The sequence below is a fragment of the Eutrigla gurnardus genome (assembly GCF_963514095.1).
Source record: "Eutrigla gurnardus genome assembly, chromosome: 16".
Taxonomy (NCBI): domain Eukaryota; kingdom Metazoa; phylum Chordata; class Actinopteri; order Perciformes; family Triglidae; genus Eutrigla; species Eutrigla gurnardus.
The window spans coordinates 18,445,336-18,672,835 of record NC_139927.1 but is presented as its reverse complement, the minus strand read 5'-3'; the positions used below and the strand labels follow the sequence as shown (position 1 = coordinate 18,672,835).

Sequence of the window (227,500 nt, the reverse complement as noted above, 5' to 3'; positions counted from 1 at the left end):
AAATCTAATGGAGAGTCCAAAGCAAAAACCAAGGCCAGTAAATAAACCAGTCAGTAATTGAACCAGTCAATAAAAGAACCAGTTGGGATATAAACCAGTCAGTAAATAAACCAGTCAAGATATAAACCAGTCAGTAAATGAACCAGTCAGTAAATAAACCAGTCAGGATATAAACCAATCAGTAAACCAGCTGGTCATACATAGTGTTCAGCCTGAGAATCTGACTTCAGGGACTGAAATCAATCAATTGCGCTGCTCACTGCCTGAGTCAACACACACACAGGCCGCCGTGCACCACTTCCTTGCTTTCTGCCTCTTCGACATCCTAACGCTGCTCTCACTCCATCTCCCTCTCTGTGATTGATGCCACTAAATCACCACAGTCACGAAGCCATGGCCGGCTTTTTCTGTCTCCGAGTCCTTCACTCTCTTCCTCCTTTTCTCCGACTTCCCTCCTTCTACTGTGGTATTTCTGGCGCTCCTCCTCCTCCCTCATTGTTCTGGAATAAACTGGAGGTCTGCTCATTCACTGACGCTGGACTTGTTTCTCTTCTAACTTTATTTATTCAGGACAGGAACGCTGCACATCCACATCTGGGAGCTTCCCAGCAAAACACTCTTCTACTATTTTTACTGTTTGTTCTTTTGCATAAATGAAACAATATCAGTTCAATAGGATGGTGTGTGATCTGCTTTCAGCTGGTTTTCACCCTCAGTCACCATGGAAGGAAGGGTGTGTGTTACTCTTTTTGTGGGGTCATAAATCTGTTAACACAGTCACATTGTGATGACTTGCCTTCCTTCTTGGGACAAAATGTGTTAGATTTAGGTTAGGCCTAGAATTAGTCAAGAAGAGGTTATGGTTTGGGGTCAGTCTCCAGGAAATGAATGACAGAGTAACGTCCTCTAAAGTGATGGAAACATGACTGTGTGTGTGTGTTTGTGTGAATGCGTTTTATTTGTCATGTGGGGACATGAATAATAGTCACATTGAACAGACCTGCCTTTTAAATGGGGACAATTGTGTTTTTGAATTCTGAATCCAACTTGAATTGAATCCAAAATTGAACTGGGATCCAGTGCAGTGACATCAAAAGGTAAGTACAGTGCTGACGTAAAGTGCTTAAAATATTTTTATAGCATTTAAAACACACATGTGAAAACTTTAAAAGATAACGACCATAATACATTAATTTATGAAATTAATGCATTAACTGCATTAACTGTTTGAGTATAAAAAACAAAGATGGAACAATCAATTAACACGCAGCCTCATAAAACTACTGCAATACAACGGTGCAACACCATAGCAGCAACGTGGCGTTAACCTCTTACCATGGAGCCTAATAACCAGCTGCAACCATAATCTGATGCACAAACATGTTAAATCATCATTTATCAGCAGCTGCAGTATGAAGCTAACAGACGTCTAGTGAGTCTTCATCACATCACTTCATGTTGTCAGCTGTGTGTCTGCTGAGAGAATCTGTCAGGGTTTCACCAATGTGCTACGGATGTTAGCACGCAACGTTAGCACGCAACGTTAGCGAGTGTCCGATTGAGGGAGAGACAGAGAGAGAGTGAGAGAGATAGAGAGAGCATGTGATGGCATTACAGCTGTGAATGTTGCAGTGTAGTGTGTGCAGTTTATTTGTCAGGGAATAAATAACTAGACACAAGCAAATTTCCCCTGTGTTGTTGTCAGCTGATAGTTAAAGTGAAGTGAGTTAGCCCCGAAGTTAGCAACATGCTGCTTCTGCTCAAGAAGATTTAAGGTGGACTGACATTTAAGCTGGACCAGCACTTTCTCTGTGTATGTTCCCCCGGAGTCCTTGTGCTTTCTCGCCTAGCAGGTCTCCCTGGACCGTGGTGGAACCTGATCTGGACTGCACCGATGCCGTGGTCTTGTTTGACTGTTACCGCCAGTATTTTTAATTAAAGTAATTTACTAAAATCGGCATCTCTACTTTTACTAACTTGACTACTCCCGGGATTACTCCCGGGAGTCTGGCTATGCTTTCTGGTTCAGCAGAGTCCACTGAGGTCCTGACTGATGCAGACTGCTAACTGGCCTGACGCTGGAAACACCACATTGTAGCTCCACCTGCCCGCTGTGTGACTGCTCAACTACTCCTGCTTTTTGGTCTACAGCGACGTGGTTGGGATGGATCCATCTCGGCGTGGCTGTGCCTGCTGCCACGGACTACTACTGTTGATATTGCTTCTGTTAATACCACCACTACTGTTAATGCTACTACTACTATACTACCAACACCAAATGCAGTTGGAACCCAAGGGCCTGGGCTGCACCAGGTTTCTGCCTAAAACCCTATTAAGGCAGCTTTTTCTCGCCACTGTCGCTGTAACGCCCCTGGGTGATGTTGGGACTTTGAAATTGTGTTGACTCTTGATATTTTGAGCGTATTCTAGTCCTGCTCAATGTGTTAAGTGTCCTGAGATGACTTCTGTTGTGATTTGACACTATAAAATTGAATTGAATTGAATTGAATTGAATTTATCATGTAAGGTGACCTTGGGTGTTTGAAAGGAGCCAACAAATAAAACTTAATTATTATTATTATTATTATTATAATTATTCTCGGTTAATCAAACAGTGAATTATTAATATCTCTACTGCAAACTGCTCTATTTGTATCGGACAAACACAAAGTTGAAAGTTATTGTTCGAACTGTATTATTATTATTACAGTTTTTGTGAGGGTTTTGTGTGTTGTGTTGCTGTTTGTGTTTTCTTCTAAAAAACACATTTTGTTAAATATATACTAACTCTTCATTTAAAAATAGAACACATCTTTCTATGCACACACTAACTTTACCAAAACACTGGAAATCTGACTCAAAATGAAATGATTCTGTCAAAGAATAACACTTGTTTTCACTTCACAAGGTACATGCAGTCACTCAAAGTACACCAGGTTTCAAAATACTGGCTATTGTTGACATTAACTGCATACACTTTTATGTTTCAGTTTTACAGGTATTTGCATGCAAAACATGCAATCCACCGTTTTTACACTAAATTTCTTGGTTGGGAACTGTATGTCTACGTGTAATGTTCACATTCAAAAGCATTCCAGTAAAAAGCAAATCAGTTTTTTCCCTTTACTGTTTACTACAGGAGGTACAGTAGAAAAATGTTTATAGTATGATAGAAGAGAAAAAGTTCTACAGTATTGCTTACATTGAACAAAATATCCATGAAACACACAAGAGCATTCTGAACAAAAAAACAACAGCAAAAAGCCCAGATAAAAAGTTTGTCTTTTTCTGTTTCCGAAAACATCACTCCTCAAAGTCCTCCTTTTACTGTATAAGTGTCAATGTAATAGAAAATTAGCCCCTGCCACTGAGTCTAAACCAGCCCAATTTACCCAACATAAATCAGCTGTGTGTCAATTATTCAATTGTTTGTTTACAGTTTTTCTCAATTGTTTACACACAAATATTGGTACTTGAGACACAATGACCACAACATGTAACTCATGCACCAACCCCCTGAACTAAATCTGCTAAACTGCAAGCACAATTCCTGCTTTACACTCAAATTGCAGTTTTAAAACACACTTTTTTCAAAACACTACACACAATTCTCTGCATTTGGCACAATTTTCATGAAGAAAATCTCTTGTTTTCACAAGGAACACACTGCCATTCAAAATTCTAAAGTTAATTTCCCTACTATGCACACTGACTCATCACATGGGAAAACACCTGCAACACAGTTTTACAATTTGCAATCAGAGCATTAGCATAAAAGTGCAACAGGTGAGCTTTTCTGTTTTGGAGCAATGGATGCCAACATTGGCAACAGAGGCAGAGCCAGAGGAGTGAGAGTACGAGGAGAAGCCTAGCATGGATTTGCCATGCTAGGAGATATTTCCCCCGCTGCTCGGCCATCGCTTGCATTGCCTGTGATGTGGATGAGGTGCTGTGGCCAGACCAGTTTTTGTAACTGTATACAGTAAATTCTTCTGGTTTTGTATGTAGACCACTGTATATGCAACTTTGTGTTGGTTGGGATGAAAACTGTATACATTACAGTATTCTTGTGGGAAAAATAAAATATATAAAAACAATATTCTAAAATATTTTACAACACATTTATGTATGTACTGTCTGTAGTGAGTGTAACACTGAACAAAAAAAGGCCTAAGTCATTAAATGGAGAAGAAGTGTTCATCGTGTTTTACATTAAGCACATCAGTGTTCAACTGGTTCTTATAAATGTCTATTCATATGATGGTTTGTGTGTGTCATTTGACAACAAAATACCATTTTGAGAAGAAATAACATTGTTTTGAATGTAAAGTTTCATTTTGCAGGAGAATTGAGGGGTTTTGCCCATTGTGTGTGTGTTTTGTTTATTTGTGTGTAGAGTTCTGAGAGTATGAGGCATGCGTTCAGAAAATGTGTGTAAACAATCGAGAAAAACTGTATTATCAGCTGATATATATTGTTTTTGAACTATCATTGCAGAAGCAGAGGTTTTGATACTGTATCTAAGGTTTGGAATATTGTTTTTGCTATTGTGGGATGTTGTGTGTTAACATTCGTAAATAATACAAAATCAAACCATAATTTTGTTGGGAGGTATAGCTTGTCTGTTAAGAAAATGTAAGCATTGTGGAAGTGTGTTCACTGACTGCATATTGTGTGAAAACGACATGAAATGTGTGAATGGTATGGCCACAAAAGACCCATGCTGTGCTAATTGTGTTTAGAGTTTTGAAAATGTGACAACTGGTTGGACAAACGCTTGTTAGCGACTGAAAAAAACTGTAAGTACTTGGCAAATACTGAAATTTAAGTACTTGTACTTGGTTTGATAAAAAGTGGTATCATCTCTATAGAGAAAATCTGATGATCTTCTGTCATTTATCTTTCCATTCCCACAGCAATATACAGAGAAAATGGGGATTTTTCAGGTATATTTACGAATGGTGATTAATCATCTTTTGACAGCCATATTATACAGTATAGCTCTGGAAGAAAATAAGAGGCCACTCCAGGCCACCACACAGGCACACCTCATTGGAGTTAATGAGGTAGTGATTAGGTGATCACCCGAACCAGATCTTATTTATCAAGGAAAAGTCTAAAAACATCAAGGACATCAAGTGACCGACAAAAGGTATGGAAAATGGCTGCTGGGGTGAAGCACACAAGGAGGACCGTTAGAAACAAGCTCCTAGAGGCCGGACTGAAGTCCTGCAAAGGACTGGACTGTAGAGGACTGGACTGTAGAGGACTGGGCCGAACCCCTGGTGTTCTAATGTTTAGACGGAGAGCTGAATATATATATATATATATATATATATATATATATATATATATATATACACTCAACAAAAATATAAACGCAACACTTTTGTTTTTGCTCCCATTTTTCATGAGATGGACTTAAAGATCTAAAATTCATTCCAGATACACAACATTACCATTTCTCTCAAACATTGTTCACAAATCAGTCTAAATGTGTGATAGTGAGCACTTCTGCTTTGCTGAGATAATCCATCCCACCTCACAGGTGTGCCACATCAAGATGCTGATCTGACATCATGATTAGTGCACAGGTGTGCCTTAGACTGTCCACAATAAAAGGCCACCCTGAAATGTGCATTTTTTTGCTTTATTGGGGGTCTGGGGACTCAGAACCAGTCAGTATCTGGTGTGACCACCATTTGCCTCATGCAGTGCAACACATCTTCTTCGCATAGAGTTTATCAGATTGTCAATTGTGGCCTGTGGAATGTTGGTCCACTCCTCTTCAATGGCTGTGCGAAGTTGCTGGATATTAGTGGGAACTGGTACACGCTGTCGTATACGCCGGTCAAGCACATCCCAAACATGCTCAATGGGTGACATGTCCGGTGAGTATGCTGGCCATGCAAGAACTGGGACATTTTCAGCTTTCAAGAATTGTGTACAGATCCTTGCAACATGGGGCCGTGCATTATCTTGCTGAAACATGAGGTGATGTTCATGGATGACTGTGCATTCAAAATGCCATCAATAAAATGCACCTGTGTTCTTCGTCCATAACAGATGCCTGCCCATACCATAACCCCACCACCACCATGGGCCACTCGATCCACAACATTGACATCAGCAAAGCGCTCACCCACACGACGCCACACACGCTGTCTGCCATCTGCCCTGAACAATGTAAACCGAGATTCATCCGTGAAGAGAACACCTCTCCAACGTGCCAGACGCCATCGAATGTGAGCATTTGCCCACTCAAGTCTGTTACGGCGACGAGCTGGAGTCAGGTCAAGACCCCGATGAGGACGACGAGCATGCAGTTGAGCTTCCCTGAGACGGTTTCTGACAGTTTGTGCAGAAATTGTTTGGTTATGCAAACCAATTGTTTCAGCAGCTGTCTGAGTGGCTGGTCTCAGACGATCTTGGAGGTGAACCTGCTGGATGTGGAGGTCCTGGGCTGGTGTGGTTACACGTGGTCTGCGGTTGTGAGGCCGGTTGGATGTACTGCCATATTCTCTGAAACGCCTTTGGAGACGGCTTATGGTGGAGAAATGAACATTCAATGCACGAGCAACAGATCTGGTTGACATTCCTGCTCTCAGCATGCCAATTGCACGCTCCCTCAATGCTTGTGGCATCTGTGGCATTTTGCTGTGAGACAAAACTGCACATTTCAGAGTGGCCTTTTATTGTGGGCAGTATAAGGTACACCTGCGCACTAATCATGATGTCAGATCAGCATCTTGATGTGGCACACCTGTGAGGTGGGATGGATTATCTCAGCAAAGCAGAAGTGCTCACTATCACACATTTAGACAGATTTGTGAACAATGTTTGAGAGAAATGGTAATATTGTGTATCTGGAATGAATTTTAGATCTTTAAGTCCATCTCATGAAAAATGGGAGCAAAAACAAAAGTGTTGCGTTTATATTTTTGTTGAGTGTATGTAGTTAGTAACTTAATTAATCAGATACATGTAGTGTAGGTTCTCTCTTTCTGTCTGTCTCTGCATGTATGTGCATGTTTTCCTGTGTGTCCTGGACGTTTGTGTGCGTGTGAGATGGGTGGTGACGGCGTAGGCTCAGCTACAATAAGAGCCTGTGTAGCTGCAGCAGGGGGCAATAAGCCCCAAGAGGGGCAGAAAGAGGGCAGAGAGGGGCATGAAGTCGGGTCAAACGCCCTGGGAGAGCTAGCCTCGGAAAACCATGGGAAAAGACAAGGGGGGGGGGGGGGGGGGGGGGGGGGTTCTGTGATAGAGAGCATGTTTAGACAATCATATCAATGTGGATATTTTCCTGGATTCCCATAAACACCTGAACACACCACCAACACCTGTATAACAACACAATAGTAAAAGGCAGCTGTTCTTTGACTAATACATCTCAAGTGTTTGCAGGCACATTGTTGTGCTGCAGCCTTCTGAAATGAAAGGAGACTAATGGCTGTCTGGCAGGGAGGACAATGCTCCGACTTGATTGTCTTTAAAATGTGCTTCCATGCTTTTATGCTGTGTTTACACCCAACGCAAAGCAAACCGGACGGGCGGTCGTAGATTTAAGAACCGGCTGTTTGATTCGGTCAGTGGTTCTCCACGGTCAGGGTCACAGGGGTAACGAGTTGCTGATGACAAGTCCCTTTGTTTTCTGTATGTTCATCCCTCCTGTTGTTTTTGACCGGCTATTTAAATACATTTGATTTAATTTGACTTGACTATTCAACACAATTTCACATCCATCATTTAATTGACAAACAATATGGAATACAACCAGCTATCTCATCTGCCCACTAAGGTCCAGTTCTTACCTTAGCAGCTAACAATCCCTTTGGTACAACAACTGTTGTTGTTATCATTTTATATATTATGTAATCATATTCACCGCTTCATTTACTGCACTTACGCCTCGCAATGGTTTATGGGATTGGTTGATTTTACGGTTACTGAGTCACCGCAGCACTCAGGAGACACCCAGAGTCACTGTATCGCTGTGGTCTCGTGCAGCTATTGCGGTTGTCGTGGTTCTGTTTGAGTGTTTGGAGTCATACTCACGGTACGAAGAGCTGAGTAGGTTCTGTATTTCTACTGGGACAGACCACGGAAGGAAAACTATACATTTGACAAAGAGCCGACTCATTCACTGTTGACAGCTGATTCCACCGTCTCAGTGAATAAAGGACATCATCTCTAATTCACATCACATCAAATTTGATGTGATGTGCTATATCTATACAGCAGCTTGGTCAGTGCTCTACGTGGCAGTAAAGGAGGAAGTCAGGTGAGTATAAGAGCAGTAAAGTACATATCAAAAATAATTCATTTTTAAAATAATATACAAGGTTTGAGAAAGGATAGAACACAGCCAAACGTTTGGGAATTGCTTCTGTAAGGGAAGTAGGATGTTAAACTTTAGATAGACCTGTAGGACGCACTCACACTCGACCAGTTGTCCCGTCCACTGTTGAAGCACGATTTTCCTCCCCGGTGCACCCACATTGCCCCATCTAATCTAATTCATTCTAGTCTTTCCTTCCTCTGTGCTCACGTCTTTTACCCTTATTCTCATTCTTTGCTGCCTTGTTTCATGAAACACGTTGTCGTTTTGTTAATTGTCCTCTTGCCTGCAGCCTGACAAAATCATGAAGACTAGCCTGTTTGATCTTTGGTAACTTTTACAATTAAAGTCGAGCTGGAGAACATTAAAAATTAACCTTTTTAGATTCCACTCATATTGTGTACTTATTTATTATTTATTACTTATTGAACAAAAATAATTACAAGAAAATCTATTTCATATTATTTCACTTATTCATGGAAAACAAAATATGAAATATGCTTACATCAGCTAGTACCAACCCATTTCAAAGAATAAACACACATCAATGAATCTGTATGTTTTAGCAGCACAGAGCCAGAGAAGGTTATGTAGGTCTTTCCTGTCTCTCTTGGAAATACGTCAACGTGCAGAAGATTGATACTCTTTAAATGCCGTTTCAGCTTGACTTGAACTAAATCCGTCAAAATGAGTTGCCCTTGCATAGCTGAATGTGTTGCAGTTCACATTCTCCATTTTGCTACGAATGTGTGACGTACAGCACTTCACATCCCTCAGGTGAAAGTTTTCTCGTCTCTTTATTGCGGGGATGGTGCAGGACGCACAAACAAACAAGTGAATATCCCTCATGTTTGTGGTCAGAACTTGGTGTTGAATCTGGGAGATAATCTTGGGTAAGCCTCCTCCGGCAGCTCGTGGAGATCCGGTCTGAGGGCGACTATCAGGGTGTGTGATCTCAGATGACCGGTCCCACTGGTAAACTCCACTCAACAATGACCAGCTCTCAGCAGCGCCAAAGAATAACACTCTTTCACTGCAGAAGCACACAATTATCCTTTTCTCTCATCATCCACTCTCCCCTCTCTCCATCTTCCTTCCTTTCTTTCATCGGTCAAGATGTTAATCCACTTAAAGTACGTCTTCTCACACAAAGAAATCCCCTTCATTCTCTGCATGAGTGTCTTTTCTCGTGCTCTGTATTTATAGAAACCGATGAGAAATAAAGAAACGGGACTTTTCTGCTGTTTGTGCTCATTCAAAGGCACATTTAATGGCAGATCCACTATAAAAACCAATTACTTGCTCTAGTTTCTGTTGGCCATTTTTTAAAGAAATTGAAACGATAAAGAAATAACCTTCTGTAAAGACGTCTTCTGAGAAGTTCTGCTGTCTTCCACGTCAACACAATCAAACATAGATTCTTCTGTTTGGAAGTAGGAGGAGATCAGGAGCGCTGACGTTAACTGTTCTCTATGAATTGTTGTCTTTCTTTCGTGAATTTCAAGGACATTAGTTGTCCTTCCTAAAAGTCAAAGTCAAAGTAAAGACTCGTCTTTGTATAATGCTGCACACATCTGAAAACTGAAAACTCATTCCAAGACGTTTTGATGGTAAAACATCCTCTCAGATGTGACTGTGAGTCAGAGAAGCACCGTTTGAAAGGGAAGTGTCACGCGTTGAACAGTGAGATAAGCTGTTTAACACTGTCAGATGACTTATTCATAAAGCTGGTTATGACCTCTCAAATGACGTCCTTGTGAAGCGGTCTGGATCCAGAAATCTTTGTCTCTTCCTTCATCCTCGCTATAGTTTTAATCCTCACTCAAAAGTTGAACTTTTTGAAAAAAACGCACATTGCAAACCTGTCTCCCACACTGTCCCGGATTATGGTCACGATTTTAAATGAGTGGTTATCGTTAATTGAAACAAACAAAAGGACTTGGTTAGGTTTTCTTTTAACTGTGTAACTGACAGCAGGTTTAACAGTTTAATATTAATAGCTCTGCTGCAAACTCTGCTCTGTTTGTATCAGGAAAACTAACAAAGTTGAGCGTTTAAAGTTGTTCGAACTATAAGGGTATTATTAAGTACTCTGCAGGTAATTACTAAAATTAAAGTATTTGTATAACTCAGTCTAAATAAAAGTGGTATTGGTGTATCCCTATTTGTAGAGGATTCACATTCTAGTGCATATGCCTTCTGTCATTTATCTTTCCATTCCCACAACAATATACAGAGAAAAGGGGATTTTTGGGGGGTATATTTACAAATGGTAAATAGTTGTGATTAATCGCGATTCATCATTAATGACCGATATGTTCTGTGGTCTGACAGCAGAAACTGAAGAAACATACATAAAAGACCTGTATCATGCATTGATTTGCATAGATGTGACTGTTTTCACTAAAAAGAAAAGGTGTGATGCAATACACTACAATACATATACATTTATGTATACAATAATATACAAAGTATAAGGTGAAGGGAAACTCATGTTTACAATGTTTCCTGAGGTAATAAATCAGCTATAAGACTTCTTTTTATCGACCAGAGGAGTCGCCCCCTGATGGCCAGTAGAGAGAATGCAAATTTAAAGCACTTCAGCTTTACTTTTCAGAACTGATTCTCCTATTTTCATGATTATTTGGATATTCGTGACATGAAATGTTCATGTTGTCCGATGTCTGACCTCTTCATCTGGAGAATATGAGCTTTAAAACTGTAAAAGATAAGTGAATGATGTTTCTGAGAGTCTGAGGTCTGGTCACATTGAAATAGTGTTTAAGCTGAGGGGACTTTCCCAGCATCCCTGCTCTCAGACGACACACGCACGCACGCACACACACACACACACACACACACACACACACACACACACACACACACACACAAAGATAAAGTGCTGGGAGAGTCGGGGGAGTTGGATATCAGCTGACCGTGTGTGAGTGTGTGAGTCTGAGATGGGCGAGCAGGTCTTTCCCACACCCACTTTCTCTCTTTAGAATGTGCCACAAATGTCAACACACACACACACACACACACACACACACACGGCTGCGGCCCCCCATCAGTGGAACGTGTGGGGTCAGGAGGGCCACAATGAGCCAGGTCACGTCCCTGAAGAGGAGAATGTCTGCAGTCTGTGAGTAGAACCAGTGGACTGATCTGAGATCTGCAGTTTGCTCAAAGTTAAAGCAAAGTTTTATCTGCTGTTTTAACATCACAGCGTCGAAACCTCCTCGTTCATTTCAATGTCATCATGTTGCCGCCGTGTTGCAAGTTGTTCTTGGGTCAACTGCTGCATAAGTCAACACTTCCTGCTCTCTTGCCTGGAAGTCAGTGTGCTTCTTGAATGTGATTTGAGTTAGATGTCTTAAATAAGGTCTGTTGTTAACAGAAGCTGAAGAGATTTGAATGTTCTGTTCTATGACATAAAATACATAATACATCCTCCACCTACCACACACAATTGGCATGCTCAAAATCACACATTGTAAACTAAACTCCAACGCTCAGTATCATCTTAAAAAACGTAATTTTCATGCAGAGTAGAATAAGAAATGCCGTTAGCGTCTAAAAGCAGACAGTGCAATGTAAAAGACAAGAACAACATACAGACAGGCTTAGAGTCTGATATGTTGTTGAACATGATGTTATCTGTTCTGACATACTGTGTGAAAGCATTTGTGAATTTGGCAGTAAAAATCCATTGTTTTGGTTTTGGTTGAGCTTGTGGGTAAAATAATTTAATTTTACATTTGTGTTAATTGTGTAAATGTATGTTAACTGTATGCAGTTTTTGTCAAAGCAACAAGAAATGTGTTAATTGTATAGTTTACACAGACGGATGTTGCACTTACTGTGTTAAGAGTTTAGGAAAATTGTTAAAAGTATTGAAAAAATTGTTTTATTCCCAGACTGATTCAAAAACTTCTGATTTTCTTTTTCTTTAAATCACATTTTTAAAGATATTTTGCCTTTATTTAATAGGAATAATTCACCCAAAAACAATATGAATGGTATTATACTAGTCAGCTCCTAATGCTCTTTGTGGTCCAAGAAAAAGTTCTCCATCGAATGGTGTTAAGGAGAGTGATGATGAGTGCGAACAGACTTTGACGATGTCCAAAAGAAAGTTATAAAACTTTCTGAAAATCCTTGTGCAGCATTATTTAAGTGTCCATCCTGAGGCTCAAAGACATCCATTACCAACTAGTAAACAAAGCATTTTCCCGATTAACCTCCTGAGAAGGAATTGTTTTGTGCACGCATGCATTTTTTTGTTTTTACGTCTTTTCTTCAACCTCCGTCGACATCGGTTTGCACTGATATGCTTTCATTTTTTGGACCCTCCGCTCTCCTTTTGGGACTTCCTTCATGGAAATGAGCACAGTTTCTGCTGTTGGCTCAATTATTCCTTTAACAGCCATCGTAGAGAGAAACAATCAAAGCTCTTTGATTTTGATCAAACAGAACTGCTGTTGACCACAGATGCACTTTTTACAGATGCTGCGGTATGAACAGTGTGTGTGTGTGTGTGTGTGTTTGTATACAGGAATGTGTGTTGTGTCTGTTAAAGAGGTGAGACAAACGCTGAGCAGGACGTCTGAGAGAAAAGTGGAGCTCTCGCTGCGAACAGCGACTCTCACACTTAGCGACATGAAGAGCTTCGTCAGTGCCAGCTGGTGAAGATGATGAAGAACACGGTGGCTTCCTGAACGAGGGAATAACTTGCAGGCAAACGTGCACACGCTCGGAGGATAAATAAAGACACCATAAAAGCACTAATCAGTGTGAATATCCAGACTGGGTGTTGCCTCTGATTAGTCTAAAGCAGAGGGCGACTCTGGGCGAGAGAGATAAGAAACAACTGGAGCAAATCTACAACACCTCTCTCTTTCTTTTTTTCTTAATTACACGACGCAGAAACACGAAGAATTCAAGCGGAATGTGAATTGAATAAAAGGAGTGTGAACAGACTCCAGATTGAGCGGTGTGCTGTGGTCGCTGATAGGTATGCTCTGTAATCTGGACACGTCGCAGGGTCCTGGTCCTCAGTGTGTTGACGTGTTTGGAGATTAGAGCCTCTCAGACGCCTTCTTCACTGCTGGGAACCGTCTTCTTCTTCTCTGATAGAATACAAGGTTCTTAAGGGTTCTTCCATGATGGTATTTCACACAATGACGGCAATCCACTGATTCTAAACATTAGTCCCTCCCTGTTGGGCGAAAACCCCACTAACTTCTGGCTTTAAAAGGTTATGTGACAGGTATGATTGTCGCCCGGGTTCTTTATAGCTCCAAGGATCACAGGACACAGAGTTGTCGGTCTCATTCGGTGTATTCCACACAATCACACGGACACAGGCCACACAATTCAATTCAATTTTATTTATAGTGTCATATCACAACAGAAGTCATCTCAGGACATTTAACACATTGAGCAGGACTAGAATACACTCAAGATTTCCAGAGTCAATACAATTTCAATGTCCCAACATCACCCAGGGGCAAGCGTTACAATTCAAGACAATGACACTGGCCTTCAGGGCCATCAATGGAACGGCACCCATCTACCTTCAAACACTGGTCAAACCTCATGCCCCGATGCGAGCACTTCGCTCCTCTACTTCAGCTGGCCGGCTGGTACCACCATCGCTGAAATCAAACAAATGTCGCTCAGCAAAGGCCAGACTCTTCTCTGTTCTGGTCCTCAGTGGTGGAACGAACTCCCGACTAATGTCAGGACAGCTGAGTCATTTGCCATCTTCCGAAAAAGGCTCAAGACTCACCTGTTCAGACTTCACCTCGACTCTGCATAGCATGACCCACTAACATCCCCCCCCCCCCCCCCCCCCCCCCACACACACACACACACACACTTCTACGTTCTTACCTATAGCACTCAGACGAGGACCTAACACTTGCTTCTATTTTTTAGCTCTTACTTTATCAGCAATGATATGTTGTGGTTTATTTCTTTCGACAAATGTACTTATTGTAAGTCGCTTTGGACAAAAGCATCTGCTGAACTCCCTAAATGAAAATGTAAATGTAACCAATCCCTTCTTCTAGTTTTAGTCAGAACACACGCTGCAGCATTCTGAACCAGCTGGAGAGCTATAAGAGATTTATATGAACAGCGTGATAGTAAGTCTAGTAGTAAGTAAGTAATTCTGCTCTCCTTCTGTATCTGACAGCTGCTGTTTAACTTAACCTTTATTTAGAGGAGAGATGGGAGAAAGGTCAGAGGTCAAGTGAGCAGTGAAACGACTCTCAACACATACGATAACGATAAGCTTCTGGATTTTTTTGGATCACACTTTGTCATGTTGAATGTTAATGTCACTTTCACTATAAAAGGTGGATTAGGGAATAGATCAACAATTGTAAAAATGTTGTTGTTTTTCATTGAGATTGACAGTTTTTCAGATGTTATCGAATCAAAACACCGCCACATCGTGTCCTGATGAGAAACGGGGGTCAGGTGACAGGAAGGAAGTAGAGTAGCCCAGCACCTGCAGGTCGGCGGTGTGAAGCTCCCAGAGGACGTGTCTGCAGGTTTCCTTCATCACAACAATAGACTATTATATCCTCAAACAACAGACATTCATACAGTCTGTGGGAGTGAATTAAAGGCGGCTGATGGACGTCGTAAATTTCTCTCCACACACGCACACGCGCACACACACACACACACACACACACACACACACACACACACACACACACACACCACCTCCAACATGCTCTTATTCTGAAATGTACCTCATTTCTGTGATCTTTTCCATTATATTATTCCATGTCATCACATTTAATGTTTCACTTTTCTTTCTGTTTGTAGGTTTGAAGAGTCTATCTGGTTCTTTTCCTTCACTTTTTATTAATCAGTCTTGTAAACATCAGTCAATAACTCAAATATTATGTCTTATTTGGTAACTACAGACTCAGTTCGGCAACAAAGAAAAGCAAAAATCCTCTGAAAGGAACAATCCAACCTTTATTTGTCAGCTGGAGTTTCATGAGAGGATCAGTTTTAGTGATGAGTTGCACTATCCCACAAAATATTGGTGGGATGAATCTGATCCAAAAATGATTATCCTCATCATCATTTTGCAGGTAAATGCTAAGACCCATCAGACCCATCAGACCTCCCCCCTCCCTTTCAGAGAGACGTCATTCCCATCAGTAAAGCTGCTAAACACCGACCCAACCTCAACACAATCAATTTGTAAAAAGGGAGTTTTTTGTTGTTGTTGATGATATACTTCAGTAAAAAGAAAGATGTTGGACAGGAAATGAGCGAAGTCAGAAAGGATGACATGATGATAAATGTCTCCAGTTTCCCCAGAGACATGGTGGTCTTCTTGGCCCAGAGACCACCAGGAAAACTCAAGAAGATGCAATTAAATGGAAAAAACATAGGATCTGAATTACTGCTCAGCCACAAGTACAGCAGCTGTGTTTCCATTAACATGTTTCTGATTTTGACACATTTTGTAGTATTAAATTCAATCAGCAGGTAAGCCCCACCCCCTAAAGCATCCCCTGCTTTCTGGTCTGTTGGACTCTAAATGGACCATCATGTACTAAATGAACATCATGCTGGATTGAAGAAGACTTGAAACTAGAGATTGAGACCATAAACTCATGTTTACTATGTTTACTGAGATAATAAAGAGAGAAGATGGCTCATTTTCTCATAGACTTCTATGTAATCAGATTACTTTTTGCAAAGCAAAAATCCTCTTAAAGGAACAATCCAACCGTTATTTGTCAGCAATCAGACTTCTTTTGATGGCCAGTAGAGGAAATGCAAGTTTTAGACACTTCAGCATTGACTTCACTTTTCAGAACCGGAGGTTGTCGTCTGGTTAGATGGCGTCTTGGTTTTGTTTCCAGTTCACAACCTCTGCCTCATCTTCTACTCTGATTCCTGGTAGATCTCAGCCATGTTTTCATCAGCAGCTGTAGCAGTTTATTTGCTGCAACCATTTAATTCACATTTATTTTCTGCAACATTTCAAAAGTTTGCTTTAAATTCGCTTCACAACTGAATGGAAAGACAGCTTCAACTCATCACTTCTGCAGGTGCACATTGTTGTAAAATGCCACTTTTGTCTGCCCAGAAACATTTTCCTCTAAAGGGGCTCAACACAGAAGAAAAACATGCAAATATGGTTTCATAACCCAAAGATGTCGACTGTTCATCTGCTGAAAAAAAACACAACTTCCTCCAACATATATTGATTTCTTCTTCCTGGGAATAAAACTACAAGAATGTGTGTGTGTGTGTGTGTGTGTGTGTTCTTGTGTATAACGGTGTGAGGTCTGAGGCGTCGTAGCGACGGACGGGCGGCGAGCAGCGTCTAACTGAGAATAATGGCACACTTCCTCCCATTCTCTCTGTCTCTAAACACACACACGCAGCTTCCAGTCGTGTCCCGGAGGATTTCCGACCCGCGACTCAGCGCTCCGGCCCAACGTTGCCCGAGATATTACCCTCCTCACGCAGACACCCCTCCCACGACACTCAGCGCTTCCTGCTATAGGATGGCCCTGCTTGTCCTCCGTGACCCCTGACACCAATAAACCTCTGATACCATCAACACACCTCACACAGTGTTTATTGTTCTGTCAGTTTCAAAGAAAGACACTGTTGCTCCACTGTTGTTCTTCAGCACAGTTGAGAGGTTCTGGCACTTTCCTCACATGTTTTTCAGCGAGTACAAGTAACAATCTGGCGTTTTGGTCACAGAGGAAGTAACGGTTTGAGTGACAGGAAGGGAAAAGGGAACAAGCTGGAGGCAAAATAATACATGTAACAATATGATGACAATATAGCCTCAAAGACAAACAAATGAAATGAAAAATTAAATGTATAAATGTAATTATTTTTCTGAATATGTAGAATATTTTAAGATATATTAAGATGAGTAATATTAAACGGTGTAAATGTCAAATAAATGCTGAGTTGATGTTTTGGATTATGGTCAGTAAACATTCTCTTCTTCATTACAGAATCTACAAAATTATTATTTTTCAGTTGTTGTTTCATAAATGTCAAATGTTCATATGTAATATGTGGACTGCTGATAAAGTAATGATGTTTATTTACAAACATAAGAATGAGGTTTTCATTCAGTTCTCGAAAGGCACATTAAAGTATCATAGTAAACCAGTACACAATTATAGAAGTATTAATGTTGTTTATGAGTGAGACCTATCTGATGATGGGAACTTATTTTGGAAAATATATGTAACATGTGGCTGCACGGTGGTGTAGGTAGCACTGTCCGGTTCAGGTTCCTTCTGTGTGGAGTTTGCATGTTCTCCCCGTGTGAGCGTGGGTTCTCTCCGGGTTCTCCGGCTTCCTCCCACAGTCCAAAGACATGCAGGATGGACCTGTCTGTCTCTATATGTCAGCCCTGTGATAGACTGGTTACCTGTCTGTCTCTACATGTCAGCCCTGTGATAGACTGGTTACCTGTCTGTCTCTACATGTCTCCCTGTGATAGACTGGTTACCTGTCTGTCTCTACATGTCTCCCTGTGATAGACTGGTTACCTGTCTGTCTCTGCATGTCTCCCTGTGATAGAGTGGTTACCTGTCTGTCTCTACATGTCTCCCTGTGATAGACAGGTTACCTGTCTGTCTCTACATGTCAGCCCTGTGATAGACTGGTTACCTGTCTGTCTCTACATGTCAGCCCTGTGATAGACTGGTTACCTGTCTGTCTCTACATGTCAGCCCTGTGATAGACTGGTTACCTGTCTGTCTCTACATGTCAGCCCTGTGATAGACAGGTTACCTGTCTGTCTCTACATGTCAGCCCTGTGATAGACTGGTTACCTGTCTGTCTCTACATGTTTCCCTGTGATAGACTGGTTACCTGTCTGTCTCTACATGTCAGCCCTGTGATAGACTGGTTACCTGTCTGTCTCTACATGTCTCCCTGTGATAGACTGGTTACCTGTCTGTCTCTACATGTCAGCCCTGTGATAGACTGGTAACCTGTCTGTCTCTACATGTCAGCCCTGTGATAGACTGGTTACCTGTCTGTCTCTACATGTCTCCCTGTGATAGACTGGTTACCTGTCTGTCTCTACATGTCTCCCTGTGATAGACTGGTTACCTGTCTGTCTCTACATGTCTCCCTGTGATAGACTGGTTTCCTGTCTGTCTCTACATGTCAGCCCTGTGATAGACTGGTTACCTGTCTGTCTCTACATGTCTCCCTGTGATAGACTGGTTACCTGTCTGTCTCTACATGTCTCCCTGTGATAGACTGGTTACCTGTCTGTCTCTACATGTCAGCCCTGTGATAGACTGGTTACCTGTCTGTCTCTACATGTCTCCCTGTGATAGACTGGTTACCTGTCTGTCTACATGTCAGCCCTGTGATAGACTGGTTACCTGTCTGTCTCTACATGTCTCCCTGTGATAGACTGGTTACCTGTCTGTCTACATGTCAGCCCTGTGATAGACTGGTTACCTGTCTGTCTCTACATGTCTCCCTGTGATAGACTGGCGACCTGTCCAGGTGAAACCTGCCTTTGCCCGATGCCAGCTGGGATCGGAGCAGGAGAGAGAATGGGGGTTTAAGGCTCTCGGATTTGGCTTCACTTTTCAGAATCAGAGGTTGTTTTTCATTATTAGTTATTAGAATGGAAATACATCTAAAATGTCTCATTCAAAACTAAAGAAAATGTAAACATATCAGTGTCTTGAGAGTTATCACAATAGAAAACAACAGAGAACATGACTGTAACTTTACTGAAGTGTCTGCATATATTTTGAGTAAACACTCGAGCATTAGAGCGGAGCGCGTGGGGAGGATTTTGGAATGAGCGGCATTTTTATTATAAAAGGACAGAGCTTTGGCTTATTTTCCGGTCACACCACAGGTCTGAAGCCCAAACCCGACCCAGCAATAATGAGCGGAACGGCCTATAGATTATACATCATGTCCACGTGGTAAGCCCGTGCTTGTGCTCGTGCATGAGCAACTCTACCATGCCGTAGCACACCTCGACAACTTTACCGGGCCGAGGAAGCATGCCATGCTTGAGCCCGGTACGGAGCACTCACACTCGTCAAACTAACTGGACTTCAGGGGTCAATGGTTTGGATCGCCTGGTCTGAGTGCAGCCTTACACACTCTGATGTGTTTCAGTTGAGCCAATGAGAGGGTGCTGACAGGTTTCTCTGAGGTTATCAGCTGGAAGGATGGTGGGAAGGTGTGTGTGTGTGTGTGTGTGTGTGTGTGTGTGTGTGTGTGTGTGTGTGTGTGTGTGTGTGTGTGTGTGTGTTGGTGTGTGTGTAGCTGCATTATAATTCCTGCATTAAATCCTTGTTGTATTGCAAAAAAGATTAGCAGGTGTGAAAAGACATCCGAGTGTATGAGTGTGTGTGTGTGTGTGTGTGTGTATGTGTGTGTGAGAGAGAGAGACCTCTCTCACACGATGATTGGGTTTCATTGGGGAGCTGTGGGAACGGCTGGCACACACACACACACACACACTATTTTTCCCCCTGCAGAGACGTGGGAACATCAATGAAAGAGTTTTTTTTAATATTACAAGTTTTCTGAAATGTAAAATATGCAAATGATGCATCATCTTATCAAATATGTGCCAATTAGCATTTCCAGGACAGAAATGAACTTTCTGGTCTGTTGGACTCTAAATGGACCATAACTGACGGAATGAACATCATGCTGGATTGAAGAAGACTTGAAACTAGAGATTGAGACCATAAACTCATGTTTACGATGTTTACTGAGATAATACATCAAGAGAGAAGTAGGACCATTTTCTCATAGACTTCTATACAATCAGACTTCTTTCTGCAACCAGAGGAGTCGCCCCCTGATGGCCAGTAGAGAGAATGCAGGTTTAAGGCACTTTAACTTGGTTTCACTTTTCAGTGGAGGTTGACGCCTTTTTGCTTAGAATAGAAAGCTGATGCGTTCAGGTTCACTGTAATAGTCCAGTCTGAAACCTGTTGTCTTATATAAGGACTATTTTTTTTACTGGCAGAAGTGGCCTCATTCCCATGCATGCCGACACGCACGCACGCACGCACGCGCGCACACTCCGTCTGAACCAGCAGACAGGCGGTATGATGAGGAGAGGAGGGCCACACAACTCCCATCTCAAAGTGGTGTTTGAGTGCACGTGGGCGGTTCCAGCGAGAGAGCATGTGTGTGCGTGTGTGTGTGTGTGTGTGTGTGTGTGTGTGTGTGTGTGTGCGTGGCTCCCAGGCTCCGTGGGAAAGCTCCAGCAGAAGAGGAGGACACACGGTCACAAGTCCTGTCAGCAGCCGACACACGGGCCACCTGCCTCGGACTATTTACCGGACACACTCCGCTGGGAAAACAACTTCTGGAAGCTTTGGAAGATTTTAAACTCGGAAAACTTTTCTTTTACTTATTTTTTAGGGGGAGGGATCGTTAAGCTCACAATTCTGCAACAGGAAACATTTTTTGTCGCTTCCAGTTTTTTTTTTTCTGGGGAGGAAACTAACCTGAAACTTCTTCATCAGCTCCTAGATTTCACAACCCAAACACATCTATAGCTCTGTAATAATAATAATAATAATAATAATAATAATAATAATAATAATAATAATAATAATACACGCATCTGTGCTCCTCGACGGCGCATTTTGTTGTAGTTTATAATAGTTTAGTTTCACTTCAGAACGCTGTTTTGTTCAGAGTTGGAGGAAACTTTAGTTTTTACCAAACCTCCACGTTTCCTCCCGGGAGACGCGGACAGCCCTCCCCGCCGTCCGTGCATCATGAAGCGGCCGTGTGAGGACAGCAGCTCGGCAGACAGTGACGTGGAGGAGACCATCGATGTGGGCAGTGAGAGCAGTTATTCAGGGTGAGTGAGGATCATATTGTACGATGAAAATCATCAGTGGTTAATTATGAAATCTATCTGAAACATTATTATATTAGATACAAGTTAAAATGCTAAAGGAAAGGAGGGAACATGCTCGAAAAGTCTGCAGGGCGATCTTAATTAAATGGCAACATTTCAAAAATATTCCGATTATAACTAATCGTGTGCAGCCATAATATTATATATAATGTTAAAATATTAAGCGATAAAGATGATTACATTTAGTCATTCCTATTAAAGTGACCTGTTTGTCATTAAAGAGGACCGTTATGTGTAAATACAATAATGTGAATTATAAATACAATAATGAGTCCGAATCAGACCAATATTTATAAAAATGTATTTCACATTAAATTAACAGATTAATATGTTTAAATACTACAACTGTATAAATATAGGCTACAGGAGAGGCCGCAAACCACATATATGCATACATTCATATTTTCATCAAACTGACTGAGAAGTATACTGGATGTCCTGCACTGCATATTACTAAAACATCTTACTGGCATCATTGAAATGAAGGGGGGAAATATATATATATATATATATATATATATATATATATATATATATATATATATATATATATATATACTGCCTTCGCCCAATGACAGCTGGGATCGGCTCCAGCCCCCCCCCCGTGACCCTGAATACAGGATAAAGCGGTAGAAAATGGATGGATGGATATATTATATATGTCAGTTATGTATAAATCAAACCAGTTCATGAAGTAAAAGTAAAAGTTTAAAAAAAGTCCCAAATGCCCCATGATTCCCTTTCAATGGGCTATTTTGACATTTGGAGATTTGCTTTCACTTGTTTCAAACTGGATTTTTTTGTTTTGTTTTTTGTTTTTTTGGTATAAAACACTTGAAGATTTAAGTGTGAGCAGTTAAGTGAAATGATTCCAACAAGGCCTGTCATGATGTGAGCAGAGTAAGACCCCACCCGGCTGGCGCTGCAGGCTGGATAAAACAAACGTCATATCTGAATATCAATAAAACAACAATCTAATACTTAAAGGTGAAACCAACTGATACAAACTGTGAGTTGTTGAAGTTATGTTGGAAATAAGTATTTAATCCCCCAACCTTCCTTCGGTGCTTCAACTTCGTTCACTGATTCCCAGCATGTCCTACATTTCCCACAATCCCTTTCAACAACCTCCAGAAAAACATGTCTCTTCAACAGAAGTATTCACATCCTTTACTTGCAGTAAAAGTGTCTATCAGAAAAAAGTAGCTGAAGTACCTTGGATTGGTAATTCCAACGAGGAAGAGTGAGAACGATGTTGAAGGGACGTCTGTTAGTCGAGAAAAAGTTTGTGTGGAGAAAAAGTGAAGCAGTGTTGGTTTTGTTAAATGTCTTCTTTTCTCGAATCGACCAGAATGTCAACATGAAGAGAATATTTCATATTATTTCTGTTTATCTTACTGTAACATCTACAGCTACTGTTTTAGGACGAAGAAGTAAATTGTTTTATAATTCAGGAAAAGTAGAAATATCACAGTCTAAAAATACTTAAAAGTAAAAGTACTCAATGTCCAGAATTAATGTCCAGAATTATATTCTGATTTAATTGACAACAATGTTTAACTTTAGATCCTTTTACTTTGTCAATATGGAACCAGTTGTACAAAATAATCTCACAATCACAATCTCAATCTGTTGTCACATTTAAATCAAACGTTACTCCACGTTCCTCCTGGATTAGTTTGCGGTCACATGTTTATGATATGCTTGTGGGTTTCAGGCACATGAAGGCGTCTTTAATAAGATGTGGATCACCGACCACAACCACTCAAGTGATGGCAAGGAAAAAACGCAGAGGGGTAAAGTTTATCTTCCATCACTTGTCTTCTTCCAGACGAGCAGAAAGAAAACATTTATTTTCTTTCTCTATTTGCGTCTGAAGATTTCTCCTAAATTCTTCTGAAGTTATCGTTAGATAATTCCTCATTTGCATATTTAAACATAACATTTCAGAAAATACCAATAATAGCAAATATAGTTGTCTGAATGTTATTAAACAATGAGAGTTTCATGGTGACATGTATAAGGTAGGTATTAGGTTTGAGATTCTCAACGTTTTCTCGTCTTTGTCAGATTATCGAGAAGCGACGGCGAGACAGGATCAACAACAGTCTGTCAGAGTTACGGAGGCTCGTCCCAACAGCCTTCGAGAAGCAGGTGAGTCTGTTTCTCCAGAAGCTTCTCCAAGGATCCAAACAGAACCCACAGATAGACTCAGCTCTCGACCGGAGATGAAGCAACACTGGAAACCTCAATTCAATAAAACAAAATGCTTTCTGTTCTGTTGGGCTCCGTTGTTTCTGGGTTTAAGGTCACACCACACAGCAGCAGCTTCGTGTCCTGTTTTATTTGACAAGAGACTCATTTGTACGATGGACAAACCGTCTCTCTGTCTCTACTCTGAGTTTCACGTCTCAGAGTTCACCGAAATCAAGCGAAGCGCAAATCAAAGCAGGCAAATCGATCCGTTGAGGGGTTTTGTAATGAAACTTTTGCTGTGACCGTCCTCTCATCCCCACATGCATCATTTACCTGCTGACTCCTTTTCTAAGGAAATGACATAGATGACAAAACTGAACCTTCTGTGTCTCATTTCTTTGTAGTTTGCAGTCACGTTGTGCTTGAATTTAAACTATATCATAATGACAACCTGACATGATTATATGTGTCATCACAAAACTGACTAAACTAAACTAGTTAAATCATACATAATATTATCATTGCCCAAATACTCTCATGATCTGCAAAACCATCATGTATTCCAACATTTCACCTGCAGAGCATTTTTTTTTCGCCATTTATATTCAGTCTGAATGTGCTGTTTATCTCTGATCTCCACATTGTAACTTCACTCTATCAAATAATCAGTCAAATCCCACTTTTTATACACAGCTCAATAAATGAACACTTAATCATCGCAGTATAACACCAAGTCAATTAAACTTTGTCCAACTTCTGGAAAAAGTAAGACAAGCCCCAACAAGGGAATGGTTTTGATGTGGAGGCCGTAGACAGGCGTTCTCTCCTTCTCTAGTTTTGGGTTCTCCGAGTGTCCTTGTCACTAGCTTTAGCATGAGGCGGTACCTGCAGCCCAATCAGGTCCACCTCCATGTCATAGCCAACGGTACCCTGACTGCTGTTAGGTACCGGGATGAAATCCTACGCTGGTGCAGTGGGTCCTCGGTTCCTCCTGGTGCAGTGGGTCCTGGGTCCCTCCTGGTGCAGTGGGTCCTGGGTCCCTGCTGGTGCAGTGGGTCCTGGGTTCCTCCTGGTGCAGTGGGTCCTGGGTCCCTGCTGGTGCAGTGGGTCCTGGGTTCCTCCTGGTGCAGTTGGTCTTGGGTTCCTGCTGGTGCAGTGGGTCCTGGGTTCCTCCTGGTGCAGTCGGTCCTGGGTTCCTCCTGGTGCAGTGTGTCCTGGGTTCCTCCTAGTGCAGTGGGCCCTGGGTTCCTCCTGGTGCAGTGGACCCTAGGTTCCTGCTGGTGCAGTGGGTCCGGGTTCCTCCTGGTGCAGTGGGCCCTGGGTTCCTCCTGGTGCAGTGGACCCTAGGTTCCTGCTGGTGCAGTGGGTCCTGGGTTCCTCCTGGTGCAGTGGGTCCTGGGTTCCTCCTGGTGCAGTGGGCCCTGGGTTCCTCCTGGTGCAGTGGACCCTAGGTTCCTGCTGGTGCAGTGGGTCCGGGTTCCTCCTGGTGCAGTGGGCCCTGGGTTCCTCCTGGTGCAGTGGACCCTAGGTTCCTGCTGGTGCAGTGGGTCCGGGTTCCTCCTAGTGCAGTGGGCCCTGGGTTCCTCCTGGTGCAGTGGACCCTAGGTTCCTGCTGGTGCAGTGGGTCCGGGTTCCTCCTGGTGCAGTGGGCCCTGGGTTCCTCCTGGTGCAGTGGACCCTAGGTTCCTGCTGGTGCAGTGGGTCCTGGGTTCCTCCTGGTGCAGTGGGTCCTGGGTTCCTCCTGGTGCAGTGGGCCCTGGGTTCCTCCTGGTGCAGTGGGTCCTGGGTTCCTCCAAATCTAATTGAGCACCTATTGGATGTTATGTATAGGTGCAGCAGACGCCCCCAAGTACCACTGCAGACTGTCCAGAAGAATGTTGTTCATTTTGTTTTCAACAGTAAAGACTTTCAACTTGAAGAATTGGTTCATTAAGATCTGATGTGTGATTTAAGTGTTTAAGAGCTGTGTATTTTCTTCCCGCAAAATACTCCTTTAATGCTAAACAAAAACGTTGTTATCATGGATAATTATGAAATCTTTATCTTGCCATTGTAATTCTTTTAAAATGATATTGGAGAAGTGAAGGTGTTAACCAGTGAATCCAGCTGCTGTTGTGTTCGTTTGGACAGAAAACCAGCATGGTCTTATATCACACACACTGACACCACTGTTTAAAGGGATCTCAACCTTTTTCTCAGTTCGGTGTAACTATCATGATTGAACCTGGTTGGATTTGTACAGATTTGTATCTTTCAGCTTATCCTGCTTTAACTGTTGGTTTGTTTCATCAGGGGTCAGCTAAACTAGAGAAGGCTGAGATTCTGCAGATGACTGTGGACCATCTGAAGGTGCTGCAGGCAACCGGAGGGAAAGGTAACCAGATAAATGAATCCTTTTTTACTCTGAAGTACCAAACAACATGTCCGTCACAGCTACGTTGGCCGACAGAAACCAGGTGTCTGAAACTTGCATTTCCTCTGTTGGCCATCAGGGGGCGACTCCTCTGGTTGTAAAAAAGAAGCCCGGTTGTATCGAAGTCTATGAGAAAATGAGCCTACTTCTTAACTTGATTAATTATCTCAGTAAACATTGTAAACATGAATTTGTGGTCTCAATCAACATTGTTCAGTCGGTTTTCATCTTACAATTTTAACCTCAGTGTGTTTTCACTTCATCAACTTAATTGTAACATTTCTGTCGCCTAAAAAATCAGTGTTCAGTTGCACATAGCTCCATCTTCTCGGGTCACTTATGGTTGCAAAAAAACAAAGATGGTGATGGCCAAAAACCAAGATGGTGACGGCAAAAAACCAAGATGGTGATGGCCAAAAACCAAGATGGTGACGGCCAAAAACCAAGATGCTGACGGCTAAAAACCAAGATGGTGACAGCCAAAAACCAAGATGGTGACGGCCAAATACCAAAATGAGGACAGCTAAAAATACCAAGATGGTGATGGCCAAAGACCAAGAGGGCAACCGCCAGAAACCAAGGTAGCAAAGGCAAAAAAACAAGATGGCAATGGCCAACATGCGGACCTTTTGAAACACAGTCTATGATGAGGACAAGAAGTCTGAATCAGCTTGGACCAACACCAAGAGCAGCAGTTTTGCAGGATTGACTGAGAATGTTTCTGCTTCAGGAAACTCAATCTACCATCAACACAGAATAGAAATCCACATAAAAGGAGCTGAGTTTTCCCTTTAACAGTTATTTCTGCAAGATGCTGGTGAGTCGGCCGTCGTCATGATGCGTTCAAGTGCAGCTTTTAACAGAAGACGCGTTTGAAGTGAGTTTGAATGTCGGAGTGGAGGAATGTCAGTCAAACAGAGGGAGGTGGGGAGTCCATGGGAAAGGACTGCAGGGATAAAAGCACCACTTGACCCTGAGCAGCGCTGTTTGCTTTCATTAAGCCAGCGGGGTGGGGGGGGGGGGGGACGTGTGAGGGAGGGGGAGAGGGACGAGGTCATTGTTGCTGCTGCGTTCACTGGCCGACTCTGCAGCGCTCCTTTGGGTTTACCAGCAGCATGTAAAGTCAAACAGAACAAACAAAAAGTGAGCGGATCACCCGGGAAAACTAGAACAAGTATATCCCCAAATGAAGAGCGTCTTGCACTTCCTGTCCATTGATTGGTTGACATGGTGTTCCTCACGTGGTTCAGGAAACTGACCTCTCTCTCTCTCTCTGTCTGCAGGTTATTTTGACGCCCACGCTCTGGCCCTGGACTTCCTGTCTTTGGGTTTCAGGGAGTGCGTGACGGAGGTTTCCCGCTACCTGTGCGCCGTGGAGGGCCTGGACTCCAGTGACCCCCTGCGCTCCCGCCTCCTCTCCCACCTCACCTCCTGCTCCTCGCAGCATGACGCTGCAGCCGTCGCCATGGCCTCCCACTCGCCACTTAACCACCACCTCCACCACCAGCAGCAGCAGCAGCAGCAGCAGCCTCACCCTTTACCTCACCCCTTCCACCCCCACCACTGGGCTGCTGCAGCCGCTGCCGTCGCCACCGCCGCAGCCTTCCGGCCTCTGACGGCCACCGCCGCACCGTACGGACCGGCTGTCTCTCCAGATTCCGCAGAAGGTGGCGCCCCCCAGAGGCTGGCGGAGTTGTCACAGCGCAGCGTAGCCTCCTCCTTCTCCTCCCACGCAGACTCCACCTCCTCCCCGTCCTCTTCCTCGTCTCTCATGCTCCCCCGCGCCCCTGCTCCTCTCTCCGCCTCCCTCCTCTCCCTCTCGGCATCGTTTCCCATCAGCCTCCACAGAGGTTTCCCCATCCTCCCTCCCTCCTCCTTCCCCTCCACCACCAGTCCTCCCGTCTCCTCTTCCTCCTCGTCCTCCCAGACTCCTCACAGCAGCAGCAGCAGTAAACCCTACAGACCGTGGGGGACTGAGGTCGGAGCTTTCTGACTGTTTCACTGACGCTGCTGCTGATTAACAGCCTGGAACACACTTTTATCACCACTCAACAATTTCTGACAAATAGAAAAAGTAGTGTTACAGCACACTGACCCTTTAAAACCTTCAGACCTTAAACGCTGACTATGAGACAAAAACCAAAGTCTGAGATAATCAGGTCTCTGATGTTTAACCAAACTAACAGGACTTTTTTGAAGATAATAAAAAGGTGTCACTTTTCAAACCAGTACAGTCTGAGACAGTTAAACAATAACATAATAATCAGAATGTTTTACCTTTTCCACATGTGGTTCACATGTAAACGGTCAATTCACCATCAGATTCCCCGTGTGCCTTCTTACAAATAAAGATGACGTAAAAATATCACCGCTGTCATGAAAAGAGCAGCATTATGGTGTTTTTTATTCACAATAAAATTTACATTTTGATTTATATGTTGAGAGATGTACTCTGACCCTGTTTGAAATCCTTGTTGTGCTTTTAAGTTTCTGGAAAATAGCTTCAATGCCTGAATTATGATCATTTAAATATGATACGAGTGTGATTGTAACTTTGAACTACGTCTAAATATGGAGAGAGCGTTCAACAGGAAGTTAATAATCTCTGTTGCAAACAAAGGTTTATGGTACATAAACATTTTTCAGCAAGATCATCTTTACAAACGAACACCACTTTTATGATTTTTGAAGAGTATTTACCAAATATTTTATATCGTAGCCGGCACATTTTGAAGCTTTTACGTGCCTTTAAAAAGGCGGTTGCTAGCGAGTAGCTAAATGAGACGACATCACTAGAACACTACCTTTAGCTTAGTGGTGGTGACATGAAGTCATGTGACCGTAGTTCTGATTTATACTGCTGATTCTTTCTTTGATAGAAAGTGGTGATCATTTGTGAAGATTATCTTGCTGAACAAAACATTTATTTGCCACAGAGATTATTTTCTGCAATAATCCACAATCCAATTGGAAAATGTCATTAACTTTCTGTGTGGAGGGAACCAATGTGATCCTGTTGGCGCACAAAAAATACATCATCCTGGCATAAATCTGTAGTTATCTACATAGAGTGAATGATTTCCGACAACACCAATAACTTGCATAGAAAAATCCCTGAAATGGTCCTTTAAACTGACATTCAACGCCGCCATGAACGCTTCAATTAGCTGAAGCTCATTCAGTGGAGAAAACGGGTCCATTTAGTGGCTGGTAGAGCTTTTGATCGTAGCACATGACCCTGAATTTGCCACGTTGTCATGGAATCCTAGATGTTAACATTTCCATTTTATACTGAGCACTTTAAGCACCATGTTGTCTTAAAAAATGAGGCAAAGAAAAAAGATGGAATTTGAACATCTGTGGGAGGACCATGTGATCTGATAGAAAGTGAAATGATGGACGTTGTGGTGGGACTGTTGTCAACATGAGTTCAGTTCATCTCGACCTTCTTTAACGTTGCGTATGAATGAGGGACCAGACGGTTTTACAGAATCCAACACGGTAATCCTCTCCTTCATCTCGACGTTGATGTACTGAAACCACTGCTGCAGCCGTTAAATCATCCAGAGAAGAAGAGCGTTCCAGCTGAATGGGGGATTAAAGGCTGACAGGCCTGGGAACAGCTCTGCAGGCCCTAAATCCGCCCGGTCAGCCGACACGGTTCTCACGCCGGGACGCCGCTTTGAAGTGACCGGTGGTGAATTGGGTGACATGATCCAGTCAGCACTTTACATAGAGAGAGGGAGGGGGAGAGAGAGAGAGTGGGAGACATTGAAGTAACGAGGTCCTCGTCTGTACTGGAGAGAGTAAAAGTACTTATACCACAAGTACTAGTCAGGCATTCAAAATCACACTGAAGTACTAACGTGTTAGCATAGATATGTAGCCACTGACATTGCAGAATCATCATACATGAATAATTCATGTGTTCATCACTTTGATGTTGCAGCTGGTGAAGGTGGAGCTCGCTTTAATGATACGATATACTTTAATCTTTAATCATTCACCATCATTTATTACTGCTTATATTTGGTTTTACAATATTTACAATATGTACAATATTTATTTAGTTGAGGAGAAGAATATCAATACTCAAGTATTTTGTACTATTACTTTGTACAAGGACAGGTCAACACTTGTCAACACTTGTTAACCTGATAATACAAGCATTTATAAAAATGTGTTGACCTGATAATACAAGCATTTATAAAAATTCAGAGAAACCTTTTCATACTCTCGCGTGAAACTCGCGTCACGGCATCGGCTGGCTATCCTCTGCTGCTAACGCTAGCGCAGTGCTAGCGTTAGCAGCAGAGGATAGAAGCTATCAGGCAAGTGTTCTTTTAAATAAACTCCTGATGTACTTATAAACTTTCAAATGCCTTGTTTTGTGAGCACAGACCCTATGTGTACTACTGCAGACGTTTGGTAACATTCCATGCATTATTAGTGGGGTAATTTACGAGATTTACATAATGTACCATAGCGCTAGTACTACTCGGCTGATAGCCCTATCTTGACCAATGTTGACCATTGCTAAAAATGCTGACAGTACTCCTGTGTAAGTGTTATAAAGTTCTGTGTAGCAACTTTTACTCATAGTGGTAGTATTTTTTGAGCGCAGTACTTCTACTTTCACTGCAGTACTTCGTTCACCACCAATCATTTATCATTACAATTAGCAGATGAAGTTCCCGACAGCACTCAGTTTGTTCAATGTTCTGCAATGAAAAACAAATGTTTGTTCTGCATCAGACAACAGACTCGAAGAACAACTTTCTGTTTGTTGTTTTTTATTTATTTTTCAGGTTTTTTGAGCAACTTGAGCACAAAACTTTAGAGAGAAAAGTACACGTAACAGTAGCCGGATGGCAACGTAGAACAGAGTTCATGTTAGTATAAAGGGTTTGTCATGTACAAAATAAAAGTCCCACGAGGCCCTGAATATTTCCCCACACTGTGTCTCTGCTTTAAGGTGACATTAATGAGACCATGTTGTTAGGACTCAGAATCTCAATCCAGTAGCCGTCCGGGTCCTTAATGAAGGCCAGATCCTTCATTTTACCTGTGAGGAGGAGCAACATGGTGGGAGTTAATAGACGAGTGAACACACACACACACACACACACACACACACACACACACACACACACACACACACACACACACACACACACACACACACACACACACACACACACACACACCTCAACCCTGGAGAGGTGCATCTTTTTGGGAGCCATCGAGACAAACAGGCAGTAAAGAGCTCCACCTCCTGGTGGAAACATGCATAACCAACAACATGTGGCTGATGTAGCACACCGCCGACTGAGATAATATTACACTAACAATAAGAAGGGAAAGTCATAATCTAAAAGAAACTGTTTGAACTGATTCATGCAGGAGGTTAGCTGGTAATAAATCACTGGCTGTTTGAATGTGTAAATTAATAGACTTATAATATCTCTGACCATCTAGTGTCTGAGTCGTGTCTTACAGTCCTGCAGACTGACTGCTACTTTGATGTTGCTATGGTGATTAGAAGACATTAAAGAAATCTTCTTGACACTTCTAAAATTGTCCTTCTGCAATATTTCCCCAAGGGGCAATAAATTATCTTCTATTCTTTTAGAATACATCTCAGACACCACACTGATTAGATTTACTTCACGTATGTATTTATAGTCATCTATCCGTTCTAGATGCTCAGTGATATTACGTTAAGTCTATTCATTTACACGTTCACGGTCAGTGATTTATTAGCAGCTGTCCTTCCAGCCCGTTTAAACTGTTGCTTTCAGTTTGATTGTGTTTCATTTACAGAATCAAATCGGTGTGTAATGATATTCAGCCTAACACATAAAGCTCCCTCCCCCTCAAATAAACTCAACGATATGAAATATTTTCCCACGTTGTTATTTCATCTAAAATCTTTTTCAAGTCGTGAACTGTCTGATTCCATCTCCCACACTCATATTTAAAATAAACGATAATAATTATAATAATAACACAGCTGGTAATTATGTATATTTTCCTTCCTGCTGCCACCAAGACTGACTACCAAATGCGGATTCATCCACCGCTGAAAATAGTCCCCATCGACGTCAGTATTTCCTCCTGTTTGTGTGGTAAAAAAACTACAGTGACCACAAGTATTTGTGTGGTGATTTAAAGGGATTTGTTGACATAGAAATATCTGGAGTCTCTGGTCCGTCTGACCCAGGCTGGACCTGGTCCCTGACTCACCTGATTCGGGCCTCTTGAGGAACGTCACTCCTTGCTCTTCAAACACTTTGCAGGCAGCGTAAACATCGGGAACGGCGACACCAATGTGACCTGCAGGAAGGCAGCAGGTTACACCCAACACACACACACACGTTAAGAACACAACATGTACTATTTTAATTAAATAATAAAAGTATGTCACACATCTACATTAAACTTCTCACCAAATCCTCTCGGTTCGTTGTTCCCATTGTGGTACGACAGATTCTCATCCGACTCTGAACCCCAGTTACTGACAGACAGAGAAATAACATTCATTCAGACACTGAAACATACTTTATCAGCCGAGTCACAGAGATCAGGTTTTCTATTAAAGCTGCTACAAGACAAATGTTTCCAAGCACCAGATTCCTTTTAGAAAAGCTCTCATTTTACTGCAGCAGAGTCTGGCACTCAGTCCTAGTCCTGGATCTCCCGTGCCTCCCTTCCCTCCAGCGGGACCAGTAATACGTCCTGGTCCTCCAGCAGCAGGGAGTCGGCTCCAAGTCGGGTGAAGCTCTGCTGCTGGCTGGAGGAGGAGCCACTGTCTGGTCAGCCAGATGTGGGTCTGTCTGTGGTGGTCTGGTTGCTGCTGGAGGCCCTGAGCTGAAGGAGTTAGTGGTGAACCTGCGTGACTTCAGCTGATTTTGAGGGGAATCCGACCCGGTGACATGAAGCATAACTCCATAGAAATCACAATCTTCTCTTTTACTTCTGCAGCTCGTAAAGAGGCATCAGCGTTAAACGGAGACCCTTTCATAAGCTGTCACAAGTTCCTCACAGGGACTTTAATGATGGACAAAGAAAGAACACTGAATTATTTGTGTCTAAATAGCAGGGAACAGGTTTATAGTTAAAACTGTGATGAGCTGGAAACATTTCATTTTTAACATATGACCAGACGTATGTGGACACCAACAGCCCTTTAAATCACTTCTGAAATCCCATATTTAAAACCTGGCATTCATGTGATGTTGCTTTGCTTTGTCTTGTTTTAAAACGATTATTTATTAATATTATTAATAATAAAATGAATGATATCTATTCATTTTGATAATCCAATAGCTAAGTTCTACTTCTACTAATAATAATTGCTGATTATTTTAAATTAATTTTCATTTAAAGACTTTTGGACTTGTCATAGACTAAACTAGATGAATTGATCAAATGAACTGCTGAGTCATCAATCATGATGCCAGGTTAATTTACATTCTGCCATGTCATCCTTCCCTCTTCTGGTATCAGCTCTTCCAGAATGCAAAGCATTTCCTTCTGGAGCCGTCTGTGTTGAAACAGAGCCGTGGTCTTAGACATCACTGCACTGCCGTCGCCGTGGTCGCTGTACGTACTGTGTGAGCTCTATGGTGGCTCGGCGGGAGAAAGTCCACGCCGTCCGCTCTTTGATGTCGGCCGGGATGTCCGACTTGTCCTCGTAGCCCAGGAAGTAGAGGGTGAACCGCATCGAGGGGAAGTTGATTTTCTGGAGCAGGCTGGGAAACCACAAAGGAGAGGAGGTCAGAGGTGAATACAGAACAAAGACGTCTGGAGGGATTCAGGATCAGACCGAGGACTCACGTCATGCCCAGGATTCGAGTGTAGAAGTCCAGAGACTTCGCCGGATCTTTGACCCTCAGCATCGTCTGCTGCATCATGTAGTCCTGCGGAGACCAAAGTCATGAGGAATATGTAAAGCTGCTGTGATCAACATGTTTGGACAAACACTGCATTATATTAGCAACAAACCGTCCGACTCTGCAGCTCTCAGGAGCGTTTTAAGGCTTTGAGCTCTGTTTTTGGTCTCCACCACACCCTGAGGGAAATATGTGTCTCCTTTCTGTAGCTGTTAAACGCTCCACTAGGTTCACCAGTGAGTCTCTATTAGCTGCTGAGCAGGTAATGAACTCTTTAACAGCTGCTTGATCAGTTTGATGAGACGGAACCAAAACAGGTAAGTTCTGGACCAGAAAGGTAAATAAAAATGAGCTGAGGATGCAGAAAAACTCTGTAGAGTGATACCTTTCATTTCATTTGTTAATATATACAATAAAACAAATGTAAAAAAAAATAGAAGAGCAGCTATAAATGAAATAACACCATTTTAATATCCATTTCCATAAGGTCCTGGGCCAGCTGTGGGGTTTGTCAAAGAAAGCAGTTATTTGAATGTCAAAGCCTTTGATACAGAATTTATTATTCACAACACAATAACACAGACTTTCTTCAAAATCAGTTAGAAAATGATGTGAAATGATGATAATAATAATACCAATAATAAGAAGAGACTGGCCTTGGTTACATACTTGTGGCTGGTTACAGAATCTCTCCACCGCCCTACACTCTGCCTTGAGTGTCATTTATGTAAAAACACGCACAATTAACAAAACTGTCTGATAAGTCATTATTCCTCATATTGTAAATATTTAAAGATGTGATGATAATATCCTCAATATGCATCATTATGACCACAATAACCATGTAATTAAAATCATCATGTTAGACTATAATGTGGATACTAAGCAGAGTTGAAAACAGTAAAACGTTCGTGTTCTCTCCTCTGGTGATCATCTGGATCCTCTACAAACCTCACTGGGACACTTTAGTAGAATACAAACGTGTCATTGTCCCCTGAGGATTTACCTGATTTACCTGCAAAGACAAGCAAGCTTTTTAAAGACACGCTTTCTATTTTTATTTAACACTTAAAACCTCTCTAAAATGAGTTTTCTGTGAAAGTGTGAGTTGTCAGTCTGGCCTACAAACAGACAGACAGACAGCTAGACAGACAGGTAGATCACCGGCAGCAACAGGTCGGACCGCTTTACGACCTGAGCCCGCAGACTGCGTGTCCCGCCGCGGCAGTGAAATCAAAGTATTAGTCCACGCAGCCCGGTGAAGGAAACGTACGGACCTTGGTGATGGGAGCTCCCTCCGTGCAGGCAGCGGACACGGCCTCGTCCGACAGTCCTCCTCGCTCCTCCATGACGCTCTCGTCCATGTCGATCAACGCGCGGGGCTCTCCGTGTCCGCAGCGCTGCCTGCAGGTGCTGCCTTCAGGTGCTGCTCGGAAGATTGTGCTCCTGAAATGTGACAAAAAGTAACACGGGGAACATCCTTGCTGCATTATATTGGCTATTCATTTTTTTTTTCTACTTTGAATGATTTGTGTCAATTGGGATGTTTTAACTTTTTATTTTGAAAGATATTTGTTTCGATTTTGACACATTTGTATCATTTAATAATTTTATTTTAGCCTTTTGTTGATATTGTTTATATTATATGATCGTCATTGAGGACCCTGATTATTCCCAATAAAGGTTTGTTCTGGTGTCCCGTTCAAACCTGATAAAGATACACCCTCTGATTTCACTCTAACAGCATGTTGCCATGAAGACGTGCTCACTTTCCTGGGTTTCATGTTATAAGGGAAAAAATGTGCTTTTTATAACGACACATTTCTCTTGTTGCTACAAAATTACTTGCGTTGTCATGTGAAAGGTCTCTGGTTTTACTAAGTTACATTTTATGTCCTAAGAACAAGAAACATTTCCGTTTTTAACAAGACACACAATAAATCTTTTTTATGCTGGTAGAGGAAATATTTCATGCTAAAATTGAATAATTTATGTAGAATTTTTAAAATGTTTTTGATAACATGACATGTTTTGAAAACATCTCATCTTTATAGTTGAGACATTTCAGACAGAACTTGAAGGCAGCAGGGTTCCTTCCAGCCAGATGTTCCTGCGAAAGGGAGTGTCCACAGAGCTGCCGCTGCCTTCAGGTTCTCCCAGACCTGTCGGGAAAACAACTACGCCGCTTTGAGGAGCAGTTAAGACGCAGTTCAACTCCACTGAACACGTCGCTTCCGTGCTGCTCCTTTCATCACATTATACCTGATCACTACCTTCTCCACGGAAATAATCTGTGTTAAACAGAGTCCGGAGGAAATAAAAGCTTTCAAAGTTAAAGGAAGTCTGGCAGTAAAACTTTAGCACAACAGTTTTATTTGGAAGTAAAACGACCTGTCGCCATAAATACAACACGGTAGGGAGTGAGAGAAGCAGACTACAACAAGCTGGATGTGTAAACCCTGAGGAGGACTTGAAAGCATCCAGGGAGAAAAATGCAGGGAGCTGAGCTGCAGGTCTGAACAGGACTGACAAGAACACACCCTGATTCAGGCTCAGGTTTAAGACCAGAAAATCCCCCTCACACCCCGACAGTGGTCACAGTTAACTTACTTAGACAAACATAGGTATGGCAGGTATTCAGTGTGATAAACAGGTTGTATATATGGATCCATGGCTGACGGGAAATGTGGAAAAGCAGAGCTAAAAGAGGAACAGACGACCGTTCAGGTCAGGTTGTTTGTGATCATTCTGTGTGGTTCATTGATGAGAACATCAACTTAACATGATCCTTCAATCTAGTGTTAATGGAAGATATCTCTTAAGTTTAGGATAAACAAATCGATGCATTTGGCGCCATCTGGTGGTCACATCAAGCTAATACTTGAATTTAGCCGTTAAACAATTTTGTTAAAAAATGCGAGTTTATAGCTTAAATTTGCCATTTTCTTTTACAGAACGTGTAAATATAAAATCTATGTTAAGAAATAATTGTTAAATGTAACAAAAATAACATGAAATGTAAACAAGCATTTTGTGGAAGCTATTTTAAGTATTAAAAACTAGTAAACCATCAATAATATAACAATGTTCACAGCACACCAATTCTTCACAAGTAAAAGAAAATGTTATGTCAAATTAAAAATGCAAAAGATAAGATAATATGATGACGATTTTATCCTGTGGGTAATGGGGGCGGGACTAGATAAGCCTTGGCATCTCTAACTCATCGACCACCGACTCAAACCAACTTTATTATTCTTGGTCATCACTCCCAGAATTCAAACAATTTGGAAGCATATGAAAAAAAAAAAGAACTAAATAATAATTACATGTTTTAGGTGTATGAATCCTGATCAGCGTGGACATTTCACCACAGTGTTATAAGTGAACATTAAAGAGAGACAGGAAGGAAAGGAGGAGATCATCTCCGAGCTGCCTTGTGGCTCTCCAGCAGCAGCACCATCAGGCGGCTCTTCAGTGTGGGCAGTTTGCTGCTGTAGTTCTGCTGTAGGGCCGACGCCACTTTGCAGCGGAGACTCTGGAGGCTCGGCAGCGAGCCGCAGTCCGGCACGTTCAACAGAGTGTGGAAGAAGTCCTGCCACAAGTCGCTGTGGGGGTTCCTGTGGAGAAGACGCAGACGGAAGCCGTTGTTACGTTGTGTTGACAATGGGGAGACCACAGAAATAAAAGAGTTGGACCGAGGTAGCCCCGCCCCTAAAGCATCCCCTGCTTTCTGGTCTGTTTGACCTTAATGGATCATAATGTAACATCATGCTGGATTGAAGAAGACTTGAAACTAGACTGAGACCATAAACTCATGTTTACTGAGGTAATAAATTAAGAGAGAAGTAGGGTCACTTTCTCATCAACTTCCATGTAATCAGCCTTCTTTCTGAAACCAGAGGAGTCTCCCCCTGATGGCCAGCAGAGAGAATGCAAGTTTAAGGTAGTTCAGAATTGGCTGCACTTTCCAGAACTGGAGGTTGCTGCAAGTCTGCAGACCTCCGACTCCAGATGAGGAGTCACTAATTCTAATAGTTTGATTTCACTAGATCACTAGTCATAGATATGCATATCTGTAACACAATATGTAGAATTTAAATAAACCAAAATGCACTAAAATCATGACCTGAATCCATCAACAGCACTTCTAAATACCCAGATACATTGGTACATTTACCCTGTTTGATACTATTCACAGTACTAGTCAACATTAATGGTATTTTTCAGAAAAAGAAAAGCAGAACATTACATCTCCATGAAGTAGTTTTTATTATTATATCAACTTCAATAAATATGTTATTGTTTTGCCACAGAGAAACTAGGTCTGTACCGGAGAAATCAAACCTCTTATTGGAGGAACTACCTTCTAAACGCAGCGTTCGTCCTCCACACGCCGTCTACATTCGTGACTTGCATGTACGTCCCAAACAGCATGCAGTAGACGGTCCCGGCTATCCCAAAGTAATCCGTCTAGAAAGACACACAGACAAAGAACACGTATACATTATAAGACAAGCTGTGCAAATAAATGTTTCTACTGATGACTTGTTTTCAAAGACTCGATATTCGGGTAGAATGACGGGACCAGCACTTGTCCTGCGTGTCCTTACCTGATAGTTCCAAGGTTTCCGACTGAGCATCTCGGTACACTGGAACCCTGACGTCAAACACTTGGCGGTGAAAGCAGTGCCTTCTGGGAAAAGCTCCATGTCGATGCTCTGCCCGAGGTCAACGAGGACAATGCCGTGGTCCAGGTTCTCCGGCTCAAAGCACTTGTTGTGCAAGAACCTGAGACGAGACAACAACGGTTACGAAATATCAAACCTGAAACGGGTTTATGGTAGAAAAGGTAACACAGTCAGCGATCGTCACCTCTCCCCCAGCAGGAAGTTGTCAGGTTTGACGTCAGCGTGGATGATGTGAACGGCGTGCAGCTGCTCCACCATGTGCAGGATACAGATGGTGAAGTACATGACGAGGGGCTGAGGCATCACCTTGTCGCTCAGGGTTTTATACAAGTTCACTGCATTCTGATAGGGAGGACAAGAGAACGTGGCTGAGTAAAAGACATCGAGGGCGTCTCTGGGGCGAGGAAACGGTGACGCCAACGTACCAGCAGGGTGCCGTGGTTGTGCAGCTCAGCGAGCAGCACGCTCCCGTTGTGGAAGAGGTGAGCTGAGTGGATTCGGTTGTACAGGTGACGGAGGTCGGGCCGGAGACGAGCGTCCAGCTGCGTGTTGATGTAAAACTCCCAGGGATTGGCCGGCTTCTGGACCTGCAGTGACGCGAACAGAGAGAGGAAGTGTTGGCTCAGACCTTCACTGTGGACACTTCATATTAGGCTCGGGCCGGTTTAAACATTTTCAAACCGGTGTGATATTAAGCCAAACACCGGACCGGTATACCAACTTTAACCACTAGGTGTCAAACTTGCAAAAGCATAATTTTCCAGAACGTGTCATAAGGACAAATGCCGCTTCAACGGTTTCACAAATCAAACCGGTTTAGCCCCGTACACCGAACCGGACCAGTGAAACCGTCCCAACTCGACTTCATATAAAGAGTTAAACTTTTACACCACGTTACCTTTAACACCGTCCTCTCTGTGGTCATGGGGTCGGTAGCCTGGTAGACTTTTGCAAAAGCACCTTCTCCGAGCATGCAGTCGACTCGCAGGGACGCTTTTCCTGTCAGAAAGGAAATATATAAGACATATTAACCCACGCCTTTGTGTTCAATGAAACGTCAAAGTGTTTGGAAACAAACAAGAAAATCTGAACTCTCTGACCTATGGGGATGGGACTATAGAATATTTGAATAAAGATCACGATAATAAAAAAAAAAAACTTGCAATAAGTTAATCGTGGTGAATTTCCATCATCGGGATAATCTTGAATATCGTCACAAATGACTTGAAGAAGCCGTCTAGGTTACTAAAAAGGTGGAGAAGTGAAAATACGACATACAAATTGACATTTAAAAAAATTGGTATGTCCTATATTTATGCGGGGACAGATCACAATAATTTTGGCCAGGATAATCGTGACATGACATTTTCAGATCATCTCTATGGTGACTGACGAACAAACACACTCAGAATAAGGTTATGACATTATAGGATTATATTAAGATTTTTTTTTTCTCAATTACAGTGTAATTGAATTTAGTAAAAAAACACAAAAAAAAAAAAACCATATATGCAGCACAGGGATTAATGCGATTTCTTTATCAAATTCCAAATTAGTAAATAATCTGGCCATTCATCATTTTACACAATGAAAAGTACTTTTAAGCTTCTCAAGTCAAAATTTTAAATCATAGTTTTTGATTGAATGGAGCATTTTAAGTCAGTTGTGATATGTTGATAAGATTGAGGTTTTATGAGGATTCACAATATGAATCTATTGGTGTTTCAACGTCCTCTTTCCTGTTTACGTCCAGCTCTGTGTGTTGAACACGAAACAACCATTCAACAGTAAAGCTGCAGTAGAGATGCATGGCCACGAGAAAAGAAAGAGAAACACTTATGATTTATTACTCGATATAAAAGTTTATATTTAAAGTTTGATTTTTTTTAATTAAAAAAAGAAAAGAAAAAGTGTCCTGATCTGTGATGATCATGTCATCCCATGCCTAGTTGGTAGGTGTATTTGTGATGGTTGGACAGAGCCAGGCTAGCAGTTTCCCTCCGTTTCCAGTCTTTATGCTAAGCTAGGCCAGCGGCCTGCTGGAAATCACTAAATGATTCTTGCAAACATGAGAGTCGGATCAAATTCTCAGCATGAAGGGACGTATTCTCCAAATGTTCGACAATAAAAACAAAGATCATCAACAGTTGCAGCTGTGCTCTTACCCATACTGATGGTGGTCTTTGGGGAGATGTTGGGGACTTTGCACTGCCAGGTGATGCAGTGGGGGTGAGAGGTGAAAGGCGGGGTGAGTGACGACAGCAGATCAGAGATCAGCTGATCATCCCAGGGATCCGGGAACAGCTGTTCCGTGGCTTTGCTGCCTGCTAATGTTGCGTTCATGGACACGTCGATGGCGCTCGGCCGCAGCCCTCTCTCAGGACTCATCATGGGTTCATCCTCAGTGCTGAACTGTGGCGGCTGCACCGGGCTCATGGGCACGTCGGCACAGAGTTGCTGCTGTTGTGGACTCATGGGGATGAGTTGGGTCCTGTTAGGGAGAGTGACTTCATTAAGTGGGTGGGGACTCAGAAAGGCGTCCAGGTCGGGCTCGACTCGGAACTCAGGGCTTCTGATCTCTAGCCAGTCCTGTGTGGGAGCACACTCTGGACTCATGGGGACATCACAGACTGGTTTCTGGAGCCGCTCTGGACTAGCGGGTTTGTCTAAATCCTCCATGATGTTAAAAGGTTCCCTTTGGGGTCCGACTGAAGGGCTTGTGTACACTTCCCAGCCGGGTGCTATGGCGGTCCTGGAGATGGAGGAGTTGGTGGGACACAGGGTCTGGTCTCTGAAGGAGAGTACTGCAGGGGGAGGGGGAGACTGCACCACGGTGATGGAGGAGGAGGTCAGGCAGTGCTGGGCTGGGGCAAGTCCTTCACCCACGATGGTGCCGAGTGCTGCAGAGGAAGGAACCAGCTGACTGTAGGCCGTGTCGTTGGACGGACTCTGCTCCATGATGGGGCTGAGGGACGGACCACAGCGCGTTAATGACTTACAACATCAATGCACTCCACACTTAAGATTTTCTGTCAAGCCATAAATCAATTCATCAATACATCATTCCACCACTTAAGATGTGAACACTGTGTTTCCATCACCAGTCTGGAGCATTCACTGGTAGCATGTCTGTGAATCCAGGTATAATCATAACTGCTGTTATATTTAGTTTTAAAAACTTCCAAACTTGACCCAAAATGTTTCTGAGCAACTTCACAAACAACTCTTAGTATAAATCGTAATATTTAATGCTCGTCAAGATCTTTTTAACAACAAAATGAAATAAAACGTGTTCAGAACCAATGCACATTTTGTTTTAAATCAATGATAATATTAATATTGGATTAGAAATGTTTCTAATATTAATATGGATATATAATGACCGATACTCTGAATACCTGAGAGGGGTGCAGCAACAGATCGCTTACCTGAGTTTTTTGGGCTGACGTCTGATGAAATCGCCATCAGCATCTCCACCGTCACAATTGGTCTCTGCAGAACAGAAAGATATAATCATTATTATTACATCCGTCAGGTTCCCAAAACTGAATCAAATCATGTGGATTAGGAAGGCTGACTGATGTTAGGAGAGAACAGGTGTGAGCAGGTCCGTTACCTTCGGCCACCTCGTAAAAGTTGAAGGCCGTCTTGTGCGTGAACGGCGTGGAGACGCACTGAGCCGACATGGCGAAGTCTGTGGTGCTGTTGGGACAAGCAGCCAGCGAGTTGAGGGAGTTGTAGCGAGCTCCCCACATGGTGCTCTCGTCTGGTGCCAGGTCCGGAGGAGTCTCCTGGTCACGGAGGACATTTTCAAATAATTAGCCCGGAACAGAAATCATTGCGAGCAGAACAGCTGAAGTCCACAGGCAGTCTCACGTTGTCTCTCTTCGCTGATGTATAAGGTTTGTATGCCTTTTATTCACAATCAAAGTTCCATAATTGTATTACATACCCTTAAAAACAAAAACCATCAATTCTTTCATCATTAAAATCAACTTTCTTCAATTTTGTCAACATAAATAATAGTGGTGGGATTCGTCCATCACCTCACAATTCCATAACGAGTCAGAGAGTCACGATTCGATTGTAAAATGATTCTCGATGGGTCGCCTTGCATCTCTATTTTGGATTTAAATATGAGAATTTTTCCTTCAGTCTGGGTCTACATGTCGGCCCTGTAAAATAGACTGGCGACCTGTCCAGGGTGTACCCTGCCTTCGCCCAATAACAGCTGGGATCGGCTCCAGCCCCCCCGCGACCCTGAATACAGGATAAGCGGTAGACGATGGATGGATGGATGGAATTTTTCCTTCAAATCTTTTAAACCAAATTCATATTTGTATGATACAGAAAATTGATTACAGACTCTCCTGCATCGATGCAGAATCGTTCAACAAAGCATTGCGATGCATCATAGAATCCATTACTTCTCCCACCTCTAATAAATAAAGTGATGGGATCTCTATTCTTTTACTTTTACTGAAATAGCTGTGGTGATATAAATGTGCTGTTCGACCTCCCTGTTAATACAGGCGGTGCCTCCCTTTGCGATTTATGACGTTTGTGAAAATGTAGAAGTGTTATTTTGAATATTTTGTAAGATAAAAAAATGAATTCTTTCTTTTTTAAAGACATGTTGACTTTTGGAATATCTCTAGAGGTATCGGAAATGTTGGAGCTGTCACCACTGGAATCCAATTCTACAAATAGTATAATACTAATATTAGTGTTGCCTGATCTTTAAAGGCAGAGTTAATTTTTTTTATGTAATTTCAAACTTATTCTGAAGTTTAACATCTTCAAAGCTTTCTTCATACTCACGTTCGGTTTGTTAGACACTGCGATTTCTGCCAGAGCTCTGATTGGTTTAGACTTCTCCACCACGGACGGAGCAGCAGCACTGAAAAGCATAAAAAAAAGGCAACATTATTCATATAAATGTCCATTCTGATAACAGAATCATAGAAAAGCATACATGTAATATTATACATATACTTAGATATTCATGCATTTCTGTCTCTCAGGTGACGGATTCCATATTATTTACCTGCCATTTTCTTTGTCCGTATCATCCTGGAAGACAGTGAACGGTGCTGCGGTCGAGGGCTTCGTGAAAGAGAAGACGTCTCCTTCAAAAATCAAAGACAGAAGAATTTCGTTGGCTAGCAGAAAGATGCAAGAAAACCTAAATAGAAAACATGACAACTACAGAATCCACCAAGTAGTAAAACTCAACTCTCATGTGACCAAGAGAGTTTTATTTGGTTCCCTTTTTGTTCATTTGATCAGTCAGTTGTACATTGTTGTGCAAGTTGTAGTCTTTTAAGAAAAAAATGATTTTAACATGTTCAAACCTTCTACACTGTGTTCAGACTCACAGAACTAGAATTATTTTATCCAATCAGACATTTGTATGAAATTGTCAAAATTACTTCGTGCAACCTTTGACCTCCAAAATCTGATCAGTTCTCATGGAGTCCAGGTTGACCTCAGTGCCAAATTTAAAGAAATCCCTACGCTCACAGGATTGGACTGGACGGATAGACGACCCACAAACTCCCTCCAGCCGCAACTGTTGCCGGCGTGGAGGTTTAATAAAACCGACACATTGCAGCTGAAAACCTGTGTTAATCTTATCAATATCGATCCCCAGACATCACATCAAAATTTGTAGCAGTTCAAACGTGTTTGCTCTTAAGATTTCCTTAACTTATGTTAACAAGGCCTCAAAGAATTTAAATCCCACTGCACGTCATAATCCATTAGCATCTTGATTCATTGTATTGATCTGTGAGTCCATTTCAGTATCGTTTAATTTTGGGGGCAGATACGTTATTAAGTTAATTTACAAACAGCTGATTAGACAGAATAAAACGTCACGTTTACCGTTTTTAGCACAGCCGGGATCAAACGTCTTCTCAGCAGCGTGCAGCACTGATGTGTTGTTGAACGGGTCCTCCAGGAACGTCGGGGCCTGGAACATGTCCATGATCACATCTGGATGACACAACACCACAATCAATGTTATTCACACAATCAAACATTGAAAGTGCAGCGCAGCGGGAATCAAGCTGATGTCTTGAACAGGGCTGAGTATCGTTTCTACACGCTATCAAAAAACTTTAAGGAAAGCTGTGCCAAGTTTTGGTGCTTTACGGTAGTTGCTGCGTTGCCTTAGAAACAGAGACAATAAGACAAACATTCACCTGGAAGCAACATCAGAAACATTTACACACGTGATCCAGTATGGACAGTGTTTCTTTAGATTCATGCACTGATGATAGTGACACGCCAACATGCCGACATCTTGAGGTTTACAGGAAGTGATGTAATGTAGCCCCGGTGCATTTCATGTAGTGATCACTGCACCAGACTTCATTTACAAAAAATGCCATTTATACGCTCTCAGCAAACAGTCATCAGCTCAAAAAGTGACATATTTTCTTTTTTTAATAAGTTCTGTGGGGTGGATCTAATGTCAATATGAAGAGTTGTTCATATGGATTTAGAAGTGACCGATAATAAATATCTGTAAAATCAGCTGATAAAGGGTTAATTGTTCAGAACAGTTTGGTAAGGTGGTAGAATGAGTGTTTAATTAATTTCTTTTAATGTTGCCAACATGTTGGTTTACAATCGACTAATAACTCTCGTCATTCACAATGCACTGCTTACATTATCAACTGTCATTTCATATTTACATGATTAACTAGGTTTCATATCGTAGAGAAATGTGCTGTAGTTCTTTATAGGAACATAGTAGGTGTGTGAATGAAAACCTCCTAGCCTAATTAGTACAGAGTAAAGAAAAAGTATCCTTGTGACCTCTGGATAAAATTCCAGGTGCAGGAATGGAACGATTTCAAACAATACCAGCCCCAGTATTTAATCCCAACACCCGATGGAAGATGAGAAGAAGTGCTTTGATCCCTCACACTTAATCTCTCTTTAACTATCTGAGAAGACAGAAACCCCGTCCAGCAAAAGCTCACCCAGTGCCTCTCGTGTGTTGACGGTGGGTGACGGCAGCACCCTTGATGGTGTGGCCTGAACAAAGCCCAGTGAGGTGTTGGGAGTTATGTGAGACAGGTTCGCCGTGCCTGCATGTGACACTGAGAGACACAAAGTGATGGTTTGAAAACATTCAGGAAAAGCTACGATTGGACGGCTCACTGGCGTACTTACTGTTGAGCTTCTCCTCAGGCTCCGGTGGCTCGCCGACTTCCCTGAGGGGAGGAAATCCACAGAGAAAGCATTTTAGACGGGTTTTCTGTTGTGTTTTGGAAGATCTGTCATTGTGGAATTGCTGACAACATTCATATTAATAATATTCCTATCAGATACAGTTTCTTAGTTACTGTTATAACAACTATGCAGTTTCATCTACAGACCTGCAAACTCCTCAGAGGAAAAAAGGTGACAGTGTCACGGGGGGATTTTTTTTTTGATGGTACTATGCAAATGACACTAGTCTGAGCGTGACTTAACAAAACTCAGCATACTTTCTCAAAAATCATTGTCATTGAGGGATTTGCGCGGTAGCCAGGCGACCGTCTCATCCAATGGCGAGCTCAGTTGGCGCTGTGTGCTGAAATGTCAATTATAAGAAAGATTCTGAAGCAAGTGCTGAGATTCCGATTGGCCCAGAGAAATGTCAATTATTATTGTTCAATAACGAAAAACCATGCAAAAGTGCATTCAACCTTTCTCCGTGAACAAAAACTACAGCTCCCATGATGCCCCGCGGCAAACCAGGAAGTGCAGCCCCCACGTCAAGTGCCGGTCCCTGTGATTCGCTTATCAAAACTAAACAAACAAGTATGGATAAACACGGATGGAACAACAACGTTATAAATCCAAATATTATCTTTATGTGCCACAGCTTCACCATTTCATTAACTTTTAACTTCTATTGTCAGTAACTTAACTGCTTGGATCTACCGGAGAATAGCGTTATCGCGTTTGCTTTAACGTACAATACATGGGAGCGGACAAAACACAGAGCGACGATACAGCATAGCGTTAGCAGACAACATGAAGCGTACAACATGAAAGCACACAAGAAAACAAGAACTTAATGCGGCGTTCACACCGGACGCGATAGACGCGAATACAATCGCGTGAGACGCGTGTATCGCGCCGCTTGATCATTTTGGACTATTCGCGTCATTCGCGTCATTCGCTTCATTCGCGTCTTTCGCGTCATTCGCTTCATTCGCGCATGACGCTCATTTTTGAGGGGAGCCGGTGGGTCACGTCGGCGGACCCTCCTCCTCCGCCTCGGGGTACCCGATGCCAGAGTCCGTGAGCCTCCTCCGGGAGCCACGTCCCTCGCACCTCTCCCCAGAGTCGGGGCCACATTCGACCTCAGATCAGATGAGACAACCCGCTGAATTTAAGCATATTACTAAGCGGAGGATAATAAACTATCTAGGATTCCCTCAGTAGCGGCGAGCGAAGAGGGAAGAGCCCAGCGCCGAATCCCCGTCCGACGGGCGGACGGACGTGGGAAATGTGGCGTACGGAAGACCGATTGCCCGGTGTCGCGCGGGGGCCTGAGTCCTTCTGATTGAGGCTCAGCCCGTGGACGGCCGGTACGGCCCCCGTCGCGCCGGGGTCCGGTCTTCCCGAGTCGGGTTTGGTAATGCAGCCCGTCCATCTCAGCTCATCTGTCTGTCGGCTTGAACTCGTCGCTGATTGGATGTCGCGGCGCGATGCCGCCTGAAAAGTTCGATATTTTCAACTTTATTCGCGCCGCGTCAGACGCGCCATTCGCTTCATTCGCGTCAGACGCGCCATTCGCTTCATTCGCGTCAGACGCGCCATTCGCGCCGCGTCTCATCGCGCCAGACGCTCCATTCGCGCCGCCTCCGCCTGAATCGCGTGTCATCGCGCCATTTACATTGGTTTTCAATGTAGAGTCGCCGCTCAATTCGCGTCTATCGCGTTCGGTGTGAACGCCCCAAAGAGGAACTACACCATTGGGCTGCTGAACCTCGAACGGTTCTCAATGAATATTACTTGCGGGATTTTAGCTCTGGATTAACATACACAAAAATAAAAAATAAACTACACAAATGACATAACTGCACAGAAAACACAACAATAAGAATGATCCAATAATTGTTCGCAATTCTGGACCCCCCCCCCCCCCCCCAAAAGAAAACTCTCCGGTTCTACACGATCCACGTGAATGACCAAATTGACCAAGAAAACGGCGATTATCGCCGAAAAGCGACAAGTTTGCAGCTCTGTCATCTAGTACCGAGTTGGATTACTTTAATCGTGACTAAAACCTGATGATTGTCAGGCATACTAAGAGAAGTGATTTTCTCAGCAGAGGTTTATTCACAATAAACATGGGCATCATGTTTTGGAAAGAGTAGGAGACACTGAATGTAGGGCCCAATGATTTCTGCGATGTGGAAAACGCTGACAGAGTCGCAGAATTTGACAATTAAAATGGGATCTACTGTAAAACAAGGAATTTTGTTGAATTGGAAATTGGAAAGAAAACATCAGAAACAGTCATTGTAGCAGAAGTAGAAGCAACTCACTGGTGCGTGGTGTCGTGCGCCTGAGGGCGACAGTTCTCTCCATCGTCCTGGAAGACGTAAGCGGGTCTGTGAAGATCGAAGCCGAGAGGCTGCTGAACCATCGAGGTCTGGACGACAGACGCTGGGTCCGTGGACGCTGAAGCCGGTGCAGATTGTGGTAAATGGATACTCCTGTCAGCCAGCACAGGGGGCTGATGGGATACCTCTGAGCGAAGAGCGGTCGTGTCAGCTGTTCTGGTGCTGTGCTGGTGCTGCTGAGGCGGTTCGGGGACGGTTGCGGCCTCTTGCATGAAGGTCGGCTCGGTGTGTAATCTCAAGCCAAGAGAGCGTCTGTTGCTCAGACGGTTTGAGAGTGGAGGACGCCCAATGGGCTGCTGGGTAGGATAAGGGTTCAGACTGACGGCAGCTTCGACGACAGGCAGCTGCAGCACAGAAAAAAAGGTTGATGTTTCATGCAAGTGATCCTGTGTTAACAGTCACTATGATGCATTGTGTTCCCTTTTAAATGTGATGTTTCATGCTGCATTCATGTCATATGAGATGGATGTATAGATGGTTAACACTCCCATGTTTACATGGGTTGTAGGATTGAACAGAAAAAGCTGTCTAGTTCACTTTCATGGTAGAGAAGTGAAAAATACAGCCTGATTTTAAAAATACTGGTTACAAAAATGCCATATAGATTTTTAAATAATGTATGCAGGGAGAGCTTATGATTTACGATCATTTCATTTATTTCAATGTTTTTCCACAAAAAGCGGTACATATGTTATCTGTTACACAATAAAAGTATTAGCATGCTTAAGTGCCATTTATGAGTTTTAAGGATATTTTGATGATTATGAAACTGGCAGGCTAACCTAGACTGTAGGTCATTAATGGCAAACACTGGTTTGGTCGTGGAAAAGGCGAACTGTGTTCAAAGTAAAATGGCCAAACATGGAAATATTTTCTGATTTATATTATAGTCAAACCCTAGGGGAGGTAATAGGAATTACTTTGACTGAGAATGAATAGGGTGGATGTGTATATATATATATATATATATATATATGTGTTTTTTGTTATTATTAAGATTTGATTTTATGTTGTCGTGTTGCAGTTTCTTATTTTGGTTTGTTGTAAGTATGTCTTCAATGTTTGTGAGTCCTGTATTATTTGTATCATGTAATGCAGCAGAGTTTGGTGCAATTCCTCAGAAGTGAACTTGCTGACATTGCACGTCCTGTGATGTCACTATTGGAACACTATATTGTGCAGCGCTAACAACAGCAACCCCACGCTTGAATCAACAGTCTCACCGGCTGTGGTGAAGGCTGGCTGGTTAAACCTTTATGGACCAGATCCTGGCTTAATACACCCAAATCAGTTTTAAGGCTCAGGATGACATCATCTGCCTCACTCACCAGCTTCTCTATTTGAAACCAAAACACATGTGATAAGAAAGACAACAATCGTCATCACATCATGGGAGTCTTGACAATGCAATCTCACTAAAAATTGTGTTTTCTATTTTTCTCTCTTCAGAATGTGTTGTTAATCTGTAATATTAAAGCAGGTTAGGTTTCGTACTCATTTCATTGGCCCGCATTTGCTTCTTCTCTCGGAGCTGACGGAAGTATTTCTCTGCTCGGACCTCCTCAAAGCAGAATTCAGATCCCTCACACACCAGTTCATCCTTCATGTACTCCGACACAGTGTGAACGCTGGAGAGTCCACCAGAGGGAAACGTCCCAGAATACTCAGAGCGAGAGACTCTGTGGAGGAAAAGACGTTATACCATCATTTCTAGTTTGGGTGGATGCATATTAGAGCCAAACCGATTTATCAAAATAGTTTTACGGATCATGAGGAAAAACACTCAGTTAATTGTGGTGAATTTACATTATCGGGATAATCAGAAATATCGTCAAGAGTAAGTTGAAGGAGCTGTCTAGCTGCTATCATGGTAGACAAGTGAATAATAGAACCCAATTTAAAAAATACAGGACACAAAATACATTTATAAACAGATGTATCCTTTCTTTATGCAGGTAGAAGTTAAAAATTATGATCATTTTAAGATAATTTCATTATTGATTCAGGTGTTCCCTAAAAAAAGATAAGTATAATCTGTCACACAATAAAATATAAATAATCATATTTTGATGAGTATCAGGATAATATCATGAATTGCAATTATTTTGGCCAGGATAATCATGACATGAAATGTTCATGCCCACTGCTGCTCATGACATCGCTCTAGCTTAAGTATTTAGGAGCAGAAACACAAACACGATGACATTGACCACAAACTTATTTTCCTACTGGCCGTGGTACATTAGTCTTGTCAACATTTTTAATTAGGTTATAAACCTCCTCAAATTTAACTCTGCATGATGTAACCGGGACATCAAACTGTCAACCTGCTGTACCTCGTCTTAACCATCAACAAACCTTGCACGGTGCTACAAATCCTCTGAAACAACAAACCTTAGACAACACACATAAAACCATGAAGAGTGACTTACATTATGTCGTATTGATGTGTAGATGCTTTGGGCAAACAATCCACAGACGCCTGTAGCACAAGATTAAGATTATTAGTGGATCTGAAAAGCAGACATTGTTATACAAAATGGTTATCAGTGAAGTTCAAAGACCCACCTTGTTTTGAGCTACAGGCTCTATGTGAGGCGACATCTGATTGGTTAACTGGGAGTTTTGCAACGGGGTGCGACTCCCTTCTTTACAAAAACATCCAAACCGTTAGCAGCAGACATTATTTATATATATATAGAACACCTTTGAGAAACAAGTTAAATGTTTTGAAATGGAAGAAGGAAGTGGATAAATTCTTACCTGATCCTGGTGTCTGACTGCTGGTTCTTGTTAGAAACTGCCTGCAGATCAGATTTAGTATTTTTTATTTATTTTATTTTTTTTAAGTTATTGTTGTAAAATAAACAACTATGTAACAACTATTTAGGAGGCGTGGAAGATGAGACAGAAAACACTGCCATTCATAGAGTTAACATTTGTTTTTCCACAGCTCACAGTTTAGCTGAACACAGTAGGACATCCTCAGTATAGAAATGGAAGATAGTGAGTATTGATACAATGCTGGGATATGTGTATGTTAGCAATTAGCAATTAGCCTAAGTGATTCACAGGCAAATAGGGATCAGGGCTGCTCTTCAGTATGGCCCAGTCATGTTACAGTCATGTTGAATAAACCGATTCTCTAGAAGACCCCTAAGCAGTATGCTGAATGTATTTCTCGGTTGTTACCCGTGTTCACTGAGAAGCGTGTCGGCGGGCTGGGCCTGGTTCTCTAGTCCTTTCCGGTACAAGGCGTCAGCCTGATCATACATCCCTCCCTTTTCCAACTGCTGTGCCCAGGCCACATAGAGGGCAGCAGTCTTGGTGCCGATGCCGTTGTCGTAGATGTGACTGTAGAGCGCAGTGGGGTCGGAATAATAACTCGCCTGGAACAGAGTAAGAATTAGGTGATGTTTTAGTCAGAATAACAAATCTACTCTCGCCACACGAGAGAGTTACACTCCTGGATACTTCAGAGAGACTTACGCATTTGATGCAGTAGTTCACATAACGGATGTCATTTGCGTATCGCTCGACGTTCAAAAACTTCTGTACAACACGGTCAAATACCAGCGACATCCCACTGCCACCGTCTGCAGGTAACATCTGCTCCAGGTAGTCCACAAACCTGGCAACACATTGTTGAACACTTTGTTGAACACGCCTCTAGCTTACTATCATGGTGGCCAAGTGAAAAATAGAAATTCTTAAAAAATACACAAACTGTTATGTAAGAGAGAACTGACATGTCAGTGTGACAATATTGCTATTTTTTATGCAGGGGGAACTTATGATTTATTGATTACCGATTGATTTTCACAAAAAGAGGAAAGGTGTCCCATCTGTGATGTAATCATTTATTTTCTTCACTAACTGTAAGGTCAAGTGATTACGGGATGTTAAAATGCATTCATTCATGCATGGAAGAATATTTTGATGATTCAGGATATCGCAATTATTTTGGCCAGGACAATAACCACATGAAATCCCAAGTGCTATCTATTGTGTATTCAGTCTGTCACACACACGTTATTTAAACGCATTAACAATTTGCACAAGTTAGACGGATAGAGCATCACAGAGTAAGTATTAAAAAATAAGATACTGGTAAGAAAATACTGGGATGCGAGGAACACTGTTACAAACTGGAAATTTAAAAAATACATAGTGATCTAACAGATTTCCTCCACTACAGGCTATAATAATAACAACAGTAACACTAGAAAAGAGCAACTACACCTGAGACAAAAATACCAGGGAGTTGAAAGTGTCATGATCACTAAAATAGTTTTAGTGATCATCTCTGTGTGTGGGGGTGGGAGGCTTGGGTTTCATGGTGTTCTTTGTTGTTCATATCTTGTTTCGTTTTTGTTTTGTTCGCTTTTATTTTCTGTGAGGCACTTTGTGCTACTGTAAAGTATGAAAAGTGCCATATAAATAAAGTTTGATTTGATATTGGTGCATTATTGTGTACATCATCATGTGGCAAAGATAAAAGCAGAAACAGTGGAGGAGGAGGGTGTGGTTAAATATATATTTACTACATAATAACCTCATATGCCTCTGGTCATCTTGTGAATATCCCCCTGGGGATGAGTAAACACAGTAGATGTAATACTATAATGTATGTGTATATGTTTTGTATTCTTGGTATGAATCTGGAAAGTAACTTAAGTTATTGCATAAATGTAGTGGAGTTTAAAGTATAATGCTTGGCTCTGAAATACAGTGAAGTAGAAGTATAAAGTAGCAGAAAATCAAATTAAAGTACCTCCAAACTTGCGTGAATGTACATTTCAGCACTGGAGCAGTGGCATGATAATGTGTGAGTGCTGCTGTTTGTCAGCTTTGTTTCCTCCGTAAAAAAAAACCACTAGCTAGCTAATGCTAAGTGAGCAGTCGCATTACTCACTTGTCCCATGGTTCCAGAGGGTCGTCTCCCGTAAAGGAGCCCAGTTTATTTTCAAAGCACCTGAAAGAGTAAATGTACGTACAAATTAGTTAGTTAAAATTCTGCGATACCGTTAAAGCTAACCGCTAGCATGAAGCTAAGGAGGAACGTTGATGTACTAGAAGCTGGTGCTGACTTACCCTAAATAAGTGGCTACATCCATTTCGCATTGAGCTTAAAAACGTCCTTTACGTGGTTATTTCCGACCAGTATATCTGACTGGTTGTTGGTTTGGCTTTAAAAATCAATTTCGCGAGATAACTTGCATCGTTAGGTTTGTTTGTCCCGTCTGACGTGCAACTGTTCCTACTACTTTTGAAAACTCGCGCTCAGCCAATTGCAACGCGAGCGTTAACCAGGAAACCGAGAACCACGCCCCCACAATGTGACGAAGTTCCGGTTACAAAAAATACACAAAATAAAAAGAGAGAAATCTTTCTTAACCAAAAGACACATAATTGACGTAATGATTAATGTTACTTTTTTTAGCCACATTATTTATTAATAAGGATTTATTAAAGACCGCACCTAAATTCATGTGCTACTATAATGAAAATAAACCCATTACTTATTATTTTGGAATTTATTTATTATTGTTATTATTAGTAGTAGTACTATCATTATTACTATTTCTATTTCTATTTATTATTATTATTATTATTATTATTATTATTATTATTATTATTATTATTATTATTATTATTATTATTATTATTATTATTAGTGTAAATGTTTTGCATCTAATCAGTGCATCTACCCATTCCGTTTAGAGAAAATTTCATTTGTTTTGGCAATGATTATATTATTATTTTTAAATTGTGATTCTTAGGTCACTGATGTTTGAAAGTCTTGTACAGAGGTTTTCGAATGACATCAGATATGTTAAATATTTCTAAAGATATGCAAACATTTTCTTTAGTGCAGGCAGGGAAAACATGGTCAAAGCTAGACACTGCTAGTCATAACATGACTGAACATCTGAACATCTCTTTCAAAAAACCGAGGAGGAACAGACATTTTTTATTTATTTGATCAATTACTTGTATTTTGTTTGTTTTAACTGCATTGGCCTGTTTAACTGGAAGATGTCCTTTATTGTTTCGAAAGGGACCCTTAAATAAAATGTATTATCTTTGTTATTATTATAAAAAGAGGAGTTGATAATCCATCATCACCTATTGAGAAACAAAGAGCTTGTATTGAATAAGACTTTAAAGGTGTATGCTCTTCTTCTGGGATAAGCATATAAAATAATAATAAAATACAAAATAAGCTAAATTAAAATTATATTAGGGAGTGTTCACCTCATCAACACATCCATTTTTTTTTTACAGGAGTTGCTAAATACAGGACCATACAAGACAATGCTCCAGACCTTCATGGCCAGGATGTGGAACCTGGTCTGGACTCCGTATGTGATTTTCAGAACATTAACATATATTGAGACACAAAGTCTATTGATTTAGGGAGATATTATGGTTGATGTTTATTTATTTTCCCGAAAGATACGTTATATTTACCAAATAGTCACCTCAGATGAGATAAATCAGTAATGGTATTGTTTTTGTTCAGGAAAACAGCGCTAACTACCGATGCCTTATATGTATTACAACTAAAACGGCTTTCATCCGGGTTGTTTGGTCAGCTGATCAAAACACGGAAGCGGTTGTTGTCAATGTGAAGTTGTCAGTCGGTGAGGAGGAAAAAACCTGTTGGAAACGTCAGAAGTTCTTGTTTTATGGATGTATGAGCCGGTTTCCGGTTATTTTAACGTTTCGACGCCTGGAAGTTTATCTGTGAGTACTGCGACAAATCATAACCGGTTGCCTGTGTGTTTATTTTGACACAGTGCTTATTTGCTGTGTATGTTTCTTTCTACGCGCGAAAATTAAATATATAATTCTTCTTTTCGTCATCCTACTCTTTTTAAACGTAGAAACTCCATTCAAACATCAAATGTTCCTCTCGCATAGGACATATGTGCTGTTGCTTTTCTCATTCATACCTTTCATGCTTCAGTGACATTTCCCCATTCAAATTCATGCATGTGTTGTCAACTGCTATCTACTCATTCTTACGTTCACTGCTTCATAGACTGTCATGCTAGCTGACACCCAAAACCTCCAAACTATACCAGTTTTCTATCCTGGTACACACACACACACACACACACACACACACACACACACACACACACACACACACACACACACACACAGAACAAGTTTTCCCAGTTATTGAGAATTATTAGTGATTCGTTCCAGTCCGCCCGGTATGACATTTTAGTGTTTCATTTAAATACTTCTCATGGAACAGCTGTATATATATAAGTGATTCATCTCTATATGATTTCCTTTGTCCCCACTCTGAACATCTTGTTTTGTTGAATTTAACGCTGTCAGTGCCAATGGAGCCAATACCCTCACTTGTGTTCCCAGCAGGTGGCCCAGTTGGGCTGCAGCTAGCAGCTGACGATGGAGAAGGTGTTTCGGTGTCCGGCCCGGCACGGCTACGCTGTGGAAGTGTCTCCATTCATCCCCAACAGAGTGGCCTGCGCTGCCTCCCAGTACTACGGCATAGCTGGTCAGTGTGGTGCACTGTAACACTGTAGGACAAACACATGAGGATGGCAGAATAACGATAGCGTTTTAATTCAATCTGAGTCTAATTAAATTAAATTAGCTTCAGACATTTGTAGGTACCTAAAACTCAAAGACTCCATTTAGATCTGTATCACCAGAATCACTGCAGCTCTTAGTGGCAGCCGGATAAATGTGCACAGCCTGAAGCCACAACCTGAAATTGATTCCACAAAACTCTGTATTGATTTCTAATTAATAGTCAACCTACAAAGATTGGTGGTAGCCTTCACCGAAATTAGTGCTGTGATGTTGGACGTTACAGGAACTGTGATTAAAGCAAACACAGATGTTTTCACTCAGATTTTATACATATGGCGGCATGTTCTTTATACTACAGTTTTCCTAAAATCGCGATGTATCGCCTTGCTTATGGTATTGCAATACATTGTGACCCCTATACCGAGATACGTATTGCAACGCCAGATTGTTGCCAAGCAACCGACCTACTCTGGAGAGAAGTCACTACTCTGATGGTCAGAAAACAAACACAACTCACAGGTGTAGTGGTCTTAAAATGGTTCTTCTGTCTGAAGAGAAGGCTGTGACCTAAATGTGTTGTACAAAGCAAGAAGGGATAAAAGGTTTGAGATGAGATTCATTAAGGTTAGAACCAGGAGCCAGATCCAAAATGTAACCAGAACCAGTCCCTATGGCAGGGTTTGGAGTGACCTCGGCCAAATGGGGTAATGTTGAGGAAGATTATTCAACCCTAGAGCAATTTCTTGTCGGGAGCTCTGAAGCTGTTTTCAGCACCACACTAAAACACTTCTTTTGTCACTTGTAGGCTGTGGGACCCTCCTGATCCTGGATCAGACGGAGACAGGGCTCGCTCTCGTCGGAAGGTAAAGTTACTTCTGTCTTTTCTTCTTTTTGTTGTTCTTCTGAATGTCCATCAGTTCCTTTGTCTATGTCACACCTTGGAGTTTTAATGCCATTTGTAATTTTCATTTGTTGTCTTTTATTTAATTTCCTCATCTCTCTGTGAAAGAAGATGCTTTTAAAGGTCCAGTGTGCAGGATCTGGCGTTGTCTAGTGGTGCGATAGATCCCCCTTAATTATACGTTTTAGTTCTTTAAGACAACTTTAAGATTAAATATAAAACATCTATAATATATTTTTGTTTTTGGATTTCTGATGCAGATCCATCTGACAAATCAAATGAAGGGAGTAAAATAATCCTTGTCCCCATCAACTAGAGAATAAAACATTGTATAAAGGTGTAATGTGTAGGATCTGGTGGCATTTACTGGTGAGGTTTGCAGATTGTGACCAACTGAAACTGTCATGTGTCAAGTTATTGTGGAAACGCAATACTTATTTGTGTCAAGTGATTTATACACTAAAGAATACAAACTTAATAATATTTCTGGAATAATATCACATATCAGCCAATAGATCCACATGAATGTCACACTTTTTTTGTGTGTGATTTTCTTTGGCTTCTGTCATCTGGTTTTATTAATTAAAAAGTATTCTTTAAAATATTATTGCTGTGCAGTGAAGAATATATTTTAGATCTCATTACTTCATCAAGTTAGTTCAGGTTTAGTGGTGTAATGCAGAATGATCACGTGCAATATCTATTTTAGTTTACTTAATCTACTAAATGAATCTTACTTTTACAGTTACTTTTGCTTCTTCTATACCTTATTCATTACTATTGTTTGTTAATTTGTGACTGCATTGTTGTTTCTTTTGTGTGTGTGTGTGTGTGTGTGTGTGTGTGTGTGTGTGTGTGTGTGTGTGTGTGTGTGTGTGTGTGTGTGTGTGTGTGTGCGTGTGTCTGTGTGTGTCTGTGTGTGCGTGTGTGTGTGTTCATCAGGTGGGAGTGGGGTGACGGTCTGTTCGACGTGGCATGGAGCGAAACCAACGAGCATGTCGTGGTCGCCGGAGGCGGGGACGGCAGCCTGCAGCTGTGGGACACAACCAATCACAGCGCTCCGCTGAGCGTGGCCCGAGAACACACACAAGAGGTAAGAAACACACACACACACTCACTGAAGGGTGAAACTATGAGGATGCTGTATTCTTGACTGTGTGTGTGTGTGTGTGTGTGTGTGTGTGTGTGTGTGTGTCTGTGTGTGTCTGTCTGTGTGTGTGTGTGTGTGTGTGTGTGTGTGTGTGTGTGTGTGTGTGTGTGTGTGTGTGTGTGTGTGTGTGTGTCTGTGTGTGTCTGTGTGTGTCTGTGTGTGTCTGTGTCTAGGTGTATGCTGTAGACTGGAGTCAGACCCGAGGAGAGAACCACGTCGTCTCTGGTTCGTGGGATCAAACCGCCAAAGTGGTGAGTTGAGTTTCTGGGATTCTCTCTCCGTCTCTGACAGTTTATTTGCTGTGTGTTTATTTCTGTTATTGTCTGTCCCTCCAGTGGGACCCCACTCTCCGCCAATCGCTGACCACGCTCAGGGGTCATGAAGGGGTCATCTACAGCACCGTGTGGTCGCCTCACATCCCAGGATGCTTTGCTTCAGCTTCAGGTGAGTCCGCACACAACGTAGCTGTTTGTTGTTATGGAAAGAAAGAATGGAAAGACAAACTAAAGCAAGGAAACAGAGCAACATTAAATAAGTTGGACAGATATGCAACAATGTGTATTATGTATTATATAATGGATAGAAAAACATAGTTATATTTATTTGTATGCTCAAGATGCAAGCAGTGCACTAAAACATAACATATAATCATATACATATAATAACAATATAATAATAATAACAACGTTTATTATTTATGAAAATGGTAAATTCCAGTCAAATGTGATTCAATCACTGTGGGATCACTGTTATTATTGATATTTTTATTATTCCTTGATAATCAAGATGCAAAGAGTACACTAAACATGGAGCCTGATCACTATCACTGATTCTCTCTGTTTCATGTTTATCTAAACAAATAATTAAAAAAAAAATCCACAGAGCTTTTAGAAAGGTGCAGAAAGTATCGCTTCTCGTGATAAACATTTTTTGATTGTGAATTAATCATTTTAAAAAATGTTTATCGCTTCTCGTGATAACAACGTTGGTATCACGTGGTATCTCTGAGTTTGACAGATTACATCACATGAATTTTGAAACACCACTGCACAAAGTGACCCAAATGTATCGCTACATGTTGCAAAATGAATTCTTACCCCGAAAGATTCATCACTTGATATGACTGAGTCTGTCTGAGTGTCACTCATGAAAACGCAGGTTGTGCAACGAACTGGCAACCCATTGAGGGTGCATGCGCTTCGAACAACTGCTGTGTTGTGATGTGAATGCAGTGGAAGGGGGGAGTGCGAGTGCGACATCTAGTGGCTGGAAGTTGTGAATGTTGTCTATAGCACCTTTAAATATAATCCGATTGTTGAAACATCTGAGTGGCTGCAGTATTGTAATCTCTTCACAAGGTGGCGATGTAGCTCTGTATTTGCTGTGCTGTTCGTCTGATTGTCAGATCATGTTGGGTTTTAGAAGGAGCCGTTGAGATTCAGCATCTGTCGGCGACCTCAAAGTTTGGAAACAGCATTTTGTTGAAGTCTTGCTTCTGTCATTTGCCGTATTTGCAGCTTTAAAGAGGCTGTTGGGTTGGAAGATAACAAACGGAGCAAGTGTTGGTGGGAAAGCTTTCTGTCATCTTCAGCTCACAGCCTGTCATTTTTCAAACGGAAGAAATTCCTGTTTCACATCAGCAGTGTTAAATGTAAATAAATTAGGTTTCACACAGGAATTTCTTCTCAATCTCATGATTAGTTTAGTTAGTGGATGACGGCCGAACAAATGGGGCTTTTCTGTTTTCTCAGGCTTTCAATATATATTTGACTTAAAGACAATACAGTGTTAAAGTAGGTATGATGCTGAGCCTCCAGCTGGTAGAAAATGCAGCAGCTGGGTTTTAGAATTGGTTTTAAGATTTTACTCATCACTTTGCTCAAGCTACGTTGGGCCCTCAGATCCCCGAGCATCTTTAAAATGACATCTCAAAACAAAACATCTTTTTAAAAAACCCTTTAGTTAATTTTAACACACTGTATTTCAACATGTCTTATTTGTTTATTTGCCTGATTTAATTGGCCTAAAGTCCTGAAATGTTTTAATCCTGGTTCAACCAAGTAAAGCACTTTGTTTTTTATAAATATTTATTTTTGATTTATATATAATACATTTTGTATTATTTTATTAAAATATTGTATTTGTTTATTATTTTATTAAAATATTTAAATGTATTTATTATTTTATGAGAATATTTCATTTATTTAGTCTGATTATTGACGTCATGTTTTGCTGTGTTCTTTTTGTGAATTATCATTCAAAATCATCCCGGTTTACTTTCTTGAACAACAACTAAATCGCCTGTCAGGCCAGATGTGTCAAGCATTTACAACGCTCCGGTGCAGGTTCAGCGAGCAGCATTAGTTACCATGGTGATCTACCTGGTCGTAGGACCTGAAACCCAGGATTAAACCTGGAGTTGTTTCATTAACACCACATCCGGCTTTGTAGTACAGGGCTTTGATCTAACGGGGTGTAAAGCTGCCTGTGACTTCCTGTGAATTCTCTGACAGCTGCTGGAAACTGTCTGACCTGACTGCAGCTTCTGTCTCCGTCTCCTGATCTTTTCCACTTTCCAGGTGAAATGCAGCTCATCTCAAACGACTCTAATCTCTTCTTAGCTAACACTTACATTATATCCAGGCTGAATTTAGGAAGAGCCTGAACTCAAACCTTGCTACAAGAAGAGATAAATCAAGCACTCCTTGTGTTTGGCTTGAAAAATCGATCTGTAAATACAAATCGAAGTAAAAAAGCCCAAAGTGAAGAAATAAAGGTGTGTTGTGCAGGAGGCCTGATGGTGGTTCTGATGCAGCTCCTCCTTTTACAAATGAGCTTCATTCAGAAGACAACAAAGTCAATCAGTTTTGGACCCGGGGGGAGAGCTGGGATTATCTTATCCGTGTGTGTGGGAGCGTTGGCTAACTTTATCAGAGGGGTGGAGCTGCGCTGCTGATGGATGCTGCGTTTCAGCTCTCGGTTCAGATTGTCAAACCGGCTGGAGTCAAACGTGCAGCAGCTGTCTCCAGTTCAGTATCAGCTCTCAGCGAAGCGCTCTCAACGAATTGGCTAATGAGTTTGGGTTAATTGGTTTGTGAGAGCGAGCGGAAATCTCTGATGAGATTAAATAACCAGGGAGATGTTAAGCTCCTGTTGCTGAGGGGGTTCAACAACGTGACCTTAGCGTTTAACTTTGAAAGTGGAAGTCTTTTCAAGTACCCTTTTAACCCACATGGAGATCAGAGTTAGCTGCATGTGATCACAACATCTGGTGCTGCATGTTATAGTGAATTCCTCCACCAAATACACACCCAGTCAACTCGGAAATCAAGTACATGTGTAATTAATAGAATATGTTAATATATGGCATATGTGACTCAGATCAGGTTTTTTTCATATCAGAGTAAACTACACAGATCAGACCGTCTCCACATCCACACACACCTCCAAGAAGTAGCTCTTACTTTGTGTGTGAGCTGCTCGGCAGTGGCCTTTTGAATTACTGTTTCAGCTCGCACTGTTCGGAGTTTAGCGTGTTTTTTGTTGTTGGTCGTACCCCCTTTCTCCTGAAATTGCTCGCGATTTTTGTGGTTGCCCTGCGGGTCAACTAAGATCCCCCCAGCCCACAATTGTGTCCTAAACCCTCTTTCCCATTACAAAAATAGAGCACTCTGTCACGCTCATCAGCACTCCCCTTTGCTGCACACCTTACATACAGTATCTCATCTAAATCCCTTCTGAAAACTCACATCCGCCCCCTACTCCTCCCCTCACCCAGTAAACGCTTGTCTTTTAAACATCCGATCTCTGAACAATAAGTCCTTTTTATGTCATGATTTTATTAGATTTAATATGTTGGACTGCTTTTTTTTTTTTATCATCACTGAGACATGGCTCAATCAGGAAGACTGAACCTCTCTGATTGAAGTACCCCCCCCCCTGTAATTTTTTTTCACTCAGTCCGAAATGATTTTACCCACAAACTTAAGAGAGATTGCAGAAGAAATGACAGAAAATGTGGAAAAAACGGCCTACATGTTTTTTATGACATCTGGAAACAGCATGAAAGAAGCAAAAAAAATGCAGGGTTCTTTTTAAGGTCCAATATTATTTGTAATTGATATGCTTCCACTCAGATTATCCAATGACAGAATGTTTCTTTTCATTGCTATACTGACGGCACAGAGATCTACTTCCCTCTGACACCCAACGACCCAAGAAGCCTGCTGCTGTCTCAGACTGACTCAAAGATATAAACCGCTGGATCGCCCAAAACCTTCTACAACTGAAATAATACTGTTCAATCCACCCAACACCATCACCAGTCCCATCAGCCTTGGTCCACTATCCATCAACGTCAAGCCCGACAGATGACACCTGCCAGAAATGCAGGTGTCATCTTTGATCCCACATATCAATAAAGTTGTTCAGTCCTGTTTCTTCCACAGCTGAACCGTCTCCAAAAATCCAAAACATATTATCTCAGCCAGATCTAGAAAAAGTCATTTGCGCCCTCATATATTTCCCATCTAGATTACTGTAACTCTTCTAACTGGCATTAACCATAAACGACTCTCCCACCTCCAGCTGGTCCAGAACTCAGCAGCCAGGCTTCTCACTGGTTTTAACAGACGACATCACATCACTCCAATGTTAGCCTCACTTCACTGGCTCGCCTGTTCGCAGCCTTAGATAGCCACTTCTGCTGTTGACCTGGTATCTGCCGATAAAGATCCCCGCTATAGAGGTTGGAAACCTCTCGTGTAGAGGGTGGTGGGGTTGGTTCATGGTCGTCCTTTCTGCTGTTTTTCTCAGTCAGGAGTTTAGACGAGTCATTTGGTTGGGAGGTTCGTGTGCGTTGATTTAATTTAACTGTGGCTGTTTCCACCAGAGTTCATGTTGTGTCAAAGCTTCCCCGAGGCCACACACACACACACACACACACACACACACACACACACACACACACACACACACACACACACACACACACACACTCACTAAAGTGAACAATAACAAAAGTGTGTGTGTGTGTGTGTGTGACAGTGAACTGCCTGCTATCAATTATTTAACCAGACACTACCTGCTATCGTTGAACAAACACATAATTAACTGTGTGTGTGTCGTTTGGCTGACGGGTATTTTTCTCTGGCAAAACACACTCACACAGATAGTGAACACACACACAAAGCTGGGGCTCAATCGCACATCTCTATTATTATTATTATTATGAATCAGATTTCAGTGGTATCACGATATTATGACCAAATCCTCTTGTTAAAAATGTGTTAGTATGGTTGGAATTGAGGATGAACAGCACATCCGGAAAGTATTTAGTGCTTCACTTTTTCTACATTTTGTTACGTTACAGCCTTATTCCAAAATGGATTAAATTCACTTTTTTCCCCCTCAAAATTCTACCCACAATACCTCATAATAACAAAGGGAAAAAACAGTTGTTTGAAATATTTGCAAATTCATTAAAAATAAAGAACAAAAATATAACATGTACAGAAGTATATTGTGGGTATTGTGTGTAGAATTTTAGGGAAAAAGTGAATTTAATTCATTTTGGGCTGTAACATAACAAAATGAGGAAAAAGTGAAGTGCTGTGAATACTTTCCGGATGCACTGTATGTCCGTCAAACCACATTTAACTTCCCTGAGTAGCTTTGTTGCCCAAACATGAGGTTTGTCTGGTTTTGTTCGTTAACCACGTGTTTCAAACTGTTTCAAACTGCTTAAGTCCAGAAAAATGTTGCGTGTTGCTTGTCTTTGTTTTTGTGGAGTATTGTTTGTGTCAAATATTGTGAGCCATTTTTTTTTTTTTTTTATTGAACTATTGTATTATGTGGGACCCAGCAAGAGAACCAACCCTGTCATAAATATATTCAGCATATATTTTTTACTTAAAGTTGAGCAGATGTCATCTGCTAATTTTAACACTGCAACATTAGGCGGAAGTGTTAAAACTCCAAATCCAAAATATCCAAAATATTGTCCCCAGAGGCTAAATCGTCGCCAGCAGGTTGACCTTTGTTGAACTCTGACGTGTGAATTCAGACTTCCAGACTGCAAATGTATCTAGCATGCGTAAGGCCACAAAAAAATAACATGTAAATGTAAAAAATGTTTTTCTATGTCATTTTACATCACTTTTACAAGACCCAAGCCAGATTTTAGAGTGTTCTTTAATCACTTTTTGTCTCTCCCGCAACATTATTCCTCTCTCCTACAGCGTCTATTACAATTACATGCACATGGTGAATTATGAAAATTAGGTGATGACGTCATTTAGCAACTTTTAGGACAGCCAATAACTACTTTCCTTACCGAGGAGTTGCCAACACGGAGAGATGAACACAGAGGGTCGTTTGTTGTGCTGCAGGTCAGAAAGCAGAGTGGAGCTGCAACAAACACAGCTCTCCTCTTCAGCTCATTTTCACCCACATAATTCAGTCTGGACACCAGCTTGTTTCCTGAGGGTGGAATCATGAGTGCCGGTTTGTTTTCACACACAAGAACTCTCCTGAAGCTCAGACTGATTGTGTCACATGCATCACAGCAGATCTCCTGTTGGTTTAGTTTGTCTTTAACGTTTTAATACTCTTTTATTTTGGAGGCAACCTGATGACAGACATCCTGAAATGTCTTGTTTTATCCAAATCAAACAGATATTCATATTATTTAATATTGACTTGATTATCAGCTCTGCAGAACAAAAATCTTTCATTCTATCTGATCTCCCTTTCTGGTTTCAGCTTAAGACTTTAACTGTGTTAAACAACAACACAGTCTCATGGCAGATGGTGAAATGGTGATGAAATTTGAATCTATAAATGTCACGACTCAGAAAAACAGAGAACCCAAAAGCACTACTTCAGAGGCAGTAGCTTAGTGTTAGAAGGAATCAAACAAGGCAGGATCAAACAGGCTGGAAAACGCTGGATTAGCCCAACCACGATGTTTTTCCTAAACCTAACTTTCGTTTTGTAGTGTAATAACTGATAACAGAAGAAAAATGTGATGCAGCACTAACGATACTTCCAAGTGAAATACATTAGTTTGAAAGTCGTGCTGACTCGAGTGACATGGAAAAAAAAGGAAATTCTACGCGGTAGATCATCCAACAAGCAGCAGTATCCAAAAACACTGGGGTCAAAATGTGAAAAAGATCAAAAACACTAGACGACACCAGGGAACCGCTGGAAACCCCAGACTGGGGTAAAGACAATCTGGCACAGAAGGGAAAGGAGACCTTAAATCCACTCAGAGGGGAAGACAATGACACACAGGTGGAAGACATCAGGGCGGGAACCAGCATCACACGAGTGGGAAGCTTGACAGGACAATGAAAGGGGAATGAAAACGAACAGACTATCAAAATAACACAGCAAGTAAATGTATACCAAGTCAAACTATCTTACTGGACGGGTCCTGACAAGGATCAGCAGATACTCAATAGTAAAGGACTGAGATTTCCCTTGTTGTATTGATACACATCTTTCAACATGATTGATGATGACAGGACTTGTTGTTGTGGTGCTGCAGCCTCTCGGTGAGCTGTTGGCGGTTTGATGCATCAGACCACACGTGAACATGGAGGTAAGCAGCTGTAACTGCTGTAACATGGGCAGTCGGTCCACAGTAATGGTTTTATTATGGAGGTCAGTGCTCAGTAAACCATTTAGCTGCAGCTCCAGAGCTCCACTGGAGGATTTATCTGATCTGGATTAAGATCTAAAAAGCTCTGTGTGACTGAAACGCGACAAGTAACACTTGACATCTGAGTTCAGCAATTAAAGTTAAAACAAATCTTTGTCTTTAGTGTCCTGATGCTGCAGCTTGTTGAACACAATTTGATATGTGGTAAAATTTGCATATTTATTTTTCCAAACCTGCATGGGATTAGTGAGACCTGTTGTTGTGAGTAACGTTACATCCTGGTACCGAACACACAGGCTTCGTAACTTCAGAGAGACGCCACTTACCACACTTTGGGTGGAAAGTAGCGCTGCAGCAGGAACCTACAAACTACACTGGAACCTTCTTGTCCTGACCAATCAAATCAATCCATAACACTGACACTGAGGAGAAGCAGTTAACCAGGGTAAAAGGAGACGTGATTCTCCCATGCTGCCATCAGTGAAATCACAAGGTATTTTCCACTCGCATGCGGTGGCTGATAACCAACAACCATCTATATTAGCCAGAAACTAAATGAGTAAATGTTGCATTCCGTTTCATGTAAATGATAATAAAATTGAGATCGCTCACCTCTTTCTATCTATTAATCATTGTGAACTCCTCCATCTCCCAGGGCTGCTGATAGACATTACATTATTTACAGTCTCTCACACACACATCCTGAGACGTTGCAGTGAACTTTATTACCATCATAGTGCCCCCTGGCGAAAATGAACAAAGAGTGAGACAAAAATGATGGATAAACTGAGATGAGCCCCTTTCAGTTGTCGCCACATTCAACACACACACTCTCACGCTAACCCTGTCTGAGGTTTCTCACACACACACACACACACACACACACACACACACACACACACACACACACACACACAAACAGGAAGGACTCTCTGCAGGGCTGCTGTTGATAGACGGGTCCTGTCTCTTTTCAGAGTGCTCCGCTGCAGGCCTGGTCACAGCTGTAATGAGAACACAACCAATGATCAATAGATGATAACACAGATGTTGAATGTATTTACTCACCTCAGATGAGAAGAGAGAGAAGATGTTCCTGAGGTGAGGAAGGTTAGAGTGTGCTCATTATTCAATATACAGTTCACTGTTTGTCTTTCTTTCTTGGCACCAGTGAGCTGTGTGAACAAGTTGAATGTATTCATTTGGACAAATTGTTCTTTAAAAGGGTTTTTTGATTGAATTGTCAGGAAGCAAAGCAGTAACATTCAGAATGCAGTGTGATTTTAATGCAACATTGATGTATTTTTTAAGACGTGAAAGTAGTTAAATTTGTACCAAAATCAAAAAGTCTTAAATGACACAATGCAGATATATTCGGTGCAGCCAACAAAGCTTTTTCACAGCGCTCATTTTAACATCACAGTGTTAACTCTGTGAATTGATAACTTTAATAGTGGCACATCATTTAGTTTGGCTGACTCGGCTACTTAAATGGAACTGAGCCATTATTAATGTAATTAAAGCTACCTCAGCAAAGTACCTGATGGTGAGGCCTTTATCAGATGGAGCTTTTTTTTGGCAGTTTGCTACATATTTTTTACGACCAAATGAGTGCTAATGTTAGCTTAACACAAACCATGAACTTTAAGCTAACCCAAGTACCCCATCTTTCAGTGGACCACTTATTTTTGGTTTTTGGTTTTGTTCCCTAAACCTAACGTTGGTTTTGTTGTTTAAACCTAACGTTGGTTTTGTTGTTTAAACCTAACATTGGTTTTGTTGTCTAAACCTAACGTTGGTTTTGTTGTCTCAAGCTAACGTTGGTTTTGTTGTTTAAAGCTAACGTTGGTTTTGTTGTCTAAAGCTAACGTTGGTTTTGTTGTCTAAAGCTAACGTTGGTTTTGTTGTCTAAAGCTAACTTTGGTTTTGTTGTCTCAAGCTAACGTTGGTTTTGTTGTCTAAAGCTAACTTTGGTTTTGTTGTCTAAACCTAACGTTGGTTTTGTTGTCTAAAGTAAACGTGTTTGTTCTTAATATATTGAACTGCCAACAGGTGACAGCTTTCTTGCAAAGTAACAATTAAGCTTAAGCACAAAATGAATGACATCAAATTGTAAACAAAAGCCGTTCTCCTGGGGATGATGTGTCCCCCGTTGCCATGGCTGCGTCTTCCTCCTCCCCTAATCACTGTCAACTTCACTTTCACTTTCTCACGTACATCCTGCTGACATGAATAAACCGATGGAAATGCGGGTCGAGCTTGCTATCAGTATAGAGCAGCATGAATGCATCTTTGTCATGACTGCATCGCTTCTCGAGATCCGTCGATATCTTTGGTTTCGCTTCTCCGAGTGCGGTCATCTCCATGTGTTTGTGTCACTGTCGGCTATTTCTGATAGTGAGATTGTGAATCAGAAAACTTAATTGTCCATCAGACTTCATGTGACAAAAACATTCGTTTATGCGGGTAGGCTAAGGCGAGGAGAGCGAGATTTGCTAACATTCAACAACATATTTATTAAAAACAAACCAAACACATTGGAATATTAATTTCAGCATTCGATGAGTATTGCTTTTTTACTCTTCGAATTATCTTCGATTCCCGAATCTCATACTAACAGCCCTGTGGAACACAGTCTACATGTGTGCCCACGTATTGAAATGGGGGTTGATTAATCAATAAGTCAATTAACAGAAAAAATGATTTGCTGCTTTTCTCAATGCCTTTGGGTTTTGGACTATTGGTTTGAAGAAACCTTCAGTGTTTTGATGGACATTTTATCATGAGTTGTTAATTTTTATAGACTAAGCTGTCAACTGTTTATTGAAAAATGATCTGTACGTTAATTGGTAGCTCTAGGTAACCATTAGGTATTGTGCTGAAAAGGCTTAGAATTAAATTGATAAGAAAAATAGTACCCTGCCTAATTCTGGCATAATGTTTCTTAATACGCATTTTCTTTGAGAAATAAACTCAATACACTGAGCAAAAATATAAACGCAACACTTGTTTTTGCTCCAATTTTTCATGAGCTGAAATCAAGGATCTCCGACTCTTTCTACGCACACAAAACATTACTGTGACCAGCCCGTGTGCAATAATCATGCTGTCTAATCGGCATCTTGATATGCACACCTGTCAGGATGGATAATATCGGCAAAGGAGAAGTGCTCACTAACAAAGATTTAAACAAATTTGTGAACACAATATGAGAGAAATAGACCTTTTGTGTATGTAGACCTTTGATTTCAGCTCATGAAAAATTGGAGCGTTGCGTTTTTATTTTGGTTTAGTTTTAAAAAATATATATATATTCACATAGACCGTTCACTTTTGTAGCATTATCAATATGATAAAGCAAAAGGCAGCAGGCTGTTTTGTCTACTTACGTTATTGGTCCCTCTTCAAATCTTATTTTGTTCATTTGAAAAAAGAAAAGAGATTTGGCATCATTCTAAAACATGACAAAACCAGTTCTTAGTATGAACTTGTGCAGAGATGTGTTGTTCCGGTGGGTTTTACAGATGGATGGATGAGTAAATGATAATGAGTTGTCAAACAGCACGAGCTAGCATTAACGCACGGTGGCGGATTGCTGGCTTATCTCACAGTGGAGGCTTCCCCTCTGGTAGCTTTTTACACTTAGCATGAGGAGGCTACTGCCACTGTCGGCTTTGAAGAGAGAGGAAGTGAAGGAGAGAGTGTCGGAGATATGGAGGGGGCAGATTGTGTCTCATTCCGATAAGCTTATCGGGGTTTCCCATGCTCCTCACTGCCTCTCATCCTCGCATCTTCTCATGTTTCTCCTCCTCTTCTCTCTCCTCTCATCCTTCTCTTCTCTCCATTCCTCTTAATTTGCTTCAGTGCCAAGACAAGACCCCCCACCTCCAACAGCAGCAGGAGAGAAAAGCGGTTGAGTTTCAGGCTTCAATCTGCCATCCATAGCTCCTCCAGTGACAATTGTGGTGCCAGAGTTGCTCTCAGCTCTGCAACAAATCAGAGCTTCAGTGAAATACAGCTATTTTCAATCATGCAATCTGGTTTGACTCTACAACAGAACTAATTAACACTTAAACAAATGTCTTTTTTTAAGACCTTTACACACCGGGGGCATTATTTTTCTTTATGCAATTCATTTTCTTATTAATCTATTCTTTAGAACTATTGTTTTTGTACTTTCACACAGAACGCATTATGCAGCGAAAAAGTGGCAGATGGCAGATTTTTCTGAGCATTTGCTCTGTAAGTAAAGCCATCAACCAATGATGTTGTGCTAAATAGACACATTTAAATGTACATTATAGTACACTAATGTAGACTCTTTTCTGTCAGTGAGCGAAGGGAGTTTGTTTAAGTTTTTATTATTAATTTATATATCAATCCCATTTTTTTCGTCATCAGAATATTACATGTTGATATCATCACATCATCTCATCCATCACCTTGTTGTCGTCTCGTCATCTGCTTGTCATATCATTAATATCACCTCATCATTGAATTGTCTCATTATTGTAATGTCATTGCTTCATCATCCACTCGCATCGGCTCATCATCTTGTCATCGCACCATCTCGTCATTGCTACAAACTTGTTTAAGTGTAAGTTAATGCTGACAGGCAGGTTGTAATATACTTCCTTGTGACCAAGTATATCAGCATGAAGTAATCTATAATCTAAAGGTAATCAAAGTTCTATTTTGGCTACTAGTTGTTACATTTACCGAACATTTGGTCATTGTCTCACAATCGACTCATTGTGATCCATTACCTTGTCACCGCCTTGTCCGATGCTCATAGTATCGTCTCGTCATCACAACGCCTCATCATCATTTCTTCATCACCTCACCATCGTCCCTTCATCGTCTCGTTACTGTCTCGTCACATATCAGTAGGTCGACTAGCTAATGTTAGCATAGCATGTCACATAAGAAAAACACATAACACTGTGTTATTACATTACAAACGCTACACATGCACAAACAGGACTAATACACATGTGTTCATGGAGGAACGAGATGTGAGAGCTACCTCATAGATCCTTGGTGACCCAGGAGGTGAACTGGCCTCTCTCCAGCTACCGGCCCACACTGGCAACCCTTTTTTGAAACCAAAATTGTGAATCCTCATAGCGTCTACCATTTTTCTTCTGTCACTTCTGTTTTCTGTCACTGTTGGCAGAATTGAATGCAGATGAGCAGAGCTGCATTGAAACGTAAGCTCAGGGACACGATGTCTTTAGTCTGCGTGAAATTCCTCTGGTTGCTATTGTGTCACCACACGACTGCTCTGCCAGCTCGCCTCGGTGGAAGACACCAGCTGTGTGTTTGCAGCCCTCAACCAGTGCTATTATAGATAAGCTGTGGAGGTGGCTGATCTCAGCTTAATCAGTTAATAAAAACAATCACATAAATATGTGTGAATGCAGCTCTTAAGCTTTTTATTTGCGCCCCATGAACACCCACATACTCGTTGGGAATACATTCAGTCTCGACAGCCTCGACCCACCCCCCAGAAAAGATGCCATCAGCAACAGAAACTAATCTGACATTCAAACAAAAATTAAATGGTTCTTATGACCACAGTAACTTGCCCAGTGATCTTTTTTGGAACCTGTATCTTCAGATAAAATCAAGTTTATGTCAATAATTTCTTTTGGTTTGCACACATCCAAATGTTGTGTCTTGGTTCGGTTTTGACACGTTTTAGCCAGTTGTTGAAAAGGTGAAAATGCATACGTAATCTAAATTATTTTCAAGAACAACTATATCAGTGTTAGTGCTGCTGCTGTAAGAGTTGCAGTCCAGTAGATGATGACTGTAGCACTTGATTGGCCAGAATGGATCAATATGAGCCAATCAGTGAAGTGTTTTTCTCTGTCACTTCTAGTATTAAACAGTCAGAAAATCAATATTTTGCATCACTGTTTTTACAGGTTTGGATGGAGATGGTGCGTCGGAGGTGTTGTAAGGAAACCTGAGATAGGGTTCAATAGTATTTTTAAAAATCTGAATCCAATCTGCTTACTGAATCAAATTTTTTAGCTCTTGTCATTGCAGTTAATGTAAGTGGTAGACTATCGTTTGTCTGGGCATATTTATACAATTTTAATAAGTAGGGAGCTAGGCTTTGACTAAAGGTCATGTATAACTCCCCTGGGGAGCCCATCGTGACCAGGTGTTTTATTTCTTTTTTAGTGAGGCGATGATGATTTAAACCTCTGTGATGGTAAGTAAGTCCCTACCTCAAGGATTCATTGTTCTCCATATGTCCAGGAGGTTTGCATTATTGGTGACCATGTTCAAATTCACTTGGGGAGTTTCTTGAAAGTCTCCTTGTGCAGGATCTATCAACATTCGCTGCTGCTCAGTGAAACTTCCATCAGTGAAATAACAGACCCACAAGGCTTGTTTGAGATGAACTCTTCCTCGCCTGAAAAGTAGACGAGATCAGGCGGCAGCAGCAGGAGGCAGAGAAAGAAAGCTGCGATCTAGTCAGAGAACTTCCAGCAGCCTTCAAAGACTTAACAGGAAGTCACAGAAATAGTTTCATTCTGTTAGATGTGATCAGTACGTTTGGATTTATTTAGATTTGTTCATTAATATGTGTCTATCTGCTATTGTATTCTCTCCTTTATTCATTTTATGTCTGCCTCGTAAAGCATCCACAGTGCAAATCATGCTATTAAAATGTACCTTTTTTACTCATAGCAGATATTTTTCACCAATATGATTTCTATGGTCTTGGAGATACTGACTCAAGTCACTCGTAAACGGATACGTTTTGTGATAGACTCAGAAGTCCGACAGTCCGCACACTGAGTCGAGTTTAGGACCTCTACAGCTAGTGCAGTTGATGTTGTTGACGTATGGCATTTACATTGCAAAATAAACCATTGAATGGTAGAACACGCTGGAATTGTGATTCACCTTAACACCATGCAAGAAAACTGTTACACTTTTGCTTTACATAAAGACATGTCCACTATAAATAATGTATGAAATGTCCCGAGAATGCGGGAAATTAAGTGTCTGATGGAGGATCCCCAGCCCCCTACCCCAAATCAGCCGCCACCAGAAGTAGGGGTGGGGGGGGGAATTCTTAGTTGCATCGCGATGTGGATGGCGTGCACATAACCGACCGGCACCCGCTGCATTTACACCGATAAAGTTTCATCATTCATGGCCAAAATAAACACTTCTACTGCTTTGTACATGTTGTGGAGTCCCAGACACACAAGGAAACTAAACGGCATCCTGTCTGAGTTTAGACCTTTACCCGGAGGTGGATCAGTTAATCTCATAGAGCTGTATTCACAGCAGCGGTCACTATCAAAAAAACACGTTGTGATTTAATTACAATTAAGAGGATGTTGAAGTAACAAGGATTAGTAAAAAGTCCGAAGTCATGGTTTGTTAAGTCTGTCTGTTAAGACGATACAAAAATAACTTTAAAAAGCTTGTTTTGGCGTTCGGCTCGCTCAGAGCTAAGCTAGGCTAACACCGTAGCGGCTACGTAAACACTGAACACAACGTCTTCTCGGCTTAAATACGGCAGCGACCTTGTTGTTTGTTCCACCGACAGTCTCTGGTTTTACTCCTAGTGTGTTCGTCTCTGTATGAAACGTAACATACTATCCCACGGCGCCGGGAGACCACAGACCGCTACGCTGTGATGTGTTGATATGCAGCTGCGTTGATTAATGCATTGAAAGGTTTTTATTCGGCTACAGTATAGTGTTTTTATCTCATCGCCTGTAACAGGAGGACTTTGTAAAGTATATCTACTTGTGACAAAGAAATGCCTTTTCTTTAATAAAATATTAGAGAGATAAAGTAATTAACCTGTTGATTTTATTTAATGATATCACAAAAGTAGGAAGTGATGAGCAAACTCTCGCAAAGTCGGATTAAAATGTTTTAAAATCATGCATGGAAATGTACAGCAAAAAAAAACCAAAAATCAAATCGTTGAGCTCTGAATCATAATTGAATCGTGTGCCAAGAGATTCCCACCCCTATCAAAAGTATATTTCAAACCTGTGTGAGAAAATCAGTTGAAACTGTTAATGTCATCCACACACAGTGTGTGTGTGTCTGTGTGTGTGTTATACATCCGCAGAAATGTAGTGTTACAACACATCAGTCGAAGCTTACTGCACGTGTGTGTTAGCTGAACTTGCTGATACAGCAGAGATACCAGGTGTAACAGAGCGAGACCCTTTTATAGAAGTCAGCCTCTAATGTGCTGCAAATTGTACACACACCCTTCTATGTCTATCTTTGTGAGGACCGCCATTGACATAATGCCCCTAAGCATAACCCTAACCATCTCAACTAAATGCCTGACACTTAACCCTAACCCAATGGCCATTACCTGCTTCAAAAAATCCAGGATGGATAATCTTGACCCATTTACCTTTTCCTATACAATGCAAGCCCAATATTTGTGACTCAATGTTGTAACCTAAAACAGGAAATGATGTCACTGCTGAGGAAATACTTTTAATTTAAACGATATTAGACCAATGCCAATCAGTAGCTATATTTGTATTGTACTTCTGTGTGGTCCTGCTTTTTTGGAGGGACGTAAAAGTCTGAATAATTGGCAAAGGGAGGCCCCGTTTTTCATGGACTGTGCATGATTTTGTGGTGAATCGAATTTCTTTATTCTCCTGCACTTTAAAACAAAATCTGAACCCTCAAATACCCTTTGAACTTCTGTTCCAAAGTGAGGTTTGACCAAAATATCATCACTTTCCACAAATGTCCTCACTATGAATGTCTAAAACTCAGTCCCCACAAAGATAGCTGTACAAGTGACCACACACACTGTCCAGTCGGCGTGTTTTCCCCTTGATGTGACGTGATGCCAGTGGAGCTTCCACACATGGCTGACAAGTCAAGGGGAAGAGGATAAATAAAAGAAAGAAGGACTTGAAGCGTTAAAATGGTTCTGAAAGAATCGATAAAGAGCAGGAGGATGTGGTCTGGTAGAGGCTGATGCTGGGAGGCTGTGTTGGCTTTTTAATCCAACGTTGGGATTAAAAAGGAGGAGGAGGGATTGATGAGGATAGGGAGTAACAGGAGGACATGAAGCAGGATTCAAGGGGTTTGTCAGTTAACATTACGTGTGAATCAAGAAGCTTGGTGTATGTTCCCTGCGACCAAAAACAGCCAGGATTTGTTTCTGAGCTGTTATTTCGAACTCTGTTTCCTTCTTCTCACTGAGTCCAACATATTCCAGACGGTTTACTCCTGGCGTTCACCATCAAAGTGGCCCACTCACATAATCATATTAGGCTAATTTATGTTGTGGTGACTTCCAGACAATGACTCTAAGATGGCCCCCTTTCATCCCTCTTCCTCGATCTTTGGGAACACATAAGTATCATTATTAAAGTTCCAGGTAAGTTCTTTGCCAAAATAAAATGTTATGACTATAACTTCTGTTCCCTGAAGGAGACCAGACAGCCCTGTGATGATATTAGATTGAAATATTCTCTTTTTAAAATAAAGGTTGATTCACAACCTGTAGAATGTGATCAAGGCTTGTACACGTTTCAAACAGAATTTTTTACATGAATGTTATTCGGATTTAAGAAAGAGATCATGGAGGCATGTGAAGACAGCAGTCATGTTGCTATTCAAATACAGCGCAAACTGAATATCCCCAAAAAATGGCAAAAGATAATCCGATTTAATGCATTTCTTCATCTACTATGCAAATATTACAGCATTGTCTTATTAGGTATGATTGGCGTAGAAGCAATCGCTACCCCTACCCACTCGGCTGCCGCTCAGCTTTTATGTGCGTTAGTTGTACTGTACCTGTGTATACTTGCATTATCATGCACATAAATCACAAGATCCAAAGCCCATTCAATGGAGTTCATGATTGTAACTTTTCAACCTCAGCCAAATGTAAAAATGTTGTAAAAATTGTTTCTTGCAAACTCAGGTTTTTTTGATGCACAAATTAAAAACTCACAAACAAACAGGTGGGTGAAAAAGGCACAGTACGGCACGATTTTTAACAGCGTGGTTGGTTTGAGGCACACTGAGGCCCTCACTCTGACTTTGGCTTAAGGAGTGAGGAGTTTGAATAAACCTCTCAGAACCTGCTGGCTGTGAAATTAATGAGGAGGGAGGAGAATAGAGTGTAAAGGTTCTGCTTTATGATTGTCGCAGTGTGTTGGCAGACCCTCAACACACACACACACACACACACACACACACACGGTTGGGTTGATGCCATAATGAAGTGGTCCCTGAAATGAGTGTTCACAGGAAAATAAGTCATACCGACACACACACACACACACACACACACACAGAAAAATCAAACCTGAAGGAACTCAACACTTGCAGCCGCGTTCCCCTCTATTAACCTCTTCTTTCTTCCTGTCTATCTCCATCTGCCTTCAGTTCAATTAAATTACATTTTAAAAATAAACTTCACAGGAAGTTAGGTTTAGGCAACATAACCCCTAAGATCAACAGTGTGGGCTGTGGTTGTACTGGACATGTTGAGTAAATTTCCGCTGTATGTCTCTTGTGTCTGCTTTCAGGTGACGGGACACTCAGAGTTTGGGATGTGAAGAGCGCTGCCTGTCGATTGGCCATCCCTGCACACAAGGCTGAGGTCCTTAGCTGTGATTGGTGCAAATATGACCAGGTAACCCCTCACCTTTGCTGCACATTTGGCTTTACTTTTTTTTTTTAATCATCCTTAAAAAATGTAGTTTATGCTAGAATTAAACCATGTCTCCCACATAATTAAATTTCCATGCAACTAAACTGAACCCTCAACTTATTCTAGACAGAGCAGTTGCAGTTTTTAACTATTTGAAACTATTTGAAACTATTTGAAACACGTGCCTTAGGAACAAAATATAACAACAAAAATAGTAAAAAAAACTATTAAATTAGGTTCAGTAAAAAAACATGTTTGGGATTAAAATTACAAAAACAACTAAAACAAAATTACTATAAAACTACTTGTTTCTAACGTGACACAAACATCAGACTCATGGGTGTTTTTTTTACCTGTAGTCCATGACAAAATGTATTTAGCATGTCCCCCTGCTTTCTGGTCTGTTGGACTCTAAATGGACCATAATGTACTAAATGAACATCATGCTGGATTGAAGAAGACTTGAACTGATTGAGACCATAAACTCATGTTTACAATCTTTACTGAGATAAAACATCAAGAGAGAAGTAGGACCATTTTCACATAGACTTCACTCAGACTTCTTTTTGTAACCAGAGGAAAGAGAATGCAAGTTTAAGGCACGTCAGCACTGACCTTTTTTTTTTATTGTGAATTGTCTTCTTTCTGCAGAATATTGTGGCCACAGGTTCAGTGGACTGCAGTGTGTGTGTGTGGGACCTGAGGAACGTCCGACAGCCTGTCAATCAACTGCTAGGCCACACCTACGCCATCCGCAGAGTGAAGGTACGCACACACACACACACACACACACACACACACACACACACACACACACACACACATTCAGCCTCGTTTCTGTTTCCAGTCTCATGCTCCGTGAAGTGGCTTGTAGTAGCACTTTGTTCTCATAATCGAGAGTAATGTGTGTGTCTGATGGCAGAGAGTTCAGGGCCTGACAGCATCAAAACACCCACTTAAATGGAGCTAATAAGACACACACACACACACACACACACACACACAAACACATGCACACAAAAACACAAATGTGTGTGTGTATAAGAAAAGACAGCTGCAGAGGAGTTCCCAAACACATCCCACTTACTAAGATTAGACACATGTCACTTTACACACATACTGACGTCATGATTAGGGACACACAGACACACACACACACACACACACACGCACACACCCAAACATAATAGACCAATCACCGGAGATCACCCAATCAAGAAACTAGTCACTCGTTTGCAAACCAAGACTAATGTGATTTTCATCCCGCAATTGGCAGAAGTAAAACGCTAATGTTAGGCTATAAAAGAACCACACTACTGTCCATCACTATGATAAAGACAGACTAGTGTTCTGGTGATGCTGAACACCAGAGGATACTGAAGCAAACCAGGAATAAATAGTGACCCAAATCAGGACTCTCACTTGTTAGGAACTGCCTTTTGAAAGATATTTGAAAGCCTCTAAATGCCCAATTATTTTGGGCATTTAAACAATGTTTCGAGAGCTGTTGTGGTGCTATTTAATTGTGTATGTTGTGTTACACTAAGAGGACACCTCTTCAGTGCTTTGTCTATTGCATTTATATCCTCTAAAACAATCATAATGTTGAATCATCACTTCTTCACTTGAATCATATGGGTTTATTGCTCTTCTTTAAGCCTTAATGTTTCTGTAAAGCCCCTTGGGTACCTATGTAACATGGGTTAGAAAGTACTTTAAAATAACATCAGCAGAAAAAAACAAAGAAACCCAAACACATATTTCTAAATGAAAAATACATACAAAAACAGCACACAAACACATTCTTTATTTTATTACATAGTTTATCATATAATATATCATAAATAAAGTAGTATTACAATATTCTACTACTATATTCAATATATATTTTTTACAGACACACAATTTAAATGTGCCAAATCGACCTTCAATATTATTAAATCCCCTTGGTTTGTCCTGTTGCATGTCTGATGTATTCATTGCATGCATTGTATGCAACTTCAAATCTAACATATGGCATCATATTTGGCATGTAACGATTTATCTGTTAATTTACATTTTGTAATTATTCATATATGAACTTCCAGTGACTTGGGAACAGTTTAGTCTATGTCTATTTCAGAATACAAATGAAAATAGACCTTCTACATTGCTGTAAAGAAACATGCGTATGTATGCTGATGATGCAACCATCCTCACGTCATAGCAGGGTAAACACTGCTGTAAATGATCAAATTAATTTTGATGATTCATTCTATTGATTAAGTCACAGTCATTCCAGTGAGCCAACATAAATTATACCAGGGCCCTACCCAATCTAAACAGAGCGGGGCTATAATATATATGATTAATTCCACCTGTGTTTACCCTGCCATGACGTGACAAAATTGCTTATAGAGGAAAAATACTAAAAATAAATCAGGTGGTGTACTTGACTTTTGTTCCGTCAGAAAGAAGGTAGCCTATTAAGAGGAAAACACACAGAGATGATTCTGTTCTCCATCATCACAGCTGCTCAGTATTGTTTTCATATCGTTTTTGCTAATAAGAACTGCTGTACATTGAACTGAGAGAAGACAGCAGTGAGAGAACAGTTTTAAACGAGGCAGAGACTCTGTTTGAATCTGCTCGATAAGAAAGGTGAAACTGTGAGAAGCAGACATGTGGAACAAGTGAGAGAATACATTGATTTAAGAGTGCTTAGCAGACAGTCTGAGAAATGACTCTGTGGACTCTTTCCTGTCTCTTTGTGTCGACACAGTCCTGTAACTGCTGAGCAGAAAACTCTGCTCATCCTGCCTGAAGTTCTTCTTCACTTTGATGGGGGGAAAAAAGACAAAACAGACTTTAGTAGATGAAAAAAGCTCTGAACATATGAAAATGTGTTAGTCAGCAGGACCAAACCGTAAACAACGCTGCAGGTGTTCTGCTTTCTAATTTGTATTTTGAAAGAGCAGCTTTTTTTTAATAATTTTTGAGTAAAACCTCCAAATGAACATGACTAAACAGCAACACACTGCAAGGATGTTTAACTGGGACATTCCTGGATTGCTCAAAAAAATGAAGGGAACGCTTAATCATCACAGTGTAACACTAAGTCCGTTTAATGTCAGGGAAATCAATCTGTCCATTTAGGAACCCCTAGTGATTGTTGATCAATTTGACATGTTTTGATGCAAATGAAAGTGACACCAGTTGCAATGGAGAGGCAAAAGCAAGAGAACCCCAAAAAAGGACTGGTTTTGATGTGGTGGCCGGTGACAGCTGATCTCCTTTTCCTTCCTGACTGATTCTCCTCTAATTGTGGGTTCTGCTAGTGTCCTTGTCACTACTCATAGCATGAGGTGGTACCTGCAGCCCAATCAGGTTCACAGGTAGTCCAGCTCCTCCAGGATGGTACATCCATATATTAGGTTGCAAGACGGTTTGCTGTGTCTCCCAGCACAGTCTCAAGAGCCTGGAGGAGATACCAGGAGACCTGGACAGGACCATATGTGTGATTTAAGTGTTAATTTGAGCAGTGCGTATATGTATATGTAACTATCGATGTGAAACACATATACAGGTATACGGATGCTACCTCCACCACTACAGTCATGAAGGCAAATAAGTGACCCTCATATTCTATTAGAAATTCTGAAATGTCAATCAATGTAACAAAGAAGCAATTTTTTGCATTTTTCAAATATATTTTTTATTCCTTTCCTGCAGTTTTCTCCGTTCAGTAAGACGACTTTGTCATCCTGCTCATACGACTTTACTGTGAGGTAAGATCACTTATATTACTTTCTTTCTCTTTACTCCCCCATTATATGTTCTGATCATTAAGTACTTTACAGTTTTAAATGAAGTATGTATTGTAAAACACCAGAAGTAAAGTAACTAATTTGATGTTAATGATCCATGGAAATGAAGGAAGTTTTACAGGTTTAACTTGAATGTGTTTGCACAAAGTAAGTACATTAGAGAGGAAACACAAATGGTGCGTCTGAGCTGGAAACTCCGGGGAGCCCTATGAGACACACATAATTAGATATTCCTGATATTATTCTACAGAGCTTAATTTTTCTCTCAAAGGCATGATAAGTAGATGATGTTTCTCAACACCCTTATGTGTAAAATCATTTTTTTTTAATTCAAATTAGTTTATTATCCTTGCTTGCTTTTCTGGACATTCCTGCATTATACATAATAATATGGCAGAATTAATAGGATAGATATTACTGTGGTGTTTTTGTAGAATCAGATGAGGTCTCAGTTGTCCTGGTTGACAGGGACGACACAATCCATAAAGAAATTACGTGTTCTTTACTATATACTAAAAATAACTATATTCTGTCCACTGTTCCAGGCACCCATTGGTTTTCATAAGCATTTCTGCACAATATAAAAGCTTGCTGGCCCGAGCTCTTTTATCCATCACATTATACATAACTGAAGGCTGCAGCTAAAGGGCAGGCACGCCCTGAAAATGCGGTGTTACACAGGTGCACATGTGCAGATGGGTAACGGGTATGTTGCTGTCCTTGTTTCTCATATGTTATAAAGTGATTATCACTGATGGTAAAGTCAAATCAAATGCCAATTTCTCAATATGTTGGCTTTTACCTTTACTTTGCAGCTCTGAAGGCTTTAGCATTCTTCCAACAACCTAATTGGTACAACGTGTTGTACACAACAATTAATTATTAAATGATTTATAGTTTTGCCTATAAAATGTCAGAAAGTAAAATGTCTCACTTACCCGGAGCCCAAGGCAGCGTATTAAAATGTCTTCTCTTGTCAGACCAACGGTCCAAAACAAAAGAACTGTGAATTGCACAAAACTGCAGAGCTATTCCGCTTAAAACATACGTATTTCATACATTTTCTTATATTTCCGAGTGTCAATTTTTGTCTTTTATGTCTCTTGGGTTTTTCTGTGTGCATCAAATCATGAAAACGCATTCCGTCTCTCCCGTCAATCACAGTTTAAAATCACCAGTCACCTCACCTTATAGGCGCTTCAGCTTTGGCTTCACTTCTCAGATCCTGGCTATAATAGACACAGTTGACTATTTGAACTTTTTTTCTCGAGGTCAATGCAGCGGCGGTGGTTGTGGTCTCCAGCAAGGAGTCGTATTTCTGCTTACGTTCCTGTTCCTTCAGTTACCAGCCATAAGGGCTGAATGCTGTCATCCTAGACGTTGTAATGAGTAAGGACAATGTGATGATCTGTGATAAAGTTAACTGGTGTGTGAGATGAGATGAGCTACAGAGGCTGACTTAATACAATCTGTAATATCAAGCAAGGCTGCCTCACTGTGTCTTATGAGAATATGCTACTTCATAATCTCTTTGCATTTCATTGGAATTTTTTTACGACTTTCTGCAGCCTTAGATTTAACATAAAGTCTGTTCTGTCCTATAAAAGAGCGAATGAATCGATTTTGACCTGTGAGTATGTCTGTCAGAGGTTTGATGATGGCAAATACATTTACAGGTGGGATTAGATGGATGGATTAGCTTTATTGAATATTTTGAATCGTTTTTGTTTTCGATACATTTGGGTCTTTGGCTGGTCGGGCAAAATAAGCGATTTAAAGATGTCACCTCTGGCTCTTGGAAAATGTAATGAGTTTTTTCTCTATTTTTGACAGATCAGTCAATAATGAGAGTAATAATATAATAAATAAAGTTTGTTTTACAGCAATCAGTATGGATATGGACATTTTAGTATAGACAACACAGGTATGAAATAGAATGGATTTTACATTTTAAAGAAAACACATTCATCTTTGGGAGTACTTTAAGAGATACGAACTATAGCACATTTACAAGTTATCCAATTGCAAAAATCCTTATAGATAAAATATTCAGTTGTAATTGTCAAACCACTTAATCAGATGCTAGGTCTGACACCTAAGACAAAACAAACATGTTTAACAAGATATGTCTGCAAAGATATTTCCTTTTGAATTACTGGAGAATTTGGGCCTCTAAAATATTCAAATAAAACAACAGAAAAAAAAAATGCTTTGACACAAAAAGACATTACTTGTCAAGCTAAAAAAGGAGTGATGCTGTAATGTATATCAGGTGTTGCTTATCTCAAATGATGGAGAGGTAAGGAAAGAGAGGGAGGCAGTGAAGTGCCAAAGGAAAAGAAGGCTGAAAGATAAATGTGGTGAGAGCTGGTGCTGTGCCAAACCCTTGTTTTATTGATCCAGGCTTGCATTGGCTCAAATACTCTGCTGAGTACTGATTTCATTATTCAGCTGCAATGACACACACACACACACACACACGTACACACACACACACACGTACACACACACACACACGTACACACACACACACACTATGGCGTCAGAATCGTTTCATATTACTTGCGCAACTATCAACTGAACGCGTCACACCCGCGTGCTTTGACGCCTGTGCAGCACACAGCGCCTGACGTGTAATGTAGTTTCCTCATTGACTTATAATGGTCACGCGTTCACGCGCACGTTCACGCGTGATGGCTGCTGCACGCCTGTGATCACATTACGTGGAGTAACTACGCGTAACATTCATGCGTTTTTTAGCGAACGCACGCATTAACGCTCGCATGAAGATAATTGAACATTTTTGTCAGGCGCTCACATGTACGCGGAAACGACGTGCGCAGACTCTGTCACGCGTAACAAGAAGCGGCGTACATATGAAGCAGCGTGCGCACGTCTGTCTCTCACTGTTTGACAAATGTTGTTACGCGTTCACACGCACGTGCGGTCGCAGATTCTGATGCTGCGCGGCCGGAATTGATCTGCTGTGCGCACCTACTCCGCGTAACATGAGCGTGTAATGTAGTTGCCTCCCCTGGTTGACTGAAATGAACAGGCCAACTACATTACGCGTTCAAGTTACGCGGAGTAGGTGCGCACAGCAGATCAATTCCGGCCGCGCAGCATCAGAATCTGCGACCGCACGTGCGTGTGAACGCGTAACAACATTTGTCAAACAGTGACAGACAGACGTGCGCACGCTGCTTCATATGTACGCCGCTTCTTGTTACGCGTGACATACAACCTGCGCGCACGCACGCACGCACGCACGCACGCATAACAAAGTAACCATGCGTTCACACACACGCTGCTGCGCGTCTTTCTAATTGTTTTGACATCGATTTACCTTCATACACACACACACACACACGCACAGACACACACAGACAGACACACACACACACACATGCACGTACACACAGACAATTCTGCCCGGAAGCTTGTCTTTGTAATTTAAGAAAACAGCCTCTGCAGTAATAATTCTAAGAAACAATTCGAAAAGTACCAAACAACATTTCTTTTTTTATTTTCTATGAAGAAGCCTGGAGGCTGCAAACAAACAATTTAAACATTGTTGGAATACAACTATATAAGAATAAGACTTCAGACTGCAACTTAAACAGAAAGTAAAAGAACCAGTCAGGGCGGTTATCTCCGCGTGTGCGTGCCACTGTCAGCTATTTCTGATAGTGAGATTGTGATTCAGAAAACTTTATTGTCAATCAGACTTCATGTGACAAAAGCATCCATTTAGGTGGGTAGGCTAAGATGAGGAAGGTGAGATTTGCCAATGTTAAACACAATTCTAAAAAAAAATATAAAAATAATCACACATTCAAATACTAATTTCAGCATTTGATTAGTATTGTTTTTTTTACTAATCAAATTCTAATTGATTCCCAAATTTCAACCCTACTCTGGACATTGCATACATTCAATCCATGTCCCCTAACATATCGAGAACTGCCCTGAGACTGTGTTGGATAAAGTCACTGTTCTCTACCTGCTCAGCATTAAACAGCAGACACAAACAGTTAGACACTATAGCCAGTGAACTTAGTTGAGCATTTAGCGGCTAAAGATACAGTTATTTCCCTCAGGAGTTGGAGGAGGAGAACAAACAGAGCTAAAAGACAGACAATCATGGACTCACACTCAGCTCCAAGACTCCAGTGGGACGGTCATGTTGTTCTGTGTCTGCTGGATGTGTTAACAAGAAATAACTAAGAACACATAGTTGAAGCTGAATATAAATTATGTAAAACATAGCAGCTAATTCTCAACTTTTTCCTCGGAAAATCCCCTGATTGTGATGGTGCAGGGGAACCTTTTGAAGGGTTCTTCAAAAATCTTTATTTTACTCTGTCTTCTCCTTTATTAACTCTGCTACTGTCCATCCTCTGAGATAATCCTTAATCCATTCATTACTGCTGTGATAACTGAGGGTCAGTGGGTGTGCTTCATCGGATGTTATCTTAATAAAACACTGAATGGAATGGAGCCAGGGCTACAAATGATCCTGCCGGTTTAGTGTGTGTGTGTGTGTGTGTGTGTGTGTGTGTGTGCGTGTGCGTGTGCGTGTGTGTGTGTGTGTGTGTGTGTGTGTGTGTGTGTGTGTGTGTGTGTGTGTGTGTGCGTGTGCGTGTGCCCTCTCAGCATCAATAACGACTGACTGCAGGAGGCTCCAATCACCTCATTAACTCGTCTCGTTATCCTCTTCTTCCTCCGGTCCAGTTAAACCATATTTATATAGCACATTTAAAACAATCACAGTTGGCTGAACCTAAGATTCAAATAAATACAACGCAAACAACATTAAGAACAGAAGAAAACACGAAACATGATGTGCACATAAAAGAGATGCAGCGCGACGAAGTAAGGCTAAAACCAAATGCTTATTAAAAGAGGTGTCTCTCCAGCAGTGATTTAAATGTTGCTGCAGTTTTTATATTAACCTTTTCTAGGAGCATCTGATTGGTCGACCTCCGTGCTCTAACTGTAGTATGGAGGTGCCTGCATGTTAAAGGTCCCCTATTATAGTGATTTTCATCAATTCACAGCTGTCAGAGGTCGAACAACACTGTTTTCGATATGCATTGCCCCAAAACCATCCGTGGTCCTGAATTTCAGCTGTCTAAAAGTTGCTCAAATGAGCTCTACTGAGAACAGGCTGTTTCTGTGTCTGCACCTTTAAATGCTAATGAGCTCCGTCTGTCATCGCCTACTTGGAGAGAGAAGGAGACGATGCCGCTTACGCTAGCGGTAGCATGCACCAATGTTTACATGGATGTATCACTATGGCTCGCCTATGTGGCTCAGGTGAAGTTGCTGGTCCCGTATGGTTGGGACAGATCCTTCTACGAGGGTCAGTGTCGAGGCAAAGCCAGCTATGTACTGTACTATATATCTTATCATCGTGCAGAGGAGGTCCAGTGCTACCCACTAGACCAGGGGTTCCCAAAGTGGGGGTCGCGACCCCCCGGGGGGTCGCGGGACGCCGAGTGGTGGGTCGCGGAATGATTTGCATGAATCAAATAAAAAAATATATTAAAAAAAATTATAATAATAAAGTAAATTTGGAAAAAATAAAATACAGAAAAATTCAGCCATAGTTGTCAAAATTATGAAACATGGTAGTTAAAATGAAAATAAAACTACAGATTTTCCTCCTGAGGTGATTACGACAGATTAACGATAGCATAATTTGCAGGTGTCAGGTCACTTTACGGCTCCACAGTAAACATCACAAAGCGTACCAGTAGATTTGCACATGACAGCAATACTGTGCACTCATGTTACATGGATATTATTTTGACTGAGGTATTCTGCTTTTTATCAAACAGTAAATTTCTATATGTAAACTCATATCAGGCTGCTCTGTTCTTTTGTGTTGTCGTTAAGCCCGTGTTTGGATAAGCCATAGTGCGTATGGCCTGTGCGCACATTTTATTTTATTTTTTCAGTTACAACCGGGGATAGTGGGGGTCGCCAGTCTCTGGCACCGTTATTTTGGGGGTCGCGGGTTGAAAAGTTTGGGAACCCCTGCACTAGACCATAGCCATGCCATAGACTCTAAAACTCTAGTGGAAACGGTGACAAATCTAAAATCATCCACCTGCTGCCTTGATGCTTTACCTACCAACTTTTTTAAGAATGTTTTTGACTGCCTATCAATAGACGTATTGCAAATAGTTAATAACTCCATTCAATCAGGCAATTTCCCAAAGGCCTTCAAAACTGCAGTCATTAAACCTCTTCTAAAAAAGCGGAGCCTAGATGCCTCTATTATCAACAACTACAGACCAATTTCAAATCTACCCTTCATAAGTAAAATAATTGAGAAAGTTGTCCTCCAACAACTAAATCACTTCCTGGCTTCAACTGGCTGCCACAACAACTTCCAGTCAGGATTTCGACCTTTTCATAGCACCGAGACGGCCCTTATTAAAGTTGTAAATGACATCCGTCTTAACACAGACTCTGGCAAAACTTCAATATTAATGCTATTAGACCTCAGTGCTGCATTTGACACTGTCGACCACTCAATACTCCTGGACAGGTTGGAAAACTGGGTGGGGCTCTCAGGCACAGTCTTAAACTGGTTCAAGTCATATCTACAAGATAGGAACTATTTTGTTTCCATTGGCGACTTTGTATCAGAACCTACCAATGTAACGTGTGGAGTCCCCCAAGGTTCAATCTTGGGGCCGACTTTATTCAACATCTACATGCTCCCACTAGGACAAATCATGCAAAATAATAACATTGACCACCATTGTTATGCCGATGAAACCCAAATCTATGTAGCACTATCACCAAACGACTATCACCCCATAGATCTTCTGTGCCAGTGCATTGAGCAAGTCAAAGACTGGATGTGCCAAAACTTCCTACAACTAAATGAGGATAAAACTGAGATAATTGTTTTTGGTGCTAAAAAAGAAAGGTTTAAAGTAATTCAACACCTTCACTCTCTGTCCCTGAAAACCTCAAACAAAGCCAGAAATCTTGGGGTTATTATGGATTCTGATTTACATTTCGACAGTCACGTTAAATCAGTAACAAAATCAGCCTACTATCACCTAAAAAATGTAGCAAGACTTAGAGGGCTCATGTCAGCTCAAGACTTAGAAAAACTTGTACATGCCTTTATTACTAGTAGGCTAGACTACTGTAATGGTCTCCTTGCAGGTCTTCCGAAAAAAACTGTCAGGCAGCTACAGCTTGTTCAGAACGCTGCTGCTAGAGTTCTTACAAAGACCAAAAAATGTGAGCACATTACACCAATTCTTAAATCCTTACATTGGCTCCCTGTATGTCAGAGGATTGATTTCAAAATCCTCCTGCTCACATATAAATCACTACATGGTCTAGGGCCGAAGTATATCACTGATATGCTCCCACTACATAAGACTTCTAGACCACTAAGATCTTCTGAGACCAATCTGTTAGTGATTCCCAGAGTAAACAACAATCACGGGAGAGCATCATTTAGTCACTATGCAACAAATGGCTGGAATAAACTTCCATGATGTTAGACTTGCCCCAACTCTGACCACTTTTAAAACTAGACTGAAAACTTTTATGTTCACCATAGCTTTCTGCTAAATCTTTTAATGTCTGCACTGTTTTTAATTATTGCAAATATGTTTTTATTCTCTTTTCTTTCTGTAATGCATTTTAAATTTTTTTTTTTTTTTTTTTAATTTTCTTTTAATTCTTCAATTTTTTTTTCTTTTTCTTCTCACTTTGTTTTATGATGTGAAGCACTTTGAGTCTGCCTTGTGTATGAAATGTGCTATACAAATAAAGTTGCCTTGCCTTGCCTTGCCTTGCCTAGACCACTGTGCAGCCCGCAGAGGAGTTCGGCCTATGCAAATGACTCCCTTCGTTACGTAACAACAGGAGCTGAATCTGAACAACCTGTAGGAGCACCGTTGTACCAGTGGGGGGGCTGCAGAGACCATGCAGGAGTCGCTTGTTTTCCTCATTCTGGGAGGTGGCAGGCTCAGGGAGGACCAGTTTATAGATGTAGAGACCAGAGAAAACCTGTTTTTCATAATATGGGACCTTTAAGGTGGCACCAGTCCATTCAAATCCTTAAAAACTAGCAATGAAATATTCATAAATCCTGAAACAGACAGGAAGCCAGTGGAGGCAGGCCGTCACGGGGGTTAACAGATCACATATCACCAGAAGAAGACAAGCAGCTGCATTTTGCTCTAATTGCAGACAACAAAGAGACATCTGTTCTACACCCACATACAAAGATCTACCATAGTCCAGCCCTGAGCGAGATAGGCTTTTACCTTGTCTGAACTAATTTGTCAAAAATCTCCAGATTCTATCCACTTTTTAACTTTTGTTGAACGTGTTAAATTATATATACTGCTTAATAATATTTTGAGCATACATTGTGAATGTTTGACATTCTGTTCATGTGTCCTGACCGTGCCAGCATTATGAAGACGTACACAAACAATCATTAATGGTTAAAAGTTGCTCTAGCTGAGGCCAAAAGTAACAAAATCCACAACTGATTACCACCTCATATCTTGTTTGATAAATCTGTAGAAAAACAGAACTGTAAAACCTTGATTTGACTTTTTTAAGGGGGTTAAGTGCTGCACTGTCCAGACCAGGACCAGTTTCCACACTCCAGTCTTTATTGTAAGCATCTCCCGGCTGTAGCTTTGTATTTCAGCCTGGTCTCCGAGACCACATTGTGAACTGTGTTTCAAGGCAGACCTATTTTGTTGTGGCTTATGTTTGCCCTTGTCGTATCTCAGATATGTTTCAATTGAGACCATGGAAGTCCACGTAGGGAGGAGGTCTGGGTTCTGATTGATCTACATTTGGATACAGATCTGCGTTAAAATACGAGCCAGTCCTCAGCAGAAAAACTCCATCAGTCATGTTTGTGACTGTCATGTGATCCAAATACCGTACAGACATGAGATTCTCTTGTGTATCTAGAAATGTGTTTTATTCTTCAAGGGAAAAGAGCTAATTTGCTGATAAATTGTCCGATTAAAACCAGTTGAAATTAAGCTGTCGGTCATCCATATGATTGCAGGTGAATTTGTATTAAATGTTAAATCTGAGCGCGCCCACACATCCACCTGTTGGCATATTCGGTTACACCTTCCTTCGTGTACACTGCTCACACACCTGCTGCTCTCCCACTTCCTGTGCGTTGTAACACGTACAAACACTGATCAGATCCACCTGCACACACAAAGAACAATAAGTGGATGCACAGACGGCACAGTCATATGCAAATACATGTGCGCACACTCTTCTGTAGCCACACTGACTTCTATTAATCCTGCTTCATACCTCATTTCCTCTCTCCACCCACCTCATCCTCCTCTTTGCTTTTTCAGTCGTTAGTTTTGATTGGAGCATTCTGAGGGAACCCTGAATGCTCAGATACCATCGATCAATGGTTGTGATGTTTTTAGTCATGCTTCTGGTGTGGTGTTAGGGATAGAGGATATAAGTGAATAGCTTTGGTGGTCTCTTGACTTTTCAAAGGCAATTTTTAGTTTCTTCAGTATTTACATTTGTTTGTCCTGTGGATGCTGATTAAATCAAAGCAATCAATATATCAGAGCTATGAGAACAATGATAATAAATAAAAGAGCTATCAACTATCAACAAAATAAACAAAAAACTCACGAACTAAGCCTAGTAAACAACTGGAACAGCACCCCTCCTAGTGCTTCTAAACACGTTTTAAACCAAACCAAGTATAACAATGATGAGGACTACGGACGCTCACACACCACTAAAAAACACTCTGACCAAATGGCGAGCTCCTCAATGAAAGACGCCGCTGTCCTGATTCACAACCATGCCAGCTATTTAACACAGGGCATCTTGAAGGACCGGTCCGGCTGCCGTTCCAATCAGGCTCCTTTCTCAAACCGACCAGAAGTGGGATTAGCCTCGGGAATCAAATCACAGACTGGGAACCGCACATTGCAGCCTTTCGGTTCACTCCAGCTTCCCTGGAAACTTAATTGAGAGTGTGGTTTATTTCAAAGGGGACGTTATTTTGTAGGAGACTGGGTTAATTTATCTCCACCTCCATCCACATTGTGTCAAAATAAGAGCCTGTCCTGTTGTCAGGGAGGATTTCTTGCATTCTCGTTCTTTAATAATTTCCATTATTCTCCTTTGTGGTGCTACTTTTTCCAGCCTTGAACTGTCGTCACGTCTCATTTTGTGGAAGAATAATGTCCATAAATGCCACACTCTTATATCTCGGGTTTTAGTGCATTTATGCTATTTTAAGCATCCATTACGTGGTCCCTATGTCTCTGTGGACAAACCACTGACCCAAAACAACGGAGACTTGTGAGGTCTTGTTCTCCTCTTTTCACAGCTGCTTCTACGTCCCATGTTTACTTAAGATAGCATGTTCTCTCTCTCCGTGTTTGTGTGAACATTCATTTCCCGTTTGAATTAAAGGCATCGGTGACATGAAATGATGGGGGAGGATCAGATCACTGTCTTTGCACTTCTTTCTCTTGTCTTCCGTCACTTCTCTTCTCTGAAACGTTTTCAGGTTTGTCCTCATGTCCCCTCTCTCCCTTTCTCTCTCTTGTCTGCTGTGAGTTAATGATTTTCATAGTAATAGTGAGACACGTTTCTAAAGCTGACAGGTGAATGGACGCTTCCACAGAATAAAATACAATAGAAGCTAAATAATTGCCTACCCTGGAGTCTGCAGACAAAAGACAGACATTCAGACAAATAACATGTATTTGTCTAACTGGGACAGTCATCTGGTCTTGGACACACACACACACACACACACACACACACACACACACACACACACACACATGAATGAATGTCATCTAAACCTATAATCTAAATCACATATGACTCAGAGCCCACAGTATCTTCCATACAAACACAGAAAACATTGGAAAAAGTTCTTCCGACAAATGTTCTTATTGTAAGTCGCTTTGGATAAAAGCGTCTGCTAAATGCCGGACATGTTAAAAAAAAAAAGATAGAGTGAGTAATCGATGGTGATGATGGTGGACAAAAAAGCTGAAAAGGCTGTGTGGCTCGCTATCATGTATAGAAGTGAAGAAGAGAGCTTGATTCCAATATGAGGAGAAGTGATGAAACTCTTAAAATGGCAGCAAAACATAGTGGATGTTTTGCTGCCATTTTAAGAGTTTAAAGAATTTTGATGATTATCGGGATAATCTTATGAATCACAATTTCTTTGGTGGGATAATCATGACATATTTTTATATCCTGCCATGCCTAATCCTGGTCTAGTTTCTTTTGGCTCTGAGTCCTTTTAATACTGCATTTCTGTCAATACCGATATGATGCTTATATTGACACAGCACTAGAAAATATTCAATTCTCAATAAATATGTATCTGGCACATTGAAATGACAGCTGAAGTCTACTAAAGTTCTACACCTTATTTTTCACAAACCACTTGATACAAATACTGAAGGTCCTTGTGTAAAACTATTAAAGCTGCCTTTCTAACCCTCACACCCCCGATCATATTGTTCACCTACTTAGCAATATATGTAGAAATAATACATATAATCAATTTCTTCATACTTTTATATCAAATTCCAATTCCTTTTTCTCGATGCAGAATATGATGCGTGCTTACATCAGCTAATACCAACCAAATACAGTCAATAATATCATGACATCCATCAATGAATCACTCTTGACATTTTGGCAGTGCAGAGCTAAAGAAGGCCACAACCTCTAATCTAATTCCTCCCAACGTCATGCCCCACCAGCCCAACATTGTTGTTACAACCAATGGTGCAACTTGATCAGTCAGTTACTTAGTTTCTTACTTACTCAGCCACATATAGGGCTGGCCCTCTATGGTCCAGCCAAAAACATTCTCAACATCGTCTTCTTCATGGGCTTTCTATTCCTTTCCAAACATAGGCCATTGATGAATCGCTTCCACCGTATCGCCTGTCTTGGGCCATTTTCTCCAGTTGTTGCCACCTCAGTCCCTCCTTTTTGAACTCTTGCTCTGTGCTTCTTCTCCAGGTCTTCTTGGGACGACCTCTCCCCCATTTGCCCTGCAGGTTCCATGTCAGTGCATGTTTGGCTATTGCTGTGTTGTTTTTTTCTCGGTGTGTGACCAATCCAGTTCCACTTTCTCCTTTTCATCTGTACTTCTGTTGGTTCCTGGTTGGTGCGTTCCCACAGGGTGATGTTGTTGATTGTGTTTGGCCAGAAGATCCCCAAGGATGCGTCTTAGGCAGTGGTTCATGAATGTCTGAAGTTTGCCGATGATGGCAGTGTTCCATGTTTTCGAATCTGTACAGCAGTACGGATTTAACGTTGGTGTTGAAGATTTTGAGCTCTCTATATAGCATCCATTTAAAGTGATATTGTCTTTTTCTCCAAACTCCATCTACTGTAGGTGATAACTATGGAGAAGAACCTCATACAACCACACTGCAATACATCACAGTTTTGAGATCAGCAGTACTAATTGATTAATCCACCATCATCAGCTCTCCTTTCACCCATCAGTGGTTCCTAACCCGGAGTTCATCACCCTAACGCAGAGATGCAATATTGTTTATAGGGTAGTAAAGAAGAGTTCTGAGTTCTTCTTCTTCTATATTTGCTGCTGCATTGTTTCGTAATATTCAGATCTAAAAAGCCAACTCATTACAGTCTGCAGTAAATTGTTGCTGCAGCTCATTTTATGACGCCAATCAGGGCTATAGTGGCTCTTAGCTGCAGGATTATTACTCCTTTTCTTAATGCACTGAATGGGAGCGCTGTGACAGGAATGCATTAGTTTCAGCCGAGATTTTTTATTGCTGCTGCACTTCATCACGTACCTGACGTATTGCTCCGCTCTAGGGGTGATGAATGTGTTGGACTTTCACTTAGATGTATTTGTGAATGAGTGAGCACATAAACCCCATTCACCGAGCTTATACATTCTTAGATGTTTAGAATTACATAGAAGTTAAGTAAATGTATGTTTTCATGGTCACGTTGCAGTGCATAAACATATTCGCATCACAGTGATGTGAATTACCCTCCAAAGAAACACAGAAATGTTGGCTCTTTTTCAAGGCCGTAGCCATGAAGTGGAGTTTGTATTTTGTTTTTATTGTGTATTGTATTAAATTGCTGTTTCTTTTTTTCTTTTTTTGTTTCATTGAGATTAGGGATGAATTCAGTAAAATCATAATCGTATGAACTGAAATTACATGATTCTACCGACCCACAGCAGTGGTGCAACACACACACACAAACCACAGGAAGAACAGCAGCAGCCTGGCTGACTCCATAGAACCACTATTATTAATAATGGTCTTTTGTTACGTTTAGTTATGATTATGATTACAGTTGCTAATGATTATTTCCAACATGGTGCCCTGTCATGAAACATATTGAACCAAATGAAAACACATGGGACACATCCCCCCCTCATATATATATATATATATATATATATATATATATATATATATATATATATATAGCATAATAATTATGGCCTTGCTCTTTTTAAATCTCTACCACGAGGACAAAACATTTTCTTCACTGGTCGTAACAGAGTCTTCTTACTGATTCACATCGTAAAAACTTGAAGGGAAATTTTTCAAGAATCAAGCTAAAAAGCAACAAAGAAAAATATCCAGCATCTCTCATTTCATCATATAATCAAGAACAACAGTACTTCATAAAATAACGTAATCTATTACTACCCGATTGCCTGGTAGACCAACCATGGTTTCCCATTTCTTCGGCTTTTCTGAGCTTCACGGCGCAAACTTCTGGGTCATGGTCATGTGACTTACAATAATAAAGCCTTAATATAACAAAGGCACCACAAAGTACACAAAATTATAGAAAGTAAGATATTGACTTCCAATGTTGTCATGGCAATGCGCATATACCCGTCTCGTCACATGACTTCTTTTTTTTGCATTTGCCGGACACACAGGAATGTAAAAATGGCATGAAAAAAGAACGGGAGGACAGTTTGACCTTCGCTCTTTTGCGTCACTCTTGCTAGACGTGCCGGAGAGGAGGCGGGGCTTACCTCCATGTACTGACGAGGTTTCATTCATCATGGCTGACATTCCAGATACACCAGGAAACCAAACACTGTCCTGTCTGAGTTCATAACATCATCTAAAGTTGCTAAGCAACACGTTGGCTGCTTTACTACGGCTGGATCAACCCAAAATAAACTATTATTGCTTTAATTGCAATAAGGGATAAAAGGGATGCCGAAATAACTACATATTGGCAATATTTCTCAAAAGTATGCTTTGTGTGGTCTGTCTGCAAGATGAAATGTAACTTTGTTGGGAATGGCGTGAGAAATTGGCTTTGTGTCGGTGTAAACTCATCATATTATCTAAAATCACCTTTCTACTTGTGGAATTTCTGATATGATCCGACAATCACGGCCACATTATGCAGCGATTGGCCAAGTGTATCGGGGTATGAGAGTAGCTATGAAGTGAACCGTCTACAGTGTGCACCGCCATCCCCACACATGCAATCTAATCGTGTTGGGGCTTCAAAGACAACGGGTCCTTGGAAAGAGATCATGGAGGCAGTGGGATGCATCCTGAAGGAGGTGTTAATGCCTCTTTTTATTCACCCAGCTTTCATGTATGGCCATGAAGTCCCGTCTCCTGCAAAATTACGTTCCCATACGCCTAAACTGCACTTTCCTCCTCCCTATGTGGACTTCCACAGACTCGTTTGAAACGAATGTGTGCTACTTCAAGAACAAATGTAACCCACGACAAAATACGCTTCCCTCAAAACATAATCCACAATGTCCTTTCATTGTGCGGGAACGTCATTTTTAAGAGCCGGCTGAACGTGCCACTGAATCCTGTTACTTTTCTCTTATGCAACAACCTGACGTCTGCATCCAGAGAAATGAAGATTAATCATGTCAAAGTGCTGCTCTAAAGCATCTTCATACTGATCGGTCAACGGTCTTTAAACTTCCTGAGATAAAGTTTGTTTACTTCTTGATTGAGTTATCGATCGGTGCCAAAGTCCAAAACCAAACTCACTCTGCTCATTAAGAATGAACGTAAATTAGTCTGTACCGCACACACACACACACACACACACACACACACACACACACACACACACACACGCACACGCACGTACACACACAGACAGACACACACACACACACACACACACGCACGTTCACACACAGACAGACACACACACACACACACGCACACGTGCTGCTGAACAGGTACACACAGGGAAAGTGAGTGTGAGCAATGATTTACACTAACAAGTCACTCAATATATAATATCTCTCAATACCTGACACTCCCTAGACACCCATCGCTCATTGTTTGTTTGTGTGTGTGTGTGTGTGTGTGTGTGTGTGCGCGTGTGTGTGTGTGTGTGTCTGTCTGTGTGTGTACGTGCGTGTGTGTGTGTGTGTGTGTGTGTGTGTGTGTTGCAACTCCAGTATTAATATGGGCCTAATGGAGCCCGATGGGAGCTGCAGTGTTCCCTCTGAAAATGATTTAATTACATTTGCAAAGTGGATGAATCTGGAGGGAGTGTTTGCTGCGTCAGGGCTTTGGTGTGCACACACACACATACACGCTCACACGCTCACACGCACTCACACACACACACACTCTCACACACACACACACACACCCCTCTGTCAAGACCAGGAATAGACCCAGTCTTTCAATTAGTCTGATTGGCTGCTGCTGCTGTCTGACGTCTTGAGGCAGTGTTTTATTGGCTCTCTGTTTCCTTCCACTTCTCATCTCTTGCTCTACTTTCTCTTTTACTTTTTCTGCATCTTTATTTTGATTAATCTCACTCTCTAGAGTGCATTTTTTACATCCATTCCAGTTTATATCGTTTAAACCCTTCCAGTCTCTGCACATCTCGTACTCACCTTCTTCCCTTAATGTCTGTGTTAAATCCTGCTCATGCATAACTGCATAATATAATTTGTAATCCTATAGTGATCTTGGTAGTATTTCTACCTTTTTCTTTTTTATGAAAATAACACTATGATGGTCATGTTCATTGCACCAAAATATGAAAAGCTGGATATAGGGACTTCATGGTTGAACTATTCTTAAAGACTTACTAGTTGTGGTAATTTCAATTATGCCTTATCATGACTCTAACTTAGCTTGCATCAGGCAGTTTTGGCTCATGGATGTGTCCATCAAAAAAAATCTGCCTCTGGGGACTAGAGCTCAGTAAGTTTTTAACAGCTCATTTTTTCCCCCATTTCTTGCGTATGAAAAGAAATCTTGGCCTAATCATGATGTCAGAGGAAAGGTCAGGAGTTAAACACACTCATGACATTAGATGAAAGGCTAAAGGTTCACCAAAATCAATAGACTTAACCCTCTGGGTACCATGAATATCAGGAGCCACTTTAACAGAAAACAGGCACTAAATTGTAAGTCGTGCATCAATGTCTGGACAAAAAAAAACAAAAAAAGTTATGTGAATATAAATAGCGTTTTCTCTTAGGACCATGAAATATACCATGACGTATCTTGCTTGGGATGAAATGATGGATGAGTGGAAAAAACAAACAGACCAGCATTTTTGTTCTTAGTCTTCCTTTCTGGAAGAAAATAATGTGCAAGCAATTTCACAGTTTTTATCTTTATTATACGCAGCAAAAACCATTACCAGAGGCATGATGTTTCCTTGTGAATGCAGTATCTCACGAAAATTGTTGATGAGAGTCATGGTTAACTTTTTCCCAGTTTTTATGTACACTGTCTGATACCTTTGGCTTTTAATCAAATAAAATTATTTTGACACAGTTGCTCATGTTTTGTACTGAAAACACTCGTGACAAACATGACAGTATTTCCATCAGTCCGGTACAATCTCATGAACATGATATCTCTGGAGGGAATTTCTTCAGATTTCGTACATACGTCCACTTAGACTCAAGGATCTACTGATTCAATTATTGTGGTCAAAGGATTCATTCGGTTTGTAATTGTGTTAATTATTGTTTGGTCTTGTCTGTGCCAAATTATCTAGGAAAAATAAGTCTTCAGGAAAATTCACCAACATTTTCCTGCTCAAAGAGTAATTTTACTTTTATGTAATGATCTTTATTTTGCTCTAAGTTTTCACAAGTGAAATATGTGTGTTTGTGTGTGCAGGTTCTGGGACTACAGTAGGGCTCAGCCTCTTCTGGAAACTGTGGAACATCACTCAGAGTTTGTCTGTGGACTAGACTTTAACCTGCACATCCCTAACCAGGTAACACACACAATTCATTCATCAGTATGACTGTAGAACTTTGCAGATCTGAATTTTTGTGGACATAATGGAGACGAGTGACCCTGCAATTGTGTTGTTGGAGCTCCTGGTTTGGTTTCCACCAGTGAAGTGGTCTCCGGATCCTTGTCTTGGGGAAAACCTGTACTTGTACTTGACTGTTGTGGTGAAGAGGCAACTAAGACGAACAGCACCACTGTACCCGATCTTTTCTAGCATAACCCAAAATCAAGACTCTTGATTTACCAGATGGTTTATGTTGGCTTGGGGGCGGCTGTGTGGGTAGAGCAGGACGTCCTTTCACTACAATGTTGGTGGTTTAATCCCAGGCTCTGCTGTCCACACGTCAAAGTGTCCTTGAGTGCAACTCGGTCTCACAGTAGTTTGTGAATCAGTCACAGAATTGAACTTATTGGTTTCCTGCTGTCTATTTTTTTTGGGGGGGGGACCTAACCTGTTGAGAGTTCCTGGTATTTAATCCAGATGCCTCCTGGATTCCTTCCTGTGGAGAAACCATGGATCTACTCCATGATGGGAATGCAGTTGCTTCTTTTTGGATTATTTCTTGGGCATTTTTTGCCTTTATTTGATAGTGATGGTGGAGAGAGACAGGAAATAACATTAAACACCAAACAGTCCGGTCAGCCGAGAATTGATATTTACACCAATATGGCAGGGCCCAAACCACTCTGCTATTGGCTCAGAGTTAGACTGTGCTGTCACTATAGACATATAGAGCAGGATATTTGCCTATGGAGATTACGCTTCACTAAACATGTCAGAGAAGATGAAACATGGGAGGTCAGCTTTTAGATGGTTTCATGTAAAAAGAAATTGTTCACAATATTATGCTATAGAGAGTTCAACTCAAGACTTTTCCATCAAATTCTGAATCTATATCCTTAATAGTAAGAAATATAATTAACACCGAACATGAAAATGCAGAAGTAAATATATTTGTCTCAGTATTTATATATTCCCAATTAATTGTATTGATTTGGGAACCTCCTAACACTCCCCTTTTTTTTGTCCAGTTTGTGGTTAACCATCGAATTGCTGTATCCACGTCCAGTTTTCTCTCCTTCTGTGAGTGTTGGCTGTGGTTCTGGGAAGGGGACATCCATCTATGTGTCTGCACATGAGGTTAACCCACACAGTAACACAGGGCTGTCAGGGAGTTGTGTCCCTAATGTGTCGAGTTAAGACACTTGGAATTGAAAAGGTCACTGTCTAATTCAGTTTTTTTCGAAAGATAATTTCGTAATTTGGACGGGCAGTGTCCCACCGTATGGTGGTGGAAACGACAGCAGAGATCAGCTTGAAATCAGTGGATAAATGCGTGGGAATTAGTGACAAAAAAACATACTGGGATGGACGTTGTGACGTTGGGAAGTTTGCAGACGTCACTTTGATCCGAGGTTATGCGTTACTACGTCATTTTGAAACTCTTGTCCTCAAAGTGGTTCAAGGAACATTTAAAAATGGCCTATTCTGCTTCTTTTTTGTTCATACTTGTATTTCAAGTTCCCAATAGAACATGTTTCCATGATCTAATTCATTTTGCTATCCTGGCTGTGCTCCAGCAGCTCTTATTTGAAACAGTTTGATCTCCCGCCCCTCCCTCCCAAAAAGCCCAGTCTGCACTAATTGGTCAGCTGGCTCACTCTGCTTTGGCTTTGAAACTGATGAGACATTTTACATACAACATAAAGGAAAGGGGGAAAAGCAGAATAGCGCCTCTTTAACTTTTATATCTAAACCTTTAAACAGCTCTTAAAATGCCTCTAGCCTTTTTTGGTGTTTTTTCTGACCACATACCCTAATAGAATAAAAGCAGCTTTGCATGTTTTAGCCCATTAACTACAAATGATGCATACACTACTGCTCACCATTTCGCAAAATGTACCATTAGTCTTGAGATTGATTTCTTACCTTCAGGGTAACCATCAGATTCAATTCAGTAGCTCTTTAAAAATCGCAATCTTACTTGTACAGCCAAGTTTTGAAAACTCTCCCATGAGATACAAATTGTGAGTCAAACCAAAACCATTTTAATGGAAGAAATAACCAAAACAAATTTTCATTTTTACATATTCTTGCAATCTCGCACATTATGCAGCCTGCTCGGTGCAGGGATCATTGTTCCACACGGACTGTTTTTGAGGAAGACAGGGCTCCAGAGTGAGACCAAGTGAAGCTTAATACGTTCCTTGGTCGCAACGGTGCTCCATTCAGCTGGTCTGTTCATGTGTGTAGCTTAACGTTTTTTTCCCCCAGAGCATGCAGAGATGAATCACCACGGTCTGAGCCAACCAGAGGCTGAGTAGGGACGGGCCTTCGTCTCTGATTGGCTCTGACCCCGGTCTCTTCTTCGCTGAATGTTTGTGAAGAAAAGTAATCAGGCGGAGTGACTTGAGCGTCAAACTAGGGCTGGGCGATATGACCTCAAATCAATATCACGATATATTGAGGAACTCACCTCGATAACGATAAATTAACGATAAGTAACCCCCCCCCCCCCCCCCCCGCGCCTAAAAAAAATGCCACTTTAAAGGACTGTAAAACTACACTGTAGTTAAGATTTATATTATTTATTTGGTAGTATAAAATAACAAAGTATTAAAAATACAGTCTCTATAAACAAATTCAAAATATGGAGTTGTCAAGTAATCAGGTTCTCTATAACGGGAGAAACAAGTTGCATCCCTTGTAAACAAAATACATTTCACATTTGCCACTGGAAAAGTAAACAATGACTTGTGCAAAGGTAATACATTTCACATTTTTCTGATCGACATTGTCCTCGCTGAACCCAAAATGTTGCCAAACGATCGATGACGCATTTCTTTTGGGAACGAGGTGCTCTTCCTCCTCGACCGGATTTAAGGTACGTGTCCACAGGGGCGATTTTAAACGCGTGTGGACGCGCCGCTTCCCAGTATTGCACGCTTGGTGGGCTGCCACTAGAGGATGATTGACAGGCGCTCTCCTTTAAACAACACATTTTTGCGAGCGTTCGCGAGCGTTCCCGAGGCGGCGAGTCGAGCCCGGCGCCTCTGATTAGCATAAAGTAGATTCGACTTCAACTTTAGGCAAATGAGGAGCGGCCAACTCGCGCGCCGTCTCTCGACATTCGCCGCGACGCTACCAGAATGCATTGCACAGCTTTTCACATAGACAATGAATGGGACGCGGGGAAACACCGCTGCCTGTGGACACGCACCTTTACTTCGGCTGCCGCGGCAGCAGCCGCTTCATCGTTTAAACCGGCGGGCTCCATTTTCGTCTCACCCACACTTTCCCTTCTTGTTACAGACTGGATGGTTGTCGTCGTAAATTTCGGTATCGGTACATTTTCGGTGTATCGCCCACCCCTACGTCAAACTGTCAATCGTTTTTTTTTTTTCGTACAGAAAGTTGCTGTGCCTGCAACACCTGTCTCCCCCCGCACCGTAAGATACTGGTGAGCCAGTGTTGCGAACCGGCAGTCTTTTAAGAACCGGTCGTTTGATCCGGTCTCCTGTTCACATTATGCAGTACGGCCAGAGCCGGGCTGGGAACGCTGCCTTTACTGTCGGAGCGTCGTCTTTCAGAATCGTTAAAAAAACACCAGAAACGTGCATGGTGGTTTTCTTATCTTTATTCCTGTTTATAGTTATATTATATAGTTATATTATCCAATTAATCAATGGAATAATCAGTAGATTACTGGATTACAAAAAGATTTGATAGCTGCAGCTCTATCGTGCAGCATTGTGGACTCTGTGAAAAGGACCCACAGCGGGTCCTATGTAGATATGAAGGGCTCATACTAACCTTACAAAAACAGTTTTAAATAAATGCTTAACATACAAAAACAAAACCCAAAAGATGAAATAAAAGTACTTAAATGATGATGTTCCCATACAACTAAACTTTTTTTCAATGGTTTTGGTCTTTTCATGGGACAAAAACATAGACTAAGACCACACTTCACCTTGCCTTTACACAAACTTTCTCTTCGCTTTCACTCCTCAACATGCACTTTTTTTCATCTAGAAATATCTATGGAGCCAGTAACAGCTTGTACTTTTCCAGGTCCCAGATAATGACGAGGTGGAAGTGCGTAGGTGAAGCCTCACTAGCTGGGGGTTGAACCCACAACGTCACGATAAGCTGTCAGTATCCCACGGCAACCAATCACAGGACTCAAGCTGTCCGGCCGAGTTCCCCTTTTCAATGTGACAACGTTCGGGCCGGCGTGTGTGTTTATGTCTTTAACCGCGATGCAGTAATGAGCTGTATTGTCCTCATTGTCAGTGTTTGAGAATATGTGTGGGAAGAGGCAACGACAGTAATGAGCTGTATTGTTATGTTGTTATCAGAAATGTCATTAGAGAAGCAGCCTGTAAAATGAAACACACACACACACACACACACACACACACACACAGCTGTGGCAGCATTAAGGACACATACACTGACCTCACACACCAGACCACCCCCCTATTTTCAGCGTTTCTCTCACGCTTTGTGCCTCGACCCACCATCTCCATCTTTTTGTTTTTCCACCTCCTTTATCTTTTCTGTCTACACGTCATCTCCTCGGGGAATCTCTCCTCATAAATCACATCAGCAAGTAGGGAAGACCCTCTTAAGGGTTTTCCAGTGTAACCTCATAACACATTCTCAAGTTATTCCAAGTCACATTGGAATAATGCAAAAAAGTATAAAATTAGAGGAATAAAATACTGACTTGTTTATTAATAAATTGGTCAAAGCTTAAACAGGAATTCAAATTTCAGTATAAAAGCCCAATCTCCAGGAAAAATGTTCAGCTCAGTCTAATGGCAGTTCAGGAAATAGTCCCAATGTCCTAATGTGAATCTAACGTTCGTTCATGTTGCCGAAACATAACTTTTGTGGCGTGATGTCATCTCGACTAACAGAAAAACAATGCCTTCACGCTTTATGTGAGAAAGTCCAATTTACACTATTTACATTGTTACTTTTTTTGCTTAGAGCTTAACAATCGTTTCACAACGTTAATGCTCCAAACGTGATGCAAGGCTCATATGAAACTCATTTCTGAAACATATTTTTGATTCTAGTAGTTTGCAGAAACGTACAATACCAATCTTGTCTTTTTCCTGCTTGTTAGTAGTAACTTGCACTTACTGTAATGAATGAACCTGATATTTGAAACTGAACTGTTAAACAACAGATGAATATGATCTGAACCATATGTATTCATTTATTTATAGGGAGAATTAAGGACACAGCTAAATACTAAAAAAATATAACATTACTGAAAATTAAGAGTTTTGTAAATGCAAATGTAAAACTATGTTTTTACATGTTCATTGTGTTTTTACATTCATTGTACTTGATTTTTTTCAACACATGAGCAAAGTGAGAACCTTAAAGCCTTCAAATATTCCCGATCACATCTGGTCCGTATCTTCGTAAAGTCACAGTGCAGTAACTCTGGTCCATGTGTGATCTACTGTTCCTCATAATTGTGAGTGGCTGAGTCAGCTCTTTGTTCTCCATGGAAACCACTGACCGGAGCCGCCATGTCTCCATGTGGGTGGTTACATGCGTGTCGATGTGCCTTTGTGTCTTTTCATCCTCAACAAGACAAATCTTGAATGTGAGTTTGCTGCAGAAAACCTCTTTGTGGGGTCCTCTATCCTAAACCAAGAATATTTTGAATAAATACATAAATATGTAAATAAACAGTCCATCAGGTTGTGATATAGTCAATATATCGGTGTTGTGTACAGGGACACACATTGGAAATATTTTGCAAATGAAAGGTTTATTGGGATCATTTTGGGACACACAAATTAAAACCTCCATGTTAATGGGGCTACATGTATATTGGACCCTTTAAGTCTTCTGTTCACACTAACACCAATGGCTCAGCCTCATGTGACTACGTTTTTCCTAAACCTACACAAGAGGATTTGGGGGAATGTTGTGCTGTATTAGCATGTTGTTTTCTAAACCTCACAGTGAACTCACACTTAATTTCCATAAACATGGCTGTCTGGTCTAGTAATCCTGACATCAGGCCAATCTACACTGTCTCTACTCTCATCACCTCCATCCTTTTCCTTCCCTCAGATTTTTTTCTTCTGGTCTGCTGTTGTCTTTTAATTATATGATATCAGTGCTCATTTGCTTTTATCACCCTCCACTGGTGGGGTCTGCGTTCCTATCCAGGCGTAGCCACGTGGATCTGATGGATCACCTTTCTATACTACTACAGGCCAAACCACACATACTTACACACACGAGGCATAAAGACCTTTACTGTGTGTGTGTGTGTGTGTGTGTGTGTGTGTGTGTGTGTGTGTGTGTGTGTGTGTGTGTGTGTGTGTGTGTGTGTGTGTGTGTGTGTGTGTGCGTGTGATGAGGTGATAGATCATACAAGAATGCAGGATGACAACCATTTGCAGGTTAGTCATTTTATAGAAAACAATCGTGCCACAGTAACATTACTGCTAAGTACTACTACTACTACTACAGTTGTATACAGTTGCATGTTGTGGGATATAGACCTTCGGTCATTATTCTATATGCAACAAATTCCCAAACTGACAGTGTGTTAGTCAGTTTGTCAATACTTTCTATTTTTCCGTTCCTGCCTCTCAATGTGACCATTTGATGAATTTCTCTCTCATTCCATCAAAAACTGAATATCTTTGGGTTTTGGACTTTTAAGTCGTTGCCTTGGAGTCTGCTGGCTTTCAAGAGAGCGTAGATAACAGATTCAGTTTCCCGTCTCCTTGTTCTCACCGCCAAGACATCAAGTAATGCAGCTTGTTCAGGTCTCCTTGGTATCTGACACCGACGCCCGTTTAGCGTGCAAGTGTTTGTATGTGATACATGACCCACTGCATTATGGGATAGATTCATATAATAGGAAGAGAGGAGCGCGCGTGCGTGCGTGCGTGTGTGTGTGTGTGTGATGAGGTCAAGTTAACGTCAAACACGCTCTTTTCTTCAACCTAACTGAGGTTTTGTTAAGCCTAACTTCCTGTTTAATGTTGAGAAGACGCTATGCTTGTAACGAGCATATATTGACATGCCGTCACTGATGTGATGTTTGAGGGGAATAGCTTGTTTGTTGTCATGTTTGTTTTGGGCTCAACAGAAGAACCTCATACAGCCACACTTCTCAACATCACAGCTTCAAAATGCATCTGTCACTGGTGAAGTGTCACAGAGCTGCCACTCAACGCACCGTTACCATGGCAATTCATGAGTGATAACATGCGTATTGTACCGGTTGACCGCCGTGTGCCACAAGCTTATTAGTGTTTTAATTATTCTTCTTCATTCATCTTTTTCCTCGTTATTTGAAATTAAAAAGCAGACTTTGAATATTAGTCAGACTTTGAACCTTTATATTCCCTTTCGTCTTGTGTTCTTGTGTTCCTCCTCCTCTATAGCGCTCCTCCTCTCCTCATTACATATCTTGCCATTTCTCTCTTTCTTTGTGCTTTTGCTGCAGTCTTGGCTGCTGTGTGTGCCTTTCCATTACGGCCGACTGTTAAAGTTAATTAAAGAAGGGCATTCCTCTCCTCAATGGCTGACTCACTGCATGACTACTTTGCTTACTCATGCCCTGGAAGGCCGCGCTGCTTGTTGACTCGCTGATTCAAGGGAGAACAAAAGGAGCAGGACGGAAGCCTAATGGTGGGGAGGGACGGTGATTCTGTGGCGACCACACACACACACACACACACACACACACGCAAAGCCCGGTCATCCATCTATTTCAGAGCCAACCGTCTGCATGCTTTCATTGCAGCCAAAAAAACCTAATAAACCTGTGTGAAACTAACACCATGTCTGCTTAATATTGCGGACTAGTAAAAGGCCGATCAGCTGTCACTTAATCCCTGGTTAAGACTCCAGGAGACTCCTCAGCCTTTTAGCATAACAGCCGTCTCAGATCAGATCACGATAATGAGCATAGCTGGCAACAATCAATGGTTTGATCCCATGTAGTGTGTCATAGTAGACCACAACCAACATCGCCTCTGGAACGCATCACAACTAAGCGGCAACCTCCGGTTCGGACAGGTGAAGCCGAAACTGAAGTACCCTAAACTTGCATTCTCTCTACTGGCCATCAGGGGGCGACTCCCTTACAAAAACAGTGGAGTCAAAAACAGTCTGTGAGAAAATGACCCTACTTCTCTCTTGAGTTATTGAGTTTATGATCTCAATCTCAAGTCTTCTTCAATCCAGCATGATGTTCATTTAGTCCAACAGACCAGAAAGCAGGGGATGCTTTAGGGGGCGGGGCTACCTCGTGATTGACAGGTCGTTACATTTACATTTACATTTACATTTACATTTAGGTCATTTAGCAGACGCTTTTGTCCAAAGCGACTTACAATAAGTACATTTGTCAAAAGAAGGAAACAAAGAAACCACGACGTATCATTGCCGATGCAGTAAGAGCTAAAAATAGAACAAGTGTTAGGGTCTAACTCCAACGCTACCAATGCAATTAGCTACTAAGACCTTTAACACTCAATTTGAAATTCAAGAAAACAAATCCTTTTTCCTTCTAAATAAAGCTCATGAGAAATCTCAAACATGTCGTACAAGTGAATCAGCTCAGCAGAGTGCCAACAGATGGTAAACTTTTTTTTTAATTTTTTTTTTTATATTTCAATTGGATCCAGCGGATAGTTGTGTGATAGTAAGCGTTTCATAACTCACACACAAACAACAGCAAACAGGTTTGTAATGAATACGACAGGTAAAATAAACTTTGACAGATTTGAACAACCCCTGTCTGTCACAGTGATGGATTATTCTGAATTATGACACAACTCTGACAGGTTCATACATTTCCTGACTGAGCTTACGGTATTCGGTATGTATTGGCTGTGCTGTCAGCAAGCTTTTAGGTCCTTCACACCCAAAATGCAAACAAGATAGTAAGAAAAACCTGCTGCAGAATGACAGCAAGGACCAAGGTTTCTCTCCGTTTGGATTCAAACCAATCATGTATCGACAGTCCCACTTCCTCAGGAGGCTGCAGCTTCCCTTTCATTGTTTAACACAAAGCCCAGTTCTAACAACTGTGGCAATATAAGATGACATAATTATATGAATAATAAAGTGTCTTTATGTTGCTCATGGGGAAAGTGAAGCGGAACCAGTGTTTTGCTTTGAAAGCTGTGAGCAGAGGACCTGTTATTCAGATGATAGCCACATCCCTACAGAAACAAGTTATTCAGATGATGTGTGCCAGTCAGATGCATGTTATTCAGATGATAGCCACAGCCCTACAGAAATAAGTTATTCCGATTATAGCCACATCCCTACAGAAGCATGTTATTTAGAAGATAGCCACGTCCCTACAGAGACATATAATCCAGCAGATAGCCACGTCACACTTGATTATAGAGCGAGGACAGGCAGGTGGGACACAGCTGTATGTTGTCCTCCACTTTACAGGTGGAAGCATCTCTGTTTTTTACCTGCTATTCTTAAAACAAACTTGTCACTGCAAAGTTACTTTCATTAACAATTCATCTGCAAAGAATGAGGCTGTGTCCATGTTGCAGTGCTGTGTGAATGTTAAGTGAGGATTATTATACCCTATATCAGGGCTATCCAACTACCATAAGGGGGCCACGTTTTCAGAAAGCTAAGGCTGAACATTTACCTGATCCACCCGACCCAATGATTTGTGTTTGTTGGGTAGTATTTCTGACATACACCCCAGTTATTTCTTCTTATCATAAGAAAATAATGCTATGCTCCTCCTTGCCTTGATAAGGGGGACCAAATATGAGGGATACTGAGAAAAAAACTGTAATTTAAAACAAATTTCCTGCAGCCTAAACTTTTGGATCAAACAACCGCCTGCACTCGTGTTGATGAGTTAGATTGAAGTTGCTATGAAAACCAAGTATCAAGAATGGCTTATTGTCAGAAAGTTTCGGAGCGACAGAGAGGGAGAGCGCCCACGTAACCATAGTAACTGACTGTCACTCCTGCGCTCCAGATTACTGATCAGCATGGAATGGATTATAATATTATAGATTTGTGTATATCTTGCATTCATGCTGACGCGAACGGATCATAGATGCAGAAAAACCTTTTTAACGTTATCAGTTATGAATTTGTTTTTATGAAGGATTTAAGGGACAAAATATTTGTTATTTATGTCACGACTCATAAAAACAGAGAACCCAAAAGCACCACTTCAGAGCTGAGTGTCCCAAACAGTTTTATTCATTCCAACACCAAACCAGGGAGGCAGATCAGGCAGACGAAAATGAGAAGGTGGAAATCTTCAGATTCAAACAGGCTGGAAACCGCTGGCTAGCTAGGAACAACACACGAGACAGTCTGGCGGAGGGGAAGTGACTCTGGGCTGGTATAAGAGGGAGCGGCTGATGACATACATACACATCCTTTCTCTCCTTACGCTTTAAATTCTTAAATTCTCTGTAAACAGAACTGATCGGCAGGCTGGAGTTAGCCCGCGGGCCCTCTGTTGTGGACTCAAAGTATCCCATAATTCAGTGTGTACAACCGCTGGTCACTAGCTGAGCATGATATGCATGCATGCATATGTCAGTGTTTATTATGGTTGATCCACCAGCCACTGTTGATCTGGAACGTTGTAATGCTGATGAGCTCACTATATAGTCCTACACATAGACAGTGAGTGATTTCCAACACAAACTATGTTCTCAATTAATCAATTATTTGGTTTACAAAAATGTCCATTGCAATGTCCCAAAGCCCGAGATGATGTATTTAAATAGCTCACTCTCAATTAACAGTTATCAGTTTGGTTTCTTCAACGTCTCCTTATCGAGATTGTTGAAGAATATATTTTGTTTTGAAAGCAGGAAACTCTAGACCAAAGTTTATCTTTCATTTTTAGACTCTATTCGATGTGTTGGAAGGATAGATACATGTGGAGAGGGAGATTGCACTTGAACCAAACAAGTTGATGATTTGTGAGCACTAATGGTCGTCAGGAACCGGCAATTACAGGTAAAAACATGAGAATCCAGAGAAAAGCGGTCATATGGACTGAATGTTCTCTCCTGACAATTGTTATCATAAAAACGGGGTAAAATCAGACCGCTGGATGACGCAGGTCTACGTTTTAAACGCATTTAAAGCATAGGAAATGTAGAATTACAATAGGAAACAGCTTTGTATCAATTGTCCTTCCCTCCAACACAAGTTGTACTTCTCTGCTTGGCCTTTTCCACGAGAGTGGACATGATGAAAGCTTACAGTCGATCTGCATCTTGTTGCCCTGAGACAGGAAGTGAATGATTGAAGCAAGAGGATGAATAGAGTGGCGAAGTCCCGCCCCTTCCGCTAGACTCCCATGGGACGTCTGAGATCGTAAAAAATGTATGAGTCTCAATGCAGATAATATAATTATTTGCTGGTCCCAGTCGTTTTATGCCCCAAATTAGAAATATGTTGTTTGTGGATTTAAATTAATGTTTTTCATGTGAAGAGTTTGACCGTTTATTGAGCAATTGTTCAGTTTAAGGCTGTAGAAGACGAGGAATCGCTGGTTCAAACTGACGGATATCATTCGCGTCGAGAGAGCAGCGAAGAGCTGCAGTTCACAAAGTGGCCTCACATAAATCCTGCCATTATCAAACTTAATCATAACCATGAATCATAGTTGTATGGAAAACTATCTTTAAAAACCACAAACAACATATGTGAAATTTATGGTACAATTCAAACGGGATCAGAAAATAATTTCCATCTCGCCATAGAAACATGCATCACAAATTCATATAGAGGTCCTTAAACCGGAAATAGAATGGCGGGACTTCACCACTCTATTGTACGAAATGAGGGTCTGATGCAAACTTTGTCACAGGAAGTCATTTCTATACAGTTTGTCCTTTGCCTTTGTGTCCACTCCTGGAAACTGAGGAAGGACGACAGATAAAGGACAGGAGACAGATTTGGGTCTTTAGAGTGGAGTCCTGCAGCCTCTAAATGCCTTTGTTCCAGGACTGATAATGGAGGGTCATTTAGGTGGAACACTGTGATGTCAGTGTGTGCCAGAGGAGACGGAGAACCGGGCGTCTCGTCTCTCAGCCGTCCGTCCTCACCGAGTGTCCACACCTGCAGCGCCGACACAGGGAGCTCAGAGGACGTCACTTTATTTCACTGGAAGAAGAAGGATTATTGACCCTACTCTGGTGTGCAGAGCGTTTCCACGTCTCTCTTTTACTCTTTGTCCTCCGACAGTTGACAGCATTCAATCCAATGATCATAAAGCAGCTGGAGTCTGCTCTGTTTTTACCTTTTATCTCTCTCTCTATTAGCTTGTTCCACATTCGCCCTGTTGATTTTCATTATTTTCTCGTTAAGAAGAATTAATGAAATGTAATGAAAATGTACATTTTAATTGATTCTATACAGTCTCATGGCAGGTTGTGAATAGTGACGTTTCATACGAGTGGTTTGTGTACTTGTTGCTCAGGAGGAAAACAGCAACATGAAGTATATTAGGATGCGTTTCCATGGTCTTGGCGAGACCATTGGTGTAGTCTGTGGTTGTAGCTTAAAACCCCGACTGGACCTGCTGCCCACTTACCGAGCGACTACTATTGGTGACGTGCTCTGAAGCAAGGCACTTCACTCTAACGCTGTGTGTTTTGTCTGCAGGTGGTGGACTGTTCCTGGGATGAGACGGTGAAGATCTACACACCTACCTGTCTTTCTGCTGGAACACACACACACTAACACACGCACACATTTCACTTTAATTTTTCAATATTGACATAATTCATTAATTTGACTGAAAAGAAGAACTGAAAGAAAGTGACTCACGGTTGACAGTGCTGGCATCAAAGTAGAAACACACTGTCTTCTCTTTAGTTTTCTTCACAGTGAACCACTTGGTATTTCAATTTGGTTCCAGGGAGTCCTGCAGCACATTAAACCGGCCCGGTCTCATGGCAGGTCAGGGAATAATCACAAAATGCAATCTATTGATTTTGTGGACACGCACGTAAATTGCCAGTTTTTTCTGCGTCTCTCAGCATGAAAACATGCCGATGGAAAGTAAATTAGGATCCTTTTCTTGGTATAAACCTGAATTAAATGCATCCCTGTGAATGCTAGTATTAAATATTGAGAAAGGCAACTTATTGCGGTGGATCAGTCCAACAACATACTGACTTTCAACCACGAGGTCGACGTTCGATGCCACGTTGTGTGAAGTGACGCTTTGTGACACTTTGTCCTAATGTCGTCCCAACGCACAGAAAAGAAAACCTGGTGCAGCACCAACCATACTTCTCATTAGAATACAGTAGCTTCAAAGTCGCACTGAATGACAAAAAAAAGAAATTCATGTCAAGACATTTTGTGAGTATTACTATTAAACAGTGCTTCGGCTGAAATAAGGACCAGTCCCACTAAACCCCCCCAAATAATTTGATTGAAATATAGTGTTTCAGTGAAATCTGTCTGATTCAGCATGGTAGGTGATGATCAGCTGATTGGTTGATTGATAATATGATGTTCGCATCGTGGTAGTTATTAGCACATCCCACTGTAGGAAAACAACATACTTCAGATTTTTCACACACTGGGAAAATAAAAGATTCTCCATCGAGCCTCATCATATTATTATTATATTAAATTGTATTATATATTACAATATCACAAGCGTCTACATACTTTTCCCACAACGCATCTATATTCAGCATCCATTTATCTGTCTTGAATTTGGGAACAGATGCTCCAACCTTTACCATAACAGCTCCCTATGAAACCAGTGCTTACACACACACACACACACACACACACACACACACACACACACACACACACACATTCACAGCCGACTTTGTTCCCCGAGATGCATTTCATTTACATCGCTGACTGAAAATATCCAGCATGTTTAATTGTGACTTGATGAACAAGTTGTATTGACTTTCCTGTGAATTCATTATGTAAATCAGGATGTTTTACAGAGCGTGTGATCCATAATACTCATGTCATTATCTGCTCCGTCCTTTATCTCACTGATTTTCTGTTTAAAAATGTCAACTATGACTAATTTCACCACTGAAATACCATCAGTGTAGATATGGCTGTCGATGATGATACGTATGTGCAGTGCCTTCAATAAAGATGCAAATATCACATGAAGATGATGATGTCATCAAGAGAAATGCTCTTACTGCGTCTCCATCTCATCAGTCACACAATTCTACCAGAACACTCTTTGATTTTCAAATGTTTTGAGGGCCGGAGGACGATGCTTCATACTTTGCAACCACAGACTCGGCCAGAAGACGCTTTTCTGAAAAGTTCAGATATTTACAACTTGAAGTGTTCGGAGCAGCCTCACAAAAAAGATCCTCTGGGTGCAACGCTTTTCCTCGAGGCGGCCACATAATGAATGATTGTTGAAAAAGAGGTGCTTGTGCTCAGAAAAGGCACTGAATACAATACCTCAGTGTGCACGAGTTGGCCCATATTAACTTGTTAAAGTCACATTCATTGATTCTCTTTTTCAACTTTACAGATTCCATGCCTGCTACAACATGACGTTCCCATACAAATAAACTGCACTCATTACATTTGGAGTAAAACGCAGCTTCTTCTGGACCAACGGTTGCAGGTTTAAATAGTTCACATGCAGCAGTCGCTTGTTTTCCTCATCCTGGGAGTTGACAGGCTCAGGGAGGACCAGTTTATAGGTGTAGAAACCAGAGAAAACCTGTTTTCATAATATGGGACCTTTAAAAGATCACATCACACATCATAATCTGGTCAATATACAAACATATTGATTGGTGGAGTCTCTATAAAGCAAACGTTATGAGCCGAGGGTGTTTCTATTGTTTTGTCCACCCCCCTCTAAGAGCCCCGTTGTCAGGGAATGTGCCAGGCAGATGATGATGCTGACGATGATGATGGGGGCGGCGGTGGTGTGTGTCGTACGGAGCTCCCCCACTCGTCCTGGCTGCAGCCAATCACGGCTCTCCTGCTGATGATGCGTGAAGGGTTCCTCTGCCCTGCAGCCAATCTGTGTGCAGGGAAAACCCAGCCTCGCTCTGTGGGAGCAGAAACACTGTGAAGACAGATTCTCTACGCCGCTCCCCCCCTCCTCCCCCTCCTCCTCCTCCTATTCTTCCTCTTCCTCCTCCTCCTCCTCCTCCTCCTCTTCTTCCTCCTCCACTCGCTTTTGTCTCTCCTCTCGTTTTATCTTCTTCCTGTCGCGATCTTCTTGTTCACCTCCTCTCCCGTCGTGACTTTCACTCTTTTCTTTTCCTTTATACTTTTAGTTGATATTCTTTTTTCGCCCTCTTTTCCCTCCTCTTCATCTTCACCTCTTTCTTTTCTGTCATCTCGTCTATTTCTTTGTCTCATTTACTTTCTGGCCTTTCTTTTTTCCATTTAATTTCCTTACATTTCCTGTCCTGTGATTTGCTTTACCTTCACTTCCTTTCTTTCCTCCCGCTCTTTTTAATAGCTTCAGTTTCCTTCCTTCCTTTCCTTTCCTTCTTTTCATTTCCCCTCCTCTCCTCTCAATTTGTTTCCCTCCCTTCTCATTCTTCCTTTTCCTTTTTTCCCTCATTTTCCTAATATTCTTTTCCTTTCCTCTCTGTTTTCTATTTCTAGCTCTTTTCTATTATCATTCCTTCTTTTCCCCTTTTTTCCTTCTCTCCCGCCCCCTTTTATATCTTCTTCTTCCTCCCCTTTTAAATCCCCCTCTTAGTTGATTTTAACGTAATTATATTTCTGTGCTCAGTGCTGCAGTCTGTCAAAGATCCTCAAATGAGAGGATGAGGTGCTCCAGTGAGACTCTGAGCTCCAGAAAAATAATCTCTCATAAGACAAAATAGATGGATATAAATGTCTTGTATGACGGTTAAAGGTAACAGTCTGTTAGAAGAGTCCGGAGCTAATCATTCTTCCTTGTTTCTAGTCTCCTCCACCGGACACACGTGTCTCTTTAGTAGAAGCATGTTAATTTCAGGCTGTGGTGGTGCATCACATTAATTCATAATTAATTAATAATTAATTCTTATTACACGGAAGATTTAAGTGAGTCAAAAAAATAAAGTGTATGACTTCTGGTTTCAGTACACCATGTTGAGTCATAATTGGTGGATGAAATATGCAGCTGCTCTAAAACTACGTAAAAAGTAAATGAATTTGATGGATTACTAGCCACCAGGGGGCGAATCATCTCTGGTTGCATGGAAGTCTATGAGAAAATGACTCTGCTTCTCTCTTAATCAAGTCAAATAGACCATAAAGCAGGTGATGCTTAAGGGCGGACTACCTTGTGATTGACAGGTCACTGCCACACTACCAGAAACTAACTAGCTACTAAGATGACTTTAACATTTAGCTGTAAAGTTGACCTTGAATTATGAAGCTAACTAAGTAACAGCTAGCTTCACACCAGAATCCAGATGGATCCAGATCCAGTAAGGGTGCCGGTCTGCTGCTTGTGTTCATCAGATCCACCCGTCGCTCCTCCACAGTCCAAATATGGTCACTTCCTTCACTGGTTGCAAAAATTCCAATATGGTGAGACGGTGAACACACAAACCAACGGGTTGGCGACGCGTACAGTCTGACAAATCCATCTGCACCTTCAGCACATAAACGTAACATAAAAATGCTCAAACACGTCCATTCTAATTGCACATTAGGAGGTGTTTGACGTACCTGCTGCACTACAAGATACAAATTACTTCTCATTCATTTACTATGATTGTGTGCACCATATTCATTTGGAACATCCAGATTCAGGTTTGTTCTGGGTTTGAAGTGAAATTGCTCGGCCTAATCTTTATTAGCTGTAGTTTGTGGAATAATAGATGCTTGCATTTGTTCTTACAGTCCTGGTCTAAATCCTCTGCCCCGTCTTAATCTCCTCACGTGTGAAAGCGTCTCCGTCCTCCTCGGCCTCAGTGTGTTAATTAGAAGCTAATGGTCTGTGCTCGATAAGGGCGGATCTCCCCCCCTTGTGGCCCCATAACTGATTTTCTGATGAAATATTTCAATTAAAATATTGTCCAAGTCATTTCCACGCCTGTTAGGCGAGGCGGTGATGTCTCTGTTCCTGATAAAGAGGACTCCCAGAAATACTGTCCAGCTCTCCGCTGTGATGGCAAACATCCAAACACTTTTATCTACAGAGAGAAAAAGCTGCAGCGTTTCCATCGATTATGTGATTGTTTGTCATGTCCTGGCTTTGTCCCGCTGAAGGAAGTCTTCATGCTGCAGCACACAAAGACGGTTTGAACAGTTTGTCTCTTTCCTGTTTCAACAGTCTAATTCTAATTATAGTGTATTTACCTCTCTGCGTTGGCATTACAATGCCAGTATCGTGTTTGTTGTCGTCACCTGGAGCACGCTACCTGTTCGATGAGCTGTCCCTCTCAGGAGATCACATGATCACACCGGAGGCAGGGAGGACAGGTGCAGCGTGTCACCTGCCTTCCTCCCTTTGTTCTTCTCTGTTCTTCTCCAGAAAGCAGCTTTTGATGAAACTCTGAGTTTGTTAAGCCTGAGAAGAGGGATACTATGTTTTCCACTCCAGAACAGTTTACCATAGTAACTGACTCTGTGAATCTAACCTGCTCGCTGGCAGGTTTTATTCAACAAACCCTGAGTTTCTCCCGACATGTCTCTGCCTTTTTCTGAATCTGAACCAACTCTGGAAAAATTGCCGTCCTTTCCTCGTCAACCTAATCGATATGGAAATAAAAGTGATTCTAGCAGCTTTACGTCGGGAGAGGATTTTAATTTACCGTTTTCCCACCGATCACATATCTAAACAATATTCTCTGACATTTTCAACATTTCACTTTGTGGACATAATCAGCGACCAGATTCTTTGCAGAGCTCTTTAGATTTTTTGCGAACGGGAGTTTTCTGAAATGTTAAGAGACATTGCTGTGTAAAATACATTTATATTTACATTTAGGTCATTTAGCAGACGCTTTTGTCCAAAGCGACTTACAATAAGTACATTTGTCAAAAGAAGGAAACAAAGAAACCACAACGTATCATTGCCGATAAAATAAGAGCTAAAAATAGAACAAGTGTTAGATCCTCGTCTGAGTAAAGTAGTAGCTGTTCAGCAAATCATACCTTAAGAGCAACAGTGCTACGATCAAAGGTAAGGTTTTTTTTTTGGGGGGGGTTAGTGGGTTATGCTATGCAGAGTCGAGGTGAAGTCTGAACAGGGAGTTCGTTCCACCACTGAGGCGCCAGAACAGAGAAGAGTCTGGACTTTGCTGAGCGACATTTGTTTGATTTCAGCGATGGTGGTACCAGCCGGCCAGCTGAAGTAGAGGAGCAAAGTGCTCGCTTCGGGGCGTGAGGTTTCACCAGTGTTTGAAGGTAGATGGGTGCCGTTCCATTGATGGCCCTGAAGGCCAGTGTCATCGTCTTGTATTGGATGCGTGCTGCAACAGGGAGCCAGTGGAGGTCACGGAGGAGGGGGGTCACATGGGAGAATTTGGGTAGATTGATGATAAGGCGTGCTGCAGCGTTCTGGATACGCTGCAATGGTTTAATCGCAGAGGCCGGGAGTCCGGCCAGGAGAGAGTTGCAGTAGTCAAGGCGGGAAATGACCAGTGCTTGGACCAGGAGTTGCGTTGCATCCTTTGTGAGGAAGGTCCGAATCCTGCGGATATTGTAGAGGGCAAATCTGCAGGATCGGGCCACAGCAGTGATGTTGGGGGTGCAGGATAGTTGGTCATCGAGGATTACACCCAGGTTCCTCGCAGTTGACGACGGCAATACTGTGATGCCCTCGACAGTGACCGACAGGTCCATGCGAGGGCAGTCTTTCCCTGGGATGAAGAGGAGTTCTGTTTTATTCAGGTTAAGCTTGAGGTGATGTGCAGTTGTCCAGACAGAGATGTCAGCCAGACAGTCCGAGATGCGAGTTGCAATGTGAGTGTCAGAGGTTGGGGGAAAAGAGAGGAACAGCTGGGTGTCATCTGCGTAGCAATGGTAGGAGAATCCATGCGATGTAATAACAGAACCTAGTGATCTGGTGTAGAGTGAGAACAGAAGCGGTCCTAATACTGAGCCTTGAGGGACACCCGTGTCCAGAGAACAGGGTTTGGACATACAGCCATTCCATGTGACCTGAAAGGTGCGATTTGTCAGGTATGATGTTGGTTGTAGGCGGCACGTTCCAAGGGTTTAGAAAGGAATGAAAGAAGAGATACAGGTCTGCAGCTTTGGATGTCCGTAGCTTTGGATGTCAGTAGCGTCTAGGGTGGGTTTTTTAAGGAGAGGCTTCACTGTAGCTGTCTTAAAAGCCGCTGGAATGACACCTGAGGTGAGGGAGGAGTTGATCAGGGTGGTGAGGAATGGCAAGATGTCGTGTGAGATGTCCTGGAGAAGAGAGGAGGGAATCGGGTCGAGGGAGCAGGTGGTGGCACGGTTAGATGTAACGTGCGTGAACGTCTTCAGAGGTGAGGGGGCTAAAGCTGGTAAGACCATCCGAGTTGAGAGTTGGGGGAGATGTCTTCTGGGAGGGAATAGGCGTGAATGAGGAGCTGATGTCATTTACTTTCTTGGTAAAGTAAGTTGCAAAGTCATCAGCAGTAAGGGAGGAAGGAGGGGGAGGGGTAGGAGGGGTGAGGAGGGAGGAGAACATGGAGAAGAGTTTCCTGGGGTTGGAGGCGGAAGGGTTGATCTTTGCCAGGTAGAAGGCAGATTTAGCTGCCGAAACAGTTGAGGTGAAGTCAGAGAGGAGGTGGTGGTAGTGAGCAAGGTCCTCGTGCTGGCCCGATTTCTTCCATCTCTGACGCTCGCAACAATGATCTGTTGGTTTACAGAGGTTCGGACAGCCAGGGAGGGGAGGGAGATGATCGCGCTGGTCATGAGATTGGGGACAGAGAGTGTCCAAAGAAGAGGAGAGTGAGGACATAAGGATGGAGGAGGCTTCCTAAGTAGGTATTAAGGAGAACTGTTCTGAGGATGGTAGCGATGGTACATACTCAGAGTTGATTGAACTAATTCAGAACAGCTGTTCTGAATTAGTTGCCCATCTCAGTTGGTTGACTCAGAGTTCAGGGTTAGGTTCAAAGTTGGTTGAGTCTCTGGAATACCCCCCAGGTCTCAAAAAGTGAGTCACGTTGATGACTTTGTGCTCTTGTTGCAGAGCTTTAACCACAAACACAATGAGATGTGTAAATAAATGAAAATAAACTGCTCAGCAAACAAGCAGCGTACCTTTTAAAAGGCTATTTTAGGTAGAATGTGTTGCAGCGATCACTCCACATAAAATACACCTCCATGAGGTCGGAGAACAATGAGAGTCTGTCCTAACTGATTATATGCTGGTCTAGTTTAGCGAAGAACACACAAATACTGAATCCATCAGCACCTCAGCGTGGCGTTCACTACCGATACAGTTGTACTCGGTAACATCTCCACCTTTCCCTCCTCTGCTACATGTGTGGAGAGCCTCGCTCTTCCCTGACACACCAAGACGTTTATCGGCCGTCGGACAGTCTGCCCACATCGGTGACACGAGTCTGTTCTGGGTTCTGTGCCATCGTCCGTCGTCCGTCCGATTCCATATGTCGAATCGGCCACGACCAAGTCGTTTAGTCCGACCAATCTGATTGGTGGAGTGCCAGCCTTTGACTAGCGACGATGGCAACACGTGCATGCGTGCTCTGTGTTTTGGTCTAGAGATGTTAGGTCATTTCAGGTTTCGTTTTTTTTGGCCAACAATACAGATTAGCGCCACCTGCTGGTATGAGACAGTACTGTAATGGGAATTTTGGATGTTTGTACTTTATAATCAGAATATTTGTCAGGCTGACTCGATCCGCATCTCCTCATCTGACTGTTATGCTATGACGAAAATGAATGCCTGTTTGTAGATGATATGAACATGAGTGCCACATTGACATAAGATCATTTCAGGACTATGACGCCTGTGTTCTGTAAATCTTGACCTTGCCTGCACATCTTGTCTTCGTAAGATAGGACATGATCCGTCCTTTGGTTCCTCCTCCTCAAAAGGGAGACTGTTGTTGGACTCAGGGTCGTTCCTGCTGATTCTGATCCTTTGCATCAGAAGGCAGGGGTGACCAGTCCCTCCTCTGCAGATGAGAATACTTAGTGGAATAAACCTCGGAGAAAGAGCTGATCCTGGTTGTTGATCTTTATTGGGCAGATTAATTTTTCCACAACAGTACGTCTCTCACAAGTGCAAACTGTCACCTCAAGTCGGTAGTCGTTCAGGTGTGTGCGAGGCACTTTTTTGACCGTGTTGGGGAGCCGGGAGCCGACTGATCAGTCCGACTGCCTTTTCTGACGAAGATCGGCCGTCGGATTGGTGTGTCAGGGCCTTAAAGTACACACAGCGACTTTATTGCATTTGGGGATATTAATACAGGGCTGTAGTGGGGAGCATTGTCGCCTCACAGCGAGCGGTTCCTGGGTTTGATTCCCGGTGTTCGGGTTCCTTCTGTGTGGAGTTTGCATGTTCTCCCCGTGTTAGCATGGGTTCTCTCTGGGTTCTCCGGCTTCCTCCCACAGTCCAAAGACATGCAGGATGGACCTGTCTGTCTCTACATGTCAGCCCTGTGATGGACTGGTTACCTGTCTGTCTCTACATGTCAGCCCTGTGATAGACTGGTTACCTGTCTGTCTCTACATGTCAGCCATGTGATAGACTGGTTACCTGTCTGTCTCTACATGTCAGCCCTGTGATAGACTGGTTACCTATCTGTCTCTACATGTCAGCCATGTGACAGTCGATGGATGGATATTTTCATTCAGCAGAGGTGCTAATAATTTAGCATTGGTGCTAACCATTTAGCATTGGCGCTAGTTGTTTAGCATCGGCGCGGTAGCACTGTATGCTGGGTAAATGCAGGAGCCACAGAACTGTTTCTAATCGAATGTGCACTGCAGCACAATGCTAACGATCCCTTCCTGGAGACATTGTCATTGTTTACCATCTCGTAGCTCATATCACACTCCTAGTGAAGTCTTTTGCATTCTTAGTTAGATTTTTTAATTTGTTTTTCAGCTTTGTTCTTTCTCCGTTTTATATTATTGTCAAAGATGTTTTCCTGTTGGTCCAACCAAACAAGATGTCTTTCTTGACATTTGATGGACTATGTAGTGAATTGGGAGGAAAAGACCAACTCTTTCCTGCTCCTCTTCTGCGGCGATGAGCAACGAGTTCACTTGTACTTTATGTTCTGAGCTGCTGCCATATGCTAATGTGTCTTTACAGAATCTGTTAATTTAATCTTGTATCTGTTCATTTTCTGATTGATTTCATCATATAAATCCTTTAATCTGTCACGCCAATATAGAAGATTGGAAGTGAACTAAACTGCACTGAGAAGACAGAGAGAGAGAGAGAGAGAGAGAGAGAGAGAGAGAGAGAGAGAGAGAGAGAGAGAGAGAGAGGTAGGTCTACAGCGTGAGGTGAAGACAGAATTCGCTGTAGCTGTAAAGCATTCTGTTCTTTCATCCTCACACCAAACACATGCACCTGCTGCATTATGGGTAGAGCAACAGACAAGAGAAGGGTCCACAGTCCATGATACCGATGTTTGTGCCCCATGTTCAAACGTTTAATTTTAGTTTTAGTCATGTGACTCATCCACGGTGCTCTTTTCCTAAACCTAACTAAGTGGAGTTGTTGCCTCCTAGTTTCATTTACTTTAAACACATTTAAACTATAACTGTAATTACATTTTTCACCTTTTTCATTTGCTGGCTTCCCGTAAAAAAAAAATCAATCAATTAAATTGCATTGCAGCACTCTTGTTTTTACGCAGCAACTGCCAACTTCTCATGAACTTTTGTCCTTATTTGCTCTTGAATTATTGAGCATTAAACATGTCGACATAAACCAACACAATTCTTTCTGAGCGGAATGGATAGTTTCCCATAATCCTTTGCTCTTTACAGTGATATAATGTATACCTTTCAGAGTGTCTTACATTACATATCACAGTGACGATTTGTTTAAATTTCAATAACCAGTTACTGTGTATGCAGTTTGGGGAGTTTAATGTCAGTCTACGGAACACAGTTTTACGGTGTATACCGGACCGTAGACTGTATATAAGTATAACTATATGTGTATAATGTGTGTATAATGTATTTTTAGTTTAGATTAAAATTAATCTATGTTGGTTTTTGTGAATGCTGATGAGTTTATGGTTGATCTCTCTCTATCCCTCTCTCTCTCTCTCTCTCTCTATGCCTCTCCCTCTCTCTCTCTCTCTCTCTCTCTCTCTCTCTCTCTCTCTCTCTCCCTCTCCCTCTCTCTCTCTCTCTCTCTCTCTCTACACCGCCCCCCCCCCCCCCCCCCCCCCCCCCCCCCCCCTCCACCCCCCTTGGGTCCACAGCCAAGAGGCGCTGCGGCAAAATGTCATATTTCCCTCGCAGCTCTCGGAGGACGACCTGCATGTCCTCTCCTCCTGTACATCTGCTGCGCTCCTGCTCTTCTTCTACGCCGCAGCTTCACTTCACTTCTCCTGCTCTTCTTTCTCTTCCCGTGGAACAGACGCACACAGAAGAAAGTCACCGATGAAGCTGCTGATAAACGAGTGAGTGGAAACTAACGCAAAGAATATTTGTATCATATGCAGCTGGAGAGAAAGCAGCTGTTCTGAGCTGCAGTTTATAAGTAAGAAGAAAAGCCTTCAGGTCTCACTTTTCCTGTTTCTTGAAGCTGCTGAGAGCAGATCCGTGTCCGCTCATCGTGGGCTGCTCCTCGTCCCCCCTCTCCCCCCGCTGCGCCGTCCAGCAGCAGCACGTCGCGGCTGTGCGTAAAACCATCCCCCCCTCCATCCGCCTCCCCTCCAACCCGGTCTGTGAGCACGGACCACCGGCAGGACTTCGTGTCTCCTGTATGACTCTCTCTAACTCGACCAGCAAACCACCATGGATGTGTTTAAGAGCCGCTTCCTGGGGATTGGCGTGGCCGTTGCGCACGGCGTCTTCTCCGGCTCCCTGAACATCCTGCTGAAGTTCCTCATCAGTAATTATCACTTCAACTTCCTGACGCTCATCCAGCTGCTGACCAGCAGCACCGCGGCGCTCACCCTGGAGGTGCTCCGGCGGCTGGGGAAGGTCAGCGTGCCGCCGTTCAGCCTGCAGCTGTTCAAGGTAAAACGGGTTGATTTGGTGGAATAGATGCAGCGCAGAATCCTTTCACTTTGGCTTTATCTCCGCAACTTGTCACTTTAACGAGGCGCAAATGATATAGGAAGTCTCGCTCATATTGGTCCTTCTTCGGATGCTTCCAGGTACAATTATTGACAACTTAAATACATATATGTTAATACATTTAAATAACTTGTATAAATGTATTAAATGTGTATAAACTTGGCTGAAATCACTCAACAATCTACAGTGGGCTAATAACACCCACAGCGTTGTTTATTACATCACGACAATTTACCATTCATGACTTACATTAACATGTAAATCTGCATGTTAAAAAAAAACTGTAACCTGGTTCAAAGTGGCTGTTGCTGTTTTCCAGTTGATTGATTGATTGATTGATTGATTGATTGATTGATTGATTGATTGATGGATTGATGGATTTATGGATTGATTAATTGACCGACTGACAGATTGGCTGAGTAGCTGATTGACTGATAGATTCATTAACTTTATTGACAGGACTAATTAAGCTTGAATGCGTCTAAAACGGCGGGTGAAGTGATGTTAACATTATTTAAGAAAGCAGTGAAAGTGTGTTCATGTTCCGACATTAGTGCGTGAATACTGCACATTTGATTGGTGCAACATCTGAAAGTAGTTGGTGGTATCACTTCAATCCCAAGGACAACTGTGGGAGTCAGCTTGCTGCTGCTCATCCATCACCCTGAAAGAGAGTTGATAGCTCCACCTGCCTTCTTTGTATGATGGAGGGCGAACACAGAGCTGCTGCAGGTGTTTCAATAATACAAAATGACATCTCGTGGGAATCAGTTTGCAAGCTACGCTAACGAGCATCCAGAACACAAAGTTTAGAACACAAACTTGTGGACTGATGTGAAGAGACCAACACGTTCTCACTCTAATGCGTCAACTGACGCAGCGTGGTTAAAACTATGACGCTCCACGTTCTCCTAGCGTGTCAATATACCCTTGTTACAAACGTGTTACAAAATAGACCTCACAGGAAGTGAGGTCAAGGCAACAAAACCTATTAGGTTAAGGAAAAGAGCGTGGATGACGTGACTAGAGAGTGACAAATGGATCACATGACTAGGCGTGGAGCGATATGAACATTTCATGTCACGATATCGTCCCGATAATCGTCAGAATATCAAAACTCTTAAAATAGCACTCAAGCTTGTTCTCACTTTACATTTTGTTAAGAAACAAATATTTTTATTGTACAATCAGTCTTTTTTCCGTGAACATTATTTTTAGTGAAAAATATATCATAATCATAAATACACATACACATAATAAATCATAAGGTCTCCCTGCATAGATACATTCATGCTAGCAAGTTAGACAGCTTCTTCAAGTCACTCATGAAGATATTTACTAACCCAACAATGGAAATTCACCACGATCAACTTATATTATTCTTTATCGTGATCCGTGATTAAATCCGATATCGTCCAATTGTCCCTACACATGACTATGGACACTAATGAATCATGTTACTCAGTGTCCAAAGGTTATACAATACCTATCTCTGACCTAGTCCATCCTCTTTAGCAGCTGGCCGCTCCCAGTTGTCAGTTAAAATGATGTGCAGTTTCTGACCACTAGTAGTGCTGTGGAGCAATGCTTATTTGTTTCGCTGGTGCCACAGGATACATTTCTGCCTTTCTGCTTGTCATGCCCTGTCTAAGGGGAGCCAGGGCATGACATGAAGCTGAGTCTCAACCCTTCCCAAATCCCCAAGCAGCCACCGACACAGTCTCCTTGGATACAGTTAATATGTTGACACAATTTGAGATGGTCACACAACTGGTCAAATGTATGGTAATGGCTCAGGGTGGCCCAATCCAACAAAATAAACATAGCCTTACTATGAAAGTCCCCAAATAAATAAGCCTTGCCTTTTAGAAAACAAAATACAGTACCTTCCCTCCCTAAACAGGAGAAAAGCATACAAAAGGAACTGGCCACCCTACAACGTCCAGTAGAATACAGCTCAACGTTTACAACAATGTCACTCTCTCGAGACGCACGTTGGCGTGGCTGGTAGAGAAATGGGTAAAGTTTGCTCTTTCGCTCCGGTGGTGCCTCCGTCCTAAGAATGGCCCGCCATCAGGCAGACATCAATCAGCGGCCGCCGGCAATTTGACCCACCAATGGGGAACTCAATCGGGCACAGCGACCCTGCACAGACATACTGGGAAGAACACATGTATGGGTGAAAACAGAACTAAACAGAAATCAATACGGCCATGGTCGTAACACTGTTGAACGACAAGATGAAAAGGACTTTTATGACCGTCAGGACAACTATTTATAGGACCAAATAGGCTACTTGTTGAGTGTAGACCTGATCCAGGACCCTTCTACCTGGATCCCAACCTTTCACTACCTGGATACCATCCTTTCATTTCAATCAGTTTTTTTAATGTGGGGGGCAGATATTATAAGCAACTTAACTTCAACCATGAAACAGCTTTTCAGTTAAAGTTATAAACAATGTAACATCGATGGTACAGGACATCATCCTGGTAAACAGGGCTTTTCTCATCTCCTGATTTTGTTACTGCTTTGTACATGTTGTGGAAGTCACAACACTGGGAAACTAAACGGCATCCTGTCTGAGTTTATCCTGGAGGGGAATCGATGAATTTCATATCTGTATTCACTCTGAATGGCAAGCCGCAGATCGCCTGTCCACTAGTGGGCCGTGCTCCAAAATCAAGAAACGACATTGCGATTTAGTTGCAATACATGAATAAAGAAGTAACGATGATTGGTAAAAAGTCCGAAGTCATGATTGGTTGAGTTTGTCCGTTAAGATGATATGCAAATAACTTTAAAAATGCTTTTTTTGCCAATGGCGTTTGGCTCGCTCAGAGCTAGGCTATGCTAACACCGTAGCTACTCCGTAAACACTGAAAATAATGTTGTCTCGGCATATTTCAACTCGAGCGATGAAACATTTCGCCTCATTCGGTGTGGCACGTCCAACGCTCGATTTGCACCGCAGAAACTTCGTCTTGCAAATATGCTGCAGGTCGCGTCTATGCATTAACTTTACATGCAATTTGGTGTGAACGCCCCTTTAGAGCTACAGTATCCTTCATTAACCGGAAAGATGGGCAAGAAGACTGAACTGCTGCTGTGGCTACACCAAAGTCCCGTGAATGCATCTGGCATATGATGTTAACTGTTATCTTAGTAGCTAATTACAGTGGTAGCGACAGTAGTGAGGGGGTGGTAACGACCTGTCAATCACCAGGTAGCCCCGCCCTAAAGCATCCCCTGCTTTCTGGTCTGTTGGACTCTAAATTGACCATAATGTACTAAATGAACATCATGCTGGATTGAAAAAGACTTGAAACTAGAGATTGTGACCATACACTTATATTTACAATGTTTACTGAGATAATAAATCAAGTCAGAATAGGGTTAATTTTCTCATAGACCTCCATGCAATCAGACTTCTTTTGCAATCAGGTGTCGCCCCCCTGATGGCCAGTACAGAGAATGCAAGTTGAAGGCACTTTAGCCTTGGCTTCACTTTTCAGAACTGGAGGTCTCACTGGCTACTGTCTCCTATAATAACACATTTTTTCCAGACTGAACAGTGGTTTAGGCAACTACTTGGTTATGTTTAGTAAGAAACATCATGGTTTGGGTTAAATTATTATGAAATTGACACAAAACAACACAAAAACATAACAGAACTAATTGGTTCTGATTGGACACTAACATCAGTCTCCCAAAGTCCTGTGTTTTATGACTTGTCCACCACCAAGACTTGGTCCCTACTGGGACTTGCACTGACTCGTTTGAAGGCAATTTATGAAACGTCCAGAGCAAACGTAATCGTTTGCCATGGAATTTGATTCACAAAACAGTTTTGTTGTGTGGAAACATATTTTCCAATTATGGACAATTAAACCTGAACCATTAAGATGAAAACACTATGCTACTAAGTACTAATAATGCTGCTACCTAAACATGCTGAAAGTTCTGCCAAATTATTTTATCTGTTGAGTCCATGTAGCTGTTTTGAGCTGCTTCCAGCTCCGTAATTTCAGCTGTCTCGAAGGTCAAATTTGGCTCTGGCTAAATATGAGTTTATACAATTAGAACAAAAACAACTGTTTTCTTTAAACTTGGATGTTTACAACTGAATTTGATCACCCTGACTGATGATGAAATGTGGTTCATGTAGCATCTAATCAAACTGCACATGGGATGGTTATCAGCTGGTCCATGTCTTCACTTGGGGTGATTTTCCATATGCTAACGTGTCTCCTCAAGGAAAGAAGAGTCAAGGCATTTACCAAGACGACACATTGCTGACGCAGAGCATAATTCTAAAGATATATCAGTTAAATATGATACGTGGCACAAACCCATTGTTTTGTTATGCTGCTGTATTTTATGATTATAACAGTGTTAATGTCAACTTAAGTATTCACTATTAATTCAATTTACAACCTGTCAAGAATGTTCAGAAGTTATGTAATTTTATTTAACACACAGGCTATACTATATGTGTACATATTAAACAGCATATGAGCACAGAATCTTATTGATATTGCGTTATAATTTGTCCTGTTAAGGGCAGAAAGTTTCATCATCTTAAATAAGTAGAACTAGGAAAACAACAAGGAAGAGTAAAATTTGTAGTCCTGCCATGGTTGGAGATTTTTCCAGCTGTGCGTCACTTCTCTTTTATGTTGCGGGTGCCTAAAAGACTTCTGCAAAGGATACACTGGTGTTTCCTTCCTCCAGAAGCCTCCTCTCTTGTCCCTCCTCGTCTCCTTAAGGGATTGGAGCATCATCCATGATGGTGTACGGCAACCGAGAGGACACGAAGAAGCACAAGTTAACATATTGAAAAGCAGCCCACGTCTCTGTCTACATACAGCCAACAGCCACCCAGCATCATTCGCTTTGCATCTTCAACACCTCCACAGCACTCAGCATTACTTTCAGTACTGAGCTACACACTGCATTGTTCATTTGAGGTAACCTCAGATTTGTTTGTCTTAATAAATCACCTGTGCAGACTCGTTCCCTGAGTGAAATTACTTTTAAATCTCACGTCATCATCAGGGCATAATTGGAATTTGTCTTGTTCCTCATTATTGCTTATTATTATAAGCATTATTATTCAATAGTTATTTATGACCAAATACCTGCAAAGATGAACTCAGTTGTACTTTGTTTTTTTAAATTTTATATATTTCATTTTGTGTATATTTTTGTATGTATACATTTTTACATTTGACTCAACTTGTATTCATCTTTCCATTCAACACATTCTCACTCCCACTCGTCAAATACTAGTGGTGGGAAACGCCAGTCACCTCACGATTCTATTCGATTATGATTCAGAGGGTCACGATTAGATTATTAAACGATTCTCGATGCATCATATTTTGATCTAAATATAATGAGAATATTTCCTTGAAATATTTCAAACTAATTCCTATTTGTGCGATACAGTTGATGTGCTACATTACTTATATAAAATGTGGCCTTCAGATTAGCTCAAGAACAGCATAGAGAGCTTCATGGAATGGGTTTCCATGGCGATCAACTGCATCCAAGCCATGGGCGAGCGGTCATAATAAGCTATAAATGCAGTGCATGCCCAAGCCCTTCAATAAAAATAATTGAAAATATTAATCTGGCAGTGTGTTCAATTATACAATACCTTAGTTTTACTGTTTTGGTCTTAAATCCGTGCCTAATCTGTCCCGTTTTGCTTGCGAAAAGCTGGAAAGCTGACAGCTTGTTTCGCGCATGCGCACTGTGACACCGACTAGTAGAGTTACTGCTAAAGGCTGTGTTTACTGTAGATGAGCATTTTGAATGGCAAAAAAGCTGTCAGTGAAGCAGCTTATCTGCCAACGCGCATGCGCAAAAATGACTTGTTTGAATTGTTCAGCGGGAAACTGTCAGTGGTTCATTCATTGTGTAGCCTGGTCAAAATGGCTGAAAATATTAATTTCAGGCTTTGCGTTCAGTGCCGTTTTCGCGGAGACCTTTTGAGGAAAAGAAATCTATAATTCCAAGTGGTCGGCCTACTCCTGAAGTAAATATCACAAAGACTGCAAAGAATTCCGTCCGTGTCCGTCACTCTCAAGCTAGCGCGTATGAGAAAGATAAATGGCTAGCTAGCCGACCCCCCTCCCGTCAAACGATCCGGTCTGACAGCGACATATTGCCTGTTCATTCATGAAAACCATCTCGAAACACTCTCAGTCAAACAAGGTGGGGAATGAGAAATCTGCGGCGCTACTAGCCTAGTTCGTTTTAAAAACACACCGGCAGCAGCACCTACTGATCTGAGACGTGTCAGTGAGTTACTGTAAATACTGTGCGGAAAACCAGCTGTGGTCTGTGATTGAGGTGCAGACGGGTGAGTTTGGAGCTGACGAGAGGATCGCGCTGACGACCGCTTCGTTACATTTTTTCTCATTGAAAAACTATACAACTAGCATTTAGATGATGTTCTCCATAAAAAAAATAAGTGAAATACTGTAATAACAATTCGGTTTTAGTAATCAACCGCTTATAGTGATCAAATGTACTCTGGACCAACGTGATCACTACAAGCTGTTTCCACTAACCATATTATATTTTTTATTCAAAAATATAATGCCCCCCCACGGGCGCGCATGGTATTGACACTTCAGCATGACCGCAGTAAAAGGTCACCGCTCGCCACTGATCCAAGCCATACATCAGCAAGTGCAATGCAAAGCGTTGGATGCAGTGGTGTAAAGCACGCCGCCATTGGACTCTAGAGCAGTGGAGACGTTCTCTGGAGGGACCAATCACGCTTCTCCATCTGGCAATCTGATGGACGAGCCTGGGATTTGGCGGTTGCCAGGACAACGGTACTTGTCTGACTGCATCGTGCCACGTGTAAAGTTTGGTGGAGGGGGATTATGGTGTGGGGTGTTTTTCAGGAGCTGGGCTTGGCCCCTTAGTTCCAGTGAAAGGAACTCTGAATGCTTTAGCATACCAAGAGATGTTGGACAATTCCATGCTCCCAACTTTGTGGAACAGTTTGGGGACGGCCCCTTCCTGTTCCAACATGACTGTGCACCAGTGCACAAAGCAAGGTCCATAAAGACATGGATGAGAGAGTTTGGTGTGGATGAACTTGACTGGTCTGCACAGAGTCCTGACCTCAACCCAATAGAACACCTTTGGGATGAATTAGAGTGGAGACTGAGAGCCAGGCCTTCCCTCCAACATCCTCATCATAGAACTGATTATTTCTCCCACCTCTATCAAATACCTACACTTGTTAGCGGCCCTACGCCTCAAATGATGACGCTCTAGAATTCCCTCTTGTGTCAGTTTTGAACATAGCAGGGATGGCGTGTCATTTTCTGCTCATTACATTTATACTGTGTCCAACATAGTATTTGTATTCGGTTAGGTTAAGGCAACTACAGTATATACTTGGTTTTGGTTCGGAAATGGTCAAAATAATTATACACACAACTCCGTACTAAAAATCTCCTCCAGATTCAAGAACTTATGACTTGATCGTAGACGTGTGTGTATGTTCACAAATGCCAATCAATCTTAAACTGACAGTACTCTCCCGCTGGTCAGCAATTAGCACAAATCCCACCCATGAAACACCATATAAGGAGGTGATGATGACTATGGAGAGGTGCAGCCCCTCGACCTGCAGACATGGGGCAAGTGAGGAAAGAGAAAGAGAGAAAGGAGCACTTCTCCAATGCTGAGATCTAAAGGTCCCATATTATGAAAAACAGGTTTTATCTGCTCTCTACACCTAGAAAGTGGTCCTCCTCCTGCATGGTATCTGTATCACAGAACTCATTAATGTTGCAATTTCTGGTAATGACGAGCAATATAATGTGCATTCCTTATTCACACAAGCTCTAGGAGCAGTCAGAGGCAGGGAGGATTTTGCTATGTAAGTTCGGAGCTACTAAAATTTTTGATGAATGCTGAAACACGTGCTAATGTCCCTCAGCAAACAGTTAACACACAAATGAATTCTGCTCACATTTCAGAAATAAAACCCAACTTAAATAGCAGAGAGGCTCATAAAAGTCAGGCTAGGGAACATTAAAGTGATTTTAGAAATATTGTAATTGTACCAGCCCTCATTTTGTTTAGTGAGAGTTGAATTACTTTTAAATACTAGGATTCATTTTTGTTTAGTTTGGATGTTCTTTGTACTTTGTGTTCTAACATCTTGAGACCTTGTTGAAAAAATTGTTTCCAAAATTTTGAAAAGTTGTCAGAAAACCATATATACAAATCAAACGATCGTGTTTGATACATAACTGACGTGACGTTAGTTATGTAAGTTATGTAAACTAAGATAAAATAAGTGTTTTTCTTAGTTTCACACGAGTCATGAGATTGTGTTTGTTGGAGCCACACTGACCTCCCTTTTACATTTACACTTAGGTCATTTAGCCTTAAAGGCCAGTGCCACTTTTACTACCATACATACTAATATGTTAGTTGACCATCAAATATTTTTGATTGTTTAATTGTTATTTTATGGTTGCTCATTTTGCTCATAGTTAGTGAGCATTATAGCTCACAGAGCCCAGCCAGAAAATGTGTGTGTGTGTGTGTGTGTGTGTGTGTGTGTGTGTGTGTGTGTGTGTGTGTGTGTGTGTGTGTGTGTGTGTGTGTGTGTGTGTGTGTGTGTGTGTGTGTGTGTGTGTGTGTGTGTGTGTGTGCGCGCGTGTGTGTGTGGTTGGTGTTCAGGGATTGAGTCACCCAGTCACACTATGGGGACCTCTCCCATTTGGGGGCAAATGGGTTTCTCACAGGGTGAATCATTACATTTTAGCATTAAGACCTGTTATTAGGGTCATGATGAAGGTTGAGCTGGGCTGGCTTGAACTCATTGTGGCTAACGTCCAGGTAAGTCTTGAGAAGTGAATGTAACCAACACAATGTCCTACCTTAGTGACGTAAACCTTTTTGTGTGTCTCCCTCTCCCTGTGCAGGAGTTTGGCCCGGTGTGTATCCTCTCCACCCTCCAGTCCACTCTCACTCTGTGGTCTCTGCGCGGCCTCAGCCTGCCCATGTACGTTGTGTTCAAGCGCTGCCTGCCACTCTTCACGCTCAGCATCGGCGTGTGCGTGCTGAGGAACGGCGTGCCATCCATTGGCGTGGTGGTCGCCGTCGTCATCACAACCGGCGGAGCTGCACTGGCTGGTAAACAAATGTCATTCACTTTTAGCACACAGTCACATATCTTTCCAGTGCCTCTGGCATGTGTTTTTGATCTGATGTGTTTTTCGGTGGTTATTTTGTAGCACAAAATGCAAAACAAAATTCTTGCTATTTTAAAAGAGTACTGATCTAATTTAGCATTAGACTGACTCACGATTGCTAGATTGTTGTTTTTTCTCTGTTATCAGGATTGATACAGTGGAACTAGTAATTTGTCATAAACTTCCTTGTTATACCATGGGGATTCATCACCCACAAAGCAGCTCAACTGCAGGCAGAGATTTTGGTGTGTTATTCTAGTAAATGATAAAGGTTAGGATTGTCTGTTAAGCTCAAGTCTGTAAATTGTTTATTCTTGTGGTGAATGTCTCTCTTTTAATATACTTTCCTTCTTGTTTGACTTTTTGTTTGATCTCTGCCCAAATGATCCATCTATCTGTGATAAAACTGCAGTAATCAGATCTTTCACTTGCATATCTGTGTCAAACTCTTCTTCTTCTTCTTCTTCTTGGTCGTTACTCTTCCTCTCCCTCTTTGTTAACTTTACTTTTCTTTATATGTGAAGCTGTTTAACCATTATATTAATTTCTGGTCCTTTTAAGATCCTTTAATCATCTTTCCCAGCAGTAAATGTCCCTCTCCAGTAAATTTCCCTCTCCCATTACTGTTAATGATCCTGAAGTCACGAACAAAGAAAAAACTACAAATAATGAATTTCCTGAATCAATCTCCGCTGCGGCTCTAACTGCGGAGGGGGGTCGAAACATAAAGTGTGAAATGTGCAGAATATGAATCTAATGGACTGAGGCATCATTCCTCTAATCCTACAAAAAGTGGCTTTAAATTGCATCTCTGCATCATTAACACCTCATGAAACGACGAAGAATTAGCATGATTTTCTACCACAGCAAAACTTTGTAGGAGTCCCATGGATGATGGGTCAACGAAGTGTGTGACTTTCATACTGGAGATGACTTTTGTTTTTTTCTGGTCAACCACAGTCAGAATCATTTCGTTTGTCAGGTTTGGTGAGTGTGATTATGGCGATGAATTGGGCTCATTCATGTTTTTAATAGAGAGAGGAATAAGAGATATCAGGATACTTGTTATTTGGTCGATGGTGGTTGGATCTTGTTATGGGATCTGTTACAATTTAAAATGTTTTCTGTCACTATCTTTATTCAGAGGCTAGAGCATAAAAATGTTCTCAAACATAACGTTAAGATATATTCATAATGTTTTAAGTTCAGAGACGGATTTAGTATTTTTAGTGTTAGTAGCTGTTTTCTGTCGCTCTCTCAGTTTAAATGCAAGTTTCCAGCCTACATCCAGCACAGGATTAATTCTCCACATCTCTCCTCCTCCTGCTCCATTTTCTGTCTTCATTCATCGTCTCTTCTGATTTCCCACCATCAAACTCCCACACTGCCTTTCACTCTTTCCACTTATTTCCTCTTCTAGTTTTTAATCATTCCTTCTTTTTGAGGAGACACATAACATACATGGATATGGATACATAACCAAGGTGCACTGAAGACAAAGGAACTTGGTGATTAATAATGAAGCCTCAAACTTCATTGAGGCAAATGTCTGGCGACATCAAATAGCACACATATGCACAACCAAAAACACACAACCAAAATTGTAAGAATGTGTTAAATTGACAGATTGATGGGATGACATTACACTACAAAACCAACGTTAGGTTTAAACAACAAAACCCACGTTAGCTTTAGACAACAAACCAACGTTAGGTTTAAACAAAAAACCAACGTTAGGTTTAAACAACAAAACCAACTTTAGGTTTAGACAACAAAAGACAACAAAACCAATGTTAGGTTTCAACAACAAAAACAACGTTAGGTTTAAACAACAAAACCAACATTAGGTTTACTTTAGACAACAAAACCAACGTTAGGTTTAGACAACAAAACCAACGTTAGGTTTAGACAACAAAAGACAACAAAACCAACGTTAGGTTTCAATAACAAAAACAACGTTAGGTTTAAACAACAAAACCAACATTAGGTTTACTTTAGACAACAAAACCAACGTTAGGTTTAGACTACAAAACCAACGTTAGGTTTAGAAAACAAGAGACGACAAAACCAACGTTAGGTTTAGACAACGAAACCAACGTTAGGGTTCAACAACAAAAACAACGTTAGATTTTAACAACAAAACCAACATTAGGTTTACTTTAGACAACAAAACCAACGTTAGGTTTAGACAACAAAACCAACGTTAGGTTTAGACAACAAAAGATGACAAAACCAAAGTTAGGTTTAGACAACGAAACCAATGTTAGGTTGACACAACGAAACCAACGTTAGGTTGACACAACGAAACCAACGTTAGGTTTAGACAACAAAAGATGACAAAACCAAAGTTAGGTTTAGACAACAAAACCAACGTTAGGTTGACACAACGAAACCAACGTTAGGTTTGAACAACAAAACAAATTTTAGGTTTAGACAACAAAAGACAACAAAACCAACGTTAGGTTTCAACAACAAAAACAACGTTAGGTTTAAACAACAAAACCAACATTAGGTTTACTTTAGACAACAAAACCAACGTTAGGTTTAGACAACAAAACCAACCTTAGTTTTAGACAACAAAACCTCTTAGATAGTGTAAGTTTTGTTATTTTGTGGGGTTACAGGTTGTCTTGGAATAATATCTATCAGCTAATTAGTATACAGTCTTTTAGCATTCATGTAAACATCACATCCATATTTTTACCTGATTTTTGTTTTCAAATGAATCAGCTATACAGAAGACGACCAGGAAACCAAATTAATACAAACACATATGAAAGGAAAAGGAATATCACACAAACATTGGGAACATGTTCTGTTGATTTCCTCCCCAGGTGCTGGTGATCTCACCGGCGATCCCTTCGGTTATGTCACCGGCGTCTTGGCGGTCATCATCCACGCCACCTTCCTTGTCGTGATCCAGAAAACCAGTCTGGACAGCGAGTATGGACCACTCACAGCACAGTACGCCATCGCCGTCATGGCTTCGCCGGTAAGGCCTGTTGAGGTTGACGTATTGATTCTCCCTGAGTTTGTAATAAAGTTTTTTGCTCATTTTTGGTCATACTTTCTACCTGTTGTTTGTCTCTTCTTTAGTTCCTCTTTATCTTTCTTTTCACTTAATTCTGTGTTATATTATTTTAAATGTCCACTCATCTGTCTTTCTTCCTCTGTTATCTGCTTCCTTATGTTATCATCTGTCTTTAGTTTATTTTTCTCTTTCCTTTTCATATCTAGGTTTACTCTCTTTTGGTTTTCTTTCACATGCATCCTTTTCCCTTCTCTATGTTCTAGAAATCAATGTATTTGTTCTACTTTCTTTCTTCATCAGTATCTGTTTTGTCATGGTTAATTATTTTATTGTCTTCATTTTGTTTTGTCTCTACTTATCTTAATGTTTTACTCCAAATATGTTCCCTCCTTTCACCTTTCTTTCTCTTGTTTCTTTTTTACCACCTCTCTTCATGTTCATGTTTTTTGTCTTTGCTAAATAACTCATTTTTCTCTTCACCGCTCTCAGGTGCTTCTCATTTGCTCCCTCATCTCCATGGACACCATCAACATGTGGTCTTACGAGGGCTGGAAGGACCCCCACGTCACGGTCATCTTCATCTTCTGCGTCTTCATCGGCTGCGCCATGAACTTTACCACGCTGCACTGCACCTACATCAACTCCGCCGTCACCACCAGCTTCGTCGGTGTGGTCAAGAGTATCGCCACCATCACTGTTGGCATGCTGGCATTCACTGACGTCATGCCGACCAGACTGTTCATCGGCGGCGTGGTGGTCAACACCATCGGCTCGATCACCTACTGTGTGGTCAAATACTTCGAGACGAAGAAGAAGAGCTTGTACGAGGACCTGGAGGAGGCAGGGAAGGACGGAGCGCCGCCTGGCGAACCTTACAGGGAGAAACCACCTCTGAACGGCGACGGACCTGTTGGATCTGATCCAGGACATCCGGAGAAAGAGGGAGTGTTGAGTGGCGAAAGGAAGGACGAGGTTGCGCCGGCTAACGGAGAGGTGTGGACAGGAGACGGTGCACTAGGAGACGCAGAAGCAGGCGTGCATTCCCGCACCATGACAGAAAAGGAGGTGGTGGAGATGCAGAAGGAGCATCTCTACAGGGAGAACGCCACCCCCACTCAGTCAGTCAGTGACAGCTATGTCGGGGTGTGGAGGTCCATCAGACATCTGCAGTTTATGAAGAAAGATCCCTTGATTGAAAACATGGAGCAGCAGAGTCCTTAAGGGGCCGGACAGACCTGGACAGACTCTAAAACTACATTAGATGAAAGTGTTGAACATGCTGCTGAAGAGACTAAAGCCACCGGGAACTTCTTTTATTAGACATTAGCTGGACAAATGTTTGTTTGCTGCTGTTGCTGTGATACCTCGATGAAAGCCGACGCTTTCTGTGCTAAAAGTTCAAATAAAGCACACAAGGCTACGAGTGCAAAGAACAGTAGAGCATACAATCATGTTTTTGATAAAAATAAAAAGAGGTTCCTGGTGGAGAAACATGGATGTTGACTTCTGCCTCAAAGCTCCGAGGCGTGCGGCAGTGACCAGGCTAGCCTTGATGTAGCATGATTTGGCTGGCGTCTCCAACGATTAGCTGGCTATCGAAACAAACGTGTCTTGTAGAAAAAGGTGCATCTTGTGCAAACGTCCAATCAGGTACCAGCAAACACCTGAAAGCTTCTGTTTTGTTTTGCTAAAACCTGTTTGAATCCTGGTTTCTGAAACCTCAGATCAAGTTTATTCCGTTGTTAAAAGCATGCACTGGTCACAAAATGCTAACGGCTACATTCACACTGGGATTTGGAGTTTTTGAGTCTCGTTTGTCTCCCTCACTCCTGTATATGTTTGATTCGCCATCCATGTGTCTAATCACCATCATGATTACAAAACTATGTAAAGAAAAATTCACAATGTGTGTCATGTTTCAGTGAGGTATTTTATTTATTTCTTTTTCCTCCCACTGTGGTAGTGCCACCCTAATAGCCTAGCTAGGCAAAAAGACTGGAAGCAAGGGGAAACAGTATGAACGACAGATAGGGCTCACTAACATTGTGGGCCCTAGTTTCGTAGACCAGGCATAGTCGGCGCGCAGCGCACCTGCGCCACACCGACGGGGTGTATCTGCCTGGACTTTGCAAGTTTTGTGCACCGCGCAGTCTGGCGCAGGCACACCTCCCGTCGCTCCCACCCACACAAGTCGGAAAAGAGGGAGGAGAAGAAAGGGTGAGTGGGAGACGAGGAGGAGACAAGGCGTGGAGTGGGATTAACACATCCGATTCAGATCTTTACCAATCAAATGAGCTCCTCTCCTCACCTTTAATGCGCCAGGCGAGGTGCAGTGCAAGTTCCGTCACTTGACAACCCGATGACAGAAGCAGCGCCGCTGCTCCCACCGTGCGCATCACGAGTTGTGTGTGCGTATAGTCATAATAATTATAATGCCGATATTATATCACTATAGAAATTGTAGGCACATTTTAGGCATGTCTATCACAAAACAGGGTCAGGGCGCACAGCAGTAGACATAATGGTGGCGAGAACCCGGTGCCTGCGCGAGCCGGCCGGGCCATTCATCATCATCATCACTGTCTTCATCATCTGCGCTCCACAGCTGCACCGGATTCGCCGTCCAACACCAGAACGGCGGGACACCGGGACCTCGCGTGCCACTCAGACCAGCTGCAGCCCCAACTCCGGTTCCAGCTCGCGGCAAAGTTGCGCGTTTCTGGTCCAAATTTCAGCTGTGTTAATTCAGTCAGGCTGAGTTTCCGGACAATCTATATAGATATATATAAATTCACGTGTTGATTCAATTAGTTGCATTAAATAGTGTTTGTTGTGATTATTTATTGCATTTAAATGTGCCTGGAACTGTGGAAACCTGCCTGTGAGGTCTTGGTGACGTGTGCGCACTGCTCCGCCAGCTGTAATTCGCCTTGCGCCATGAGTAGACCAGGTTGGAGCAGGCTTAAGGCTGAATTATGCTTCCGCGTCGACACAACGCAAGGGGGCTTGCGGACCCCTTACGTCCTTGCGACCCCCTTACGTCCGACGCAAGGGCCTGACGTGTGCCTCCCAAAAATCCTAGACGCGCGTCGAGGCGACGCAACACCAACGCAACGCCAACGCAGCGGCTTTGGCTGTGATTGGTCCACTAACTACATCCGCTGGAGACCGCTATCCGGTTTCCACTCATAAACACCGCCATTTAAACTTTTAAAAGGCTACTTTTATTGTTTTCACCTCGTTTTATTGTTTGCACCTTGTCGCTTTTGCACAAAGAAATAAAACACCAAGTTCTGAAAAATAGTGGATGTTTAAAGCCGGAAAGTAAACAAATAGGCTATAACGAAGCTTACGATGATATATGTCAAGAGTCTCGGTCGGTCGGTCAGTCTTTACAAAAACCATAGCGCCCTTTACCGGTGTGGCTTTGAATTGCATTTCGACACGTAAACCCAACGCAGAACCATCACGGTCTCCAAGCAACTGCGTGGCCGTTGCGTTGCCGTTGCGTTATCACTACGCGGAAGCATAATCAGGGCTTTACAGCGCAGTCTCTGCGAGGCTTTTTGCCACGAAACTTCCGCTGAGCCAAGCTGAATCTGTGACGCCTCCCCCTGCTGCGCCACCACACCCATCTTGGCGCAGGCAATCCACCAAACTGCCAAACTGACCGTGCGCAAGGCTGCGCTGATCGAAACTTGCATTGCGCCAGCTCCCCCACCCTGCTCCACCCTGCGCTGCGTCACAAAACTAGGGCCCTGTATCTTTAATTAGAGGGTTAAACCAAGAGTAGGGCGGCAACCGACAATTCTTATCGAGTCATCAGGCTGTGTTAACATTCACATTAGAGTTTGATTAATCCCAATGCAATACTGTGTGATAAAGAGTAACATTTGCTTAAAGTTTTTACACTCCCTTGAGGTGTTTTTTGTCAAAAATAGTGCCGAAAAATACTTATGTAGTGAACATTTTACCGACGTGACATGAAAGAACATTTTTAATATATTCCTGAAAAGGTTGAATATTGGTCAAGCTAGGCATCAGGTGATGGAGGAGGCGGGATAATGTATGACCTACAACATGAAACACAATATATGGAAACTTGGACATTAGTTAAGGTAATAACTAGATGACAAACTATGTTTCAAATTTATTATTGGAGATAGTTTATTTGATTGACGAAAATAAAGTTGTCCTTTAGTCCAACATTAGTGCGGTTTTCATTGTCCAGGTTTGTGTTTATGTGCTTATTTCCGCCTTTAGCATCACCGTACTCTCAGCGCCTTCCTTTCAGTTACAACAAAGAACAAGTGGCCAGACTAGACCGCTCAACACAACCACTAGTTCCTTTTTCACCAGCCAGTAAATGTACTGAACAAGCGTTGAGACCTGACTGAAACCACTGCTCATGTTTGATCGCCCCCTGATGAGGCCAATGATGGCTCTTGTGATTGCCAAAAACAGAGCTAACTGGGAATACACCACCTAGACAGATGCACGAGCAATGCAGTAAAGTTGTTAATAAACGTATTACTTTACGTTAATGCAAGTTAATGTAGTTAATGAAGATTTGTAACCGTGTGTTTTATAAGCTAATTCGATATGTGTAACTCATGATCGTAGTCCACGAAAAAATTAACGAGATGAATGAAAAGGAACAATTCAATTGGTCAAACCGATTTGAAAGAACTGAACTGAACGATTTCGCCCACCCTTATCAAGCCCAGGGTGACATCCTCACATGTTATGTTTTGCCCAACAAAAAGTCTGGAAACAGAGACAAGCAGCAACCCTCTCACCCAGACAATATTTAAAATGTTTGCCTGAAAAATTATTAAAATCATCAATGAACGTTGCAGATCGACTCGTTTTCTGATTGCCACAGCTCTAAAAACAGATATATTTGTGTTTGACTTTTTAGATCTGAATCTGTATCAAAAATACACAGAAACTTTTCAGAAAGTTCATGAAATAATACTAAAAATGTGAAGAATTGTCAAGAAGTTTTTTAACATCATCTGGATCCTCACCAAAAAAATTCCAGTTCCTACCAAATTGAACTGAATGGTCAGTCGGGGCCCTTACTGAGGTTTGCATGTAGCTGAGCATCTCTACAGCATCATAAACTGTGTCGTATCTGAACCTCGTATTCTCTGTATTTAACTCCCGGGTGGACACATTTATCTCTTCTTGTCCACACGGCAAAAACCTACAGCCATCTTGAATTGTGTAGAGAGAAAAAGCTGTCAAGTGGTGATATTGATTAATATTGATCTTTCTTCTCACAGTCCCCAAACTTCATTTAACGGTACAAAAGATCTGATGTCCCCTCGAGCTGCAGCATCAGGGTGTGGGCGGTTTCTAGCAGCCTGGTTCGACCGTTATTTTGACCAATAACGTTTTACAGGGAAGATAAGTTGTTAAAGCATGACATGTGACTTGTTTGGTGTTTGGGTGATACGAGTCAGTGATCTCCACCATGATACACTGTTGCTTCACTGTATTTGTCCAGGTTATCGAGTCAAGACGCCAAAAGTGCATGAATATAGTTGAAATGTTTTTGTTTTTTTATGATATTGAGACCAAATTTCATTTGAGATGTTGAATCATTGTTCAATTTTCAAGTCCCCTTTTTACTGCATCATCCTGCATATTGTAGACACAAACTCAAAATAATAGTTTTGTCATTCAAACTTAGTAATTTGTAGAAAAGTTTAAACTGAGGCATTGGATTTAAATGCAAAGCCCAAATAACAAAGCTTAAAAAATTGTAAGTAGAAGAAGTGCAGTCCCAACATGTCCTCACTTTGAGGGTTCTAAACATCGGGCCTCACAAAGACTCCAAGACAACACATCCACACACACAGATGGTGCATGGTGGATATAAAATGTTCCTTCCAGGGTGTTTTAAAGAATACAAGCTACGGATTCCCAGGTTGTTTTTTTATTTATTTGCACGTGAAGTTTACTGCCTGTTATTTGAGTCTGTATTGTTCCTGAGAAGAAAAAAAGCCAGTGTGGTGAGGTGAAAAGACCATCTGCTCTTCAGTTTGCATGTTCAATGCAAAACCTTTTTTTTAATATAAAGAAATCTCTCAGTGGGATGTTTATTGTTGTGTTGTTTGTGGGAAAACCCTGTTTATGAAGGTGTTTCCACAGAGAAGAGGCAGAGAGGTTCACTGCACAAATACATGCATACAGATTTGCTTTGTGATTGGATTATTATATTTATGATAGGTCATTATGTCTGTAAGTATAAGCATGAGTGTGAATGTATTTTGTGTGAAGAAGAAGATTAATTTCTCTGAAGCTGAATGTTTCATCATCATTACCTTCTATCAGAGGAAAAAAACTGACTGTACTTGCTTTCAAACAACAAAGGCTCTGTTGTTTGCTCACTTCTTGGCCTAAAACAAAGATTATATTTATTATTCTAAGGCCATCAATAATGTCTTGACATAGAAACAGATTTTTATCATATAAAACAACATGGACAGATTATGTTTGCAGTTTAATCTTCACTCTAAAGCACCATTAATGTCACATAGAAAAACATATTTATTGACAACCCCAAGACAACATTTAAAAAAAATTGCTTTTGAAAACATTTGCTTTGAAAAAATTAATTTCTATTTTTGTCAGATATGAAAGGACAAATCTGTGTTTTAAAGTAAAGTCTTAAGGCGTTTACACATTGGGGACGTGATGAATAAATTACACAGAAATGTGAAGTACTTGTATTGTGAAAGGTAAGAAGGGAAGGAGGGAAGGAGGTCTGATCCACGCTGCCTTTGTCAAGGTTAAAAGGACTAATAAAGTTTGCGTCTTGGTGAGGTGAACAGAGCCCCCCTGTTGTAGTTTCCTAAATGTAGGCACAACGCAACTGGTTCCTCACAATGAGATTGGGTGATGCCTTTATTTGCGGGGCAAAGACTTGAAAAATGTCACTTCTGGTGTATCTATGTAATATTTGCACAAAAACAACAGTAAAAAATACACTGACTTGCAAATTAAGCACAGGAAAAAATAAGTGTGTAAAGGTCTTTATTAGTTTATATCTGGAAAATCACACACAACCGGCAGATAAATCAACGATGAAACTAATCGTTAGTTATAATGTAAATAAAGCGAGGAGAAGCTCTGATAACAACACACACAGAGGAACAGCGACCTCATTCACATAGATAGTTGCCTGATGATATATTAATGATCTGAACCTCGTATATTAATCCTTTAACCTTAGAGGTGATTTATAGTCACATTGTCGGTTGCTGTTTGTAAACATAACTGATATCTTTGGTCATTCTAATAACTCCCATATGACATGAACCTAGCATTAATATCTGTTCAATCAATTTCCAACGGCACAAGATATTTATTAAAACATTGTTTTTACTTCATCATAACTTGAACATGGCCTGTTTTTATGGGAAATTACCTTTTAACTGAAGTGCAGAATGAAGAATGAAAGTACTTTTGTTGCCTAAACCTAATTATGTAGTTTTGTTGCATTTTTTGTTTGATTTTGTAGGTTAACCAAAATCAATTTGACAGTTTTTATCAATTTCCTTTTCCCTGTTTAGTTGTGTGGGGACGTCATTTTAGGAGACAGGTTTTCAAAAATGATTCACAGTGCTCACAAAACTATCTCACCACCAGGCCCATCGAGTAGATCATCAGCAGATGGATTCGTACAAGTTCAAAATTATTCCTGTGAAATCTTTCATCATCTTGAAAGACTTGCTTTTCCTTTTACTTACCAAGAGTTACTTGTTTCATTAACTGAAGCTTAAAAAGGACCTTTTCAGTCTGGACTCAGAGAGAAATCTGGAAATGTTAATATTTGTGTCAACTAGACAAATGGCGTCTGCTGATCAGGACTGTTGATTGAAAGTTCCAGAACAGCTACTCAATGGACCGACGCCGTTTCCAAAGTCGAGGATGGAGCTGAAGCGGAATTAACATGTTAGTTGTATTATTTGATATTATCAAAAAAATAATATATTCTCATTCACTGCTTTCTGAACTGTTCGTGAGAGCTGCAGCTTCTAGTTTTTTCTGCCTTTAATACAACCTGCTGTGAATCTGTTGGGTCAGTGGAGAGAAATGCCTTGCTCAGGGGCACAACTTCTATTATCTCTACACTCAAGTGTTTAAGGGAAGTCTGGTGTTGAGGAGGGATGGAAGACGAGTGAGGTAAAAAGAGAAAATTGTCCCGCTATAGAGGACTCAGCAGTTTGCAGAGAACCCATCCGAAAACTGTCCTTCAGTATGAATGCAGCACACACTCTCACACACACACACACACACACACACACACACACACACACACACACACACACACACACACACACACACACACACACACACACCTGCACAAAATGGTCCAAATTACAGGTTGTCCGACAGCTAATCAGTAGCCATTTGTGAAGAAAGAAGGAACTGAAATTTGTGGTCGAGTAAAAGAGGGTGGACACGTTTTACACCCTGCTTTTATCTTTCCACTCAAATTAAATTGAATTTGGCTCAGATTCAGACAGAAACAGACTATTTTGGGGAATGAGCAGAGCAGGTAGTGATTTCATTCCTACAGAGGCTTTCAGACTAATTTCAAGATTAATTTATAAAACCGGGTTTTTGCTTTTTCTTCTCCCTGGATTTCAATCAAATTGTATTTATAAGATGAGCAAATGTGTTTGTAGCACATATCATAAGCACAGAAACCGGTCTTTTGTGAGACAGTTGTAACCCAGAAAGATTCTGTGTTTTTTATTTGGGCTTTCATGCAAAGTTCAAAGGAAACAACTCTATGCTGAGACACTGCGTGTTCTTCTAACAGTGAAAATAAAGTGCTGGAAGCTAAAAAAAAAAAAGACTCACTTCGAACACGATTTCAGGCGTCACACTGCAAGAGGCAAAGGAGCTAAAGCATTTGCGTAAAGAAGAATAATGGTGAACTTAATGCAAAGTGGCGTGTCGCGTTTCAAGTTTAGTTGTACGTTCATGAAGAAAAAATATTTTTACACAATGACAGACTGAGGAGAGAATAAACACTGAAACAGGACAAACGGAAGCATTAAGACGACAGAAAGAGCCACAAGCAACTGAATGACTAATGATATCAAAAGTCAAGGAGGAGTACAAAAGATAACAAAGCAGGGATTTGTTCATGTTGCTCCTCAACTGGGGCCAAAATGTGGTTTGTAACAGAGGCTTGTTTTTGGGCCCAATCAATACGTCCACACTCACACTTTGAGGCACGATTCTGCCAGGCAACAAAAGTAAAGCCAAAGTTGATGTGCCTTAAACCTGCATTCTTTCTACTGGCCATCAGGGGAGGCTGTTTTCTGGTCTGTTGGACTCTAAATGGACCATAATGTACTAAATGAACATCATGCTGGATTGAAGAAGACTTGAAACTAGAGATTGAGAACATAAACTCATGTTTACAATGTTTACTGAGATAATACATCAAGAGAGAAGTAGGACCATTTTCTCATAGACTTCCATGGAATCAGAATTATTTTATCAACCAGTGGAGTTCCTCCCTGATGGCCAGTAGAGAGAATGCAAGTTTGAGGCACTTTAGACTTGGCTTCACTTTTCAGAACCGGAGGTTCTCACTTGATTTTACATTCTATTAATTAGAAAGGAAATAACTTGCCACTTCACTCTCCATCCACCAGATGTCCTCAGTCTTTCCCACAAGTCACCTGACTCATATGTCCACCTGCTCACCTGTTCTTTATTCCCCGATTACCCCCCACAGTATTCATACCAGCGCATGTAAAGCTGTTGGGTGCAATGTATTTTATGTGTAACATTCCTTTATTTCAGCCTCTGTCCCCTTTAAGTAAAGAAAACAACACAAGTTCCCGGTGCGATTAATGAATTGACAAGGTAATTGATGAAGTGTTAACGTGAGGATCAGCAGGGGCATTGATGTCGGGATATATATGAACTGTTCCAGTGAAGTAAAGTATTGATCTGGTGCAGAGCGTTCAGAGTCAAAGTTAAGGTGCATCAGCAGGTCATGTTTCCCAGCCAGTAAGCTGCACCAGCACTATTCACACTGAACGATTCCACACTTTTAGCAGCTCCAACATGACGATCATTTAGCTGAGTCGACTCTCCGGCAAAGAGGACAAGAAGCAGATTGTACAGGTCAAACACTCAGGGAACAGTTGAACTTTAAACGATTGGTATCAAAATGGAGAGGGAAAAGCAACATTTTGAGATCTGTTAAAGTAGAGAATTATTCATGGGGCAAAAAAAAGTCACAGGAGTTACATCACGGCCTCTCTGGTTCTGCAAAGTCGGGAAGTTTGTAAAAGGAGGCACCGTGCAACGTTACGCCGCAAAGCAAACGATGCAATTGTGGGATATTTTGATTCTCCTTGCCATGAATAGAAGAATCTGAATCTTCTTCAGAATCTTCTGTCTAAAAAACGCCTAGTGATTTTCAATTGAATATTTCATTTGCAACGCAGGTGACTGACCCAAGTAGCTTTGATAACATTTTCTACTTTCATTCATGTTTCCCAGAGGGTGATCCTCTGACATTTTCCTCCACGTTTTTTTAGTGAAATAACTCAACAACTATCTAATGGATTCCCACCACAAACACATAATTAAAAATGCATAACAAGTTAAAACAATGTCAAGACTAAGAATAGACGTCTAGTAAACTGTAACTTTTTGACCCTGAATAATCTGAATTTAATCTAGATGTCTACATCTAATATACATCTATCAAATTTATTTTAGACGTCAGATTGCTCAATGGGCGGCTGCGTAAGGTAGTAATGATGAGCAACCCTGCATGCTATTGTCATGGGCCCTTGCTATTTCCTGCCCTTATGTTTTAAAGACTTGAAGATGTGTTCAGATTTTACAAACTGCTGTTTATCGCATCGTCTCATCACATGATCAAACATAGGGCAGGATATAGTAAATGGCAATATTTGTAGATGAGCATCAGATCTTTGAGCACAAACAGGTGTATTTTTGAGGTGGCGATCCGAGTGAGGAGAGTGCTCTCTCAACGCATAATGATCCCCCTCTAAAGGCTCAAGTTCATAATAACGTGCTCGGTCCGTAAAATAAAATCCTGAAATAGGACACAGCTAATGTGTGACACGAAAGTGGGGATATGGCACATTGGCGAGATCAGGACTGAGATCAGGACTGTACTGAAGGTCTGACAGGCAGAAATGCAGAAATCATGAGCATCTCAAACAATACGGTCTGATATTGTGAGAAAAACAAAAACATCCAGAGCTACATGACCCGCATGCCGCTCAAATATATACTTGTGTAGCAAAGCTGCAGACATTCTGTGTGTTTGTCCACAGTCATTACAAGCAGCAGCACCCAGCAGATAGCAGCTCCATCAGTCCTCCTGACACACATCATTGAATGTGCACTGAGCTGGAAGGAGCTCAATAGAAACAAGACCATTGTACATGCATCAATAATGGCAGAACCCCATATTCACTAACGGAAGTAGAGGACGTCGACCTGGACCCAGATAGACCTGAACCCCCTGATACAAGTCCAAACAGACCCAGGACCTGGTCCACAAATGGACTCTGATTACAAGCTTTGGTTTGGTTGGTTGGTGCACCACTTTGGCCCAGACTCAAATATCTCAACAACTGTCTGATGTGATTTGGGATTTGAAGGGTTGCGAGTGAGAATGTGTTGCATTAACATTTGACTGAAATCCCAACCCTCCCCTTACAATAATAATAACTTACCAAGGTAACCAAGGTAAAATTTAAACACCAATGCAATGGTAAAATAGATAAAACAATTAAAACAACAACTTGATACGAATAATAACAGCAAAAGTAAATTAAATAAAAAGCAGTCAAAGTAAATAGACGACGTCAATCTGTGAAAATGGGTTTTAAGAAGTGATTTCAAAGAATTTACTAATTCTGTCAGGCTTATCTCCTTAGGCAGGTGGTTCCAAAGCCGAGGAGCCCTGATGGCAAACGCACGATTACTTTTAGTTTTGAAAAACAACCAACAACAAAAAACAACACATTAAAACATAATTTAAAAGAACAGGAGATAAAAGGAGACAGGACTCCCAAACATGTCCTCAAACTATTCCTGGTCCTAGTGCAGTAACACACACACACACACACGCACACACACAACACACACACCTCCCCCAGTGTGATATGGATTTCCTCTGAAGTGTAGAAGCTGTCAAACAGAAACAGGAATCTGACAGAGGTGAATGTGAGCTAATCTCATCCACGTCCACATCAAACTCAGCTCTCATCTCAACACGCAGGACGGAAGAAAACTGCTGCTTTGCCACAAATAGATGGAGGAGAATGAAAAGATGAAATGCACAAATTCAAGCACAAGCAATTGTGTGTGTGTGTGTGTGTGTGTGTGTGTGTGTGTGTGTGTGTGTGTGTGTGTGTGTGTGTGTGTGTGTGTGTGTGTGTGTGTGTGTGTGTGTGTGTGTGTGTGTGTGCGCGTGTGTGCTTGCTGAGTTCTTGACAGTTTGGTGAAGTCAGGATATTCTGGGATATTTCCACTTATTCTGTTTGGGGGCCTGGAGGTAATGGTTATCAGACAGAAACACACACAGAATGATTGTAATGAACAAAAGGGGGATTCAGGGGGGAAAATACCCTGAAGTCTGTTTGTGTTTGCACTGTGGTCTGGAAGTCGTGCATGAGCTCATGATTCTGAATCATTCAGTGCGTCCCTTTAGATCCAAATGTTAAAAAAATAACTTGCTTCTATAATGAGAGCTGAATTTCATACGGTTTAATAAGATTAAACAAACCAACACATCCAGCTCTCTTTATAGAAGCAAACAACAGATAGTAAGAACTATGTGGAGTTACTCGTCCTCCCGCTTTTATAAGATCTGCTAGCTATTGCACAACTCCAGACTTCACCCCAGCAGAGGGACACCGACTGACTGTCCCTCTTACACAAACTGCCACCTTCATACAAGGTGGCAGCTGCACGTGAAGCACACTCCTCCATGAATCAACGCCTTAACGTGGTGGAGGGGTTTGCGAGCCCCTCTGATCCACGGAACTGGGTCAAAAGCTCCTGGTGGGATCACCCAAAGCAAATTGGGAGGGGCCAGACAATGATCGATTCAGAAACCGTGATGACGATGTAGCACTCCTCGGACAAGCGTGCCTCACCCGGATTGGGGAAGCCGGGGCCCCCTCCTGGATCCAGACCTGGGAGCTCAGGGAGCGTCTGGTGGCCGGGCCTAAGCTCAGACCGAAGAGACAACAAGAGGCAACAAGGCGGGCACATGGGCATTCTAATCCCAGGTTGCATAGATGAGCCCTAGTGTCGTGGAATGTAACCTTGCTGATGGGGAAGGAGCCTGAGCTAGTGCAGGAGGTTGAGTTTACCAACATGTGAGGCAGCTGGAGTGTGGGGAGGCCGAGCACCGCAGTGTTGGAGTTCAACCCAGTACGAGAGGGTCGGCCTCATGCGACTTTTTGTTGCTGAGGGCAATACTCTGACTGTTGCAGAGTACAGCAGTACAGGGTACCCAGCCTTCTTGGAGTCTCTGGGTGGAGTCATGGAAAAGGTCCCATCTGGGGATGACTTGGAATGGAATACCCGATCTGAACCCTGAGTGGTGTTTTGTTATTTGATCGCTGTGCTAGTCATGGTCTGTCAATATCAAACACCATGTTCGAACATAAGGTTGCTCATAAGTGTACCTGGTACCAATGCACCCTAGGCCTAGGTCGTTGGGTAAACATATCTGTACATCATTATTCAGCCAGCTGATGGACGACTGCAAACATATCTACCAAGCTTCTCACCCATGTGGTCATAAAAGAGATGGACTCGGAGAACAACATTACAACAGGTCAATCCACCAAGAAATGGAAAAACTTGAAACAAAAGTACAGGGTGTACCTATTTATTTATTAGTTATCTGATGAATGGGCCACTGGATCACATTCACATGGAGGCTATTTCTCCATGGGTTTACATCATGAATTACCTGGCTCCAGTCCTATATTTAACCAGAACGTTTTTTTAAATTTTTTATCAAAACCTATAATGTTAGACTTACCTCTTATTTCTTTTGTACCTGTTACACAGGATCTGATGTCACCACGGACCGGAGGGTGGGGGAGGAGACAGCCACAAACCGGCCTTACTATGAGGAAATGCCTAAGGTGTTGGGGCAGAGGGTCTCCATGAGGCCTCTGAACATCATTGCCACAACGATTGACTGCTCATCAGATGTTGCAGAGGAGCCTAATGAGGGGCCCAGTACATCTCCAGGGCCATCCACTACCCCCTAGCTAGATGAAAGGGAGGAAGTGTGGGAAAATAGAAAGCAGGAGAAGCTGGAAAAGCTCATCGACATCTTTGGGAAATTGGTGGAGAAGCAGAAGTAGTCATTGTGGGTTTGCATCTTTTTGTTTATCAGCCCTCGGGGTCCATTTAATTATTTTTTCAGAATATGTATGGTTATATATAACAGATTTGTTTCGTTAAATGTACGACATTAAACATAAGTTGCTTCTCATCCATCTCAGCGTTCATTGTATTTGAGGTTGCCAGCATGAATATTGAAAAGTTTGCCTTCAGGGGGATTTGTGTGCGTGTAAAATAGAAATGTGTGTTTAAATATTCTTTAGTAGCCAAAAACATTCCATCACAAACATGAAACACAGAAGGCAGTAACTTAGCTGTTATAGCTTTATGACCACAAACTTAAATGACTCCAGGAATCAGAAGAGTCTGCCAACAGATAAAGGGTTGTTGTGTAAATTCAGCTTCTAGCATAATCATGATGCCTTAATGGGACATAAAGGTGCTGGGGTGCAGATATGTGGGCACATAGCCCATCCCTCATGGGGGCCCCTCTCCTGTCCCCATGTGGTTCAAGTGGAGCAGGGGAACCAGGTTCCTCCGGCTGGAGCTCTGACTCTTCCGTAACGTCTCCATGCAGTGCGGACAGGCCAAGGCAACTTCAGAACAAAACATAGGCCTTGAATTAGGTGGCCTTCATTACCCAGAATGTCCTGTGGTGGACCGGGCCCTGCCATGATTTATATTAAAACGCCTCCTTTATTCTCCCTTGTAAGGGGTGTCTGAAAGGGGTGAGGGGGGCAAGGATAGCCTCCATCTCCCAAGATGGACTGGCCCCAACAGCCTTACTGAAGGCATCATGCTGTGCCCAAATCCTTGGCCAACTACATCCAAGGTGTTTGGACTGGGGAATAAGATAATTATGCACATGCATCTAAATCTCCCGGAAAACTCTAAAGATAGTAGATTTGGGTACATCCAAAAGAAAAAGATTCTCCCACTCAATAGTGACGTTGATTAAGGATGTGGAGATAACAGAGCACAGGTGAGGATTTACAAAGAGGCAAAAAACACAACGAGCAAGAAGCTTTAGAAAAACACACAAACAGAGCCAGCAAGAACTGAACCACAAGTGGACGGCACAATCCAGCAAAGTCCACCAGGAACTGGAGTTTATATGCTGGTGGTGATGAGGCTCATGAGAAGCAGGTGAGTCCACTTAAGTGCCCAGCTGGAGTGGGAGTAGCCACGCCCACAAAGACAACAAGGAGGGGAGAAACCAACAGGCAACAGAGAAACTGAACCATGACACTCTCAAAGCACTTTTCACCACAATGTATTACTTAAAATGTGTAATTGGGAAAAAATACGAATTTGCTGTTCATTTTAACTTTGATTTGATGATTTTTGTTATGATTATTTAATGCTGGCTAATTTCAGACACCTTATCTAGCTCCCTTTTTAAAACAATTTTTAATGGTATTAAAGAACAGACTGCCTCCAAATAATTTAAAAAGCAGTTTATATGTTTGCATATAACAGCGAGTTCAGAAATATTTGTATCACTGACGAGTGATAAAGTTACTCTAGAGGGGTAAAAACATGTTGCAATGAAACACCAGATTATTTTGAATAAGAAGCATCGTCAGGGAGCAAATTACAATTTAAGCATTTTACAAACTTTCTACAGACTGTGAATATTTCGGGGGGGTTTTTTCCAGGTGATCCAAAACAAAATGTCAGCTGTACAGCTGGTCCTCATCCTTTTCTTGGGGTTTCTGTCACGTCTCCGCCTCAGTGATCTCAACACATTTGGGATGAACTGGAACACCGACGACGCTCTTGTGTCGGAATGGGAACAACTCAGTGCAGCAGGTTCAACATCTGCTGGAAAGCCTGAAGCTGCTGGAGCAGCACATTAATGAACATGGCGTCACATTCCCGTGTTCAAGTGTCCACAGACTTTGTTCCGCTCAGTAAAGCTGGTTATTTTCAGGGTGAGAGGATGACCAACTGCAAAAGAGACTTTGATGGATTAAAGGAAGGTCAGCAGGTAGAACATTAACTCCTATTTCTGTCTGTCAGCGTAATTTCTCGCATCACACATGTTTAAGGCTTGTGGCGGTGAAAATGCAGCTCAGCTTAGTTTAATCACCGGCGCAGGAGGAACGTTTCTCCTTCACGTTGGCAGGCGCCTCGCATGCTTCCTGCAGATAGTGTGTGTATAAGACTCAGAGCTGTTTTACATTTTCCACCTGCACTTTCTCATCGAACACTAACGTTGTAAGGATTTGAAGCTAAAACCCAGCTACATATCTGAACTCTTTCTTCAAATGAGCTGCAGCTGAAACTTCTGCAAAAGTTGACTTTTAGTTTACCTGAAAACAGAATATGACATCCAGTTACAAGAAAAGAGGGTTGTAGCTTCTATGAACTATTTGGTTATGGAAATGCAGTTTACTTTTAACAATTTAAAGGATAATGGTGGTGATATTCATTACATTTTTGTTGTTAAAAATTACAACAACAAAAAATTGCACTGCTCCATGTAACACATCAGATATAGAATGTTAAAACTCAGTTGCTGCAGGAGAAGTCATTAAAGTTCAGAAAAGATTGACTTTGATTATTTTCAAGTCCAACTGGACAAACTCCATCAGCTGGTGAAGCACATATCACACCATAGAAAGCTGTAAAACAGCTACTAAATGGAGGATTTAGTTGAGAATGTCAAAAATCCAGTCAGTCTGACTTTCCGGGTATTTTCTCTTTGGTTGAAAATTACTTTCTTGACAAAATCAAAATCACCGAAAGTTCCCACTGAATGCACACACAGTTTTTTCTAATGAAAATACTTCACCCGAATACCGTCTCCCACAAAATGAACTTCACTCCAGGGAACGTGTTTTCTTTTGTACCGAACGTTTGCATATTTAAACAGTCTGTTGTGTTTAACGAACAAAACCAATTAAAAGCAAAAAATGTTTCAAAAATATCTAGATAGGTTTGGACAACAAAACGACATAGTTAGGTCTGCATTTAACTCAGCAGTGTTTTCCTGTAGCTACAGATATGTATTTGGATGAACGTCAAGGACGACAGGATTATAACTAAACTAACCTACCAAATGAATCTCACTGTCTCTGCTCAGATCCCTCATAGATCCACAGACTTGTTAAGTCAACTCTTATCTTCTGTCACAAGGTCAAAACTAAAAAAAAATTTTATCCTAAAGAGGGCTCTCATATCTCTGTCCCCTTCTCCTCCTTCTCTATTAGGCTCTTAGCTGACATTTTACAAATCCTTTGTGCTTCTCTTCTCAACTGTTAACTCATTTTATTCTTCTGAACACTGTTATACTCCTCTTTCATTTTCTTCCTCGAATGATCGGACTGGAAATCACCCCGTCTTTTTAGTCTCCTGTGAGATAGAAACTGAGATAGAACGAGTTTGATTTGTCTGAGCATTACAAGACAATGTTGGCTTAAAAGCTCAGCAGTTTGAATAAAACGAGCTCACCTCAATGTCCATTTAAAAGCTTTTCTAGGTGTGTTTGGAAATAATCACATAATATTTAATGGACTGAATTAAATGTGACTGCAAGTGTGTGTCCAAAACCTTGAAAAAACTCAAAATAGCTTGAAAGTCAGTGGAAGACCTCTCATGTCTTACAGATGTGATGTGAAGAACACTGTGTCCATCTAGTGGTCATAAGGCTGTACTGCTCTCAGGTCTAACACTTGTCAATGAGTGTCCTCAAACCCCCGAATTGTCCATTTGGGGGGTTCAGCTGGTACAGTTTGAAACAAATACAAAAGTCTCGTGATATGTCAATTTTAATTGCTTTCACTCTTTGTGCTATGCTTAGGAAGGGTCATAGATTCCATCTTGATTTCATGGAATTTTCCAAACTTGGGGACATTTATTCAACACTGCTTTACAGGCATCCTATAGTATATAATGGGGGAAACCTCCCCATTGTCATTGTCTTCCAAATACTTCCAGATTTCTCCTTGCAATTCTTGTTTCAATGGTCCTTTAAGTATGTTTGAATTCAATCTCCATGAGAAAGTATTTGTCCAATTCAAATATGAAGGTCCATGTAGACAGAGCTATGGTCAGACAAGTCCATTATTCCAATTTTGCAGTCTCTGAAGTGTCTTATTCCACAAATATCCATGTTGTACTTGGGTGAACTGAAGTTCCAGCCTTTAAGCAAAGCATGTCCGCATATTAACATTATTCTCTTCTAAAAGCCTCCAGCTTCTTTTTGTACCTTGGTGGGTGGATTACACAGGAGTCTCTCCTCCTTTTGAAGCCCGGGGTGTGACGCTTCTTGCCTCACCTCAGGGGGGTAGTCATGGTCTAATTTCACTTTTATCTCATGGTCTCATAATCCCTTCTGCCAAGTGAACATTAAAACTTTCTCTTTGGTTTTGAAGCTTGGGAATCTGACAACTATGGATCATGGGAGTCGGGTGGCGGCTTTGGTCCCAGAGACCGGTGCGCTCTTTTGATCCGGAGCTCAGTGGATGGGGGAATATCTAGCTTCTCTCTTAGCAAATTTTCCACAAATGTTGCCATCTTGGTCCATGAACCTGACTGGAGTTTCTCCTGTAGCTTTAACATGTCAAGTATAGCTTCTTCCAACACCTGAACTCTTCCTTCTGCCTCTGCGATACGGATTTCAGCCTCGTTGACTGTTTGTCGTCTTAATATTCTTGGAGAGTGTCTCCAGTCTCTGAATTCGGAGTATCATCTGTAGACTAGCCATATCGTCACTTTCTTGCAGAATTAAGTTGTCAGGCTCGAAATGACTGCCGTTACTCGCCTCGTCCGCAGACTTTTCTTTAGCTGGAGCCTTGAAGAATATTTTAAAATGCACTGCATTAGTCATTTTCATATCAACGACGCCTTATTATCACATAAACCTATTACATTAAACCTCGGAAAGACAGTGTTTTAAAGCCAGGGTTGCATAGTGCTGGAGTTAGGCTGCTTCAGCCTTGGACGCTTGACTGGATGTCTGTACATATCGATCTTTGACCTGTTTCCATTGATGTTTTCAGGTTTCCATATCGACCTGTAACAGCTGAGTGACCTCACGCCGAGGTCATATGTATATCATATATGTGCAGGCATAAATATTGATGTTCATGTCACAAGACTGTCTATTGTTCAAAATACTAAAATATTGGCAAATATTGTTATGTAAAAATTCCAGACAACGACTGAAATGAATTAAAACCCAGACAAAAAAATTTAAAATTGTCAAAAATGACTTTATTGGAGTCGCTGTGATTTTTAGTTTAAAAGAGACACTGCAATCTTACTGGTATAGATACTGACCAACGTTTCACTTTATGGTTCAAAAATGTTCACTCTTTTTAGCCTTTTGTTAACACCAATGGTTTTGGACGTTGTTGTACGTCATTAAAGCCTTTCATTTCTCCACTAGGCCAAACTAAATGTCTTTTATTATGTTACATTTAGACTTTCAAACTGTAAAATACAGTCGGTTTATTTGTCCGTCCTCATTTGGTGACCTTAAATCTTGATTAAAGTGACTTCGGCTTCACCAGTTGAGACAAACTAAAGTTCTACTTTTACGAAAGGTGCAAAGGCAAACACCACACACACAAACATATCTTCTGCTCATCCTAAACTTTAGCTAGCGTTCTTGCCGTTCCTCTTCTTCTTTTTCTTTGGTGTTTGTTTCTTGGAGGACTCGGCATTGGAGGTGGTTTTAGGTGAGTTTACAGCTGGTACTGACCCTGACTTAGTTGGAACTTCTTCTGGTACTTGCACTGGGTCAGCCTGGACCTCCTTGTCCTCCACTGGGTCCACTGGTTTGACCTCACCAGCCTTGACCACGATCTCAGCCTCTGCTGCTTTTGGTTTCGCCTCTATTGATGGATCAATTGTGACCTTCTCAGTCTCAGAGGTCGGTATTGCTTCAACAGGTTCCAGCTGGACCTCCTCCTGTGGTTTAACTGCTTGCAACTCTTGGGTTTGAACTTTTACTGCATCTGGTTTTGGTATAATTTCAGAAGTGTCCTCCACAGGTGTGGAGATGACTGACTTTGGAACCTCCTCAACTTTGTCTGATTCTGTTGCCTCTGATTTGACATCTATCACTTGCTGGGGGACTGAAACCTCCTCTTTGACCTGAGTTTTGGTTTTGAACTGGATAAACGCAGAAGACATTAGGTCTTCTTCGGGGTCTACATCGACCTTATCCTCATTCTCATTATCGATGCATGTGGCCAACAGGGAGTCAGCAATCTCCTGCAGCTTGGCCTGCTCCTCATTCAGGCGGGACATGTTCTCTGTTAAGACCGGGTCGTCCTCCTCCTTCATCACCACAGGGGTCAGCGTGGCAGATTCGTTATCACCCTCAGGGTTAGGCTTGTCAATAGCATGAGAGCTGCCGAAGACCTTTGCTGGGATGTTGGAGTTAGCCTGGCGGACTTCCTTGATCTTGTCATAGAGGATTACCCTCTCCTGTTGTAGGGCATGACATAACCTCTCCAGCTTCTGGATCTTCATGACAAACAGGTCGTACTCTTTGCCTTTCTCAGTTCTCTGGAGGGATGGAGAAGATGAGAAGCAATGAAAGTGAGATTTACTGAGAATAAAACTAGGATTGTTCCTTAGGATACTTGACTGTGTTCTATCGAGGCTCAACAAAAACCCAGAAGGCTCAACGGGAATTTAGTAATTACAAGAAACCGATCTTCAACATACCTCCTCAATCATTTCAGACAGAGCTTTGTTGCAGCTCTCAAACCTCGACTTCCACAGATTTGAGTCTTTCTCCATTTTCTTCATTTTGTCTGACATCTACAAAGGGAAGAGTTTTAAATCAAAGAGCTGCCAACACTTCTTATAGGTGGATTCATAATTAATGACAATCTGGTCCCATTTACAACCACCACTTAAACCATGTTCACACCAAACGTGTAGCTCATTTTCTCCTCACGTTACTCGCATGTCTTTGACCACAGGATCATTTGTATTCATTTCTGTCACTTGTGCTACACCACAATTTAAGCTGTAATTTTGCACATTTGCAACACCTTATTTGCGGCACAAATTTTTGTTTATTCATTGACGTCCCTGCATTGACTTGCAAGTTTGCTTCGCTTTTGGTGTGAACACACCATTCGATCTCTATAAGATTCACACCCACAAGGCTTCACACAGTAGTCAACACCTACGTTATCCATCTCCTTCTTGAAGCGCACGTAGATTTCATTGCTTTTGGCCAGCGTCGTCTGAAACTCATCAAATTTCTCAGCATAGAGGGTCAGCTGTGGACAGATGGACAGACAAGAGTCAGGCTGAGACACGGACAGACACAAGCATGATATTAAAATCAGTTTGGTTTCTGGCTAAACATCAATTCCTCACATGTCTGGATTTCCAGGCCAGTCTCATGGCAGTAACATAAGTACACACATGACAACGTCCAGAGCTAGTGAAGTAGTATTTAATATGGAAGACTGCTGATGGTGGTGGTGTGGGACTTTCAACCACAAGACCAGGGTTGAACACTGCGTATGCAAACCAAATGTTGGTTTTGTTCAAACTAAGTGTACGTAGTTATTTTTAAGCCCAACCATGATATTTTTCTAACTAAGAGGTTTTGTTGCCTAATATCGTCTTGACTGACATATATTGACAATTTGTGTTGCTCAGCACAAAAACAAACAACAAACAAAATTAAATGTCCTTTGTGTTTCATGAACTGCCCTGAAAGTAGATTGGGAAGAACATCCCACACATCACTGTAAACACATCACTGTTCTTTTATCCTGACAGTTAACAAGATCACAATCAAGGCAGTTTACTGTCATAATTGCCTCATTATAATGTAACTTTCATGAAATAAAAAAAATATTTTTATTTACTAGTATTAAAGATTAACGTGGTTATTTTCAAAACCTCATTGTTCCAACACAAACACCTCTAAATCTTGAGAAACATGAAGTATTGGATAATGACTGAACATATATGTGATTCATTACAAATACCATCAGTCGTTAATTAAGAGCCTTGCACATTCCTGGAGGCCATTAATCATTCACACTTGCATTTGCACCTTCAGTGTTACATGAGGGAGTCCAACATAATATTCACTTTGTTATCTTCACACACATTTACGTATATTCACAGGAAGAATAGCAGAATGTTTTATAATATTCAGTCCTGATAAAAGAGATAATTCATCCTGTTGACATGTTGGTTAAACTGGCTGCAACTCCAATGTTTGACTTTCTTCATCTGGCTGTAATAATACTCCAAATAAAACCTGTTCATTCCAGTAAAAAAAGTCACAGGCCACTAAAAGACTTGCAAGACAAGATGGAATTAAATCAGATGTCTAAACACTCAAATGAGAACAGGTGGAAACATGAGACTAGGTAGTCAAGTCTTGAGTCCTTGGTTTTGAGTCTCCAGGTCTAAAACAAACCCTGTTTTCTGTTTATGGATGTGTAAATCAAAAATATTGTTGCTTGATAAAATATGAATTTGAGAGTTCTGAGCCAAGTTTCTGTCTTCTGAGCATTTGTTTAGTCTTCCATCACTGAACAGCAGGAAATGTGAGTATTTAAGGTTATTAATTAGAGAGAGGGATGAAAAGTGTCTTGTCTGGTAGAATCGATGAAAACTTGTGAAACTTTGTTTAATTTTTAAGATATGACTTTTCAATTTTTCAGAACTACAATTTCATTGCAGAAGTTTCAGAGACCAACCCAATCTCATGGCAGCTCATGATGTTCAGGGATGCTAATTGACTTTTCTTTTTCTTTTTCTTTTTTTTTCTTTTTTTAAGTTGATTAGGATTCTATTCCATTTTGGACACACATGACTATGCAACGTCCAGAGCTGGTGACATAGTATTACAGATCAAGAAAGACTACTTATTGCGGGGGCGGGAGGTGGACTTTAACCATGAGACCGGTGTTGGACACTTGTCTTACATTTTTCTTTTGCCTAAACCTAATGTTGATTTTGTTGTCCTGACTGACATAAAAAAAAATGTGCTACAACACATCCAACTGAAATACATTACGTTTGAAAGTTCTGATGAGCTGCATGAAAAAAATGTGTGTCCATGAACACGAATCAGTTCATTTCACATCATGACTATTACACAAACTGCAGTGAGACTGATATTAGAAAAACCTGAGTAAATATTATCTGCGTGGCTATGGGAGATAGATCAACTTTAAACCGAGACATATTGGGGTTTTAAGGTGGAAAAGTTCAGTTTAAAAGCCACAAATATCTCAAATGTCAAAGTAGTTTTCACCAAATCAAGAGTTGATATTGATCAATAATCATATCAACAGATTTGCGATGGCAATTCTGTGTGTAAATGAACATGCAAACCAACTTTGAATCTACGTTTAGAACTCCATGTTGGAACATTTACAGAAATATACTTTATCAGTGGATTGGATTTATGAAATATCCAAAATTTTAAAAAAAACCTCTCCAAACATTTAGTAAAAGTTCAGACTGCGGTGCGTTCCATGACCTTCGTATTTCTAAGCGTCTGGCTTCGGCCCTCAGTTTACATGTCATCCCTGCTGCTGCCACCAGGTGTGTGCTACCTGTCGTCAGTGAATATTCACCTGTGCCTGCATCACAGTCCCCTGTTCTCTGAGTGTCTGAGTCTGCAGTTTCCACTCAGCAGCCTGAACCAGTAACTGGTTAGAAGAGAACAGACGGAGACACATTACAGGCGTTTCTTTACCTTCTTCTTCATGGCCAGCTCCTGCTCCTTCATAGCGAAGCATTTCTTTGTTTTGTCAATAGCCTCCCTAAGCAACTACAGAGACAATACACAGTCAATCTGAGCATTTAACAGGATTCACATGGATGTTCACACTCATACTAACAAGACACAATAAAGTAGAAGACACATGCATGAAATATAATGAAAACAAATCAAATAAGAGAAAGACAATATCAATGAAAACGGATAACAGATTTGAAATAGACAAAATTTAGAGATTGTGGTCTATTTATCTTCTTCTGGACTAGTGGTAAAAAAACATTTATATTTTCACTTTGTCAAATTGTGTCTGTATTTCACCAAAGGTTACTACTAGAGAAAGCTCATTTGCATATTCAAAAATAACATTTTAGATGTCAGTAATCTACTGGGGAGGTTTCATGACGATATCAGTTAAATGTATCAGCTGTAGTGTCTCCCATTAGAGTAGTTATAGCTATGAAATAACATCAACAATCTAATTGTTAAAATTCAATAAAAAAAATTCAGATGCATTTTACTGTACTATGAATACCATATAATAGTTTTGCTGGGGAAAAAGTCTTTACATTTTGGTGGATATATTAAAATTTTATATATCATTACATATGCTTTTAAGGACAACGTGTGCTTTCCTACGCTGGGACTACTAATACTTGAACTCATTTTGTGCACTCACATATTCCTTCTCCCTCTTGTGCTTCTCCTGGGCCTCGGCCAGCAGAGCGTGGGCCTGCTTCAGTTTGGCTTCGGTCAGTTGGTATTGCAGGTCGCGATGCTTGTTGATATTCTCCAGACTCTGCAGGGACACAAAGAGCATGTTAGACGGAAAGAATCCCAGTTTCTTTGCAAATTTATCAATCAACAATTATTTAAATCCAAATTATCGATGGGCTGGTGGGGGAGGGGGGGTGGATGGTCCCTATAATATGAGAAAATAGTAAAAGAAAGATTAATACTTATCACAGTTCCTTAAAGTCCAAGTTAATATATTCAAATTGCTTTTTGTTCAAAAAGTTCAAGTTCAATATATTTTTTAAATAAAAAATATATACATTTGATTATTCTGAAAATCAAGAGTGTGTTCTAGTCCTGCTATAAAGTGTCCTGAGATAATTTCTGTTATATGACACTTTAAATAAAATGTTGCTGATTAAATTGTCAATTATTCAATTAATTGACACATGGTTTTAGCCATATATCAATCATCTGCACTGCAAGTTCTAATAACAAAATGCAAAAGATTATTTATGTTTTACAGTCAGCTGCAATAAATAAAAGACGTAATATAATGTATCTTAATATATCTTTATAATATAATATATAATATATTTTTCAGTTTCATCTTAATGGTTCATAAAAAACTGTTAAACCAATCAAAGTTGCTGCAATTCAAATACATTTTATTTTAAAGTCAGTAATAAACGGTGCTCATTCCTCATTCCTCTAAATGTCTATAAAGTGGAAGTGTCTCTTCGTTATTACGACCTTTGACCCCTCACCTCCTCTCTCACTTCACACTGGTTCATGAGACCCTCCAGCCGGTCGGTCAGGTTGCTGTTTTCGTGGCACAGCTTGTCATTTCGGGTGCTGTGCTGCTCGATCTGAGCCTGGATTTCTGTCAGCATCTTCTGGAAGTGGCTGGTGATCTCCGTCCTCTTCTCCTCGTCCTCCCTGCAGCGCTGCAGCGTCTCCTCCTGGAGGAGGACCGACAGGGAGGTGTCTTTGACCTCTCAGGAGGTTTGCATCTATTTGCAACTTCTCCCACCAGATATCATTATTTTGATGAGTGTCTTTGCCAGCTGCCTCTACTCACCCTCAGGACGTCGTAGTGTCCCTGCAGCTCTCTGCACAGACTCTCCAGTTTGCTGCGAGCGACGATGCTGCTGCGTCTCTCCTCCTGCAGCTGCTGCCGCTCGTCCAGCAGGACAGAGAGCTTCTGCTGCAGGACGCACAGCTTCCTCTCATCAGCGCGCCGCAGAGTGCCCTGCACACACACACATGATGAGAATCCGGCCGTCGCTACACAACAACGATTTTATGAAGTGAACTTAATACGCCTGGAAGTGAGTGTTTGTGAGTGAGTAGATTTAGACAGAAAACAGCTGTGAAAAGTCTCCAAAAGCAACAATTCTCACCATTTCAGCATATTTCCTGACCACATCCTCCAGTTTCTGCTGTGGAGAAGAGAGCTTGTTCAGACTCTTCATGATGAGACAGACCTCTGTGGAGAGACCAAGACGACCACAAGAAGTTGTATACTTTGTAAGTATGTGTTTTTAGATTTTAAGTGCTATCCACTGGGATTGTTTGTGTCATGGTTAACTTTTAAGTTGTTGTGCTTTAAATTCCTAATAAAAAATCACATCAAGTCGAGTCTGTGGTTTTCTGTCTTATAGAGAAATCAAATATAAAACATGCCACTAATGTTGCTGTTTAAAGAGGACCTATTATGCTTCTTTTCTGGTGAATACTTGTATTTTTTTCCTAGATTACTAGAATATGTTTACATGCTTTAATGTATCTCCCCCATCAGTCTGTGCTGAAAGACTACATCAAGTAGCAGCATGGGAAATGTAGTGCACTCAAGTCAAGAGAGAACAAGTATCTTGACATATTGCTGCATCAATTATTTTAAATATCTGCAGGGAGAGTCATGCAATGAGTGAGTATCCATCTCTGTGTCTGTCCATGACTAATCTCTCATTCTGCTTCAATATTTTTGGGTGCCCAACTATGGCTGCATGCTCAAGGACCTCTGGTGTTATCGTGATGTAGACTTTATCGAAACACCTTTTATTGTGTGTTTTATACTGCCATTGGTAGTATTATACTGCCATTGGTAGTATAAATCAGGAGGTAGCGGTAGTGGCCTCTTGTGAGAACGAAGCTGAGTGACTCTCCGAACCCAAGCTGGCAAACTTTACAGCTAACGGTTAATGTAATCCTAGCAAATAATTGCATTGGTAGTGACGGCAGTGACCGTAGTGTGGCCGTCGTAGTGACCTGTCAATCATAATGTAGCCCCGCCCTAAAACATCCCCTGCTTTAAGGTCTATTTGACTTTAAATGACAATAATTTACTAGACTAGAAACTAGAGATTGAGACCATAAACTCATTTTTACAATGTTTACTGAGATAATAAATTGAGAGAAGTAGGCTCATTTTCTTATTGCCTTTTATACAATCATATTTCTTTTTGCAACCAGAGGAGTCGCCCCCTCATGGCCAGCAGAGAGAATGCAAGTTTAAGGCTCCTGCATTGCTTGGCTTCCTTTTTCAGGTCTGGAGGTTGAAACCTGGGGCCCTAGTTTCGTGGCGCAGCACAGGGCGGCGCAGGGTGGCGGAGCTGGCGTAATGCAAGTTTCGACCCGCGTAGCCTTGCGCACGGTCAGTTTGGCGCAAGATGGCGCAGCAGGGGGAGGCGTCACAGATTCAGCTTGGTGTAGCGGAAGTTTCGTGGCAAAAAGCCTCACCGAGACTTCGCCGAAAGCCCGCCAGCTCCAACCTAAGCTGCGTTTCAATAACAGTTTGAGTCGTCCTCGCTCACTTGCCCTCAGCCCTTGCTATGACGTCACACGGAGGCCACTTGGAGGGCGGAGGAAAAGAGGGCGGAGGGGGAGTGAAAGAGGTAAATGGAACACACCTGCCCTCGTTCACTAACAGCCCAGACAATCATGGATCAACCACACGTTGTTGGAGTAGCGCTATACTGCCTATTCCAAATTACACAAAATATGCGGAGACTCATTTCATTGAGACGAAGACGTATTCTGCGCTTGATGGCAATACGTCGGCTTATTACACTTGTAAACGGTGGGCTCTGCCATAACTCTGCAACAGACAGTCTAATTGCACAATTTAAGAAAATGAATTAAATTTAATTCATTTTCTACTTTCTTCTTTCTTCTTCTTCCTTGGTGGTGAATAGACAGCAGACACTGGTGTTTGAGGTTCATTATCGCCACCGCATGGACATATTTTTTGTGCACCACTGCAATGCATTGTGGGTGATATACAGCTCTGAAGTGGCCATCGTTGTTCACTCGATCACTCAGCCCTCAAGGGTCGATCTCACGGAGTTCACTTTAGCTGTTCAGGGAAATGGAACAGCCCTTAAGATGGCGGCGGGGATTCCCCCGAGGGCAAGTGCTTAGGGCAAGTGAGCGAGGGCGACTCAAACTGTTATTGAAACGCAGCCCTAGTCTACTTTTGGCGTAAGGCGCAAATAAAGTCCATTCATTCAAGGGGAATCACAGCTGGTGGAGTGGCAGTTTGGCTGACGGCGCGCAGTGCGCACACGTCACCGAGACCTCACAGGCAGGTTTCCACAGTTCCAGGCACATTTAAATGCAATAAATAATCACAACAAACACTATTTAATGCAACTAATTGAATCAACACGTGAATTTACATCTATATAGATTGTCCCGTCACATCTGACGTCAGATCAAAGGCGGATTGCACGCGTAACGGAAACTCAGCCTCTCAGACCAAAACATCTCCCTCTCTCTCTCCTGTTTTTTATAATATCCATCCATCCATCCATTTTCTACCGCTTATCCTGTATTCAGGGTCACGGGGGGGCTGGAGCCGATCCCAGCTGTCATTGGGCGAAGGCAGGGTACACCCTGGACAGGTCGCCAGTCCATCGCAGGGCCAACATGTAGAGACAGACAACCATTCACTCTCACATTCACACCTACGGGCAATTTAGAGTCATCAATTAACCTATCCCCATCCTGCATGTCTTTGGACTGTGGGAGGAAGCCGGAGAACCCGGAGAGAACCCACGCTTACACGGGGAGAACATGCAAACTCCACACAGAAGGAACCCGGGCCGACCCGGGAATCGAACCCAGGACCCTCTTGCTGTGAGGCGAGAGTGCTACCCACTACACCACCGTGCAGCCCGTTTTTTATAATATCGGCAATGTTATTATTATGATACGCACGCACAGCGCATGATGCGCGTGGTGGGAGCGGCGGCGCTGCTTCTGTCATCGGGTTGTCAAGTGACGGAACTTGCACTGAACCTCCCCTCACGCATTAAAGGTGAGGAGAGGAGCTCATTTGATTGGTGAAGATCTGAATCGACTGTATTAAAGTGATGGTTCGGAGTAAAATGCACCCTAGGTAATTTCCACCATGACATCCAGCCAAATACCCCCTCGGAAGCATTTTTAGAAATGGTCAGCAGTGGTCAAGACAGGGCGATCAGCCGAACGGCTTCATAATAGCGCAATGGTACATAGTATATATCTTGTAAATGTCCCCACTAATAATGCATGGAATGTTACCAAACGTCTGCAGTAGTACACATAGGGTCTGTACTCACAAAACGAGGCATTTTAAAGTTTGTAAGTACATCAGAAGTTTATTTAAAAGAACACTAGCCTGATAGCTTCTACTGCTAAAGCTACGCTGTTTGCGTAGACGGCACGTCGGTGTTTACACAGCTTCTTCTTCGTTGGTGTTTAATGGCAGTCGGCGTATACCCAGCTGTTTCCGTGAACGTATCCGTATACGCCGACTGGTGGAAATTACCTAGGGTCCATTTCACTCCGAACCATCACTTTAATCCCAGTCCACGCCTCGTCTCCTCCTCGTCTCCCACCCACGCCTTCTTCTCCTCCCTCTTTCCCACTTGCGCGGGTGGGCGAGGTGGGAGGTGTGCCTGCGCGGTGTACGAAACTTGCAAAGTCCAGGCGGACACACCCCGTCGGCGTGGCGCAGGTGCGCTGAGTGCTGACTGCGCCTGGTCTACGAAACTAGGGCCCCTGTCCAAAACCAAACCAATGTTTTTTGTTGCTTAAACCTAAAGTGGAGCCGTCATGAGCGATACTTACATTTTAAATACAGTAGTTTTAATGTTTGGATGGGCAACAAGAACAAAAGTGGGCAATTTGTGTCCATGTACATAAATCAGTAGATTTACATTTTGTGACTATTTCACGAATGTTGACACGCCTGGAACTCTACCTATTTTATATTTATCTTTTGCACAAGTCTTCGCACTTTACAGATCTGCTACTCGTTAAATGGTGTCAAACAGTCGTGTGAATAGATTTTGGAGGGCACCAATAAACAACACCAGTTCAGCCAGTCGTTCCCCCTCACCTGTCTCCATGGCAACAGGGATGTCATATTTTGGCTCCTTCGTTTTTTCTGTCTCCGCCTCCATCACACTCTGGTACGTTCAAAACAATACATTAACACACATCACCAGAGACTAGAAATGTATTTTCATGATGTTTTGCTTTCTTGTCAGTCTGACGCCACCTGACTTACCTGTGTGTCGAGGTCGACTGCAGAGCCATGGGTGCTGATGATATCCTTCAGCCGTCTCTTGAACTCCTCCATGGGGTCCAAGTGGTCAGAGGGGGAGGTGGCGGAGGCTGCAGGAGAAGCTACCACCTCACCTTTAGTGTTCTCAGCGTCTCCATCAGGCTGGGGGGGCTCCAACACCTTAGCTGCTGTCACCGACGTCTCCATCCTTAGTGTTCTGGGGTATTTTATAAAGGGTCAGTCCTCCAAATCATTTGTACGGATATATTTATTGTGAGCACATAAAGCATGTCTGAACTGTATCTCTCTTTTAATCAAAAACTCAGGTAGTCATTTAGCTGAATAACACTGGAAGGAGTTCACTTGTTATAAAGATATGTTGATATGTGTATTGTAGTCTTTGTATGGATTGAAACCAATGCAATGCTATTGTGTCCCACCCAAATACTGACATCAATGTATGCATTTAAACTGTAAACTAATTCTGTGTTATCTTGTGTAAAAGTATCTGTCAGCTAAATGGACGTCGTATTAATCTTTTAATTCAGTATGGGTTTGATATGACGGTTCTCAGCATGTCTGTCAGGTTATTAATGGAACATGGATTGAAATGTAGGAGATAATAAGCCTCTGAACTCCTGTGACGTCTCTCGCAGCTGCTCTGATTGAATGCATGCAGCTTCTGTTGGTCATTGTGAGCTCAAACTACAAATCAGATTTGGGTATTCAGCAGCTACTGGGATGCCAGTCCAGACAATATGAACAAGGTTCAATTCTTCTATTTCATGTCACACATACTAAACGATAGCTGAAGATCTGAAGGTTTACTATTTCATTGTTCTGCTTAGTCCCACCCTACTTTGCTGTGATTGCATGGACAAGAGTCGTTTTTACATGAATACCACCATGTTTTCTTGCTACGATGGTTACAGAAAATGAGCTCAACAAAGTTGTCATTCATCTGGCAAGAGCAATGTGCCGTCCTATCCTGTGACATATGTGGGTGTAGATGAAGCATTACATTTTTGTTAATTTTACTCATTATAAGTGACTGGTTAGTTTGCTATCTAGTTGACTAACTCCACCATGATTTAATGCTACACTGGTTCAAGAAAACGAGCTGAACATGAAAAATGATCTGGCGATAGTAACGTGATTTCCTAAAATTTGACAAAGAGTGTGTGGATGAGGCATCATATTCTTTAATTTTAATGATTTTGCAACTGGCAAGTTAGCTACCTAGCTTAAATTTGATCATGCTTTCATACTACACTGGTGACAAAAACAGGTGAACATGAACATTAGCTATCTGGAGCAATGTGCTTTCCTACACCAGGACAAGAATCTTTGGTCTGGATGAAGTCGGTCGAATTCTACCATGTGTGTGTGTGTGTGTGTGTGTGTGTGTGTGTGTGCTGGTATTACACAAGTTATGAGGAAATAAATCTAACACAGCCACATTGTGGGGGGGGGGTTCCTCAAATCTCTATCACAACATGACGGCCGCCACCGTTAGTGTATCTGGTCAGTTAAAATTAGCCAGCAAGCCCCCACTCTCTCTCCACACACGCACACACGCACACACACACGCACACACACACACACGCACGCACACACACACACACACACACACACACACACACACACACACACACACACACACACACACACACACCTGTTATAGTGTCATCTATTCTGAGAACATCCAAATATGGTCACACACACACACACACACACACACACACACACACACACACACACCATACAAAACAAGATAATCTCTGTGTGTCCGTTTACCTGCCTAATGTCATACTACACCCCCCCCCCCCCAAGGCAAAATCAGACCACACCCACTAAGTTACACAACCAATCACAGCCCCCCGTCAACCACATCATAATAAACAACTTGCACATTTATCTATAAAATATGTGTTTATGTGTGTTCAAATCCTAAACCATAACCAACAGGAGGTGGACAAAATAATAGAAACACCATATGACAGTCAAATTGACAAAGACAGATAAAGTGATTCATATTAAGCTAAAAGCTATGCTAACGCAGAATGATCTGAAAAAGTGTTTTGTGATAATATCGGTTAAATCTTATTAAAAAGAAAAGCCACAATGTTTTCTTGTTGTTGCTTTGTGTCATTAGAAACTGTTGAAGATTATATTACGAAACATAAATATTACATTATCCTTCAAATTAGATTTTCGGATTAATATTCATATCCATTTTGCCCTTTTTTTATTTCAATGGTTGCTTCGAAAGCATTATCAGTAAATATTATTGAAATATGTATAGAAACAGACAAGTTGAGCCAACATAGCTTAAAAAGCTTCAACAAGAACATAAATAAATGTATCAATTGGCATCAACAATCAAGAAACAAAAACTGTTTCTGTTTTTAGAATGAATGCATCAAAGAGACCAAAGGTCACAGAATCTTAACGTAGCAATAAAACAGTCTGAAGTTAAAATTATCAATAAATTAGACTTGTCACTAAACTAAATATCAATCTAAGAAATATAACCACTAAAACATCACATTTTCACCCACTTTGCTACCACAGCTCACATCATCGCATTAATAAAAAAAATATCCTCTAAATGCATTACATTATATTTGTATTATCATTCCGCTGATGTAACGTTCTAATTCTGAAATTATGAAGTGAGGACAGATTATTTCACGGTGAATTGCGACACGGTGACGAAGCAGCTCATCATGCTGTGGCGGCCATTATGGAAGCCCCCCATGTGTAAGTCCCGTAGTTTACATTATAGTCATATTCTACAGTGTTAGTAAAGTAGTATACAAGTCACTGAACCCACCAGTTATAATCTATCCTCTATAGGAATAAAAACATACTTTTTTTTTCAAACAAATCTACTTGAAGTAGAAGCTGAACGTAGCAAACTATGACTCTTCTATTGTTGAATTTCAGCTACAAAACATGAAGGCAAACATAAGCAGATTCTTTGGTGAAATGAGAGATTTCTGAGAATGAACAGACTTACCAGGATCCGTGGAGTGAAGGAGAAAAGGTGAAGAAGAGACAGAGGAACGACGCAGAGGAAGGAGAGAGGAGGGGGAGGAGGAGGAGGAGGGTCCAACAACAGCTGACCCCCAAAATAACCTGACAGGCTTAGCTCCCACTCCGAGGACACAGGAGGGTCCTGACAGAGGACGGGCTGTGCTCCTGGAAAGCTTCCAGACTAACTATCTGAAACAAAGTCTGGTTTTAATGAGCTGTGAAACTGAAATGCTTCCAAAGTAAAGACCAGAAAGGAATCAAATATCCATAGTAGTAGGATGGATTATAAGTGGGGAAGTTTTACTACTATAAACGTTTATCACTTGCTTTGTGCTAAACTAAACTAAACTAAACTAAACAGCTCTCGTGGAACGAGACTTTTCAGACAAAAACATTTGATAAATCAACGTCTACTCCTGCTTTTTGGTCTACGGCGACATGGTTGGGATGGATCCATCTTGGCTTGGCTGTGCCTGCTGCCATGGACTACTACTGTTGATACTATTGCTACTGTTAATGCCACCACTACTGTTAATGCTACTACTACTATACTACCAACACCAAATGCAGTTGGAACCCAAGGGCCTGGGCTGCATGAGATTTCTGCCTAAAAGCCTATTAAGGCAGGTTTTTCTCACCACTATCTGTAACGCTTGCCCCTGGGTGATGTTGGACTTTGAAAATGTATTGACTCTGAAAATCATGAGCGTATTCTAGTCCTGCTCAATGTGTTAAGTGTCCTGAGATTACTTCTGTTGTGATATGACACTATAAATAAAATTGAAATTGAAACGTTTCGTTTTTATGCTCTGATGCTACGGTGGCCCAGAGGTGTCAGGCCAAATACAAAAGCCACAACACAAATACAAAAGCCGCAACACAAATACAAAAGTCGCAACACAAATACAAAAGCCGCAAGACAAATACAAAAGCCACAACACAAATACAAAAGCCACAACACAAATACAAAAGTCACAACACAAATACAAAAGCCGCAACACAAATACAAAAGTCGCAACACAAATACAAAAGCCGCAAGACAAATACAAAAGCCACAACACAAATACAAAAGCCGCAACACAAATACAAAAGCCACCACGGAAGTGTCCCACAACGGAAGTGACCTCAAACACATCTCATACTACATTTTTTTTTTTTTTACTTTATTGACATTTCGTCCTCATCTTCTCTCACTTAACTGAATCGATTTCGGTTCTTGCTCCCATTTAATGGACATTGCTTATCAAAATATAAAGCATGATTAGTATTACACTTAATTTAATATTTCAAAATATTTTTTTCAGTCAAACTACCATTGTCAAATGTTTTCAACAGATTTTTATATATGCGCGCTCTCACGCTTTCGCTTTCTTCCTCTTACCTGAGTAGCTGCTTTCACTCGCCATCGATTGCAACTATTAAGCAGCTTTTATCGATCATTAATGTTCATAGATCGTATTATACCTCTGACCACGGAACACCAACACCTTCACCGCGGAGACGACGGAGGAAATCGGCCGTCGGAGGAGCTACATTATTCACATACATGGAATTTGGATTTCCCTCTGAAGTAAGTAATATCACTTATCTGGTTTAAATAAGTTCTTCTATTATTTGATTATCAATAGACAGGCATATGCATGCATAAACAAAATCAAAAGACATGTAGGCTAATATAAGCTGTTTTAATATCATGTATGAGTTTGGTGGGATAAAAAAAACAAGTAGTTGGCTATTAGTGAATAATTTATTAGACAAATAATCCATGTTATATATACAGGTTGCAATACGTGTATGATAAGAAATAAGTACTGTTCATCAACAAATCAACAGGAAAACATTCAGAATAAATGTAATATCTTGTGTTTTCTGTTACAGGTTGGTGCCAGAGGGCTGTACTGCAGGTCAATACTCATGTTCCCCCGCTGGGGGAGGGTATTTAAGGAAGGACCTCCGTCTTTCAAGGCGTTCCAAGGAGAACCTCGTCCACTGCTTACTAACAGAACATACCTTATATATAGTTTACGTAATTTCTCCGGCGGCTGAGGAAGTTTAAGGTTTCCCCCTCCATCCTGAGGACCTTCTACTCTGCAGCCATTGAGAGCATCCTCACAGGTTGTACCTCAGCCTGCTATGGAAGCTGCACTGCACGGGACCGAGCTGCATTGCAGAGGGTATCAAGGCATCCCTCACCACGCTGGAGGAAACGTACAGCAAGAGGGTGAGGCTGAGAGCCAGGAAAATCTCTTCTTTACCCTGCTGCAGTCGGGCAGACGCCAACGCTGCATAAAGGCCAGGACAGACACTGAGGAAGAGCTTTTTCCTGCAGGCAGTCAGACTTCTCAACCATGATGGACTTTAATTGGCACTTTATGCACTTAAAAAAAAAACACACAAAAAAAAACACCTGCACTTTTTAACTCATTTTTTATACTATACTTTTTTTTATCAGCTATTTATATAGCATCACCTTAGGTAGATGCCTGTTTTTTTAAATACATTACTATTTATACAAGTCTTAGTTTTTTTTGTTGTTTTTTTTTGCAGTGACAGACGGATTACTTTATCCCTTTTAATTTCACTGTATGTAAAGAATGCTGTTTTTTACAAAACATGTGATCAATAAAACTTGAAGAAAAAAAAACGGATGGGTTCCATGTCCATATTTCCACGGTGGTGATGGGGGTGACTGCAACAAAGCCAACGAGCCACTTCAGCAGTCCTGGGACATCCCGAGAGTCTCCAGCAGTCCTGGGACATCCTCAGAGTCTCCAACAGTCCTGGGACATCATCAGAGTCTCCAGCAGTCCTGGGACATCCTCAGAGTCTCCAGCAGTCCTGGGACATCATCAGAGTCTCCAGCAGTCCTGGGACATCCTCAGAGTCTCCAGCAGTCCTGGGACATCATCAGAGGCTCGTAGCTGCAGTGTCTGCTCCAAATGTCCAGATCCCTGTGTTGCAGGAACATGACTATTGTTGAGGTTTTATTTTTGTTTATCAGTAGTGCAGTTTATAAGTAATACCACACGGTATAAGTTCTTACAGTCAAATGTTTCCTGTTTATGAATATATCTGATGATCTGTACAAATCTAAATAATAAATATCTGAATATATATATGATTGTTGACTCATGTTTTAGGCCTGCAGGTCTATTTCCCTCCTGCTCTGGAGGAGAGACCCTGCTGCAGTGGTTGGCATCATGGCTGAGGAGATGGGGTGTAGTGGGGTAATAGCAGGTCTTTGCTCCATCACCTCATCCATGACAACAAACACTTCCAGTGTGCAGCAGTGACCTCTCCTCCCTCAGTGCTGACACTGTCAGTTCCTTTAAACAACATATACAAACACTTCTTGTAATCATTGTTTAGATCAACTATTCACCACTAGTCATATATAAATATAATATGTACTGTAATACTGTTCCACATGGGACCAACTTAATGGACTCTGATGTTTGAACACATTGTAGATATTACCCAGCACTGACTTTGCCTGGTTATTTATAAGAAAGACAACTTCATCTTGTTTCTTTTATGCTTCACATCAAGCATGTAGAGTTCAATACTTTAAACTGCTTACAACTCACCTTGTATTTCTGCTTGAGGGTCTCCCACTTCTTCTTAGCTCATCCAGCTCCACCTTCCCTCCACCGCTGTTCTTTAAGAAACATCCATATATGAAGAACAGTACATAGAAAAGTGTTACAGCACATTGATGATTTCTTGCTGTTCAACAGAACGTTTCAGGTAGACATCTCAGGAGAGCAGGACATCTCCCGTCTATATACGCTGGTTTTCAACCTTATATCATTGAGTAGCTAAATATGCACCAGTAGTAAGCCCTGCATATGAGAATTATAACATTTAACACCACATTTTCTTAAATGAAGCCTCTCAGAGCAGCATTCCTCCTGCCGGTGAATGTCTCTTCATCGTTCCCTCCACTGAATGAGGCGCCCGGTGTCTGCATCCCTCCCTTTAACCAACAATGATGCACCGTGTTATTTACCACCGTTAGTAAATATATAACCACGTTTTAACATAAGCACTATCTTTTTAGTTAACGTCGGTAAAAACGGCACATTTGCCGCTTCGGTTACGCTCGCTAACCTCTATGGTAAATTACCGTCTGTAGGCTAGCCGGCTAGCAGGACCTTCGATTCGTACGTTAACGTACAATTCCAACAACAATAAAGTAACGTTCATTATCAATACGATTTAAAAGTCAGCTGGAAACATAAAAATCCTGTTACAGTATACTTACATGTGTACGCGGTTTGTTGCTGACTGTCGCCAGAATCACCGCAATCGTCCGCCATTATCCAAAACTTTTCAGAAGTCAGACGAGCCGCAATGCATTTTGGGAAGTTGAGTTTATCCGTGTTTTAGGTCACTTCCGTTGTAGCTTTTGTATTTGTGTTGTAGCTTTTGTATTTGTGTTGCGGCTTTTGTATTTGTGTTGTGACTTTTGTATTTGTGTTGTGACTTTTGTATTTGTGTTGTGGCTTTTGTATTTGTGTTGCGGCTTTTGTATTTGTGTTGTAGCTTTTGTATTTGTGTTGCGGCTTTTGTATTTGTGTTGCGGCTTTTGTATTTGTGTTGTGGCTTTTGTATTTGTGTTGCAGCTTTTGTATTTGGCCTGACACCTCTGGGCCACCGTACTGATGCAACAGCCAATGATTATACAAGAGCAGCGGAAAGTGTTGATATCTTTAACCTGACATTGAATTTGTGTTTTAAAATGGTGTATTGCCTGTTGTCTGTTTATTTTGCTATCATATTTAATACACTACACTACATTTGTTCACTAAACATCAGTAGAGGTGAAAAACCTTGTTTCATTCATATTTGTTCAAGATCTAACAGAGGCAAATGTCAAATATTGACCATATAAGCCATCTATATTGGTTGTAATTGAGATGAAGTAAACATCTGTTAAGTATTTTTACTTATTTTTTTATGGCTGTATGGATTTTATACAGAGCTAATGCGGTGGGTCCACCAGACTCGTGAACATTGGCTGTGTAACAGAAATATATCAACACCACACAGGAGTTAATCACAAACAGTGTCAGCTTTATGTGTTACGTTGGTAACGTTTACAAAGCCAACGGCAGTGTTAGAACGTAGCATGCTAATGTTCCCTATTATTAGCAATATCATGTTAGCTGGCTAGCTAGCATGGTCAGCTTTCATCACCTGAGCAAGCATAGCTGTCAATTGCTGTTATGAACGTAAACAGTAGCTTGGTAAACAGTTAAGAAATGTATAGTTGGTTTGCAACAAGGCAAAACATTTGAAAAGTGAAACATAAACATCATCTTCTTTCCATATCGACATACAGAAGAACTACAAAAACTGGTTAACCTGCTGCCTCATCAGGCTGCAAAAGTTCACAATTTAGTCCCATTATCTCGCTTCCCAACGCTTGCTACCAACTATCCTTGGCTTCAGCACATTATCAGCACTATGCAGCCAATCAAATCCTGCGGCATACCTTTGATGTCTGAGGGAACCGCCTCCTTAGGGAAACGCCTCATTCTGTGTCCCTTCAATCTCGGCATCTTAGAATGAGAAAAATAAGATATAGAAACACAAAAAAGGACCAATCATGTGTTGCATACTGCAGTCAAGCAATTCAGGTTGTTATAACGGAGTGTTACTAAGAATATAAAAACTGTTGTCGTAAATAAGGCAAGGGAATGCTGCAGACTAAGAAAATATCATTTTATTTTATTTGTTTCATTACTCAGTCACTCTAAAATCCTTTGTTTAGTTCTAATGTGTCAGCTACACATTCATAGACTAAGACTTGAAATTTAAATTTACATGACAACATCACACCGTAGCTTACAGGTAAAACATTGAACACAGCCTGTCTGCCTTAAAAATTGATTAAATTTACATCCAAACACAAATGATAACCAAAAACTTCTGGTGTCTAGCTGAGGTGACATACTCATTTTATACAAACTAATGGATGGGTGGAGCCATTTTTCATCACCCAACAACAACCTGGACGTTCCTCGTCACTCGTCCTCTAGTTGAATGACATTATGCATTGACTTCAGTATTCAGATACTTAACCTGAACAATAGCACATGATAAAAGAACTCCACTTCAAACCCTTACTGCAGTAGAATATATCACCAAAATATACCATAGGTACATTAACTTTGTTTGTTCTTGCTGATGTTGCATTTCAATTTCCCCTGAAACATTTAGCCTAATAAATTATTTCTGTTTCTATCTTCTGTCCTCGGTTTCCTGCATCCTGAGAGTGCATTGTTAATTTACACAAGGTTTTTTTTTAGCTACGTAAATTACCCATTTCTTTCTCATCTCCACCACCTTTTTTTTTGTCTCAATATTATTTCATTTTCTCTGTGTAACTTCAGTGGGAAATTAGGCCACATTCACAGATCTGTAGGCGCCTGAAAAGTTGAACTTTTCTCAACTTTTTTTTTTCACGCAAGCGATGCAACGGAGCGGAACCACAATTAATTTCGGCATAATGTGACACAAGTCAAAGTCATTGAGATTTGTCAACGGAAAGGTGTAGTATGTATACAGCCTAAGTGACCCACCTTATACTCTTTTATTTTTAAATTAACTTTTGATTCGACGCAAAAATACACACTTGATCAAACTAAACCAAACATAATTGGGAAATACTTATATAAGCTTTTATCCTGTGTGATGCTGTCAGATCAATGAGTGAACCGACCTTAACTCTGACCACATAAGGGAAGTACTGGTCCATCAAAACAACAGGGTTAATTTCAGCATTGTGGTAACTTCTCTGTTCATCATTGTATAAAAACGGGATATTTGCCAGCATGTTTGAAATTTCATGTTCATTATAACTGATGTGTGTTAACTGTTACATTTTTCTGAGTTTGGTCCAAAATGTGAGCATAACTTTCTGCAGCATTCCTGCTTAAAGTTATATGGCTCACATCTGGCTGGATATCTGGCTGGATATCTGGCTAGCTCCACATTCGGTGTGAACACAGCTTCAGACCCAAAGAGGACGAAGAGATGCTGATCCAGACCAGACTGTAAACCCTGGATAGAGAGATTCAGTGAATGTAGTGTTGAAGGTGTGGAGGTGGATCAGTTGGTCAGTGGAGACTCTGTAGAAGCTCAGAGTTCCAGCATGACAGTCCAAATACACTGCTACCACACCAGAGGGGGGGGAGTAGGAGGTGGAGGTGATGGGTGTATGTTTGTTTTTGTGATAGACAGAGTAACCGCCACCACCAGAGCAAGTCAGACTCCAGGACTGGTCATTCCATCCAAACACAGAGTTGTCTTCTCTCCTCTTGATTCCTCTGTAACTCACTGATATGTCAACATCTCCTCTTAACTCCACCTCCCAGTAACAGCGACCAGTCAGACCTTCTCTACACAGCAGCTGAGGACATGAGTCAAATCTGTCTGCATGATCTGGATATGACTGGTCGATGAAAGCACGTGTCACTTTCCTGTTGTTGTCGTACAGTTTGAGCTTCCTGTAAACTGTGTTTGTGTCCAGTTCCAGTTCACAGACATCTGATGGAGAGAACAAACAATACAGCTTAAGGTTATCATCCATCTCTGTCTCCGACTAAAGTACGTCCACATACTTTACTGCCACATGAACACATGGAAATCCGGTGCAGCAGAGTTACTTAAAACATACTCACACTTCCTCAGACCAGGTATCAGTCTCTGCTGTCCACCATGGTCCACCCTGCAGAAAGACATTCAAACACCTCCAATCATGTCCACCATAGGGTTGTCAAAAAATCCATACTCAGAAAATAACTTGCAAAAGTAGTGATATTTTTATGTCTCAGCCAATTTACATGTAACTTCGCACAGCAGCGCTGCAGAGAGGCAGCTACACAGCTCCATCCTAGATGAACGCTAGTTCACGTTAACAACACTGAGCTGACTGAACACAGCTAGTGAGCTGCTGGAGGGCCTTTGCTACCAGTTTTAGTAGAAAATGAACAAAGCAAAAGTGTTGTTTGGAAGTATTTAGTGTACAAAGCTAACAAGCAGGGAAGGCTAATGAAGTTGTTGAAGTTGTGCCGATGAAGTCGAGTAGCAGTAACGCTATCAGTCCTGCCTGTCTAACATTAAGGAACGTTAATTGAACAGGTTAACTCAATAACGTGCATCTGAAAAGTCAACCAGTGGCAGCCTGCTCTACCAACTATTTGATCAACTACGATAATATGATGCCAAATCACTGGAAACTCAGATAATAAACAGACTGTAGCTGGACACATTAGCATGGACCTGTTTACACTGTGGAGAAACATGACTTCCAATCCCTTATTCACCAACTGAATCCAAGGTTTAACCTTCATGGACTCATTTTATGTTTACAGAAATCCCAAATTATCTTGTCTGATGTCTGTCCATCAGTCCTCACCTGAGAGTGTCCAGTCTCCAGTGTGGTCCAGCAGACAGCAGCTTGACTCCTGAGTCTCCTGGATGATTGTAGCTCAGGTCCAGCTGTCTCAGGTAGGAGGGGTTGGAGTCCAGAGCTGAGGCCAGAGAAGAACAGCCGTCCTCTGTGATCAGACAACCTGACAGACTAAAGACACACACACACTTCTGTCACTTTTCGGGACATTACATAGAGAAATTGAAGTGTTGAAGTGAAACCGTCTATGTGGTCTGTCTTCAGACCTGGTGTACCAACAAAGATCTGGCTATTGATTTTAAACCAATTACCAAGGAAAAAGGGCCTGTAATTCAATAGCATTTCAAAATGTGTATTGTCAGTTTTAATATTGAACTGGAGGAATTATAAATAACAAGCACTCTAATAATAAAACTAAAATAAAAAGTCCACGCAGTGATGAACAGGCCCTCGCAAATACACGTGAGTCGGGGAGCGCTGCAGCCGGGTTAATAGCTTAGAGTTTTGTGGTGAAGGAAATTCATATGTTTCATGTAGAGATGTCAACATATGTGTTGAGAACTTTGTCTAATGCCTATCCACACCAATTTTCATAGAAATGAGCAAAAATGTGTTTTTCACAAAATCCAAGATGGCGGAACATTTCAGGAGGCGGACTTTAGTAGTCCCAATGGCAATTTTGTAGAGCACATGCAGCTGCATTTGTGTGGCGAATTTCATGTCAATTGGAGTTACTGTGTAAGGGACGTGGCCTAGGTGGCGCTAGTGAGCCACTTTTTTGTGGCCGAATACAAAACTTCCAAAATCTCACATTTTTCACCAGGCCGCATGTGCACACCAATAATAAGAACTCCTACAGTTTCAATAGGGCCCTTGCAGCATGTTCAATCAGGCGTCAACCTCCAGTTCAGAAAAGTGAAGTCAAGGCTGAAGGTCCTTAAAGCTGCATTCTCTCTGCTGGCCATCAATAGTTGGGTTCATAATAATGTGTCTTCATTGCATCTGCATACCTTCAGATGGGAGGACCCCCCTGCATGTGGGTCCTCCCTGGTGCTGCAGCCACTGTGACAATAATATTAGTTAATTGAATATAAAACACAATATACTCAACCGTATAAAAAGTGGTTCAAATTGGCTCCACCTTGAGAGCAGAGACACACTGGTGTTGTTGTTCAGGCTCACATGTTCATGTTCGAGTGACGTTCCCAAACGTAGACTGACATTGGCAACAGCATTTATAAACGCCAGCTGGATTTATGATACTATTAAAACGTCGAACGGCAGAGAAATAAGAAGTTTGGTTTTTATGAGGGTTTTGTTTTCTTGTTTTTTCATTCAAGCCAGCAGAAACATGTGTTTCAACAGCCATGTAAATAGATTAGTAGGAAAAGTGCCTTTTTAGGAATGAGAGCAAAAAACTGAATTTGGTGTATGTAAACGTATCATTGAAAGCTTAATTGTTAAACTTCTCAAAGTAGTTCAATCTGACCTGAGAGTTTCCAGTCGACAGTGTGGACTCTTCAGGCCAGCAGACAGGAGTTTCACTCCTGAATCCCTCAGGACGTTGTTACTCAAGTCTACATCTCTTAGACTGGAGGACTGGGAGTTGAGAACTGAGGACAGAACTTCACAGCTTCTCTCTGACAGGTTACAGCCACTGAGTCTAAAGAGGAATCATACATTTGTGATAAAACAATAACAAACAACTGTTTGTAATTGGAATTATGAGGTTGTAGCTGACATTTTTGTCATAATTGAGTTATTCACATATTCTTATTCTGTGACAACTTAGTAACATTATGTGAGGTGTTTTATTTAGGAAACAAAAAGGTTCTATTCCAACTTGTGACTCTACTACACAACTCTACTTGTGAGCCAATCAGCATGTCAAATGTACACAGGAAGACCAATCCGGTTCTGCTTCTTTGTCATGTTGCTGTGAACTGCTCAGTGGCAGCAGCAAAAAAATGAACAGAGGAAACGCAACGTCCTCAATTTGAAGGTCTTGTGAAAGACAGCAGGACAAATGCTAGACAAGTTCAGTCTTGGTAAGTGGTTTATTTTCATTATTAGCTACCATACTAGCCAGCTAACACTGGTATCCTATGATTAGTATGGCAACATTGGGAACAAATAGGAAGCTAGCATAAGCTGGCTTGGTTTGAGTTGTCTGAGTTCATAGCCTCATGAAGACAAAAGCATTTATAAATACCAGCTGGATTAATAAAACTATTAAAACATAGAACAGCAGGGAAAAGAGAAACAAGAAGTTTGGTATTGACAAGAGATTTGTTTTCTTTAGTGATTTTTTTCTTTTGCTGGCAATTCATTACCAGCAGAACCAATGTTTCATCAGCCGTGTAAACAGATTCGTTTTTTTTTTTATTAGGAATAAGAGCAAAAAAAATAAAATATTTGGTGCATGTAAACGTAGGCATTAAAAGCTTATTGGGTACATTTCTGAAAGTAGTTGAGTCTGACCTGAGAGTTTCCAGTCGACAGTGTGGACTCTTCAGGCCATCAGACAGCAGCTTCACTCCTGAATCCTGCAGGTCATTGTTACTAACTTCCAGACCTCTTAGACTGGAGGACTGGGAGCAGAGAACTGAGCACAGGTCTCCACAGCTTCTCTCTGACAGGTTACAGCCACTGAGTCTGAAGAGAAATTTGTGATAAAACAATAAAAATACAACTGTTCGTTAACCTTGGAATTATGAGGTTCTAACTGACATTTTTGTATGTATTCCTTTAAAACCATTGATTATTTTTGTTGGGGCACTACCCTGAGCAGATTTGATTATTAATAGATGATTAATATCAATACAATTATTGATATTGATAGGTTTATTCATATAATCAATAAAAAGGGGCTCCATCCTTTGAAAAGGAACATATAACCGATCCTTTACTCAGTCTCAATATAAAGGGCTTTCTACTCAAATGACAATAATTAATAACTTTGAAATTTGAATAACTACTTCTCAAAGTAGTTCATTCTGACCTGAGAGTTTCCAGTCGACAGTGTGGACTCTCCAGGCCAGCAGACAGCAGTTTCACTCCTGAATCCTTCAGCTTGTTGTTACTTAGATCCACTTCTCTTAGACTGGAGGACTGGGAGCTGATAACTGAGGACAGAACTTCACAGCTTCTCTCTGACAGGTTACAGCCACTGAGTCTAAAGAGGAATCATACATTTGTGATATACATTGTGAATAACAAACAACTGTTTGTACTTGGAATTATGAGGTTCTAGCTGACATTTTTGTCATAATTGAGTTATTCACATATTCTTATTCTGTGACAACTTAGTAACATTATGTGAGGTGTTTTATTTAGGAAACAAAAGGGTTCTATTCCAAAGTCTAACCACCATGGTTCTATTAGGTTCTACTTGTGAGCCAGTCAGCACATCAAATGCACAGGAACACCAATCAGGTTCTTTGTCATGTTGCTGTGCACTGCTCAGTGGCAGCAGCAAAAAGGAGCAGAGGAAATGTCAGCCAATGCGATGTTTATCAGAAACCTCAAGATAAAGACTAAACTTACAGAGCTTTGCTGGAGGCTTGGACCACATGCAGGAGCCTCAGAAGAGCCTCCTCCGAAGCAGAGTATTCCTTCAGGTCAAACACATCCAAACGTTTTTCTGATGACAGCAAGATGAAGACCAGAGCTGACAACTGAGCAGGAGACAGTTTATCTGGGGAGAGATGTCCTGAACTCAGGTACTGTTGGATCTCCTCCACTAAAGAACGATCATTCAGTTCATTCAGACAGTGGAACAGATTGATGCTTCTCTCTGGAGACAGATCCTCATCAAGCTTCCTCTTGATGTACTTGATTGTTTCCTGATTGGTCTGTGAGCTACTTCCTGTCTCTGTCATCAGATCTCGTAGGTGTTTCTGATTGGTCTCTAGTGAAAGACCCAGAAGGAAACGGAGAAACAAGTCCATGTGTCCGTTTGGACTCTGTAAGGCCTTGTCCACAGCTCTCTGGTGCAGATGTGTTAGTTTAGGTTTGTTTCTGAAGACTTTAGACCACCAGTAGGTTGTTTGTTCTTCTGCCATCAAATTGACACCAGAGTTGATGAAGGTCAGATGGACATGAAGAGCAGCCAGAAACTCCTGAACACTCAGATGGACGAAGCAGAACACCTGGTCCTGGTACAGTCCTTTCTCCGCTCTAAAGACCTGTGTAAACACTCCCGAGTACACTGAGGCTGCTCTGATATCGATGCCACACTCTGTCAAGTCGGATTCATAAAATATCAGAACGCCTTTCTGCAGCTGATCAAAAGCCAGTTTTCCCAGAGATTCAATCATCTTCCTGCTCTCTGCACTCCAGTGTGGATCTGTCTCAGTTCCTCCATCATACTTGACGGTCTTCACTTTGGACTGAACCACCAGGAAGTGGATGTACATCTCGGTCAGGGTCTTGGGCAGCTCCCCTCCCTCCCTGGTCTTCAACACGTCCTCCAGAACTGTAGCAGTGATCCAGCAGAAGACCGGGATGTGGCACATGATGTGGAGGCTTTGTGATGTCTTGATGTGGGCGATGATCCTGTTGGCCTGCTCCTCATCTCTGAACCTCTTCCTGAAGTACTCCTCCTTCTGTGGGTCAGTGAACCCTCTGACCTCTGTCACCATGCCAACATACCCAGGAGGGATCTGATTGGCTGCTGCAGGTCTTGAGGTTATCCAGAGGTGAGCAGAGGGCAGCAGTTTCCCCCTGATGAGGTTAGTCAACAGCACATCCACCGAGGTGGACTCTGTAACATCAGTCAGGATCTCGTTGTTGTGGAAGTCCAGAGGAAGCCGACACTCGTCCAGACCATCAAAGATGAACAGAACCTGGAAGTCTTCGAACCTGCAGATTCCTGCTTCTTTTGTTCCAGGGAAGAATTCATGAACAAGTTCCACCAAGCTGTACTTTTTCTTTTTCAGCAGGTTCAGCTCTCTGAAAGTGAATGGAAACATGAACTGTATGTCCTGGTTGGCTTTGTCTTCAGCCCAGTCCAGAGTGAACTTCTGTGTTAACACTGTTTTCCCAATGCCAGCCACTCCCTTTGTCATCACTGTTCTGATTGGTTCATCCCTTCTAGGGGAGCCTTTAAAGATGTCGTCTTGTCTGATGGTTGTTTCTGGTCTGTCTGGTTTCCTGGATGCCGTTTCAATCTGTCTGATCTCGTGTTCGTCATTGACCTCTGCAGTCCCTCCCTCTGTGATGTGGAGCTCCGTGTAGACCTGATTCAGGAGGGTTGGGTTTCCTGCTTTAGTGATGCCCTCAAACAAACACTGGAACTTCTTCGTGAGGTGAAACTTGAGTTTACGTTGGTACACTGCACCAATGGTTCCTGAATAAACAACAAATTAACCCAGTTAGTGGATTCTACAGCCCCTTTTACAGTCTATGAACAATCCATGTATTAGATGTATTCCTATAGTCAGTAGTAGTGACTTCATGAGCTTTTTAAATGATAAAATCATAACTATTGGAGACAAAATCATGTGCACCTGATGAATCCAACAGAAATTAAAATAACAGACAAATTTACAAATTACAAGACAAACAGAACTGGAAGGATATAACCCATTGAAATGCAGCTGCAAAGCTCAGTGAGTCAGTGGAGCACCGGAGTAGAAAGAAAGTGCCTCTTGTATCGTGTCAATTTGTGGTTTTGAAAGGAAATTGCATCAAAACTGACTAGAAATGACCAAAAGATGGAAAGACGATGGCTAAGGTGGAAAAGTAAAATATGATGTCCTCACCACTTTTCCTCATGAGGGGGAAAACGTCATGAGGGGAAGGAAAGATGAGGAGGAGAACTCATCAAGATCTAAGGAAAGACGATCCCGGTAACCTGACTGGACTTTCAATAAGCTACGTCATTATAATGACACATCTGATGATTGACAGCTGGTGACTGACAGCTGATGATTGACGTGGGTCTAGGAAATATGAAGGTCTTCCATGATGAATCCTTCTCTTCTTTCCACTATGTTAAATCTGTTAAAATCATCTTACTGATCTGCAGACAGTCAGCCAGCTCCTCCTGCTTCATTTTCCTCAGGAAGTGTACTGTGATCTTCTGAAACGCCTCTCTGCTGCTCCTCCTCAGCTCTTCATCCTCTCCGTCCAACAACTCCTCGTCCTCACTCTCTAAGCATTCTGGGTAATCTGGACTCAGAACCTTCTGGATCTTGATGAGCTCGTTCTTCACAAAAGTGACGATGTTCTCCTCCAGCAGCTGGAACAGAAGGATGAACTGAACATGAACTCTAAAGAACCCAACATGGGATTCATGTGTCAGTCTGAGCAGCATGGAGCCTGTTTAGCATTTAATCTGTAATTGATGTGGTTAATAGTGAAAGCTGTGCTTGTACATGTACACACCATAAATGTGGAATCCAGGTGTGTCTGATGCTGCTGGGTAAACGGAACCTCTGAGGTCCGCTGAACTCTGTGGAGAAAACCAAGTTTAAAGAGTAAGTAACCCACAGACTGTATAGCAGAAGTGGACGTTGCCATGGGGACATCACCTGTTGGTTTGTGGACTACGGTTTTGAAGCGTTGAGTTTTGCATTTTTCACCTTGGATTTTTGCAATCAGAGAAGGAAGTGACCATATTTGGATGGGATCTGAACACAAGCAGAAGAGTGGCACCCCGAGCAACCTTACCAGACCTGCATCTGGATTCTGGTGTGAAGCTGCTAACAAAGTCCTTCAATCGTCTACCGTTTATCCTATATTCAGGGTCGCGGGGGGGGGGGGGGCGATCCCAGCTGTCATTGGGGGCATAGGGGCTGCTAAAGTTAGCTTCATAATTCAAGGACAACTTTACTTTGTGAAAACAGTCACACAGTGGGGTTGCCCTCCCCCATCTGCCTGTGGATCTCTGCCACTATCTTTAGCCCCTTTTAGACTACCTTTTAGTATTCCGCCTTTATTCCGCCCCATCGTCAGTCTAAACGCTCACCGAGGCAGAAAGGCGTAACAGAATATTACGCCTCTGAGACGGCAACAGAGGTCGAGATGAGACGATACGGTGTTCTATCTAAACGCTCCGAGTACCCGAGGCAGAAAAGACGTGACGTGGTGAATACATGTTACCAGGGCGACACCCTGCCGGCAGATTTAACGAGCTCAAAGCGTAGATGCACAGAAGATATCACAGTGGTAGATGCTCGTACAAGGCTGCCATGCAAAAACAGCAAAAGTTCACCTTTCGTAGTTGTTTTGATGCATCGAGCGTCACACGGCCGATGAGTCCATAGACGAGACCATGGCCGCCCATGTGACGTCTCACTCGTTCCGCAACACCGAGGTTCTATCTAAACGCAGACACCATTGAAACAAAGTTCTATCTGAACGCTCCAGTTCACAGCATATTTTGACTACCCTTCTGCCATCACGGCGTAGTCCTCTGTCTAAAAGGGGCTTTTGACACCCCACTGTAAACTCCAGATTCCATTGCGATTGGTCAACTGCAGTGGAACTTTGAAGATGCAACTGCGAATCATTCTCTTTGTCCTGAGATGTTGACCTGAGCACATCTCATCTCCAGCTCTTTCTCCACCGATTCCGACCGGACGAGAGGTCTCATACCTCTTTCTCCTAGGATTTCGACATGAGCACATGTCTTAAGTCCCAAAGCAGCCTCCTCCAAACAACCAAACAAGCTGGCTGTTGGAGCCTGCTTCAACTGAGAGACCCAGCTCACCTGGTCTCCCGCTCCAAAGCTACCAAAAAATTCTTCCTAGTCGAGGCACAGCTCGCTAGAAAATCCTACTTTCCATCACAGGAACCTGAAGACAGAAACCTTCTTTGAGGAACAACCAACCCTTCTAGGACTGGTAACAATCTGGGCATAAGAGCTTAAGATGGAAACTTAATGTGATGATGTTAATGTTTCAAGTTGATTTTCTGTTTGATGTATTGTTTTGTAAAGTTTGTACCCTTAGTTCATTTGTTGGTGATCTAGAACAGACAGTTTGCATGCTCACTAATCCAATTTTTCTAACGCACACAGATATCTAGTCTCAGACAGAGATCAGACACCTTATTTTACGGTCTCCCACAGAGAACCCCCGTTCTCGTAACTCAACCACGTGGCTAACTGATCTCACCGTCAGCCGCCATTTTGTAACCCACACGCACACACAGACTCTTGGACAGTGTTTAGTTAGATAGGCCACTGAGACTTTGTGTATGTTTATTTGTTTATTGTTAAAAAAATTCCTTTTGAACATACTATTAATATTGTATAATAATTAATTATATCAATCTCTTCTCTGTAAAGAATTCACAATTCCTTGAACTGTTTGTACTCATGCTAATAATTATTAATTATTATCATTTGAGTATAAATCCCTTTATATTGAGACTGAGTCAACGTTCGGTTATATTTGACTTTTTAAAGGATGGTGTCCCGTTTTTATTGATTATATGAATAATCCTATTAATATCAATACTTTGTATTGATATCAATAATTATCTATTAATAACCAAATCTGCTCCTGCTAGTGCCCCAACAATGGTGAACTGTGTTTGATATGGCTGCTGTTGGTCCTTGTGTATGTCTTTCTAACACATACTTGAGAGAATATCTATCTCTGATTGCTGCTTGCTTGCCTTGAACAGCCTCTTGACAGATTAGTAAAATCTGAAAAGATTAAAGTTCCAATGCTGCCTATGCCTTTGCTTCTCATGAAAACCTGAATCCTGGCCTGATCCAGTACCTGATATGTGTCATCAAGTACACAGTTTGGTCAGAGCACCTTGGAGTCTGATGCTGATGCACTGGGTTTTCAAGTATGTATACCTAAAGTTTAGCTTGGCTCATCTTCATTAGCTGTCATGTTAGCTAAGTTAGCTTCTCTCTGACTCTTAACTGACCTAGACCTAGACTTGATTCATCCTCTAAGGAGAGTTCAGTTTCATTCTTAACTTCCATCAGCAGCTTGTTCAGCTTTAAAGACAATAGCATGACCCATAGACCAGTCACTCTTTATGGACACACAGCTGGGTCCAGGTCCAGGGGAGTCTGGTCTCTGCTGCTGCATCCTGATACAATAAATACAATTTAAGATTCTCACGAGATAAGCTTCATTAAACAGTTTGCTCTGTTTATCATTATATTGATATTGGTCTTGTTCTGAGAGTCGATGCTATGCACTATGTTGGTGTTCGGGGGCTGGCGCTCTCTTGGTTCCAGTCTTACTTATCTAGTAGAACCCAACGTGTTAGTTTTAATAACTCTTTGTCAGATTCCTCTACAGTTACCACTGGTGTGCCCCAGGGTTCTGTCCTGGGGCCCTCTGTTGTTTTGTATTTACATGCTCCCCCTAGGTAGGATAATTGCAGATTTTGGTATTAAGTTCCATTTCTATGCTGATGACACACAGCTATACATCCCACTGCAGCCTAATGACCCCTCTCAAATACAAAATCTGGAAACATGTGTAAGCCGAATCAAGAGCTGGATGACTCATAACTTTCTCTTGCTTAACACTGCTAAGACTGATTTGCTGTTGATTAAGCCTAATAACTATAAGCACTTTTCTGAGAGTTTCTGTCTTAACATTGATGGTTGCTCAATCCCTGAAAGCACGCACATTAGAAACCTTGGTGTTACTTTTGATCCAACCCTGACTTTCCAGACTCACATCAAGGACATCACAAGGACAGCCTTCTTCCACCTGCGTAATATTGCCAAAATCCGTCCTGCTCTATCCCGGCAAAGCGCTGAGGTGGTTCTCCATGCCCTTGTGACCTCCCGCCTTGATTACTGTAATGTCCTTTTTTCGGGCCTTCCCATTTGTTCTACCACGAGTCTTCAGCTTGTGCAAAATTCAGCAGCCAGACTATTAACAAAAACAAGTCGATTCTGCCACATAACTCCTGTTCTGGCATCATTGCATTGGCTGCCCATTCAGGCTAGAGCTGATTTTAACTGAATAAAGCTCCATCGTATTTAACTGAACTACTCTCTCCCTACATTCCGCCACGTCCTCTTCGTTCCCTTAGCTCAAACCTCCTTGTCATCCCCTCAACCAATAAAAAATCAGCTGGTGGAAGAGCCTTCTCCTACCGTGCTCCTTTTTTATGGAACGGCCTCCCACTTGACATCAAAGAAGCTACATCCGTTACAAATTTTAAGTCCCGTCTTAAAACTCACTTTTTTACCCTATATTTTGGTTGTAACTAATTCTTCATTGTTTTATCATTTCCCTCTGATGTTTTTTATTATTATTTTATAGTCTGCTATTATTGTTTTTATGTTTTTATTGTTGTTTTATAGTCTGTTATTATTGTACTGGATTTGTCGTAAAGTGTATTGAGACCATGTACCATGGTGATTTTGCACTTTAAATAATAAATTGATTGATTGATTGATTGATTGATTGATTGATTGATTGATTGATAGTGTCAGAATCAATACTATAAATGGATCTGGGTCACATGAGACTACGTTGTGGACATGTGAACACTCGTCTTAGTGCTGCACTCAGAGTTTTGCTAGCATAATGTTAGTTTTGTGGTTTGTAGCTGTGCCAAAGATTTCTGAGCTGAGCACACTAGATATATCTCCTGTTGCCAAGTCGTATCTATGGTCCGTTCTATTAACTGGAGCAGTGACATTTTGTTGCAAAATCTCCACTAGGCATCAGACAGTTCTGGCCTCCTTGAGTCCATTACCTCCTGATAATAGACACCTCCTCGGGCATTATCAGTTATGTTTAAACCTTAAATAAGAATTTTGTGGATATAGTGCCTTTCTTTACTACTTGTACTACTAGTGAGAGAAAGAAAGTGCTTGGGTGTCTTTTGGTTTGGAGTCTTTTTGTTCTTAGCTTAGCTTAGCCTCCCCACTACTCTTCTACGGAGAGTTCAGTTTCAAATCTTACCTTCCATCAGCAGCTTGTTCAGCATTAAAGTTAACAGAGTGACCCATAGACCCGTCACTCTTTATGGACACACAGGTGGGTCCAGTTCCAGGTCCAGGGGAGTCTGTACTCTGCTGCTGCATCCTGATACAGAAAGCCACAACACTAAATTATCACAATGCGATATTATCATGATACATAGGTCACGATATAGAGGTAAGTCCCCCTTCTTATCTGGAATGTCATGAGTGATGCAAATAAACACACATGCTCAGCTGTCAAAACTAAGTAATGTGAGGTGAAAGGATGGATTCAACAGGAGAGTTGACACTAGATTCAGATCATCTCACACATAGAATACGAAGGTCTGGACCAAGACCTGATTCTTCTCCTCAAGGACAGTCATATAATGGATAAAGGTTCAGTTTTAAACTCATACCTTTCATCAGCAGATTTAGACTCAATAAAGCAATTTAGTTAATATTATATACATTTATGTTGTTGAGTGAGAATCATAATGGTGGAGTGATTTGAGTCCTGGACACTTAAGAGATCTTCGTCTCACCTCTGAGCTTTGGTCTGGCTGTCATGTCCCCCATCCTGAATGGTTTTAGAGGGAAGGACGCCGTCCTCTCGGTCCTCACACTGATTCATAGCAGAGTCTCCACCTGCTGGCAGAGACGCACACTGTCACTACGGCAACACTGACAACAGAGAGGCAAAGTCCCACCCCTTCCTGTGTCTCCAATAGGACCTAATTTCTTGAAAATTATGAACGGTAATTAATGGCGAGATCAATAATGTTTTTGTCCCATTTGAGTTGTACAGCATCCAGATGACAGGAGGAGAATCTCATGGGCTTTATATTACGCTACAAAACCAACGTTAGGTTTGGACAACAAAACCAACGTTAGGTTTAGACAACAAAACCAACGTTAGGTTTAGACAACAAAACCAATGTTAGGTTTAGACAATAAAACCAACGTAAGGTTTACTTTAGACAACAAAACCAACGTTAGCTTTAAACAACAAAACCAACATTAGGTTTAAACAATAAAACCAACGTTAGCTTTAAACAACAAAACCAACGTTAGGTTTAGACAACAAAACCAACGTTAGGTTTAGACAACAAAACCAACGTTAGGTTTAAACAACAAAACCAACTGTAGGCTTAGGGAACAAAACCAACGTTGGGTTTAGACAACAAAACCAACTTTAGCTTTAAACAACAAAACCAATGTTAGGTTTAGACAACAAAACCAACTGTAGGTTTAGGGAACAAACTACTACATATAAAAAATAAAATAATACATAGACCTAGTACACAATGTCGTTTAATGGTTGGAACGTTCTTTTTAAGGGCCTTTTTATTCAGATACATGCTAACTGAACGTGTTGACTAGCATTGCTAACAAAGCCTTACAATATCTCGAAAAACCAAAACACTGGAGCCAATGCTCTTTAGACTTATTGAAATTACTCGTTTTCTACAAATCAGATTGACTTTTTAGACATAGGGAAACCTCTATTTAATTGTCAGCAGTTAAGTGTGTCGTACAATGAGTTTTTCTTCCTTCTTTTGTTTACCAGATAAATAAAAAGTTTCTGAGAAGCCATTTTTTACTTTGTCTTTTAACTAATGGATCCATGTCGCCCAATTTATATCAAGAGAGGAGGACTACGAGTACAATGGGGACAAGTGCAGAGGACCTTATCATGGACTACCATGTACAGTAACTATTATCTCCATTAGTCATACATCAAAGCTGATGATAAGCTGTTATGTCAAGTTGGTGGTGGACTTTGTGTGGCTCGAAATATGTGTCATAAATACACAATTTGAACTGTCTATAGTTTGTCATGCCGCGGTGAGGGGTGTCCTGTCCTAGGTTTTGTGTCTTGTGAACTTCCTGTTTTATCGTTTCTGGTCACTTGCCCTTCCTCATGTGTCACCGGTCTGACGTCTTCCCTGCTCCCCGATTGTTTCCACCTGTTTCCCATTATCCTCATGTGTCTTAGAGTGTACCCCAGCTCTCGTTTCCAACCTTGTTCACACCATGAATTCAAGTTTGTATTTCTTTTCTTGATCCTGAAGTTAGTGACCTTTTGTTTGTAATTTTTGCCAGTGTAGTTCAAGCCTTAGTTCATAGCCAAGTGTTTGCCTCCGGTGGAATGCCGCTTTTGTTTCATTCTTTTTATAATCAGTCGGGAGAGTAATTTGAGTTTATAGCCTTTTTCTTCTTCCTCCGATTGGCGTATTTTTTTTGTTATAAGTTTTCTAAGCCAGAGTTTAGTTCTTAGTCCTTTTTGCCTCATTTTGTTGATTAATCTGTTTCTTGTTTTCTCAGCCTGTAGACTAGGGGCTGTAGTTTATAGCCCATTTGTTTGTCACCCTACTTAAGAAGTCAAGTGAAGAAACCAAGCTCTAAATAAAAGCCTGCTCTTGCTGTTCCTATTCTGCTCCTGAGTCCTCCTTCCTAGCCCAGGCCTATTAGAATTACTCAACCTCAGTTATTGCATTCAAAACTGAATTTGAATCACATACGTTGTTAAAGTTATTTTTTTATCTTCTTTTTTTAAAGTTTATTACATTAAAAATACGTTGTTAGTAAATTTGAAAGTTCTGCTTTGTTATTAACTGAATGTACTTAAAGTATCTACAGTAAAAGTACATAGAGCAGTGTTGTAATATGATACATGATATGCTTAGATCATTCTTACTGTTTTAGTACTTTTACTGTAGTAAAGAGTGAACATTGTCACATTCTTATATGTTTGAAATATTAAAAGCTGTCACTTACCAAACATTTTCACATGGAGGAGACACGACAGGACGATGTGTAGCACACCTCAGACACCAGGAAGAAACCAGGGATCAGAGTCCATTCATAACCATGGCAAGCGATACGGGCTATTTACATATAATATAGACCACCCAACATACACCAGTGCAGTTCAAGGTGCTTCACACAATAAAAGCCTAAGCCTAAAAGCCTAATAAGGCAGTTTTTTCTTGCCACTGTTGCTTCCCCCTGGGTGATGTTGGGACTTTGAACATGTATTGACTCTTAAAATCATGAGTGTATTCTAGTCCTGCTCAATGTGTTTCAAGTTTAACGTGGGTGGGAATAAAGGACATATTATGCTTTTTTTAGTGGTGCAAACGGCCCCTATCTGTAGATATGCATTATTAAATGACACAGCACAATTTTAGAATTTCTAGAAAGTTATTTCGCAGATCCCCTGGCTATAGGTTGGGGACCCCCAGGGGTCCCCGGACCCCACTTTGAGAACCTCTGCTGTAAAGTTCAAATAAATGCATGAAGAAGTTTCTTGAGGTTGTGCTGGGATGTGAACTCTTTAATTCTTGTGATCTCTTGGAGTCTCCAGATAGAGAGGTTCAAGGTGAGCGGTGACTTTAAGTCCATCCTGTTTGGCAACAAAAACAATTATTTCTGTTTAATCTTTTTTTAAGTTGTAAGAAATTGTGGCACATCCAGTCAATAATTTGTTCAATGCAGTAAACAAGTCTATTGGGTCATAGTTCCATCCATCCATCCATTCACGCTCACATTCACACCTACTGGCAATTTAGAGTCATCAATGAACCTATCCCCATCCTGCATGTCTTTGGACTGTGGGAGGAAGGCAGAGAACCCACGCTTACACGGGGAGAACATGCAAACTCCACACAGAAGGAACCCGAACCTGACCTGGGAATCGAACCGGGGATCCTCTCGCTGTGAGGCTACAGTGATACCCACTACGCCACCGTGGGTCATAATTATCAGTTGATAAAGCTTAATCTGTGTATCGACTTCATCGGCAGATTTTTGAAGGCCAATGGGAAGATAAAATGGAACTGTTGATTAAATGCAATAAATCTGAAGCGATACAATCATAAAACTTCTTCATAAAGTTTATTGGTAAACTATCAAATCAACTTTCCAAACAGTAGCTGCGTTATTCTTCTTTGTAAATATTATTATGAACCCTGAGTGCTCTCCACCATTCTGAGTCACCAACAGTATTTTGGTGACCTGTAAACAGCTGAAAGTAAAGTACGAGAGATGATTTTAGCTCATTATAAGTTATATTGTGCACAAAATAAGATAGAAACAAGTGAAGACATTAAAATGATTGCACAAGCAAAATTATTATTTTTTTTTTTTTGTGCAATCATATCTCCACAGCCAAAACATGGCTCTATTAACATAAAAAACAAAAACAGTACACAAGAAAAGAAGTGACATCAAATGAATTTGGGTGGGTGTGGTCAGCTTCTTTTGCTTGTGGTGACTAGTAACAGGGTCGGCTCTAGCCATAGGTGAAATTATGATTGGGTATGATTGTGAGGCATTGCTCCATGACGTACTGTATCGTTAGTGAGGGTTATCCCCACCCCTAAACTTTAGCCCCGCCCATTTCCATAACATGAATACATTTGTCATAGACAACTGTGTAAGGCATCATTGAACTTAGCAGAGAGTCACCGTTTCATTGGTGTGGGTTTTCCCCGCCTCCTAAATGTCAGCCCGACTCATTTTCCTAACGCATCGTTTCTCAAAGCCCCGTGTGAGGAATCCTTTCACTCAGCAGCAGATTTCTTGTTTCATTGCTGTGATGTTCCCGGCCCTGACATGTTTCCCTGCTCACTTACATAACTACCCAAACCTTTTCACACAGACTTTGAGAGAGGCATCACTGCACTCAGCAGAGTTCCTGTTTCACCGGCGTCCGGTCAGTACACCTAACACACGTGAAGGTGAGGGACTGTTCATTGCTGCTCGGTACACTTGTGAGCCTGACCAGATTTTACTGTGTTCGACCCCCATGATGTGACATGAGACGTGTCTTTTAACCATCTTTGTATAATATCTGCTCGTATTTGTCATTCAAATGATTTCTCTGGCAAGACGGGAAATAATCTTTGTGATAACTAACAAAAGAAATTCAGATTAGGAAAATAAATATGTTGACTCCAAAGGTTTGTCTGTCTATGTGTCCTCATATTTACCAGTAATACAGTAGAGACCTGTCCAGGGAAACCCTGCAATGTAATGCAAACAATTAGTCATTAATAGACGAAAGTATGGATCCAGAAACGTTTTTGGTCCAAACATACAGTTGCTTATAATGTTCCCACCATGCAGATTATGAATATGACTGAGATCCAGCTGCTGTAGCCGATCATCAAGAAACATCAGGAAAAGACTTCACAGCTAAATATGATTGTATTATTGTATCAACATGTCAACATAGCCTATGAGTTCACATCTTGGCTTTCTTTGAAATCTCTTGGTCCCAGTCAGTATCAAGAACATCATTACTGAGCTCCACAGAGTCAAACAGAGACAGTCCTAAGGACAGACCCGTGGAGGCACCAACACTAGCTGCTGGAGGGTCCAGCTGAAAAGACTTCCGCTTCCTCTTCCTGCCTAAAGGACCATCATGCACGGTGGTTACAGTATTACTATGATAGTCTACAGGACCATCACTGGAACTGTGGGGAGCAGCATGAGTCGCGTTGCACTTGGACATCGTTTTAGTTGGTGACTGTGTCCCTGGTTGATGTCCATGTCCAGGTGTGTGCTCCGTGTCAATTACTGTTTGGATCTTCCTTACTAATGGACAGTGTTCCGGGGGGTTCAGAGTTTTTGTGTCTTTATAATTTGCTCTCAAATCTCTTTTAATTGGACTTGTTTCCGGTCCAGGAGGAGGACTAGTTTCCAGTCCAGAAGGAGGACTAGTTTCCACGTTGGTTCCTGCTGTGCAGGTGAAGGAGAATCTGGAGAGTTTAGCCAGCGTGGAAGAGGCCACCGTGGGCTTGGTGTGGCCTGGTTTGGAAGGTGCTGGATCAGTGACGGAAGTGCTGGGATTTAATTTGGTCTCCACACTTGTGTTGACTCGGGTTATTTTTTCTGGATACACAGTTTTTCCTGGTGCCAAACCATCCTGATGCTCCTGTGATGTGGCTTCAGGTCCACCCTGTCCCTGGTTCTGGTTCTTCTCTGTGTCTCCAGCTGAGTCATCAGGTCTATCTCTGACTATACTGCTTCCTGTGTAGGACTGGGGATCTCTGCTAGTTTGCAGGTCTGAGCTGACATTAAGGTTTTGGACTGAAGGTATCTTCTTCTTTGGTTTGAATATAAAGCCTGAGAAAGTTGCATGTAGCTCTTTACCCGTTTCGGTTTGAGCTGCAGTCTTTCCCTTTAGTCCAGTACCGATGGTCCTATTCCCAGCCTGCTCCCTCTGCTCTTCCTGCTCAGGTCGAGGGAACATGTTATGCTGAACCGGGTCATTTGAAGGACAGTTCTTACTACTAGTGTGAGAATCTACTACATCAGTCACGTCTCTGGACACCACCGTCTGTCCATGCTGACGATGCAGCTCCATCTGCCTTCTTCTGTCTCTCAGACTCCTCGAGACCTTCTGAAAGACGCACCCTGATAACTCTGGACTTATTGGACCTTTCTGTCTTTCTGTAGAGCTTCTGTCTCTAATGTTTTCTTCTTCTGAAGCAGAAGGGTTTGAAACAACATCATGGTTTAAAGATGAGCCGGTGCTACTTAGAATGGCCTTCTCAGTTTGGCACTTTGGCTGTTTGGATGTCGAAAAAGTTTTCGGTTTTCTACGAAGGTTTCCTGGAGCTGATGCAATCGTGGACAAAGCCGTATCATCATTGATGGAGAGGAACCAGTCCAAGCCAGTGTCAGCGTTGTTAGGGGTGACGAGTTGGTGTTGGGAGACCTCTGAAGTCTTCAGCCTAATGGACAAAGAACACATATGAACTGCTTGGCGTCCCGATCTATGTTCAGTTCTGTGTCAGAGGGGAAAAAAACTTAAAATAAGACATTAAACAAAAGCAGCTGCATAAATACATTGTTTCCCAGGTGACTGTGGAAGTTTGGTGGCGTAGATCTGCCCACATGGACAGATTTATTGGGTCAGGAAGTCGTCAGATAGATGTTAATTGATCTCTCTGTGATTTCTTAACAGTTAAGACAAAATAAAACACATCCACACTAACTAGTTTCAGCTTTAAATGGTCCACACCAATCTGGCATTTTATCGACTTTTGAAAATGTGGGAAACCCAACATGAGCTCATTAACTAACAGTCAGTTACTCACCTGGCCTGTCTGTCCATGTCCTTCTGTAGCAGCTGTGGCAGGTTCAGTCCCTCCAGCAGAATCTGACACTGAGTCTGGTACTGCTGAGCTGGGTTGTCGGGGAACGAGGTGAGTAAGGTATTCACATCACCCAGGAGAGCGCCGCCCTGAAGCCCAGAGAGCCGTACAGTTAGAGACTGTAAGAGGCACTGAAGGGGTTGCTGAGGAAAAGCTCTTATACCATTTTATTGTGCATCAACAAGCCTCGTTTGCAAAGTGCACATGTTTGAATGATGTGAGGGCAAATGTAATCAAAGTGGTTCATTACATAACTATAATCATGCGTTAAGAAATGACCAGTGTATATGTAACTGTTCAGAAAAGATTAAGTTAGGCGCACCAGTGTGACCAATGTAAAGAGAGAGAGAGAGCTGTCTAATGGTAGAATCCTTTTTGCAACCAGTATTTGGGTTTTCTCCTTACCTGCATGGAGCACTCCATGACAGAGACGGCCATGACAGCATCCTCTATGGTCACCGTCTGTCTGTACATGAGCCTGGCGTGAGCTGGAAGGTTAAAAACAACCCTGTGTTTTTAAAACAATGTTTGCCATTACATTTGAAGAAATACGTTGATTCATTGAAGAAGTATTATAACGGTAAGAAAGACACGTGGGAGACCCTGAAGAAGAAGGTACTGATGACAGCGAATTGAGAGTTCAATGAAGCATGTTTAACCGCCATATTAAAGCCTGCCAACTACAAACTGTCTGTTCCTTGGAGGAATTAGTAAGAGTTTAGCTGACTGTTGATCTCATGGGAGCATGCAGAGGGAGAACAGAACACACGGTGGACAAAATGGTGTGGTTTCTCATTGTAGGTTTTGGTGAAATCAACTTAACTTGTACTTGTACTTTAGCAGTTCACCATTCGGCTTAAACCAATCATTCAGCGTCAGGGGTGGAGGTCAACTGGAGGTCAACTACCTGGAGATGAACATCCTCACCTTCAGCCAGTCTGCTGAGACTCTCCAGCATGCGGATGGTGGTGCGTGCGGCGTTGCGGCCGTCACTCTGCCTCTGCAGCTGGTAGTAACGTGTCAAGATGCTGTTGGCTTCTGTAGACAGCTGCGGCTGCAAGCTTTTGATCACCGTGAAGTAGGCCTTCATCTTCTCCATGGACCACAGGCTGAGACCCTCAGCAGGAGGCCCTGACAGGAACACAAGATGTTTCACCACTTCATCAATCTATGGTCATGGTATTCACAGCCTTTTTCAGTATAAATATTTGTCATTCTTTTACATTCAAAGCTTCTCCTGAGGTTTTTGAATGAAGCTTCAAATGTCATCACATTGACATCTTGAACATAGTGATTAATTGGATTAAATTAGATAGTCTTTTATTTATTAGAGAGATATTCTAAGGATGCGTCAGTTTCCTCAACACACATGTATCCAATTCTAGCAGTAGAATACTAATAATATTAGTTCATGTGTCTTCATCTGTCACTGTGCACAAAGAAACATCTCATGTTGATTTACAATGAAGCCTCCCACTACTAGGTACACAACACTGCATTTATAAATATTAGCTGATAGTTGATAATCCAACAGTTAGAAATACACTGATTTCCACCTGGAATGATGTTGTAAAAAAAAGCTTTCATTACATTGTGATAACAATTATTGAAATATTCATATCATCAACATTCGTTTTTTTAAAGAGTTTAGTTTTGCCTCTACCTTTGTCCTCCAGAATAAAAGAGGACACAACGTGGTCCCACTCTGGGTTCCTGGTGTCCAGCAGAACCAGGACCAGGTCAAAGCGACTCAGCAGAGGGCTGGCCAGAGCCACATTCACAGACAGAGGCTGGCTGGGATCATACTGGCCTTTGGGGTTGGCAGCCGCCAGGATGCTGGTCCGAGTGTTCAGTTTACACACCATGCTGCAGAGAAGAGGACAGATGGATGGAGAATCCAACCATTATCATCTCGTTACACAGAGCCAGTAATCACATGACATAATGAATTCCAGATGGAGTTCTGCTACAGGATTACCGCCTTGGAACCAGGGGCATGTCCACATGGTTTGGACCCATGAACTCTCCGGGAACTTGACTATAATTAATAACAGGATATTCACGACTTTGTGGAGTTGAAGATTCATTCTGCCGTTCCGATGAACTTCATTAAATGCATATCCTCACAGCTGTTGGTCGATAAAGTCATTCTTTGATATTTGTTCACTTTAATACCACTGAACCCCATTAAAACCTGATCCACGTCAGTCACTTGGACTGGTGGGTCTACGTGGACATGAATGCTGAGTGTCCTACCCAGCTTTGGCCACGCTGATAGACTGCTGCTCCATAGCTTCATGGATGCTGATGCGGTCGTGTTCCTTGATGCTATTGAATTCATCGATGCAGCACAAACCACCGTCTGACAGGACCAGGGCTCCGGCCTCCAGATGCCATTCACCTCCATCCTTCACCGCCGCCACGGTCAGCCCTTCCAGAATCATCATGCTTCATTAGTTCATGCAGTAAAACACTCACTGATTGGCTATGACTATATGATGATATACTGCAGCAGCACTGTGCTCGAGCCGACAGACAACAACCTGCACTTGTTGAGCCGATTCCAGCTGTGAGGACAGAGCGAGGCGTGATCTTCGCTGCATACTTGAGGAACTGAGACTTCCCTGTACCCGGGTCACCAACCAGCAACATGTGACACTCACCTAGAAAGGAAGACACCGATTAAAACAATATCAACCAGAGATCGGACCATTTTTATGATACTTTTCTAGTATCAGTATACACTGAAACACGATACAGTATACTAAAGATGTAAACTCAGTTGACGGTCCTTCTTTTCAGTTGCTTGCATTAAACACATAAAGAAAGTGGGAGAGTGATACCCCTGATCTTGGTCCCAGAAGAATCAACTCTCTGCATGCCGCCAGCCAACACCATGGCCACCGCCAGCTTAATCACATACATGCCATATACCTGAGGGCACAGGCTCAACAAGATCTGGTTCCTGCCTACAGAGAGGGGAGAGAGAAACAGAATCAATACAAATACACCTTTTTAAAGTCATCAAGCTAATTGCTACCCACCAGCTAGTGGATCATGTTTGTAGCTCTCCCAGAAGTCTTCAAACTCTTTCTGTGCGTCCTTCATGAGGAGAGCAGCTGCAGCCTGCTGGTTGTTCACCTCTATGTTGTTGGCTTTGAGGACTAGCTCCACGTCACAGCGAGTGCCGTCATAAAAGGACTTCCAGCGCTGGCACATCACCCCATAGACAGTCACGTCATCTCCTAGGAGAACCGCAAACACGCCATCACTCCACTGATAACACAGCAATTACACTCTCACCATCACGCTTATCCCACATCCCGTTTCTGCTTACTCAGCTACACATGTGCATGGGGGTATGTGTGAGTCGTTACCAGATTTACAGCTATCGACCAGGTCATCCTCCAGAACCACCACCATGGAGCGAGGAATACTACCCACCGACAGCCTCTGCACCTGTGCGGGGGTGGGGTCAAGGTTAACACTGACCCAACTTACAATCCATAGAAGATGAACACCACCTGCATGACCGTCCTACCTGCTCCTGTATCTTGATCTCCTGTAGGTCCCTGCAGGCAGCAGGCTCAGACCCTCCAGACAGACAGCTGAACTTGCATGAAGGACAGTCATCAGGATTAGGACAGACCACCGGGGGGGCGAAGGCATAGCACTGGTCAAAATCAGCCTGCAGCGTGAAAACGTGACGGCACTTTGTGCACATGTAGTCACGCTGGTACTCCAGAACCTGAGAGGTGGAGAAGGATAAGGACTGTAACCAACACATGTAATGCATTATTTCCACTCATTTCATTTCCTACACACCTACTGACAGGCGCACATTACTCTTACTGTATGACTGCTGTATGTCTTTAGCACCCTGCTAGCTACTCTCACTTTATTGAGGATCTCTTCATAAAACAACCGCGTGCTTGCAGAGAACACGTAGATGAATTCTCCAGTGAAAAGGCCCACAGAAGCCTCCTTCCAAGAACAGACGCAGTATTTATATGGTTATAACCATTTTGATCTCATATTAAACACTGTTGATCTCTGGATGTTCCACGTGATCCTCATCTCTCCGAAGTGGTCCTACCAGGTCCTTCCCTGGAACACTTGACCCCATCTGTGTTTGAACTTCAGTCACCCCTCCCATCAAGCTCAATGTTGCAGTGATTTGACCTATCACCCCCCCCCCCCCCCCCCCCACAGGGCTGGAAACCAACTTGACCTGGTCTTCACAAGGTCCTGCTGTACCTCAGCCCTCTCCGTTACCCCACTCCCTGTGTTTGACCATCACCTTGTTGCCTTTTCTCCCCCCTCCACCCCCCAGCTACTTCTCATATTGTCACCTCCTGCTGTAACCTGAAATCTCTCGCCTCATGTTCCGTCTTCTCTACCATCCCCTGAACAATTCTGTCTTCTGTCCACTGAGGAAACCTCCTCGACTCTGCTATCCTCCCTCTCATCCTGCCTGGACTCCCTCTGTCTCCCTTCCTCGAGACCAGCACGATCTTCTCACCTCCTCTCAGACTTCACCTCCACGGTACACACTCTCAGTCTATTCAGAGAGGACGATGGTACACACAATTATCAAGGAAGAAATGTTCCTGATTGGTGCTATGCTGTTACCTTGGCAACACTGGTGCGTATGACAGTACCAGTGACGGACAGGAAGTGTCCTACATCTCTAGACCTGGGAATGGTGTCTCTAGTGAGCTCTGGACACACTGGCAGACCTGGACAAGCAGAGAAACAACAGAAGCTCAATCTTTGAAAACACTCACTGCTGTCTTCACCGCTGTGCTAACAACAAGTGGAACGTCCCAGGTGTTTCCTGGTTTCCTGTCTGCTATCTAAAGAAAACATTAAATGTCCAAAGGCAATGTTCAGATGTTATAACTACTGAGACAGTTTCTGGTGATTTTCTCTTTTTAAAAAAGAGCCAGCTTCTTAAAAGGACAAGTGCATGTTGGGTTGACCTTGAAATGGCTTTGTCTCAATGCAGCAAACAGGGCTTCAAATCTCCTCTATGATACACTCGTGATTTATCCTCGGACACAGACAGCTACCAGCTCGTCATGTCTTTAGCAGACAGCAGAGGAAGACATTATTACTTCAACCAAACCTAACTGATATTAAAAGGTACCATATTATGCAAAATGTATGGCTTTTAAACATGAATCTGTGTCCCTGGTGTCTCTACAGACCCCCACAACATCCAAGTCCATCCGCTCCCTTTTGCTCCTGCTCCATTGAAAAGGAACTCAGTGCAACAATGAAGGGATCAGAATTGGGACCCCCCATGTGCTGACCATCATTCCCAGTTGATTGTCCTACCTGTAATTCGGGCATGAAGAGTTTGTCTCATTGTCTCTTTAGTCGTTTGTCCTCCATGATGCTCAGCAGAGGTCCTCTCTGATAACTCCAGGGCTGTTCTTTGTAACACTTTATCAAATATAGCCAGGACATCAGTGGGATAGGCGTTGAAATAGTCTCCGATCTGTGGAGCAGTACAGAAAACATGGAATGACTGCAACTATATTTATATGTGCCTGTCTTTACTGCTTTAGTGTCTACTTCATTCATTTTTTTAGTTGCATTATATTCTAATTTAATTTAATTTAATGTGTGTGTGTGTGTGTGTGTGTGTGTGTGTGTGTGTGTGTGTGTGTGTGTGTGTGTGTGTGTGTGTACACTTCTGAGGTCTCTGGCCCAGACAGAAGATGAACACGGGTAAATTCAGACGGCATCAGAAAAATAATGTTTATGGAACATTTAAACATGTACACATGTTCTAGTAGAAAACCAGAATACAAGTATGCAAAGTCACTTATGTCCCCTTTTAAGTGTTTTCTGAGGAGGCTTAAAACAACATTTGTTAGTTACGCCAATCGGAGGTCACTGAGTGTTGGCTCGGTGTGTGAATATGCAAAGACAACGTGGGACTCTGTAGTTTTCTCTGGTCCCCTGCCAAACGTTACTATGACGACATGTATAGCCGCATGTCATCTTTCCACCGCTGGCTGTCGAGGTGGTGTCCAGATAAACATGTGGGCTTCGTTGATAATTGGCAGCCTTTCTGGGGAAAACCTGGTCTGATCAGGAGAGATGGCATGTGGTCTCAACTTATCAGCCTATGAACGGTAGAGTGCTTTAAGCTGCAGTAGATCCAGGCTCCTACTGATCCAACACGAGGGGCCGATCACAGCAAGAAACTATAAATGCTTCGCCCACAGAGCCATTGTTTTTCTATTGTTCCCTTTTAAACAATCGTAGGTATCCATAACAGTTCAAATATTCTTGACTTTTCAGAAGTCACGCCACGCGTCAGTAAGCCTTTTTACACAGAAGATTCTGCTGTGATCACGGAAAGGAGAGTCAAAAATATGATGCGATCACACGGTTTATAAAGAACGAACGCAACGCGTCTTCAAAACGTCACCTTCTGTTCCGGCTCGCTCCGTTCACAGAGGCCGGCTCGCCTCGTTTCGCCTCTGTTGCAGCTCTGTGACGACCTCCGTTGTCGTTTCAGAGGCAGAACTATTCTGACACCACTTTCCGTCTCAGCATCTTTTACAATAACGGCAATGCAGAAAAAGGGGTGATACTCCCGCAATGAAAAGGCAGTGTAAGAGGGGCTACTGACTAACTTCTATTTGAACATAGTAAATCGTGTTTGCGTTGTGTTGACATTACCTCCATATTGGCTTCAAACAAAGTCATGGCGTTAACAACAACAGGACGATGGGTCTCTTCATCAGTGTCCTCAATAAGCTGGAGGATGTCTGCATGATGATGCTCCATCAGAAAGGTTTCAAACACATGGCCAATCAGGGCCTCCTGATTGGGGCTCATCGCCATAGTGACGAACACCTGGAAGAAGACAAAAAAACGGCTTATCATCCATTCCTTAGTCAATTAATAATTGATCCATATAATGTTATAAAAAATATAATCTGTTGTAAATAGCGCTTTTCCAGATGTTCAATGATGCTTCCACAAAAGCAACTAAATCAAACAAAACAAAACAGAACAAAATAAGCAGATAAACAACCAAAAAAAAACAAGTTTAAAGGTTAAAAGCGAGAGTGAAATGGTGTGGGGGAGCCAGTGGAGGTCCTGGAGGACGGGGGGTGATGTGGTCAATGTAGTGGGTTGTTTGATGAGCCATATAGGATGGAGTTACTGGAATCCAGTCTTGATGAAATGAATGCTTGGACCAGAGTTTCGGCTGCTGAGAATGAAAGGGAAAGCCGGAGAAGAGCAATGTTCCTAAGGTGGAGGAAGGCTGTTTTTATAATCTGAATTACATGGGGAGGAAAGAAAGGGTGGATTCAAGGATGATACCGAGGTTGCAGACATTGCAATGCGTGCGGACAGTGATGATAATCTTATGTTATTTGTATGTATTTATTTAACTAAAACAACAACTGAAATTAAATGTAAAAATGTAAACTGTCATATAACGATTATGAACAACATTCATAACCAACATGAACTGATATTAAATCTACAAAAATGAGTGAAATAGATCTGACCCCACCTCAAACAAGTACTAATTTGATTATCATAAACTCTTGTGACTGGAAGCCTAGATGCCTTTTTTGTTCTGATGGTTTACAGAGCAGATTTGATTGTAACAGCAGCAGGAAGGAGGAGCTGCTGGACCTGAAGCCGTCAGTGAACCAGCTGTTTATTAACACCAACAACATGGGGAGAGGTGGACGACGCGCTTTTTATAGTCCATTACTGTAGTTTCTGCAGCAGACACACACGTCAATCACTGGTGCCGATCATCAGCTGTCAATCATCAGCATTATAATGACGTAGCTTAGTGAAAGTCCGACTATTCGACCGCAACATTTGCTTTTATTTTGTTCGTGTCTGTTCTTACACTCTTACCGTAACGCTCATATTACACATGCAGCTGGTTTGACCGTGTTTCGAGTGGAGGCTTTACCGCAGCGGATGTACCGAGTTGATAAACACAGCTGTAGGACTGTTGAGCGGGGTCGCTGTTGTTAGGGCTCGTTAAGCAGATAACCAACAGATACATTAGGTATGTTGGACTCACTTCGTACTACAGGCCTCTGGTGTAGTTGATGTATGAACGGTATCCATATAGACTCGCTGGTCACTGTTCTAAAACAAACGTAAAGATTCACTTACCGAATCTAAACACGAGGATTGTCAAACTTGCTGCGGCGGGTCGTCTGGGCCAATCACAGCTCTGTGCTGTTTCCCTTCTTCTTCTTCTGCTGAACATATTTGTGGCAGACTTGACGCAGGATAGGCGTGTTGCTGCCCTTCACAGGTCATTTGAAGACATCCAGTATATTTTCAAGTTTAGTTTTATCCGTTATAAAAGCTTGTAAAACGCCAAAAGCTGCACTCACACATACTCACACTACACAAATAACATATGCTGCTCGATATGATATTTGTATTTTCTGGTCTTTTGAACATACTTTTTCAATTAGTTCGTGTCTAAACCAGGAAAATGAACAGCAGATGGCGCTGCGACACCGTGTTTGGGTTTACGGTGTATCCACTGCTCTGCTATCCACTACTCTCCCCTGCAGTGACGCAGACAGTAGTTGTGTCGCAGATGTAATCGTTCGTCTGATGTGGTACTTCCTGGTCAGGCAGACGCTTGTCAGAAGATTCAGAAAACGCAAATTGTCGGGCTCCATCCCGCAGAGCCAATACGTCATCGCGGTTCCACGTTATTTCGACAGTGTTATTTCACATTGTCTAACGGAGAGGGGCTAATTAACGTCAACGTTACTCACCAGCAAAGTTAGCGAGTAAGCTAACGTTAACCTCGGGGCTCTGTTTAGCTCTCGCCATGTCCGCTTCAGCCGGATGCTCCCCGGCGGCTCAGAGCTCCAGTCTCGGCCCCGGTATGTCCATGTTTCGCTGGCTAGAGGTGCTGGAGAAAGAGTTTGACAAGGCGTTCGTGGACGTGGATCTGCTGCTCGGAGAAATAGACCCAGATCAAGTTGATATTACGTACGAGGGTCGGCAGAAGATGACCAGCCTCAGCTCCTGTTTTGCTCAGCTTTGTCACAAAACCCAAACGGTTTTCCAACTCAACCATAAACTAGAGGTTAGTGACACTTAAACGTCTGTTAAGTCACGTCCATTCTGCCGTATCTGATTGATGGCAACGCCTTGTTCCGGTGGCACATCACCTTATTACTTAAGTTTAAGGCACATAAAGACGCTACCGGTTTATCACTGGCCCTGCGCTGTTGACACCGTTGACACGATAGTTGTTTACTGGCGTGTGCCATTGCTAAGGCACATGTATGTGTCACTGACGCGCTTCTTTTCAACAGCAGCTGCTGTGTCAAACTGATGAGAATAGCGTTAACCCGAAGTTCACAACGCGATGCAGCCAACTGTCGTTGATACACGTCTGAGAGCTAGCTAGCTAGCCGTAGCTGCTGTTGAGCCTCTCATAGAGAACATGCACGAGTCACAGAGCTCATTACAGAGCAACGCATGCGATTCAATAAACAAACGCATCCAGATTATGTGTTGCTGTTAAGGTATTACTCATCTGAAACTATCTGTTTCCTTATCTCAACAAGGAAGCAGAAGTGACAAACAATGGCCTAAATCCCAGCTCAATTTGTACATGAAGCAACACTGCTAAATGTGTTATCAGTTGTATATACGTGTCAGAAGACTTTTTAGAGACTACTAGCTCAACGGAGCAAGTGTTGAAACCACCTTCATGGTTTTCAAGTAATTTGGTTAACTGCCAATGGGCTTTTTGTCAAAAGTAATCTGAATTCTTTGATATACGAAGTGGTTTTGTGAGTGGAAATGGTGGACGGATCTGTATTATCATGTTACCATAGAAGCAAATCATTGTCATATACTAGTAGTCGGTGCCATGATGTTTTCATAAACTGTAATGACGTGTCACACTAAGTGGCACCCCACTGGTATACATCATGTTGATAATAACTCCGATGGGGCTATTATTATAGTAGAACTATCGAGTTGTTTAACTGTATCTCATAATCACATTTGTGCATGTGTAAAATAATCTCCAAATACAATACATGGGCACTGACTTTGATGAATTAACTATTTATCAGACCACAAATGAGACAAGAAATAGCCCAACTTGTGTCCAACCCATTTCTTGCTGCTCTTTGTTACATTGTCCTTTCTACCTTTTCAAAAACCAAAAAAGAAGACACCAAAGTTCTTTATAAACGATGCCATCCCGTCATATCGAATGTTCTTCTTTCTGTGATTAAAGAGGAATCTCTGTGTAGAAACGCCTTTTGTCTTGATGTTCTACTTTGCCTTTGTCCTCTCCAGGCTCAGCTGGTGGACCTTCGTTCTGAGCTGACTGAAGCCAAGGCTGACAGGAAAGTGATAGAAAGGGAGGTCCATGACCAGCTCCTGCAGCTTCATGCTCTGCAGCTGCAGCTTCACTCAAAGCAGGGCCAGGCTGAGGACTCTGACTCCATCAAAGATAGACTGGTAGGTGGGATGAAAAGATGCTATCCACAACCTTCATTCTGGCTAAATTAAAGTTTTACAATAGGCCAAACTATTTATACACAGATGAGTCTGTATAGACTGAGGAAGAGGCCGGTATGACATAAAACAAAACCAAGGTCTGAGGTCACCCTCAGGTCAAACTAAGTGCAACAACATGAGAGCACAATATATTTGATGCATCTGTTTGTGTGGAGGAGGTCTGAGCCGGCTGCCATAGATTGCCTGTGATGAAGTTTTATACATCAGACGTGGATGTTGGGAAGCTGAAGATAAAGGATGTTTCATTGGCCGTCCAGTCTAGGCTCACTAGACTCCAGTCCAGGAGTCATGTTTGTGGTTTATTCTAAACAGAAAACCCATTAAGTGTCATCTATAGGAGCAAGAACAGAACCGCTTTAATAATACATTCAACTCAGTTTCTTATGGTATGTTCTGCATTTATTGATCTAAATATAAATTAATATATATACCTAGAGTTTACACTGGACGTATATATTTAAAGGTGCTATTGACAACATTGATAACATCCAGCCACTAGATGTCACACTCGCACTCCCCCCTTCCATTGCATTCACGTCACAACTGGACTGGTACCGGAAATGTTATCAACATGACCTTTAAAGACTAAATTCTAAATGGAACAAGGAACTACTGTCTGCACATCTTGTCTGTAATGTTGATCATTTCCCTCCAAGAACAAAGAGCCGTTGTACGACACGCGTTTCCTTTCTTAAAGACTGTCTTAAATATGGGAGTCATCATTTCTGAAAAGCCCACGTTGTTTTAATTGCTGTAGTATTTATTGAATGGAATATGATCTCATTGAATGCCGGGTTTTCTCTGTCTTCTTATTTTATTGGCTGCTGGCAGTAGAGAAGTGTATCATACTGTTCATATTCTGTCTTTACGCCACTCTAGCAGGGTACTGCAGGGTGTCCATGGGAGATTATTGTAAATAATGTTTGTCATTTATCTTACCAATATATTTTCATTGATGGTTTACAAAAGGTACATTAGGGCATATTTAAATGTGATCTATGCTTGTGACACCTGCAGTGATGTGGTTACTGCTGTACGAGAAGCCTTTCTCACATAGCAAAGTGTAATGAATAAAACCGGTTCTTCTAGTGCAGGCCAGCTGCTGCTGCTGCTTCGCTGCTCCCCACTGCTTTCATATACTAACTAATAACTTAATCACATCCCCTGTTGGCTGCGATAAATAATCTGTGACGTCTTTCTCTTCTTCCTGTCTCTTTCTTTCCTCAAGCCTGCACCAACATTGGGACAAATGGTAAGTTTGTGTTTGGTGTTTTAGGAAGTCCGATTTGTGTTTGGCTTGAATATAGATAGTGACCCTCTAGTGATTTAAATTCACCCCCAGGTCTGAGCCTAACTCCCGTCACTGCATCATTTAGAAACACAATATACATTTTATGATGTAGATGAGTTTCAACCTGTCTCAGAGTCTGTCTTCCCATTTCAGTTTTAAACATTAACACCACAACTGATGTGTTTTAGAACAGTACAGTCAGTACATGTTTAAAGGAGAGTAGAAAGGCTGGCTCCTTCCTAATAACTAGCACAGATGAAAACTAAGACAGTTACCATTAAAATTAAGTAAAGCAACAACACATTTTAATACAAAATTTAGGCTCACAAATTCTAACAGGTAATTTTAGAGTCGCCAGTTAACCTAAGCTGCATGTATTTGGACTGTGGGAGGAAGTCCACACTGACGTGAGTGAAGGACAGTCTCTTCACTGGTTTAAATGCATTTTTAAATATATTGGACACAGTGCTCACACCGGAAGGTTCCACATGTAGTAGTAGAGACCAGCTGCATGATGCCCTGCCAGCCGTCTGTATCTAACACTTAAATCACACATCAGATCTTGATGAAGGAATTATTCAAGTTTAAAATCTTTCCTGCTCTACGTTGTATAATTTGTTGAGAACAAAATTACCTAATATTGGTCAATGGAAACCAATATCATCAACCCATTGAGGCCAAAATCACACTGAAAATCAAAGTAAAACATGTAAATCATCCAACTTCCGTGAAGATTGCTTGTTTCATCACAACAGCTCATAATGTGTCTCAGTAATGCCACATTCTGAGTGTTATTATGAATAACATCTGGGCTGCTGATGGTGGGATGGGGTCCTGAAGCATGACTTCAGATGCGCTCGGTGATCAAACCAGTTGAATGTTTGCTTGTTTGTGTTTACATTCCTTCAATTCAAAAACGTGATCTAGAGGAATGAACTGCTGGTTTTTCTTCTTGTTTTTGTTGTGTAACAAATGAGCTCCAACTGCATTTCATTGTGGATCCATGTGATGCACAATGACGATGAACGGACCTGCCTTTGTGTCGTCCTCTGAGTGCTTCACCCTACATGTCAACGTTCCTCCATTCACACACACATGTATACAGCCTTCAGGGGCAATTTTGCTTCAATATGTTGCCCAAGGACACGTCAGCACGTTTGCTGGAGGAGCGGGGGATCGAGTGACCCATTTTCCGATTGCAGAATGACTTGCTCTTCCTCTGAGCCACAGCCACCCGTTAATGCTCCTTGAATGAATGAATGAATGCTCATGTCAGCTAGTTGTGTATACGCAGGTCGAACATTCACCATGAGAACCTTAATATGTAACTGCTGTGTTTATAGTTGGTTGCAGTCCAACTTTTATAATAAAAGTTCAGTGAATTCAGCTTTAAACACACAGGTTATAAATGACCTTTTAACTTTCATTGAAATGGTAAGTGCAGATGAATGGAACGCTGAACAACAGCTTAAGAAGTGTGTGTGTCGTTGTAGGAGCAGGAGCTGGAGGTCAGTAAGAGGGAGAAGTTGGCCGAGGCCAGGCTGGAGGTCGAAATGAGGTTGTTTAAGAAAGAGAACGAGGCTCTTCGCAGACACATGGCGGTCCTGCAGGCTGAAGTGTACGGAGCCAGACTGGCTGCCAAATACCTGGACAAGGAACTGGCTGGCAGGTAAGGAGCTCGAGCTCACAACACGTTCAGGTTATCGATGAGGGTTTGCTGAGAACATATTATTAACAAATACAGTACTCTGATAGCAAGGGGCTAGATCATCATGTACAGTCAAACAAGGTCAATAAACTGCACTGTTTGTCGAAGATGTATTAAACTGTACAATGGGCATCAATGCAGCAGAATCTCACATGCAGAGTATGAGTATGCACATTTCTGCTCCACTACTACTAGCAAAGATGTTGCCACGGATGTTGGGAATCCAGTAATGTAATTTGATGGAGGTCATGAATAATTTATTTCTTAATACATAACTAATTTAGTTGTTTTAGACGCAGGAGGTATCAGTAACTACATGACATAGATGTTGTCTTGGATGGAGTGCCTGGAATGCTATCTGGTTTGTCTTCCAGGGTTCAGCAGATCCAGTTACTGGGGCGTGACATGAAAGGACCGGCGCATGACAAGCTGTGGAACCAACTGGAGGCAGAGATTCACCTTCACCGCCATAAGACAGTCATCCGAGCATGTAGGGGGCGCAATGATCCGAAGAAACCTCTGCCCTCTCCCGTAGGCCATGTGAGTGGAACACTACACAGCAGCTGACACTGTTGATGCCCTTTTAGTGTGACAGAGATGAATGTGTTGATGTGATTCCAGGACCCAGACATGCTGAAGAAGAGCCAGGGAGTTGGCCCCATCAGAAAAGTGGTGCTGGCCAAAGAGGACCATGAGGGCCTTGGAATCTCTATTACAGTAAGACGCTTTTCTTTTGAATGGTTTCAAATTTGAATGCAGAGCTGCGAGGGTGTTCTGGTACCAGGTACTCTTATGAACCTCCCTGTGCTCGACATGGTGATTGTGATGGCCAATTCATCACTAGCACAGTTCAACAACAAAGCACCACTTTCAGACAAGTTCAGACCAGGCCAGACGTTCCATATATTTCTTCATATCCACTCAGACACATGCAATTCTTTGTTGTACCCAGAATTTCCAAGGAAATGGGTCGCAGGTCACTCCAATACGAGCTCCATCTGACTGGAATAATCTTCCTTTCTCTTGGATGCATTACCTCTCTGCTGCTTCAGGATTTCTTTATTTTCTCATCTAAAAACAACCTGTTCATGCTTTTATGTCAGTCATATTACTACAACTGTTCTTAATGCTGATGTAATCTTGTTTAATTGATGTATTGTGTCCGGGTAAATGTTCTCTTCACAGTTGAGGGCTTGGGGGTGTGGGAAAGGGTGAGCAAGACGGCCGCATAGGCTATAATTCAAACTCACCTCGCATACACACTGTAGAAAATGTTTGGCCTCACACACACTACTGAAATACACTCACATTCACTACTGAATTACACTCACATTCACTACTGAAATACACTCACATTCACTACTGAAATACACTCACATTCACTACTGAAATACACTCACATTCACTACTGAAATACACTCACATTCACTACTGAAATACACTCACATTCACTACTGAAATACTCTCACATTCACTACTGAAATACTCTCACATTCAGAACTGAAATACTCTCACATTCACTATTGAAATACTCTCACATTCACTACTGAAATACTCTCACATTCACTACTGAAATACACTCACACACACTACTGAAATACACTCACACTCACTACTGAAATACACTCACACTCACTACTGAAATACACTCACATTCACTACTGAAATACACTCACATTCACTACTGAAATACTCTCACATTCACAACTGAAATACTCTCACATTCACTACTGAAATACTCTCACATTCACTACTGAAATACTCTCACATTCACAACTGAAATACTCTCACATTCACTACTGAAATACTCTCACATTCACAACTGAAATACTCTCACATTCACTATTGAAATACTCTCACATTAACTACTGAAATACTCTCACATTCACTACTGAAATACTCTCACATTCACTACTGAACAAATCACACACAAGTGAAAATGAAACCTCACACACTGACAACGTACTTATTGTTAGGAACCTCTCATATACCTAAAATAAGATGCTGCATCTCAGGGGGCCATCCTTACAATAAATTCAAATATTGTTTGCTCAGCACGTCTCACATTAATGACACTTTCATGACATGTGTTCAGGGTGGGAAGGAGCATGGCGTTCCCATTCTGATCTCAGAGATCCATCCCAGTCAGCCTGCAGACCGATGTGGGGGTCTGCATGTCGGCGACGCCATCCTGGCCGTCAACAACATCAACCTGCGAGACGCCAAACACAAAGAGGCCGTCACCATTCTGTCCCAGCAGGTAAGTGGGGCGTACACACACACACACACACACACACACACACGCACACCAGTGCTCATTGATGGTGTTTGTGTCAGCGAGGACAGATCGAGTTTGAAGTCGTGTACGTGGCTCCGGAGGTGGACAGCGATGATGAGAATGTGGAGTATGAAGACGACAGTGGACATCGCTACCGACTCTACCTGGACGAACTGGAGGACAGCAGCACAGCCCCACCTAGAGGCAGCTCAGCTTCACTGCAGGGTAAGTAGTGATGGCTTTCGCAATGCCAATGACAATTAATTATTCAGGTTTAAAATATTTAATAGTAGTGACTCATCAGTCTTAAAATCACCTGGTTTTAGGTCACGTGTTTGCAATGGATGGGAATGATTGTGTTACAGCAGCAAGTTATCCAGAAACTACACAGGAACAATAAATATACTGTAAATACACGAGAGAGTTATATACAATTCTGTAGGTAGAACTCTCTTTTTTTCGTTAGAATACACTATGAATATACCAAACTACTACAGCTACAGTAAAAACAGAAGTTAAACAGAGGACAGGCTTACTGAATGTGTTTCCACCCTGCAGCTTTGGAAAAGATGTCACTGAGCAACGGGGCCGAGAACGGAGACACTGGGATCTCCAGTGAGACGACTGCTGAGGAGGCCCCCTGAAAGCCCCTGCAAGCCCCCTGGAAGCCCCTTGGAAGCCCCCTGGAAGCCCCTTGAGACTGACTGCTGCTCCTAGAGGCTGCCGCTGGTTTCTGGACATATAACTAAATCCCTTTCAAAGAACTGAACAGAGAATTCGATGACGAGAAAGACAAACATCCTCTTGGTGTTCTTGGGTTTGGGGGTCTCAGTGGTAATGATTAGAGAGGTGTAACGGAGCGATACTGAACAGTTTTTTGTATATTTTATTAAGATACTAATGAATTGACAGGATGGCTGTATGTGATGTCACTATTGAGGCACAGAGACATCAAGGAGAGCTCACTCATTGTTGGAGAAACACTTGACAACACTATGGCTATATTGTTGACTATATTATATTGAAATTAATTATTGTTTTGCAAACAGAGAATAGATGTATTAATAATCGGATCATTGTTACAAGGCCGGCCCTCTTTCACATGAGACATTCAATCAGATTCAAAAAGACTGTGAATTATATATCAAATGGAACAATCTTTGTTGAAAGGCATTTTAAACCTAAGATGGGTGGATAGTCAGTAGAAGTATGTATCCATGGTCAACCTCCATGGTCCACCTCCATGTCCACCTCCGTGTCCCACCTCCATGGTCCCCCTCCATGGTCCTCCACCAAGGTCCACCTCCATGTCCCCCTCCATGTCCACCTCCATGTCCCCCTCCATGTCCACCTCCATGGTCCTCCACCATGGTCCACCTCCATGTCCTCCACCATGTCCTCTATGTCTACCTCCGTGTCCCACCTCCATGTCCACCTCCATGTCCACCTCCCAGTGTGTGCTGTGTTCATTGTTCCAGACATGAAGCACTGAGCAGAATCAAACAGTGACACCATGCTGTACGTCCGTACTTTCCTCCAGATATCTTCCGTTCAGACATTGTAAGAACCCTCCTGAGTCCTTGAGGACCTCAGAAGCCCGTCCTGGTTCCGTGTTCTTCTTCTAAGGTGGGGACACCATGTTTTTTTAATAATAACACTTGTATGATATGATGTAATGTTAATGAATGCAATCATTCTTTCTGAAATGTGTGTTGCTGTATACTATATTGTTACTGTTTTCTATTATGTAACATTACATTCTGTTGTAGCACATTGTGTCACGACTCACTCTAAATGCAGTAAATAATACAACAAATTAAAGAGGACTGAGTTGACGAGGCCTCAACAACATTTGACCTTATTGTGCACAGCTGTTGTATCTGTTGTCACCGCTGCTAGTGAGTGACCTTGTGACCTTACAGCATTCACTTTTTGTTTCCTTGGTGCTTTGTTTATGTCTCTAAACTTGTCACACATGATGTGCAGCTTTATAGTAATGTATTCAATTTATTTAGCCTTTAAAGATTGAGTTGGTTATATTACTTAAAATCCTGATAACATACCGATAGCAAAGAATACATCAAATGCTCTGACATAAAAAAATAATTAGACGGGCGGCCTGTCTGGAACACTTGTTTGGCTTTCTTGGGGAGTGGCTTTGAACAGAGATCTGATTGAAGGGGGCGGGACTTTATCGGTTCGGCGATGTGTTCAAAGTCTGGTTTTTCCCAATCACCTACTCAACCTTTAAATATTTTAATTTTTAGTTTTAATTATTTGTAATACATTTGTAGTAATATTTTGCTTTTTTTTTATGTCTTCAGTGAGTTTTAAGTCAATTACGTTACAATTCTAAATTATAATCCAGATTTGCAAGGGGGTATGACTGGTTCCAAGCACCCTGATGCAATTTATAGTCTAACTGATTCGAGGTCACCTGAAAACTAAAACAAGCAGTTACAAACCCTCTGATGTTTCAAATGTACAAAAACAAGATAAAAGGAACTATGAGAGGTGAGGACGAACTCACCAAATAAACAACCTCACCTTGGCAACACTCACCAACACCGACAAGGCTGAACCAAACAGAAGTACAACCTCTCAGAACCAGAATCCGTCTTCAAGTGTGAACATAGAAGGAATTTGACTCTGGCTTTACGTCACTCTGGATATACACACAGAAATAGAAATACAACTAAAACGCAGATAATAAAAAAATGGATAGTAAAATTAATTAAAGGTAAACATAATATTTGAACAAATTGTTAATAAGCTACATTCACAATCAGAAAATAACCATGTGCCAGTAGGTTTACGCAGTAAAGAACTCCCCTTGGTCGGTTTTTATTCGTGTTTTTTCTCCTCGGCCATCATTCTAGCATGGTTTCGCTGGATAGTAGAAATTCCAAGGTTTCTTCTGCACCTGAACGCAACTCAGATCAAAATACACAGCGACCGCTGTCAATGGGGAGCGATTGCATTCAAACTACACTTTTGCAGACACATCTATGTTCTCGTCAAAGCCGTGTCGCTTCTGCTCCGCGACACCACAGTTGTAGTACCTCGTTGGCCGCTAGATGCCGACAAACTGCACCAGAACCACTGTGAAGACCTGAACCAGAGGAATCTAATGAGCCCAGTTACCCTCTTATAGCATGGCACTCTTCCGTCATAAATCAATATTACCAATATGTATTGTGTTTATAACCATCTCACTGTTTTAGGATATTTGTATTATTTTATTTATGAAATATTTACATGGCTACCAACTGGTGGGTTGAGTAGCTAGACTATTTACTGCAAGTATTCCGACACCAGTTTGTAAGAAATCATACAAATTCTTAGAAAAATAATTTTATTTTCCATTTGAACAAATAAGATCAAACCTCCATTCTGCAAAAATCCACAAAATGTATTTTATAGGAACATAACTGTTTATGAACAATACCTTCCATTCCTAGATTCTGGCAGTAAAACTAAAAGAATATCAAACAAAACATCTTCATCCAGTGGCTTTTCAAACTTCCATAGATGGACTGAACAGACCGACTACAAACAAAACAAACCTTTGGTTGAGTTGTCATGGTTACTTTGAGTACACACATATTACATTATGAAATCAGTTTGATAGGTCAAGCTTGGTGATGGAGTTCATTACTTCTCTGACCCGCCTGGTTGCACAGAAGACGTCACACAATCAACCAAAAAGTGCATGTGCTGCTTCACTTCCTATTTCAGCTTCTTTGGCTCCAAGATTCGCCCAAACTTGACACAATTAACATTTAATAAGTGACAAATTACACATAACATGATGTCAAATTAGCTCCTTCATGGTTTACTTTTCTTTTTGTGTGATACACACCTGAATATCACCTGATGAGTCATTCCTAAATATATCTTATCTGATCATTGACCAAAGAGTCCTATGATTGACTTTAATCAGGTGGTTCCCTTCGTATTGTTTATGAAGCCATTTAAATATACAGAGAAGAGTTTCTAACGGTTAGGGAACATTTAAAAGAGGTGCATGAAATGTTGACCATTTCCACATGTTTGAACATTCATATGTATTGTATATTAGTCACTCTGAATATGCCTTATTTAAAGGCTTACACACAAGCAATTAGTATTTTAAACCATTAAAATTTAACACATTTTTGGTCCACTTGGGGGCAGCGCAACACGCTGGAAATACGAGGTGGACGTATCACCTGATAAAGTTCTTATGGCTAATACTGAAATAAATGATCTAAGTTCATCTACTTTCACAGTACAGATGTGTTGATCCACTGACAGTTTAATAATGTTGAGGAGTGCACATGGTTCCTTGAAATCCTTGAAAGATTGAGGAAAAATATCAAACACTTGTAGCTTTTTAGAAAATAAATAATTTTCAATACTTTGTGCAAGAACAGAATGATGTTTTAAGTTTGAGGGGCAGCTGTGGTTCAGGGGAGAGTCATCGTTGAACCACCAGGTTAAAGCTCCTCCCATCTCCACGGCTGATTGGCAGCAGCTCACTGCTTCTAGATGTTTAGGATGGTTAAAGTCCCAGTCGGCAAGCTTGGCGGATCGAGGGCACTCAGATTTTGAATGTTTACAACTCTCACCCTCCTCCCCCACGGCCACCGAGCTCCTCCCCCACGACCACCAAGCTCCTCCCCCTCGACTTCGTGCCCTTTGAAACCCCTTAGATCACGCCACCTTTGAAACGCGGGTCCGATGTTGACTCTGGTTTTATCACGGGCACCGTCGCCATCTTTCTTTTTTCCTTCTTTTCCACCGGTGTTTTCTTTTCCTTGGTTGTTTTGGACCTCCTTGTTTCGGTTTTTAACGAGGAATTAGAAGCTTGTTGCTACTTCCCTCCGCCTCCCCCCTGTGATAGTGGTACGACCCGGGGGGGGAGGGGCTCTGTGTGTGCACGAACACAGCCCTGCGTGCTGATTGGACAGGATGATCCAGGCTCTGTCAACTTTTTGCAAAACAAACAACAAGCTCTACGTAGAGGTGCGCTTTTTTCTAAAACCGGATGATTTATGTTGTTCTATCGGAGCGTAGTGTCGGCTTCGGTGAATATGATCAAAAAAATGTTGCCGACTGGGACTTTAAATGTAAACGTTTTGCTATGCTGTGTTATCGTCATGGTAACCCAGCAGCATCTGTTATCTGTGAGTTTGTAAAGCCAAAATAGTATATCCTCACTGTTGTAACACCTATTAAGCTACTTTCTCAAACTATGCCTTGTTTGGTCGTTTGAATTTGAAGGAATTGGGCCTGGAAAGTCCTTGAATTTGATGAAGTGTGGGAACCCAGAGGTCAGCTCCAATAATAATCTTTGTTCAGTCAGTAATTAATAAATTGATAACCCTCGTATCTTCTTTCAGTTATCCAGGAAAGTTTGGTATGTTGTGAACGTTGTTGCAAACTGCTATGATGCAGAAAAGTGGTCATGATGGTATGAACATCCCAACCATTCGATATAATGTTATGGACCTTCTCCTTCTGGTTCTCATGGGAAAACTTCTTTATGAGGTATGTGGAAGAAAAAGAGTTTAGAGCAGCTTCATCATAGCTGGAGGCTACTGGGAGTCACTGGGAGACACAGCTGTCCCCCATATACTGAGCGTAGCGGTCTGAGATGCTTTTTCCCAGCTCATTAATGTCTCTCCTGAGCTGGCCGACCTCCAGCATCTTGAACCTTACTTCTTCTTCCAGCACCACTCTGCAGTCACTCTCCTCTGCCGAAACACTGAATGCTGGACAGACAACAAAATGTTATTACGAGGTAGCGGATAACACACAGTGTTACTCAGTTAGGGTGGTGTGTGTTTGTGTGTGTGTGTCCACATACATTTCATGCCCAGCAGCAGGGACAGGTTGGGCTCTTTGCCCTGCGCTCTCTGAGCCAGGATGCTGCAGAGAGCCTGGAGGTCCAGGAGACACAGGGACATTTCCTTCAGCAGCCGGCTGACTTCAGGCATCTCCACCTGGGCCGGGGGACGCACCAAGTGAGTTCACAGTCACCGTTTCTGTCATGCAGCAGGACACCTGACCCTTATGCTGCGTTCACAGCAAACGAGTGTTTCTACGTTTCTCACCCGTTTGACTGCAGGTTTATGTGCAGCATCATTTGTGTTTATGTGCAGGTTTAGTTCAGATCAGTTTTGATTGTTCTGGACATGTGACTGTAGTCGCTACACTCAATAACACTTCCATCTAGTCTACATCATGTTCTGCAGACAGACAGAAACCCTGATACCTGAGTGAAGGCTCTGCTCGGGCTCTCCTCCCCTTCAAGCGGAGGAGGTTGTTGTCGATGAGAGAGGCCTTTCTTCTTTTGCAGTCTGGTACCGGTGGCCTAATGAAGTACAGCATGGGACACGCTCAATGTGGCAAGCCTGGTTTATTCTTTACAAGAATATACAGCGTTTTTATGTTTCTTTTTCCTCTTTTTTTATCAAATACACACAAAACATAATAACTGCAGAGACATTAAGATATTATTATATTCATGCATTGTGAGGTGACCTTGAAAGGTGCCCTAAAATAAGATGTGTTATTATGATATTATTATATATTATATTTCAAGAGATATTAACATTTACACTTCAAACATAAGCTTAACATTTTCTCTTTAACAACTGAACAGTGTAGGCCTGCCTTCTTACAAATAATCATAATGAGCTGAAGTAGAACTCTTGATTACTTACCAAGAGTGAAATGAGAAAATGAATACCATCCTCATGTATTTGTGTTAAATACAAGTCTGCACATTTGTAAAGAGTTTATTTAAATGTATTGTATATGTATGAAGTGATGTTGATGGCGATCACTCTGTGAAATGTCACATCCCTTCACTTATTTACCTTTACATGAGAAATACCATCTATTGTTAAAATAATAGAAAACCCTAGAGAGCAGCTGTGTAGCCAACGTTTCCTTCACTCATTGTGTAACGACTCAAATCGTTTTTCACTTCATACGACTACAGAGAACTACTACTACTACTAGTACTACTACTACTTGAGAACTTTGTTAGCCTACCGTCAGCTGCGAGGTCAGCCTCTCAATCCGTTCTTTCTGATGCTCAATCAGCTGGAGGGGAGCAGAGACAGCATTCATTCGTCTGGGCTTCATTCGTGTGTGCGTGCATGCGTTTGTGTTTTTAGGACATTACCCTGCTGCTGTGGGCTCGCTGCTGCAGAAGTTGAGAGTTTTCCACCTCAAGCAGCTTCAGGTCCTGCATGGGCAACCTCACCCCATCGTCCAAACAGTACTGCACCTTCTGCTGCAGGCTTCACCAAGACAAGACACGTGGTCACACAGAGAAACAGACAGATATATATCATTTCCCCACTGGTTGATGACGCACCTTTGTACTGATGCAATCAACTCCTTCTCCCTCATGGCCTGCATCTCGATCCTGACATCCTTCTCCTTCATCAGAGCAAATCCATCGTTGAGGCTCTTCTGTAACCAAGACGCTGTTTTCTCCAGATCCTTGGCTTTCCGCTGCACCTCCTCCTGCTGAGTACATGCAAACGCACACACACATGTGTTGTCACCGACCATAATGGATTCATACTCAAGATCATAGAGATAGATGCTATAGCTAGATACAGATTATATTTTACACAAATTACTTAATCAAAAATACATGTGCATGCTTTCTGGAACCCGCCGCTACAATATTACATAAATACGACTGCATGACAGTGATGACAGGTTGGGGGGGGTGCTGGAGAATCTTTGGGCGACACGCCCCTGAGGAGAGACAGGGAGAGAGGGGAGAGACAGGGAGAGAGAGGAGCGACAGGGAGAGACAGGGAAAGAGACGAGAGACAGGGAGAGACAGGGAGAGAGAGGAGAGACAGGGAGAGAGAGGAGAGACAGGGAAAGAGACAGGGAGAGACAGGGAGAGAGAGGAGAGACAGGGAGAGATTGGAGAGACAGGGAGAGAGAGGAGAGACAGGGAGAGAGACGAGAGACAGGGAGAGAGAGGAGAGACAGGGAGAGACAGGGAGAGAGAGGAGAGACAGGGAGAGACAGGGAGAGAGAGGGAGAGAGAGGAGAGACAGGGAGAGAGAGGGAGAGAGAGGAGAGACAGGGAGAGACAGGGAGAGAGAGGAGAGACAGGGAGAGACAGGGAAAGAGACAGGGAGAGACAGGGAGAGAGGGAGAGAGAGGAGAGACAGGGAGAGAGAGGAGAGACAGGGAGAGACAGGGAGAGACAGGGAGAGAGAGGAGAGACAGGGAGAGACAGGGAGAGAGAGGAGAGACAGGGAGAGAGAGGAGAGACAGGGAGAGACAGGGAGAGAGAGGGAGAGAGAGGGAGAGACAGGGAGAGAGAGGAGAGACAGGGAGAGAGGGGAGAGACAGGGAAAGAGACGAGAGAGAGGGAGAGAGGAGCGACAGGGAGAGAGGGGAGAGACAGGGAGAGACAGGGAAAGAGACGAGAGACAGGGAGAGAGAGGAGAGACAGGGAGAGAGGGGAGAGACAGGGAGAGAGAGGAGAGACAGGGAGAGATTGGAGAGACAGGGAGAGAGAGGAGAGACAGGGAGAGAGACGAGAGACAGGGAGAGAGAGGAGAGACAGGGAGAGAGAGGAGAGACAGGGAGAGAGGGGAGAGACAGGGAGAGAGAGGAGAGACAGTGAGAGAGAGGAGAGACAGTGAGAGAGAGGAGAGACAGGGAGAGAGGGGAGAGACAGGGAGAGAGAGGAGAGACAGGGAGAGAGGGGAGAGACAGGGAGAGAGGGGAGAGACAGGGAGAGAGAGGAGAGACAGGGAGAGAGGGGAGAGACAGGGAGAGAGAGGAGAGACAGGGAGAGAGAGGAGAGACAGGGAGAGAGAGGAGAGACAGGGAGAGAGGGGAGAGACAGGGAGAGAGAGGAGAGACAGGGAGAGAGACGAGAGACAGGGAGAGAGAGGAGAGACAGGGAGAGAGAGGAGAGACAGGGAGAGATTGGAGAGACAGGGAGAGAGAGGAGAGACAGGGAGAGAGACGAGAGACAGGGAGAGAGAGGAGAGACAGGGAGAGAGGGGAGGGACAGGGAGAGAGAGGAGAGACAGGGAGAGAGGGGAGGGACAGGGAGAGAGAGGAGAGACAGGGAGAGAGAGGAGAGACAGGGAGAGAGGGGAGAGACAGGGAGAGAGAGGAGAGACAGGGAGAGAGGGGAGAGACAGGGAGAGAGGGGAGAGACAGGGAGAGAGAGGAGAGACAGGGAGAGAGGGGAGAGACAGGGAGAGAGGGGAGAGACAGGGAGAGAGAGGAGAGACAGGGAGAGAGAGGAGAGACAGGGAGAGAGGGGAGAGACAGGGAGAGAGGGGAGAGACAGGGAGAGAGGGGAGAGACAGGGAGAGAGGGGAGAGTGTGATATTGATTGTTTTCAGTGTGTAAAATATGTCCACAGCATTGCTTTGCTTATGTTTGTCAATCTACTGTCGGTAACACACTGACTGTAAGAGTCACCTCAAACAACCCCGATACTAAACATCTGAACATCTGTTTAGTCCAAGAAGGATCGATTTTATTTTCCCTTTGTCTAATCAAACTGACTTTTGAAAGAATTGCTCTTCAGGATCTCCTAGAAGAATGTCAAGGCCTTGTGTATGATCCAGTCCTCATGTAGCATGGTTGGAGACTATGTAGGTGTGTATAAAGAGGTGTGTGTGTGTGTATAGAGGGGTGTGTGTGTGTGTGTGTGTATAGAGGTGTGTGTATAGAGGTGTGTGTGTGTGTATATAGATGTGTGTATACCTGCTGGGCCTGGGCCTGCACTTCGTCCAGTGTTGGCAGGTCAGAGAGGTATTTCTCCAGAGTCTCTATGCGCTGCTGTTTTTCTAGGTTCTGTTCGTTCTCTCGCTGACACTTTTTCTTCAGACTGCTGATGTAGCGATCCCTCGTCTTTATCTGTGAACAGAAAACACCTCATATAACGTATACATCGTCTATCACAGGGAGACATGTAGAGACAGACAGGTAACCAGTCTATCACAGGGCTGACATGTAGAGACAGACAGGTAACCAGTCTATCACAGGGAGACATGTAGAGACAGACAGGTAACCAGTCTATCACAGGGCTGACATGTAGAGACAGACAGGTAACCAGTCTATCACAGGGAGACATGTAGAGACAGACAGGTTACAGACAGACAGTACTAATGATCTGGACCTTCTCCTCCAGCTTGCGGGTGTCGTCTGTATGTTTCTGTGTGACGTGCTTGAAGAACTCGTTCAAATGGAGAACCTCCAGTTCAGACACCGCTAGCTTCCTCCCGAGTTCTTCATCACAGCACAGCCTATCAGAGGGCTGCTTGCATGGCGCTCTCAATGCCGACTCCTGTTGGACAGACAGAACTCGTGCTGGGACGTGTTTTGATTTGAGCAGTCATTGATGACAGAGATGTGGCTTAGTGCTACCTTGGTATTTTGAACATCGTCAAACCATCCTCTCTGGCTCTGCAGGACCTGCTGGGCTCGGAGCTCGTTCTCTCTGATCCGGGCATGGAGCTGCAAGATCTGCTGCTTTTGTCTGAAAGACACGACTTCCTGCTTACAAACATAGTATTCACCAAATAACATGTAAATGCAAAATATCTAAGAGCATTATATAAAAACTTGGATCGCAGCAAAGAACGCCTCCAGCCCTCTCCTCAGCCTACTCCTGCAACGACACAGACCCACCAGCAGGGGGCCACCTGCTAATTTCACCCTGCTAGAGACCTTTTCTCTCCCAGCTTCCACACTTCACCTCTTTTCTATTACTTATCGATTAACCACTGTCGTGCTCTACCATCCACCAGGTACTCTGGAGGAATACATCCTCCTGTCAAACGTCCCTGGAGATGGACCTGAACTTAACCTCCACACAGAGAAGTTAACTGATCCAAATATTACCTTTCCTATCTTCTTTCATTCATGCCTCCCGACTCTGTCATCAACAATCTTACTCTGTCCTCTTCTCTTGACTGTCTTCCACCAAACCTTCCAGCAGAATCTCCTATGGGAGGAAATCCATGCTCAGAAGTTCTCTCCTCCGTCTCTCTGTCTGCAGCTAAAGCCTGATCCTATAAGAACAGAGACGTGTTCTCTCTCCCAGGGCTGGCCTGGTTCGGGAGGTCTCACAGCTTGTTCTCCATCTATCCTCCGGGCAGAACATTTTTATAGTCGTGTCCGAGAACTATTGTGTGATTGGACAATTTGAAGTGGCCGTGGTTAATGTGGAAAAGCGGGAATCCACCTCGTGACTTTTTAGCTGTTGTTTTCTGTTTTCTGTAATGGCTTCATACATATATGGAAGGCACACGATTGTAAATAAAGTTTCCTGTAACTAATAAGACAAGAACACAGTCTCCTTGGGAATTAAAGGTAGTGGACATTACTTGTCTATCTCCAGTTCTCTCTGTCTCAGCAGCCCCTCTTTAACCTTCACCAGAGTATTGATAGGCAGGGAGGTCCCCATCAGCATCTGCTAACACAAATACACAAACACACAGTCAAACAATGGAATACATGCTTATCATTTACATTGGGCAAGGATAAAGCAATTTTCTTAACAGTAGTAGTCATGTTAATGATAATAATTGGTCGCATGAAATGCAAAAACTGTAGTTTTGGTCTATAAAACTTATGGGCTATTTATTTATAAACCCACTAAATGAGGTGAATAATAGAAATCCATTGTGGGTAAACCACAACCAAGACACCAAGAACATCTTTTAAAAGCTTAAAATGTGGATTTATAGTTGATTTTATTATGAGGATATGGGGGGAAACTCTTTTCGGAATCAATGTAATCCTACTGCTACGACGTAATGTGAGGACATACATAAAAAATAATAACAGTATAATAATAATAAGTGGGTGCCGCGAGTTCTCCTCAGCATCAGGTGTGTCAGGCAGGGATCAAAGGTCAGCCTCGCATAACTCACTGCTAGGCTTCTCTTCCAGATGATGTACACTTGGGTTAGAGAATGGTTCTGGCCGAGACACATTGAAAGCCGAATTAGTCATCCTCGTATCATTATGGATATTTGAGGAAGAGGATCATCCATCCATCTTTTACCTCCATCTCCCTGTTGAAACTTCCATAACTACTTAATCCCCACGCCTTTTTTTTTTTTTTTTTTTTTTGCAGTCGCTGCCCAAATTAGGTCCAGGGATATTTTTAGTAGTAGTTCTAAGCATTTAGCTGGGCCTCTGTTGAATGTATCTAGGAGAAGTATTGTTGTGTTGGCAGAATCAGCGTTCTGCAGAACAGATCCCAAATCAGAGGCCAGGAACAGCATGACCAGTTCTCAACAGCCGAGCCTGAGACCAAGACAATACGAGTCCAACAAAGCACGAAGCCGAAACAAGCGCATGACTGCATTACAGCCTTGAATACTCGTCTCACCTGGCTAATCCCTGGATCCTGCTGATGTCCCGGTCGGCATGGCCCATCTCCACCCCAGCCCTCTGGTCCAGCAGCAAGTCGACCTCCATCCTCTACTTTGGGCCTGTACTCCATCTGCTCAGTCAGCCACATTTGGGTGCGGACAGCAGGCTGAATTGGGGAGCCTCTGTCAGTCTGATGACTCAGTTGTGAGTCTGCTTGTTTGGGTAAGCTGAGGCCATGAACCTGTGCCCCTTCCCAAGCCAGCTTAGCTTCTGGTAAAGCACTATAGCTCATGTCCAAACTGTTGTGTGTTACCGATGAGGACAGAGGAGAGGAAAGTGACAGTTCCCTTTCCAAACTATTGGATCTGCTGCTGTGGTTGTATCGGTAGCAGGGGCCCGCACCTGGGGAGCGTTGCAGCAAGCTATGGCAGAGCGAGGAGGAGGAGGAGGATAACGGTAGGTAAAGGTCCATGTTTGAACTAAGAGGTTCCTTTCTATACCCATACAGCAGACCTCTGTCCAGAGAGCCTTGTGGATCTGGGTTGCACCGACTGCCTGATGACCGCGTGGAGCTCTTATCAGCCCCAGACGATAGCTTGGTAAGAGAGGACCACTTCCGGATGGGCCGATGGTCCTTCATGTCCGGACAGCTCGGTGCATTCAGCTGGCAAGACCTACTCCAGCGACCTGTGCAGCCGGATGAGGCTGACATTTTAAAACCGGCAGAGGGAGAGGAGGATTGGGACAGCAAGACGTGGACAATCGGGACGGCACCATCATCCTGGCCCAGGGGATGCTGGGACAGCGGCTGAAAAGACAAAGGCGTGGTACTGGAACTGGAGTCGTCTGAAAGACATACAGGATTTTAAAGAATCATGTCAGACATCATCACCATCATCATCATCACCATCAACAACACAAGCATAGAAGTGAACATTACTGTGTTTCAGTAACAATCGAAATCTATGGCCTATGGCTGCACCGTGTGTAGTCAATGGCCGTAATTGCAGATCACATAACATAGTTAAGCTACATTTGAGTAAAATAGTAGAAATGCACTTACAGGACTAAAACTTTGTACTCATACTTAGAGATGTTTGATTCGAAATATCTTTTAATGAAGCAAATGACCCTCATTATATGGTAGTTCATTCATTAGCAGAGCTGCCAAGTCGTTTTGACGGTGAGATAATTAATAAAATAAATATATACTGTGAATAAATATATATAAATATAGAGTTGAGACCAGGAATTCCGTCAAACAGAAGAGGGATTCACATGAAAACCTAATAAAAATGAACTCCTGTGATGTAGTACAACAAAATAAGAGAATTAAATGTGGACTCTTAAGCATTAGATCTCTCTCATCTAAAGCAGTATTAGTCAATGATTAAATATCAGATAATCATATTGATTTATTCTGTTTTACTGAACCCTGGCTGCGTGACGAAGACTGTCATTTAAACTAAGCGAGTCCTCCCAGTCATATTAATATTCATATTTCACGAGGCAGCTGATGAGGAGGAGTTGCAGCCATTTTTGATTCTATCAATCATCCCGAAACCAAAACTAAACTATATCTCATTAATGAGGGTACTTGTGTCAACGGCAGTAGGGGGAGAATCTTGTAGTTTACTGGAGTGTGTGTATCTATAGAGGTTTGTGTTTCAGGTAGGTGGATCATATTGATAAACAGGGTTTTTACATTCCTGCCATGGCCACAGATGACATTTTTAATTTTTTTTATTTTAACATATTCACATCCTACTCCACAGACTTCATCATACACCTGGATAACACAGAAGAGACAAACTTTAATATAAATAGATGGTGCTTCCTACCTTCCACGCTGTCAGAGCAGTAAGTGCCGATGCCAGTGTCACCGCTGTCAGACACTGTGCTATGTCGGCGGTTCCCAGGGCCAGGGTGGTTGCTGTGCCAGGCTGATTCATGGCCCGGGACCCATCCTGGAGAACCACCACCACTGGAGCCTAAACAACCATTTTCAAAAGGTTAAAGAAGTTATTATCATTGGCCGCTCACCAATGTTTGATTGAATCATGCCCACAGAGAGCAAAGACACAATTTATATTACAGTCACCAGTTCAAGTTGCTCCATGTCTATTTTTAATGTTCAGAAACTGGAGTTGAATGGGTGTTTAGATTGAAATCAGTGCTTGTACGTACAATGGGGGAAATAATGATTTCATCCCCAGCTGATTTTGTTTGACTGTATCATTTTTATGGTCCTTTTATGTTAACAAATAGAGACGGAATGTCAACAAAATATTTCAGGGAAAAAAAGACATGATAAAATGTTAGAAATTAATTTCAATTTGAACAAACAAAATAAGTATTTGATCCCCAACCGAACCATGACTTAGTACTTGGTGGAGAAACCCTTGTTGGCAGAAGTAAGACGTTACTTGTAGTTGGTCGCCAGGTTTGTCTCATGTGAATCAGTCTGTAATTTGTAAATTAAAAATTCCAAAGCAAATTACCAACCATATTTCAGCAATAACAGAGGTCATCTGATAATACTAGTCCCATGAATTCGTAGTATAGTTTTTTTAAACATGTTTGTTTTCCTCCACACCCTTTTCCTGCCTCTTTCACAGCAAAAAGAAATATGGATGCTGTGTTGGAAACTATAAATGAATGTTTTACAGCATTTTGGGTGCAAGTATGGGCGGCTCCTCTCCATACACAAATGGAGACCCACATACAGACAGAGGAGTTTCAAATCCATCAGAAGTGCAACATCTTGAAAGATGGTAGGATGGATGACATGCATGATGTCAAATACCTAGAATGTAAAGCTATTTCTAACTTAAGCAGAAAACAGGAAACGGGTGTTACACATCTTTCATATCTGGGTTTGGGTTAGAATGTCAGGAAGTGTTATCCTGTACGAATCTCCATGCATGAAAACAGTGAGGACGGGTTTGTGCTTCTAAGCCCTGAGTTCACACAACTGCACCAAGTCATGCCAGGAGTTCTTGTATCCGCATCTACATCCAGATCAGGTGGAATAAGAGTGCAGCTCTGCTGGCAGCTCTTTGAGGCTCTATTTCGTTTTGAAGTCTTTGAACTAAAAGCTAACATCAGCAGATTAACACTCAAAAGGACCATGCTAGCATGCTGATGTTTAACAGGTATAATGTGTAATGTAGAAAAGGGATGACCAACGTTTTTCATCATCCTAGGAAGTGCTAGTTGTCTGTAGGTAGCTGTTAAACAGAGGATTCATGTGTTGATGAAAGTGCAGAGTGAATTGTAGTGTGTGTGTGTGTGTGTGTGTGTGTGTGTGTGTGTGTGTGTGTGTGTGTGTGTGTGTGTGTGATTATTTCTCATTTTGCATACATGTGCTGCCCTGTGGAAAGCGGGTTTAACTGTGTATCTAGTGTGTCCTTGCAGCTGGACCCTCGGAGGCAGTAAAACCAGCTTCTCCCTCTGGTGTGGACATGTTTATGTAGCCTCGTAGAGCAGCATCACGGCAGTATAACACCCTCGTCGCTAGCTGCTGTACTGTATTGATAGGACGTGTATCGATAGGACACGTACTGATAGAAAGCGTATTGATTGTATTGACAGGCTATACTTGACGGGCCGTCTCTACGTAGCCTCGGAGAGTAGCATCACAGTAGCCTCGTCGCTAGCTGCTAGGCTACTGGAGCTGCTCTTGGCCTAGCTTAGCTCGCATGTTTAGCATCATCTCGTCATCACCTCGTCATCCCAGACCGTAAACTTATGAGCGTCTCACCTGTTTTGTTAGATTCGCATCCATCTTCTAAATCACTTCTGTACCACATCCCGTATGTGTGTGGGCTTTATATAACGCCAGGAACACGGCAGTCTCATCGGAGGACGAAAGGGGGAAAAGGCCAGATTCTGAAAATATGGCTACTCTATCTTTCATTACATGTGCTACAGGAGATAAAAAGATCCCATGTGGAATGTCTTCGGTCTCGAAAACATTGTTTCTGACACGAAATCCATCCTGTAAGTTAAACCCGCACGTCTGGAAGTCAACGTCCTCCGAGCGGAAGTGATGCAAACGCAGTCCTCCGCCTCCTCCGAAGCTCAGCCACAGAACACACACACACACACACACACACACACACACACACACACACACACACTAAGACAAACGACACGTGAACACTACACGTACACGCATACAGTAAACAGTTAAATATTTGTTAATGTTCGCTCATTAATTGAATTGAATTTGACAGAAATCAAGAGTGTAACACCTGAGGGCTCCAGCAGAGGGCAGCGTGCTCTTATTTACTGTTGGTTTCAAGTTGCTGGTTACAAATTCCAAAGTGTGCACACACACACACGCAAAGGTACCAGAGAACCAGTTAGTGATGACCATACAAAAGTTATGTATCACCTATAGATCACCTATGATATCTGCTGTAAACTCCTCTTCTACTCCTTGGACACGTCCTTGGCCGATTTGAGTGTCTTTCAGGGCTGTAGCCCACTTACAGCTCTAGTCATGTGAGAATTGGGAGAAGAATTAAGGAATTGCATGACGTGTGTCTGGCTGGAAAACTGAGACTCTTGTGGATCCAATGAGCTCAACTGTAATGTGTTCATTTCATGGTAGTGATTTCAAAACTTGTTGTGACTGTATAAAATGAGCTGTTGTGAGAATCACAGCCTTATGAAACTTGACAACCACAAACTACAGACCGAGGACATTCAGAGAATGTATAGCTCATATATATATACTGTCAATAACAGGGTTTTCTGAGCAGATTACGTAATATCCATCCAATCACAGAAAAATGTAATTATCGCAAAAATCTCTGAATATCAACATTTTTAGAGACCAAATCACAGCCTGACTTTTTCTATGGTGTTCTTCGAGGTCTTGGCATGTCAATGTGATATTTTGGAGGTATTTTTTATCCATTTTATTCATTCTCTATACCAAATCTGTGTAATAAATGGTATCTACACAAAAATTGCTCTAACACAATAAGACGGGGGCTGCACGGTGGTGTAGTGGGTAGCACTGTCACCTCACAGCAAGAGGGTCGCGGGTTTGATTCCTGGATCGGGCCCGGGTTCCTTCTGTGTGGAGTTTGCATGTTCTCCCCGTGTGAGCGTGGGTTCTCTCCGGGTTCTACGGCTTCCTCCCACAGTCCAAAGACATGAAGGATGGAGATAGGTTCATTGATGACTCTAAATTGCCCGTAGGTGTGAATGTGAGAGTGAATGGTTGTTTGTCTCTACATGTTGGCCCTGCGATGGACTGGCGACCTGTCCAGGGTGTACCCTGCCTTCGCCCAATGACAGCTGGGATCGGCTCCAGCCCCCACCGCGACCCTGAATACAGGATAAGCGGTAGAAAATGGATGGATGGACAATAAGACGGCCCATGTTGGTCACAAAATAGAATATATTTGATTTGTGTACAAGGACACAAATGGTCATTTTTTAAATGACATAGTATTAAATATTGAGAAAAAATATTATTTAGTGACTATTCACATTCATCCGTGGGGGGGCTGGAGCCGATCCCAGCTGACATTGGGCTCAATGATCACCTGTACAGGTAACCAGTCTATCACAGGGCTGACATGTAGAGACAGACAGGTAACCA

General features: G+C 41.9%; 10 protein-coding genes across 20 annotated transcripts; 4 read left to right on the top strand and 6 right to left on the bottom strand.

Annotated features, from left to right (window-relative positions):
* The first annotated feature begins 20,535 nt into the window (after positions 1-20,535).
* Positions 20,536-28,584, top strand: hey2 (hes-related family bHLH transcription factor with YRPW motif 2). The gene is made up of 5 exons (XM_084030707.1): positions 20,536-21,227; positions 23,005-23,083; positions 23,358-23,441; positions 25,776-25,857; positions 27,180-28,584. Exons 1-5 carry the CDS (start codon positions 21,142-21,144, stop codon positions 27,887-27,889), a joined length of 1,041 nt encoding a protein of 346 aa, XP_083886833.1. The 5' UTR covers positions 20,536-21,141; the 3' UTR covers positions 27,890-28,584.
* Positions 28,585-30,672: 2,088 nt separating this feature from the next.
* On the bottom strand, positions 30,673-35,225 carry LOC311026808 (lactoylglutathione lyase-like). Its single transcript, XM_084030505.1, has 6 exons — positions 35,069-35,225; positions 33,736-33,818; positions 33,510-33,650; positions 32,346-32,413; positions 32,143-32,232; positions 30,673-30,961 (listed from the first exon to the last, which is right to left on the bottom strand). Exons 1-6 carry the CDS (start codon positions 35,153-35,155, stop codon positions 30,867-30,869), a joined length of 564 nt encoding a protein of 187 aa, XP_083886631.1. The 5' UTR covers positions 35,156-35,225; the 3' UTR covers positions 30,673-30,866.
* A 953-nt stretch (positions 35,226-36,178) lies between these two features.
* bub1 (BUB1 mitotic checkpoint serine/threonine kinase) lies at positions 36,179-53,373 on the bottom strand. Of its 3 annotated transcripts, none has more exons than XM_084030919.1 (24): positions 53,212-53,373; positions 53,033-53,092; positions 51,607-51,748; positions 51,310-51,506; positions 50,881-50,921; positions 50,686-50,765; positions 50,550-50,599; positions 49,612-49,796; positions 49,341-49,453; positions 48,040-48,461; positions 45,668-45,708; positions 45,475-45,594; positions 44,363-44,479; positions 43,530-43,608; positions 43,304-43,382; positions 42,099-42,273; positions 41,911-41,974; positions 40,648-41,447; positions 39,381-39,481; positions 38,908-39,069; positions 38,667-38,824; positions 38,405-38,582; positions 38,158-38,264; positions 36,179-37,411 (listed from the first exon to the last, which is right to left on the bottom strand). In XM_084030919.1, the coding sequence occupies exons 1-24, from the start codon at positions 53,232-53,234 to the stop codon at positions 37,213-37,215; spliced, it is 3,693 nt and encodes a 1,230-aa protein (XP_083887045.1). In that variant the 5' UTR covers positions 53,235-53,373; the 3' UTR covers positions 36,179-37,212. The 3 variants fall into 3 exon arrangements, with proteins under 3 accessions (XP_083887045.1, XP_083887046.1, XP_083887047.1); XM_084030920.1 differs by having other exon boundaries at positions 43,530-43,611; positions 44,369-44,479; XM_084030921.1 differs by having other exon boundaries at positions 50,686-50,762.
* A 1,351-nt stretch (positions 53,374-54,724) lies between these two features.
* pex7 (peroxisomal biogenesis factor 7) lies at positions 54,725-110,408 on the top strand. 2 transcript variants are annotated; one of them, XM_084029966.1, is made up of 11 exons: positions 54,725-54,867; positions 55,513-55,654; positions 56,498-56,555; positions 57,536-57,686; positions 57,917-57,994; positions 58,079-58,187; positions 75,972-76,078; positions 76,748-76,861; positions 79,808-79,863; positions 97,101-97,200; positions 109,900-110,407. In XM_084029966.1, the coding sequence occupies exons 2-11, from the start codon at positions 55,546-55,548 to the stop codon at positions 109,975-109,977; spliced, it is 960 nt and encodes a 319-aa protein (XP_083886092.1). In that variant the 5' UTR covers positions 54,725-54,867; positions 55,513-55,545; the 3' UTR covers positions 109,978-110,407. The 2 variants fall into 2 exon arrangements, with proteins under 2 accessions (XP_083886092.1, XP_083886093.1); XM_084029967.1 differs by having other exon boundaries at positions 54,733-54,867; positions 55,510-55,654; positions 109,900-110,408.
* Positions 110,409-120,920: 10,512 nt separating this feature from the next.
* slc35d3 (solute carrier family 35 member D3) lies at positions 120,921-135,731 on the top strand. The gene is made up of 4 exons (XM_084029954.1): positions 120,921-121,383; positions 130,413-130,623; positions 133,517-133,674; positions 134,203-135,731. The coding sequence occupies exons 1-4, from the start codon at positions 121,159-121,161 to the stop codon at positions 134,932-134,934; spliced, it is 1,326 nt and encodes a 441-aa protein (XP_083886080.1). The 5' UTR covers positions 120,921-121,158; the 3' UTR covers positions 134,935-135,731.
* Positions 135,732-153,308: 17,577 nt separating this feature from the next.
* On the bottom strand, positions 153,309-167,260 carry LOC311026395 (beta-taxilin-like). 2 transcript variants are annotated; one of them, XM_084029942.1, is made up of 11 exons: positions 167,146-167,260; positions 164,127-164,340; positions 163,956-164,025; positions 159,973-160,058; positions 159,651-159,821; positions 159,337-159,531; positions 158,514-158,633; positions 157,814-157,888; positions 155,268-155,360; positions 154,795-154,890; positions 153,309-154,632 (listed from the first exon to the last, which is right to left on the bottom strand). In XM_084029942.1, exons 2-11 carry the CDS (start codon positions 164,328-164,330, stop codon positions 153,715-153,717), a joined length of 2,028 nt encoding a protein of 675 aa, XP_083886068.1. In that variant the 5' UTR covers positions 164,331-164,340; positions 167,146-167,260; the 3' UTR covers positions 153,309-153,714. The 2 variants fall into 2 exon arrangements, with proteins under 2 accessions (XP_083886068.1, XP_083886069.1); XM_084029943.1 differs by lacking the exon at positions 157,814-157,888 and adding an exon at positions 157,692-157,766.
* A 6,920-nt stretch (positions 167,261-174,180) lies between these two features.
* On the bottom strand, positions 174,181-181,674 carry LOC311026797 (NLR family CARD domain-containing protein 3-like; the record flags this gene model as incomplete). The annotated part of the gene is made up of 7 exons (XM_084030495.1): positions 181,603-181,674; positions 179,128-180,931; positions 178,063-178,236; positions 177,071-177,244; positions 175,588-175,752; positions 174,851-174,897; positions 174,181-174,716 (listed from the first exon to the last, which is right to left on the bottom strand). Exons 1-7 carry the CDS (start codon positions 181,637-181,639, stop codon positions 174,181-174,183), a joined length of 2,937 nt encoding a protein of 978 aa, XP_083886621.1. The 5' UTR covers positions 181,640-181,674.
* Positions 181,675-190,109: 8,435 nt separating this feature from the next.
* Positions 190,110-201,956, bottom strand: mcm9 (minichromosome maintenance 9 homologous recombination repair factor). Of its 4 annotated transcripts, XR_014598477.1 has the most exons (16): positions 201,731-201,835; positions 200,353-200,529; positions 198,994-199,156; positions 198,286-198,392; positions 197,195-197,401; positions 197,031-197,112; positions 196,698-196,898; positions 196,497-196,622; positions 196,197-196,316; positions 195,910-196,084; positions 195,317-195,519; positions 194,581-194,784; positions 194,059-194,141; positions 193,597-193,742; positions 191,611-193,230; positions 190,111-191,514 (listed from the first exon to the last, which is right to left on the bottom strand). XR_014598477.1 is itself a non-coding variant. In XM_084029916.1 (15 exons), the coding sequence occupies exons 2-15, from the start codon at positions 200,515-200,517 to the stop codon at positions 191,736-191,738; spliced, it is 3,477 nt and encodes a 1,158-aa protein (XP_083886042.1). In that variant the 5' UTR covers positions 200,518-200,529; positions 201,826-201,956; the 3' UTR covers positions 190,110-191,735. The 4 variants fall into 4 exon arrangements, 3 of the variants coding, with proteins under 3 accessions (XP_083886042.1, XP_083886041.1, XP_083886043.1); XM_084029916.1 differs by having other exon boundaries at positions 190,110-193,230; positions 201,826-201,956; XM_084029915.1 differs by having other exon boundaries at positions 190,110-193,230.
* Positions 201,957-202,266: 310 nt separating this feature from the next.
* On the top strand, positions 202,267-210,196 carry gopc (golgi-associated PDZ and coiled-coil motif containing). Of its 3 annotated transcripts, XM_084029957.1 has the most exons (10): positions 202,267-202,765; positions 203,998-204,162; positions 205,451-205,474; positions 207,007-207,182; positions 207,596-207,761; positions 207,843-207,938; positions 209,317-209,481; positions 209,559-209,724; positions 210,058-210,150; positions 210,183-210,194. In XM_084029957.1, exons 1-9 carry the CDS (start codon positions 202,505-202,507, stop codon positions 210,141-210,143), a joined length of 1,305 nt encoding a protein of 434 aa, XP_083886083.1. In that variant the 5' UTR covers positions 202,267-202,504; the 3' UTR covers positions 210,144-210,150; positions 210,183-210,194. The 3 variants fall into 3 exon arrangements, with proteins under 3 accessions (XP_083886083.1, XP_083886082.1, XP_083886084.1); XM_084029956.1 differs by having other exon boundaries at positions 210,058-210,196; XM_084029958.1 differs by lacking the exon at positions 205,451-205,474 and having other exon boundaries at positions 210,058-210,196.
* A 2,645-nt stretch (positions 210,197-212,841) lies between these two features.
* cep85l (centrosomal protein 85L) lies at positions 212,842-225,914 on the bottom strand. 2 transcript variants are annotated; one of them, XM_084029939.1, is made up of 13 exons: positions 225,644-225,914; positions 223,722-223,871; positions 221,897-222,726; positions 220,884-220,972; positions 219,922-220,033; positions 219,674-219,841; positions 219,259-219,411; positions 216,872-217,026; positions 216,677-216,794; positions 216,544-216,594; positions 215,759-215,857; positions 215,351-215,486; positions 212,842-215,255 (listed from the first exon to the last, which is right to left on the bottom strand). In XM_084029939.1, the coding sequence occupies exons 1-13, from the start codon at positions 225,690-225,692 to the stop codon at positions 215,089-215,091; spliced, it is 2,277 nt and encodes a 758-aa protein (XP_083886065.1). In that variant the 5' UTR covers positions 225,693-225,914; the 3' UTR covers positions 212,842-215,088. The 2 variants fall into 2 exon arrangements, with proteins under 2 accessions (XP_083886065.1, XP_083886066.1); XM_084029940.1 differs by having other exon boundaries at positions 220,884-220,969.
* Between the last annotated feature and the right edge of the window lie 1,586 nt (positions 225,915-227,500).

Bases quoted from the DNA above. Each gene is read 5' to 3' on its own strand.
- hey2 (XM_084030707.1), top strand. From the start codon at position 21,142: ATGAAGCGGCCGTGTGAGGACAGCAGCTCGGCAGACAGTGACGTGGAG. The intron at 21,228-23,004 runs GTGAGTGAGGAT...TGTGGGTTTCAG, and splicing joins AGTGAGAGCAGTTATTCAGG to GCACATGAAGGCGTCTTTAA. The intron at 23,084-23,357 runs GTAAAGTTTATC...CGTCTTTGTCAG, and splicing joins CAAGGAAAAAACGCAGAGGG to ATTATCGAGAAGCGACGGCG.
- LOC311026808 (XM_084030505.1), bottom strand. From the start codon at position 35,155: ATGGACGAGAGCGTCATGGAGGAGCGAGGAGGACTGTCGGACGAGGCC. The intron at 33,819-35,068 runs GTCCGTACGTTT...TGGTCTCCGCAG, and splicing joins AGGGAGCTCCCATCACCAAG to GACTACATGATGCAGCAGAC. The intron at 30,962-32,142 runs GTGAGTCAGGGA...TCCTCCTCACAG, and splicing joins CCTCAAGAGGCCCGAATCAG to GTAAAATGAAGGATCTGGCC.
- bub1 (XM_084030919.1), bottom strand. From the start codon at position 53,234: ATGGATGTAGCCACTTATTTAGG. The intron at 49,797-50,549 runs GTAAGTCACTCT...TTTCCTCCACAG, and splicing joins ACACATCAATACGACATAAT to AGTCTCTCGCTCTGAGTATT. The intron at 42,274-43,303 runs GTGAGTATGAAG...CTCCGTGACCAG, and splicing joins CAGTGTCTAACAAACCGAAC to GAGACTCCTCCGGACCTGGC.
- pex7 (XM_084029967.1), top strand. From the start codon at position 55,546: ATGGAGAAGGTGTTTCGGTGTCCGGCCCGGCACGGCTACGCTGTGGAA. The intron at 58,188-75,971 runs GTGAGTCCGCAC...GTCTGCTTTCAG, and splicing joins ATGCTTTGCTTCAGCTTCAG to GTGACGGGACACTCAGAGTT. The intron at 97,201-109,899 runs GTAACACACACA...TTTTGTCTGCAG, and splicing joins ACCTGCACATCCCTAACCAG to GTGGTGGACTGTTCCTGGGA.
- slc35d3 (XM_084029954.1), top strand. From the start codon at position 121,159: ATGGATGTGTTTAAGAGCCGCTTCCTGGGGATTGGCGTGGCCGTTGCG. The intron at 121,384-130,412 runs GTAAAACGGGTT...CTCCCTGTGCAG, and splicing joins TCAGCCTGCAGCTGTTCAAG to GAGTTTGGCCCGGTGTGTAT. The intron at 133,675-134,202 runs GTAAGGCCTGTT...CACCGCTCTCAG, and splicing joins TCGCCGTCATGGCTTCGCCG to GTGCTTCTCATTTGCTCCCT.
- LOC311026395 (XM_084029942.1), bottom strand. From the start codon at position 164,330: ATGGAGACGTCGGTGACAGCAGCTAAGGTGTTGGAGCCCCCCCAGCCT. The intron at 164,026-164,126 runs GTAAGTCAGGTG...TGAACGTACCAG, and splicing joins CAGTCGACCTCGACACACAG to AGTGTGATGGAGGCGGAGAC. The intron at 157,889-158,513 runs GTGAGTGCACAA...TTGTCTCTGTAG, and splicing joins ACAAGAGGGAGAAGGAATAT to TTGCTTAGGGAGGCTATTGA.
- mcm9 (XM_084029916.1), bottom strand. From the start codon at position 200,517: ATGGCGATGAGCCCCAATCAGGAGGCCCTGATTGGCCATGTGTTTGAA. The intron at 194,785-195,316 runs GTAGAGGCAAAA...TGTTCCTGTCAG, and splicing joins TTTTATTCTGGAGGACAAAG to GGCCTCCTGCTGAGGGTCTC. The intron at 194,142-194,580 runs GTGAGGATGTTC...TTAACCTTCCAG, and splicing joins TCTCAGCAGACTGGCTGAAG to CTCACGCCAGGCTCATGTAC.
- gopc (XM_084029956.1), top strand. From the start codon at position 202,505: ATGTCCGCTTCAGCCGGATGCTCCCCGGCGGCTCAGAGCTCCAGTCTC. The intron at 205,475-207,006 runs GTAAGTTTGTGT...GTGTCGTTGTAG, and splicing joins CACCAACATTGGGACAAATG to GAGCAGGAGCTGGAGGTCAG. The intron at 207,183-207,595 runs GTAAGGAGCTCG...TTTGTCTTCCAG, and splicing joins GACAAGGAACTGGCTGGCAG to GGTTCAGCAGATCCAGTTAC.
- cep85l (XM_084029939.1), bottom strand. From the start codon at position 225,692: ATGTGGTACAGAAGTGATTTAGAAGATGGATGCGAATCTAACAAAACA. The intron at 216,595-216,676 runs GTAATGTCCTAA...GCTCCCCTCCAG, and splicing joins AGCGAGCCCACAGCAGCAGG to CTGATTGAGCATCAGAAAGA. The intron at 215,256-215,350 runs GTATGTGGACAC...TTGTCTGTCCAG, and splicing joins CCTGCTGCTGGGCATGAAAT to CATTCAGTGTTTCGGCAGAG.